Raw genomic sequence first — 276,856 nt, forward strand, 5'->3', positions numbered from 1 at the left:
TTGTTGCCAGCTATGGATAATTATGGTGTTTTTCCTAATTACCACAAACTACCCTTCCCTTTCTTCTTGAACAACATATTATTTTTCTTTTTCCTTCCTTAAAGAAAGAAACAACAAACATAGTTATTATTGTTACATAGAAAAGGGAAAACATAGAAGTGAGAAAAGGAAAATTATGTCGTATGCTTTTTATACAAAAATATCATACTTTTCCATTTCAAGCTTATGTCCTCAATTCTAAATTAACTCTCCCTCTTTGGTTTTTCTTCTTCAATTCCTTTTTAATTTGTTGGGTTTCGGTATTACCTTCAAATTTTATTTTGCAAACGAAAAATGTTGTAAGAGACATAGTTTAATTAAAGAAAATCAAAACAAGTAGATGTTTAACGCAATCTTAATTTTATTCTTAAATTGCCTACTTTATTTATTGTGTTTCATTTTGTTGGCAACTGGGTTTCTTTTCTTTTTTTTTCTTTTTTTTCTTTTTTTTTTTTTTGTATTTAAATAAAATTCAAGATAAGTCTTGTTTTTTTTAAAAAAAAAAAAAAAAGAAAGAAAGAAAGAAAAAGAAAAGAAAACCTGTTTTTTTCTTCTTTTTTCTTTTTTTTCCATAGAGTCGTCTTTACCAAATGATAGCCATTTTTATTAATAGTTAGAGCACATGCTTCCGTTGACATGAATTTAGTTTTAAAATATTAAGACAATGCATTCACATTGGTTCCATAATTATTATTATTCTTTTTATATTTCAAAATTTAAGTTTATAGAACCATACTTTTTATTCATAATTTCTTTTTAAGTTATTACGTAAACTTTAAACATTTTATATATATATATATATGTATGATATGTTCGTAGTTTTTGAAAATTTTATTTTGTTTTTCAAATTTTTGCTTAGATCGTCAATGGATATTTTTTTTTTTTTGTCACATGAGAAACTACTCTATGCCTCCCAAAATGCACAAAATTAAAATAGTTTGAAGCGAAAGCATGAAAATGTCTTATTTGAATGAAATTTTGATAAAATGCTAATTTGAAAGTGAATATTAACAAAATTAGAAATATATGCAAATGTAGGAATTAGATTTAATTTATTTACGTATATAATAACGTTTTAAAAAATTAAAAATATAACAAAATTTGTTAGAATCTATAATTGATAGAAGTTTATCACTAATAGATCATAAAAGTCTATTAAGGAGTTTATTATATATAAGTTTTTATATGTTTAAAATACTTTTAAAATATTGCTATACACTTTATTATTATTATTCATAAAATTACTACTAAGCAGTGATTAATCGAATCATGAATTTATTGTTTTTTTTTTCTTTTATCAAAATCCTTTTGTTTACTTTAGAATGCGTTACCATAACAATGTGATCTTCCATTTGCAGAGTGATATACTATATTGGGCCCTCTAGAGTACCCAAAAACAAGGACTGGGTTCCAAGCGAAAACGGGCCCAACGGGCCTTTACAATCGAAAACACAGTGGGGGAAGTGAATTTGTTCGAGTGACATTGCTTTCGAAGAAGGAAAAGTAAAATTTAAAATTCCTTGAAAGTGCTTTTTGTTTCTTTTTTTGCATGCAAAAAACACTCTTATCGTACCTAAAGGGTAGTTTTCTCTAAGTTTTCGAGTTAAAAGCATTTCGAGTATTTTTATTTACTATTTCATAGAACTTACAAATCAGGCTAACTAGGATAAAGTTAGCATGAGTTCAAATTAAATTTATTTCTTTTAATTCCAATTTTATCTCGTAACAATCTCGTTAAAGATCTGATTTTGTAAAGCTAAGTAAAACATCCGATACTTGCTTCCTTAAAATTTCCAATTGCAACTTTGAAAAGCACTTGAGTAAAATTGAGAGTTTAGTCCATGATAAGGAACTTGGTTTTGATAGGGTTTATTTATGGGTGTTTTTAATTTCAATAAATAGAATATGTTAGCTATAAACTTTCCATCACTCTCCGTCACTCGAGGACATATTCAAACAGTGATAAAATGGCCTCATTCTTGTTATATAATTTTTCATTATATCACTACTATTATTAATAAACTTTTATATGTTACTAAAAATCTATTAGTGATAGTAGTTAATGTGGTTAAAAAAAACCTAAAAGAATTCTCTATATATACATCTTCCAAGATTTTCAATTAATCACAATTAGTTTTTTTTTTTTTTAACGTAATCATCATCCTATCAATTATACTTTTATATATATATATATATATTTCCATTAGGTTTTATCAAGATGTTATAGACTTTAGTTATCTATTTAACCTCAAATTATCACGATGGCTACGTATAAATAAAAACAAACAACCAATTTATCGTAGAACACAAATTTAAAATAATCATATTCATGCTTGTATCACTAAAACCATGAAATTCATGCTTCCAAACATTTAAAATCTTATTCATTCCAAAAACACATATAAACCAACCATTCAAAATGTCACCACCCACATATATATATATATATCGAAGGAGAACATGTGTTTTAATTATAAGGTCCCATTAGTCACACACTTGAACACAAAGCTAAGTCCTTCCAGTCCCTTCTCCTAACTGCGTTTAAATTTAATAACGACATAATTAAACCATAAGAAAAGAATAATCATTCTTTAACACATATATCCAACTCACATTACCCATAAATTAATTACTACCTTAAATAAAAAAAAAAAAGCTTTAATATAATATATATATATAGATAGATAGATAAAGTAATTAAACGAGGGGGAGGGGGAGGGGGGACTAAGAAAGTAGAATATGCGTGGATTCTGATAGGGAAAAAAAGAAAAGAAAGGGGAGATCAAGTTGGGAATTGAAAATAATAGGGCCACGTAAGCACATCTGGAAGATTCATTCACAAGGGGAGGGCATGTGCATGCCAAAAAAGCATATCCCCAAATCAAATACATTTATTGTCCCGGAAAGCAACGCCAGCTTGGAATACTTCTAAACCCCCCTCCCCCCCCTCCCCCTAATTTTTTTTTTTTTTTTTAATTTACTTTTACTTCTTTAATCACTTCCTCTAATCCCCTACTAATTAATCATATTTAAATTTCTTTACGTTTTCACATTCTCACTCCTCACCCTTCCACCTTTCCCAACTATTTTTTTTATTAACTTCACCCAACCAAACCAAACCAACCATTACATAATAATATAATTTATTTCTAAATATAACAAAATAAATTAAAATATTTCTAAGACATTCGATTCCTTTCCTTTGTAATAGGACCTTAAATATTTAATTTCATGTTTAATAAGCTATGTATTTAAATATTTTAAATGAAAATCAATAGTAAGTTTTACATAAAAAGAGAAAAGAAAATTGTCCAAAATAAATCATTTAATAAAATATTTACATTTTGTAGAAAAATTAATAAATTTTATCGAAAAAGCTCATTAAAAAAAAAAAAAGTACTATATTTTTTAATTTGAAGTTTTTTTTTTTTGTAAAAAATGTTATAATAGGTGAGTGAATAATTCTATAATCATATATTAAAAAGAATTCAGACTAAATACTTAGGGTAACATAAAAAATATTAAAATGGAAAAAAAAATTCAGAAAAAGAAATACTCAAAAAAGAGAGGCAATTAAATACAAGGAGAGATTGCCTTTGATTTGCTCCAAAAATGGGGACCGATGGATAGCCTACTTTTTTTTTATTATTATTATCATGTCATTGGAGTTGCCCAAGGCCTCTTAGGGCCCTTGTTTCTTTGGACTTTGGGTGCTACGGCTTTTTGTTAAGAGCGACAACTTAGGTCTCCATTCCCTTTTATATTCAAATACCCCTATTACTTTATAACTTCTTAAATTCTACCACATACATATATGCATAATTATCCAAAGTTTATTTTGTAATTACAATCCCAAAAACTATGAATTTTATTCTTAACCCAAGATTATAGTTTAAATTGAACCAAACTCGTCTGACAACAACATTGATGAGACAATCTACAACTTTAGGCTAAGTAAAATTTTATATAATGATGGAGAAGAAACTCGGTGAAAGTGACCAACTACAATAATAAATAAATAAATAAATAGATATTATTAATTTAAAAAATGAAAAAGGGTATTGTAATAGTAGTGGTGCTATTTGGCAGATTACCACATCTCCAACAACACCCAAGTAGGGTACAAACCATAATACCTGCCTTCCCAATGTGTGGGGGTCCCCTCTTCCCACTCCCATATTTTAAATATTTATATATATATATATATATATAACTTAGTAGCAATTGCAATGTTAGTTCTTACAATTTTAAATTTTATAATTTCATCCTTATAAATTAGTGAGGGATTGAACCAATGAATGTGATAAGAGAAAATTAGTAGCTAGGTAAGCTAACACATTTTATATATATATATATATATATATAATTGAAAGAATAGGGTATGATATAATTAATGTGTATATGGATCTGATTAATTATAAAAAGATTAATTTAGCATATGATGGTGAAGTTGGAAGATGGGGAAACATGGGTTGGATGTGTCGGGATAAACATGACACCCATTAGTTTGAAACCCTCTTTTTCTTAATTAATCACTTCTAATTAAATTATATTGATCATAAAAACAGTTAAATAAAATAAAACTAATTAATAAGCAGACAAAAGGAATCACATCTCCCACGCTCATGCCCTTCCCTTTTTCTAATTTTCTCTTGCCCCTCTGTATTTCATAATTATTTAATTGAACAATTATATACTTTTTTTTTTTATATATATATATATATATATAAGAAGCCTAGATTAAGCAAAGGCATTCATTATTAATTATAATCTTAATCTCTCTCTTCTCTTTTCACATAGTGTCGTAATGCTATTGTAGACTTCATCCTTATCCAAATCTTAATGTAATGTGGGCAAATTCCAAGAAGGGGAGAGCTTTTCTTTTCTTTTTTTTCTTTTTTTTTTTTTAGGCTTAATTAATTACTTTGTTTATTTTCTCCAACCCTAAAATTAAAAATAAAGGTGAAAAAGGGAAGGAAAAAGAAAAGGTGATGGTGTTAAATTAAAGGTAAAAATAAGGGGGGTAGCAAAAAGAAAGAAGATGAAAAAAAAAAAAAAGGAGGGGGTTGTTTGGCAAATCCACGTTTGATATGATTGCCATAAGAAGGTAAAAGTGGGAAAGAGTTATCCTCAAATCAAAACACCTCCCTAGTTATTGATTTGGGAAGAGGTGAACTACAAATATCCCCCCCCCCCCCCCAACGACTTTTACAAAAGAGAAAACAATAGCTACTATTATCACACACCTTCATATTTCTTTTTACTTTTTTGTTTAGTATTTGATCCATACTCCTCTAAGAAAATATTAGTTTATAACAAAAAAACCCACTCGGTCTACATTTTGAGATGTATTTAGTTCAAAAATAATTGTTCAAATGAGGTAGAGTGATATATTGTAGATTCACTTTCTGAAAATTGTAGAGATTAATTTCAATATCACAAACCGCTGAGATTCGAAGTTTGACGGGATTCTTCCGACCCTACTACTAATTTAGAGTGAGCTTTTGATCCCTTCTAGCCGATACCGAGTCAGAGAAAGGAAGGCAAGATAAGTTGTCGACGTCCAAGGCGAGACAACGGTACTTTGCGAAGGGGAGGAGTAAAATCAATGAAAGAAAAAACTACCCGTCGGAGGACAGAAGTTTGAGTTCCATATCTTTTCTAATAAAAAATGTTCGACCGCTAAGTGCGAATATGGTCGGATTCAAGTATGGACAGAAGTTTTGGAATGAATGAGTCTGAAGGACCCGTAAGAATATAATGTCTAGATTCGAAAATTTTTGTATAAAATAGAGATCCTCGTGTAACAAAAAGATTTTTTTTTTTTTTTTTTGTGTGCATGCAATTGAAAGAATTGCACACACAACTTAAAGATGAATATAGCATATGATAGCACTCAAGTATTACTCTTATTTTATTTGATGAATATGATTCGATCTTTCATTTATGGTTTGCCAAGTCAGCATGTAAGTAGGAATTAGTAATTTTGTATTGGGTTTGAAATAGTTGAATGAATGAATGTCCACATGTCATTCATTCAATCTGGTCCAAATCCCCATTGGAAAAGAGTTTCCACCTGTCACAAAACAGCCTGTAAAATTCAGCATAGAAGAAAAGAGGGCTTAATTGGACAAAGGAACTAAAAACACTAAAACAGCTTTCCCCTTTCTCTTTTCTCTCTTTAACTTTTGAAAGCAGTTGTGTTGAAACCGACATCCAAAATAACTCCAAATCAGTACCTATACATATATACAACATAACAACACCATCATCATTTTCCCTTTTTTTACTTCTTTTAATTTCTTCTTTTATTTTATGCAATGGTCTACATACATTTCACTGAATTTTACCAAAACCCTCCTTTTCCATAAAATAAATAAAATAAAACAAACAAATATTAAATAAAAGTAGGATACATTTTTACGCATCACCAAAATTAGGCAAAATGCCCCCCTCCTTCAAAGTGATTCCCTTAGGGATAAAACTTGCACAAAATAAGTAACCCCCCACGACAGATCTTTACTAAAGGACCCCATACTAAAACAATATAGCAATATTTCGATCGTTTTTCATGTTTTGAAATTTTTGAATAATTGGATAAAGACAAATATAATTGAAAATTCATTCGATATATTTCTAACGAAACAGATATCTATATAGGATTTGATTCTAATATGTTAATTAATTAGAAAGAGGTTTAATTAATGAGTAAAACAAAAGAGATAATTTAATAGAGGTGGACTGAGAAAGAATTAAATGAAAGAGTTGGGTTATGTTAGAAAAAAGAAAAGGGATTGCGGCTGTGGAAAGTGTGTGGATAAAGTTGTAGAAGAGAGAGTGAAGAGAGACATGATTTGTGGTCCAATGTAGTACAATTTTTGGGGGTGATGACACGCGTAAAAGTCCTTCTTAAGTGCAACCCATGTGCAATTTTTTCTATTTTATCCATCTATATTTTTATTTTTAATAATCCCTAATAAATAAATTGCAATTACATCATCAAATTTTCAAAATTAAATTACAAGCCTTTCTACTCTAATTTAACCAACTTTAAATTATGAATAAAATTATAAATAATTAGGCCTTCAAACAAAACTTGCAAATAGTCATTAAAAACAAAAGTTCCAAATAATAAAAAACGGAACCCAACCCTTTTATTTAATTTTTATACAAAAAAATTGGTGGGTTTGGAGGTGATAGAAGAAACGACCCCGCTTTGTCGCTGTCTATGTCTGTATGTGGGTTTTGAATCAAATAATAAACCCTTTTTTTTCTTATCCAATGGCATGTCGCTGTTACCATCTTTGACTTCCTGCCCTTTTCTTCTCCCTTCTTTTCCCTGTTTCTTCAACTAAACCCTAAATTTTCTTCTCTTTCTTTTTGGTGTGGGGGTCGCTCTTCTCTAACTTGCATTGTGCTTATATCTGCTTTCTTTGGACCTACCAGCTACCTTAACCATATATAATATTAATATTAAAATTCCAAGGTTAAATCCCCACTTGTCGTATTCAATATTCTACTCCAATTTGGGTTCATTTAAGTAGTTTTTTTTTTTTTTTTTTTTTTGTACAAATTAAAATTATGTGTTATTTGGAACATCTAATTTTGAGATTTAGATGACCAGTTGGTTTGTAGTACTTTGAAATTTTAGAAGGTTTGTATATTACTTGAAGTGGTTAATAAAGTTTTGTCTTACAGTTAAGTTAAATTGTCATGTAAACATATATTTATACATCATTTAGAGTTTTGTTATTTTCAGAATTATTTTAAATATCCTCCGACCATTTTTTATTATTCTAAAATTAGATTTAAAATGCATATGAAAGATTAATTAAGATTAATTTTAAGGTAATAAATACATATTTGAGAATGGTTTTGAATCTAAGAAATGCGATTTAAACAACCTTAGAATCGGTCTTAAACGTGCATCTATACACTAGGGTTTAATCATGTGACTTTTGACATCTACGTCGATTTTTAAAGTTGATATCGATAATTTCCATCTTTAAGTAGAAATCGTTAATAAATGTAAATGAATAACAACAATCAAAATTTACCACAACCAATCATCAAATATACAAATTTGAAATTCTCAATGGAAATTCAACGGTATAAAAAGAGAATAGACAAAAAAAAAAAAAAAAAAAAAAGAGAGTTTGGTCATTTATAAACTATCATATCATCATATAAAAGTAAAATGGAATGTTTTAGCTTTATTTCTGTTTATTAATATATATATGAAGAAGTGTGTGAGATGATGGATGATGTGAGAGTGTTTCTTTTTGGATTGTGTCACGCCCCAACCTCTATTCTTTTATATATATGTACACCGATGGGTGTGACTTTGATTACAGATCCATAAAATACATAAAAGGAAAGAAAAAACAACACCAAATTCAATCAATCTCTCACTCACTTTAATTGTTTTCATACTTTCTACACATTCAATTTTTCAAACTTCATAGCAGCTTTTTTTTAGTTATATGTCAAAAACAACTCTTTCTCAAGTTTGGCATGCATCTATATATTACTCGGTTTTGACACCATCATATCATATATATCTAATTTTATGGAAATTCAATCTTAAGAAAGACTCAACCGATGAGTAAGTAATTTTGGCACAATAGGTAAAATATATCATTATTAGAAACAAAATCGAAAACGTTAAACATTAAAAATCAACCATAATATATATAATTTATCTATCTAATATAGTAAGCAATATGAGTTTTCTTGGATGGTTTGTTGAGCGTAGAAATTTTTGAACATGATCTAGATACTTAGATTTAATATATAAATATAAAGTAAACTTAATTCATAATTTGACAAACTTTTACCTACAATACAAACCGAACTTTATGAGGTAGGCAATAGATGATTTATATTATATTGAGTAGAAGAAGAATGGATTAAGAAAATATCTATGATCCCGACAATATTATCACGAGAGTCAAGGAAAGAGAGAATTAGAGGCAATGAGAAAGAAAAAGGAAAGAAAGAAAAGAAAGAAAGAAAAGGAATATAATTTGGATTTAGGAGAGGGAAAGGGGGGGGGGGGGGGGGGGGGGATGGGTGGTGATTCAACAGCCACAAGCTTCCCATTTCATCGAGTCATTTCATATTCCCCTACGCCAACCTCCCTCTATACTTTAGCCCCTAATGTTTGAAAATGACCCTCAACCCCCCCCCCCCCCCCCCCCCCCCCCCCCCCAACACACAGCCACGACTTTACCAATATATATATATAGTCTCCCAACACAACAAGGTTTACAAATAATTCAATTTTCTTTATCACTTTTGAAAATTAATTTATTATAAATTTCATAACATCGTATTCCTCCTGCATGTATTTTCTTTAAATGTTGTAATACCAAGACAAACATTTACTTAAGCCACACCAATAATATAAATATCATATTAATTACCCCACCGAGAGATTTAATTTGTTCGATTTTAGTTAATATAATTTTGGTTAAATTTTAGTTTCTACAATTTTATTTATTTATTAATTTTTAATAAGTTCCATGCAATAAGAAAATACACCATATAATATCGCTTTCAAAGTTTAAAGTATACCGTATAAACCAATAAATTTCGATAGATTTGATCAAATAAGTTTTAAGAATTAATTAAGTTTATACCATAGCTCAAATTTATTGGTTTTGTAAAAACGAGTATGCAATTGATATTTTTCGATAACTTTGCTATATTAGAAAGTATGTATTTGTAAAATACAAAAAAATGGTATAAATTATTCTAAATATCATATTTTAAAAATTATCATCCACAAAGATAAAATTAAGAAGAAAACAAATTTAAGATTTAGATTCATTGAAAAATAAGAAGAAGAAAAAATCTGGGGGAGAAAAAGGAATAATATGACCTATATCATTAAGAAACCCTAAACCAAAACTGGGGAAAAAAAAGTCAATTAATCACACAAGATTTATGGATAAATTGCGTGCGTTTTCCACATCCAATATAATTAATCATGTCATAATTTGTTTACAATTACACCTCGAGCCAATACAATATACACATATATATATATAGAAAAAAAAAAGAATATAATTAATGGGACATGACAAGAAAAGTGGGTTGCATTTTTCAAATTTTCATGTTTAGACAAAAAAACAAAAAAGAAAAACCGTACCACATTTCTTTATTGTCTTCTAGGTGCTACTTTTCTAATTTCCTTTTTATATTATTATTATTATTTTTGGGATCCCCAGTCTATAACCCAATCCCCTCACCCCTTTCCTTTCTTTCTTTCTTTCTTTCTTTCTTTCTTTCTTTCTTTATTTTTACATTTATAAGCAAATAAAATTAAAAAATCTTTTTCCTATTTCTCTTTTTTGGGAAAGCCTATCTCGGCTACGTCATCATATATATCAACATATAAAAACATCTTCTTCTTCTTCTTCTTTTCTTCGTATATATGTAGTACTCTTCTTAAAAATTAATCTTTTTCTACAAAAATACACTTCTTATTTACCTACTTCTCTATTTCTACTATGTCTCATCTAATCTGTATTTTAGAATCCAATCATTGGTTGTTTCTTTTTTAACTTTACAATTTTTCTCACCCCTCTTTTCTTTTATTTTTGTCTTTTGTTGTATTTTCGTATTCCACTAGTTACTAACGTTAAAGTTTCTTTGAGTTTTGTACTTTTATTTATTTAGTATATAGTCGATAAAGTACTACCTTAGTCAAATGTTTGGGATTTTTATTCAGGAAATGGTTAGATATAAATCATTCTCATTTGCACTTGTCTATTCAAACTAGTTAAATCATTTTTCTAGACTTGGTTTTTTTTTAATGAAAGCTAATTGAATAGTCTACTTCAAATATGTGTTACTATTATTATTTAAGAAAAAAATCTTATAAACATGTTTGAATATATCATAATGAATCAAAATATAGTAAAATTTTAAATTTTATCAACAGTTCTGTTATTTACGATATATTTTTAAGATTTCAAAAAATTTCTTCTCGTGCAATGCATTTAGATGTTTTCTTTTTCCTCTGATCTTTCTTCTTTTGTTTTAATTATTATTGTTGTCTCTTGCTTAATTATTGTTATTTTATCCTACATACATGCACCTATAATTATAATTCAGATAATTAATTTAACTGTGTGAATGACACTTTTCACTTGCATATAGATGTTAATGAGTTAAGTAATTTTTAAATCAATTCGTAAGCTTAATTTATAGATAGACTTAAAAAATATGTAATTTATGTGTTGAAAAATTCAATAGATTCATAAGCTTTGATTCCAAACATTTCCAATATTGTGTAATAATATTAAGTAATCTTAATCATGCTGAACAAGTAAAAAACCTAACCCATTAAACACAAAATCAAGTGTTCTCAAGAATATGTTTTATATATATATATATATATAAAAGGAGAGTTGTAAAGAGTTAGTAGGAATAATTTTAAACTGAGAAATCCACGTTTGACACATTATATTGATTAACTTAAAAATTTTGAAGATACTAAACTTATAATTATTGATTAATTTTAATGAAATTCAACATTTCGGCCGGATTCGGATAGTAGGTAAGCCAAATAACTCATTCTTCCTAGGAAGGAGGCAGCAAGTTGCACTATTAAAAAAAAAAAAAAAATGTAACATATTAAAATTTTAATGTTCAAAAGTGGATTGGGGTTCTTAATTAATATTCAATTTGTCATAAACTAGCCATTTAAGATTCACAGTGTCAAGATTATCAACTTTGCCAGTCAAACAACCACAACATGGTTTAAACTATCCATTCAACTTTAAAATAAACAGTTAACTTACTTATGAGGCTATTTTACAAAAATAACATTTCAATTTATAAAAAAATAACATTTCATTTTTAAACAACCCCTATTGATGAAATATATATATATCGAACCTTTCATTTTTATTGGTGGTTAATTATCACTTAAAAAAAGTAGTGTGTTGGTAAAAAAGTAAATGAAATTTATATACAAGAATGGATTAAAGAAAAACCATCTCCACCCAATTATTTTATGTAAAAAAGAATCCATCCCTAATGTAAACATAGGTGTTATGAGAGTGAATCACGTGTCTTGATGTGTCTCACTTCTTTAATATTTAATATATATGTGTGTGTGTGTGTGTGTGTGTTTTTTTTTTTTTTGGAAGTAAAATAAAATTTATTACTCAATACTCCAAAAAGGGATTCCATTTCCAACTCAAAAATTAATTAATTAGTTAATTAATTAATTAATTATGAAGAGAAACCCACACCCATGACAAAGATAAAAGCGGGCACAAATGTGATTACACAAAAAATAGGAGGCACTTCTGGTAAAATGGTAAAATAAATTCTCCCCATATTCCAAAATTCCTCAATATATTTTCATTTTATTCCCCTCTATAAATAAGTTGCAAAGCAATTCCCGTGTAAGCCATCCCCCCAAACTTCTCTCAAACATATCCACATACCAAAAACAAAAACAAAAAAAACTAAAAAGATCCACCGCCGGTGACAATGGCCGCCGCGAATCTTCGACCGGACGCCGAAAACTCATTACTCTCTTCCCATCTCTACAACCCCGAAGTTTACACCCAAGTGTTACCCCAACAAGGTAGTAATTAATTAAGTTTCTTACAAAATTTCATCTTTTAAATTTTTTTTTTTTTTGTTTATTTGTTTTTAATTTTCAAATTTATGTTTTTAGGTACGGGAGAGGGAAATAAGCCGACGAAGCGGCGGAGGAGGAGGAGCAAAGCGAAGGAGGGAGGCGGGGGGGGCGGGGTCGTTGAAGAAGAGGAAGCTGAGTTCAGAGCAAGTGAAGCTTTTGGAGATGAATTTTGGGAATGAACATAAATTGGAATCGGAGAGGAAAGATCGGTTGGCTTCTGAATTGGGACTTGATCCACGGCAGGTGGCGGTTTGGTTTCAGAACCGCCGTGCACGGTGGAAGAATAAGAAGCTGGAAGAGGAATATTCCACTCTTAAAAAAGCTCATGATTCTGTTCTTCTACAAAAATCCCATCTTGAATCTGAGGTCAGTTTTATTACAATTTATTTTTCTTTCTTTTTTGGTATATTTTTCTCTCCAAAAAAATTACGTACGGTCAGAGAGCTATAATTGTTTGACCTTATCGTTAATTTCATAGTACTCTAAATAAACTGGATTTTGATTTGCTTATCTAGTAAGAAATGAACGAAATTTGGTAACTAAATAACAATGTTTTCTTTTTCCCCTAAGGAATAAAAAAGAAGAACGTGCATGAGCTCTTGGCTCGAAGAATATGATGCCACCTTATAGGGTTTGGAATTTGTGAAATAATAAATAGTATAAAAAATCAATTTCTTCCCTGAAAAAACTCAGAAACTTTATTTTTCTTTTATATTTTTTTTCCCATTAACGTACAGCTTACTGCCATCTGAGGCAAACACAAATGGGCATAACAACCTCTCTCTTCTCTCCTTAAAGAACGATCCGTACACCACATAATATATATATGTATATATATAACTCGATAACATTTCTTATAATAATTTGTTTGGTTGGATTTTAGTTGGTGAAAGTGAAAGAGCAATTGAAAGAAGCAAAGAACGAGATACGAAAAATGGTAGAAGGAAGTGAGGTGAGAAATAATTCAAGCAATAGCCCAAGCTCTTCAGTGACAATGGAAGCAGTTGAGGAAGCAGCAGTAGTTCCTTTGGGAGAGCTTTTCTTTGAAGAATATGAAGATGTATTCTATTGCATGCAAGACAACAATTACAATCAAGGATTGGACTGGGCGCTTAATCTTAATTTTATGTAGATTAGTTATTTTTATTATATCTAACTATTAATCACTCTCTTTTAATTTAGTTTGTAGATATAGAACTCTCATAGATTATATCAGATCTCTAGCTAATTATATGTACATTTCTCTCCCTCTCTCTCTCTCTCTCTCTCTCTCTCTCTCTAACTAGTGTTATTTTCCAGAACTTGGAATTAATTAATTGTGTTATTATGTCTCTTTTTGGTCTCACTATGTTGGGCTCTCCTTTTTTAACCTTTTTCTTTTCTCATACCATGTGCCTTTTTTTTTTCTTAAAACCCCAAAATATACCAACATTTAAAAATTATCTCAAACTTATGCTTATAAAACCCTATTTTGACTAATTAATCATTTTCTTTTAACGACATATAATCTGGCTAATTTCTTTTAATTTATTTTTCTCTCCCGCAAGTTGAAAATAGATTAAATTAGAGACGTGAAAAAAGTTCTTTTACTTTTTCTATGTAAATAAAAGATAAATTATTCTACAATTTTAATTTTTAGAGAAATTCTGAACTTTTAATTTTGTCTCTTTGAGATTTAGGGATTTATTATTTTTTCTTATTTTGTTAAAATTGTATATACATACATGAGCTATTAGACACAAGTTTCATGTATTTGATTGGAGAATTAAAGTTATTACACTTTTGGAAATTAAAAAAAAAAATCAAATCCACAATGTTTCACCTTAAAAGTATAGTTCATAAGATTTGAACAAATTCTATTTTAAAAAATAAGTGATAGAAACATTCCATTGTAAGAATTTGGGAAATGGAAGAGTATTGAGATCAGATGTCCACATCTCAATGCTAGCTATTGGGCTTTCGGCCTGTCATGGAGTTCGAGTTCAGGTATGCCCTGTTGATGGGGCCTTTAACTTTGACCCATCAGATATACCATAGATTAGACAGAAATATGGAAATAAAAATATAATTTTAGTTTTATGAAAAAAAAAAAAAAGATTGAAGTATACAGAAATAAAATGAAAGTAATTTGGAATGTTTATTTATTAATTATTCTAATCAATCGTGATCCAATAGAGCATAAATCCAAAACAAATTAGTGCGTGGTGAATAGGATAAAGTTGCATCCCAAAACAATATTGTCAATGCCAAAAATAAGCAAATCTTACAAACAATGTCAAAATAACCGTATTAACACTAAAACCCGATTAGTGAGAAAAATGCCAAATACGAATACTATCTCAGCTTGTATTATAACATTATGGAGAGGGATTCGACTTCCAATTTCTATTAACGAAAGATCGTGTCTATGCTAACTAAGTAATTATACTCCAAATTGGCTACATTTCTTTCTTTCAATAGTATATCCAAGTCAAACTTGATCACATAAATGTGTGTCAAAATCATATATATTCTCTCTTATCACAATCACTTCGTAGATTTAGGTTGGTATAGTTATAAGTTGTAATTAACTACGAATCGATCCAAAAAATGACTAAAAAATATAAATTTTATAGCTTATCAACTATTAATTACAAACTTATTTATCTCATTCTTCTATTGATTGACTTTAACTTGGTCAATTAATTCATTTTTTCGAACACTGTTCATTGGTGATATATATAATTAAATTTGTTTTCAATTACCAGCTTAAGCTTTTGGGTGAATTGACAATTTAATATACACAATGAAATTCTTAAACTTTTATCTACTTACGATCTTATTTATTACCCTAACACAATCTCTTAAAAATTTATCAACGTAACACAAACATATTTAAAAAATTAAAAAGATTATCAAAGTTTTTCGACTCAAGGATTTTGTGGAGTGGAAAGAAATTTATATAGACTTTTGACTTATTTGGGATTAGTTGAATAATTGAAAATAAACACAAAGTAGATATATTGTCACGTTTATATTTAGGATTCATTAAAACGATTTAGAGGCATAGGAACGACAAGTCGTGTCTCCCACTCCTCGATTACGGAGGGCCCACCGTACGGACTCCTTCGACAAAAGACATCAAAAAAATTTTTATAGCCACAATCTTGTACATCTCATTCTTTTGGACACCACGTGAGTGTACCAATCACCACCGGAGATTCGAATCACTTGGAACGTGGCAAAACCTGAACAATTCAATGAATGCAGCGCCGTCGCAACCTAATTAATCAGCACAAGCAAACAAAAGCAACAAAAAAAAAAAAAAAAAAAAACTTTTAATCATTTGATTAATTCCGAAATTTATTGGTTTCACAAGGATGTACGTCTCGGATTTTTGGGTTTCGTTTTTTCCCTCTCTTTTGGCTTTGCCTCCTCCACAGTTTTTAAAATGAAGGATATTCGATTAAAAAGCCTGATTAATTGTGATTATGGGGTTTCTCAATCTTTTGTTTTGTTTCTACTTTTCGTGTTTCACGTTCTTCATTTTCTGATTACCTTTCATTTCCCAATGGAATGGACTCAAACAACAGTGAAACTAGAAAACGGGGGGGCTGCTCCAAAAATGGCGGACCATTCCGATGAACAACACTCCTTCAGAACAATTACCACTGCTTTCATTCCGTTCATTGGAGACGATGATTCTGATGATTCGGGTTCTGAGTTCGTCTTCATCATCGAACCCACTTTGCTCATTGACCCTCATTGTTTGAAGATTGGTGAAGTTATTGGGGAAGGTTCATGCTCCATTGTCTATGAAGGATTGTGGGTTTTTTCGTCTCTCTTTCCTCCTCTGGGTTTTTCTTTTTTCTTGTTGGGTTTCTCACATTGTGCCATATGATTTCATTTCCGGTCTTCCATTCTAAATCCGACCGTGTTTTGAATTGTTCTTGGGTGTAATTCATGCGTGGGAAAAATCTTTGATTGTTTTTAATCATTGGGTTTTCCATGGATGAAATGTGTTAGTATCTATTTATTCTATACGACTATTCGAAATGTTGTGGTTTTGTTTTGTTCATAATGCAATGCAATGGGGCCAATGCAAGTTAGATAAGATACGGTTTTTTGATATTGTATAGGTATAATTATCAGCCTGTCGCCGTGAAGATTATACAGCCAATTAGAGCATCAGCTATAAGTCCTGAAAAGAAGGAGAGATTTCAGAGGGAGGTTACGTTGCTAGCTAGACTGAATCATGAGAACATTATTAAGGTGATTCCTTTTGCTAAAATGTATATAATTCACTGTAGCTTGCTCGCTATTTAATACTTATGAAGATTCAAGCTAGCGATGACAAATTGTAATGCAACTGTGTCTTTTAGTCTTTCATGTTTGTAAACTGAATGCCATGAATGTATTGCTTTTGCGGGAAAGGCAAGATAGTGAAGAAAAAAAAGTGTATCTATGAATTTCTTGGTCAATCTCAATCTTTCCTTGTTGAGCGTGCACTTATTGCTTGACTTTAACATTCTTATGTAATAGATTAGAGTTAAATTAAGCAAGGAAAACTTATACAAGAGGCTTTTGACTCTCCTTTAATAGATGCGAACAGACGTATGTAAATGGAACCAAGTTACATGTCTAAAAATGGAGACGATGGTTATAAGTCCATGTTAATTAGTGGATATACATTTAAATTGAGCTTTTTGTGATGTGATAATATTCATTTAAATTGAGGTCATCGATATAGAGAATTTTTGTTCCCCCTTTTCTCATTTAAATATAGTTCCACCTCGTAAACACAAAAGCTCGTTAACTAGCTTGAGTTTGCTTTTTGTCTTTTTTCTTATTACTGTGCTAGGCAAGCATTCAGACCTTAAATGTCCATTCATTCCTTGAGTTGTTGATATCATATTCTACTTAAAACAGTTCATTGGTGCTTCCATAGAGCCAACATTGATGATAATCACTGAGCTTATGAGAGGTGGAACGCTCCAGAAGTACCTATGGAGCATCCGGCCAGAGACCCCAGATTTGAAGTTTTCCTTAAGTATTGCTCTAGATCTATCGCGAGTAATGACATACTTGCATTCAAATGGCATCATTTATCGCGATTTAAAGCCAAGTACGTTGTTTCTCATCTTCATTAACTCTCCCATCTTCCTGTTCATAGTCCCCATAAGCCTTTTTTCTTTAAATAACCTAGTAGTTTGGTCCTAACCTTGCATTATAATCGTAGTGCTCATCCCCACTAGTTTTCGAGCAACATGCTTGCTCCAAACCCAGCTCTTAAGACATAACAAAAAATTCTTGAAGTCGTTAAAATTTCAACTGAGGCACTTGAAATATGATGTTGATTCTATTTCCAGAGATCTTTGAGTCCTTGCGATTGGACATGGAGATATAAACATCATAAGTTTTTGTAAACAGTCTTCATGTTTACTCAGGCAATCTACTGCTGACAGAAGACAAGCAACGGGTTAAGCTGGCAAACTTTGGGTTGGCTAGAGAGGAAATATCTGGTGAAATGACTACTGAGGCTGGTACTTACCGTTGGATGGCCCCTGAGGTAACCTTTTTATTTTATTTTATTTTATCTTTTATGGTTTGATGAAAGTTTATCACTAGTGTTATATGGTTAATGTATCTATTTTCTCGTCAGTTATTTAGCATAGATCCATTGCCTGTTGGATGTAAGAAATGCTACGATCACAAGGCAGATGTCTACAGCTTCTCAATAATTCTTTGGGAATTGCTGACAAACAAGACTCCATTCAAAGGCAGAAATGACATAATGGTTGCATATGCTGTATCCAAGGTTTGATTTTGACATTTGACATTTATCTTCTAATGTGGCTGATATACTACATAAAAGTATGTTCAGTTATGCAATTCTTCTGCAATGTATGGTTCAACTAGAAGTTATATGCAAGAAAGTTTCAGAAATAAATAACAGACAGTAAACCTGTTGAGAAATCCTGAGAATGAACTGAATTTTAGGTTTCTTTTAAAACTCGAGACATACTTAGAGGTGTTTGGAGAGGAGTTGGATGGGTAAAGTGGAGTTTACTTGTTTGGCTCCTTAAACAACTGTGGGCCTTAGACTTCTCGAACACCAATTCTATGATTTATTAACCCCTTACACTATGACTATATGATTAAACGCCTCCTCAAACTACTTCACTCATTGCCTCCAAATGACCCGTTTGATATATTTTAGAACACAGACACAAAAAAAAAAAAAAAAAAGGAAAAAAAAGAAAAAAAACATCATTCCAGCAAACTCTAAGATAAGTTTGAGAAAACAGCACAATTATGAACTAGGACATGGGTGGGGGAATCATATATAAATTCTACTATTCATCATCGATTCCTTTTTCCAAATCTAACTAAAACCAAAACATTTTCTCTGTTGTTGTTTATCAATTGAGCTAAATTCTCCGATGACATTGATGATCTACAATTTCTTCATTCAGAACATAAGACCAAGTCTTGAGGAAATCCCAGAAGATATGGCCCCTCTATTGCAGTCATGTTGGGCTGAGGATCCCAATAGCCGTCCAGAATTTACAGAAGTCACAGATTCTCTTAGTAATCTCCTTCAATCATTTGTCTTAAAAGAATCTTCACTTCCTAACATGGATGACAAAACAGAGGAGGAGGAGGAGGAGGAGGAGGAGAAGGTCAAGTGTACATCAAACACATCATTTTCTCAGAGAAAGAGAGAGCCAAAGGCTGGAAGACATAGAAACTCTTCATTCTGCCTTAAATGCTGCAACAACTCCTGCTTGTCTGATTAACTGACATATTTTGGCAAATAGATGTAAATGATTGGCTAAATTTCAGGATGTGGTTTGTTACCCAGATTCAGTTTTGTAAGACACAGTGTAGATAAAGGATAGACAAAAGAAGAATAGGGAGGAAGATATATAGCAGCTTTTGATCAACATGAGGCTTTTCTTTGCTTTCTTTCGAAATAGTTTTTGAGTCTATTTTGCAAATCAATAGCTGAGTTTGTTGAGCCGTGTTGATTTGTTTTTTGTTTTTATTGATTTTTAGGTTAGAGTAAAATTGCTAGCATTTAGTTGGATCATAAAACATGTCTGTTTGACTACGAGATTATCATACTTTCTATCGTCCATGTTAATAATAATAAAAAAAAAACGTGGCTTTTCAAGGGAAAAAGAAATAATCAATGATCACATATGTGGAAAGTCCCACTTAATAGTTAATTTATTTTATATAGATCATATAGTAAGCACTTTTAATAAATTATCATTTTAATCGCCGATAATTGATAAAGACGAAAGCAAAACTACTAGAATTTAAGAAATTAGGTCGTTAATGTGATAATTATACAACACTTACAAATAAAATAGTCGAATTATTAGTATATTTATGATTGAAATAGTTTTTTAAAGTGTTATCATAAGAGATAGTGGACATTTTTTTCTAATATTTGATGACACTGTGTTAGATTCTTCAAATATTACGCAACTACTTCATATTTAATATGAACATAGACATTTTTATTTAATTTTCTGTGTAATCAACTTACGAACAAGTTTAAATAATATTTGATAATTGCATAGCCAACATGAATTCTACCATGTGAACATGAACTTCTATCATACTATTTTTCTTTTTTGTAACCTAAATTATTTTAATTTAATGTGTTTACATGGACATGAAAATAGTTCAACTTGGAATCTAAATAAATACCGTCACTAAGAACTTTAAGCATTAAAAGGTACTTTTGGTCATGCCTCGCCTGTTATGTGAAATCAATTTTCAATCTATTTTTTAACCATTTCAATATCAGTTTTACGATTAAGCAGATTTGGTGGCTGCTACCTACTGGTGAAAACATTATTTATATTCTAAGAGTACAGGACAAATTATTTATTGCAAATTTCAGGTTTCCTTGGTTTCGTAATATAAATATCCAATACTTAAAAATAAATAAAATCATAATACAGTTTGACTTTTCTAAACCTCATTTGTGTTTATTGTTGTAAATTGCAAGTAAGTTTTGCTTTTTTCATGGTCTTAAAAATATTCCTACCTTTTCCATAGTTAATCTATTTTAAAAGCATTATTCCAATGTCCTAATTAAACTCAAATATCCATATATTTTAATTGTTCGTCTAATTAAAATTTGAACCTTAAATTTTATGATGATTATTATTATTAATATATTTAAAATATGAAATATGTAGAAATAAAATCGTGAAGATTAATGTAAGGGGAAAAAGTGTAGAATATTTAAGGTTATCCATTAGCTGTCATGATGAGTCACCGAAGTTTGGCTTCGTCACAAATCTGATCCAGTAAAACGTGGACAGCTGGAAGGATCTTTTTCGCACGTGTCAATTGGCGAAAACCCTAACCCGAAGCCGTCGATTAAACTTAACCCAGGTTATCCTATAACGACACCGTCACACCCGATCCCTTTCACTCCGTTTTACCACGCGCAGCCTTCTTCGTTGGCAGAGGTGGTTCCACTGGTGGCGCCACCCTCTTCTTCCGCCGTAATCTGCATCCTTACCCTTCCCCCCGCCGCCGCCGGTCGACAACTGCCACACTCGCCTTCACACACAGACTTACTAGGTTTTTGTGAAGCTCGTGGTCTCTTTTCTGAGCCGCAGAGATTGGATTTGGATTTCTAGAGGTCCAGAATCCACAATTCTCAACCGTTGATCTTCCAGTCAACAACCTACATACAGACACGCCTTCCACCTGGACTTCCACATCATTCCTCTCAAAGCTTCTTGCGCCATGAAAGCAGGTCTCTCTCTCTCTCTCTCTCTCTCTCTCTCTCTCTCTCTCTCTCTAGAGTTATAGTTTCTTCCTACACAGACACGTATTGTATTGGAACATTTGGTCGTATTTGGTCTTAATTTTTTGTTTCGTTTGTTAATGCCTTCTTATCTACTTGTCTTTTATATTCGAATTGAACTTGATTGTTCTTGGGATGCGAAATTATCTCGGCCGTCATGTGGTTTCTGGACTCAATTCAACTTCTTTTTCTTACCAATCCAAGTGTTTTTCGTTTCACTAATCCCTTTTTTACTTGATGACGACTTTAATTTCCCCCTCGATATGTGGCCATCAGTGTTTAATTCGACGATTTATGGAGTCCGCCGCTGCAATTTTATTACCTATTCTACTTTTACGGAAATTTTTTGTTTTGCTCGAATGATTTTATCCATATGTTTTGGGATTGCAGTGGATTGGAAGCTGTGTTCTTATAGGTAGGTGTAGTTATTATATGTTAGATTTCCGATTTGGGATGTAAATTACATACGTAGAAATATGATCGATCGCATAAGTATTCGGCGTCTGTCCTGGAACCTACGATTAGGGATTTGGAAGAACTGAACTCTGAGACAGAATGGCATTAATTTCTATGATTAGAGGAAGTTATTCATGATAAAGCGTCTACAGGGGTGAGTGAAACTATTTGAATGCTCAGTAATTCCAGGAAATAGATCCTTATTTAGAAATCTGGTGTCTAATATTATGATTCGCTTTGCTGCTATCTAAATAGATATGGTTTATTTTCACTTTCGCGTTGTTGAATGATCTTCATCCTATTGCATCTTATTGACTTTGTTGATGGTCGTGTTCCGGTCCAACTATGAATTTGTTATTGCACGACGTACTTACGGAATGAAATTGTGCTGTTTTTTCCTAAATTAACAACTCGGAGTGTATCTCTCATTCATTGTAGTTGGTAACTGATTATCAGGTTGGTCGTAGAAATCATCAGGACACAGGACTGCTACTTGAAAATTGTTGAATTATAGTGGTTTGGTTTCAGCTTCGGTTGATGGGGACAGGGGAAGAGGGCACGCCTTCTAAAACTTCCAAACCTCCCTCTTCATCCCAGGTGATATGACCTTCCTTCCTTTTGCCTGTTTTCATTCCCAAGTTGTTCATATATTGATATTTTTTAAATTTGTTACGCGCAGGAAATAGCTCCAACACCTTCATATCCTGATTGGTCAAGCTCAGTGCAGGTCTATATGGTTTTTTGATTTCGCACTAATTGCTGTTTGAATTCATTAAACACCAAGAATAGTATAATTCAAACACTTCAAATAGTAACGAAGATGCGGATGAATCTGCTTGCTCAAAGTTTAGCCTCTTCTGTAACTGTAGGCTTATTATGGTGCTGGTGCTACTCCGCCTCCCTTCTTTGCATCTACTGTTGCTTCTCCAACTCCCCACCCTTACCTCTGGGGAGGTCAGGTAATTATAATTTTCTATTGTTCCATGAAGTTTTAAGGAGTTTGATATTTTCTAGAGAGGACAGGACAATAATGTTCCTATTTTCTTAATTTTATGTTAACACTTTTCAGCATCCTTTGATGTCACCTTATGGGACTCCACTACCTTATCCAGCTATATATCCTCCTGGGGGAGTTTATGCCCATCCCAATATTACTGTGGTAATCACCATTTTACATGATGGGCTAGTGGATTTTATTTATATCCAAATCAGTTTATCTTTTTTTCTTTATGGTTTCATCTTAATATCATTTGCTCTTTGCCTGATCATTCCTTCTTAAATACGCACATACTCATTAGACTAGAATAGAAGAACTAAGTTCATTCTTGATATACTTTTTTTTTTTTTTTTTAAGACTCCTGGCTCTGTACCAATCAATGCTGAATATGAAGGGAAATCCCCTGATGGAAAGGAAAGGGCCTCAAAAAAATCAAAGGGCATGTCAGGAAATACTGCTTCAGGTGGTGGTAGGACTGGGGAGAGTGGAAAGGTGGCTTCAAGTTCTGGAAATGATGGTGCTTCTCAAAGGTGTTTTAATTTGAGGCTTGGTGCAGGTTGTATTTTATTTTTAAATTAACCTTTATCTGATTAAGAATTTATGGTTTTTACAGTGCTGAAAGTGGTACCGAGGGCTCATCAGAAGGCAGTGATGAGAATGCTAACCAACAGGTACGGGCCTTTTTTTCTTAATGATCTTTCAATCATCGGACTGCTTCAACTACAATGATAGCCTCATACTAGTGATAGTATTCCCACCATTTCTTTTCAGGAAATTGCTGCAAATAAGAAAGGAAGCTTCAACCAGATGCTGGCAGATGGTATGATTTCAATTTTAATTTAAGTTACACTGCTCATATATGCTCCTATCAATGCTGTAATTGAATCGTAATTTTCAGGAGCCAATGCACAAAACAACACAGGTGGACCAAATGCCAAATCTTCAGTGACTGGGAAACCCATCGCCAACATTCCTGGAACTAATCTGAACATGGGAATGGATTTGTGGAATACCACCAATGCAGCTTCTGGGGCTGGAAAAGTGAGAGGAAATGCTGTCTCATCAGCTATTGTTTCTGTACCAATGGTTGGTCGTGATGGTATGATGCCTGAACAATGGGTTCAAGTATGAGCTACTCCCTGAAATAATCTCTCAACTTCTTTTTCATATTGATATTCTTTTTAAGTCCTTAAATTATAGGGGGAATGAATTTATTTATTTTGTTAAACCTTGTCTGATATGTTCACCGACATACCGCCCATAGCAGTTCACTTATTATTTTATACTCTTAATTTGTCATTAATTTACTGTATCCGTTGATTGGTAGGACGAACGCGAGCTAAAAAGACAGAAGAGGAAGCAGTCTAACCGGGAGTCTGCCAGGAGATCAAGATTACGCAAGCAGGTATGCATTCTCAGATATGTGATCTTTAACTTCCAATTTTGTTACAGTATTGTGTAGTCTATATTGAGCACGTCTTCTTGACTCAATTCTTTCCATCGACATTCATGGAAAAGTTATAGTATTTACAAGTAGAGGTCAGCTGTGCGGAATGCAATTATTTGGATCACAAAAATGTGGAAAAGTTGGTGTTTGTTTGTTTCTTTTTGACGTTTCACATTCCTGTCACTGGGAAGATTCCTACTTACATGTATTCCATTCTTTGAATGTCATAACAGAACTAGTGTGAAGTCAAACTAAATAATATAATACATGTCAAATTCTTAATAGAAGGATTATTCAGTACTAGTAGCAGTCGAAATAAAACGTTTTTGAGAAAATCTACAAGTTCGTCAGAGCTATCCATAAAAATCATAATGTACTATGTAGTGCGAACAAAAGGGGTTTCCTCCATTTATGAGCATCAGAATCAATGGGTTTGAATGCTGTTATCAATGACAGGCGGAGTGTGAAGAACTACAAGCGAGAGTGCAGACATTGAACAACGAAAACCGTACTCTTAGGGACGAGTTACAGAGGCTCTCCGAGGAATGTGAAAAGCTAACATCAGAAAATAGTTCCATCAAGGTCAAATATTCTCTTTCCATTTATGCCTATTATTAACACGATCAAATCCTCTCCTGATAGAGTGATTGAACTCTTTAATCTTTTGAAACAGGAAGAATTGACACGATTTTGTGGGCCAGAGGCATTAGCTAACTTCGAAAAAGGAACCGCTGCAGCACCTGCTCAATCTCGAGGCGGCGAAGGCAAAGATTAAGAACATCAATTCCACAACATTCAAAAGCGATGGATTCTGGACTGGGGGAGAGAAGAACCATATTAACTCAAATTTATGATCTTTGTCGTAGGAATATAGAAATTTATTTTTCTGACTAGTCTATACGCTTGACCCTGTTTCAACAACTGTAACATTATAAAAGGAAAAAATTTCTCACTTGGTTGCTCACTGCACCGTAGAATATGGACAGTACTACTGTAGGGATTGATTACAAATACTTGTAAGCTTTTCATTTCAATTGCCGAACTTATTTATCTACCGAGAGATAAAAAGTTCATATGTTTCCATTAGTTTTCTGTTTCGATTTGAAAGGACGAGAAACTGTTTGATGGACAATTTTTACAAGCAGCTACCTATCCAAGGAAATAGGGTTGATATTGTTATTAATTACATAAGCGAATAGAAATTGTGGGCAATAGCAAGTCAATCATCTATGTCGGACTCTGTATCTGAGTTTTGATCCTCAATTTGTAGGCTTCTTCCAGCTCCATTTGGTCTGGCTGATCCAAGCCTTGATGATCGTTCGTCTGTTCCAGTGATTCGAGAAAAGAAGTTAAATAACGTAGTTGTAAACAAACCAAAGAGCAAAATGTTCCTATTGTCTTCACCTGATCCCAATATTTTCATAACAATTGTTCTAAAATACTGAATCTCTGCTTGATGTCTGCTAATGGTTTTAACCTGCAGTTGAAAAACAACAAACCATTAAATGGAGGAGACTGTGAATACGAATCTTGAAACTCTATATATTATAGGTTGGATGATTCCAACCCATGGAAGAAGACATAATATTTCTGTGAGGATGAAACAGAGCCGTGATTGACTGTAAGATCGAAGAGCTACCATTTCATCAGAAACGGACCCTAAAATCCTATCCACTCTTGCTTGATGCTTCAGGAGGAAAGGACGCAGGTGGCTCGTGTATAGTTTTTTCGCCCCCTGGAAAAGAAAAGGCAACAATAAGTGCCTGAAAGCAACAGATGAATAGGGAGGGATGTAGTTCAGAGTACACTGAATCTGATGTTAAGGCCCTCATACTGTTTTAATTAAACTTTCAAGCAACCACCAAGGTCACAAACATCCCAGATATAACTACTTCCTGGATTCAGATTGTTAATGTGCCAAATAAGTACGATCACAACACAAATGTGTTTTTACTGCATTTTTAATAGAGGGTGAATAAAAGAAATAATAGAGCATGATAATAAATCATAAACGTTGATAGAAGAGACAGGAGGACGAACAACTGTATAGGCCACGTGTCTTTATTTGCAAATCACTTTATTTAACAAAAGCTCGCTCTAGGCAGTTGGGGTTTGGGAAGTGCTTGAGAAAATCCAGAATCCATTTGAACTGTTGTCCTAAATAACGTCAATACTGCTAGGTCGGAAACCCCATTGTTGGCTCGTCCTAAATTGGTGTGCATTAAATGCAAATATTGGCAGGAGTATTGTCTAGTGATTTTTCGGTTATTTGGAATACGTTCCTCGAATTAGTGCCCATCTATCTTGGTTTAAATTTATGGCCAGGTGTCGTTCAAAAGGTCTACCTCGGTTCTTAGCTGAAAAGAGATGGCAGGATCATCATTTTTTTCTGACTGTATATTGATTTTCCTGGAATATACTATATAGTTACATTCTGCTACGCCCCCAATTACCCAAGTTTATCATAGAAAGAGGAAGAAGGGTAAGAAAGACATTTCAACGTAGACAAAATGGTAGTTGGAACGGCCAGTGGTCCCGAGGGGCACGTGGCAGCAGCTAAGGGAGTATATATAGGAGGAGGTTTAGCTAGGGTTGGGCATGGGAATGTTAGGAATGTTTTGAATGGACATCTTGGTTCATTTGGGAGAGAGCAGCCCTCTTATTTGGCTGTAACCATTTTGTGGAAAACCTTTTGTATTGAATGTTCATTCCTGATATAAATCTATAAGTTCCAGATTGCCTCATACTGTTTTAGAGTATTACGTGATAAGTGTTCTTGTGCAGTGTTTGCTGTTATTTGTTTGTGTGTGTGTGTGCTGGAAATATTGTGACAGGAACCTCGGGTGCTAACACATTCCCCCCTTAATCAACTCCAGTTAGTGAATCCTTTTGCCCTTAGGTACTCCCACAAGATCTAACCCCTTTGTGGTTTTTTTAATTGTAACCGTGTGGTTAGTGATTAAAATCAGACTTTCGTTTCCTAGGGAAAGTCCGATCTAGAAATTCAGAAACCAATACTTACATCAGTTGCCGGTAGCTGGAGCCAAACAAGAAACGCAAACTTCAGATGATAGTACACTGGAAACCTGCATAAACACAGGAGATAAAAAATACTGATCAGTATCAGCATGGATATGCCTACTACTAGTACTTCATATTAAGGTCTAGACTATAACAAGATATAACGGCAATCTAATGAAGCTTACAACTTACAAAGTACAGAAATACAGCTCAATCTTTCTAATAACTATAGTTATTGCCATTATTTGTGGTTTAAAAGAAGAAACGTGTTTGAAGTTAACATGATTTAAAGTTATGCTAGCAATTCACAAGTACAAAATTTTAGCTCCTCATCAACAAGGCCTGCTTACACATACGATGAGGGGAAAAAAAGAAAAAAGGAAAACCAAATGTACAAGTGTTGAAGAATTATACCATGAAAGAAGTTTGTCCGAGAATGCTTCAACAAGGCTAAAAGATCCATAGGCTGTATTAATGCAAATACAGAAAAGATTAGTGCCTTTGATATCACACGAAGGTTACATTCATCAGAATTTCTTGAAAAGTAACAGATTTTGTGCAACAATTTAAGTATCTAAATCCACATCATTACTCCACCCCATAAAGTTAAGTGCTGGGGCATTAGACAGAAAATAGAGGCAAATGTTTAGTAGTCATATAAAATTACAAATTATTAAGGATAAAAAGTAAAAAGAAAACAAAACGACTTTACAACCTACCACGTCTGTGAAGTACAACAAGTATGAACAAGCCAGACTAAATTAGTTACATGTCATACATTTGTCAACTCTAAATAGATGTAAAATGATTAGTCTGCAATCTCCCCCAGCATTCCATCTTAAAAAATGTTATCATTTACTGTTATTCTTTAAATATCCATGGATTACAAACCCACAAAATTTTGTCCTTTTACTTTTTACTCATGCCCCAATGGAAACCATAACCTACAACTCCAAGAGGAGCATTAACTGGAAAATATCAAAACAAATAACCGAGCTTGCATATCTTTCCATGACACCATTGAGATGTTGAGAATCTCATGTCGGAAAAATCAAATAGACTAACACTCGATAGATGGGTTACCCAATTGGTTTTGAGATGGAACCTTACAATATCAAATATGGTATCAAGAGCTTATTGAGTCCAAACGTCCAAGATTGGTGAACCCTAGGAGGCACCATCTTGAGGGTGCATGTTAAGAATCCCAAGAAAAACCAAGAGCACTCACCCCTAATAAGATAGATGAGCTACTCCTCTTATTGCCAATTGATTTTAGATGAGCTACTCCTCTTATTGCCAATTGATTTTGAAATGGAACCCCGTACTATTAAGGAGACATGACATAAAAAACAATCCATTGTTTGAAATTTAAAACCGAAAAAGTTAAAAAGACATTCTTTTAAGAAGCTAAAGAACGAAAATCAACAAAGGAGAAAACTGAAAAGATATTTTGCCAACCTGCCCAATACAGAAGCCACTTCTGTTGCTCATTTTGATCTTTCTTCTCAATTGCCTTGAAGGTGGAATACACAGGTAAGACGATCCCTACGGAGCAGCTAAACAAGCCAAAAGACACAATGACAAACCAGTAAATAAGGGTCAGGAGACTCATACCATAGATACAGTTAACAATATCAAAATAGTTCAATTGAAACCACTCTCCTCATCTAAATTTCAGACTTGCATCTCCTACAAGTATATTTCTTAAAACAATAAAGCAGAACAATGAAGAATAAGTTGACCAAGCGCAAGTAAGAAAAGCGTTAAGACAAATAAGATTAAGTGTTAAAAGGAGTTTTTAATACCATGCCGTACGAACAACAACATTGGAACCAAGAGGATACAGGAGTAGCTGCAATCCAACCTGCATCAAAGATCCCGTATATCATATCTTTCCCACGTTCTCGGGTATATTGACTTCTCAAAGAACTATTAATACTACATTTGAGTATTCACCATAACCTTCTAAACATTGCACCAAATCATTCAAACGTCCATCCCTAACCTTAGCTCAACGGACGCTAATAAAAAGACGGTTAATCCCTTCACAACCCTACCCACTAAAACACATAGCTTCCTGCAATGGAGTTCAAGTGATTTTCCTCCTTGCCAAACAATAGTTGTCCCAATAAAATGAAATCCACATAGGAGATCGGTAAAAGTGAAACATATGGACACATCTTCCATCCAATCACTAACTGCACACTCTCTTAATCTAGAAGGCGTTAATCAAATTCTTCAAACGGTTTTCCTAAATTTGAGAACAATCAAAAGAGAAAGTGTGGAAGAAGATTAAACAGAAAGAGGTAATCGGAAAAGAAGATCGAATAAGGGAATTCAAATCGCACCTCGTTGGTAATTGCGGAGCCGAGAAGAGCCATTAATCGATTGGAACCAAAATCGCTGCTCAAATGTTCATCAAAACGAACGAGAAATTCATAAAAACAAAGTACGATTCCAAAATCCAAAGAAAAGAAGTTGGGGTTCAAGTCAAAAATTTAATGGATGCCGATCAGTAGAAAAACGTCAATAATTGATAGGCATTTCGCAGTTCCTTAATATAGAAATGGGGAAAATCCTCTCAAAAGAAAAAATATATATAAAATTACAATTTTATTTATTTATTTCTTTATTTTGTGATGAGGAGAAAGGAAATATCGGTTTAGTCCCTGCAGTTTTGGGTATATATGAACCATCAGTTTAGTAATTCTTCATTTAGTCTTCTGAGATTAGTTGGGCTAAGTTCAAAATTTTCGGTTTTTTTTCTTTTATATTGGGTTAGGATCGAAAAATTCAGTTCAGTCTAACCCAATCCAATTGATGATATATATTTAAATTTATTTCATATGTATTTTATTATTTATTAAGCAACTTTAGATTGCCATCTTCCTATTTAGTATTCACGATTTCATGTTGCTTATGTTCCTCTTTGCGTTTGCGTTACCATCTTACCTCCCCTCTCGTCTGTCGTTGTTATAGTCGGTTGGCTTCTCATCCTCTCTTTGGATCCTTTCTCCTTGCATTATCTTCCTATGTCGTCGTCGACGTTACCCTCTCCCTCTCGTCTTAGCTTCTCCTTCTCAGTGTTCGTCTCTATCAGCTTCTCGTTTTACTGTCTCCATCGGCATTCTCTCAGTCTACCTCTCGTACTTCAAGTTAGTGATTATTTATTTTGAGTATTTTTTCTACATTTAAAAGTTACTAGGTCCTTTTTAGTAGTTTTTATGTGTTTTGAGTTTTTTTTTTTTTTAAAGGAAAAGTTATATGGGGTTTGATGTCAATATTAGGGTTTTGAGAAAGAGGTCATAATTTGGTTGGGTTGAAGAAAATGAGGTAACAAAAAGGTTGGTTGAAACTTAAGGATTAAAATTTTATTTTAAAAAAACTATTATAGAAGACAACTCGTTAATCCAACTCATATATTTATAAGGGAACACTAGCTATTCACGTTGCCAACCAACACTAAAATATAGGTTGGATTTGATACTATCATATTAAAATATAGTTGAGTTTGAGTTTAATTTTTTTTTATTATTCTTAAGTTTTAAAAATCTTAAATTTTTTATAGTTGAATTTGAGTTTCATTTCGGCTTACATTTTAAAATAATATTTACTTTGGATTTCTATAAAAGGATTTAAAGCGTAAAATATTGAAACTCAATCACTAAATAAAACTAAGCTCAAAATTAGTAAAACAAATATAGTATTCTTACAACTACGAAGAAAACGAAAATTAGATTGAAAATCTACAAATAAAAATAAATTAATATAAATTTGAGGTTTTTTAAAAAACACCAGCAAAATATTAACATTGTATAAAATAATTTTGAAAACGGAAAAAGCTCACAAGTACACGATGGGAATACAAAAAATGTCTCAGTCAACACGCGATTAATTAACCACACGCGATTAATTAACCACACGCACGCGTGTAATTCTTATTCTAAACGATCATGATACGTGATTGTGTAAGAAATGGTATACGATCGTCTAGGGAATAATACACAATCATGTAGTTCTTTTTAACGATGGAAAAAATGCGTCATGTAATTATTTTTCTAAACGATCACGATAAGTGATCGTCTAGAAAATGATACACGATCGTGTAGTTTTTTTTAATGATGGAAAAAAATGATTCGTATAATTCTTCTTCTAAACGATTATAACAGTAATCGTGCAAGAAATGATACATGATCATCTAGAAAACGATACACAATCGTGTAGTACTTTTTAACGATAAGAAATTTTTTTCGTGTAATTCTTCTAAACGATCATAATACACGGTGTATCATCGACGATGAGAAAAATGTTTCGCATAATTCTTTGTCTAGACAATCATGATGCACGATTGTGTAGAAAATAATACACAATTGTGCAAAAAAATGCTTCAAATCTAAACGACCGTTTATATCATATCAAAGTGATATTTAAACGATCTTGATATTTTGAAAGAGAAGCTGTAAGAAAGGAGAATATGAACAAAGAAGTAAAGAAAAAGAAAGATGAATAAAAATAGGAAAGATAAAATATTGATTGTATTTTATGTACCTAAAAGAAGAAGAACGGAGGAGCAGAAGAAATCTAGAACAAAAAATAAAAATAGAAGAAGAAAGAGCCGAAGAAATATGGAAATTACAAAAAATAAGAAAGAAAAGTGACGAATTGTTTGCAATATTAAGAAAAAGTCTGAAATTTATGTAAAACTTTTACATCGGCTTTTTAATTTTGTTACATAGTCCGTGATGTTTTATTATTTTGATGAAAATTAACCAATAAAATTTTTAAAATACATATGGGGGGTTTTCTAAATAAGTATAATGAAACGTGTGAATACAAAACTTGCAACATCCAATATTATAATTCAAAGTAATGGCAGTAGATGATGTAAAGCAATCCCATATTATACTTATTTACAACTATTTAATATATTAGTTTTGAAGTCAAAACATTTAAAGATGAATTATAAACTTTGTATTAAAAGTACTTTTAACTTTTATTTGAAAATATAAAGAAATACTCTTAAAATAATATATATTCATTTTGCTATACTCCAACTTCCTTAATATAGAAATCTCAAAGATCCCAACAGCTTGGACTCCGTCAGCATCCACGTGTTCAATCTGCATGGCACGTGTCTATTTCAACCGCCACGTAGCCTCACTCCCTTTATCCTCCAACTCTCCTCTGTTATAAAATTATTGAATTTTTCGTTCAATGCTTCACCTCACGCACTCCCTTCCCAACAATGAAGAAACCCACAGCAATTTCAGTTTCAGGATCGCCATTTTCACTTTCCTTTCTTATCTCCATCTTCTTCCTTTTCTTCTCTCTTCCTGCATATGCCGATGACGGATGGTGGGAAGGAGACAGTCCTGTGGTGAAAAGAGCCAATGAAAGAATCCAACTTCTCAAAACAGAGTACGGTGACATCTCCGCCGTTGATTTCGACGATGGCTCTCGATTTGGACCTTACCATCTTCAGTTCATCACATTGGAACCCAATTCACTGTTTCTCCCTGTTCTTCTTCATTCTGATATGGTGTTCTATATCCACACTGGTATATGCTTTGTTGTGGAAAAATTAGAAAAACAGAACGAAATATGGAAGTTTGAATGACGAGATCTTTTTTCTTTTTTTGGTTGTTTTAGGGAGTGGGAGATTGAATTGGTTTGATGAAAATGATTTGAAGGAGGTGGATTTACGGCGGGGAGATCTTTATAGGCTTCATCCAGGCTCCATCTTTTACTTGCAGAGTAGCTTAGAGATCGAACGTGAAAAGCTTCGAATTTATGCTCTGTTTTCCAGCACAGATGAGGATTCATTCGTACGTTTAAATCAAAATTTATATCATTAAATCATTCAATGTTTGTAAATTGGTTTGAATATGTGATTGTAAGAATGAATTTGATGCATGTCATTGAAGAATCCTTCCATTGGAGCATACTCCCGCGTCACTGATCTGGTTCGTGGCTTCGGCAAAGAAGTTCTTCGTAAAGCTTTCATGGTATGAATTTGGCCAATCCAATTCATTGCCTAATTAGTTTAAAATTGTCAAATTGTCAAGTTTTCCGTATTAGAACTTGTCGATTCAATTGTTTTGTTTCGTTTTTGGATCATTTTATGAACGGTTGTGATAATGTGTCTAAAGGCCCCTGATGAAGTAATAGAGGAAATAATGACCGCGAAGAGGCCGCCGCTAATCGTCCACGCTGCTGCACCAACGCCGAGCATAAAGGCAAAGTCTTCGTCACCATGGGAATTTGAAGCTCGGTTATTGAAAGCTTTTCTAGGAGGGGACGCAAGTGGGATAGAATTCAACAAGAAGAAGAAGAAGAAGAAAGGCATATACAACGTTTATGAAGTAGACCCAGATTTTGAGAATTGCAATGGATGGAGTTTGACTGTAACCAAGAAAAACTCCCATCAATTGAAAGGCTCCAACATCGGCTTCCTCGTAGTCAACCTCACGGCGGTCAGTAATTAAATGTCGCTGATTAATGAAAAAACAGAGTGAACAAACAAATAAAAGAATTCATTTGCATTTGCAGGGTTCAATGATGGGTCCGCATTGGAATCCGAGGGCGTGGGAGATTGGGATTGTGACATCGGACGAGCCGGGGGTGGTTCATGTAGGGTGTTCGAGCACCTCGGCTAACAGTTCAAAATGCAAGAATTGGAGTTTTGTGGTAGAGAAAGGGGACATATTTGTAGTGCCAAGGTTCCATCCAATGGCGCAAATGTCATTCAACAATGGAACATTTGTATTTGTGGGATTTAGCACGACCAATGGACATAACATGCCACAGTTCTTTGTCGGGAGTAGCTCTGTTTTGCAACTTGTGGACAGGGAAGTATTGGCATGGTCGTTTGATGTGAATGTGACAACGGTTGATCGGTTATTGAAAGCTAGAGTTGAGTCGATTATATTGGAATGTACTTCATGTGCCGAAGAGGAAGTAAGGAAAATGGAAGAGGAAGCTGAGAGAGAGAGAGAGGAGGAAGAAGAAAGAAAGCGAGAAGAGGAGGAACGGAGGAAAAGGGAAGAAGAGGAACAGAGGAAGAGAGAAGAGGAAGAGGAGGAACGGAGGAAAAGGGAAGAAGAGGAACAGAGAAAGAGAGAAGAGGAAGAAGAGGAACGGAGGAAAAGGGAAGAAGAGGAACGGAGGAAAAGGGAAGAAGAGGAAGAAGCAGAGAGAGAGGAAGAGAGGAAGAGAGAAGAGGAAGAGAGGAAGAGAGAAGAGGAAGAAGCACAGAGAGAGGAAGAGAGGAGGAGGAGGAGAGAAGAGGAAGAGAAGAGAGAGAAAGAGAGAGAAGAGGAGGAACAGAGGAGGAGAGAAGAAGAAGAGCAACAGCAGGAGGAGGAAGAAGCACAAAGAGAGGAAGAGAGGAGGAGGAGGAGAGAAGAGGAAGAGAGAAAAAGAGAGGAAGAAGAGAGAGAGAAAGAGAGAGAAGAAGAGCAACAGCAGGAGGAGGAGGAAGCCAAAAGAGAGGAAGAAGAAGAGAGGAAGAGAGAGGAAGAAAGGGAGGCAAAGAGAGAGGAGGAGGAAGCTAGGGAGAGAGAGGAAGAGCATCAAAGAGAGAGAGGGAGGAGGCGGAGAGAGGCGGAGGAAAGACAGAGAAGACGGTGGGAGGAGGAAGAAGAAGAAGAAGAAGGAGAGGAGGAGGAGGAGGAGCAGCAGCCAGTGCTAAGAATTTTGTCACAATGGACTTGACAACAAAACGCAAAAAACACTCTCAATGTCCGATCCGTATCCTAATGAATAACAAAAGGGATAGAACAAAAAGATGTCACATTTTGTGTTAAACCGTTAAGTTTTCAAGCTTTGTCGTGTAATGAAGACCTTCGTGAACCACGTGTGGCCCTTTGTTTACTTTTAAGATTTTTTTTTTCTATGTAATTGGATGTGATGTGGAATTTCAAATTTCATGATTAAAGTAGTTGTTCAAGCAAGGTTTCGTTATTTTATGAAAATTACAACAAAATTTTCAATTGTCAGATCAAACTTTTGGAGGTGAAGTTTAATATGTAGACATTTTTATGTGTGGTTTTAGTTGGAAATAAAAAAATCACAATATTGTAATCCTTCCTGAGGATAGGAATTTTGTGTTTGGAAGCAATTAAATTTAATTGGCATAAGGTTTAAGGTGGTTGGTGGTGTGGGGGTAACAATAACAATTAACAACTAATTTCTTTGTTTACTACTTAATTAGGATTTATTGGATTTCATCTCTTATTTCTTTACAAAAGTTTTTATATTTTGCCGAGTCAAAGTTTTGAAAACTAATAAATAAACAAATGAACATGTTTTCGGAAACTTAAATGTCTTCAAGATTTATTAATGTTACCAAAAGATGCATACTTGTTTTCTGGTTTCTTGAGTTTTTATTTCAAAAAGAAAAAAGAAAACATATGCTTAAGCAGTTTGAAGAAAATGAACCATATTTTTAAAACCAAAATTATCCGATTTTTAGGTTGTGTTTGATAAACTTCGAAACCGTAAAGTCGTGTTTTATAACTATTTAATTTGTTTTGCTTTTTTCAAAATTAGGTGCGCTTTTCTTCATATTTTTACACTGCTTTTGATCTTTTCTTAAACATCGGTTATTTAAAACATTATAATCTCTTTTCTAATTTTAAAAACTTGGTTTGGATTTTATAAATATTAGTAAAAAAAACAACAGAAGTAAAGAAATTTATAATGAAAGAAGAGTGTGGGTCATCAATCACTCAGAAAGTAATTTTGAACTATATTGAAAACAACTTTTGTTGAAACAAAAATGGATATTCTGAAAAACAGTTTCTTCACCAATGAACTATCTATGACCTCAGTTTCTCGGAACCAAAAATAAAAATAGAATAACCAAAAACCGAATTGTTATTGAATAGAATGGACAATTTACTATCATCTAACTTGTCTTTGCATTTCTCAAATGAACCATGATTAAAAAAACAATTTTGCAATTTGTATTATTTGTATTGAAAGTGTAAATTATTTTAGTTTACCGAAAAAATAATAAGTGTAAAATAGTGAAAATTAATATGGATTTTGAAATAATGTTAATGGTAATTAGTTAAAGATTTCTATCGATCTCAATTTGATGGAACAAACAATTATAGCATAGCAGGGAAGTTGGTAAGATGAATGTTTATGGAGTCACTTTGCTGCCGAACGAAGTATTCTCACTTTGCTCGTTTAGAACGAAGTATTTTTTACTTTACTCGTCTTTGATAAAAGACAGATTATTATAATCACGTAACTCGTAGACTTAAAAGTAATCACGACAAGAAGCAATAAAGGATGCATGGATAAGGATTAGAAAGTGTTTAGGTGGCAGAGAAGAACGTGAAAATCAATAGAGAAAGGACCCCAAGGCCAGAAGACTAAAAAGCGGCTCTTCTCTTCATACAACTGTGTGAAAGAGACAAGTCCTGAAGTCTAATAACTTGCATAATTAAATCAACCTTAGTTTCCATTCATATTTTATCATCATGTTTAGAGGGTTAATCTCATCAACAAACACCCAATGTGTAATCTAATAACTTCTTATGTTACTTTGATTAATGAAAACATTCTTTTCTCAAATTACAACTTTACATCTTACCTTCCTCTCCCTATCTTTAATAATGGAAATGGAAGGCAACAACAAAAAATTCAATCCCAAAAAACTAACAAGTTTTAAATTATTACACCTTGCTTTCTTTAATTGTTTCTATTCATGTCTTTGCTTGATATGTCACCAGCTCCGTAGGATCCGGTCGTTGTGCCAACGTCCATGCCTCCGCCGATCGATGTGATTAGTGCAGCCAATCCTCTGTTGTTGGGGCTACCACCAGCTGCCATACCCAATCCAAGGAAATCGAGAGTAGTGTGTTTCGGAGCAAATAGTGAATGGTTGCCTCTCATTAGTTCTTTCAATCCAGAGTTTCCATCACAAGGGAGCCCAAGCCCGAGCCCTGCAGCGATTGAGATTCCATCTGGTTCAACTTGCCTTTGATTCCATGGAGAGCTCTCTTGTGGCGTAGCTGAAGAGGATGATGGTACTAAGCCTAAACCACGAAGGAGTGAGGCATTTGAAGCTGCTGCTCCCATTTGAGCAGCTTTTTGTAGTAACGCAGTGGCGGACATTGCAGGTTGTGGAGTTGGTGTGTACTGTCGGAGGTCTTGGCTAGCAGCCCCAAAAATTGATGCCCCATGGCTAGTTGAAAGACATAAAGAAATAGGCTCGGTGGACGTCGTTGGAGCATAGTCAGACGAGGGATCCGAACAAGCCATAACATGTATCATGTCAGTAAACGCGGGGGGTTGAGGAGGTTGCAGGCTTATGGATGTAGTAGTGGAAGCAAACAAGCTAGCAAATCGACTACTCGAACTGCTGTTGCTGCTAGGGCTCTTGCTGCTGCTGCAGCTACCACTCATGCCCGTTGTAACAGGTGCTTCTTCATTATACTGGGATGGATTCTCCGATTGATCTACAAAGAGAAACAAAATTTAACAGAAGGGAAAGGAAGGGAAAAGAAAGAAGAGTCACTAAGCTACATAAAATCAATGCTAAACATTAGGGGGAATTCTTTAAGAGAAAGGCAAAGAAGAAAAAAAGGAAGCAAAAAGAAAAGCAGAATCATCAATCATTTTTTTAAATCTAAAAAAGCTTTCTTTTCACCTCATGCCCATCTTTTAGCTTTTTCAACACTGAGGGATCTCTTTAACAAAAATTATGAATCTCATAGTTTGACAGTAAGTAATCCAGAAAAGTTCATTTTTAATTGCTCCCACTCAAATCATCCTCCAGTCCTATGTCATTAAATCCAACTGCACAGAAAATTTACACAGATGGAAACAAAGAAACAACAACAGACAAAACACAACACTACAATCCAAGGTTTCCACATACTGAGAAACAAACAAAGACATAAAATTTTTGTTCTGTTCATTTCATTGGACAAAATACAATACACGACAAAGGTAACTGAGGAACCAGAGCAGTTGTTGACCTTACCTTGACTTTGAATCGGCAAGAGAGGAGGAGATAGAACACAAGCTGATTGAGGAGGAGATGCAGCCGCCGGAGGTGACGGCGGCGGAGATAGCTTTGGATTTGGCTCCACCGGCTCCATCGCTTTCTGAGAAGAATCAGAAACCGGTTTGTCCACCAACGACTGAGGCTGAGCTTTTGCACTTTCCTCTGCCAATGCATCACAGAAAGCTCTATGGGTAATGAAGCTATCCCTTCTACAAAAAGTGGAAGAACCAAAAGGAAAAACTCAAATTAAAAAACAGAACATAAAAAACAGAGTAAAAATGAAGAAAAGGAGAGGAATTACGAACCTGGAAAAAAGAGTACCACAATCGCATTTGTATTCTCTGGTACCACAAATTTTGGAATGGGCTTTCCAATCAGACTGAACGGCGTATTTCTTCGAACATTTATCGCATTTCCACTTCTTCTCACCATGCTTTCTGCAAAAGTGCTTCTTAATCCCAGTCAAATCACCCAGAGCTCTAGAAGGATCGTGATGAACACAAGAAGTCTCAGGGCAAACATAGACCTTCTTCTTCACCTCATTACTAGACCTTTGCCGGAGCTTCCATGGAAGATTATGACCACGCCGATGAAGCTGCAGATTCTGATCTCTCTGAAACCCTTTGTTGCAAATCTCACAAACAAATCGATTTGTGGCCAAAAGGGTCTTCGGGGAGAGAGCAATCACTTCCGCATCTGGATCTGGCCAAAATCAAAGTTCCAATTGAACAGTCAAAACAAGAAGTTGTCAAAACACCCCAAGTTCAAAAAACCACAAAGCAATAAGATGGTACCTGGCATTCCGGGTAGATTTCTTTTTTTCTTAGCGGTGGATTTGGGCGGCGGATCGGTGTTTCCAAGGGAAGAGACAGTGGGTTCGCCGGAAACCGACGGGGAATTCTCTAAATCGGCTGGCATGAGTACGTATAGCAAAAATTAAAATTAAAATTAAAAATCAAGAGACTTGAAGAGGAAGATTCAGAGCATTTATCAGAAGAAAAAAAAAATCCTCTTTTTGCGATTGAGGGGGACAGCAAATTTCGTTGTTCTAGGGTTTTCTTTTGGGTTTGGTTCGCTCTCAATCTCCACCAGTCAAGTAACTTTAATTTACCCAAAAAGAAACAAAAAAGGCAATGATTAAAGAAAGAGCACCACCACCAGCAGAGAGTAGGGTGACGGAAAGCGGCGGCGGGGGAGGAGAAAGGAGAAATTTTGGGTAAGAGAGGAAAAAGAAAAGGAGAGATTCTAAGTCTGATTCAGCAGAGGGAGGAAGTAGCCGACTACGCGATGACTTTGCGTTTGGCTTTGCCTTTTCAATTGAGAAAAGAAAAAATTATAAATAAATAAATAAATAAATAATCTTTTAAAACAATATAATATAAATAAGAGTTTATAAATAAATTAATTGATTAATTAATTAGATAGGATTGGGACTTGTTGATCAAGTTTCCAATTTGGGACAGAGCCCACTTGTCGTTTCGTAACTTTGGCAATTTTCATGTACTCCCTCTACGAGGTAACAGTCGGCGGTGTTTAAAAGTATTTATGTTTTTAATCTCCTAAATTGTCTCACTTCCATTTTACTGTCTTTCATTGTTTTTTTCTTTGTAAACAAATAAAAATATATTCTTAATGTAAATTTATATGTTTAATTCACTTTTTAACCTGTTTAAATTTTATAAAGTTTTTACTTTTTATACACTTTATTCCTCCACTTATTACCTTAAACACCTACTAATAAATTTAGAACCAATAGACTTTGAAATTTTACAATCATTTTTCATAGAAAAAAGTGTTTGAATTTAATTAATTATTTGTCAAATGCTTCAAATTCAATTTTGTCCCATGTATGTATATAGATAGATACAGGTCATAGTATAATTTTGGTTGCTATTATTCAAAAGAGAAAAGGTTAGCATAGCTACCAATTTATCTCATTTTAGTTTGCATGATTTTAAAACATCTATTTTGGTTGGTTGTTTTTTACATGATTTTAGTTTGCATACGTTTAAGATATCAACTTGTGTTCTTGTACTTTTAGTTTTAGGATGTAACTATTTATTTCTCCTATTTTCCTATTTTGCTAATCATAACTTTGAGATGCAATTATGCAAAAAGTTAATTAATAATAAAGCATTTTGATGTCGGTATAATTTATAATTTTACAAATTATCAATAATTAAAAAAAAAAGTCATCAAAATATTAGGAAACTCAAATAATTTGACAAAAAGATAGATCTTTTAAACACTAAATTACTTTGCACAAATTATATAAAAATATAAATATGAGACATAAATTTTTAAATTTAAGTCAATGGGAATGTATTAAACATCTTTAAAAAGGGAATTCAAATAGGTCTATGGGTTTTCTTTTTTTTAAAATATAGAATTTGCATCTAACAAATCTATTAACTATTTAAAATGTTAAAAGCTAAATATAATATTATACATTAAATTTAGCTATACATCTAATAAATATTATTGGACATTTTTTAAAAATTAACGTACCAATTAAATAAAAAATTTGAAAATTAAAGCTTCAATTATTAGAGATAGAACAAATTGTTTGTTTAATATGACTGAATTTAAACATTCTAGTTTTTTTGGATTTGTAAGATCTAAAATTGAAAATTTATAGATCTTAGTGGCAAAAACTTTATAAATTTATTAATCGCAATTTAACTTAAAAGACTAACTCGTAATTTGATCTTCACTTAAATATATAATGCACTAATATATGATACGTGGATTAAGCTAGGTTAGTTAAAAATTTAAACTTCATTTAATTTTAGAATTTATTCTTCAAGACCCTTTTATTACATACTACTCTCTTTACTCTAATTTATTTTTATTTAAAAAAAATATTTGCTTAATTTTTTCTTATAGGTAAAAATTTGTTATTATTCACTAGTTAATCAATTTCGATAAAAATAATAATAATAATAATAATAATTTAAAGAGGCTAACTTTAAAATTTTGAAAATTTTAAGTTATCTTATGGTAAATAATTATTTTGTATATATGTATTTATTTACGATAAAATTCAACAATTATTAGTATTATTGTTAAGGTGAGGCATTATTGTTAATTAGATAGTGGAAGAGAGTGAGATTAAGTATGAAGGATGAGGTGGGAAATATATAGATAGAAAAAAGAGAAAGAAAGCATATATTATATTGGTGGAGGTGAAAGTAATGAAGGCAATTAAAAGAAAGAGTGACCATTGATGTCCATTCATATTTTATTCCACCGATAATATCCTTCAACCATCATTGAATGAACCTTCTTACCTTTCCTCCACACTAATTCCAGTATTCCATCCAAAAACACCCACATGTCTACACACATATAAATACTTTCTTCTTTTTTATTTCAATCCTCTCCATCTTTTACTAATGGAAAAAAGAAGAAGTTAACTTTGGTGTATGGATGTAATACACATCCTTCTTTTGAACTTTTGTATTAGACTATATAGTTATAAAAATTGAGTTTTAGTTTGATATGAATGGATTGATTTGATATATATAGTTCCATAATAAACCCCATACAATGAATTAGCTTAATTAAAAGATTACAAAACTAACTTCGGTTTTCAAAATTCTTATTTTGTAGTTTATATACTTGTTGATGTCAAACTTTGGATAAGAGACAATGCACTTGATCTTCAATGATAACAACGGTAAATTTGTAACTTGAAAGAAAAAAAAAAGTGATTTGTAAGATGAAAAATTAGGATTATGTGTTTGCTACAAATGTTCTTATGCTTAAATAAAAATGTGTCACATTGTGTTGTAAGTGTTGTAAATAATTTTCTTTGAAGTAACAGTGTATTATTTTTCGTTTTAATTATAACATGGGGTTGTCCATGTTAGGGTTTTCAATCGTTTTCCATCAATCCTCAAACCAAAAAAGTAAGACCATGCTACCCATTTATCAAATTTGGAGGCTCAACATCCGCCTCATCCTTGGTGAAGGTCTAGGTCGTCAGTTTGGGTCTTGACCCAAACTTCTCATGCTCGGTTAAATCCTAAATTGTATTAATTAAGTTTTAGAGGTGATTTTTGTTTTTTTGGCTACTAAAGGTACTATTTGTTTTTGTTTATCTCCAATTCATATATATTGAAGTATATACTAAGAATATCTAATCTTACTTTCTGTCCCTTGTAAAAGAATAGCTCTTCTAACTTAAAAAAGAGAACAGAAAAGAAGTAGAAGAGAGAAAAAAAAAAGCAATCAAACATTGACCTATATTTAACTTTCAAAATATTAAAATGGATAAAAAAGAAATTATGTTATCTTAAATTAGTACTTTATTTGGATTTGAAAAACAAATGTGTTTTTTAATCAAACAAACACAGATCAGTTTAAAAGTTGGAGTGAATTGCAATATATAATTGAATGAAATATATATATATATATATATATACATGTATTTATGTATTTATATTTAATTTGAAGGGAAAAGAAAGCAGTTGCTAAAAGCACCATCATATCCCATTATAAAAGGTCTCACAAAGTTGAAAACAGTTTTTTCCTCCAAAACAAAAAGTGAAAAGCCAAAAAAGAAAAATTATAATACACTTATTGACTTTAAACCCTGATGCTGTGTTTTCATATTATTGGCCACCAAAACCCAATTTCTGAATTTTCAATTATACTTCATATCTCATCTAACTATATTCATTCACATTAATACCAACAAAAAAAATTAAAGTAAACACCAACCAAACTCATTATATATATATATATATATTGATTTGTTTATACAATAAATATTATTATCATCTTTTTTTAAAATGTTGTTTTTATGTAAATTTGCTCAAGGATTAATTCACAAGATGCAAAATATATATGAAGATAGATGTTTAATTAATAGACTAACAAATTTTAAAGAAAGATTGTAAATTTATTAATACTAACGTTTTAGATACTTCCAAATTTGAAGGACTAACTAACCATAATATAACCATAAAGGACTAAATATCCTCTTTAATTAACCTAATTAATATATGTAATATTAGGATTAGAGTTATTAAAGAAATCAAATTTAAATGGGAAAACTTTTATATATATATATATATTTTATATTGATTGTGTATGTATCAAATATTTAGACAATAAGCATCTTTTATCTATATTACACATTGCAACCTCCCATTACCTTTTTTTCTCTCTTTATTTTGAGAGAAAAAAAAGAAAGTTTTTGGAAGATGTGGGAAAAGTATTGGTATATACATATATAAATGGGACTGACAATATTAAAATGAATGAGAACCTAAGATATATTGATTAAACTCGTAGAAAAATTACAAAAACCATCTCTAAAGTGGGGTGACATTTACAATTGTATTCTCAAACTTTCAATAGCAAAATTGAGTTCTTAAACTTCTAAAAGTGTTAAAATTATATCATTCAAATTTATAATAATCGTAAAAGTGGATATATTAGTAAGTTTAAGATATATATAATTAGCGCACTTCATATAATTATATAAGTTTGAAGGTCAAATTTTTAAATTTAGATAAATTTGAAGATTTTATTTATAATTTTAAAAGTTTAATGGTATAACCGCAACTACGTATTTAATATTTGTAATTTTTTAAAAATTAAATAAAAAATATAGAGGGAGAGAGTTGGAATTCAAATCTCACCTTAAAAAGTTGAAAATTTTATGTTTATTAAAATAGGGTAAGACACTCTAATTAATCAGCAATAAAATAAACATTTAATTTATACCTGCAAAATCTTTAGGTCTTGTTATAAAATCTAAAATCAATAACTGTAAAGAACATTACATAATTTGATTATAATAAAGTTTAGAAGTGTAGATTAAATGATTTTCTCCCTAACAAAGAAGTTTAAAAGTATGTTATAAATAAATGAAATTGAAAGGGAAAAATTGTGAAATTAAATTTAGGAGAAGTAAGGAAAAGTTGGGAAAATGGAGGGATAGAAAAATAAATACAACAAAAAGGCCGGCATGGCTTTGCAAAATATCATAATTGCTTGCGTTGACTTTTCAACAAAACACTCACTTCGAGTTTCCACTTCTCCTAAGTCCGATTAAATCTTACCCTTCATCTTCTTAATTAATGCTTCAATGGGTGTGTTCTTTTGTAAATCAATTCCATAAATCTTTTCATTAATACCCTTAATCTAATTAATAAAATCAATCTAATTTGATTAGTATAGTCATATGAAATCAATTATGAAATTACAAACAATATGTTAACCATTTTTCTTACTATTCAAAATCGGTATTCTTACAAAGTAAGAAATAAGCATCACTTTATATCATTTTGATAATACAATATCAATCAAATCATCCTCGTTCCAAAGTCGATAATCAATGTTTTCAATCAAAGTAATTTTCTTTTGACATTAACTACATCATTTGAAAAGGAAACAAAATCTAATACAATCATGATATGTGAAAGCAAACTTAATTATAAACTTGTAAAAGGAAAACTATAGAGGGTTTGGCCTAATAACATGTGGAGGAGAAAGAGGGTGCAATGAATGAATAATTGAGTGAGAATTGATGGGTGTAAGTTTTTTTTTTTTTTTTTTAATTTTATTTTCCTATATGCTTTTGTTTGCTTTTTAACTTTATATCAAAAAGTCCTCCATCATCAAAAGTGTTTCCCTCTTTTTTTTTTTCTTCTTCACAAAGTATTACTCATCAAAAGATTCCCCTTCATTGCATTTACAATTCTCTCTCACCCACATTTATGAACAAACTTGTTAGTTTCATAACAATTGTATTATATATATTTAATAAATCATATTTCGTAGTTTAAACGAATATACGATTTTATTAATCATGTTTATAATACCATTTAAAAGAACGTAACTAAAAGATATTATATTTTTGGTATGTTCAAACGAGTTATGAGAAATGTTTTTTTCATCCACGTAAGTATACCATCAATCATCATACTTTTTTCTATTCTATGTTACACTTTTTTTTTTTTAAATTTAAACAAAGTTTCATTCTTTATTTAACATTATTTAGAAATGTTTTAAAGAAAGAGAATATCTCCTATTCTTATATTAACAATAATAAACAAGTATAACCACTAATTTAATTTTATTAGTGTCTTTTTTGTCATCTTTTGTATGAACATCTTAGCTAGGTAGGCATGGATATTTTATTGATAAAGTCAAACATAATTATATACTTTTTTTCTTCATATACCACTTTATAGATATCATGACAATAACACAACATAAGAGAAAATAATGATGATGATCAAGTTATAATAATGAATAATAATCCATTTATAAATAAAATTAATGTAGTGAATTCAATAATCATTTATGGAATATCAAAGTAAAGTAAATTTTTTCTTATTTAAAAAAACAATAATTAGAAGATTGGTTGGTGGGTGAGATTTATGAAGATAAAACTTTGCCTTATTAGGTAAAGTCTCATTTTCTTTTAGGTTCCAATCTCAAAGCAGATTGGACCTTTTCTTTGCTAATCTGATCTGGATTTTATCATAATCAAAATTGTTTAGGTCACTGCTTTTGCTTCCATGTCCCTTTACTTCCTTTATTTACTTAATCACATCTTAACTTATTAAATAAGTTAGAAGTGTTAACACTATTCTCTATAGTACAATCATGTGTGTACTGTATAAACTCTTTTCTTTTTTTCTTAATTGTTAAATTATTTTGAGACTTGTATTTGTTCGGTTCTTCGATAGTTTGGGGATGTTTGCCCCTTAGATTTAAGGGAAGCGTAGAATAGACTATTTTATCTCACTTCGCGTTTGACCCACAAACTATCCTAATTCTAGGATTAGGGTTTTGGTAATCTTTCTCTCACTCTCCTCTTCTTGAGATCGGCCACCAACTCCTTCTCCACTCTCTCTTCGTCACTACTCTTGGTTTTTCACGTCTAGCAAACCCTCTTCGTCTAACAAACCCTTTCCGTCGTAGTTCACGCTCGACCTCCTCTTAGTATAATATATTTTGCACCTCAAATACAAACTATTATAATACTCAGATTATTATAACTCATTCCTTGTCCCAAACACCCCTATGTCTGATAGAGGGTTTTTAACTCATTTTAAACTTTTTATAATCAATTGATACTTTAGCTACCAATTTAAAACCTCAATATTAGTTTCAAATTGTTTAGGGGCATTTATATACATAGAGAGCACGATAAATCTAAATATTTATAAAAGTCTTATAGTAAAATTCCAAATTCTATGAACGGTAGGTAATGGTAGATTTCTATTGATGTTTACTAGTGACATTAATAAATATTTATCAATAATAAATCTAAATTTTTATTATAATTAGTAAGTATTTTAGTCGTTTTTTATTTACAATAATTTTTTTAATTTTTATCTAAAATTTGTGATTGTAACTAAAATTGTAAATGCAAGAGATGTGAGAATAAATAAATAAAAAATTAGGACTAACTTTTGTGATGTATTGTTTTTTTTTTTTTAAGTAATATAAAAATGTGGTTTAAAAGTAAGGCTGAGACTGTCATCCTTATGCTAAAAGAATATGTCTTTTATATGACAAAGGAAAATAAGAATGAAAATTAACTTTTGGGGAAATTTGTGTTGTTGTACAGTATCTTTTCCATTTAATCTAAAATTAAAAATGGTACGGTTTTTCGCAACCGATTCCTAACTTAGCTGTTTTTGTAATATATTGTCTACAAAACTATTGTTTTCAAAAATATGTTCTTTTTTCTTCTTTTATTAATAATAATAATAATAATAAAACTGATAAAAAATTTTAAGAGAGGAGAAAATATTGTCAACGAATTTAAAGACCTTTTCTAATATAGAAAGATAGTCTTTCAAACGTGAATCTTGAAAAGATTTAAGACGTATTCCAATGAAATATTTTTCTAATATAAGAGTAGCGTAAAACCGTTTAATATAAAAAATTTGAAAGATGATTAGACTCTCGGTCCTTCAAAGCTTTACATGCGACATAGTGAATCAACTAATTTTCACTCCATCGATTATGGAAGACGATAACAGTGGTGAAATTAATTACCATCTCATTCTTTTATTGCAACAATAAAGGAAGAAGCTCTAGGAATAACAATCGCATCGTCAATTACAGAAAACTACACGACCCTCAGTTAGACGTAAAGTTTAGAAGAATTGGCCACATCTACAAGGATATATAGTTAAAATTTCGATGACTTCTTAGACATATTTATTTGTTATTTTATAAATCTCGGAAAGGTTGAAAGTAAGGAAATGAAAAGGATATTTTCAAAGGGTAGCCTAAAAATAGAAGAATATTAATTATATATATATATGTGTGTGTGTGTGTGTGTGTGTGTGGGTGATTTGCTGAGATGGGAAGGAGAGCATCAATGGCAGGCACCAACGTCAATGGTAGGTGGAGAGCTGGACGCCACCGTACTGTTGTTGGTGGTTGCCGGTGTTTGTTTGGTGGCCGACAATGGAGGCAGGCTTTTTCCTTTCTACTATTTGGGCCATATTGAGGCCCATTTCTTACCCTGCCCCAAAAAACGACCTTAAAGGCCCATTTCTCACCCAATTTAAATGTATATACCACGTACTCTTATATACCACCGTACAATCTAATGAAAAAAGGAAAAAGATGGAGGAAGGAAGACACCTAAAAAAAGAGGAAAACAAGACAGAAATAGATTTAGTTACCTAAATCTAAAAAAGAAGAAAGACGAAGAAATAACAATAAAAAAGTAGAGTATGTGAAAGAGCGGGATATTTAAGCATTATATTTACGAATGTTTCCCTTACTTTTAATCATCAACGATTTATTTAAAAAAATATATAGATGAATAACCATCCAAATAACCAAGACAACTTATTTATTTATTTTTTTAATTTTATTGTTAAAGAAAAAAATCTTTATTTTTATTTTTAAGAAATCAATCACAATAATGAATTCAACCGATTAGATTCGAACTAAATAGTTTATGTTCAAATTTGTTACCCTGATTATATGCATTATGTTTTTTTTTTTATTTAACCAAGCCAAATATTGAACAAATAACTAAAATGGTGAAAAGAGGGCACTTTAAGCCAAGAGGAAAATGAAATAAAGCAAGAACAACCCCATTGGCTACTCTCCTTTTCTATACATTGTGTTAGATGGAAGGACACATAATTTAAAATATATACTTTATCCATCTCTACAATATAAATTCACCTTATAAATGAGAGAAAAAACATCTCATTTTATCTTTCCAATCTCCAATCTGCATATTAAATAAAAGAAAGAAAAAAAAAATAATCTCAAATTCGCATTTAACGTGAAAGGAAATTCATATATATATATATATATATATATATAAAACATTTTAGTTCTCGAACACATTTGAAATCTATACCACGTCTCTCTCTATATATATAGATAGATATAGATATATATTATGATTGAAATTTGAATTTTGAATTTGAGATTTGAAAATATTTCTCTAAACACATTTGTATTTTAAAATTTCTCTATAAATAGCTAAATCCAATTCCACATTTACCACAACACCTCTCATCAGGTTACCTCTCCTCGGTTTTGTTTTTGTTTTTTTCTTTATATCAAGGTACATATAAGTAAAGTAGCTGAATTCACATCCTTCATAAGAGTTTAATTGATTCAACAATTCATTTTACATATTATCTCTCTCTCTTTTAATGTATGCCATCTCTTAATTTTGTAAAATTGATATCATATACAGTTACTTAATACATTTTTATATGCTTTTGCAGTTCTTTTAGCAGATTTACACCGACCCTCAAATGTAAAATAGGGTGAAAACCCCCCCTCATTTTGAGCTTCAACAAGGATCAAACAATTTAGAGGTACAGAAAAAATGATTTACTCTTTTTTTTTTTTCTTAATGTTTATACAATTTAAACTGGAGTTTAAAATTAAAATGGGTAATCAAATCCTCTTAATCAATTAAGAAAACATTGTGATTATAATAATAATAATATAGTTTAAACCAAAATTTAAAATAAATGAATAATCAAAATACTTTGGTTTCAAAAGAAAGGAAAAAAAAACATAGATAGATAGATAAAAGATCATAAAATCGACCAAATCAAAATGTCACCGGAGATTTCAAGTCGGTGATTGAAAGTTGAAACCCACCATCTCATTTCTAGTTTATCCAATACATACAAATAGACAAACAAACAAATAAAAGCACATAGTTATACTTACATACATACATCAAATGATTATTATTATTATTGTACATACATGGAACCTACTTCCACATTTCTAGTTTATCCATTATATGTTATACATAGTAAATAAATAAATGACAACCCAAAAAATAAACAAACATTAATTGATTGATAATTTAAATAAAAAAAAAAACAAAAACAAAAACAAAACAAAACAAAACCACCATCCCGATTTTAGGGAGTATCCAATCAACATGCTAGAACTCAGGACTGGAACTCAAACAAATGACCATTTTTATCTTAAATTTTGAAACTAAAAGCAGTTTGATTTGATGACAAACCACAACAAAATTGGAATTTCATAGGTGAAGAGTAATAAGATTTAGAACCAAACCGAGACAGCTCGATTCAGATTATTCTTTACCATTCTTTTCTGTTTTTCGTTGATCTTCAAGTAGTTCTTAAACATTCTTATCTATTCAAAAGAAATAATACATCGATTCTTGAATAAGAAGCAAATCAATTCAGTCTTCAAATCCAATGTCTTTGTGACTTCCTCAGTTTCATTTCTTATTTTCTTATCTTTTTGGATCATATGGGTTCCAATTCTTCTTTCTGTAGTATATAATTGTTAAGAACATAAACATTGATCGGAGAAGAAGATACCATCAAAATGGAGATGACAATGGTGGGTTCGAATGGAGGAGACACTACTGAAACTCATAACAAAATCAATAAATATGCGTTGGCATGTGCTATCGTTGGCTCCATCATATCTATCATCTTTGGTTATGGTAAGTTCTTTCTTTTCTATCGTTCTGAAGAAGAAGAACATAAATGTTCAATGAATTGCACCTGAAAATTCAATTATGCAGATACGGGTGTTATGAGTGGAGCAATGATATTCATTAAAGAAGAGATGAAAATCAATGATGTTCAAGTGGAAGTTCTAGCCGGAATTTTGAACCTGTGCGCACTGGTGGGATCGTTGACGGCAGGAAGAACCTCCGACATAATTGGTCGCCGGTACACGATTGTTTTAGCATCGGTGATCTTCATGATTGGCGCTACTCTGATGGGGTACGGCCCAAATTACGCAATCTTGATGGTCGGGAGGTGTATAACCGGCATTGGAGTGGGTTTTGCGTTAATGATTGCTCCTGTATACGCTGCAGAAATTTCAGCTCCATCATCGAGAGGAATGCTCACTTCTTTGCCAGAGTTCTGCATTAGCTTCGGCATTTTGACGGGGTATGTCTCAAATTACTGCTTCGGAAAAATGGGTGCGAAAATTGGCTGGAGATTGATGCTCGGAGTTGCGGCAATTCCTTCCCTCTGTTTAGCTCTCGGAGTTCTGAGAATGCCGGAATCTCCCCGGTGGTTGGTGTTGCAGGGACGACTGAAAGACGCCAGAGAAGTTCTATCGAAAGTGTCGAATACAGAGGAAGAAGCAGTGGTTCGATTCAGAGACATAAAACTCGCGGCTGGAGTCCCCGAAGATTGTGAGCAAGACGTCGTGAAAATGCATAGAAAAACTCACGGTGAGGGGGTATGGAAAGAGCTATTGTCTCCAACGACCACTGTGCGTTGGATTCTGGTGGTGGCGATTGGGCTGCATTTCTTCCAACACGCTACAGGTATTGAAGCAGTTGTATTATACAGCCCAAGAATTTTCAGGAAAGCCGGAATCACAAGCAAGGACAAGCTCTTGCTGGCGACTGTCGGCGTTGGAGTGATCAAAACGTCGTTCATCCTCGTCGCCACGTTCTTACTTGACAGAGTCGGAAGAAGGCGGATACTATTCACGAGCATAACGGGGATGGCAGTTGCACACTTAATGTTAGGGTTTGGTTTAACGATGGTGGAACATTCAAATGGGGAATTGCCTTGGGCGTTGATTCTCAGCATAATCTCCGTTTATATGTACGTGGCCTTGTACTCGATTGGAATGGCGCCGATTACATGGGTATACAGTACTGAAATCTTTCCGTTGAAATTGAGAGCACAAGGGCTCAGCATTGGGGTAGCGGTGAACAGATTGATGAATGCAGCTATTTCAATGAGTTTCATTTCGATCTACGAAGCGATTACAATCGGTGGGACTTTCTTCATGTTCGCCGGAATCTCTGTAATCGCTCTAATTTACTTCTATTTCTTCTTGCCGGAGACGAAAGGGAAGTCGTTGGAAGAGATTGAGAAATTATTCGGCGAGCCTTCACCTAGGGAAGACGATAAAGCAAGAGACGACGTGTAGTTTTGAAGCCCCACACGAAGAAGAAAACGACATGTAGGGCAACTGAAAGAATGTCGGTCCTTTAGTTTGTAATTTGAGAATTGTAGATTAAGACAAATTTCTCAAATTATGATCCGTTTAATCTATAACTCCGCAAAATTTCAATCAAATATGGGTTTTTACCATATATGCATATATCACATGCTTTTTCTTATTCTCAAATCTTTCTTTTTCCTTCTAAAGTTATTTGTAGAATTATATGCTTTTGGTCATCCATAAATCTATTGCTATTATTTATATATTCAACAAACTTATAACTAACAAGTTTATAAGTCAATAAGCTAATTTAATGTATACAAAATATGGTATTAGGCTAGCCCACGAACAAGTTAATGCAAAGAATATGTTTTTATAGAATATGATAGGATATTAAGAAGCAATTAATCCGTAACGTAAGTCTATAGACATGATACAATCATTAGACAATTTCTCAATATCAAATTTAGATTACTATAAAATACGGTTATTAAACACTATAAGCTAGTGACTTCAAAATTTTACTTAAAAACACCTTTGTCCCCTGAGTTTTTTTTTTTTTTTTTCTTTCTCTTTTATAGTATATTATTTGGTTGAGTTCGTCATTAGAGCTAGTCATTGGAGATGTTATATGAATGATAATGATGGTTGTCACATAAGTTTGATCGCTAGATGTGATGTTTGAGATAGTTTGTTGCTTGATATGAATGTTGGTGCACGTTTGGTCATTAGGGTTGGTTGTCATCAAAGTTGATCATCAAATACGATTTTTGTCTAAGTTTGTTGAGAGAGTTCGAAGTTGGACATTTGAGTTGGTCATGCATTAATCATCAAAGTTACTAGAGGGAAATGGGCATCAAAATGTGTCAATATTAGTTATGATAGTGGAGCCATTGAGAACACCGGGAAGGATATATTAGTAAAATTACCTTTAAAATTAGTAGATCAAATATTTAGATGATAATTTTACTTTGGTGTTGAAGATACATTTTTTGTTATGACCTTTTAAAAATAGGTTTAAAATATCAAGATATTTTTTGTTTGATATTTTAAAAGATAATTATATGATATATAAAATTAGAAAAAAATATTTATTGAGAACATGATTTTTATATTTTAAATTTCATATAATTATCTAAAATAAAAAAATATAGAATTATTGGATAAAAGTTTTAACCTATCTTAAAATGTAGGAAAAAGGATTTATTCCTGTAAACATGAGGAGTAAAAAGTTATTAAGTTACTTTTTACCTCGAATTTATTTTTGGAGTTCGAAAGTTGGGAATTTTATTTTATGGAAAACTAACGAGGAGAAGGAAAAGTATTATATATATATATATATATATATATATAACGCACTTTATTTATTTTAGCCCTACAAACCTGTTAGGAAAGAAGAAATCTTTCATCTTCTTCTCGTTCCTTCGTGAGCGCCGACTCACCCCTCCCACCTCTACGTTTTCATCTTCTCCGGCGGCCACTTCCCGTCGCTATCTCCATCTCCAAGCGTCGATCCTCAGCCGCAAGCCACGCCTTTTTGCTTCTTCAACCCCACGTCAGTCGCGCCCTCTCCTCTATCTCGCACGCTGTCCGCCGCCGCCAGTATCCTTCGTGCCGCGATCCTCCTGAGCTTCTCTTCGCCGTCTGTGGATCTCGTGCTGCCGTGAGTTGTCGCTGGAATATCAGTATTTGCGTTTTGTTGGTGGTAAGACTTGATGTTTTGCGGGCTTTGTTGAGTTTTACCCTATAATCAATAAGTTTTAAAATCCTGCCAATTCGTACTCTTTTGTGTTAATCAGACGCCGTTTTGCATTTTTTTATTATTATTATTAATTACCTATTTCTGTTATAGATTCTTGTTGTAGCTAAATTCTATAAAAATTATCTGTTTTCCATACATTTTGATTAACGAGTGTAATAGATCTTCACTGAATTTTTCTGAACGTTTTTATTTTGGAAAAGTAAAATTTTCGACCTGCGGGTATCAATTCAGATTGAATTTCATTTCTTATTCAAACCAAATCGTGCCAAACAAGGGGCTAGAATTTGGCTTGGATTCATTTTTTTGAAAGCCTTTTCTTGCGAATTTATTTACTTCATATTATAAACTTTAGGATTTAACTGGTGTTGGTTGGTTCATCTTTGTTAGGAGTATATACCATGGCTGCAGAAACAGGATTGTTTGCTGTTCAACAGACCATTGGCACTGTCTTATGTTGCAAATGTGGAATTCCCATGACACCAAATGCTGCCAATATGTGTGTCAAGTGCTTGTGTTCTGAGGTTGACATCACTGAAGGTTTACAGAAGCAATTGACTATCATGCATTGTCCGGACTGCGAGAGTTACTTGCAGCCACCCCGAACTTGGATTAAAGCACAATTAGAATCAAAGGAACTGTTGACATTCTGTATCAAAAGGTTGAGAAATTTGAATAAAGTTAAACTGGTGCATGCTGAATTTGTTTGGACTGAACCCCATTCCAAAAGGATCAAGGTCAAGTTGAAGGTTCAGAAAGAAGTCTTACATGGAGCAATTTTGGAACAGTCCTACGTTGTGGAGTATGTTGTACAGGATCACTTGTGTGAGTCTTGCTCAAGGATCCAGGCTAATCCCGATCAATGGGTGGCTTCTGTTCAACTTAGGCAACATGTTCCTCACCGCCGTACCTTTTTCTTCTTGGAGCAATTGATACTGAAGCATGGTGCTGCTGCCAGTGCCATAAGGATCAAGCAGATGGATCAAGGTATTGATTTTTTCTTTTCTAATAGGAGTCATGGTGTAAAGTTTGTGGAATTCGTTGGAAAGGTTGCTCCAATCAGGAGCCGTCACGATAAACAACTTGTTTCACATGATCCTAAGAGTAACATTCACAACCATAAGCACACTTTCTCTGTTGAAATATCCCCAATATGCCGTGAGGATTTGATATGCTTGCCTCCTAAAGTTGCTGTTAGTTTAGGCAATCTTGGTCCTCTTGTAATTTGCACCAAAGTTACAAATGCTATTGCTTTACTTGATCCATTCACATTAAGGCACTGCTTCTTGGATGCTGATCAATATTGGAGGACATCCTTTAGGTCTCTACTTACCAGCAGGCAACTTGTGGAATATGTTGTATTGGATATAGAAAATGTTTCAACTGAAGTCAATGTTGCTGGTTCCAAGTATATGTTGGCCTATGCCCAAGTAGCTCGTGTATCAGATTTTGGAAGGAATGACACGATGTTCTCCATAAAAACCCATCTAGGTCATATCTTGAACCCTGGGGATTATGCTCTTGGTTATGATCTTTATGGAGCCAATAGTAACGATATGGAGCTAGAAAAATATAAGGGTCTTGAGCTTCCAGAAGCTATTTTAATCAAGAAGAGTTACGAAGAAAAGCGTCAGAGAAAGCGTGGTAAGCCTCGATCATGGAAGCTCAAATCTCTTGCAATGGATGTTGATGATAAAAGTAAAGTAGATGAAAATAAGATGAACTCCGAATACGAACAATTTTTGAGAGATCTGGAGGAGAATCCAGATTTGAGGTTCAACATTTCATTGTACCGTAATAGAGAATACCAACCATCTGAAATTACTGATGGGGAAGATGGACCGTCAGTACCACTTGACGAGTTGCTTGCTGATCTTGATTTAAGTGAAGGGGAGGGAGACGATGCCATGAACGAGTAAGTAGTGCCCTGCAGCGCTCGATTTTCTTTATTAGAAATGTGGGGTTGGAGGTAATTCTGTAATTTAATTGTTCGAATTATGCTCATTTTGGCCCACGCAACAAGGAGTTGAAAAGGTGTGTTATTGCTTGTATTTTCAGTCCTATAGCATCTCTGGTCTTTTTCTAGTTTGTTTACAAGAGGATACAAATTTATTATCAACAAATTTTTGTTTTCTTATCTGGAATGTGATTTTGAGTGATTATCTCCGCTTTACTGGACGCCCAAAGTGAATAAAATTTCTCAGTTCTTTTTTGACCTCTTCAAACTAATTTTAAAATTCAGCCTTAAATGTAAAATCTTGTGTAAAACTATTTCCAATCAATTTACTAACTAGACTTAACTTATGTAAATTAGTTTTCACCAATTATGTTCATGGTTGGATATATGCAATGTAAAACAATATGATTTAGTATGTTAATTTACTTAATATGATTTCAAAATCCTCATAAGAACTAACTGTGATTAAGGCAAACATTCAGAGCTACATGAAAAAATCAGAATTCCTAAAGTAATTGCACGATGGAGATAAGGGATCGTCCTTTAGACGACAAATATCTTAAAACTATATTAAATATCTCTCTTTCTGAAGTAATTACTCTTTCTTAAAATATTTACTGTTTTACATTACAGAAATAATTTACTTCTTAAATACAAAATAATGCAATCCAAGACCGTAACAACTAAATCTTTGTTCACACACTCTCTAATTCATTATTATTATCTTCAAGCATCTGCTATTCATAAATTAACCCTTAAACCTAACAAGGCCGAAAGATTAGGGGAAATACATTCAATTAAAATTAATTCTTAGATCTTCCTAGGTTTGCCTAAATTCTAATAGGTCCTTAAATTTAATGATATTTTTTCTTTGTATGTTACAACCATTCTAAAGTCTATACCAAACATTGATATAAACGAAGGAGTTAACATACATCCGAAAATATTTATCGGATAAAAACTAAAAAATTCTAAATGCTAAAATGGCAATTTGGCAGATATGATGATTAGGTATATTTTGAAAGGAAATAAATTTTAAAATTCTATTATAGTCTATACTTTCATCATTGCAGTTTTAATATTATTACTTTTGTTTTGTTGCTGATTTTCTCTCAAGATAAAAAAAAAAAAAAAAAAAGAAAGAAAACTTGGCTTGATGAAACAGGTTTATTTCTCATTTATTCACAAATCGTATTTTTTCTGGGCTAAAAGTTAAGTTTGAATGATTTAATATAAGATTTATTGAAGAATACAATACATAAACTAAATTTAAACTTTATTAAATAAATATAAACTAAAACAAACAATAATCAAGAGGCAAAATTGTCGGTAAGGCAACCAAAATATTGTTTTAAAGGAAAAATTTGTTGTCCTAAGTTTTGATTTTACTTTTCATCAACTCAATGTGGCGCTAAGGTTTATTAATTAATTCCAATTTTTTTAAAAAAGATAATTATAGACAATAATTTTAAATTTGATTGTAAAAATAATGAATCTTAATAATTACAATCCATTTAAATCACTTAAATTAATTAATAGACGCTACTATTAAAGAAAAAAGAAAAAAGAAAAGAAGCCTTCGTTGAAAAATCAACACCAATCAAATTGAAAAAAAAAACGTAGTAAATGCATAAAATTTTGGAATCAATGAGTCAATAAGAAATTAAAAAGTTAATTTATCCCATACAAAGAGTTTGGACGAATAACCCAAAAATTGGGCAAAGATGTAAAATGATATTTTTCTTTATTTGAAAAAATATCAAATTATTGTGTAATAACACTAAGTTAAAGTGAAATTATCAAAACATATGTACACAAAAAGTTTGACTCTAATTTTTTTTTTTTTACTTATAAATCATTATTCTTGCTTAACGTCGTATTTATTTTGTGTAGACTCATTGTGGTGGAGAATAATACACAAAGGAAGAGAAAAAAATAAAAGAAGGAAAAGAGAGAAAAAGAGGAATATCTACTTTCATATGGACATTTCACATTTTATAAAGAAAGATATTTTGACGTTAAAAGTTTGCGATGAATTTGTCCTATAATAGTTCTGTTTCATGGATCGTAAATAGTTTGTAATTATGTTTTTGTTTTTTTTTAATTATTGTTTTGGATAATTGTTTAGAAAAAAGAAAAAAAAAGTGAATTGAGTTGGTATATATAAATAGACAGGGAGGAGAAAGAAGGTATTTGAAAGAGGAAAAAAAATGGCATAACATAATAAAGCAATGAGCATGGCTATAACCCACAAGAGAACTACAAGCAAGGAGAGCCTTTGAGATTTATCCATCATTTTCCATTTCCATTTATTCCCCACTATTCCCCCTTCTTCTCTTTCGCTTGGATCGCAATACCCCAATAATCATGAGACGTCTTTGTCCCAACATCGACCGAGACGACGGCCTCGAAACTATTCTCGAGGTCCCAATCCCTGAAGAAATGTTCACCAGTATGGGCAGTAACGTCACTCTCCGATGGCAAAACATGTCCACTTGGATGAAAGCTCAAACCTCCGACAAATGGTCTTCTCCTATCATCGCTAATCGCTTGAACGAGCTTCGATTTCTCCTCTACCTCGTCGGATCTCCTCTCATCCCTCTTCAAGTCCAATTAGGCCACTCTATTCATCGCCCCGTCAGAGATTGTTCCATTGTAAGATTCCCCTCCCCCTCCCACGATTCATTCCCTTAAATTAATTAATTGATTCGATGGACGATGATTGTTGCATTGAATTATATGTATGTAGGAGGCTTCGACTGCAAAGTATATTGTGCAACAGTATATAGCCGCGACGGGAGGACCGGCGGCGTTGAATTCGGTGCAAAGTATGTGTGTGACGGGGCAAGTTAAGATTAAGGCGTCGGATTTTCATTTGTCGGATGAGAGTATCGAGGTGAAGAAGAGTACGGAAGAGATCGGCGGGTTTGTGCTTTGGCAGAAGAATCCGGATCTATGGTGTTTGGAGCTTGTGGTTTCTGGTTGTAAGGTTATTTGTGGTTCTAATGGAAAGCTTTCATGGCGACATTCTTCTAATAATCAACATTCTCCCATCTCCACTGGCCCTCCTAGACCTTTACGCCGATTCCTTCAGGTTTCATGCTTTATTTTTTATTTTATTAAATTCTCTCTAACAAAATTTTATTAGATAACCGTTTAAAAAACGACAAAATTCAGATAAGAGCAATACTTCAAAATTTTCAAACACTTATTAAATGCAAGATTGCTAGACATTTTTTTTAGAGATTTGTTAATGGAGGTTAATGATGGGGTTGGGGCAGGGTTTAGACCCAAGGGCAACAGCCAACCTATTCATAGACGCAATGTGCATCGGGGAAAAGCTAATCAACGATGAAGACTGCTTCATTCTAAAACTCGAAACAAGCCCAGCAATTCGTGAAGCACAGAGCGGCCCTAATTACGAGATAATCCACCACACAATTTGGGGTTATTTTAGCCAACGCTCTGGTCTTCTCATTCAATTCGAGGACTCTCGGCTCCTACGGATGCGAACCAAAAGCGACGAAGATGTCTTCTGGGAGACCAGCACGGAGTCCTTTATGGAAACCTACCGTTACGTTGATGGCGTCAACATAGCTCATAGTGGTAAGACCAACGTCACCGTTTTCAGATACGGCGAACATTCTGCTAATCACAAGAGGGAGATGGAAGAGACTTGGAAGATTGAAGAAGTTGATTTTAATGTATGGGGTTTGACAATGGAGAGCTTTCTTCCACCTCCTGGCACCTCCGTCTTGCAATTGCATGACGCTTCTTAATCGCTTCTCATGGTTTCGATTGCTTTATTTTTTGTGTTCTGTATATACACAAATTTTATAATTTGTCCATTTTGATATTTGTTCTTTGAGGACATTTTTTTTAAAAAAAAATTTAAAAGTTAACTAATGCGATTTTTTGAGGATATTCATTCCCCTCTCTCTATTGCTTTTTTTAAAGAAGGGTGTCGACGGAACTTAGATTGATCAGAGAAACAAAAAAGTTAGAGAAGTTTATATGTATGTGAGGGAAAATTTGAATTCAGCCCCTAACGTTTAGAGAGGGTATGAATAATCAATTTAAAACCTTCCATTAATAATTGTGTTTGTGTAAATTATAATTTTTTTTCTTTTGTAATAGCGTAAATTTAAGATTGACTTGAATTACTATAGAATTGGTGTACAATTACTATGTGAATTATATATCAATTATTTAATGGTGGAGAATTATATTTGCCTTCAATGTAATTTTAGTTTCTATCGATTAGTGTCAAATAATAATATTTGCTCCATCGGTGACCTATCCATTCATGTTTTTGTTGATACTTATGATCTCTTAGTTTTGACTAGACTCCTGACTTTTAAGGATATTTTTTAGTTAAGTAATAAAATAGATATCAATCTCAAAAGTTGTAGATTAGACTTCTACTTCTACTAAAATTGTATTGATAAACTTGTGTTCTACTATAAAATCCTAAATGAAATTTAGAGTGCATAGTGTTTTTCATTTTAGGATGGCCGATCGTATGAACATGTTGTGAATGGTGTCAATAATAAATACTATATAAATTCAGAGGTTATAGTTCAATTTGTGATCAATGTTCATCTATGTCATTTTGATGGTTATTTTTACTTTTCAAGATACCTACGGTCGTGACTGATATTGACACACATTACCTCCCTTGGTTTGGACATCTAATCTTCAATTTCAACAAATTGTTATATTAAAAACAAATTTGATCACTTTATAAATCCGTTTACAATCGTATATATCACTGTGGTGCATAGTTACTTTATTCCTACCTCAATCTACCTGACCCACGAATCCAAGAAATGAAAAGAAGAAAAGAAAAAAAAGGTTGAGGAACACCTCATTAGTCCAAAGGGTAGGTTGGTGTGGAACATTTTCTACATAAAAGAGTCGTTATTGCCTATCAAACTAGTGGTAATCAAGACTAATCTACATAAATACTCGTGTCTCAACACTATTTCAAACTATGTATCGATTTAAGTACTTGAGCATGTTGAGACTACATCACACGAGCACAAATATTCGTTTTACGTATTATTTTTTTCATAAATGAGTGGTTGTGATTTGAGTGATTCTTCAACTCCTTCATCTTAAAATCAAATTCATATATCAACATATATAATTTTGAAACTTCAAACAAGGGTCGTATAATAATAGCCTTTCTTCTTTTAATGTCTACTAAATAACAAAATCAATAACTCATATTTTTTAACATAAAGTTTAAAAAGTAAAAATCTTGAAAATCGACTGCATTTTTAATTGTGAAAAAAAAAAAGAAGAAGAAAACGATTTGAATCAAAACAATGTGGCTCCATGTCGGTGGTCTCAGGCAAGTATGAAGGCATGTGCTCCATAATATTATTAATACTTTAACACATACAACAAAGATTCGAGTTAATTGGAAAATATGACCTCCTTTTTTCTTTAAAGAAAATTCGAAGTTTAAAAACAAATTAGAGAAAATGAGTGGTTTTTTTCTTTATCTTTTACTTTTTTCATAATTATATTTTTATTTTAGTACTGACATTCTTCAATACTATTTTTAGGTTTATTGGTTTATAGATGCTTCTTTTTTTCATCTTCTTCTTTTTCTTTCCATTTTTTTTTTATATTTATTTTTCGAGAAGGTCTTTGTTTTCCGTCCATCATAAATTATAAATTATTTTTTCTTTCTTTTATAGTCGTTTTTTTTTTATATTTGTTTTCAATCAATCCTAGATTATGTATTATATATATATATATATATATTGAAGTGTTATTTAGCTTAAAAAGAATAGTTGGAATTTTGGTAGATTTAAGGTAGTCTATATAGTAAAGTATTATATATGTCACTGGCCAATATTGATTTGAATTTCAAAAAACTTTGTTTTATGATAAAATATCTCATTTATTTTGGAAGAGTTTGGGTCAAAATTATTTCTAAGCTCTGAAATAAAGGAATGAATTTTGAGTAAATAATGTACGAAGAAGATTACTACTTAAAGAAACAAAAAAATAAAGCCTGCGTTCTAATTTTGAAATAAGCCGTGACATTCACCCTTCCACGTAATTGTGATATTAATTAAATAAATGTAAATGAAATTATTAATAATATGTGGTGGCCCACAATATAGTGTTTTTGATAGATCAAGAAGAACCCTCCCAGTTTCTCTCTGAAGTGAGAGAAGAAACTCTCTTCTCCGTCCAAATCTGGTTCTACCTTCGATTTAGTGAGGAAAAAAGAAAAAAAGCGACGCCAAAAATTCCTCAATTGTTTGTACAATCGATTTCTAGGGCTGTGATTTGAGTATTTTGATTTTGATTTTGATTTTGTTTTTTTTAATTTTTGCTTCTTTATTGTCGTTGATCGATATGAAGGACGACGATGTCCTTCCAACGACGATAGCGAGTGCCGGGAAGAAAGAGAGCTCGGTTTCGAGTTTATTCGGCAAAGGACGCTACAAATTCTGGGCATTGGCTGCCATTTTGTTGCTCGCATTTTGGTCTATGTTCACCGGTACCGTCTCTCTTCGATGGTCAGCCGGTAATCTCAACGGCCTATCAGATGATATCGATTTTAACATCCATGACGATCTCGATGTGCTTGTTAGTCTATTTCTCTCTCTTTATTTGTATTTATTATTGATTTCTTAGCCAGATCTTGATCGAATTTTACACGTTGATTTTATGGTTTTCTTCTGAATGGTTGGTTTCGAAATTTAGGAGATGGAGGAAAGGGAGAAGATAGTGAAGCACATGTGGGATGTTTATACAAATAATCGCCGGATCAGGTTACCGCGTTTCTGGCAAGAGGCATTCGAGGCTGCGTATGAGGACCTGACCAGTGAAGTGCCTGGTGATAGAGAGGCTGCAATTTCTGAGATCGCTCGAATGTCCGTGCACTCCGTTGTTCTTGATACGCCTTCGGACCAATCCACGGTTGGTTATTTACTCTCTGATGCTTACGTTTTAATGTCCCCTGATGATCTTATGTTCGTAGCATACGAAATGGGTATCTAGGGCATTCTATAGACTATAATTGCAAACCAGGAACAGTTGCTGGTTTAGGGTTTTTTTTTTTCTTCCCTTCCCAAGTCTGAGTGTTGGGATTATTTTAATCATTAGGTGGGAAGTTACGTTAAAACTAAATGCTAATAGTTTGGCTTCCCTCTCCCCACCACTTACTTTGATGGCGGTTATATTCTTCATAATTCATCTGAGATCGTACTTTCTGGGATAACTGAGATTACATGGGACCAGATGTTGGTTTTTAGCAATCCTTCCCTTCTTGTATGTGGGCGGGGGTTGAGTTTCGGTTACAATTGTAGAGTTGAACTTCTATATAGTTAGGAAATGATACAAGTAACGTTTAACATGAGACGACGGTTAATATTTCTTAGGGGAATATTCTTTAAGATAACATGCAAGCAAGGTGCTAGCGGAGAGATGGGTTCCTAGTACTTCCCATGTGTTTTGTAGTTTCCATTGTACTTTCACTTTTTTGAACTATACCACATTAATCTTTAGAAAAGTGAACCAGTGACTATCGAGTTCACCCCTGTGTTTCCATTTGATGAATAGGACCCTAACCTTGGCTCTTGATGTTGTTTCCTGTTCGAAAACTTGGCAATTTTGAAAACTCTTTAGTCAGTTTCGATAATTTTCCCGTACATCATTAGTAAAATTGAGTTTTATTTTTTTACCATTTTTATTGCAAGTCCCCGAAGGGAAAAAATTGGTGTTCTTTACCTATCGCTTGGTATATTGTAGCTTATCACTTCATGAGATGTACTAGGGAGCAATGACTGACATGTCTGTTTTGCAACTGGTTTTTACCTGCTTGCCAATCTGTCTCCCTCCACAACCAAGTGTAGATGGCCATTCAATTTTCATCCTCGTTTAGCTGCCTGATAAAGACTTATAACAGTTTGTTATTAAATGATCACTAGCTTATAAAGATAGGGACGGTTATTATCCTCCATACCATCCTGCAGCCTAAAAAAGAATTAGGAGATTTGTAAAAGTTCAGGTTATTTTGTGCTTGCTCTGGTACCTGATTTAGAATTATAAGAGCTGACGTTTTATTATCGTTATCACTATAGCTGCCTGGTAAAGAATTTTAGTGGTCTTGGACTCTCAAATAGGAAGCTAATGCTTGTTCTTCAACGATCACTAGCTTTTTAAGAACTGTGAGCTCTGTTATCCTCTATGAAAGTCTGGAGCCTAAATGTAAAATGCTTTTAGAGGTGTGATCTAAAAGTTTAGGTTAACTAGTAGTCGAGCAGTCTTATCCAAAAAAACCAGTACTCAAAACAGATTGTTTTTTGAAACTCTATTATTTATTTTGGAACCAAATACAGGTTTTGCAAGTCCATTATATTTTAATGGAAAACTACATCTATTCTAAACACAAAACAGGCATTGACTGGATTTTTGTTCTCGAAAGTCAAAACTATACTATTAAGCTTACTCCAAAATGGTTCTCAAGAATCTCCAATGTGTTATTGATGCCTGGGCATTGGTTTGTTAATGATCGATGGAGAGAATTTGATATGATCAACCCCCTGGTTGGAACAGGCTGCAAAAACCAACAAAAGCAATTCCTACTTCTGATAAAATTTTCAAAATTATTAATTCTTGGTGACAGAATTTACTACAGTTGGATGTAGAGTGTAGACACATTATTAGTATGTTTGATCTTTCACTGATAAGCTTAATCCTATTCTCTTTCATTATAGAAACTATTGTTATAGCCAAGTTACCACATACCCTATATTTCCACATATTCTTACACATGCAAAGGTGATAATTAGTTATGATCGACTAGGATGTATCCCCCCCCATTCCTTTTGTGCAAGAGTCTTTTGTCACGTTTCTTACCGTTTTGTCTACATTTTGTATTTGCATTATCAAAACACAAAAAAACCCGTCCTCTGAGGAGGTGCTGAAACTATACTTGGGAGAATAATCATTTTTCCTTTCTCATCTAACCTATATGCTCTGTACGTTTCTTATATTTGTTATCAGGCTGCACGAGAGTTCACAAAGAGGCAGAAAATAGCAGATAAAAGCAGGCAGGCAGCTACAAAAACTGGGAGTAAGCTGTGACATGGATGATCTAAGGTTCGAGGCCTCTCTATTCTCTGCCTTTTCAGCCATTAGATTGCTGTCTGAAGTTTGTAGGAGGCAGTGATTGGCAAATCTATATTCTTTAAAATTTTGATATTTTTTCCCCTTTGCTTTTACACTATTGCAAGATGGGTCAAACAGCCTTTTTGCCTAGAATGTTAGAATGATATTTGTTAATGTTATTTATAAAGGTTAAAGATCAATTTTGGAATGTCTCATATTCGACCGTCTTTTAATTTTTAAACAGGTAGAAGAGGATCCATAAGTTGTACTTTTCCAATCCATGGTTTTACATTTTTTTTTATAGTTTTATTTGCATTTCTTTGATTATTACTTTGGATAACGTCAAATATCGATGTTGTGGTCAAAGTGTCTACGTGAATGTCTCATGTGATAGAATTTTGAAACGATTGAAACTGCATTGATGAAGTGTATTAGTAGATTGACCCGACCTGATTGTGCTACACGGAGAGATTGTTTCATGAACATTGCTATTAAAATTAAAATTTCATGTACTCGTCAAGGTTTTGTTTATGATTCTATTTCCATTATCTTGTTACTTCTAATACTACCGTATGGCTTTTCCTACCATTTGCACACCTGATGTTTTTCTATTTAGATATGTTCTATACGTTGTACATATGTGCCCCGGAGACAAGAAACAAATCTATTTGACATAGAATTTAATTTTGTATCTAAAACAATATTAAACTCTAAAAGTTGTTTGAGAGCAAAATTGAAAGTTGGGCCAATTTGTTTAAAACAAGTACATAAAGATAAACATATGTACTGTTTAGTTTAAAAATGGCGTAAAAGGTTATTTGACTTGTTTAACAAGGTTTCATAACGCTCTCTAAAAAAAATGAAAAAGTGATATTCTTCATGTATGAGTCTCTGACTCTTTTAGTTACTTTTACTTCCTCTAAATCCCTTTTTATCCTTTTACTTTTGGCAAATGAACAAAGTTGTTTCTTCTTCTAACACGTAGAGATTTTTCATATACCAAACAAATATATCTATCGGAAGCAAGAATGAGAACGGCAGCCGAAAAGATAAAAAAAATACAAATCGAGAACATAGTTTTGTGATTGTTGCAAGGGGTTGCAAATTTTACGGTACGTAGAAAATTGTTCTACTCCTATTTATTGTATGTTACATCGTGTTTCAAAAACTAAAATAAGAGCCATATTAATGTACTGTCCACCAAGTTTTTAGTGTGAAAAAGTAATGACAACTCTTTATCATTATTCATAAGTAAAAACGACACAAATTTCATTTGACTTTACAAAATTTGAGGAGATTTATGTTTATTTAAAAAAGAAAGAAAAAAAAAGAAAAAGAAAAACCCGAAGAGTGTGAGGTGTGCTTTAACCTAACAGCCACAACAAAAAGTATAAATTGTAGGCGATATTTCTTGTTCAATTTCGATTGAGCTACTGATTGTTTGATCACTACCAAAACACACGCTCCTTGAATCCGAATCCCCAGCAGCACTGTAACGACGTCAATGAAGTGCCCCTACTGCTCGGCGGCTCAGGGGCGTTGCGTCACCTCCAGCACCGGCAAGTCCATCACAGAGTGCATTTCCTGCGGCCGCGTTGTCGAAGAGCGACAATTCCAGCCCCACCATCTCTTCCACCTTCGCGCTCAAGATAACCCCCTTTGTCTCGTCACCTCCGACCTCCCCACCCCTCCCGTCCACCACCAGAATGATCAGGTTCTGGATCCTTTCGAGCCTACCGGCTTCATTACAGCCTTCTCCACTTGGTCCTTGGAGCACAATCCACTCTTCTTCCGCTCCTGCTTCTCCTTCTCCGGCCACCTTGCGGAGCTCGAGCGTACCTTAGAGTCTACCTCGTCATCCAATTTGCCGTCCTCGTCTACGGTCGTGGTCGATAACCTTAGGGCTTATATGCAGATTATCGATGTGGCTTCTCTTTTGGGGTTGGATTACTATATTTCCGAGCACGCGTTTAAGTTGTTTAGAGATTGCTGTTCGGCTACTTGTTTAAGGAACCGGAGCGTTGAGGCGCTTGCCACTGCTGCCCTTGTCCAGGCTATTAGAGAGGCCCAGGAGCCCCGAACCCTTCAGGTCTTTATTTCACTCTATATATGTGCATTTCTGGTTGTTGCTTGATTCTTGGTTGTGTTATGATATGTTTTGATATACTCGCTTTATGTTCAAGGAGATTTTGGAAATTTCACTGTCAAGATGGGCAGGCTATGACTCTCAATTTCAATCTTTTTGCCATACATCTTTCAGAATTTCTTAACAATAGTTCATAAATACCCAATATATTTGTTCGCATTTCAGAATTACCATGGCTTGTTCTACATATTGGGTCAATTGTTATCCTTCATTATTAGTTGTGACTTTGGAGGGCTTAATCTTCTTGGTATAGAATGTAGAATTTCGAACCTCGAATATCTATCTGTACAAGGCCCTTTCTGCACTTTAAATTTGGAGTGGTGTCTTCTACTAATTGTGTTTTTGAGCTATGTTTTGTCATTCCTTACTTTAGTACTAATACGACATCTGTGGTGCCTACTGTGAGTATAACAGGAAATCTCCATTGCAGCGAATGTACCGCAAAAAGAGATAGGGAAGTACATCAAGATTTTGGGAGAAGCTTTGCAATTAAGTCAACCCATCAACAGCAATTCCATATCAGTTCATATGCCAAGGTTCTGCACGCTTCTCCAACTCAATAAATCTGCACAGGTACTTCGTTAAGACATTGATTGGTATGCATTGACGATTTTCATGTTGAAAAGATGATTTGTATGGACTATAGATAGTTGGTTCTGTTCAATATGATCACAACTTATATGGCTTTAGAAAATAGAAAAGTACTGCTTCTGATTGAAGAAAAAATGACAGAAATCAAACTTTTATGTCATAGGGTTCTCAAATAGTCAAATGTTCCGCCTAAAAAGCATTATGGTTTTACATAACTTTTATGTTCTGCCAGTGGTATAAGGTTGATGAGGAATTATAGGATCTTCAATTCTTCATGGATATGTACACAAGGATAAAAATGACAGTACACTCTCCCACCTAACAAAACCAAGGGAAGTTCTGAAGTAGCCCTTGATTAAGTTTTCAAAACTTCCACAACAGTGCAAAGTGTCTATTGATCCCTTCAAAACCCAAGCATTTTGCTTCTGAGGTTATAGCAATTTGCAATGTGCTTTTGATAAATCCCCAGGTGGAGTACTTCTCTATTATCTTCTTTAGCTTAGAGTGGATTAATCTCTTATCTGCCCCTTGTTTTTTCGTATTCACCGATAGTGGAACTAATTATTTCTTATCTTATAATTTAAATTCCCATATATGACCTGTAGATTCACTTTTTAAATAACCTTAGAGATCTTGTTCTTTTTAAAAATGTAAAACCAAACATGAAAGCGATGTGTTGAGTTTTCACAGTTAATCTTACTTTGAATGTAATATGTCAAAACAGATCAATTTTAAATTGCTCATGTGGTTGTTCTAGTAAAATGCTACTGGACCACTGGCATTGGTAGTTCTTAACAATGGATATGGTAATGACGATCCTTAACCTTTCCCACCTTAAAATTCCAAGCATGTGGTAAAATGTAACTTATTATTTTCCCTCTCATGTTTGTTAACAACCATGAATTTCAGGAACTTGCAACTCACATAGGGGAAGTTGTCATCAACAAATGCTTCTGCACTCGCAGGAATCCCATTAGCATCTCAGCTGCTGCTATATACTTGGCATGCCAACTAGAAGACAAGCGGAAGACACAAGCAGAAATTTGTAAGGTTACAGGTCTCACTGAAGTCACCCTCCGGAAAGTCTACAAGGAGCTACTAGAAAATTGGGATGATTTACTTCCATCTAATTATACTCCTGCTGTTCCTCCAGAAAGGGCATTTCCCACAACTGTAATTGCTTCAGGCCGTTCTGCAGCTCCTAAAATTGATGCATTTGAAGGGGCTTCTTTAGAGAAAGACAAGCCGATAGAGACTAAACCTAATATTTGCACCGAGATCACAGAAATGAGTCATCCATCCAGAGTCAAGGAAGATAGTGAGAGTAAATTTGTATCCCGTGGGATGTACAACCCTGTAACTAACAAGTCGTCAACCTTTTCTCAACCACACCCTCCTAAAGGGAATTCTGTTGCAAGTTTTGTTGGAAAGAAGAGTCAAACTGCTGATGCCCAGGGAATGGATATTGTTAAGGAGCACTCCAACAGCCAACAGTAAGACCAGAAGGTGGATGAACCTTGATGCATACAGTCCATGACGTTGCTATCAGTTTTCTGTATCGTGTTCAGCCTGCAGAGTCCTAACCAACCGCTTATCAGTTCAGGGGAACGAAATGATGTTGAAATGGAAGAAAAATGATGCTAGATACAGGTTCATAGTAATGTTCTGGTAGAAGCGAACATTTTTTTACTTTTATTTAGGAGAACAACCCTCTGTTTTTTTAACACAACAAGGGCAAGAATTGGAGATTCAACCTCCAAACCTACTCTAACGGAAAGAACCAACCTCTTTTTGAAGCTAATAAACTCGAAGCTCCCATGTAAGGCTCCGGCAATTCAATTATCAAAGAGGATGCTCTGTTTCCACGAGGATCAAGGTACATATGTATGATTAATAGTAACACGAAACCAAGTTTTGGTTTAAAACCCTTATCCATTACACACGATTGTTCTCCTATTTTACATGTCTGAACTGCTAACCATCTAGATTTGCCTGTATGTTCGCATCCAAGTTACATCAGAGTAACAATCTGTAGAGAGTCCAAATTTCAGATTATGATTATTTTATCTTAATTACCGATCTATTAAGGAAGACCGTTGGTTCAGATTTTAATCCAATATTCGTGATATTCCTTGGATGGATAAGGTGGTAAGTCTTTACTGAACCACTACTTCTCTCTCTCTCTCTCTCTCTCTCCCGCGCGCGCGAGAGAGCGACTAGGGGAAGCTCGGGAAGATGCTACTATCATCATCTTCTTTACTGCGATCATTGCCGGTTACTCGTCAGAATTTAGCATGTAAACCGGCGAATCCACGGACGGGAGTGAAGGTTCAGGCCATGGCGAAGGAAGGAAGCGAGAGCGAAGGGGGCATTGCAGAGACGGTGGCTATAGCCGGTGGGTTAGTGGCGACCCCAGTGATCGGTTGGTCGCTGTATACCCTGAAGACAACTGGGTGCGGGCTGCCGCCGGGGCCAGGTGGGTCACTCGGCGCACTGGAAGGCGTTAGCTACTTGGCGGTGGTGGGAATCGTGGGTTGGTCTCTGTACACGAAGACGAAAACTGGATCGGGTCTGCCCAACGGCCCTTTCGGGCTATTGGGCGCCGTGGAAGGTCTTTCATACTTGAGTTTGTTAGCCATCTTGGTCGTTTTTGGGTTGCAGTACTTTGAACAGGGCTACATCCCCGGACCTCTTCCGGCCGATCAGTGCTTTGGTTGACGATTCTTCTATCCTGTGGTTTATGTGGCTGTTGTTTCTCCAAACGTGTGAATCGTAGGGTCTCTGTTTGGTTTTATTTTTTCTTCTTTTTCTGTTTACCGTATCGTTGCAATTCTGCGTAGAACCTGCCCTGTTCTGTTGTATGAAATGTGGATTAATCCAAATCATTTACTTTGCTTTGGGGTCCCATACTCATTATGCTTAAGCCGGTTGGGTAACGATTTCTTTTTCTTTTTCCCTATTTCATTCTTATTTTCTTACATTAGTTTGCACTTTTTTAAAAAACAAAAAAAAAAAAAAATTTAAAATCTACGGTTTAACTTTGTTGAGTAAATTTGTTGCCTATCTATCATTAGCAATCGTCTTCTTCCTCCTCTTCTTTTTTAAGTACAAGTGGAAAGATTTCATTATCGTTACTAATTTATTTTTTGGGCAAACACAAATACTAAGGGATGAGGTGGGGCTGGACTAAACTTCTAATCTCATGGTGTTGAGCATGGGTTTTTTTAGGTTGAAGTTCAAAATCTAAAACGCAAATTATTTTGTGTGCGTATCAATGTAGGAGTAATATCAACTTAATACTCGAGACTTTTGTAATTTCATACACACGTTAAGTCACATAATTTTTGTGATGTCATTTGAAAATCATAGCACAAATTTATCATTTTAGTCAAAGTCATAATTTATCATAATTGAACTAATTTAGATCTTATTATAATATCACCTTTGAAAGTTATCAACAACTCAAAATTTATACCTATACAGACTTTGAATCAATATATAATTTAATTTTGTTAAAAATTTAATTTAATTTTCATATTTATTTAAGTGATCTTTTAAGTCATTCTCAAATATAACAAAATTAATCAATATATTTTACAAACTACATCGATGTTCTTTACTACATCAAAGTTATCTATCAATGATCTTTATAGGTATATTGTATTCGAAATTGATATTCGAAATTGATAGAATATACAAATAAGTTTTACTATATATAAGTTTTACTATATACTAACATTTTCGACTGTCTTGTAATCACAATCACTTTCCCGTAAATTTTGTATATTTTCCACGAATAAAAAGAAAAATTCATGAAGTTGTCTATAAATTTGGCCCAAGGAGAATCCGGGCTTGCAGAATAATCTGTGTATAAATAGCGTCAATAAATCGTAAAACCTTTTCCGCCTTTTCGCTGCCGCCTCTTCCACTTCCCTCCGTTTCCACCCGACTGTACGAATTAGATCCAGCCAAGAACGCTCACCAATGTTCTTTCTCCCTTCCATTTGATTTCTTGCATCAATTCTTTGTAATCGTATTAGTCTGAGAGACGATCCTGCGCTACCATGGGGGATTACAATGATGCCTTCATGCGGAACCAAAACGCCGCCGTTCAGGCTCGTACTAAGGCCCAGAATCGTGCCAATGTCCTTCAACTCAAGCTGGTTGGTGGATTGCTTTTGATTATTGTTATCTTTTCTGTAGAAGCCTTCAATTGTTTTTGTTTAGTTTTATTGAACTTAGCTAGGGTTTCAAGAGGTCGTTCGCATTCGTTAATTAGAAGAGATGCAGATTTTTTTTTTTTTTGGTGTCGCCAAGTTTTGGTTCTTGTGGATTCCTAATGTTTTATTTTCGTTTTTTGCTTAGAAATGATAAATTTGGTTATCTCCGTTGAATGACTCATAGATCGTTAACAACTTCTTGTCAATGAAATGTCTCGTTTCTTGCTTGAGGAAAAAAATAATATAGTCAAAGATGATGCTGTGATGCGTCGACTTTATACTGTCGTTGGGGGTTGAAATTTTAGATTATGGTTCTCAAAGAAGTTCGATGGGTTTGTAGAATGTTCGATTATTGGATATATCGGGTTCTTAATTTTCCTTCTCGTACAGATTGGGCAGAGTCATCCTACTGGTCTAACGGCCAATCTCTTGAAGCTCTTTGAGCCCCGACCGCCTCTGGAGTTCAAACCTCCACCAGAGAAAAGAAAATGTCCACCATTAACAGGTTTTTAGTACTTTCTAAAACTTGTATGCGGTTTATTGACTTTTGTGGAGTTTCCTTTCCTTCATTGTTTCCTCTGAGGGGTGAAATTTTATCTTGTTTGTCTTGAAGGGATGGCCCAGTTTGTGAGTAATTTTGCAGAACCTGATGATCCAGAATATGCTCCCCCTGTTCAAAAGGGTGAAACTCCAGTAAGATAATTTACTTCTTGATGATTGTCTGAACCACATTCCCCAATCCTTCTAAAATTGAATTTCGAATCATTAATGCCCTTCTCCCCTGAATATACATGTTTTGGGCATATATGTGTACTATAAGGAAAGTGAGTATTACGTATTTGAAGAATTTAAATTATCTCCTGAAAATAATATTTTATAGCTTGTGGTGAAAAATGGTTTATTTTAAACACAGTTAGAGGGAATTAAATTGAGTAGCTTGTAAATTTGAAGGGCAGTGTGTAACTAATTTTCTCATGATTGTTGAAGTATTAAACAAGTAGGTTACAAAATACAAGAAGCAAAATTTGAAAATAAGTAACCACTCGAGGTTCTGACTAGTCTGAAATCTTTACCTTTCAGGCGGAAAGGAGGGCTAGAATTCACTTGCTAAGAATTGAAAAGGGTGCAGAGAAAGCTGCTGAGGAGCTGCCAAAATGTAAATACATCTTTTTGGTTCTTACCTTGAATTTGTAGGTAAAAGTTTTTTGATGTCTTCTGTCTTACACATGTACTTTTTTGCAGATCTTGAGCGTGATGATCCAAATGTTACTGGAGATCCATACAAAACACTCTTTGTGGCCAGACTGGTGTGTAAAATGTTCTATGCATAGTTCTTTAATCTAAATTTAAATTTTCACTGAAAATCGTTGTTACTCATTGGCAGAATTATGAGACAACTGAGAGCCGAATCAAAAGAGAGTTTGAATCTTATGGGCCAATCAAGCGGGTAGGTATTTGAGCATCCTCATGGGGCTCGGTAAGAGGTTAATATATATGTGGCCAAATAAATATTTTATGTATACTATCAGCAATGTTTATTGGGTAGTTATCATGTTTTTGGTCCATTTTCCTTTAAAATTATTTTCTAGAATCTACACCATAATACCATTCTAAACCACCATGAATTGGTCTAGTGGCATACCTAAGCATGGATTTTCTTGGATCGGTTGTCTCAGATAATAGATATTCTTGTAATGTTTTGTGTTGTACTGACGATAAAATGGTTCATGCTGTCTCTTTAACTTTGCCCATCAGAAAAATTCCACTGGCCTATCATACTACGTAAGGACATGCCAAACAGGTCTCTTATTTTTTTTTATCCCTTTAAACTCTCCCCATTTAAAGTAGTCAAATTTCTGGGTAAGTTTTTATGGAAGTAGAACATATTTTTACCTGACTGGGTGTCCTTATGGTGCAACCAAGTTTGAAGAAAGATTAACGCCAAACACCTCCCTGGATTCATTGATAATTCAAGCTCCTAATAGTCTCTCAGGTAAACCTGCTGGTATGCAGTCATGACTTTCATGTGTATTTCATTTTCCTCTTAGTGCCCGTTTCTTTGCCCAGATGTAGTTGGCTAGAGAATTCTTGAGGCATGATGTTAGTAGGAAACTCCTTAGTAAAATTCGATACATCAAGAATTCCTGGTAAGGAGGCAGTTATTCTACATTCAGCCAAGTATTATTCATGATATCAGTATTTCTATGGCTCTGATCCCAAACACGGTGTGGTTCACCATGCGTTGAAAGCTGGAAGTTTTAGGTTGGGCAGTTGATTGATGTGCTTTGCCTTATGGCCTTTGTATGGAAGCAAGAAAGGAGATTGTCAACTTCCCTATTTTTCAGCTTTGGGTAAAACACATAGGGAGTATTAGCATCTCTTTCTCCTTTGAATTTTGTACTACATAGATTTTCTGCTGCTAAAAGTTTTACTTTTGGCTTTAAAGGCATCGAAAAATTTCGCCGTTGAGAAGATTTCCTGGTATTTCCTGTATTACATAAACTTCTTTCATTATTTGAAAAATAATTTCCCTGGTAAGGGGAGTTTAGTATGTTCTACAACTGGTAAAATGGCCACAAATACTTCAGTTTTTCCGACTCTAGCTGGTGGTGATGCATCTCGCGATGGGAGCTCTATGATTTAAAGGTGAGCACGGCTAATTAGGCATAGTGCCTGTCTGCCGTGCCAATAGGATTAGCTTATAATAAACTTTATTTCAGTACTTATCTAGCTATAAACTAAGAAATGTTCAAGGAGAATCAAGAATGTACGATGGAAAGAGATATTTAACTTCTCTTCTGCCATATGACTTCTTGTTTGTAATTTTCTTTGTTTTGCAGGTTCGATTGATTACAGACAAAGTGACAGGTAAACCTAAAGGCTATGCTTTCATCGAGTACATGCACAAAAGAGATATGAAAGGTTTGTTTCAATTAATTAGTATGTTGACCACTTTTCTGTTGGTTAAATTTCTCCTTTTGAAACTAATTAATCCACTCACATCCATTGGAAACTACTCAGCTGCATATAAGCAAGCTGATGGCAGGAAGATTGATGGTAGAAGGGTACTTGTGGATGTCGAGCGAGGTAGAACAGTACCAAATTGGCGTCCCCGCCGTCTGGGTGGAGGTCTTGGAACTACCAGAGTGGGAGGTGAAGAAAATAGCCAGAGGCATTCTGGAAGGTAGTTAATATGATGTCAACTCCTGCAATTTCAAGTGCAAGCCATTGAGAAATGTTGATAACTGTAGTAAGAAACAAAGCTGAATGCATGATTGTGATTCTCAATCTGGTGTTGTGTCTTGGGCAGTCTTAAATCTTTTATGATTGCTGCAATTTTTTTTATAATAGATGATATAATTTAATATATTCTTAGGCTGAAAGCATCTTGTGATTTGTCCAGGGAACAACAGCAGTCTGGTGCACCATCCAGATCAGAGGAGCCTAGGGCTCGAGAAGATCGTCATGGAGAGCGGTATGATGTTCTATATATTTTTCTTTTCATTTAGGATAGAATTTTGGGTCGATAGCATGCTTCTATCAATTAATAGTTTCAGGATGTGAATGTAAATTCGATTTTTTATTAATTTTGAGATGTGTTACTGGGCTTCTCTTTAATGTTCTCAGAGATAGGGAAAAGTCTTATGACAAGGGAAGAGACCGAGAAAGAGAGAGAGAGAAGTCTCGTGAACATTCCCATGAGAGATCTAAGGAGCGTGATGTCAGAGAGGACAGGCATCACAGAGACCGTGATAGGACTAGAGATAGAGATAGGGATAGGGATAGAGAGAGAGATCGAGATCGTGGCTATGACCGCGATAGAACACGTGATCGAGGAAGGGATCGAGGTCGTGACTATGAGCGTGACAGAGATCGGGATCGTCATCGGGATAGAGATAGGGAGAGGGATCGGGATCATGAAGGGGGATATCCAGACCCTGATCGCGGTCGCTCTCACGATAGGGACGACTATGATCGTGTCGAGTCAAAATATGAGAAGGATAGACATGGTGATAGGGATAGAGATAGGGATATGGATCGTGCAGAAACTGAGGATGGTCGTGGGTGGTATGATCAGCCTGAGCATGGGCACAGAGATGCTGATCATGATCCCCAGTACTACGACCACTTTGAACATAACCGAGGTCGAGGGCAATATGATCAACCAGAAGGCCACCGTGACCAAGATCGTTATGATCAGTATGATGACAGAATGGACGATGATTATCATTATGAGCGTGGGAATTCTGAATCACATGATAGAGAGAGGTCTCGTGATTTGAATCACGAATATAAGCGCAGTGAGAGATCTCATTCGAGAGAGTACTAACCGCAATGTGTTCAGCTGGTAAGTATCTCTGCTTTTCCTTTTCCAATTCATGACAAGACAGCCATTTCCTCATATGCATATTCCTCCTCCTAAATGTTGTTTTCCAGGTTGAGATAACATCAAAGTCCATGAAAATATATCTATCATGGTAGCCGCCGCGTCCCTGTGTTGGAATTGTCTTCTTTGTTATGTTAATTGACATATAAAGCTCAAACAAACACCGTTGATATGTTGTCTGATGCGCTGTATGTTCTTGGAAGTTTCAGTTTCAATTTCAGCCACTTTATGCAGATTTTTGCACAGTTTATTTATGTGCTACAAACTCCTAAACTTACCCTTGTGTACTACTTTGTGACCATTATTTTTAAAGCTCCTAGATTGGTTATTAACATTTTGTATGCTTGATTGTGAAACATCGTTTTGATTCGAACAAAGTGTGAAGACACTAATTAGATTTCTAACTAACATTAAATAAAAATGAAAATCAATGGTGGAGCATGTTAACAACAATGTATTTAGGGTTTAGATTGGTTAGAGAGAATAGTGTTCTTTAAAAAAATTATTTGTACTCACCAAAATATTTTTTATAATAACGTTTTAAAATAAAATTTGAAAGTTTATCGGAAACTACTTTTAATGGTTCCAAATATTCATTAAAATATTTTTGTTCTTCAAAACTAACAAAGAAAGGAAAAGTTTTGTAAATAGTTTTAACGCTATATTTTTAAAAAAGTGATTCAAAAAGTTAAATCGAATATAATTCTATTATTGGGTTAAGTTACAATAAAGCATGGAATATAACAATGGACGATGAAGATCTGTGTAGTGACTTGTTGCAAATTTTAAACTATAGGATTGGAGTTATTTACTACTAAAAATCATAACTAAATTTTACAGACTTTAAGGCACTAAAATCAAACATTTTAGAGAAGCAATAATGTTAACGTTGATCCAAATTGGAACCTTAATGAAAGTAGAGTGATCTGAATGTTCTAATAGTGATAGAATAATGAAACAAGAGGGGAAAAGATTCAAAAAAAGAGCAGTGATCAAAATGCTTTGGCCACAGAAATTTCAAAGGATAAAAGTTCCGTTGCCGGGAATCGAACCCGGGTCTCCTGGGTGAAAGCCAGATATCCTAACCGCTGGACGACAACGGATTGTTGAAATTTCTTTGAACTAAGTAATTATTTATCTAATCACAATATAAACTTTAGAGAAAAAAAATATTTAAAAATTAAGTTCAATTATTAGTTTTAGAAAGGCTACTTCACTTGATCATATTTCAAAAGTGTAATTACAAATTTACAATTTAGCTATTTGGTTTTGTTTTTTTCTTTTTATTATTGAATAAAAAGTAATGAACATGTTAATTAAATTAAATTTGGGATTCCTGCAAATATAACCTAACTAAACATACTTAATTATTTTCTGTCTAACCAGCTATTATTTTGTACGAAAATGTGATCTAATTTACTTTTTTAGCTCTCCTATATATACGTATGTATTAGTACAATAAATTCATTTATATGAAATTTCTTTGATACATGCATACATACATACTAACACTGCTCCTAAGATGAAGAAAATGTTAATTTTAAATAAAATAAATAAAAAGTTTTTCAAAAATTAAAAAATATTGACAAACTATTTACATTTTATAAAATAAAAACACTTATACACAAAATTCATTACACTTAATTTTTCTATAAAATGTAAATGTTTTGGGAATTGTTCTAATTTTTATGATTTCTCAAATAAAAATATGAGAAATAACTTTAAAAATAATATATAAATAACAACCACAATAATTTAAAAAAAAAACTCCAAAATAAATAAATAAATAGAAGAATGAGAAAATGTATCTTAGAAAAGTTATTATAATTAAAAAAAGAAAAAGAAAAAAAAGTATCTGCATCAATGACAGAAAGAGAAAAAAAAAAAAACCAACAAATTCATTTTTGATAACCATAACCTCAACCAAGAAGAAAACTACTATAACTCAGTGCATAGTCGATTCCACACCTCTTGAATCCAAACGTGCAGTTATAATTGGGATATTAAATTGTGTGGGACAAAATTTAGAAATACATGAAAGTGTAATGTTTATGTAAGACTGGGTGTAGTCTAAGTGTAGTTTGGTCCACCAAATATTAAGTTTAGGAATAAATAGTGTCATCTCCCAAAACAAGCGGTGTGCGTCGCTTTGGAACTTACATCCGCTTTCTGCACCGTCGGATTCCCCAAATACTATCCGACAAATAGATCAGTAAAATAAAAGCGTCAAAATTGAGATTTAGAAAAAGAAAAGAAAAGAAAAGAAAAGAGAAGATGGAAATAGAGCGGTGTCGTTGTCAAGTGGACACAAACCACAAACATCGCCATCATGGGACACACTATCCGTACACTGCCTAACACATTCCTCCTCTCCCAATTCCCTCCTTTTCTCTTTTTCAAAATTAAAGTTACAATTTTCACTCAACTCTTTACTTTCTCATTTACATTTTAGCTAATAAATAAATAAATTAAAATTTCTTCTCATTTTCAAATAAAATATTTACTTAATATACTAAAATTTTGAATTTTATGATTATAGACTTATATTAGTGATCATCTATCATATTCCATCGTTGAAACTAATAGAAATTCATCTATGCCTATTTGTATAAATTTTGTTATATTATGTAAATATTTTTAATATTTTTGCCTTTTACGATAATTTTTCATTTTTATAGTTATAAGGTATATTTTCAAAATAGCAAAAGAAAATAAAATATTTAGAAATATAATATGAGTTAGTGTATATCAATAATAAATAATGATAAACAATACTATTGTCATTTATCAAAACAAATAGACGGTTCAGTTTTAAAACATTTTCAACAATCTATTATATTTGTAAATATTTTTAAGAAAAGGGTGGAGAGGGAAGAGAGGGAACCATGTGATAAAGAATAAAATGTATGCGATCTCTCAAATTAAAATTTATGGTTAATTTAGTAGGATCACATTTTAAACATATTCTTCAAAACTCAAATAACCAAGACGACCAATTTCAAACACGAGTGGTTATGTACATGTTCTTTAAAATTCATAGACCGAAAATTAAAGGTAATTATATACTTTGATTAAAGTGTTTAAAACATACTTTCATATTGTCAAAATTCTTATAATTATTTAACCTAAGTCAAAACAAGCTAACTTGAGAAACTACAAATTTAAAATTTGTTCAATAATACAAATTTATTATAACCGAGTCGTATTAAATTTGCATATATAGTTAAAATTGATATTCATATGTTTGACGTTATTATGTGTATTTATATAATAATTAAATGAAACCCAAGTAATTATTTATCATTTTATTTTTAAAAGTTGGGATCTTTCTCACCAAAACGTTCACTTTAGTCTCGTCTTAAACTCCTACTCCATCTACAAGAATCTACTATTGACAATAATGAATTTTTAGAATTCACTTCGGTCTCGTCTTAAACTCATACTCCATCTACAAGAATCTACTATTGATACTGATAAAATTTTAGAATATATCAAGTATAACAAGAAATGATTCACGATTCTATACTTGTCTATTTATGTTATTGCCTAAAATTTTATTATCTTTTGTGAGTTATTTTGTTTGTTTCTTTACATTTGAAAACAACTCTGTAGAGATATGTGTGTTTTACAATTTTATTCAATTAGGTAAATATAAAGAGGTTCTTTCAAAAGTAGAAAATTTTGACATACTATAAAACAAAACCACTAAAAGACAAAATTCATTAAATCAAAGTGTAAATATTTGGTCAAATACTCTATTTTTTTTATAATCTTTTAAATAAATAATAAAACTATATCTCACCATTCGGTCCTATTTTAAAATTCAATTCACTTTGTTTCATATAAATAAATTTAAATACAATTCATTTTTTTTAAATACAAATCTTTGAATCACATTTCTTGAAACTCTCTTTTACATTATATGTCAATTGGGTTAACTTCTTGTTCATACGATTATCTATCATTATTTTCTTCTCCAAATTAAAAGAATTGGTATCTATTATAAAAATTTAAGAAACATATATATCCATGTATGATATAATCTATTTTCTTGTACGGACGAAAAAAATAATAGAAAAAACACTATTATTTGTCAAAGTTTGATATAATTGCCATAAACGTATTGGACTAAATATAGACCACTAAAAAAACAATGATTAAAACGAAATGAAATAAACGCAACCAAAATGGTAAGTTGTAGCTGATGATCGTACAAACCTAAAACTCACCCCTACATTTCTTTAAACTAAAAAACAAACCCCCAAACATTTTATAGTAACATACTCATTAATTACATGTATTTATTTATTTTACAAAATTCAATTCATATAGTTTTTATTTGTTAATTTATTATTTTTTTCCCCAAAGTTGATGAAGTTTGAGGTTGGGGGAAAAATATGAAAGGATGGGTGAGAGAAAGAAGTGCAAAGTGGGAGCCCCCAATCAATCACCTCTTCTCAAATTAAGAAAGAAAAGAAAACCTTTGAATTGATTGCTTTGATTATATTGGTGTTTAGTCTAATCATCGTTACTAATCCTTTTAACGGTTGGATTTGATTTATATTTCTGTCAACCGTCCAAATTCATATAATTATTTAATGGATTTTTCAATCAGCTCACCTTTTCTTTTTTCTTTAATCACATTTACATATTTTATTTTCTACATCATATTATATATGTGTATATATATATATATACTTTTTCGTGTCAGTGAACTATCTATTTTAATTACCTAATTGGTATGCCTGACAATATTTAATTTTCTATATATAAGTAACTATGCGACTTTCTTATTATTAAAATAAGTACAACCCCACCTAATATATATATATATATATATATATATATATATATATATATATATATATAATTGCAAAAATCATCTATAACAAAATACAATGATAATTGCAATTGCATTATCAAATTTTCAGAAATTAGGATTTCACAACTTTTACGACAATAATAGTAGAAATTGAACGTTCAGATAAAAGAATTAAACCCAAACTTAGATAACATAAAATTGAAAACTTGAAACGGATGACAATGGAGGATGTTTGAGGAGTGGAATGTAATTAGGGTTATTTGAGAATTAAAGGTTGGAATGGGTGCGTCGAATTGAGTACAAAACAAAAATGAAATGGATGTAAAATACAGTTCAATTAATTTAAAACTACAAAAAAATGAAATGAGTTTAATATTGTAATTTGGACTCAAAATGCTTAATTCAAATATGAATTTTGGATTACATTACAATGTATTTCAACTCTATATATTACGGGTCTCAAACACTATCTAAAGGGGCTGAGGCTTGTAAGAAGAAGTTGATGGCTTGTGTCTTGACATAGACATCACTAATGTGTACAATCAAATTTTGTAGAGTAGAGATGTCTTGTCATCTTTGGATAGATAACTACCCTGAAAAATAATAAATTACATTGACTTTAAGCTAATGGAAGGTTTTTATATACTTAGAGAAAATGTTTTGTATAGCTAGATTGTCTATGTTTGTGATAGGGCTAAGAAATAACATGACCAAGATAATGAAGACGCGTATTTATTAGGATTTGTATGAGAAGGTCGATGAACATATTCATCGTTGAAATGACATAAGATGTTTAAGTTTTAATTATCATTTTTCATTTAAACTTTTGGAAGTAGAAGTGAATGGATAAAGGATGTATTATAATAGTGATGTACTATAAACATACGTCAGTGTTGTACAATCTCTAATATAATTGATTAAAGTTTTTCTCAATGTTGGTTATTTGTGTTAAGTTGCGAATTAGGACACAATCTTATTAGATATACAAACATTGATAGCATACTATACTTTGAAGTATGCTCTAAAATTTGATGAATCGAGTAAAATGTGATAGATAGTTATATGTATTCTCCACCCTCTGTTATTGATCATGTGCAGTCAATAATAACCCATACATACATACATACATACATACATACATACATACATACATACATACATAATATTGAGTGAACTCATTCTTGTTATATTATATCATTTTTATTTAATTAATTAGGTAGCTTATAAGAAGTCGGCGAATGTGGTTGATGAGTAAACGAACTCAATGGTAGAATAGTAACTTCCTAGCATGGATATGTTGTCATATGCCATAAAGCTTCTATTCTATTTTTCTTCTATAAACTATTCAATTTAACTATGAAGTTAAATATTAAAATTTTGATGGAAAAAAGGTGCAAAATATCACAATAGAAAAGTAAGACTAAATAGAGTGAGATCCAAATAATACTAAAATATGCAAGTTTAAAAAAATAATTTTTACCAAACAGTAAAGAGTAAATCTAAAAATTAAAGAACTAAATTTAAACAAGATTCAAGTTTAATTTTCAACCTAAAGATGTTCATTTTAAATTTTGTAAACTAAAGCAAAACTTATTAGAACATGTAACCTTTTGAAAATCAAACAACAAGAACAAATCCATATTATGTTTGAACAAAAAAAGTCATTACTTTTTTTTTTTTCACCTTGCAATAGATAAATCGACAAGTGGTTTTTTCTTTGTTGTTGTTGTTGTTGTTGGGGTCCCTGCAAAGATTTAATTTAAACTTCAAAGGCAAAAGTGGATAGTGAAAGTGAGGTCATCAACCGTTCAAAAAGAACATTATTCTAATTGTTTTTATTAAAGCATTCACTTTGCCCCCCCTTTTTTTACCTTTCCATTCTCTTTTTTACCATAGCCTTTACCCCTAATCACCCTTCACCACCCCCAACCTAAAAAGTTTGCCTCCCCACACAAATAATAATGTATTTAAATACATTAATTTTTAAATAAAGCCATATGATTTAGTTGAAACAAACCATTAAACTAATCAATTTGGTCAATATGGTAGGACTCATTTGTCAATTTCTAACCACATTTTTCTACCAAAACACATCCTCTCTTTCTCTTACAGCTTTAAATCTATAAATCCAAAATCAAAAGCTAAGAATTAACAACAATTATAACAAATTTTAAAAGTAGAGATCCCACAATTTTTGTTTAACTTTTATTACTATGTTATTCAGATTTTGAACAATATCTCACATCAACAGCTAATAAACAAATAAATAAATAAATCAAAAAGTGTACAGGTAATATAATATTATATCTATTGAAACTTACGCTTTGTAACATGTGATAATATAATTTAATCCATAAAAAATACAAAAAATCGTGTCACAATCAAATATGGACACAAAAATCTTTAGGTACGTGTCTTAACTTACTTATGCTTTTTTACATTGTAATAAATTGTTCGATCATAATTAGTTAAACAATGAGTTCTTTTTACCATTTTATGTATCAAATACATATCAAGTATTGTTTTTGACTTATCATGTAGTTAAAAAACTATGTTAGAGTAAAGTTTGTACATTTATTTATAAATTTTATACAAAGTACATAGAAATATCAATTGAACTAAATTCATATTGAATGAAATTTACATTTATAAAAAAACGAATATATATCTTATTCTCTTAAATCATGTCTTTTCGTAACTATGTAGAGACTCAATCTTACTCACTATAAGAAACAAATACTAACATTGTAGAAAGTGTAAAACATAACTATTATTATTTTATTGTTTACTATTAATTTTTATTGTGAATTCAATGGTGTAAAAGAGTCGGAAGAAGTTTAGTAAAATATGGAAAGTGGAGGAAGGGTTCACGTGAAACGGTGAGTTTAGGCGACACATCTGTGGTTCCATAGCAATTAAACTGACAACCACAGCACTGCCAATCCCCAATCTCCTTTACTCTTTAGTCTCCATGTTTGCAATACAATTTTACAATAAACAGTCCCACTAAAGTCCGCTCCTCTCCTTTCACTCTTGCAAGTTTTGGACGGACACGATCTTCTGACCACCTTTGCGTCATCCGACGGCGCCCTCGAGGCTACTCTTTTCTTCTTCTTTTTTTTTTTTTTAAAAAAGAAAATTTCTTTTTTTTTTGACGTGTCACTCTGAGTTTCCCTCTCTGGTCCCCACTTCTCCTTGTCAGTTTCCCCGCATTGAGCGGGAGCCACTCCACCTCCCCCTCCACGTGGACTACCTTCATCCGGTCTCGTCAGATCCCAACTGGGGCCCACCTGCCACGTCCCCCCCATTATTCAAACTCTGTTCTGACTATTTTCCCTTTAATATTCATTTCCTTTCTTCTCTTAGCCTACTGGGCCCACTCTCTTCTCTACTCTAGCTCCCTCGGGGGGAAAACTTCCTTTTCTTCCTTTTTTTTTTTTTAATTTCTTCTTCTAATCTATCTCTGAGCCACCTCTCTCTCTCTCTCTCTCTCTCTCTCTCTCTCTCTTTCTCTCACTCACTCTGTTCTGACTTCTCTTTGCTTAAACAGCTTCACCGACGACCTCGCCGCCGTGATCTGTTCACTACCGGCGAGTTCCATTTCTGTATGTGTTCTTTCACTTGATGTATTTGCTGGGAGTTTGATTTTAACTTTCTGTACGGTAATGAGTCGGAGTCGCTGACCTTTTTGTTTTCTTTCGTTTTTTTGGTTGCATGTTTGGGGGATGGTGTGACTGTAGATTTTTGTTCTGGCCGGAAAATGGCGAATATGTGTGCCGATAGTGGCAATCTTATGGCGATTGCTCAGCAAGTCATGAAGCAGAAGCAGCAACAGGAGCAGCAGCAGCAGCACCCACAGCACCAACCACAGCAGCTTACTGGACCCTGTACTTTCGGTCTCAACCCATGGAGCGCCTCGAACCATGCTTTGTCCGGGGCTCCAGATTTGGGGTTTGGGCTTACTGGAGCTGGATTTCCTGATCCGTTTCAGGTTCAGAGAGTGGTCGACAGTGGAGAAACGAGCTTTCAGTTTCCGAACTTGGAGCACCATTCTCCTGCTTTTAGATTTTCTGATTTCGACGGCGGTGCTGCTGCAGAGTTCGACTCTGATGAGTGGATGGAGAGTCTAATGGCTGGTGGAGATTCAACGGATAGCTCTAATCTTCCTTCTGGATGTGACGCGTGGCAATCTAATTCGGATTTTGCTTTCTACGCTGCCGATCCCTTTGTACCCTGTCCAAGTCGCCTCACTATCCCCTGTTCTTCACCCTCTGATCTTAACAGAGTCATTTTCCCTGACCCGCCCAAAAGTGAACCCGCCGTTGAACCGCCGGTGGTTTCGTGGACGGGGATTCCCCCAGCAACCCTATCGGCAGTGGTTAAGGACACTCAAATCCCCAACCCTCCCCTTGCTGTTCTCAAGAGCGAAGATAACGGCGGTTCTTCGAGCTCTGCAGAGACAGAATCGACTCCGCCACTACTTAAAACCCTAATTGAATGTGCTCGAATTTCCGAATCGGAGCCAGATCGAGCGGCTCAAACGTTGATTAAGCTTAAGGAATCATCATCAGACCATGGAGATCCGACGGAGCGGGTCGCCTTTTACTTTATGGATGCCCTTTGCCGGAGATTATCACTTCGATCGGATAGTCGTTTGATTTCTTGTGAATCCACTTCCGACGATTTCACTCTCTCTTACAAAGCTCTCAACGACGCTTGCCCTTACTCCAAATTCGCCCATTTGACTGCAAATCAAGCTATCCTCGAGAGTACAGAAAACACAAGCAAGATTCACATAATCGACTTCGGGATTGCTCAGGGAGTTCAATGGGCGGCGCTTCTACAAGCTCTTGCAACCCGCTCCACTGGAAAACCAACCGGAATCCGGATCTCCGGCATTCCAGCTCCAATGCTTGGAAACTGTCCAGCGACGGGGTTGTTCGCGACAGGTAACCGACTAGCCGAGTTCGCAAAGCTTCTGGAACTTAACTTCGAATTCGATCCAATTCTCACTCCAATCGAAGAACTGAACGAATCATCCTTCCAAATGGACACCGATGAAACCCTCGCCGTGAATTTCATGCTTCAATTGTACAACCTCCTGGACGAAACTCCCCGCGCCGTTCTCAACGTTCTTCAACTTGCCAAATCACTGAACCCTAAAATCGTAACCCTCGGCGAATACGAAGCAAGCCTAAACCGGGTCGGTTTCTTCAACCGGTTCAAGAACGCACTCAGACATTACTCAGCCGTGTTCGAATCACTTGACCCAAAACTACCTCGCGACTCAAACGAGCGGCTTCACCTAGAAAAGCTATTACTCGGCCGGCAAATCGGCGGACTTGTCGGACCGGAATCATCACCGGGATCGAAAACCGTACGAATGGAAGACAAAGAAGAATGGAAAAAGTTAATGGAAAGTTCAGGATTTGACTCAGTAAACCTGAGCCATTACGCAAAAAGCCAAGCTAAAATCCTTTTATGGAAGTACGATTATAGCTCTGAGTATTCATTAATGGAATCCTCACCTGGGTTTCTCTCATTGGCATGGAACGAAGTCCCAATCATTACAGTTTCTTCATGGCGTTGAAAGCAACAGCTTCGAAGCTTCAGGTAACCGTATTTGTTTATTACATAATTATATATTTTTTTTGGTTGTTCCATCTTCTGTTCTGTAAAAAAAAATGTCATTAAGATTTAAGAATCACATACCGCCCATTGATGATCTTAATTTTGGTGCTCGTTTTAATTTCCTTAACACGAATTTATAAAATGATTGGAGTTAAATGGAAAAATTGAGATTGATTGGGTTTTGTTTGTTTCCTGTGATCTGCGTAAGCTATCCCATAAGTGTTATGTCCTGATTTGCACCGACTGTCCGGTAGTAACCGCCTCTTGCTTTTTAAATTATGTATTTGGAGATGGGTCCTTTTTCTTTCCATTATTTTTGCTCGAATGTCCTTTTTCGACGACCAATATATCCAATTTTAGGGGCGGGAAAAAGATGAGATATAGGTTAGAGAGGGTTTTTGGGAAATAGTTGTTTCAAAATATTGCCTTTGGAAATGTAATTTTGTCTTTTATAAATCTGTTTTCTTTAATGAGCATAGCTTATACTTGTAATTTTGACCTCAACAACAAATGGAAATATGAAATACGAAATTTTCATTTTAAATGAGAATCTAAAAGCTAGATTTTAAAGATGCTTACAAATTATCTGTGTTTTAAAAGAAATTTTTATGGATTTACTAATATTCTATCTACCAAAAAAAAAAAAAAAAAAAAACTTAAGATTGTTTTCAAATCACTTCAAAAATCAATTCCAAATGGAAGTGTTTGAGGCAAGACTTTTGGGTATGCTCATCTTTTTTGGATTATAAGTGACCAGGGTGAAGTTAATCTAACAATTTCTTTCTATTATGTTTTATTTATTATTTTGAATTTATTTATTTTATGTTAGTTTGATTCGATAGTTTTTACATGATTTAGTGGTTAAAAGTTAAAAGTGGCCAATCAATTGTAATTAGTCTCAAGAAAGACGCATCCCAACGAGGGGCAATCACACTGACGACGCGAATTGAAAAGGAAAAAGGGAATGTGTCTATTAAAAGTTAAAACTATCCAAACTATCTTTTTTTCTTCTTCCTCCAAAATTATGTTCTTCATTAAATTACACCTTTTTTTTTTCTACTTATGAAAAATGCCCGTTCTAAGGAGACACGTTCTTCATTAAATTTATCCTCTTTTTTTTTTTTCTTTTTTGTTTGTCCACGCCTTAAACTTAAAGTGAATACTTGAATGTGAGGATAAATTTATGCCTTCCATCATTTTAAATTCAAAACACGAGTAATAATAATAATAATAATAATAGTTAATTGTTTTTATAACTTTTTCAAAAATATCCATATGACACCTAAAAATCTTGTGTGTGTGTGTGTGTGTGTATATATATATATATATATTATGAACATGGTAATGATAATTTTCTTTGGTTACATATTATGAAATAAAAGCATACATTGTTAGGGAAGAGTTTAGTTGACATGGCAATATATCAAGGTGCGGACTTCTGCAGTCTATTGACGGTCTCAAATCTATAGTACACTGTTCTTTTTAGACAAACATATAATTTGGAGTGTTTTCTTGTTTCTTTTTTTTTAGTGAGAATAGAAGAATAATAATATCAAGAAATCTCCAAATTCGAAACATTATCCAATTAAAAAGGAAACCACAAGGCAAACAAGCCGCTGCCAAAAGATGGCTTTTTCCAAGCAAGAAGATGAACATTCACAAAAGCACGCACAAAATTATCGTGAATAGTAGCAACCCGAGCAAGGTTATGGGCTATACCATTATATTTCCTTGAGTGCATGGCGAAAGAAAATACCCTCATCTTCAAAACCATTTTTTTTTTTTTTTTACATATTTTACTGTTTCTAATTATTGGCTTAAAAGATAGAAATGTTTGTAAGCATAATTTTCTTAGAAAGACCATCAATGGCTTCATAAAGTATTAATTACCCTCTATTAAGCAAAACCGACCTTAGCTCAGTTGGTAGAGCGGAGGACTGTAGTGTGAAATTGTCAGATATCCTTAGGTCGCTGGTTCGAATCCGGCAGGTCGGAGTTTTTATTTTGCGTATTTTTGTCAACACAGTATGACCACGCAGACCACGTGTCACGTTCAAATTACGGTGCAAAAGAGTTTTGCTATGTCAACGCCACGTAAGATTTCAACTTTGTAAAAATCGTACACATGTCGTATTGTTTCGACGTGTCATGTTTACAAAGTTTTTCACCGTAACGTAGAAGAATCTTCTGTCTGACTTTTTAAGTTCATATAAAAGAATTCTTAAACTCAGTTTCCAAAAGAAAATATGATAAACGCAATCAGATTCGGCCGTACTCCACCGCCTATTGTCCTCACATCACCTCTTCCGCCGCAGCTTCGCCGTAGTATATGCTCGCTTGAGCTTCGATCCCGTCAAGCGACTGGTTTTGCCACCGCACCTGATCAGAATCCAAAGGACGAAGAAATGGATGAGTCTCAGAACAAAACCAAGGAGACTGGGTTAGTAGACTCCATTTTGTTGATTATTTTGGTCGACGATTATGCTTTTTTTCTTTAATTTATATATATTTTTATAAATTGTTTACGATTTTCATCCATTTTAAACCAACTATTGAATAAAATTTTAAAAAATAAAATATGTTTTAGAAATTTGAAACAAAATGATTGTCAGAATAGGACTTCATTTTTTGTTTTGTTTCTTTTAATTTTGGGGAGAAAACATATAACAAAACATTAAGTATGATTAGAAATTAAATGACAGAACATATAGAGAATTGTAGGTTTAAACGGGAATGACGAAGTTCTTCAATATGAATCGGTTGATGTGTGAAAACAGAGATATAATGTGTGATTCATTCGGGGAAGGGTATGCGACCCGAAGTGAGGAAGAAGGATTTGGAGGAACTTATGGAGGGTATCTTCTCGACGACGACGATGAAGAACACAGGAATAAAAAATCAGTCAATGAACATGGTAATTAATATAACACATACCTATCATTAAAAGGAAAAAATAAATGTGTGATTTATAGTTAAATGATTTTAATTAGTATATTGTTGTTTTGATGATGTGATTGAAGAATATGATAGAAGCCAAGGGAGCGAAGTGAAGGAGAAGGAGAAGTCACGCCATCAAGCTCATGCAAATTGAACTGCTCTACTATATGTTGTTTGTTGGGTTGGTAGCTCACAATGTCAAAGTGTGTTTGGTTTTTTTTCATCTTTTTGTTGAATATGTCGTTTTGCGAGAATTTAGGTTCGTGTGATTTGTCTCTGTTTTCTTCATTTAGTAACGAAAGAAGGTTTCACTTTTACCTATGTGTATATTTATTGGGTGTATTTTCTTCATATAGTAAGGATGTATCCTTTTCAAGGTAATTTTGACATTTGCATCATGGTGAACATATTATAAACAATGTTCAATCGCAATAATAAATGAAATATAATATTGCTCAATAGTTGAATCGAGCTATAGATCTGTAGGAAGTTTCTTCCCATTCTCTCTAAGTATGATTCTGTACTTGAATTCATCTCTTATACTAAATGCAGCGGAGGTAATCGATCATCAGAACTTCTAGGAGTTTTCAAGCGGATAACATTTTTATATTTTGTATAATGTTACTCGGTAATCGACTTTGATTGAAAGAAGTAGACTGACCCGGACGGGAATAAATTTAACAAACACTATTTATAGTTACTTGAGTTTGTGAACGGTAAATTCGACTTGAATTGGAATAAAACGAACTACAAAATAAACTTTAATACGATGAAAACAAAATGAAGGACTTCAACATAATCGACCCTAACTCTAATAAAAAAAGAGAGAATTTGATACATGAATATAAAATAGAGAACTCAACACGATCAGCCTAATAACCCCTAGGAGGAAGAGTAATATGACAACCATCAAGTAAGAATTAACTAGATATATCAATATTAAAAATATCAAAAACTTAAATGAACCCTAATGCTCGCAACACACAGCGTGCACTTTTATTCACGTTGCACGCACGCCCATTGTCTGTGCCCCACAGTCCAGTGCTGCACCATATGCACCCAGGTGAGCGCATGCAAGCCTGGCACCCTCGTGCACGTTCATAACCAGCGTCTGCAAACTTCTTGACACGATATCATTGTTCATCCATGGCCTAGATAGTACTAGAGGGCTCGAGACAATGGCAAAGCGTGCTAGAAATACTTGGATTACCCGTAGAGGGCTCTTAATCGTACTGGGACATTCGTTGATAGAGGGCTCTAAGCATTTTCAAAGATTGATTTAACTGTAGCTTTCTCAAAAGAACTCAACTGAACATTTTCTCCACTATAAAACTATGAACTTCTAAAGGTTTGCTTTGACATCAAAATACTTCAAATGTTAAAAACTCATTCAAACCTTCCTGATATATTAAAAAGATAAAAAATTGAGCTATTTACACATTTTAATTTTAGAGGTGTTTTTTAAATATAAGAAAATAAATTAAACATTTATAATTTATAGCAAAATATTGGATTCTTGATATATGATTGAATAGAATCTAATAAATTGTTATTGTCAAGCTTTGTGAATTATGTGCGATTGTCGTTTTAAGTTTTTTTTTTTTTTTTTTCTCTTCTCTCTTTTAATTTAGTTTAATCATGGAATCTTTACTTTTTCGGTCACATATTTCGAAAGTAGGTTAAGCAGAGCTCCTCATATTATTTTATATGTTTAGTTTAAATATTATATTACGTCTCATATTAGAACCATAATTTTTAAATATCATTTTTTTATTCAAATATCACATAACAATTAAAAAAAAAAAACAGAAAATACACTGAAATTTTAGGATTAAATGACTCTATTAAGCCCTTCCTGGGTTTAAGAGATTTTTTTTTTATAAGAAAGTAGTTTTTAAATTATATTTCAAACAGAGTTTAGTTATGACGAAGGAGAAAATTGCAAAAAATAACAAAATAAAAAGAAAAATGGTAAAGAAAAATAGGAAAAATATATTTATGAAGTTTTTAGTTGTTTTGGTAAATGGTCTTTTTTTTTTATTATTTACAAAAACAAAAAGTAATGCTCCCTCATGGATCAACTTTGACCAAAAATTTATTTAAAGATCTTTCATAACCGATAAACTCAGAAAAGAAAAAAAGAAGAAGTTTTAACCACAAATTCCCGAATAAGTTAATTCGAGGAGAATTATTCAATCTTTCATTACGTGGCGTGGATAACGATGTCGCTTTGAAACAACGCGATTAAAAATAAAAATAGGAAAAAAACCAACGCCGAGCACTTCACGTTTTCTAGACGCGTCGTCCTTATCACGTGCCCCACCGCCTTTAGGCTTTGACTATTCCTTTGTTACGAAGTTTCATCCCTTGATCTCTATTCGCATCGCACAATCCTCGCCGTGCATTCCTCTTGGCCCCTACTATATAATAAATTAGGGTTCCTTCCCGCCATGCTCATCCGAGATATGTTTCCCTCGTTTCCCTTCATTGACTCTGATTTTTGCTCTGCGGGCCATGATAGATTAGCGTTTATGATCTGTCGTCGCGGAATATTGGACGCCAATGAAAAATTCCGGCCAGTATGGTTGTTCCCTTGTTCTTTCCCTTGTTTTTTCTTGTGGTGGAGATCCAAGTTCAGGTTCGTCTCATATAAATTTCCAGATCTAGTTGTCTATCCACCGTCTTCAGTTTGATGGGGTCGGTGTTTGCAGTGCGGTGTAACGTCTTTCGTAAATAACAGGGTTTTGACCAGATGATCTAGGCCTTCTGCGGTTGTATTACAAGTCTGCATGGATTCTTTAATACAAGGCAAATGGGGAATTTCTTTATAAAAGCGAGGAGAAAACGATCTCTCGGATTTGCTGCTACCTTCAGTGGTTTTTGGCAGTTACCTTATGTAATTTCATCAAGGGAAGGTTGATTTGATTAGAGTATTGTCGTGGATGTATAAGATATCAGACCGAACCACCCTATTTTATTAGGGAGGCGGTTTCTGATCGATCTTTGTCATCCGACCTTTGCCATGACAGGTGCGCTTGCATGGCAGGTCAACTACGTTAATGAAAAAAAAGTTTTTTGGGTTTTGAGGAGGGATCGCACGGGGATTGCCCGGGGTTCCTTCTCTTTGGTGTGTGCCGTTTCCTCTCTCTCTTTTATCTCTGTGCATAATATTATGCGTTGCTGCCCGCAGTTGCTTGCATCCCCAGGGATTGCTTGCTCGATCGTTCTTGCCCAACACGTGCCCGTTCTTGCTCAATTTTTTGATCTCAAATGAATTCGTTGGCAAAGGTAAAAACAGTAAAACAACAGCGTTGGTAAGTAGAATAATATATTAACTCTGATTAGGCTTCTATATATTCGCCGGTACAAAATCTCTACACGTTGCTTAGCGTGGTCTCATTAGTATTCGTGCGCTTTTTTATAGTGTAGTTCTATCTGTTCTCTTGGCTACATGGGTAGTCTTACTGAGAGTTGTGTTCGGGTTAATAACAGCTATATTTTCTAGGGCTAAAACCGAAGTTTCGTCCTCTCACAATTGCTAGTCGTGTTAATTTTTAATCAAATTCCAAATGGAACATTTTTTCCGGTTAATTTACAATTCTTCTTTAGATTTTCGAACCCCGTAAATGTGGAAACGTAGTAAAGAGAACAAAGAACCCTACAAGTGAGACGAGTGTTTAATTGCTAGATTTTTAATGACCAGAATGAAAAAAACCAAAGGGTTATCACATGGTTTTGGATACTGGTTTTGTGAAGTTCCTGTTCAAAATATATTCAAACGAGTATTGCGTAGATTTAGTTGGTCTTTGCGTTCAGATTTTTGCTGTCAGCACACAAGGAAAATTATTAATTTCTCCAGAATCCTATTTGTCACTTCTCATTTATGTTGAATATATATATTGTGTGCATTCTGTCCACAGGATTGAGTGAATTGTGTTTGTGAACGTTAAATTATGGTACTTGATGTAAACGTTGTTAGTCCAAGCATGAATTTGTATGTAGTCTGTATTTTGTTACAACTGTATTGTAAAGCACATGGAAAGGATGGACGAAGAACTTGTATTGGACGGGTCACCTGGATTGCTCTTTGCCGTTGCTGAGCTGTTGGGCCTGCAGATATCTGTGAATTTTCGAGTGTGAAATGGAATCATTCTTTCTTGGTAACTTCAATTTTTGGATTGTCATTTAATCAAGCAATCGTTCTTTCTCGGTAACTTGTCATTTAATTAAAGCAGTTGCGTTTAGAAACTATGTTCAAACTTTTTTCCTGAGTTATGTTTTTTCTTTTAAAAAAGTCTATTTAGAAAATATATATAATATTCGAATCTGTTTGTTTCAGATTAATTTATGTAATGTTGTTTTTGAGTATTGAAGCTTTCTTAGCCAAATGAGCTATGTTCATCTGGAGTTTGTTTTCAAATGTCTATGGAGTTTGTAACTCGATGAAATCCTTTTTACATTTGACCCTTTAGTACTAAGTTTAACATGCGAAGTTCTTATGTGTTTGTGTATAGTGGGAGGTGATATCCAATTTCACCAGAGAATTCATTTCATGTAGGGGGAACTGATCTTTCTATTCGTTGAGGACAAAGATCTCTGACTCGACATAGTGGTTTGCTTTATAATATATTAATGCTGTGTTAATAATTCATATCATTTGGTGAAAGATGTTCCTTCAAGTTTATAGACATTTTATGCAATTACGTGTTCTTTAGGATTCAAAGATCAACGAGTGATATTTTGCTATTGGTGGGAGGCGCATTTTAATTATGTCAGAATTTATCTTATTTGGTTGGAGATGACGATGCTATATGTTCAAGGTTTTTAATCTTGCACTTCGGTTTGATGTCAAATCTTATGTGCATTTCAAGGTTTAAAGATAAAGTGGGAGGAAATCGACTCTGTTGGAAGCACATATCATTGATTGTCTAGTGATGAAGATTTTGTACTCAACCTTCAAGACGGTTATAATAGTAGTTGAATGTTTTTGGGTTTGTAGGTTGCTTTAAGTGGGATTTCAAACCGCTCTGGCTCTTTGTGGTTTTGTGAGACTTATTCATGCATTCAAGATTTTACTAGCCTGACCTTGTAATGTTAAATTGTGCTCAATTGAGATCAAGGATGGTGAGAGGTCATATTTCCTCCTGTGGGGAACTCATTATCATTTGTCAACCAATGCTTCTATTTGTTTAATATTTTCATCATAACACTCTTTTTTAGAACTTTTTTAATGTTCGAAAAGTAGCTGGGAAGCTCATATTATTTGGTGAAAGGTGATCCTCCCAGGTCTTCAAAAGCTTATATCATTTTGTGCTCCAAGGTTCCATCAAAACGCTTTTAATCCAACCATGAATGATCTAGGATTTGAAGATCGTCGGGAACTAGTTTCTTAAATTTCTGGCATCTCCCAAGGTGTTTTTTGAAGTTCAATGGAGATGTTATAATTATCAAGCAGGCTCATATCAATTGGGCACTTGTTTTTTGACTTCGGCAACCCTGAGGTGTTTGAAGTTCGACGGAGATGTTAATAGTTCTCATAAAAAACAATCCTGCAAGGCTTGAAGATGGGTGATGGCTTGCTTTTGAACTTTTGTGCAATTTATGCATTTTTGTCAAAATCCTCCTTACATGTAGGTGTTGTATCATTTTCTGAATACGAAGTGTTATATTTGCCGAGGATTGGTGGAAGCTGTTATTGAATTCTGTGAGAGTTTATTTCATTTTCGGTAAGAGATATATTGATATTTGCTTTTGACATCTAACGTATCACTTCATTTTGATCTTAGATTGTATGTGTATCTAAGGTTCTGGGATTTGGAAATAATCTCCTACTCTCTTAAAAGAACATATGGTTTATAAGAGACGATTTTGGCTTGTGATCATGATTCGACAACCAATTCCTCACGACCAATTCTTCAGGTTGTTTGTTTAGATCAATATCTACTGTCTGAAAATTGAGGAAAGTGGATTTCCTAACCTCTATGGATTTTGTAAACTTTCAAATTCCTTTGTGTATAACCATGTGAAACTGAGTTCAATGTATGATTGTCGCAGTTGAAGAATTGTTGGAGGGCATGTTCAGTTCCAATCTCTTGGTAAGAGACTTTCCTTTCTATCTCGCAAAATGAGTTTCTAAATTTTAGATGTTTTGTTTGATGTTGGAAGGAATTCCATAAGACTGTTGACAACTGTGCCTTGCTTGAGCATATTTTATGGTTTGGCGATTATTGGATAGCGATCTCCAATTCCTTTAGAGGCTCATATAGTCTGCCCGGTGATTGTTTTTGAAATGTTCTGGAGGTATCTAACCTAATCATTGGAGTTATTTATCTTATGTATGGTGAACTTTCTAAAGGTTTGGATGATCTCCGTTGAGGTGAGATTTTCCTGTATTACAGGTCTCTAATCTATTCCAAGAGGTTTTTATTCTTAGGGTTTCTTTTTTTTTTTTTTTTTTTGATGTTGTCGAATTAGTTTACAGGATTCCAGAGTAACGAGAAAGAAGATACATCCAAAAAACATACATGTTCATTAGCATGTCTCCTTCGGTTACGGTTACCTTCTGTATATACTTGAAAAGAAAAAGTACCTTTTGTTGGAAATTGCAAAAATACTATCACTTTTGTGAGCAATATTTTTTGCTTTAGATTGGCATTTATTCCTTTTCCTTTCTTTCCGTTTCTTAAAAATGGGGGATAAGATCTATTGAGCGAGGAAACTTTATTTTCTAGAGGTTTCTAGGCTGCTCTCGGATGTAAGCTGTAGAACCATACGAAAGCATAAATCTTAACTTGTGCTTCTTGTGCTTCAAAAGAGTTCCATGGGAGGAGTAGATACATCTAAATAGTTATTAGTCTTCTGTGCATCTATTTAAATGAAATAAAAAAGTTTATCTCCAAGTCTCATTTGTAGGCGATCGGTAGTGCAGACTAAATGGTCGTTGAAATATTTCCAAATGATATTCTAATATATAGATAAATAGAACAATAATGTAAAATAGAATAGAAGTCTTGTACAATAATGTAAGGTAGTTTAGCTAGTTCAAGAAATATATATGTATATATAGCCTCGAGATTGGAATTGACCACAGGGTTTATATTTTTTTGTTATACAAAAGAAAGACAACGTATTTGACGAAAATGAATCAAAAGGATTATTCGGTTGTTGGGGGGCCAGCTAGCACCTAGTTGGCTCCGCTGTTAGTTGTTGATATATGGCTTTCCTCTTATTAATATGGATTATTAAAGATGGGCATCCCTAATTTCAACTTCCCTGCATTCAGTTTAATTCTATTTAATACCCATCAAATCAAAATCTCTCTCAACCAAAAAAAAAGAAAAAAACAAACAAAAGAAAGTTGGCCATTGTCGCTAATTGGTTTATTAAGTAAATACCAGAAATAAACTGAAATGAATAAAAAAAAGGTGAAATTATAACAATTTATCTTAAAATAAGATTTTAATTGGGTGAGATTAAAAGTTAACGATATAGCATGACAATTGATAAGGTGAGCATTTCTGTCATTTTGTGTTGAGAGAAAAATGTCGAAAAGTGGTAAATGGGACATTCATGAAAAATAAAATGTAGTATGGCTTTTTGTATCGTTTATTTTATTGTTTGTAGAAAAAATATTTCTTGTTTCCACTTAGTCAGATTATTAGTAGGGGTGGGAGCGTTAGCGAACGGTTTTGGAATGGAGACAACTAAAAGAGGAAGTAGATTTTCCACTATAGGATCAACAGGAACTATTATTTCATTATCAATTTTCATGCATAATGAGTTAATATCAATAGTCAGTAGTGCCAGCGGGAGCTGAGGACAAGTCCAAGGTGAAGTTAGGTTAGTGGTCTGCCTCCTCTAAATGTACTTAAAGTAAATTATTTCGTGTTGTCTTCTACTTCAACACACTCAAATAGCTTAAAAAATTAAGTACGGTTGAAAAGATATTTAGATATTGTATAATATTGTTCAATAAAAATGTTAAATTGTAAAAATGTACGAGGATTATTTAAAATTCTTCATTATTATTGTTTTTTTTTTGTAATGTAAATGAGTGGGCCGCATGGTGTATATAACCATCATATGTATATATCTATATATATTCAATATGCATTGTGAACGCGGGAAAATCTATAATTCTTTTTGTTGAATAAAGAATGAGGGGAACTGTGATAACACTTGAGAAAGAAAGGAAGAACTTACAAGTTATTATGAGTTCTTTCTCCTCCAATTTTCAGCTCTGAATATCGCTTTTCCCTATTGTCTTCCGGTCGGAGCATAAGGTTAGTTTGTCTTCCTCTTATTATTTCACATCAATTTTGCAATTAGCAATGTGTTTCCAGGCGATCAGAACTTATAGTTGACTTTCTTTGCTGTGATTTGGTACATTTCTGAATAACGTGCGGCACCGGTCGGTTGGACGGCAACTCTGAGTTTCCATATTTTCACTTGCATTATTGAAATATATCGTCTCTTGATCCGTTTGATCTCAATTCTCCTCTCGAATTCTTAAGCCTTCTAGTTATTGATTTGTTAACTTAGATTATGAATGCGATCAAGTTGTTGGCATCAATCGCTTTTGATTATGTTTTTGGTTGCTCTTTGAGTCTCGGACTAGCGTCTTTTAGGGGTTTAGTCGAAGTAATTTCACTCTATCTGAATCAACCGTTTCCTGTATAGAGTTGACGGTAGCGATTCTTACAATCACTTTCGCACTAAATGACCTTTAATCTTCTTGAATTAAATTTTGTGGTTGTTGCTGCTATTATTATTTTAGGTGATTTTCTTTTGTTTTATTTTTGTGTGGGGGAGGCTGGCTTAATGGACCATCCAACCGGATTCGTCCTGCTTCTTCAACAAGGGAGTTACAGAAGAGTGGTCAATGCTGGTTGGCTGTTTTTAAGAATCAATTGTCCTTGAGTGATGGTCTTTTTCTCCTCATTTTTCACAACTATTTTGAGTATTTAGTGGAACGGGATATTTAATGTATTCGTCCCAAATGCTAAAGAATTCAGTTGAGACTTCTTAAATAAATTACTACTTTTTTCATACGCGTGACATAGTCTTTTGAATATTGTAGGTTGAATTCGCTGTTTGTGTGTATTGAGCATGTTTCTTCTTAAAAGAAGAGGCTCCCATAACAATGGAGAAACTGATGATTCTTCCCAGCAGGATGGGAAGGTAGAAGACTACTTTTAATCTATTTTCTTTTCTTGTTGACTTTTCTTCCTTTTGGATCATGATATTATGATTGTAATGGGTAGTTTCGAGCATTTGACCGATAGATTAGGTGCAAGATTCATGGAAAGAGTCAATATTCTAAATTTCTTTAAATGGTTATGATTTGTAATGGTCGTTGTCTTTAACAAACAGATCACTGAACTAAGAGGTGCCTTGGGGCACCTATCCGGTCGCAGTTTAAAGTACTGTAATGATGCCTGCCTTCGAAGATATTTGGCTGTGCGGAATTGGGATCTTCATAAAGCAAAGAAAATGGTGGAGGACTCGCTCAAATGGAGGGCAACCTATAAGCCCGAGGAAATCAGATGGGTTAGTTTGATCAATCTCTAAGTTCTTTGCCTTTCAAACCCTCTAAGTACCGACAGGTTTAATTATAACCTCATTTGAGTTACCTTTTAATTTTATACTCTTTATATAATACATACATAAAAACTGACATAGTATGGCGTTAATGTCTTTCAGTCTCCTCCAGAATCATGTTCAATTTCAACTGCTTATATTTTTTTGTCTTCAGATTACTTTTACTGAATTCAACCAAATTTTTTGATCTACCACCACCGTCTCTAATCTACTTTTAGGTTTGCATATGCATTTGTTTCCTTCCTTCTAAGTTCAGGAGGAAAGAGCCTTGTAAACTTTTGATTGAAGTGGTTTCAAGTAGGAAACTAGAACATCAAATTGACCTTGTGCGAACTAATTAGTTTCACCCAGAAAGAGGAAAAAGCTTATTCCTAGCCATCTAAATGTTGAGAAAAATTCGTAATTTATTTTTACTGATTTCACTAATCATTGAAATCGTGTCGATTACTCTCGGATAAAGTTCATTTCGATAAGAACCAAAATAAGGGTAAAGTGTATTAATTTTCAGTAACTTGATAAAACTGGATATGTGTAATCATCAGAGAAAGGTAACATTTTAGTTTATTTAGTAATGTTAGGACTATATTGACTTTTTGATAAAGAGAAATACTTGTAAAAATTTTAGATTGTACCTACTTCTGTGCATTTCAACTCGTAAAATCAAAGTTTGCCAAATGAGTGTGATACTGTAAGATGCCTTTTGATAAAGATCATAAAACTAGATACTGATTTGTTGTTATAAGATAGAAGGAGACAGTGTTCTACATTTTGGCCAATGTTGTCTCACAATTATTATCCTTCGTGCATTTTCTTTCCATCTTGCAATCTATCTAGATTCTTGTCTACAATCCTTCTCCTTTCATAAACATTCTCTCTTTTTTTTTTTTTTTTTTTAACTCTCATCTTTAAGAGGACAGCTCAATCCTCTACTCTTGCCGTTGTTAGAAGAAAAAGATGAATCATCTGCTAACTATTTCCTTTTTACATGATTCCTGAATTAATCCTTATTTGCTTTTGAAATGAGGATACATACGTAATTTTGCGTCTATTTAATGTCAACGAGAACCATAGCACAACTCCGTCTAGAATATATGATATAAAATTATTTGTTTCTATCTGTTATGGGCTCAACAGAAAAAGTAAGGACCCGTTTGGTAAGAAACAGAGGTGTTAGATAACGTTCCTTGTTTCTCGTTCTCAAAGAAAAATAGAAACGTTTCTCATTTTATAAGGAATTATTGAGAACAAAAAAAGTAGTTTCTTCTGTTCCGTTTCTCAATTGCTTCTTATTAGTTTCCTTTTTTTCAATTTATTTTTATTTGTTTCGTTTTTTCTTTTTCTCAATTATTTTTTTTCTTTCATTTTTTTCAATTATTTTTTATTGGCTTTTTTTCCGATTATTTTTATTGGTTTTCTTTTCATTTTTCTCAATTATTTTTATTTCTTTTCTTTTCCTTTTTTTCAATTATTTTTATTGGTTTCGTTCGACTGTTTCTCAATTATTTTTATTGGTTTCTTTTTCCTTTTTCTCAACTATTTTTATTGGTTCATTTTTCATTTTTCAATTATTTTTATTGGTTTCCTTTTCCTTTTATCTCCATCGTCTTCTCTAAATAATCATCCTCTTCCTCTTTCACTCATCGTTTTTCTCTGCACACTGTCTTCCTCTTCACCTCTCATCGTTTTCCTCGACAACCCGAACTCTTCCTCTTTGTCAGATCCATAGTTTTTGCCTGATTGTTCCTCTTCGTCGAATCCATAGGTTTTCGTTGTGGGTTTTTCTCTAAAGCATCATAGGTTAAGAGTTAAATGTTAAATTTTGTTTTGTTTCTATCAATTCTGAATATTAAAGACATAATAACTTACTTTAAAATTAATATTAAATTCAAGATGTCACGAAATAACGATGAAATCGTTGAAATTGATGGATTAAAAAAAGAAATTGCCTGATATTGTTAATCAAATTTGGCAACATTTGAAGGATAAATATAATTTTATGTTTATGTTATTATTTTTATTCATGTATTGATACTTCTTCGTATTAAATTAATAAACTTTTGATAATTTTATTTGTTATGTTTGATGGATAAACCTATATTTTTGTTTAATGTTTAGTTGAAGTAGATGTAAAAAATAAAAAATAAATCTAGAAGAAAATCAATAATAGAGAAACAGTTGTCAAACACATTTTTTGTTTCTGTTTCTTTTTTTCAAGAAACAAAAAATAGAAACAGTTATCAAATGTTGTAAAAAAAGAAGAAACAAAAAATAGGGAACAAGAAACAAGAAACAGAGAAATGCTTATATGGTTTGTAAGAGCGTTGGTGTATATATACATGTTATATCACTGATTTGCAGCAGAAAAGCACAATGTAAGATTTCTTTCCTTCCCATCTGTTTTATACTATTATAATAGTCTTTTAGTTATCTTTTCTATTCTTATCCAATAATAATGTATTGATTTTACTCTAAATAGAATTTGTTCTGAAAGAATTTAAATTATTATTGTTGTTGTTATTATTATTTGTTTTTGTTATTTTTGGGGAAGGGGAAAAGAAATGTATCCAACCCTACGGTTGACTATTAGTAATTTCCACGTATTATTATATTAAACATCAAAAGATTCTACAGAACTAGGATTAGCTAGTCAATTCAAGCACAGATTGTTTGGCTGCTTTATGTGTATGTATATATATCCTCGACTCTTACTGGAAATTTCACTATTTGAATTTTAGTTGCCTGTTTTTCTAAAACCAAAACTATTGCTACTCCATAAGTGTTTTTGACAAACTCCGAACATGGTGCAGCATGAAGTAGCACATGAAGGTGAAACAGGCAAATCTTTTAGAGCAAATTTCTACGACCGTTTCGGTCGAACAGTGCTCATATCCAGGCCAGGAATGCAGGTACTTCACTCAAAATTTCTGGCCAAAGTGCAAAATCAAAATTTAGAACCAAATTTGACAAGATCATTATTGTCAATATTCGTATTATAAATTCCCATTCTCATATCTGAGAAATGAAGAAAGATTTTTATTTTCTTGCGTATATAAATTTTCATTTCATTTTGAAAAACTGCCGATACTTTTTTAACTTTATAAAGCTAATGGACTTCTGTGCATTAAAATTTAATACTCCTTTAGCTGTAAATTTCAATTTTATGTCATAAAATTCAATTTTATGTCAAATAGATTTGTTGATTTTAACATATGTCAAATAAGATAAGAGTTACTAGACAAAGTTGATACTTGAAAATTCAATGTTTTAAAATTGAAACCCAGCACAAAAATTGATGTACAGAAATCTATTATTCAATGCTACATTTCTTCTATAGTTTAGATATTTCTTAAAAAGTTTTTATTTGTTAGTTTGAAGACTACTGAGTTTTGTTATGAATGATTACACTCTCATATAAATTGAAGCCCAAGGTATTCACCTTTTGCTGTCGAAGCTAGTATTGGGTACAGACCAACATGGAGAACTCGAAATATATATCTTCTAAAAAGAAAATTAATTCTATTCTGCTTGGTTTCCTTCTCAAATTATCAGAATACAAACTCGCCGGAAGACAATGTTCGACATGTGGTGTATCTTTTAGAGAACACCATTTTGAACCTTCGTAATGGCCAAGAACAGATAGCGTGGCTGATAGATTTTACTGGATTTACAATGAACACCAACATCTCTGTCAAAGCAGCAAGAGGGATTATTAACATACTACAGAGCCACTATCCAGAAAGGCTTGCTATTTAATTTCTCTACAACCCTCCAAGAATCTTTCAAGCCTTTTGGAAGGTTAGAAAATTATAATCCATCTTTTATCTCCATTCTTTAACTCAAGTTTGGTTCTAAAATATCTCCGTATCATAGGCTATCAGGTATTTTATCGATTCAAAGACAGGTCAGAAAGTACATTTCATATACCCCAACAACAAGGATAGTGTAGAGCTAATGAAATCTTTCTTCGATATGGAGAACCTTCCAAGTGTATTTGGAGGAAAAGCCACTCTAACATATGACCATGAAGAGTTCTCAAAAATGATGGCAATGGACGACATCAAAACTGCCAAACTTTGGGAGTTGAACGACAAGCCTTCCCATAATAATATGAATGGGCATCCAGGCCTAGAGGCCGCACAAGAAGAGGGAATACCGATCTCCGTTTCTTCGGATTAGAAAGGTCAGTGTCGTTCCCTTAATCTCTAATTTGCATGTAAATTAAAATGAACTATGTTTATGTAATGAAAATGGGGCTGTCTTTATACATTATGACCACCCTTTAATACATTAAGAATAGCCATAAACTGAGGCTTGTGCTGAAATTTCTCTAGTACGTGCTTATGTTGCATATCTCTGCTCTCTTCGTAGCAAGTTTAGATTAGATTTGATATTTTTTCCTAGAACTTTCCACTATGTGTACCACGGCGACAGTTGTTAACTATGTGGCGTCAGTAAGCTTAGCGAAGTGGCGATGCAATTGATAAATCTATGGCGTGAGTAGAGGGAGCATGGAGTACTAATTTTTATCCTGAATTTGCTTGAAATGATGCAATGGGCAGAGAACAATGAGTGAACTTCAGAGTTCCTAATTGGCTAATAAGAACAAAGCCTAGTGATCTTTTATCTCTTCTACAAATGTTCCATATCATCAGTAAGAGGATAAAGCAAAAGGGAAAAATGATAATGGACTAAAGGATTAATATTCAACCTTGGTTTGCTGAACCAATGGCCGGTTTCTTGCTCATCTTAGCAGTAAAACGGTATACAACAACTCCAATTCTCGATCCCGGCGGCGGAGGATCAGTATGTAAAACCTCAACTTCAAAAAACTTTCTTGCTTTCCTGAAGAAGGCCGAGTCCTTCTTCCATCGCCGTAAATGGGCCATCAGAAACACCATATTGGGGTTTCCTCCGCCTAAGAGAAAGTCCTTCAATGTTTGGATAAGAGGATCGTATAAATGGTCATGATACACAACATCGGAAGCCAATATGAGGTCGAAATCCAGCTCAATTAGTTTCGCATCAATGGTTTCTCCCCAATGAAGTGGCGTCACCTGAACGCAACCGCCGTTCGCCGCTAAAATCCCGGCGTTGGCTTCGACGTTGAATTGGAGGTTGGAGATCACGTGGGATAGATCGGTAATGGTCACTTTTGCTCGGAGTGTGGCGGCGGCGGCAATTCCGACTATACCGGTACCGGAGCCGATCTCGAGAACTTTGAGAGTTGGAGATTTTGATGCGTGGCGTAAGGCGGTGAGAGTGGGTGTGAGAGGGTTGGTTTGAGGATGAGAGCGATGATCGTCGAGAAGGTTGACGAGGGTGGTGGCTGCCGGCCAGAGCTGAAAGGAGAGTCCTTGGGAAGGTAGTTGCCTGATCGATAAAGTGGAGTTGATTGAAGGGATGAAATGGTGGAGCAATTCAGATGCTACAGCATCTTTTTCCTCCGCAGGAAGGATCAGAGAGATGGGGCTAATGTCATCGTCGCCGCCGTCGAGATCAGAAGACATGATACTGAAGTTTTTGTTTGCGCCTCTCTCCTTGAACTTTTTGCTATTTCTTAGGGCAGTTTTCATTTACCGGAGCCCAAGAAGTCTCGCTATCTTTGGGCCTTGAGACCCAGGCCCATTATTGAAATTTCGACTTCATTGCCCATTCTATTGTTGGGATTAGAGAGATGAGTTGGAGTGAAATGAGAGAGCTTTGAAGAGAAGACAAAGTAGAATAATGACAACTGATACCGATTACATGGGCAGTTAAGTCACCAAGCTACTACCCAACTCATGCCACGTTTACTTATTAATTTGGGATAGTTCCAAACCCAAAATATATATAACATTTAACTAAAATTTTAAACATTTAGTAAAATATAACTAAAATTGCGTAAAATATAACTAAAATTTAATAAAATATAACTAAAATTTAATACGAATGCCAAAGCCTATCATCGATAACTATATTGTTGGATAGGAGTTTATCAAAGAGTCTACTAATTAGACTATCATTTTATATATTACGTTATATTAGCAATTATGTTATAATTTCTCCTAGGATGTAAATTGATGAGACAGGTTTCCTACTTGCGAGAAATTATTATTTTTTAATGGCAATTCTCGAGCATCTACTTTATCTTATTTTGAAGTCTACTTCGTCTCACCCTGCTTACTATTCCCCCGCGACATTGCTCCCACTTTTATATAATGATAGGAGATTATAACGGAAACGGCCGTGAAAAGGGAAGGCTTTGTTGGATTCCTGTAGGGACAAAGGAAGGCAGCACACAACACGTTATTTTATTCAACTGCACGGTGTATTTACATAGTGTTGCTTTGATATATTCTGATTACGGTGGAGTTCGTAGTTCAAGACCTGTGTGGTCAGGGCATAAACCATGCCAAAATCCCAAGGCTATGGCTTAGGCAGATCCTCAAGAACAACATGTGCAGCATTGCGACCCGGTGCCCCCATGACACCACCTCCAGGATGCGACCCGCTACCGCATAGGTACAATCCTTTAATCGGTGTCCTATGATTTGACCTGCAGTACATGGAACAGATATTTCTTCTGTAAAAATTGGAGGAATACCATAGATTTTCAAACTATTTATTAAAATAGAATAGTTCTAAAACTATTCATTAAAATACTGCTGTTTTGATTTTCTCTCTCCGTTTTTTTAATTTGATTTTCTCTCTCTTCGTGGTCGAGCTTAGAATACTCGACCAAAACAATAATTTTTTTAATTTAATAACAATTTATTATTATTAAAATTTTCTACCTACCTCCTAAAATAATTACTACTTATTTCCACGTCAACTAATTATCTTTTTTTTCTTCTTAATTTAATGTTTATTTCATTTTTTTAACTGAAAAAAAATGAAAAATCTAAAATTTAATACTTTTCACCTTCATTTATATTCTTTTAATAATTAAAAAATTTTCATTCATTTTATGATTATCTTGATTCTATGGATTGTTTTAAATGCTCTTTTAAAAGAAAAATTATATTAATATAGTATTTTAAAATATTATTTGTCAAATTTATCTTCTTTCAAAACTATTTATTGAAATAATGCTCTAACAGGGAAATGCAACTTTTTTTAACATCGGAGCATAACAACAATTTTTTTTCTAGTTTTAGATACACTTGAAATGTTATGAATTGTAAGCTGCATTTGTAAATATAAATAGGTTCTGACCATTTATGCAAGTAAAAATGTTGTTTTTTAACAAACTAAAAAATAATAAAAACAAAAATAAAAATTTTAGAAACACAACTAAATCCCTGAATATATGGATTTTTGTTTCACCAAGCTAATTTTCTAATTAAAATGATAATTGAGAGTTTTATGTGGATAGACAAAATGTATAAAAGTAAATACTAGATAGTATATTAGTATCATTTCTTATAAAAATGATACTAATATAGTATGTATATTATGAATATATCTAATATGTTAATCTTTCTTTTAATATTGAAATGTTACTATAAATGAAAAGAAAAAATAGAGAAAAAATCTCAAACCACTTCTCTCCTAGGGCGAGTTAGAACACTTGTCCTACTCTTTCTATCCCATATCGTGAGTCTTAAACACTCGTTCTATTCTTTCTCTCCCTTCAAATAACAGTAGATTTCTAATAAGTTTTAAAACTACCTTATTTTACTAATAAGTTTTTAAAAATGCTATATTTTAATAAATCATCCTATTTCTTCTACATAGACTTGAAAGCAACAAGAGAATGATTCAAGAGTGAGTATTACCATCCTTTTAGAGGCCGCATCAAGAAAAGAGAATCTAAGCCCATAGCTCCATGAAAAATATTTCCTCCTGTTACAGGTGAGAATACTCAAGTTTCAGCAGATGCATGTATGAAATTGAGAACTAATATTCATAGTTGAGCCTTTTCAGAACTAAACTCCGCATTAAAGAAAAATCTACCTGGAAGTTTTCATATTGGACTTTTACCTGTTAGACCAATTTCCTTCTCAAGATCAGGTGGTGTCAGCATGTCATAACCTATAATTGATGAGCTGAAGCCAGGTGCGTATTCATCAATCAACTTAAAACATCTTTTGGCATATAAATCCTGCAAATATAGACTCCGATTCTTGTCATATTGACAAAATGAAAAATAAATCCAAACCTAAAGATCAATATCAATTCAAATAGTGGTAAAATGAAACCAAAACATGTATAAAGGTAGGGTCGATTATGGACAAACATAAGAGCCAGAGCAAGCATATGTCAAACAGATGCACAAAGATCCCTTTAACAGCTTACTCTGTATGTAACATCATCCCAGCTCCCATCCAAGGGTTTGTAAGGTGTATACTGTGTAAATAAGCTGACTACATGCTTACCTACAAAAAGTTTTATGAGTTTGAATATTAACCGTTAACTGAATAACTAGGGATACATTAGCTACAATGTAACTGCATAAGCTATGAAATAAAGTTTGACATTTGGTTTGATATATTTCAAAATGAATAATTTGTGGTAAAATCATTTGGTCCCTACTCAATCAAATACTTCTGCAAACACAAAAGTCTTCTAATTCTGACCACACGTTAGAAAAAATGAAAATCTATACTTTCGATTAAATTGACTACGTGACTTTCATTGACCCATTATTTTGGTGTTGGAATGTTGTCTTACTAATATGATGCATCACATATTCTAAATAATTTGTCCACAAAATGGAAGAACAATTCTGTAGAACGTAACATAATTTCTTTCTAATATTGGAAGGGTTCCTAATTAGGGACAGGATATATTCCTCACCTTCAGATGGATACAATGAAGTACATATTCTCTTCATAGTCATAAAATTAGGAATAGGAAGGGATATGGATGGTTCTCATGCTAAACAGGAAGAACGTACGGAATAAATTTACAGTACCAGGTGGAGAGACAGTTTTGTCCAGAGAGGAAGGAATTGTCATCTCCATAACAGGTCTTTTGGATGGAAAGCCACTCCATGCATCTTGGCAAGCTGTGCCGATATCTTCCATTCTGGAAGAGAAATCAAGAAAGAAAAGGTGAGCAAGTCTTCTTTTTTTAAAAAAAGGTTAAATTGTAATGAAAATCAAATGCATTAATTTATGAGACAATGCATCTTTGAGAGGATCATCTCTCTCTATTTTTTCCCTCACTCTCAACCACTAACAACAGAACTGCTGTTACACAGTAAGTCTAAAGTAAACTCCTAAGGTTTCAGAGAAACAATTCACATTGTAGGACATTTTGGTTGAAGGAAAATAGCTCAAACGTATTCAAGGTAGTAAAAGAACTAGAAGTATGCATTATGATGAGTTGCTCAACCATGCAAAACACATTATGAAAAAAATTCTGGTGGGGCTGCTAATGATATTAGTAGTGGTGTCTCTCCTACCTTTCAGCACCAATATGAATAGTTGCTGTATGCTGAGGGCCCACCTCATCTTGATTATTCAAATTGCAAGACTTGAACTGCGGCAATTTGTCAACAGCAACGTTTATTTTTGTTGTTCCCTGTTCCAGCCAGTAATGTCTAAACTATCATGATATTTCAAGCATGGGAACAAAGGACCGAGGAAAGTAGATGAAACTTTTGTCTGAATAGGACATTTGGAATAAGACATTCTTAACCTTCGTTTCTATACTTTTAATGGCATGCATTTGTGATAGTTTAAAGAATAATAAAAACTCGTACTGAAGGAAAATAAAAGGTCTTCTCTCTGTCTTGCAAGGGTCAGGCTTCGACTCTTCAACTTATACCAACTAAAAAATTCAAGAACAATGGTGGACTTAAGAGGACCTTACAACTTAAAGAGCAATGTAGATAAATAAATGCAAGAACGGTGTAAACACAAAGCACGAGCCAATGCCCTTGCTCCTTTTTATTCATCAATTATCATCTATCACTTTTTTCCAACAAGCTACCTAAGCAAATAGAAACAGAATAGACACCATTATAATCGTCAAAAATGGATTCACATCCAACAACCAGAATGAAACTCGTAATCATAAAAAAAGAAACGGTCGAGATTCTATTGATCCTAGGGAGTGGTGGTTTAAATCTCACCCAAGTCCATAAAGACATGAGAACAATGGTAAACTGACAAAATGATCTTATGACTAAATATAAAGGAGATATGGACATCGGAGAAGTTAACGTTTATTTGTCTCCGAAAGAATAGTAAGAAAAATTATCAGGTATGTCTTACTGAGGTATAGTCAGAACATTTGATAGCCCGAAGAAAATCATCCGGAAGAGAAGTTTGAGGCACCATTTCCTACGACAGAACCATAAAGATGAGAAAGCGAGAAGCACGAATCAACGCTAAAATGGTTTATCTCTAATGTAAAGCATTTTACCACGAATGTTCTGTACGGAGTTGCATTTGATAGAACAACTGAAGAATGCACTTGCGTCCCATCCGCCAGTAAGACCTTAATCAATAGGATGTATCAGATACATGAGGATATAAAAAGATGCCTCGAGATGTACCAAGGAAATAAATAAACCAACCCCCTTTAATCTACCAGAGTCTTCAATCATCAGTTCTGACACCTGACCATCAAGTTTAAAATGTACATGAGACAAATAATTCAAAATAAGCAAAAGAGAACTTAAAGAATATAATGGAGAGAATAAAAGAAAATATTAAATTTGGACTTGCTTTTGAAGACTATATCAAGTTATTCAGAGCTGCATACTGAATTAGAATACCTCTGCATTTGTTGCAATATGAACTCCAGCTTCTATGGCAGCATTGCTTATGGCCATTGATACCGAACCCATCCCACCCTCCACATGTCTGCAATTGATGTTAATATTTCTTTAATGAATATCGTTAAAGTGCTACAAAAACATCATGCAGGGTATTTCAAGGAATATCATTACATTGAGCTGACAATATGCTATGATACACACATCAAATCGGCTCTGTAATAAAAGTAATTGTAAGATGAGATACTCACGACCAAATATTACGATCGCCATGAATAGTTTCTCCCATTACGTGATGTAGTAGAACATATCCACTTCCAGAAGTATGGATGCTTGTCTGTTGGAGATAAATTCACCATTGTTGATGTACAAAAGAAAAAGTTAACTCAGTGAATAAGTAGGAAAAAAATGTTCACTTAGTGAATATGGTCTAAACCATTAAAACTAGAATCTGTAGTCTCCATAACCATGTTGGAAATGAAAATTTTAGTTTTGCAACATTTCAGTTGATCAACAAAGACAATGTACCATTTGAATTAGCTGTAACAGAAACCAATAGCACCTACTACAATGTTCTCTATGAGGAGTTTGATTTTGCACAAATAGAAAAAGGTGGATCTTTTAGTATGTCTTTCATATAGCAAAGGATTATTTCATATTCTCAAATACTTAATCTAATTATGATAATCATATACATTCCTAAGCTATTAGTAGTCAGTCACTGCAGAGAGACTGGGAGGAAGATATAAGATAAATCATGATGCTTCAAATGCATTTTAAGTATGCAACTGAACCAAATTTAAACTGGAGTATGAAGTCTCACCATGGTCCCAATGATGGCATCTCCTGCAAGTGTTGCCTTCAATACATCCGACTGAGAACCAAAAAGTAGGTAGAATTGAAAAGGTTATAAGCCATGAAACAAACGTCCAGGCTGAGCATGAAACAGAGATCTATTAATTCACGTAAATCTCCTTCCTACCCTGCACCCCTTCATATAAAAGATAAAAGAAATTCCAGACCGTTGAGGCTACCCTGGAGTTTTAATACAAGAAACATAAACATTTCAACTCACAAACAAGAGAAACTTTACTTTTCAAATCCAAGTAAATGAAGTCAGTTATTACCTCAAACCACCCATTTAAAACCTTAGAAGTTGGTGATACTAGAAGGTCTATCAACTCCCTAGCAAAAATAAAATCAAGAGATGCATCAGACAGCAACGAAATTGAATTACTTAAACCAACACTTAGCAAAGCCTATCCTGGTTCAAGTTACTTACAACATATCTTTTTGACCTAATGATAGCGCATGTCGGAGACAACGACCCCAGAAAATAGAGTTTTGCACCTTATGTCTCAACCGGTCACTGAATGATGAACCCTCGTGTAATGCTTCAGGAGTTCGAGAATCCAACATAAAATCCATAAATTTACAATACTTATGAAGCTGTTTTTCATATCTATTCACCAGCGACGAATCGAGTAAAAGTTACAAATAACAATACTACAACAAAATCAAATCCACGATAAACCAAACAATCAGCCCGAAAGGTGAACAAGATGTATTGAGAGAATCACCTAGGGTAAGCATCGGCGTCCTTTTTAGAAAATTTAGATATCTCCAAGTAATCATGTTCATCATTCATTCCAAGTAGAAGAAAACGACCGTCGAGGCAGGGTGTGAATGATGTGGCCATCGGTTTCAATAACTTCAATCCATGTCTCCGCAATTCCAAGTCCCTTCGATTTCAATCCGATAGCCATTCCAAATGAAAATAGGAAGAAAATAAATCATTACATAAAAACAAATGACGAATCTGGACAGAAACTAGAAGAATTAAAACTACCTGATGATGGAAGGCCGGAGGAGACTTAGGAGATAACTACATCGAGAGAATTTAAATCCTGGAATTAACTCTTCAGTAACAGCAGCGCCGCCGATCACATGGCGCCTCTCAAGAACGGCAACAGAGAGGCCGGCACGGGCAAGATAAGCAGCGGCTATCAAACCGTTGTGGCCTGCGCCGACGACGAGCGCGTCCCATTTCTTATCCTTCAGCACTGCGCGCGTTGCATTGCCGCTGAAGCTTCGATTCCACATAGCTTCAACTCTCTTTCTTGATCGGTAAATGGAATACTTCAACTACAAATCCAACCATTTTCAGATAACCAGTGGGATTGTTACGTGTACTGATTTTGTCTTCTTGCAGGATTATGTATGCGAGTGGAAGCAGTTCCATGAATTTCCTGATTTTGGCGCCAATCGCTTTCCTCCATCAGGATGGTTTGTCCTTTTCAACACTTTCAGGACAATTGCTCTTTGGTTGTGATGTGAGTGGAGATGTTGATTTCACAACATAACTATATGTCTATTGTCACAATTTTGGTTTTATAAAAATAATAATTAGAATTGGAATTTTGGTGTATATATTTATATACAGATTTGAATAATTATTTATCTAAATATTCAATATATTTTATTCATTTAATTTTGTAAGTGATTTTAAAATGGTTAAACAATTTAAAATCACTTCCACTTAACCAATCAATATCTCTAATCACCTTCTTTATATCAGCAAAGGAATGGAATCAATTTTGAAAAAAAATTAATTCATTTTGGTATAACTTTTTGAACAATGTTTTTAAACTTACATCATTTGAAATTACTAAAATGACCAGTATTTATATTTTTTTTTAAGCTTCCATCTGTCTTGCAACACAGGCCTTTATGGCCAATGAGCGACAACAAATAACTTTTTTACATTCCTTCTTCGTTATGCTGTTTTTTCCTTTTTCTTATTTTCTTGTTCTCTAGCATGAGCGAAAAAAAGTAAAACAATAGAAATAGTTTAAACGAAGAAAAAAAAAATTATAGTTGTATTTGACGAAGTAGAAAGAGAAAGATGATAAGGAACAGCCAAATCTTTAGGCTCGTGCAATTGATACTTCAATACGTAACTACATCAACAAAAAAAGTCATTTTTCAAATCTTTAGATTTCAGTTCTATCATGAAAAAGTTATTCTTACAAGTTTTTCGATATTTATCTAAAAAAAGAGTGAGAGAAAAAAATGTTGTTTTCATTTTCCTACAAACCATATTTGACCTTCAGCTCGCCCCGTAGCAAGAGGCTGTTTGCCCCACCTTGCAAGCTGTTTTTGTTGCAACCACACTCATCTTTTTGTGTTGGTTTGGATTAAATTTTGTGTTAGGTTTTGTTGAGTTTCAAATTTGGAGGTAAAAATTTCTAGGATCGGGTCGTCGGGTTTTTTAAATAACCCAGTCCGACCCGGTTAGGCATATAATATATTTAAAAAAAAAAAAACTAAAACCTAAAACCTTTTCGTAATTCGCCGCACGCCCCTTTTCTTCAATCTTCAGTTCAGCTTCCTCCCCGTCGGCCGACCATTTCTTCGCTCGCCCTTCAAGCCGGCCGCCCCCCTCCGCCGGTGTCCAGTTGCCCTATTCGACACTGTTCGTCCTTCATCATTTTTTCCGCCTTCCCTGTTGTCCTCCTTCCCGCCAACACTTTGGATTTGGTGTTGAATTTGTTTTCTGACTGCACTTAGGTGAGTTAAACATTTTGAATTCGCTGAATCTGCTGAATTTGATTTCGTTGAATTTGTGTTGTTGAAATTGTTCAGTTAAATAAAATTTTGGTTTAACTTCAAAAGCCTTGCTTGGATCCCAACACAATTAAGTTTCAGTATATATATATATATGTATATATATATATATATATTGACATCTTAAAATATATACCAAACAAGTCCTAAAAAAGTTATTTGGTATGTTTAATAATTTTATGTATTGTCTGAAATCTCAACTTTAGTTTCAATATACTCAAATTCTCGAGACATGAATTGTAACTTGTCACGAACTATTGTTTGAATGGCTCTATTGTTCAAGCAGCTTCTTTACTTTGTCTGAATGTGATGTGATTTCAATAACCATAGTATTCATCTTTGCATTTTGATGTCTTTTTCTTTTTATCCCGGTAAAGTTCTATCTTTTATTGGTGTTGCCCGAGGTGGTAAGCTTATTACATTCATCTTTTTCTATGATCCTTCGCCATTGTTCTCCCTATATTATAGCTATACTATACGTATATCAGTAAAGATACTATTTTCTGAGTTTTGTATTTCAATCTTAATATTGAAGCTTCAGTTACCACATCTCCCTTCGCAATTGAGTTTTAAATTTTATATCATAATTAAAGTCTAAACTTTACCTTGTTCCTGTGTTTTTCCCACCACTATTTTCCCCATTTTTGAGTGAGGTTCAATCTTAATCTTGGAGCTTCATCTACCCAGTGCTTCTAAAGTTCAAGGTGCAATAAAGCTCATCAGTCCTAGGAAAAAAAAAAGGAAAAAAGAAAAAAAAAAAGAAGCAAAAGCTCAGATTGTTGTTTGTTAGGCCGACTATGTAATACTACGTAAAGAAAAGAAATCATAGTTGAAGTGGACATGAAAGAAAGCCCCTAAACATAAGGGATTTTGATTTCAAGTTTAGTAAATTAGTTAATAAAGGAGGATAGGCTCTAGTTATTTTACTAGTTTTCAAAAACAATTAAAAAAGTTCAAGGGCTAAGGCTTTGAGCTTTGGGGCTTCACAAAAGGTGCACCTTACTTTTTTAAACATAGCATCTACCACAGGCTCTCTTACCAAAGCTCAATAAGGGCCATAGGTATAATACAAAACTTGGAGGGAATGAATTTATCTGATGGTGGTCTCCTATCTAGAACTTAATAATTTACGAGTTTCCTTGGTGTCCATATGTTGTAGTTAGAGGTAAAAGAGGTTATTTTGTAAGCTTGGTCAAGGTGTGCAAGCAAGTTGGTTAGGGCACTAACAAATAGAAAAATGTATTTGTGTACTTGTGCCATGGGGAGGTTTCAAGGGGTGATTTGGCATCCATATCGTGTAGGGTAAAGGGGTTGTCTCGTAAGATTAGTCAAGGCATGCAAGCAAAGTTGGTTGGTAAGGATACCTGGGAAGGTGTTGATGAGCTTTATGGCAGCACCTAGAGGACCTTCAGAGGGTGATAGGTGGATCAGATGGCTCAATATTGTCTTCTTTCTCATCAGGTTATCTCATTTTTGTCCATATGGGATCAAGATAATAGGGTGACATGGGGATGAGGAATGACTGACGGGATGATGGATTATCTTGATTGTTACTTTTATCCCTTTATACTTTAGATTCACTATGCTAAATTTATCTCAACCTAATAATTTGACTTTGAAGTATGGTGGACATTTTATGTGATGAAAGATTTGCGGGCTGAGTGGTTCCAGGTTTTGGAATCTCTCGAGTTAGATCGATATAATTTTATAGGTTTAGTTTATAAATTCAATCCACTCGATGCTAACTAGTAACTATCATATTAGGGTTTTTTTAAAGTACATAATCATATCAGGTTTTGAACCAATGATCTCGTGAGATTTCAAAGTAATTGAAACTACTTGCTGCCCGTTCTTCTTGGGTCACCAAATTATAATTGGTAATTTATTTTCGAAGTTCATTTCCAATCCAATTACAGTTTTAATGTGTTCATACAAGCCCATTGACAATGAACTTTGCTGCTTGTTTAATGTTAACCATTCCTATCTCGTCTGTTTCCAACAAATATTAAATATGATCTATTAAATATCAGTAAACTAACTAGTTTGTGAATTTCATCTTAATAGGTAAGCAGGAACTATAATGGAGGCTAAATTTTTTCGGTTCCTTAAGATTGTGGGAGTTGGGTACAAAGCCAGAGCCGAAGCAGCAGGACGCCTCTTGTATCTTAAACTGGGATACAGTCATGAAGTTGAGCTAACCGTTCCGCCAGCTGTTCGTGTCTTTTGCTTCAAAAACAATGTGGTATGTTGCACAGGGATTGACAAATATAGGGTACACCAATTTGCTGCTGCAGTTCGTAGCTGTAAGCCACCAGAAGTGTACAAAGGCAAGGGCATCATGTATATCGACGAGGTCATAAGGAGGAAACAAGGAAAGAAGTCTAAATAAGATAACAGAAGCACAAAATCCCTCGTTGATCTTTATTCAGACACAAAGTGCCTCAGTTATGAATAATTGTTTTTGTTGTATGCATGTTTTTAGAGCATTCCATGAATTTAGCCATGCGACTGAACTGTAATTGCTTCAATGCCTATTCTTGAAATGTCATCTCATCGATCATTGATGTTGAATGTTGAAGAATGCAGACCATGCAAGAAAAGGCTATTTGAGTTGAGCGTTGTCGACCATTAACCTTTTTCTTTTTCTTTTTCTTTTCATGTGGGATGGAGCCTCTGACCACGTTGATCATTGAGGTTCAACTCTCATACACTTGCTTGTATTATGAGTAGTAATGCCCTCTTTTCTTTGCAAGATGTTTATGCCAATTTTCTCACGGACCTTGATTAAAAGTTTCAAACAAAACAGCCCTTTCCTAATCGCTTCAGTATCTAACATGTTTTCTTTCTGTTTGGAAACTGATCGTCATTGTTTCACATGTTTTCTCTGTTTAAAATTTATTGATTGACTTGATGAAATGGAACTCAAATTTGTGTGATAATGCTCTAAATTTGTATGGAAAATCAATCTCGAGTCAACTTCCATGTACTAAGAAGATTGCCTGATATGGTTAGAACAATGTGAAATGATTGTGTATATATATTTAACGATTAAAGCACCCTTGAAAAAGATGAGCATTCAACATAAATGAACGAACCCACATATATTCGACAAAATCTTTAGATCAGTTTCCATAAGGAATGAGATACAAAATTGAAAAGATGTTAATCTAAAACATAAATTCGGGAAGCAATGTCTTGAACCAACCAATTGAAACCCTCCAACAGCCCCTCGCCAGTGTATGCGCTACAACCGACAATTTTCCAGTGACGTGTTTTGTCCATAGCTTCCAAATTCAATACCTGAAGAGTATGAGATGAACAAATAAGTAGGTAGTTAAGCATTAGTTCACCTTATGCATTGGAAAGCATTTATTTAAGAACCCCACATCCGAACCTCAAGTTAATAGTAATAACATACAACAGGGTGACTTAACATGAAGTTTTGATTCTAAAAGTGACAAGAACGGTGATCTTTCAACATGTGAATGAAACCCTTCGCCTTTTCACTATAATTTGTGATAAGGGCCATCAAATTTGTCTTGCAGAATTTGCTCTAAATGTGAAGGATATTTCGCAGAAACAGGGAAAATTTGTGTTTAAGATCATGTCGTTACTTTAAAATTTCTGGGCAAGCTTTGATTTATGCATATGACTTTTCTAAAATAAAATTTCTGGCCAAATGCCATTATACATGAAGGATGGAAAGAACCAGATCGGGACCAACGAGTAATGATTTCAAGTTAGACCCCATTAAAGCGAAAATTGAAACTTAAAGCTTAGAAGAGGAACTTCTTACCTTAGCAATTTCCTCTGGAGAAAGGGCTCCTTTTATATCCTGCTTATTAGCAAGAATAAGCAATGATGCTCCAGAAAGTCTCTGTAATATGAGCAACAAAATTAGTAATTTCTCTTTCTTTACCATGCAAAATTTTATAAAACCTTTGATATCATATGTGCTTACATTTTAGTTATTACTTGCATACTTCTTTCTTTAAGTGAGATACTAATCTCTAGGTAAAAGGAAAGGAAGAGAGACCACAGAAAAATACTGATTAGAAGGAACAAAAACACATTTCTGAACTCGTTAGGACCATATATCAACTTACCAAGCTTGCATGTCATATACTTGGCTGAGGCGAATAAATTCGTTACTAACAACTTTGGACTTTAGAATAACTATAGGCTTTATAAGAATGTGAAATCACCTAATTGACAGTTATATGATAAATTTTGACCCATAATAGATAGTAATATCTCGCAAATACAGAAAAATGCAAACAAAAAGATTGAGCCTACAACATACTTCAGTTAAAGAAAATATACAGATAGTACAACAAAACCAACATACAGAAAAAAAAATACAGAGAAAATCACGTTGTTATTACATAGTAAACCTGTCAATTAAGAAACAGGGACTTCTATTTCTAACCTCTTCTTTCAAAAGATTATCAAGTTCCGATTTGCAATCATCCAATCTTCTAAGATCGGAACTGTCAACCACCCATACTAGTCCATCCGTCTGCTCAAAATAGTTCCTCCAATATGATCTTATAGTCTTTTGGCCCCCAACATCCCATATGTTAAGTGTGTACCTGGCAAAGAAAATTGTTAACTGCATATCAAATGTCTATGGCTTCAAAGTTCAAATATTCGCACTATAAATATTTCCCACAAGCACAACAAAAATATAGAATCAGGAGCAGATGATCAAGTTTTCAGAACTTAGAATCGGTTGAAAATAGCTTAGGCATTGATGGAGAGGAGATTTCTTCTGTGTCATAATAAAAAACTCATAAAAAAATTGCAAAATGGCCCATATTGTTCACGTTCATTGCCATTTATTAGTGGGGGCAAATTAGCAACTAAAGAGTGAACAGGGTGCATACCAAATCCCAAAACTTGAACAAGAAAATTTCAATCCAGAAAAAATAATGAATTGCAAGCATGGTAACAAGAACAAGTAAGGAAGCTCACTTGTGATAGGTGATAGTCTTGATATTAAATCCGAGCGTAGGGCTGATAACGCTGGTATCTTCCCCATTGATCTTTAAAACGATGGTAGTTTTCCCAGAGTTGTCAAGGCCTCTGAATGACAATCAACAATGGATCCAACTGGATAAGAAGCAGAGAAATAAACTGGGGAGGACACAGATAGAGATAGAGGGAGAGAGATTGACATACACCATAAGTATACGCATTTCCTTCTCTTTCCTTTTGATTTTTCGAATGATACTAAGCAACCCCATTATCTACGCCAACTGCAAATCTTCTAAAAATTCACCGAATTCAGTAGCAATTTCCTCGTCTCTCTAATAAACAACACAGGGATTGAAATCGTTTTGAAAATTTTTGGGTGTTATTTCCTTTGCTTTTAAAAGATAACTCCGATTCTCAACCGGATTTCTAAAACCTAAACCCACTAAATAGATATGTGGAAGAAAAAACGTTACAGAGACAATGAGAGACGAACAAACCTTGACGCAGGAGAGTGAGGTGAAGTTGAGGGGTAAGGAGGATCGAGAGAGAAGCCAACCAATTGACGACTACAGCGAGAGAGGGATCCTGAGCCCGAGTCCAGTGAGAAATTGGGCGGAATCTTCTCGTCAGAATTTGGGAATTTGTACTATTTGTAAAAATCTGTAATTTGTTTCTTAATCTTTTTTGGGGAAATTACTCACTCCTTACTCCCCTAGATCCAAAATAATACAATGATAGCATATGTGTTATATTCATGTTGAAAATTTTATAAACTTATTTTGTTAACGATTTTTTTTTTTTTTTTTGCAATCTAATCAAAATATTTAATATATACCAAACTTTGATATCAAACTCATGAATATTATCATGGTCTTAACGTATTTCTGGCCAATTTAATCATATATATTTGTTACAGTAGTTCACAAGACTTAAAAAGGTAAACTTGACATTGTTGCAACGTATGTTAATTATTTATATACAAAAACTATCAAGTCTAAGCATGGTAAGAAAATAGATTAAACATACTCAAATTATCTATCTAGAAGTGACTGCATGAGGATGAGAATTATAACTTTTCCGTTCTTTGGTCATGTTTAAAAAAAAAATGAGCAAACAAGTTGACCAGGGTTAGGTCATCCACTCCATCGATTAGCAATAGAGTGTAGAGACTGATCAAAAATATATTAAATGTTCATCATCTGAGTTTAAGGAATATGCTTTTAAAGTCCATCGTATTCCAAGGCATTGTGCGTTCCGCAACTGAAACTCCTTCAAGGTGATGTTATTATATTAGGCTCATCCTCCCCTAGCTTTATCGAATTCTTAATTCAGGTTTAGCTAAACATTTTGTAGCGATTATGTAGCTCGATTGTGTGTAGGTCATCATCTGAGTTTAAGGAATATACTTTGAAAGTCGATCTTCGATACTTAACTCAAAAAGACACCAATGCCTTCGACAAATTGACTGTGAATGTCACCTTCGTATTCCAAGGCATTGCGTGTTCCGCAACGAGAACTCATTCGATGTGACCTTATTAGGTTCATGCCCGGGCTTTATCGATTCCTTGACAATCGAGTGACATTCTGAAGTCAATCTCTACAAAATGTTTAGCTAAACCTAAATGAAGGAAAACTATGGATTCAAAGATTCCAGTATAGTCGAATGGAGATCATCATCTGAACAAGAAAAGCGGTGATTTGAGCAAGATAAGGCGCCAATTGCCGTTGACAGCAGTACCGCCAAGTCGCTTGGAGGAATCCATGGAATGAAAAGAGGTGTATAGAAACGACGAGGAAAAAAAAAACCCTTATGAAAAATGGAAACGGATGACGAATAAGAAAGCTTAACGCTCGAAAATGAAGCAACCAAGAAACCAGAAACTGACCTCCAAATTCCATTGACGGTGAAGGCGGGATGGAATGAATTTATTGTCTCGCTTGCAAAGTTCGCCGATGAAGAACTCAGCGGACTTTTTACGCTACTAAATTTTGGGCCGCAATTAATGGGTCTTGAGGCCCATTAATGGTTTGATTCGCTTATATCTAAAATTAAAATAGATAAGATAGTATTTGCATATTTGTGTTTAATTTAGCTCTTATACATATACAAATTAATATACAATGATGGGGTATTTTTTAAAATAGCAAAATATTATTAAAACTATTTATAAAATATATTAAAATTTCATCAAAATGGTTTCTTTTTTTCCATGCCTAACAACTCCCCGATATATTGTTGTAAGAACTGTTCATTGCATAAATTAAAGTAAATGAATATTTTTATATTAAACTTTTATTAGATATATTTAAATTAATCAAAAATAGTAATAATTAAATTAATGTAATGCTTGTGTCAATGCAAGTTCTCTAATTTATACAGGGAAAGAACAAGTTTGGATACTAAAGATGATAGACAATATATTTATAACAATAGTAATTATGGGTGTATTTTTACTAATAGTAACTATAGTCGTTCAAGTGAGTGTCTTTTTTATTATTGTAGTCATTGGTCGATTCATCTCAATGATGAGTTCAATGTTGATTCTCGTGTACAATATAATTCCAATCAGGTAAGAAATTTGTTACGAGAATAACAATATCAAATAAATATGCTATGTTAAATTAAGACCTCCTTAACCGTCTTCTCATTATTGTACTTTATATTTGACATTCTTTCTTTATGATCTAAATTTTATCAATAGAATATTTAATTTGACTTTTACTATTATATATAATTCCATTACAAATCATCCTTATAGTTATTGATTTATATACTTCAAAGTTGATTGTTTGAATAAATTTGTTCATGTATCTAAAATATAAATTTGAGTTATGGATATTTACAGCCGTATCAATTTTTTCATCCCATCAGAGTGAGAAATTCTATACCAAATAAAAATATAATTATGGAAGAAATTGTGCAAGATCAAAGGATTCTTCATAAATTTCAACTAATTCAACATGAGATGAGAGAATCATCAAAGAATTCAAACACATTTTAGCGTTGAGTTCTTGAAATTACACAAACACAAAAATTAGCCCAAATTCAAAAATCACTGATTCAAAATTCACATTACAAAGCTACCCCCTGTTTTCCATGTTATCCGGTAAATCAGAACCCTTCTTCACAACTCCCTTCTCTTCCATTAGCCTCCACATATACCAAGCTCCGATCGATCTGTAAGGCTTCCATTTTTCACAAAGTTTCTCCATCTCCGCCGGCTTCGGCAAATCCTTTAGTCCGTACAACCTCTGCACCCCTTTTCTCACTCCCAAATCCCCCACCGGCAGCACATCCGGCCGATGCAGAGTAAATATCATGAACATATGCACCGACCAAACGCCGATTCCCTTCACCGCCGTCAACTCCCCCAATAGAGTCTCGTCGTCCATCTCCAGAATCAATGAATTTGATAAATTCCCCTCTATGAATTTCGTCGCTAGGTCATGGAGGTAACTTGCTTTCCTCCCCGAAACTCCGACTACTCGCAGCTGTTGCGGCGAGAGTCCGAGCACGGTGTCCGGCAGTACCGACGCCTCTCCGCCGCATAGCGAGGCGAAGCGATTGTAGATCGATTCGGCGGCCTTTGTTGCGAGTTGTTGGTAGAGGATGCTCTTCGTTAGTGCTAAGAACGGTGGATTAGACTTGAAATGGGGTGATTCGCAGGAATCTAGTAAACTTATCAGAAGAGGATCCGAACGACGTAAATGATTGATCGCTGTAGAAATTTCATCCAAAGACGACGACGATTTGACGGGATCGGCCAGGTTCGGGAATGTTCGGGTCGGGTTATAACCGTCGGGAGCTGAAAATTGTGGTTTGGCCGGTTCTTGATTGGAGGAAATCTTACGAACTTTTGTGGATCGGAACGGAATCTTGGAGGAGGACGAGGGAGAGAGAGGAACGGTGTCGGTTGGAGACTCCGACTGAAAGAGGAATTTCCGGCGGATTCTTTTGGCCATGGGCGACGGTGATTAGTGAATGATGTGTGGGTAAAAAGCTAGGTTTTGAATCTTTGATTTTGGAAGAGTGAAGTACAGATGTCCGGTTGTGATTGATTAAGATGAGATCGTCTACTCCGTCAGCAACTCAAAGCTTGCTATGCACGATTGGATTTTCAAGTTAATACTATGATTTAATTCAGTCAAACAAAATCTTTTATCACCTTTGACTGGAAATATACGATTTGCTTTCTAATGAGTTAGGTGAATTCTTTTCCTTTAATCTTTATTTTGTTTAGATTTGTCCTTTTTAATATGTATAGAAGATTCATTATTTAGACATCAGTAGTTAGAACTATTAGTAAAAAGACGAAAACTCTGCATAATCGGTGTTGCGGATTAAGGAACCTAGGTTATAATGGTAAAAAGAATGAAAAACATACAGAAACAACAGGCCCAAGATTAGGCTAGAGTGGTCGACATAAGCCCATATCAAGAATAGGCTATCGATATCCTTATCAAGTATTTATAAGGGTTCCAATCCCTATAAATACTTGGTAAGGATATTGAGTTGGTTGGCCCAGCTAATCAGATCACAAATCCTTATTACAAGAGGATCAAAAATGAGGTAAAATCTTCAAATCTATAAGGTGGAGGGGTACGTGATAGAGGTAAAATTATAGGCAGCAATAGTTGAAAGAAAAATTGTTAGGAAGTCGTTACTTTCGTATTTGTATCTCGTTAAAAAAAGCATTAATTTTAAAAACAATTCATTTTAGCAACTATGTCTAATTAAAAATTTTAGGGTAAAAAGTGTATGAATTTTCATGCTATGGTCTATAAATTTTTCTTATCGATTATAATATATATATTAATCAATTCAGTTATCTCAGTAATTTATATGGTTGACAAAATAGCCACTCATTTGTATAATAAACTAAAAAAATTGAACTAAAATTAACTTACACCACAAATATTAAAACTTCAAATAGTCTATATCTGGAAGATAAACTATTATAAAACAAACTATACATTTTAAACTCATGTTATTATAGTTTATATACTATTATAACTCAACGACCATCGAAGTAATTAACGACTATAATCGCAAATTTATTGCTTAAACACGGCATCTATATGTTTCAACTAAGGCTTTAAAACTTGTTTTAAGCATCTATTTTTAATCCATGTTTCTTTTTTTTTTTTTTTTTTTTTTTTTGTTAATTGATGACTTAGCTTGTAAATTTATTAAAGAACTATCATCAAAGAAGTAAGAAATTATAATATGGTCAATATTCTTTTCCTTAAATGGAAGTTTTTATTTCCTTTCCAGTTGGTGTGGGAGTATGCACTCTGTGTACACAAAAACACACTTGTTTTTCTTTTCTTTTCTTCTTTTTTTTCTTTTTTTGTTCAATGATTTTAAATCAATGGTCACAATTGATTCACTTTTAGAATGATGATTGGTTGTGCCACTACCCTTATATATCCATCCTATAATAATTCCTATCAAACTTACGAGATTCTCATGATCATCATCTCATATAGTGAATAGACAACATATTCAATGTGAAAAAAGTGGTTTCATATAGCTTCCTATTCAACTACCTACCAAAGAACATTTGACATCATCATACTTGAAGACAAGAATTTTGGAATGGAGAGAGTTGGAGCCACCTATACCATAAAACCCCACAACTTTTTCTCCCTATCCTATGTTGTAGGGTTAGGCAATTATTTTGCAAGATTATTCAAAGTACAAAAAGAAAAGAAACATACATATTCATTTCTTTTATTTTCTACTTTGAACATTTATCAACTGTTAAAGAAATCAAATATATGTAATATTTGCACAAAAATAGATGATGTTTGGATGCACCCAATCATCAATATATTTCAAATCCAGCAGGGTTCCCACTAGCCAAGCCCAACATAGATAAGATGGGCTTTAGATTACTTGGAAAAAAAATATTAATATTTAAAATATACAATTAAACTAATAGAAATGGACAGACACTCTTAACGAAGAAGAAAACATGCAAGGAAGAAGAGAAGCAAATTGGACCGTACTATTCCATTGGGAATGAAGAAAGACAAAGTAAGAGAGAGAAACGAAAAGAGATGACAAAATATATATATATAAAATTTTTAATATTTCGATTTTCACAAACATTAACGTATAATGGAAAAATAAGTAGCAGCCAAAAAATTCTGAAAGGTTAAAAGAAAAAAAAAAAGAGAGAGAAAATTTAAAAAAAGAAAGAAAGAAAGAAAGAAAGAAAGAAGAATTGATGAAGGTGGATTCTTTAGAGGAGACAGTATTTCCATAAAACCGTCTCACCATCTTTTAAAAATCCTTCAACAACATTATAATGCTTCCTTTCTTTCTCTTTTTCTCTTCTTCTTCTTCTTCTTCTTTTTTTTTTTTTTTCTCCCCAGTATAAAAAGAAAAGTAAATATTAATAACAAATTGAAAAAAAAAAAAAAAAAAACTCTCCCACATCTCTTCCCATTTGCCAAAAAAAAAGACTTTTTTTTTTCTATCCTTTTTTCTCGTGGGATGATAATTTTCAACTTGTGAAATCATAATAAAGCTGAGGTTGCTCTGTATCATTGAGACTCCATGTTAGAAAAGCGACGCTTGGATTGAGTTCATTGGCAATACCATGTGAAAATCTCGGTGTTCTTTGGCTATGAGAATGATGCTGTAGCCATGAACTCGCTTCATTCCTATACATTGAATTCGCTTGTTGCCCTGAACTCGCTGCTTTTCTTTCTTCCTTCTTGTATCTAATCCCACACGCATTGCACAACGACTGCAATTTAAATTTATCATAACCCATCAGCTCAAATTCATCCACATAACAAAATTTGAAAAAAAAATGATAAAAATTTAAATTACCTTAGGGCCGCTAGGTCCGTTACGCCAGAGAGGGGTAGTGGTAGTGTCACAATTAGCACAGTGACGAGCGAACATTTGATCACCATTATTGGCATTAGATTTATCACTGCCACTATTAGCGCTGCTGCGGCGGGTGGTTTTGGAGGAATGAGGGTGTTTGGTACGAGGTAAATCCCAAGTAAAATTAGAAGCAGAGTGTTGTTCTTCACGGCGCTTCTCGTCGTACTCGGTCATACGAGTAGAGGGCGTTCCGAGAGAGAGTGTACAATCAACCGGAGAAGAAGATTCGAAAGAGTAATGTTCGGTTTCGTAGTAATTATTGTAGGTGGGCAAAGAGAAGTAAGTGCCCTGTTGCCCGTAATATCCATTACAAGAACACTCTCCTGCAGAGTAACATTGGTAGCTACCACAACGTTGCATCATTTTTTGTGGTGAAACACAAAACAAAGGGTCTGGTTTTTGTTTTGTTTTGTTTTGTTTTGTTTTGTGTGTGTGTTTTCGAATTTGGATTTGGTTAGAAAAAACAGAGGAGTGGGAGTAGAAAATAATGAAGAAATGGGAGAAAGTGGGAGGGAATTTATAAGGAAAGGAAGGGGAAAGACAGGTCAGCAAGGAAAGAAAAAAAACAGAGAGAGAGAAGAGTCCACGTTGTCGGAATGAAGAATATACGGAGTACTTTGTTTTAATTCAAAGACAAGGTGGGGCCGACATTCATGTTCGGGAGAGAGAAAAAGAAATGATAATGAAAACGATGTCTGAATTGTCTGGTCTTGTCAGTTTGATTCAGTCAATGTGGTTGTAGGGTTGGAATAAAGCCTTTTGTGTGTGAGTGATTCTTTTGATTATTGCCCAAAAACCAAACTCTACTCTGTTTTTAATGTTTTTTTTTTCTCTCTTCTTATATTCACTATATATTGTGTTTATATATAAGTAGTCGAAATTCAAAAACCATATTAGTAATGTCTAAATCAATGGACATAATCTCGTGTGACATTTTGAATGATTTTATATTGGGAAATGTGATTGTTATTTTTGTGTTAATCAAGTAATATTAAAAAATGGTGGGAATTAAGCAATTGGTAGGTCAAAAGTGAAAGGGATGTGGGGAGAGGAACAGTCTTCAATAGATCTTGTTTGTTCTCCGATCACGAGGCTGCAAATATAATGTGAGAGTCAAACTAAAATACTAATATTGTTTCTTGATGTTTTTCTTTTTACAATTTATTCATCAACTAAGTATTGGTTCTATCTCAAAATCAATTAATAAAAAAATATGAATGTGATTTTTTCATTCATCGGATCTTAATTTCATTTTTGTTGAACCAAATAATCTATTTAAACTTTATAGATTCTAAGATCATATTTGATAATATAAGATTAAACGATCAATTGATAGTAAGAGGAGACGTTCGTCCATTTTATAGAAAAGGATGAGTCACATTAGTTTTTTAATGTAAAAATGTTGATAAGCATCCCCTTCTACAAGAAGAAACGTTGGAAAAGAAAGAAGGAAAATGAAATAGAAGAGGAAGGCTTTTATCACGTGCTTTTTCTTGATAGAGGGGATTCTTAACGTTTGGAATAGAACAAGAGATGGGAATAGAAAAAGAGGGAAGGAGAGATGCGATACTTGGGGAGATACTGAGGCAATGATCAAATCAAAGCAAAGGACTGTGTTTTTAGTGTGTCGTAATATTTAGGTTTTTGTGGGTGTGTGCAAAAAATAGATTCTGAGTCAAAGATACAAACTCGAAAAAAGAAAAAGTGTTGGAAACATATATAATTACAACTGAAAGTAAAACGGGAAAATTTTATTTAAAAAAAAAAAAAAAAAACACAGAGGGTAGCTTAAAAAACTGTGAAGGAAGGAAGGAGAAGAAAAAGAAAGAGAAAAAAAAACCACCCAATCCAATACATAAAATGATGAATCATGATAGCCAACCCCGACCAAACTCCTCTTCTGAAAACACGGACCCCACAACACATTTGAAAGAAAAATGGAAAAAACAAAATGGAAAGATATATACATAATCAGATCGTCTAGAGATTGATGATGTGCTCTATTCTGTTCTGTACCAAAAAAGAGAGATTCTCTCTCTCCCTCTATATATTTATATATATTCTATTCTGTTTGCTTTTTTTATTTTTTAATTTTTTAATAATAATAAGAGTAAGAGTAGGAGAGACCAAAGAAATTATGATTAAACGCCACATAGCATAAAAAGTGCCACATTATCTGATGCTTACGTGGCCGAGTTCTTCCATATATGATACTTTTTTGTACTCTTCGTTCTAATTTATATTATTACTTTGTCGGTACCACACAAATGTGGACGTATCCAACATTTCCTCTCCTCACACTTGTGTATGTGCATAATATGACTAATGAGTTATATATATTCTTTTACAAAAAAATATACCTGTTTATATGATTTTTTTTCAAAGTATATTTAAAAATATTTTTTCAAGTATTTAATTATAAAAAAACATGTTTTAACAACGAAATTAAAATATTTGATAATATTTTTAAAAAATTACAAATATATAACAAAATATGTCAAATCCTATCAATGACAGGGAGTCTGTCATTAATAGACTATGTAGAAAATATTAGTCATAAATCATAAGAGTATATCAGCAATAGAAAGTCTATCACTGACATAACTATATATATTTGCAATTTTTTTAAAATATTGCTATATACTTAATAATTATTCATAAAACTACTACCTATTATAATTATCCTTATTAAATCATCCATCGATCAAAAAACTAAACCTAGTGAGTAAAATAAATTTAATAAAATACAAACACTATCTCTCACCTGTAAGCTTGCAATATGATGAGGACCTAAGGATAAATGAATATTAACTAACGAAGAAATAGGACTTGAATACGATGAACTATGAAAATTCAACAAGTGAAAATGAATATTAATTTGGGAGTAAATAACAGTCAAGTGGTTTGAACACATGACATTCATGCACCAATTTGCTTGGGTGTCATCTTTAAATTGCAAATTGCTTAAAAGTTTAAACTTGTGGATTAAGGAAACTTTAATATTATATAATTAAATTAGTGAAAATCAATATTAAATTGGAGAGAGAAAACCAATGTATAATTTTGAACGTAAAAGCTTTATGAATCACTTACTGTGATGCAGATTTAAAACAATCCACCGACCAAAGAGGTTAAGTTAATGATAAAGTCAATTATATTCTAACAAATTAATTAAAAAATCAATCATACATATTGTCGTACATCTGTAGATTTATTGAGAATACTGACTTTACAAAGTTGACTATTAGAGATGGGTTTAGAGAATTTTCAAAAAAGACTAACAAAAACAAAATCCAAATCAATTCACTTGTAATATTTACAATAGGCGAAATGCAATATGGATAGTGTGAATTTTGATACACTTACCATTTAAGAACACAATTTGATATTTTCTCTATTTATTTAATGTTTTTGTACCAATAATAAATTGAAGGTTAAATTATATAAGTCTTGTCATTAAACAGTAAAATTTACGTCTAAGAGTTATCCATAAATTTCTTTTAATAATAGTAATGATTTGTTAGATATAAGTTTTAATTATATACCTACTAGAACTCACAAGACTTTTAGTTTTACAATTTGTTAAATTGAATAAATCATTATTTAGAAGAAAAAAAACTAAAATCCAAATGTTAAATTAATAATTTTAAAAGCTCATATACAACCCAAGTTAACAACCTCAACTTCTATGGACTAAATTTATAATTTAGTATAAACTAAAGAAGGTAGTAAATGTTGACATACGACTATTACCGTATATTTGTCAATTTAAAGTATATATTTTTAATATGTATACCATGATTCAAATGATCAGAACATGTGGAAACTTTAAAAATATAAGTGTAATTGCCATTAGAAGAAGTTCTCTTTTTGATAGCTTCATTCAATATAATTTTCAATTTTAAATGATTTTTACACAAATTTTAGAAGATAATTATATTCAACAATATTTTTTAAAAAATTATTAAATGTATCAATATTTTCAAATAGCAGTAAATATAGTAAAATTAGCAATATAATCCCTATAACTGATAAACTCAAAAAGATAGATTTAAGTTTAGTTACATTTCTAAATGAGTTTAAATTGTATTCTACTCGTCCATGCTTACGTTTGTTGGTTTTATAAGGTTGAATTTCTTAACTATCTCAAGCAGTAGTATATATCTGTTTTCTTTCTTCAGTACAATATTTTTGCATCTCAAATAATATTCTTTTCACAATAATATCCCGTTGGATAGTGTATGAATATTTCCCCCAAAATTTGAGAGAGAGAAATAAAAAGGAAATGGATAATGAAGTATTTATGGGCACCCAATTGATTATTAGAGCTACTTTTTTTATTATTATTATTTTTAAATATTTTGGAGGGGACATGAGAGATTGATGTTGATGGTTCCCACTAACAACATTTATGTGGTGGTAATATTTTATTATATATACTAAATCCATAAAAACTATACAAAATTTATTGAAATACCAACTCAAAGGACCGAATTATTATTATTGCACATGCCCAAGAAAGAATTAAAAAAGAGTTCTTGAAGTTGAAGAGTAATATTTCCAACGCAGTAAAGGGGGACAATATATACACACATAGATAATATTAATCAATGAATTGGGGCACGTGGAGTGTATTGCATGCATGCAAAAAACGACACTAAAATTAATCACAAGATCCATGTAGTAGAGGAATCAATGATGGTGAAAATCTAAATGGGGAATACAAAACTAACATCAATATCTACTAAATTATAATTCCACAAAATCATTTTGTTCCTTTTAAATTTAAAGTTGTATTTGTTAATTTCAAGTATCGAAACCAAATAATTATATCAATAACTATTTTAAATTTTAATCCATAAATTTTACATATAAAACATACAATAAACTTACCTTCTTCCAAAATTTCTTTAAAAATAGAAGATTTAATCCCCTGTTCCTACAATTATTTTATTAAAAATTTTCGTATAATATAAAAACATTGAGATTACCAAATAAATGCTTTTTTAATACACTAATATATGTATATATATATATACACACATAGTTCTCATCTTCTACTCCTCTTTAAAAGGATTTTTTTTTGTTTAATAATTTAAATGAAATAGTCATGAATAACTAAATATGAATCTAAATAGATTTTACTTACCATAATTGAAGATTTTATTTTACAACTACTAAACTCAAGCAGTGTATATAAACATTAAAAAAAAAACAGTTTAAGTTAATTTTTTTAGGAGAGGGAGTTGGAAAGAAAAATGTTTAGATTTTTTATCATACCAATAAATAATTATAAAGTAATATTTAAAATAATTTAGGCTGTTTGGTTGGAAAAGAAAAAAGAAACAAATTATATGTTATTTACAATATTAATGAGGATATTATGTTGATGATTATTAAAATTTGGTTGATATATTTGATCATAATAATGAAGAAGAAAAACAGTAAATGAAGTTATTGATTAAATGGACGTAAAATCGTAAAAAAAAAAAAAAAAAAAAAAAAAAAAAAAAAAAAAAAAAGAAAGGATGAAAACGAAGGTAGAGATGTGGACAAAAATTGAAAAATATTAAAAAAAAAGGGGAAGACGATATTCTATGTTCCTCAAAAGCAACAAAAAATACAACTGGGAATGTCTGTAGGAAGCTTTGTTAGTTGGGCCTGGTGGTGGCTTCGGAGCGATTCTGCCGTACGTTGACTGGATCTTCTTTTTCCCCACTTATCTTAAAGTAATAACAACCAAACCCACACTCATCCATTACTATTACTATTAATTTCTTCAAATATCATTTTAATTCTTCAAAAGACTAAGTTCAATTTTTTTATTTTATTAACATTATTAAATTTATTATTATTATCTAATCAATTTTAATCAAAATTAAATTCGGCATTTATTAAAAGTACAATGTAGACATCACTTTGTTTGTCAATATGTAGAGTTTGATATTTTTATTTATCAAGTTTTCTAGTCCAAAAAGAAAAAGCAAAAACCATAAGGAGAAAAAAAAAAAAAAAGAAAGAAATAATAATTAATAATAATAGGGAAAGAGAAGAGAATGAGTTTGAAAAGGGTGTTTGTAGGTATAACCCCGAACAAGCCGCCTGCCAAAGTTATATCTAAACTTTGTCGTCACCCTCATTTTCCATTCCCTTCTCCCAAGGGGCCTCTCTCTCTCTCTCTCTCTCTCATACAAATTAGAAACGCAATCTCTTCTCACATATTGCCTCTTTAGGTAGTTTTAGATTTGGACATTCCTATGCTTTCATATTTCTCCAAGTCCTATCTACTTCTTCCATCAACAAATTATGATCAATAATTATTATATTTAATTGGAAACAAATACTTTTAAATTTTCGTTATTGACCTATTTATAAAAAGTGGTTGGAATTGTTAACTATCTACTATTTGTTTTGGGCTTAATTTGATGTAGACTTCACAACTAAAATATGTCAATTTTCATATTTTATTAACTTCTTATACTGACTAAATAATTTTCAAAATTTAATATCTTCCCTCGTTGTCTAAACTGTGCTCCTAAATTTTTTTTAATATATAACTTAATATCTACTAGAACTAAGGTTTTTTTTTTTCTTCTTAATATTTTAGTTTCCTCTTTCTTAAAATGACGGGGGAGACTGCTTTTTTTTAGGGATTTATTGTCATTATGTTGAACATTGTACTTGGTTGAATTTAAACATTTTGTTATCTTGTTTAAGTTGGACTTTAACCAAAAAAAAAAAAGTACTATAGTAATAAATAATCATCATTATTGTAGTTTGATTTAAGATTTTTAAAACATGATAACATGGAATATTTTTTTTAACTAATTGTTTAGCACTTATTATTAGTTAATTATTAACAGTCTTGAAGTATAAAGACATAAAATTTAGATATATAGTTGATTAAGTTGAGCATTCAAATTTTATGTTTTTTTTTTCCACATAAGGATTAATTCGATAAGCACATTTGTGGAAGAATGACATAAACATAAAGTTGTTTTGTGGTACTCTTTTCACTTACATGGTATGTAAATTATAAACAAAGCAATTAGTTACTATAATTTATGTGTGTGTATCTACTCGGTGGTAACGTTGACCAAACTACGGGTGTGAAATTTCGAAAGAAAAATGTTATCGTTATAGGAGAAATATGCTCTTTTTTTTGGTGATGTGATGATTTGATTAAGGCATGATTTATAGTCTTTTAGGGATGGGGGTGTTTTATAGGATAGGGAGCAATCATATAAATGGTTTTGAGTTGCTTAATATTCAAGTAATGTGTTCTCCAAGATTTTGAAGGGTAAAAGAAAAATGCTAAGATCTATGGGCTTTTTTTTGACTATGACTTGAATCCAAAGAGTACCTTATGCTAAGATCCTCACATCTTTTCTCTTATCTTTCTTTAGTTTTCTCAAGGAACCCTTAAACACATTGATTTGATCAGTACATTAACAAATAGTTTTTTTCTACACATTTGTGTCCTTTTTCTCTTCTCATGGTTTTGTCTTGTCTTACATTTCAATTGGAGTTAGATTGAGGTATTTTCCAACATTTTCAATTAGTTAAAGTTTAGGACCTAAGATACTTTTTGAAAATTTTGATACCACATAGACTAGCCACAAATCTAAAGTTTGTGGATGAAAATTGTAATTTAATCAAGCATTAAAAAGTGGGAAAGATACTCTTTTTTGTTCCTATGTTTAGGATCTAGTTTTCGCTTGATTTGTATGTTTCAAAATGTTGACAAATTTAGTCCTTAAATTTAGAGTTAGTTTCAATTTAATCTTTAAGTATCAAAATGTTACAATTAATCTAATTCTCTACCTCTCTCTTTCTTTGTTTGGCGTTTATCGTTATATTCTTTAGCACAATAAAAATAGTATTTGAACTTTAATTTTGACTTTTCTACGAAAAATATTATGTCTTATGCAAGTTGAATTACGTTTTAACTGTTGGCTTCTTCGTGGTTAGAAATCTATCAATAACCTAATTTTCACAATATGAATCCACGGACGATGTACCATTCTATCAATAACTTACTTTCATTAATGTTCTAAAATAAAATTTATTATCTTCATTAGGATTTTTTATAATTTTAGGACAATTATAACCTTATCATAATTATTTATTATATACTATTTTAAAATTATATACAAAATATTTCCTTCTTTACCTTATATTGAATTTATTAGGTAATTTATTACTTTTTATGTTAATAATTAATATAAAATTTTAATTATATTCAAAATTAATGTTATCATTGATTTTTAATATGAAAATACTTTATTAATTAGATATAATCGTATAATAAATCATCAATATTATTTTCATTTTATGTAAAACATCGTCAATTTTCATTTGACACCAGCAACAAATTGTTCATCAATTTCGGTAGTTTCTTCAATCAATTCCAGAACCTTCAAGCAAGCTCGATTTCGGTTGAAACGTCCTTCATCATTTCCGTTTTAATTTTGTAAAATTTCATAATCAACTCAAATTTCACATATCTTTCAGCTCAGGTAATCGTTTTATTTTTCTCCACTCAATTTTCCCGATTCCTTCAAGCTATTCCAGTTAGTTTTCGTCCTTCAAACAATTTTGATTTCGGTTAGTTCTCCCCTCAATTTTGATGATAGTTTTGAATGTTTTTGTCTTATTTTCTGCCAAAAACAAAATAATTAAAGAATAATTTTGATTATAATATTATTCAATAGAATTAATCACATACTATGATATCTAATAAATGTAAATCTTAATCTTGGTTTACTTTTCTTATTTCATTTTTCTATTTTTAATATATTATTAATAATAATGATGGGTAAATTGGTTATTTGGACCCAATATTTGTGTAAAATATAAACCCATTTAAAACATTTGTGAAAATTTTAGAAAGTTTGGAACAATAATGTAATATGACATACCATTTTAGGTCTTAATAGTTAAAACTCCTTTAAATATATTATTTATCTTTTATATTGGTAGATTCCAAACAATAGCTTTTCTTTAACCATATTGATATATAGGCTTACAACAAAATGCAAAAGGGATTTTAAATCTATTAAAATCACATTAATGCAGATTTTAAAACTTCAAGTATATTTGAAACAATTATTTACAATTTACATTCATATAATGATATTAAGAGTAATTTTCAAAAAAGAAATTAAACTTTAAGGTATTTTTTAAATCAATCACCGACAGTTTCCATCTAAAATTACTGGAAATGATAACTTTTAAATTGTTTTTGAAACTTGAAGCATATTTTTTAAAATTTTGGAAGTTCAAATGTCTCTTTTATTTCTTTGACCCCCAAAAGCATTTTTGTTCTCCTTTGTGTGTGTGTGTATTTATTACCCATTTTGTTCGTTATATTTGGTAGACACCCATGAGGGTGAACAAGAGTCCCGAACATATCAGCCCACTGTAAAGTTTTAAGGACAGCGGCCCAACATAGTCCTGGGTAAAGTGGAGGTGGCCCAATTAGGAAATCTGCGAGAAATGAGCCCAGTGGGGAAATATTAAAAAAGAAAAGATGGGCCCCGAAACAGGGCATTAAAGTGTCGGCTGGGATTCCATCGAAGGTTATTTGAACACGTGTGTAATTAGTGGTGCGCGCATAACGAACCAATTTTGTCGGGCAGAGAGAGCAAGTGGAAGGAGAGAGAGGGGGTGCCTGACAACTGACATGTAAGTACGAAACCGACAATTAAAATGCCAAACATTTAACCGTAAATAAACTAATAACGCAATGCAAAACCAATACCTCAAACTACTTAAAAAAAAAATTGATCTTTGAACCAAAATTAATTATACTTGATTTTGTCAATGTTTAACGTACCTTACTGTTTTTTAATTAATGGATGCTCGATATTATAGGTGCAATACTAATTTTGCTTTACTAGTGGTTACTTCTATAGATTTAGTTAATTGATATGTTTTAAAAGAGTTTCTATGTTAATGTATATGTTCAATTTCATCGTGTTTTTTTCTTAAATTGTTTAAAATTTATATTCACATAAGTATACACCTAAATATGACATTTTTCAGAATTGTGTATGAGATCGATATATGCACTCAAATTAAAATTGAAATGACAATGTGTGTTAAATTAAATATGAAAAATAGGAGTATTACTGGTTATCGAGGATAGACAACTATCATCACTATAAGTAGAATTTAATTATATTTATAAATATTTTAGTTATATATTTGAAAATAAATTTCACAAGACGACAAAGATGACGAAAGATTCAGATTCGAGAGGTTTGGATTGGTTGGTTGACTAAAGAGGTTAGTGTTTGTGGAGGTTCCACTGTCTTCATACATATAACAAATTCCTTTTCCATTTTTCATCCCAATCATCATTTCAACTATGCTTTCACTGTATTTCTTGGCCTAACGACAGAATATAATAATTTCAAAATTAGTATAGTTTCCCAACTTTGAACAATTAATTATCATCAAATAGTTTTTCTTTTTAATTTTTTTTAAAAATGTTTTAATAAGGCATTCGATTCGTCACTTTTAAGTATTGATCACTGCGTAGTTGATCTCCAAACGAATTTGTAAACTTTGGATTTTTTTATTTAATAAATTATTAACTTCCAAGTTAATTGGTTGTTACATTTACTAAGTATTTTTTTCCTAGTTCTTCAATTTATTAGATATAAATTAAAAGTTTACGTTTGAATACCAAAATAATATATTAAATATAAAATTGAGAATTGAAATTCTTATTTGAATTTAACAAATTGAGGGTCCTATTAGGTACTCTTTAAAGTGAATAGTTTAATCGATAGAAATATCATTGATTTTTAGTCTGAATTTACAATTTAATCTTCGTTAATAAATATAGTTATAATTTTTGTCGGCATATTTGTATTTCCCAATATTTTTATCCCATTGACCTTTAATTTATTTTTAAAAAATAAATTTAAATTAAAAATTCGTCCAAACACTAACAATACTATTAAGTTATCATTTTTTTAACAACTAAGGGGTGACGGAATCTCTAACCTCTAGAGACGAAAATCGTGTCAATACTATTAAGTCAAGCTTGTTTTTGCAATTTTAGGTAATTATGAAAATTGGAGATACAGCATGAGTTTTAAAAGTACCTCGACTTAGGAAATAGAGCATAGTATAAATTTAAACTTCCTATTTCATATATCCTTTCAATAATTCTCTACTTCTAACTATGGATTCTTAGCTTTTTTTTTTTTTTTTTGTTTTTCGTACTGAATATTTTTTAATTTAGGATTGGTGTAACGTGAAATCAAGTCATTTGAATTTTAAAGTTATTTGATAAATGGGTGTAGAATGATTGAGATAGTGATGGGATGGTCCATCCGTCCGGTAGGAGGAGCCCAATAATGGAATTGTAGATTTGATTTAGTTGTCTCAATTTTTGAACCAAAAGCCCATCAAAAGACCGTACCGATTGGGCCCTATTATCTGTCCTCCACTTCCTTTTCTCTCATTCTTTCCCTTTTCTATTCTCACTCAATTTTTAAAATAATCAATAACAAACAATAATAAAAAGGAATAATAACAATTAAACTCTTTTTCAAATAACAATAATTAGATATAACCTAGACTATAAAAATGTGTTTGACCAAAGAAAAAAAAATTATGAACTCTACTTATTGTTTTGTCCAAGATCTTGTTAATAAAAAAATATCTTACCAACTCCTTAGTGATCTTTACAATAACTCCCTATTCCCTTACCCCAAACATCTTCTACTTATCTTATTCAATCTTGGCGTGGATTTACTATGTAGCAAAAACAACAATTTGATTGAAGAAACATTAAACCTTTTTTCTGCAATATGACAATATGCATAAAGAGGTGTATAATAAAACTTTGATTTTGAAATAAACGAAGGGGATGGGGATTGTTAGAATAGATTGGATGGGTAGATGATGTGAAGTGGTGTTGGGAAATGGAGTGGGAATTTGCCACGTAATCAGTTGAATATTTTGTTTTGTTTTGTTTTTATTGGGAATTGTTCAATGGGACGCGTGTTACTTATGGATAACATAAAATATTTTGAAGTATGAAAAGAGAAATTAAAAATATATGATTAGATTAGGAATTAAGAATTAAGAATTAAGAAAGTGGTTTTATGATCACTTATTGGCCACTCTTTGTTTCGGTGTTTTTTTTTTTGCTTTTGACTTATATCTAAGCACAATAGAAAAATATAATATTTAAGTTTTGTGCATAGGACAAAAACGCAGCCTACTGCCGCCGTTTCATCAAATTTGACTGCGCCCACTTTTTTACCATTCTAACATTACAAACAATTAAACGTTTCACAATCTTCACAACTCACTTGTAGATGGACTAATCTGGCCCACACTTGCGATGTCTAAATTCGCAAATCAAATGTTTGGAATGACTATGTTAAATTATAGAATAGTCAAAATGATATTCAATGAAAGAGAAAATAAGAGTGATGAATACCACCTTAGTTTATATTTAATTGTAGGAGGCAGCCTATTATAATTATAAAAATACTTGAGTAATTGGTCAAAGCATTTGAATATTGGGTTGGCTAAGAAGGTGAATATAATTATAGGGTTCTATGATTCATAAAATTTAATGTATAACATGAGGGATGGGTTTCCACAAACTAGTTGGAGTCAATATACCCTTATACACACAAGGCCAACAAAGCCAATAATTTTTAGATAAGCAAGCTCACTTCATAACTTCAACTTGCAAAAACATATTTTTAAAAGATTTTGGCAATTAACATGGTAGTTATTTTTAGAGGCTAAAAGCTTAATCCTTTTAATATAGATAAAGAAAACCAACTTTGTTTTCCCAAATAAAATATCATTAACTTATATACATACACATACACTATTTTCTTAAAAATAAAAAATACAAAACGAACAATGATTCGACTCATAATTTTTGAAATAGTAAACACAAAAGAGAAACATTTTACGGTTGTCATATGTTTCAATGTTGTACACAAAGATTCGATTAGTAACACTTAAAAATACAAGAAAACCGACCAAAAATTGAAACCTACAAAATTAGGTGAACATAACAAACATTGGTTATATACCAAAACATAAAGCCAAAGCCAAAGCCGAGAAGATTAAGTGAATTGAATCAAAAGGCATCAGAGAGGCAGTGGAAAAAGAAGACATCAACTCATAGTTAATTCAACTTTTAAAATAAAGTATGGGGCGATGGATGTGTGTATGTTGGGGGGTAGTAGGTGTGTGCTCCTTCTTTTCATTATTTGATTAATACTAACACTATTATTTATCACCCACAAAACTCTTAAGTTTCAACTTCCCACATCTCTATAATTGATTACGACAACAGACAGATTTGAATCAATTATGGGTTTTTAACATCTAACATATGCCCTTTTGTAACAGTTTAGTTTAACTTTTTGACAATTTTGTTAGCATATTTCTTAAGTAAGTGGTTCAACTCTTAACCAAAAACAAGTTTTTAAGTTTTTTTTTTTCAATTTTAAATATCAAATTTTGGAATTTGAAGGTGGAATTAGGTATTCATAGGCTTTGTTTTTTTAAAAGAACAAACCAATTAATTACGAAATAGCACCTTTAACTTTTAATCTTATAAATATGCATATCATGGCAAAAAAAATTACAAAAAAATGAACCTAAATTTTGAAAAACAATGCCAGAATGCCGCACTTTTATGTAAAATTTCGAATTAAACCATTACCTAATCCACAGATTTCTAAACGTTTCAAACGAAAATGTGCACCACATAAGAACTGATACACAAGATTAAAAATATAATGTAATCTTCTAGAACTAAACAATCAAGAAAAATTTAGGTTCAAATCTTAAGAATGAAAACGCTATTTTACACTTATTATTGTTGTTGTGTAATACTCTAAACCGTGAATGAATGTTCTTGAGGGCATAGACGAAAAGCTTATCACACCCTTCAACTGAATTGGTTTCTCTAAATGTCAGGAGTGCATGATGGGACTTTCACTCTAACTACATATAGATTAGGAATGGGGCTTCTGTGTGTGACATTGTTCTTCCAATTTCTCTAAAAGATGATTTTATGATAATTTATATATTTTTTTCAACAAGTTTGTACCATAGGTGATTCAATTTACATATTGACGAGACACGTATTGCTCTAGATCCGAAAAATATGAAACAAGAAGCGTTCTGTTAAAATATCTCTTTCGTTAGTCTAATCATGTGAGATATATTTTGGAAGTAGCTGTATGTTCTGGAAGTCCGATTTTGTCAAAGTTACAACATTGAAAGAAGAAAACTCCCCCGACATTAAGCCACCATAATGGTCAAACACAATAATGAAAAATCAACCTACCTACCCAAAAATTATTTAAACTAAAAGGAAGAAGAAAACCAACAGTTTTTACCTATGCCAATTGCCAACATGACACCTAATCAACTGACGTGGAAATTTCCGTTGTGTAAACCGTTGAGCTTGTAGGTTAGTTCTCTCTTCTACTTTCACACTCAATTGTTTGCTAAAACATAAATCATATGGAGATAAAAATGAGAGTTCATAGATGGAACATACACACACGAATATATAAGAAACAAGAGAATGCAGAAAAAATATATAGAACTCCAAAAAAGTAATTGATATGAATTTCCTCATTAGAAGTTAGGAGTGACTACATTTGTTGTACTCAAAAGAAAAGGAAAACTCATACTTACATATTTCTATATATATAATTACTTGGAAGGTAATGTTTTAAATTTAAAATAAAACAAATAATAGAAGGGATACCCAGACTTAACTTTTAAACAAAGAAAGAGAAATATTAAATGTACTACCTAAAGATAAAAACCAAGAATATGGTAACATAACTTAGTAGTAATTAACAAACAACAACTCGTTAGAAACTTTGAGTTTTGACGATAACAAGGATGATTCTTTTTATAACAAACCACTTTAAAAGGACGATAAATAACTTTCTGCTCAAAAGAAAAAACAGAACAAAAAGGGGTAAAAGGACATTAATTAATCACAAACACCATATTTATACCATTTAATTACGACTAACTGCTAACCTTAGTAGTTAAGAAATTGGTCGGTGACAAATAATTTAATCCTGATAGGGTTAACAGAACACCCATCAACATTTACATTTAACTGAATATGGATTGGACAGATTTACTTCTTACAGACACAATTACATTCAGCGAGTTCTTTTTTAAAAACTCAAACTTGGTTAAATTTAATTTAACAAAGCTACTCGAACGTACATACATACATACATATCTATCTATGTATATATATCCACTACTATAATGATTTAACATAATTTAATGTTAATAAAATCCAAACCAGCGAATGGTAATAAATAGTAATAAACCAACCAATCAGCATGTATCTAAATTTTAATTTTTCTAGACCAACTATTTTGCACCAACTAATATATATTTCTAGGAATATTTCACAATTCAATAGTTTATGACCTACTTGAAAACCTAATTGGGAAATATTAACAAACAAAAAGAGAGACCACCAGAGATTATATTATCTCTAATCTTAAAGCCGACACTGTTTATCTGACCAAACTCAATCATATAATGTTTGATAACTCAACAATAAATTGGTTTATTAAAGGAATTCATTAGAGAATCATATTCTATCTACAAACCTTTTTTTCCCCACAAATATAATTTTACATCAATTTATTAATTAGAAATATCTAGCTCTCACACCAAAATAAACTAAATAATAGAAAGAAGTGATCCACTTTTCTTTCAATACATTGAATCAATTTAAACTTATTTAATGGCATTGGTTTTTTTTTTTTTTTTTTTTTAAAAAAATTAATTCAACGGAATTCACAGTTGAATATATAATCAAAACTAAATTAAAGGACCACCGGCGCACAAGGGAAAAAATTGAACCCAATTCAAGTAATAAAAAAAATTCAATTTTCAACCAAATTAAACATAATAATAGGGTAAGAAATATGTACCAAGCTAAACAATGAACTATCCATACCAAAAACTACAAATCTGAGCATGGAGTATAGTAAATAAAGCAAATACTACACTTGGTTAAAGCAAAAGATCAGGGGTCATTTTCAAACTAATAGAAAATAGCAACATTTCAGTGAAGATAAGACTCTATAAGTACCTATTAGTGACATATCAAATAAAATCTAAAATTTTGTAAAAATGATATGGTAAACACTCATATTTCTAAGTTTCTTTCATTAAAAACTCCAAGTTAAAAAAAAAGAAAAAATTCTCGGAATGATTTTTCTATGCAGAAATAGAAGAAATACGCCAATCCCACATAAAAAAGAATGGGAACATCATAAATCACTGAGTTTCATGTTTATTCAAGTTGGATAAAAATTTAATTTCAGTTTAATTTAACAAAATCGAAGCATAAAAGCTAAAACTATTTCAATACAGCTAGAACCAAATCGAGGATCTATGACATACAACTATGTTAAAAGACCACAAATATTTGTAGCTCAAATTTTCCAAAAAGAAAAAATTACACACACAAAACTCGAACATCCTAGAACTATATATTTTATAGGGATGCTACCTATGCTGCCTATTAAGAAATTGAATTTGGAAAGAAACTCTTCTTTCTAATTTGAAACTAAGATCCAACGGATAGAAGTCTACATAGTTGCTATAAAATAATTATCTTGTTATTTTCTTGGGTTGAATTGGATTTATCAGAATAATATAGAAAAGTCTTACTTGATATGTAAGACACAGACCTGCAAACAGTAATAATGATATACGGTCATTAAACCAACATATTTCTAAACCATGAAAACATATTCTTGAATAAGCTATTCGACCAAATAAGAAACTGTTTTTTTCCCTTTTTCTTTAAAAAAAAAAAAAAAGAAACAATGTACCCAACCCAATAGACTCCATTCACTCTCGTTACTTACCAGTTACTTTGAAAAATTTCCCAAGAAAGGCGGAGCACAACAAACTGTTTTAGAGTTGACGCTAGAACAGAAAAAAAAAAAAAAAAAAGCAAAGTTTTAGTAGTTATAGTACAAAGTAATCAGTGAGATTGAAAACGTTAAGAAATGGTCAAATTCAGAGAAGTAATGGTAAACAGGTAAAGAGTAAAAATAAAGAAGATAGGCCTAGGATTTAGGCATAGAGAGAAAGTGGGGTGGACCAAATAAAGCTACTATAATGAAGAGAGAGAGAGAGAGAAAAAAAGGGTCAAAACCCACAGTGTGTGTAATGGTAAGGTGTATGTGTGTTGTACAAATTGGCGTGCAGTGTTAGCTATCCACCAAATGACCCAAAAGTTAGGGTCTGATATAAATGGTAAAGAGTGGAGACGTAGCAAAGTCTTCTGTTTAAGGGGATGAGTGGAGTTGCAGAAACATAAAGACAGCCACAGCCACAGCAACAGCCAGCCTTGATGTAGAAAGAGAGAGAATCTGACGATTCAGACATATGTGGGCCATCCATCCCTTCACTTTAACCTCTTAAAAAAAACTCTTTCTCTCTCTTTCTCTGCCTCTGGGTTATTCTTGTTTTCTTTTTTGTTTTTGGCTAATCCTTTAATTTAAAGGTATTTTGATTGTTAGGGAGAGATTTGAAAGATCAAGTGGAGGGAGATCTGGAAGCCAAGTTGAGAGTGTGTGTGTGTATGTGTAGACTCAAAAAACCAAGTTAAGTTGGTTTTTTGTCTCTAATCGTTTTCACTTTCTTGCTGTCTTGCATATTTGAACAACATTTATTAGGGGAGTGGTTTAGGGTTTTCAGAAAGTACCCAGAAAGGCAATTATTAGAAACAGGACCAAAGCTGCAGGCTGTGGGAGATGACTAACATGACCTTGTCGGTTGTTGTTCTACTGGACTAATAAGCCATCACTTTTATTCTCCAAAATTCACACCTGCGCCTTCCGATCTTTGGGTTTTGGGTGGGTGTTAGGAAACACAACAAACCCTTTTTTTTCTTTCTTTCCATCTTTCTCATAAAACCCTCTTTCTTTACCCTATTTGCTACTTTTCCTGCTGCTGCTGGCTATATCTCTTACTGCATATTTCTTCATTTTTCAGTCCCCAAAATTAATCAAGGTAAGATTTTGATTGCAGAAGCTGGTAGGGTCCCTCTCCCATCTATCTCTTTCTCCCCTTCTCTCTCTATTTGAATTTCAAAGATTTATGGTGTCATAGATGTTGAAAATTTATCTTCTTTTGTCTTTCCGTCCCCATTAATCCATTTATTTCCTGTTTCCCAACAGTTTGTAGCACTTTGGGGAGTGATGGAGGACGGAAGAAAACACCACGAATTACCAAACGAATCTGGGAGTTTAATTAGCTATTCTACTACTAGCTAATTAAGATCATGATCAAAAGAGAGGTTAGGTTTGTTAATTTAAGGAAGATCCAAATGAACGTCGAAGATAATGATGTGGTGAAGTTTTAGTTATTGGTAAACAGAAAAGTAATACAGCTAAGATCGATTACCTTTTGGGGGAGATCAGATATAATGGAGACGAGAAGTGAAGATGAGGAAATAGGAACTCCTAATTCACCTTTGTGCTATAATAATCCATCGTCAAATAGGGAATCTTTAATCAAACTGCCTAATTTGGATCACCCATTTCTCACAGCTGCTGATAGAAGAAGAGATCACACAGTACCCCAACTTCACTTCTCTACTCATCAGAAATCGACTCTCCATCATATACACAAACAACACACAAGAGACCATCCTGAAGCAACCCCAGATCCTCCAATCCAGTCGTCCATTCCTGCCTCTCCGTCATCTGCTGCTACTCCGACTCCGCTGGCAATTGCTAGCACCAGCAGCAGATTGATCTCAAGAACGCCATCATTTGCAGGGGCAACAGACAACACTATTCGTTCATCGGTAATCCGATACCGAGAATGTTTGAAGAACCACGCAGCAAGTACTGGTGGCCATGTTCTTGATGGCTGCGGCGAGTTCATGCCAAATGGAGAAGATGGAACGACTGAGGCCATGAAATGTGCAGCTTGTGAATGCCATCGGAACTTTCACCGGAAAGAAATGAAAGATGATCCACCCTTGCAGCAAGCTTTACCCACTGGTTTCTTCGTCTCCAACTCCATCAGAAACAATGGCCATCGCACTGATAGAACACCAGTTGTTCCAGTGTCCCGTCACCATCAATTACCAGCGGTTCCAATTTCTTCAATGATGATGGCATTTGGAGGAAGCAATGGAGCTCCCGATGAGTCTTCGAGTGAGGATCTGAACATGTATCACCCCTCTAATAATGGAGCCCGGGACCTGTTCGGTCAGCAGACACAACTAATAAAGAAACGATTTAGGACAAAGTTCACGCAAGGACAGAAGGACAAGATGGAAGAATTTGCTGAAAAATTGGGGTGGAAAATTCAGAAACATGATGAACTGGAAGTGCAGCAGTTTTGCGCTGAGGTGGGGGTAAGGAGACAAGTTTTCAAGGTTTGGATGCACAACAACAAACAAGGCATGAAGAAGAAACAAATGTAAGAATGTACAAGTTTTACTTCAAACCCATTTCGTTAATAATATATGTATCCATGATTGACTAAGTTCTAAGAACATAGATTTTACCCAGTAATTAGAGTAAAGTCCTAATTAGGCATTGGAAGACTGAGAGAGGTAATATTCGGTTCTTGAATCAATATATCTCCCATACCAATTTGTCATGTTACTTCCACTTCTAACCTGAATGATTTAAGCATTAATACAACGATGAAAAGCAACCTTGAAGTAAGTTTGACTCCCCTCCCCAAATCAAAGCCAAGTAAACTGTTACTGGAGAACTTAGTGGGGTAGAAATTGTTGGATGCACGGCTATCTCAATATTACAATTCTACCGTACAATTCTTTTTTATGTGGCTTGAATGCTTAGATTGAAGAAGTTATCTTTTGCTTCACACTGTAAGAATGTGAGAAGTGAAAAACCCTCTAGAACCTACAATTCAAGAAGCACTAACAAAGTCTCTAATTCATATAAATTACCATGTAAAATGTAGTCTCACATAATTTCAAATTTTATCTGACAATTGCCTACGGAAACTGGAAAAAAAGGACGAATATGACATTTCAACACTGGAGTTATAATTTAAATTTTCAGTAATTTAGGTGGGAGGTACGTCTGGGCTTTAAATTATGGATTCGTATAATGAAATTTCAGAAATCAAATATGTTTAATCTATAAATTTGGTTTTCCAGGACTTCAAATTTATTCCTTTGAAGCTACAAAATTTGTTAATTTATAGTTTTCTCTTCATAATAATATGTGGGTGGGAGAATTGAAGTTCACTATAGTTGAGCTGTATAGAAAACAAACCTACATTTGGTAACTTCAACAATTTACAACCCTATCAATCAAATTACACTCAAAATTTCTGCAACTCATCAACAAAAATTACACGAATGTCAACTTTTTTCCAGGACATTCAAATTTTTTTAGTTAAAATCGATAGTAACAAAAGCTTACACTCCATGGCCAATATCATTGTGGATTAGGTACGCAAAATACCAACACCACGTCTAAAACTTCAGCATCGTAGAAATACATTTCATAGCAACTTGACTATGGAGCTTTGGGAATTGAATTATCTGTATGGTAACTTGGCTCTGTCCGTGAGAGAGAAGGGGTCATGTGTGAAATTTCTGGCTTTAGTTAGTAGGTGAGCCCAGACAGGCAGGCAAAGTAGGAGCGTAGACAGTTAACATTGATAAGAAAGAAGCTCTTAAATTTTTGTCCAGTTCTGAATACAAGAATATATTTTGGTGGAAAATTGTGGAAAAAGATATGTTCTTCAATCCTTAATGTTCCATGCAATAAAAGGCTACAGTTCCCTCACATGTCTTATACTGGGAATGTTCTGAAACCAGTGTCTTTTACGTAAAGTATCATTCAAACGAATAGTATTAATTATTTGATATTAAGAACAGTGATAATCCAACCCAGAGGAATATGTTCTTGACCAAGATGTTAAAAACCCCCAACGCCCAACACATATATCATATATGGTTGAACTCGGAAAAAAATAATAATAAATAATGATTATAATAGCATATATAAAAAAATCAATCAGATAACAAATTCATCGGGAATTAAAATGAAGAATTAATTACCTTTTCTAATTACATCAATGAATTTTACTCTAAGATCACGATCTTGAAACGAATAGCTTTTGAATGTCCTCCACTCATGGCGTTTCTCTCATTTTAGTACTCGCTGCAGAAACAAAGAGAAATGTTCTCCATGCTATATTAATGGGGACAAAGAAGAGTTTTGCAATCCCAAAATAACCAACATTACATAACTTAAACTTCTAAATCCTCACTAATGTTTTTTCACTCTATTTAAATCGTTGATCTTCCCGATCAAAGTGAAAGATGTGGAAATTTTCAACTGGGTAATAGCTGTTGCATAGCTCGTTTCCCTTGATCTCAGACTTATTCATTTAATCAAATTTAATGTTTCAGACTAAACATGTACAAATAATAATGGGAAAGAAAGCTTACTTGAAACATGAAGTCAGCGCATACATCTAAAACCTGAAAATCACCATAAACCCACGGTCTCCACAGCGTCTCTCCCAATCTATTTCCAATTCAAACTCCCGCTCATAATCTAGATCACAAGCCACTTGAATGCTTTTTTTCTTTTTTTTGGCGGGGATGGTTCTTTTTCAATACTATTATCAGCATGATAAGCATGAAAACAAGCTTGGGAGAGTTCGAGAAGTTTGGGGTTTGGCTTCAAAAAAAAAAACAAAGAGAGAAAGATGCTTCAACTTTACCATGCGGCAGCACATTCTGACAGGCAACCATAATGCATCTTCAGCTTTATTAGAAGTCATTCTGACCTCTTTGAGGGTATACTTCTTTGAATTTTAATGTCTTTTCGAAAGAAGTTAACACCGAACTGCGGCTGCGGCAGCGATTCAACCTTTTTCTAGACGCGGTGACAGAAATTTCAGCTTTATCCACCATACCGTTTAACGCGCCCCCTCTAATCTGCTTTCGAATCCATCCGAAAGCGACAAAAGTAAAAAGATAAATATCCCCAACGGGCAGCACAAAATCAACAATTAAAGTTATTAAAAAAATCTACTCTAACTAAAAGAAATAATCTCCATTTTCTTGTAATAGTTATAGACATTTTCCGCGGCAAAAATCAATCATATCGTTAATAATTACTTCCACAACTAATCTAAAAATTTTATTGATGAAGGAAGTAATAACCGCTTTCTAATCTTTCTCTATATAACTTCGAAGAAACGTAAACAAGAACAATATGGGAGTGATAAAGTGAATAATGCCCAAATCAAGAACCCCCCCTCCCCTCCCAATTTTGATATCTTAAACCCTAATTATCCCCAAAAGATCATTATTAATTTCCAACTACATTTAATTCATCAATCCATAAATTATATAATATCACTTCGTAATTAGCCAGTGACGCTGCCTATTTTGTGCGGTGAAATGAAATAAAATAGTTCCTAATATGCATGGATCGAAGCCTTGAACAATACAAGTGACTTCCACACATCAGCTATGGTTTCGCGCTAAAACGCATTGCATTAATTAATAACGATCTTCTTTGAGCCACATGCACAAATCGACGAGCGCCTTTTTCCTTTCGAAGCCAAAAAAGGCTCGAGAATTCAAGCACTATAAAGTACACAAAAAAAACTTCCGATCTATACAAGAATCATAATGCGGTTACCTTTATACAGAAACTAGCGAAGGAAATTCCTGAGAATAGATGAAGAAATACCTCGAAGAACTTCGCAAGGAGCTTGATTAGAGAAAAATTCTCACGTTTCTCTCTGAGATCCATCGTGCATGGCCGTCGTCTGCATGTTTCCGAGTCGGCCATTTTCCTGTTCGTCTAACGTCTGCAACAGCGACAGGTTTCTCTCGCCGTTTCGCCACCGGCCGCTCATGAGGACGGTGCGCATAATCGTAGCTTGCATTGCTAGTAGAAAAAATCTCACGAAGTAAAAGCGGGATTTTGGAAAGACGTAGAATTTTAAAGCATAAACAATATCCCGTCATCCGCGTTTCGGCGTTTGCATTTTCCGTTCGAGAGAGAGAGAGAGAGAAAATAGAAAGTGAAAGGCAGTTTCAAACTGAGAGGAAACAACGTGGCAAATATTTGAAACCACGGAAGGCGGGGACTGGACCAAGTGGTTGACACGTGTCGCAGCACACGTCATCAAGCTTCCACCCCTCCACCGCCACAGCTGGTTACTACACGATAGCAACGGCGGTCCATTACCCAAAACTTATCTAAGAAGTTAAAAGGTGAATTGGCTCCGCCGTTGATTTTAGTTGTAACCGTCAAGTCATCGAAACGGCGTACCGTCGACAATTTGTTCCGACATTACGTAAAATATTATTATCCTTGTTCAGTAGTTTGGATAAAAATATCATTTTGTTCCATATGCGAGGTGAAAGAAGGTTGTAATTAAATTCGTGTTAAATGTTTGGGTTGAAAAGAGATGGTGAAAAGCTGAAAGTGATGGTAAATAAGAGTCGATGATGCTATTTATTTGGTAGCTTCGATGATTCAAATTCAATGGATAAATTGAGGATCTTTATTGTCGAAAAACAATTATAAAACGAATCTAACTTCAATAGGCCTTGGGCCGGAAGCCCATTGGGCCAAATTCCCAAGTTAGTGTTTTTAACCCATAAACAAAGTGTATAGTGAATGAATATTTCTAAGGTTTGTATGCAGAGAAAATAATGGGTTTACAAATAGGGTGAAAGTTTCAATAAACAAAACTCCATCTTCCATGAAAGAGAAGTTGCAGTAAACAAATTCCTCGTCTAAGCTGGGTGACCACCTTCAGCAGCTAGCTTTAATCTTTGGTGATGCTCAGTTACCTTATAATCAACAATTTCTTTTAACAATGTGGAGTCCAAAACACAGTCTGGCCGGCCATAAACGGCTGCCTGGACGCTGGCCATGAGCTTTGCTATCTCACGACCGGAGAATCCTTCGGTTTTTCGAGCTGCTTCTTGGAGCACGTCATCAGTTATGTCTCTTATGATTATTTGTTGGGGGCTTTTCTTCAATGAGAACACATGCTTGGATGTGGCCTCGTTTTGATTGCTTAGGTACTTATTTAGATAAAGCTTTAGCAGTTTGAAGCGTTCTTCCTCACCAGGAAGTGGGAACTCGATTACTTCATCCATTCGGTCGGTCACGGCACTGTCGAGATCACCTGGTCTGTTTGTTGCAAGTACAAGAACTATGTCTCTTGACTGATCACCAGTTCGGAACAGCAATGCGTTTAGAGCACTTCTCTGAGCTTCACTCATCCGTGTACTATTTCGCCTGCATTAGTAAAATGGTCACTTGAAGATGATTCGTTTATTAATACGCCATGAAAGGCATACCCTGACATTTCACCTAAATACTGTACTACTTTCGTGCTAATCCTAGGTTAAGAGAATTTGGTAAGACCTCAAAAGAAGAGCTCAACTGAATAATAGGATTAGAGTAACTTTTAAATGCTGGTTTTTCCTATTTGTTATGGCAGTGTGGGTAGAGATGGGGGACGACTTACTCGCAGAGAAATGCATCTGCCTCGTCGATGAAAAGCAGTAAGCCTTTCCTTGAATTTTTAGCCCAGTCAAATATTTGGTGTATTTTTGTCACAGCTTGTGGGCCCAAAGGTGCAACATCTCCTCCTGTCATCATGGCATAATCCAAACCCTGTGGAAACAAAAGGAATCAGAGAGACCAATATGATAGTAATCCGGAACCAACTACTTCCTATCATTTCATGGCGGGAAGAGTGTTTGAACTAAAGCTGCTGTGCTGAATGATATCATATGATGACTTAAAAACTATCTAGGAGAAACATATTTAGATACTTTCTATCCAGACAGTAATCGTTAAGAAGTCAACAAAACTATTCAAAGTATCCTTTCACAGAACATGAAAGAAATAAATTGCCTACAAAAAAGGAAATAAGACAATGGATAACATCTTACTGATTTTCGAGCTATCTCTTTTGCAACCATGGTTTTACCGGTACCAGGAGGTCCATAAAATAGCATATTACGGAAGGGTGCCTCATGAGCTTTGGTGTTTGCAGTAGCTCTAGCAAGTTGTTCGATTCTCCTTTTAAGTGAAGGGTGGAGGACAACATTCCCAAGATTATTTTTATTTTCAGCAAGGCCTGCATCCCCAGCTCCTGTCGAAAATGCAACAGCTTTGTTCTTTACCCAGGGTATTATCTTGGAACCTGGAAATCTTGCAACAGAGGATTCTCTAATGAGTGACGGCTGTCCCAATAACCTATTAACATAACCCCAGATAACTCGGGCACCTTCCCTGAAAAATCAGGTGGGAAAAAGGGAGAATGATTAGGTAGCAGCTTAAGCTTAAAATTGAGAACTAAAGACTAAAAATCACTGATTTGTAAGTGGATGGTGATAGATGCGCAAATGGTTCCTATCTTGCAGGACCACGCTGACTTTTTTCACTTTCACACCTTCCTTTAGTGAATGAAGGGATGAAGAAACTTTGTCAAGTCATTAGCAGATCAATACTAGGTGAAGGTTTTTCAAGGTGAAGAAACTAAAGATTAAATTAAAGCAAGTATTCTTAGATTTACCTAACTGCAAGGTCTAACGTGTAATAGGTTCATGTCTTATATAAAAAATTTAACGACTTCATGAAACTATCACCTGGTAGTGTAAACTCCCGCAGCTAATGCAGTAGCTCCACCAACAGCCAAAACCAACTTACTGCGATCAGTCAGTAAAATCCTTACACCCCCTGTACAATTAAATCAGAAGTAAATATCTTGTGTGTCAACCACAGCCAAATATGAGACCAAACTAATGCAGGGAATGGACGCTAATCAATTACTTGCTAGTTGCTACTGTGCCTCCCAAAGTTCCTTGATGTTCAAATACAAAAACTTTGAGATATTCGGAAACATGGAAGATAATCCTAACTATCTAGAATGTAGAAATGGGAAATAAACATTCAGAACCCTAACAAATGGAGCCTCTCACATCTTCTAAATTAGGACACAGTAGCCTAATCAGCATAATGAAACCAGCACTCCAGTACAATGACATGAACACATCACATGCTTCTCGATTAAAACAAATCCTACCTTCAATATGACTAAATGTCGTGTTAATTGCAGCAAGCCATTTTTCTTTCTCGCCACTAATTCGTTCCATCAGCATTCTACGGTTATGGTCTTCAGTCAACTTTGCTTCATGTGCACGACCCTCAGCTTCTGCCATAGCCTTCACTCTTATAGTTTCCCGCTCAATTTCAGCTTTCTCTTTCTCAGTCTGGCGTTGTTGTGCCTGTATCTGCTCCTCCGTTACTTGTCTTGCTTGTTCTTTCCTTAACGATGATTGTTCTTGCATTCCAACTAACTCAACATTATGCCGCCTTTGTGCTTCGTGATCAGTCTGCAAAGAATAATAAGATATCAATAAGAAAGGAAAATGCAACATGCATAACCAAACTCTTTCATTATTAACCAGCATGCATTTTTCAACGCATCCTTAATCTGGAGAACAAATTATAACCAAGCCACCTGCATTCTCTTTCTGGCCAGCTCATCTTCATAGCGCAGCATCTGTGCCTTTGCCTGTGCTTGTTGTTGGATAAGATTTCTTTGTTCTTCAGCCAATTTCCGTTGTCTCTCCTGCGAAGAATGACAACTAGAAATAAGTCCCATACATGAATATATATATATAGACACCAGGGGATTACTAGTTCAAGTAGCTTATTATTAGTAAACCATAATAGGTTTAGAGACTGGAAAATCAAATCAAAAGAGCAACCCACACTTCCTTGTGCCAAGATGAAAGGCTAAAAAAATTCTAGAAACATTACGTGGTAACAACATAGATAAAAACCTACTATATCAGCTTGAGATTGAATGACTTCGTAATGGGCCTTTTCAGCGGCCAATTCAGCAAGACGCGCTTGTTCCTGCTTTTTCATCAGCTCAAAAACCTAACCCAGAAAGAACATAGTTAAAAGCAATGAACTTGAATCATTCAACAGAGGAAAACAAAATTACATTCAACACTCCCGTTCAGAACAACAAAACCATCACCTCAGTTGCCCATTCCGTTCTTCAATTACTCTCCCAAAAAAGCAACCAGAACATGAAATAAACTATTAAACAAAAAAAGAAACAACACCTGTTTAGCATTGGGAGAACTATTGATTTCTCGGAGAGCTTTAGCACCTCTTTCCAATGCTTCAGCATCAAATCCAGACTTACTCGGCTCCTCAACAGTGGGTTTAGCGTCTGATTTATCATCAGAAGACTTATCCTCCTGAGAAGCTTGAGAAGAAGAGAAAGGTGAAAAACGAAATGGAGAGTCGGCATAGGCGTGGTTGGCGATCGTGGGCAAGGACGCAGCAGCCGCAGCCATAGCCACGCAGGCGGATAATCTAGAAACAGCCATAACTTGAGGAAATTAGAAGCTCTGAAAATTTGAGCTACATAAACTACTGATAATGAAACCGCTCCAATGGCGGGATAAGAGTAGAGAAGTCTTCTTGATCAAGCAAGAACATGGAAATCGGAAGGTTTCTATGTCTGGTGCCGATGTATAAACCTCCGTGTTCCTGCAGTTGTAAAATCATAGGGTTTAAGAGAGAAAGGGCCACAAAAAAGAAGGCCCAAAATGAGTTTTGAAGGATGCGTGGAACTTCAATAAAATAACAGTTTTATCCCTAATAATGAGTTTTATTAAGGGGCATTTTAAAAAACATAACAAAGTCGCTGACTTATAACAATGGCGAAAATAGGAAAAACTTAAAAATGTATCACGTAAAATACAAAAAAATGTCCTGTCAAAGGCGCATAATATATTTACGATCGCTTACATGTGACCACAATTTATTTTTTCAATTCTATCATTTTGTTAAGTTTAATTATCGTTTAGATTTCTCTAAACCATAATTTATTCTTTATTTACACGATCATTTACTTTTTTTTATAGCTTACATTTGGCTACTCCATGATTTTTCAAGATTTTTTATATTAATTTTTTAGATTTTGTTATTTTGTATACAATTGTTTAAGTTTGATTACCCAAATTTAAACGACCTGAAAAAAAGAAAAAGAAGAAAGACGAAAAAAAGAGAAATAGGAGGAAAAGATCAAGAAAAAAGAAAATGGAAATAAATCGCAACAAAAAAATGACAAAAAGAAAAAAATGATAGAAAAAAAATCGCACCAAAAAAAATGGAAGAAATAGCAAAAGAAATAAGATGAAAGAAATCACGAGTAAAAGAAGAAAGATGGAAAGACAAACATGCAATATTTAAAAAATGGTTAACTTTATCCTTCAAAATTTTGTTATATATCGTAAATATTTTAATTTATTTTATTATATTTAAAAATATACTTTCAAATATTTCTAGCCTAATTATTTCTTTTCATATCGTGTATTTTTTAAAAAATAATAAATTAATAAATCGGTTAAGTTTATGATAATGAATCATAAATTTTGTTTGTATTTAATAAAATCGATGAATTTTAAAAAATATTAAATATTTTAAGAATTAGGTTTAAATTTTTCTGCCTCTTTAGAAAAAGAGATATTAAACTTTTAATTAAAAAATGTTCAATTCATGTAATAGAATATTTAACTTTTACCAAAATAAGCATAATTTAACCAAATAGTAGTTTTGTTACCCTTCCAAGTTAAAAAATTGATTTCTCACACTACATATAGTTGAAACGAATAATTTTTATTTTATTTTTAATCTATTGAAATTATCGACTAGAAAGTGTTTAGTCTAATTAAGATATTTCAACTTAATCCATTTTCATTGGTCAAATATTTAAGCTGAGACAACGCAAATGGTAACATTGCATGACAATTCGTTTGACATGTAGAGTTTTTTAATATTCTTTTTCATGTTAAACAAAACAATAATTAAAAAGGATAGTAAATAGATGTTCCAGAAATGATCTTGACATTAAAAAGACGAAAAAATGTAAAATGTTACAATAATTTCGTACATATCAAAAGCCAGCTATGCTTCGATCTCTTTCTTTATAAACGGTAACTGAGTAAGAATTGAATTGACATGCAGATGTTTTGAATCTTCCTTTTCATGTTAAACTAAATAATAATTAAAGAAAAAAAGGAAAGAGATGTCCCAGAAATGATATTGGCACTAAATGATGAAAAAGGTAATTTATTTCCAATAATTATCAAAAGCCAGCTATGCTTCAAATTCTCTCTTTATTAAGTTATATGGTAATGGATGATTATCTACCTTGATTCTAAAAATACATGTATGCAGTACTTGTTGATATTCTATTTGAGTCTTGAGACATAAGTTTAAAGAGGAGAGAACTATGAACCAATACCAAGGGATAAACTTTCGGGTTTTATAATATACTTTTGTTCCATACTTCTGTAATTAGAATTTTACAAGTTACAACTAAAATATATTCAGTAGATTTATCTTCATGAATGTACTATCAACCTCAACACCAGATGTATGGTTGTCTAAAAAAAATAAAGTTTGAGGCAGTGACACAATGTTATGATAAATTAGAGAACTTTCGAGTAGTGAATGACTATAGAACAACATGGATTGATATAGATGAAGAAGTGAAGTTTCCATTAACAAGGAGATGGTGAAAATATAAAACAATCTCAGATCAACAGATGTGAGAAACGCATACATCAAGTTCAGCTCCATAACCCTGGACTGTGGAATGGCTGTGCAATGCTTTACCTTCCAGTTGAAAAGGCTTCAAAGTAAAGAGACGGAGTTTTGTAAGAAACAATCAAGTTCATGGGCTGAACTCTTTTAACTTTCTGAATCACTGAGAATTGGATGTATTACTATTCACAGGCTGGTTTGGTGTCAAAGCTGCTTAAGCAGATCGCAAAGGCTTGGAAAGCAGAGAGCGGGTAGCGATAATCCATCGTGAAGATGTCCTTTCCAATTTTTCCAAACTGCAATATTATCTTCTCTTGTTCTTCAACTGACACATCAAGGGCCGGATCGACATCGGCCACGAGTTGGAAATTTTTTACAGAAGCCACTGTCACACGCCCTCTGAAGTTCAAGCACCAGCATTGGAGCTGTTCATGCCATCTGGGAGCCTTGTTCTTGAGAACCAAAGATTCTCCCAATTCTTGAACTGGTGGCTCAGTGATACTTGTGGAACGGAAATCTATGTCTGACTTCTTTCCTTTAGAAGTCGGTAAAGGTGGGTGGTGATGATGGTCATTGAGGCAGGACGAGAATGAGGTTGGTGTCGGTGCATTTCCTCCCTGTTGAATGCAAGATGCAGGGATTGACTGCATGACACAGCGCATTCTTCGTGGTCCTCTAGTTCGTAGAATGTTAAGCTCATAAGAGACTGACCCTATAGAGTAGTTGCAAGCTGACATTGGTGGAGAGACTTGCTTGGCATGAAACCTTCGATTTGATTGATTGCTCTGTCGTCCTGCAGTGAGAACTGGTGGTTGACTATCATACATGGTGAATCTTGAGCCAAAAAAGTTGGACCTGCAAGATATTGTCATATGATAACTTTAAGACATCAACAGGAGGTAATTGGATAAACAATCGTAGTAGATCTACAAGTAAACACGCTTGCCTTAATTTACCCACATAGGTACTGCAAGCCCAAGAAAAATCATCAGCTACCAAAGATATAACAAAATCTGTACCCGTAGCCCTTCTTATTCTCTTGGCTGCTAATAAGAGTTTATCACCTTCATTCTCCGCTGTCAATTCAATGAGATTGTAATTGAGTTAAACCACACATAAAATCATCATACTTCAATAATGGATTAAAAAAATGAAATAGGGAAACCTGGGTGTTTATTTTAGGAGTGATTTTGAAATAGTTAAAATCATTTTTAAAATCATTTTTACATTTTTAAAACAACTCCTAAACATGCTTTTAATATTCAAAATTTTTGATGTTATGAAAACAATCCTATAAAGTGTAGAATTAAATATTAAATTAATTCTAGTAATTAAAAGCATGTTTTAGAGAGATTTCGAATATGATAAAAGTGATTTTAACAACTTTAAAATGTTAAAATTACTCATAAACATGCACTTTTTCTAAACTAGTCAATTTCAGAAATCAGTAATAAATGAAGTCCTAACTCCAAACTATTGAGCAAGCTTATCCAAGGATTTCCCCTACCTAGCTTGTATGTCATCATTTATAACTCAGAACTCAGAAGGATGCATTTATATGATACTAAGCATATTCAGATGTCAACAAGAGGATCAAAGTTGAAAAAATTGATCAGATTTGACATGATACATCATATATAAACAATCTCATGCATCATTAAGGTATGCTAGGAAATAGGAATACAAGTAGGAAACAGGGAACGTCACCTACAAGGCACCAATCCGGAGTATAGAAGATAGGTTGAAGTTGCTCTATGCCTTCTAACATAGCATTGAATTGGAGAGTCTCGAGGTCCCGGCTTTTCGAGAACAACGTCAATGGCATTAAGGCAATAAAAGAGTGAGTTGAAGCACAAACTTCTAGCAGGAATTAAGAGAACAATGAAAGTAAGCCCTCTACCTGTTTAAGCGAAATGGGAAACGTGAGCCTCCCACACTGCTCAGGAGTTTTAACAATTTCCTGTGTAATTTTTCTCCATGACTTGCAAACTGAAGCACAGAAAAGAACAACAGTCCTAGCAGGCCACGACGTTTCACTCTCTTCAACTCTTCGAATTATGTCCAAAAGCAACTCAGGAGGCAAATTTGCCCACTGCCCTTGTTGTATTACTTCAGGTTGAGGAGGCACCTCATCAGGTGCAATATGTGCCCTTGAACGACTTCGCCAATTCCTCCCTTCTCCCCCTCGCTTCGGTCTGATTCTAATCCCATTTTTCATTTCCCTTAGCTCGCGAAAAAAGCTTTTGAATGACATATTTGTTTGGCATATCAATCCTTTCTGTTGAAATTCAATCACACCGCACTCAAATTAAAAAACAAGTAAAGCAGTAAGGACATGGAGACTAATTCAAAAACCAACCAAACAGATCAAGAGCAGATTAAATGGTTTAAGTCATCATATAACATTAAATTGGCAGTATAGGTAAAGAACCATTTTAAGAATATGATATTATATATAGTAGCAGATACTCCGTATCCTTCCCTGCTGAGTAAGAAACCAATAAACTGAGCATCATTCCAATTCTCCTCGTTAAAATATAATAAGTAAAGGCAACAAATATGTCACCAGTAACCACAAAACTAAAATATATGTGTGTATATATATATATATCTCCGCAAGTTGATTAGACTTTCCAATCCGTCTTCAAACAGTACGAAGATTCTCTAATACAAGAATAATCTTACAATATAGAACCCAAAAAATTCCCAGTAAAGATTCTTGAAAAGAACACTCGCCAAAACTAATAAAATTTGGTACGTAACTAACTACTAGACAGCGATGGGGGAACAAAAGCATCAGGAATGTTGAAGGGAAAATCCAAAGAAATCGAAACAGAAAACACAAACAAAATGCAGTTAGAGGGATAAGAGGAATCAACCTATTAATTTTATTTTATTTTTTTCTTTTAAGAAAAAAATTGTACAGATCAAGGGCACAAAGGAGGAAGAACAATCTAAAATCCAACCAAATCAGGAATAAAACTAAGAAAAGCGAGTGGGAAATCAACGCTAGTGCCGGAGTGGAGATTTGGAACAATGAGTGAAGTAGAAGACGGGGATTCCACCGGGGAAAATCAGCAGAACAGGAGATTTGTTTGTTGGGCTTCAGAAATTGATGGATCCTGTTGAGGCTTCTTAATCAATATTCAAACAGTGAGGAGGAAGAAGAAGAAGAAGATTGACGTAAAAAATCATATTGAGAGAGAGCGAATCTAGGGCGTGATCCGTCATATTTACGAGTCTCAAAGGGTACGGCTTTTAGGACACGTGTTACTCACGTTTGGGATTTTCTTATTATTCTCATCATCGTTTTTTTTTTTTATATATATATATATATATATATATATAATTAAAAAAATGCCAAAACAGTCGAAACAAAGTTGGGAAATTATTTTTTCTATTTTTTTTCCTAAACTCTTCGAAGAAGGAGTGTCTATTTTCTCGAAGGATCTCATTTGGATTTTTTTATATTAAATTTTTTATTTTTCTTTTCTGGAAAACCTAAATTTCATATTACGAATTGTTTATTTATATTTTTAAAATGTTATCACTGACTAAACATTGACTACTACATCTCTTCGGGAGAAGACATCGGAGATATTTTAGTTGACTCATTCACGTGTTCATCACGTGACTTATTGGAATTTACGGAATTTAACTAAAAATTTGAGGTTAAATTACACTTTCTTTCTTTTTCTTTTCTTTTTTTTTTTTTTATAGAAACCCCAGACTCTAAACATCAAATAAAAATTATTGTTTTCTTGACTAGGAACAAATTAAGTTAATTTTTTTTATCTTATTTTATATCACCTCATGTTATTTTGATTTTTCAACCTCGTTTTTTTGACTAAAATTCACCCACGACATAAATTAAATTGAAACTTTTAAACCAATCAAAATATCATTCAATTAAAAAGAAACGTTAAGATTCATTATATTGACCCCAACAATGTGGGGAATTTAGATTGTATATTTATTACCTTCATTAGGTTAATATAATATATTAATTAGCAGAATCAAATTATTGGATTAATTTTTTCATTCTAACATTTAACTTTACAAGCTTTGATATCTCGCCCAAAAAGGAGATCCCTACTTAAGTCGGTGTGAGAGGAAGGTTTGAAGTTAGGAAGACCTCCTCTTCTTAGTGTGGTCAGAAGTTCCTCGATTTTCAGTTTTCTTTCATCTCACCGCTTCGGTTCGAACGTCTTTCATTTAGCCCAAAGAGGGGATAGTTATTGCTCTCAGCCTTAGCGTATTATATTACGTTTTTCTAGGTCTTGTTTGTAAGGAAGATACCGCGTAGTGGGGAGGCGAGTGAGCGAGAAAGTAAAAAAGTACTAAGAAAAGCAGACAAAAGGCTAGAAAATCAAGGTGTTGTGAAATAAGTGATTGTTGAAGACTACCATCTTTCATAAAGAAGAAGATCCTATTAGAAAAATATTAGATTTGATCACAATTTCGCAAAGGAGAGAGGTAACAGTAAAATTTTTAAGAAGATTAGTTTTTTTTAATTTTTTTATCATGAATTTCTCAACATCTTATTCATTTATTTTTACTTTTATTTTTAACAATATGTAGTGTTGAAGACTCAGATTCCAAAACATTTAATTATTAGATATCTATTTATTTTCATAATCATAATGTCATCCTCAAGAAGAAAAGAAAAATGGTCCATTTTCAATTGAATGCTATAATGAAAATTGAAAGGAACGAGCACGTCACATGTGATGGCATAGCATCGATAGTGTCATTTTGTTTTCAAATGGAGGATCAACATATACATTATTTTCTATCATTATTTTGAACCATATACATTAATATACATCTTGTCTTCAAACTAAAATTGTTTTAGAATTTTGTCCAAGAAATGCTCAATAATAACGTGTTTGCTATAATTATTATTGTTTTGATCAAAGAAATACGTTTTTGCAATTTAAGGATGTAGGCCATCCTTGTTTTTTTCTTTTTTTAAATTATTTCGTGATTCAAACCTTTAAAAAATAAAAGCTTTGCTAAACTCATTTAATTTTTTTGTTAAATTATTTCATTAAAATATGTAAATATATTTTATGAATGTAGTTTTATTTATACCACTGGTTTTTTTTTTTTCTGAGAGTGACGTGGATAACACTTGGCATAAGGAGTGAACAGTGGTAGAGCTAATGAAGACTAGTGATGAGAAAACCAATCCGATTTGGAGACAGCAAGGATTATAAATACCACCACGTCATACATCTTTATTTGTTGTTTTTCTTTTTTCTATATAAACATCAACTTCATCACACTGTAAAACCAACTAAATGGATAAGCCCAACGAATTTATGATCTTAAAAGTTAAGAGATAACCGTGTTAATGGCGAAATATTTTTGATTTATAATGAAACCGTCGGCCGCAGACTTTCTTGCAACATCCCCTAGTTGTAATTTCTACTATAACTATAGTAAAAATAAAATGGGACTAAAACGTTTCTTGTTTGATTTGGAAGAAGTGTTTTAAATTAAACAAAGTAAACTATGGATGTTCCTTGTTCTATATGAATTACAAAGGTTTGGGACATTCTAAGCCACTTAAAATAATCGATCTCGAACAACCATTCCAAACACATTGATTGTTCATTCCTATAGAACTGAGATATGAAATGACTTTGGTCCATATGACTGCTTTGGTGATCTCTGTCATCGACACTTGCAATGAAGCTAAATAGAGCGAGTGGATCTATAACACCAGCAAGGAAAGTAATTTTGAAGAGAGATGAAAGAAGACACGTCTGTTATAGTTAAGTTATCAAGTAAATATTATTAAATTGGTATATTTGTCTACTCAACAAGACATATTCAATAAGCTCTGTAACTTAAAAACATATATGTGTCTGGAATCTCTATCCTTTTTCTCTTTGTTTTCTTTTTCTTTTTCTGAGATATACATATTATTCCAAACCAATCAACCAAATTGATCAGTTTCAAAAGAAAGGAAAAATCCTGTTGGATTTGTCCCCAAATATAGAACCTTAGTGGGCTAAAGTTAGTGGGAAGAAATGGCCAAAGAAAAAAGATGCAAAGAGAAACAGCTTAGGCAGTGGGTATGAAGAAGGAGACCAAAAATATTAATATTAATATCATCAATAATAATAATAATCCAACCACATAAAACCTCCAATGAATGAAATCAAAAGCAGTTGAAGGCCAGCCCCCAGCACCTTCCAAGTTAACACAACACCCAAAAAAGCATATATAAATCTTTTAATTTTTCATTAAATAGTCTTGATCATACTTTTTAGGAAGCTAATTAATGAATCAAATTCAAACTAATTATTATATTTACTAATAAATAGATTTTGTTTATTAATTATATTTATGTTATTATTGGTAATGGGCAAGTAACAAGTTGGTTGGTCTTTTCAAGGGTCAATTATTATATGCATGCTGAGAAGAAAAATGAATGGATTGGTATATTCCATTGGCACTCCTCACAAAATTAGCCTAGACAAATCAGTAAGCAATGGCCATCTCTTTTTCTTTTCTTTTAGTAGAAATATATCTTAATAAATTGAAAAGACATTAGATTGAGACACACTATAAGATATCTATTTTAATATTAACATAGTTACACAAAAAATCATGTTATATTACACATTTACAGTGAGAATTGGAGAATGCATAAACAACAAAAGAACATCAAATCTTGCCCCCTCTACCAATAATCTTTGCAAGAACAACTCCCATCTCTAAAATGATGGAATCGAACTCTATCACGCATTATAATCTCTCTACAATAGATTTGAGATACGAGCTTTGCTACAGTATGACAATCTCTACAGATTCTAAGATTCTTAACAACCCGAATTGTCGTACCTGGTTTTGTATTGATCAATCCAAAAGCAATAGCTAACTTCTCACTGTGTTGCGCTATTGCAGTCTCTTTATCCTCATTCTCAAGATCAAGCAACAAATCTTTAGTTGCAGGTTCATAACTGTTAAAAGATGAGAATTAACAAAACATAAGATATATATATATATACACGATAACTTATCAGTTATCAGCTTAACTTTTTGGATTTAACGGTGATTTAGAAGTACCCTTCGTCTTGTCGTAGTCTCTCTGCAATCTGTTTCAGTTTCAAATGAATCTGCTCCATCTGTGGATGATCTTGATGTCCAGCAAGGAATTCATGAACAATGCCATTCAAAGTTATTGAACTCTTTCCTGGGGAAATTGGGACTCCCAGATTCTTCATCTTCAACCTCACTACGGCTGCTTCTTTCCATTTACCTTGTGCAGCTAAAATTGTAGCCAACTGAATGTACCGCCCGCTGTGATCTGAATCGACTTCCACCAGGTGAGCTCCGATTTGGCTACCCACCAGAAAATCTCTATGAATCCAACAGGCCTGAACGAGGAGGAAGGAGTGGTAAGCTTATGTAGATTCTCAACTTTTCTCTTTCATTAAAAACATGATTTAGTGCATACAATTTAAGAAGTCGCACAAGTTAATTACATTTTTAATATCTTTTAACTATACTCTTTCGGTTTATGGCTGTTAAATTTGGGTTACGGTAAGCTTATTTTCTAGCATGATACTCATTACTCAGTGAGTGTTCACTAAAATTTAAGAAAATGAGGTCAATTGGATTGATGAAATTTTTTTTAGTTTCTCTTCTAAATTTCTAAGAATAGTCTTTTATGAAGTTGACAGAAATTCAACCTTTTTCTTCTAGATGAAGATTCTTTCTCTCCTATGTGCAAATTCCTAGCAACTCACTAATTTTCCCATGATCTAAAAAAGTAGGCATATAAAATTTCCCCCTACCTTCAGAAAAGCTCCCCATATTACAGCATTAGGTTTCATGGGCATATTCTTGATCAACTCTTTCGCTTCATTCAGCCGCCCAGATCGACCCAAAAGATCAACCATACACCCATAATGCTCAATAGATGGACTCAAGTTATAGAGACATTTCATGCTCTTGAATAACTCCTTTCCTTCTTCAACCAGTCCCCCATAGCTACAAGCCCTTAGAACTGCAGTGAAAGTGATGGAATTTGGCCTTATTCCTTCTCTTCGCATTAGGTCGAACCATTCCAGAGCTTCCATTCCACGCCCATGAATGGCAAAGCCATCAATCATAGCCGTCCAAATACACACATCTTTCTGATCACCCTTCAGTTTCCCAAACACACGCAAGGCTTCTTCCATATCCCCACATTTTACGTACATATTGACAAGAGCACAGCCAATTACTCGATCAACATCGACTCCATTGTTGAGCACATAGAAATGGAGCCATCTTCCTTGATCCAACGCTCCAAGATTCGCACAAGCAGTGAGCAAACACGCAATAGCAACACCATCAAGTTCAAATCCTGCATTCTGCATCTCATAACAAAGACTCAAAGCTTTTACGCTCAGTCCTGCCTCAACAAGCCCCGAAATCAAAGACGTCCACGAAACCACATTTTTCGATGGCATGTCCAAGAAAATCCCATAAGCCGTTTTTACATCCCCAGATTTGATATACCCATCAATCATTATGTTCCAAGAAACAGCATCTCTTTCAGGAATATTATCAAACATTTGGCGTGCATAACGAATCTCACCACACAAAGCATAAACATGAAGCAGAGCATTCAATGCAAAAACATCCGACCCAAATCCCAGTTTGATAACCAGTCCATGAACTTGAAGTGCCTCACCCAAGGCCGACAAATTACGACAAGCTTTAAGCAAGAAAGGGAAGGTATAGGAATTGTGCGGTACCGAGGAAGAAAGCATTTGCTGATACAAGAGAAATGCTAATTCTGGTTCTTTACTGTTAGAATAGGCTCTTATAATGGCGTTCCACATGACAGTGTTAGGACTGGTGATTCCATTGAATACCCTTTGAGCGTAAAGCAAATCGCCGACATGGGGTGAAGTGCAGAGGGTTAGAAATTTTGTAGCTAATTTGGGTTCTGAGAGGATTGCTGTTTTGATCATTTGAGCTTGAATTTGTTTCAATTGCTTCATGTTTGAGCAGTTCTCGAGCAGAGTCCATGTTGATTGTAATGGAGACTCTGCTTTTAGAGTGAACATCAGGATGGTTTCTTATGAACTATCCAAATATTTGGTTGGAGATTCTTAATTGGATCATCATCCACTTTGTCTTGTTTGTGTGTGGCCTACACTTGTTCAACCAAATTTCATTTCGTTTCAAGACACAATTAATACGCTTGAATCAGATTAGGAGATGATTAGAATCATTTTTATATCCTTATTATTGTTATTATTATTTTCTTATTTGTAGGAAATATTTGTAAAGTAATCCGGAAAGTAATTTTTTTATTCCTAACCAATTTCTAAAAACTTTATTACAATTGATATTTCGGCGGAGTAAGTTTACATTCTTCCTTTTATCCTTTCAACTCTACATAACTTCGTTTTTTTTTCTCTCTCCGACCAATTTCTTCAATGCATTTTTCAACAACATTCCACCAAAACATTTATTCTCAACCAACGTTTATCCATAAGCACTGAGTGATCTTGTATCGCCTTCATAATATTTACTGTGCAGTCAAGTACTTGAATCTAAATGAGATCGTTTAATATATACTAGGTGATCTTGCACTTATGATAATATGTAAAATTGGTGCATCAAAGAAGTTACTTGGAGTGAGAAAGAAAACATCTTCAATTGAATAGATAAGGATAAAATGTAAATTTGCATGACCAATTTTAGTAATCGGTAGAAAAGTTTTAACTATTTAGTTATTTTACAAAAGTTTTCCTTTTTTAGTGAAAACTTCCTAAAACCAAACAAACTAAGAAATCTAAGTTTGAACATAATTGGAATGGTTAAGGTCTTAAATCTTCCACTACAAAATATGAATCTCTATACATATTGTTTATGGAGAGGGAGAGAGGGAAAAGAAAAGGTTTCCATTACAAAATTCTCAATTTATGAGTTTAGGAAAGTTAAAAAGAAAATAAAAAAGAGAGAGAAAAAAATTCAACAAACCAACATTGAAACAATGCAAACAAGCAATATAACAAAAATGATAGCCCAAACCCAATACACCCATTTCTTGTTCTTCCTCTTCATCTGCTTCGCATAATAAAGGCTTCGAGTTCCGCCATTGACGAACTTCCCAGCTTTCGCCACATTCTCTTCAATATCCTCAATCTTTTCCCCTTCACTCTCAACCAAAATCGCCATATCCAAAAACACCTGATGAAGCTTATTCAAACTCCTCTGTATATCCATCACTGACTCGTGCCTGACTCGGTCCTCTGACTCGGTCTCACTCAATTTCCCTCCTAACATTTCCAATTTCAAACTCCCAGACATGATCTTCTCCACTTGCTCTTCACTGGGTTGTTCCCCATTTGCACTAAAATACCTTCTTCTCAGATCTTCCTTATGATCCGCCACAACTTTTTCTCTCAACTCCTGAAATTCGTTCATCATTCCTCTCAATTTCACTCTCAATCCGTTCGTGATTGAAGTTCTTGTCCTGTCTACGATGGTTCCTTCGCCATATGCGACGGAGATCAGGCGGTTGGCCGAGTTGGATTGGTCGAGAGACGCCAATTTTTCTTTGAGGATTCTTGCTCTGCGGAGGATTGAAACCATATCGGAGTCGATTCTGTCTCTTAATCCACGGAGGATTTTGGCGTTGTGGGTTGATTTGGCTTCTTGATTTAGTTTCTGAATGTCAACTAAGAGATTGGTTGTCTCTTCCATTTGGGTCTTGATTTCATCGACTTTTTCAAAAAACAGAGACAGGTTCTGTTCTTCCGTCGGATTGAGTTCTTGGCCACCGGATTCAATGTCGAAGCCGTCGCCGCCACTGCCTACAGCGTCCCTCTGCGCCTGTTTCTTCAATTCTACATAACTTAAGAACGATTTCGTCATCAAATCGTTCATCTTCGCGGATTTGGGTATGCTCTGCAAGATTCAAGAATAAATTTTAAAGAACCCAGAAAGAAATCAAAAATAAAAGGGAAGGGAAAGGTACCTTGAATGGGTGGGTGGTTTCAGAAATTCAGAAGAAATTTGAATTTTGGGAGAAACTTGAATGTAGAAATTTGGTTAAATTGAGACGTGTTTGGGTTTAAAAATGGGAATGGGGATTTGAAATTTGGTTATGTTGAAGAAATAGCCGTTGGTCCATGGAAGACAGTTACTCCTCCATGATCGGTCGGGCAGTTACGTTGGACGTCGATAAAACGTCGACGACATTGCCGCAGTTGTATTTATTTACTTAAACAATGGAATTTGATAGTTAAATTTATTTAGTCAAATAATGGAATTTGATTGTATGATTATGGATATCTTTTTTTTGTGTGTACATTATCAATGGTTTTTTCATAAAAGTTACTAATGAATTTTTATCTGGAAAAATATGGGTTGAATTTATGAATAATAATTTCTCTAATTAATTTACAAGTTTCTTTTTTCTTTTCTATTCTTTTGGGAGAATTTGCAAGTAACTTAACAGCCACGCTTTATTTTATTATTACGAATTTAAAAAAAAAAAAAATTTATAGGCTTTTTAGTATGTGTTTGAGCAAATTTAGATACATCTTGACTACTTTGCTATATTTGTAACTTTTTAAAATATTGATACACAATTGATTATTTTTCCTAAGATCGCTACTCATTAAGATTATCCAAGATTAAAGAAAAAGCGTTAGCACCGTAGCTAATTCAATGGATGCCGTTTTAAATAGTGAAAAAAAAAATACTAGACCATGAACAAGCATTCTTCATAAAAGAGTGAAAGGTCTATACCATTGGAGTAAGAATGAGTTTGTTTTTATCGTAATTGGTATTGAAAAGATACATTTGAAGTTTGGGTTTCTCTTCACCCTATTTCAATTGTCTCACAACTGTGTCAGAAATCTATATATCTATGTATAATATCTCTGCATATGAATTTTTTTAGCCAATCCAATTATTGCTGTAATGAAATTATTTCACTTCCTTCTAAATCCATATCTTCAACAGCCTATGAAGAAAAAGATTCTATCAAGAATTTGTGAAGCTGTGATGAGTATATATCAGGGTACGTCCTGTAATGGTCAACATGCGGTGACATGCCGAAGTTGTACGAAAAAATCTTCCTTCCTGTCTTCATCCTCTTTTCGATAAGTAACTCGATTGACTTGTAAGGTACAACTTTATCTCCTGAACTGTACAGGTAAAGCTCAGGATATGAAGGTTGATTCTCTGTAAGAACTGAAACAATGTTGTTCAATCTCCTGCAAGGAAATGTTCATTTCTCAATAATCAATACGGAATCATTTGATCCTCAAGCAAATATGTATCCATGTCTGGATGTAATCAGAATTAGAAAGCTTACTTATCAACATCTGGCAACTTCAATGCAACCGAGAAGAACTTCTCTAATGATGATAGGAAAATGGTTTCCAAGAGAAGAGGTTTCTTGTCTATTTCCTCTCCATTTACCATTGGAGATGCAGAAGAACTATTTTTCTTGAGGATGGCTGCAGAAAATCCAGCTGCCCAAACCTGCCAGTGTTTGTAGTAGAGAAGAAATCATATCTCTCTTCTATTATGAATGAGAATAAAATGGAAAGTAAAATATATTGGATGAGAAAGCACACCATCTAATTCAGAATGGATAAATGTCTGCTAGTTATTATTATACTATTGAATGCTTAAACAACCTAACTAGTTCTAATTGTTTGCATATGATTCAATAGTTCATGACAAAAAATAAACAAATAAATAAATAGACCTAAATTTGTGGTTTTGAAACTATTTAGAAGCCCAAGTAAAAATGGGAGTTGGAAATTTTCATGAAATCTTAGGTAAAAAATCATAATCAAGAACACTTCCAGATACAATCATTACCAACAGGTCTAAACAACTTTAGAACTAGGAAAGAAGGAACAGAGAGATAAAGAGATACACCAAAAGGAAGATTGAGGTTGAGATCAAATGATGTTTGAAGGGCAATAACTAGTTCCCACTAAATTTCCACCTCTAAATCCTACATTACGAAGCAAACTTCAAAGATGAATAAGAGTTCATTAACATGCAGATGTTTTTCCAACAGTTAAAAGAAAGCAGATAATAGTTTAGAACTGATTTTCATATCATTGTTGAAGCGCAGTTCCAAGATTCTTCTACAACTGTAAGTTCACAAACCTGCGGATTCAACGGATCGCCTCCTCCAGAATCAACGATGCACCCTTTAATCTTCTCTAACAAATCTTTCCGCCCCTGCAAAATTTCAAGAATCGCTCCGTATCTGCAAGAAACAGGAAAATGGAACAAAGCTAATTCTGTGTTAAGATCACAAAGAACAACTGAAATGAGATACCGATAACAAAATTCAACATACATAAACCAGCCCGTGTTGCTAAAAGTATGAAAAATCAGGGATCGATCTTTATCACTCTCTTCCCCTTCCGACAACCAGGAAATTAGTTCAACCGCCAAATCCGAAATCCGCTGCTCAACTTTCCGACTCAAAGCGAACCAAAGAAACTCTCTCGGATCTACAATAAACGTCAAAGCGTTGATACCCCTCGCATTGTACCACTCCACATACCTCCTCAGATGCTTAGTCTTTGCCCCAAGCCAACCTAACAAAACAACGGTCGCCGCCCCCTTTTCGCCCTGCAAAATCCCTACGTTGTTTCCAATTGCACTCTCTGAAGCTCGATTCCAAGTCCAGTCACTGCCGTTTGACTCGGATAGAAATGAACTTAAGTAATCAGATGCAAGTTGAGAGCCGAAAGATTGTAATGAGGGTAAAGAAGAAAGAAAATTAGAAGGGATGGAACCAAGAGAAGATGCGGAAGATCCAAAGGACGAGGAGGAGCAGTGAGAAAGATTAAGTGAGAGTGAAATTTTGGAACCGAAGTACTTGCGAGAAGGAGAAAAGTGGAAATAGGTTGAAGATTGCCGGAAAATCGCGCTCCGATTAGATTCAGGAAATGAAACGAGGCGAGATTGAGGAATTGTTTTTGAGAAGAAGCCGCGATTAAGAACGCAGGGGCGAAATGCCCTAACTGGAGCCTCCATGGTGGCAGTTCCGGCGATGAGTTTGAGAAGATTAGGTATTGCTTCTCCAAAATTTCCGGCCAAAACCAAAGCCAGCTTCTGAACTATGGCCTGAGTCGGAGAGAGATTTTTCTTTCCCGGAAAGCTGCGTTGGAGACTGAAGGGTTTATTTATTTATATTTAAATTGCACCTTTGATCCCTTTTTTAAAAAAATAATTACACGTTTAATTCAACCGTCAATATTTATAATATTCTCTTTTTATCTATCATCCTTTACATCTAAAAGAATCATATTTTTTAAAAATATTTATCATTTAAAATAACTTATCCAAAAAAATATAAATGGTTTAAGATGAAACTACAAATAGTCGTATTTTCAGATAATGAACTACAAATCATCAACGACCAGCAAAAAAACGTGAAAGTAACGGGTTTTTCTTATTTACTATATCTTACTTGAATGTTTTACGACTACTTCTAACGAGTTAAATGTGATTCTAAAATGGTTCAATCTTTTATTTCTTTTTTACTTTAATTTTCAATATAAAAAGAGTGAAGGTGTGGATAAGAGATTCATAATAATTTTTGACTAACTTTGATCATGTTGTTGCCGTTGTCGTTAATATTAGTATTGCAAAATGGTTTTAATATAATTTTGTTACGTCAATTTTCATATTGTTTATTTATTGTGCTGCACTCAATATGTATAGTTTGACTTGTGCTAGTGTTTTCTAAGTGCTTTGTTCCATGCCCTTTTATTGTATTATTCCAATTATAATATAGTTTTCTCAACAAAATATTCTCTCTTTTTACTCGTCACTCATCCATTCTATGTAGAAGGACATGAAATAATTTTTTGTTTAATGCTTAATTATAAATCTAGTATTATATTTGGATAAAGTCAGATTTTAACCTTGATTTTTATTTCAAATTTAGCCTATGTTTTGGTTAATGGGTATAATCGTAATATTTTAAAACTTAAGATTAAAATGAAATCAAGTTCAAAATTTACGAAATAAAAACTTAAAGAAAAATGTATGTTTTTCAAGTAAGTTCTAAATAGAACTTTTAAAAATTTAAAACAATTCGGCTATGTTTACCGGTTTGTAGTGAAAATTGTTATAATCATAATAAAAATTTCATTTATAGATCGATCGTAATTGACTGCAATTGCAAATGTAACTGAATTACGTTTGATTGTGTTTACTTAAATTTATGGATTTTATCAAATTTACAATACTATTAACACATACCATAATAGTAACAATGTCAAAACGGAGCTTTTTTTTTTTCTTTTAAAATATAACAATAACGATAACCATAACCCAAATCCAAATGTTAATTAACGATAACGATAAGACGTAATTTTTAGAGCAATTTTATTGATCATTCTCAACTCGTCAATCGAACTGCAGCTTTTGTTTAAGAATTTAAATGCGAGTCTCATGTACCAATAAGAACGTAAAACACATGTAAACAATACCGAATGTGATCAAATGAAATCCACCTTTTAAATTACAATTGCATGCACTGTGATAAAGATTGAATTGAGCTTTTAAAAAATGAAAAATTAAATGGTTATGATATTCGTAAGTAATTCTTGGGTAGAGTGGCAATAGGTCTTGGTATTTTGAATACTTCAATCCAATAGAATTAAGAATGTTATGTAGTAAAGAAAAATGTTGTCTTTCTAAGTTTCACTTCAAGCAGTGTACGGTTTGTTTACGTGTCTCCCGCTTGTCCTGACGCGTCCCTCACGCGGTTGATTCTTACCTTTTCCCATTTTGTTCCCTTAATTCGTTGTGCTCATCAATACTTAAGACTTCAAAAGTGTAATTAGGATAGCGGGGGAAACGTTAGTCTAGCTTAGCTACCTCATTTTATACAGCACTTCTTTTCTTTTTATTTTCTACCATTCCATTTCCCAAACCCCTCTCTCCCGATTTCCTCTCAATTAACTAATCAACCGTCGTCCAAAATGGCCGCCGCCGCCGTTGCCGGAGCTCCTCGCTGGATTCCGAAACGCGGCCAAGTCCTCCGCCGTGTTCTTAAAAAGCTGTTCTTCTTCTGTATTTGTTCCGTCGATCGTTGGAGTTCTTCTCCGCCCATCTCCTCTCGCGTTTTTCCTCGAAATATTTAACACTTATCTCACTCTTTTGAACAGATGGTTTCGGTTTCGAATTTTCGTTACACGGTTGAAGCGCGTGCGATCGGAGATGAGATTAGGCTCTCTGCCTTCTGCGATTCTCTGACTCTTAATCCCTAATTTCATATATTTTTTTTATTTTTGTTTAATTATTTCGAAATTGGTTGCTTCTTTAGTTTGTTTGATTGTGATGTTGAAGTTCAGTTCATTGATTAAGTAAAAAGTATATGTATGGCGATTAGTTTATTCGGAATTTCAGTGTTTGATTGAACTGGATCGAATTCCATCGTGTTTCAGGTTCGAAACTGAAAAACGCCCCAAAATGAAATGGATTTTCCCGGAAAATTAGAGAGGGGAAAAGAATTTCCCGAGAAAGTCATAGAAAAATGAGAATTAGCGCAGTTTCATTTCCACGTTAACTGACCGCCACGCGCAGACCAACCTCATTGCCCTTTCCACTTTCCGAATGAATATTTGCATTTCTTTTTCTTTTGCTGGAGAAATTGCAATTTGTCTTTTTCTCTGAACCATCCAATTGTGTTTACTTCGTTTTTAAAAGTATTTTTCAAAAATTTCTTTTTGATGCATTGTTCTTTGAAAAGCAAGGTTTTTTTTTTTTTTTTCTTTCTTTCTAGGTTTGGGTTCTGAAGATTCCATAATAAAGAATTAAATCATAAACTTTATTATCCTTATTTTTAAAAAGTTGAAGTTTAATATTTGGCAACTTATGGAGTGACTTCCTAATGAAGCCACATATACAAGTCAGATAAGAAAGTGTATTTTCACTTCTTTTTTTCTTTTTCCATTTTTATAACATGGAGATAACTAAATATTTAAATTGCAAATTTGCGATACAGTTTGTGACAATCGAGTCATGCGACTTTGATTTTGAAATTCAATTAAGTGTAGAATTTTGTATAGTTAAATTTGATATATATGATTCTTTCGCAAGATATGAGTCTTTAAAAAAAAAAAAGCCACAATTGTGAAGCGTGAAATTTTCAAATTCAAAAGACGAAAGTTTACATTTGAAATCCTATTCAAATGAATTAAATTTTAACGGATTTTACTATATTTTTTTTTTTTAAATAATATTATTTATGTTAGTATTTTGAATTTAATTATTTTATTTTCAAATAATTTTTTTTATAATGTTTACTAATTTATTTGTCAACCCTATTGTTTGGATTTTTCCTTTCTCAATTTGAATTAAAGATTAAAAACCAATCTATTGTTTGGATCACGTGGCATATAAGTTGTAATTGATTGGAAATTGGTACACTTCGTCAAAGAACGGGTCAGTACTTTCAAAAATCCAAATTAAATCAAACACTATTTATTAGCACTTTTTCTTTTCGTCATCTTTAATCACAATTGATAATTATCCATAGATGTGTGTGTGAGATATAAGTTATAAGTAGAAATTCAAATAATGAAATTACCAAATAACCACATAATTTATAACAAGATCGTGAGTTAGCTGTGTTGTCAAACTGAATTGTTTGGATCTAGTACACAAGAAGGGAACAATAATAAAACATGTACTATCAAATTTGTAGAGATTAATTTACTGGATATTTTTATCGTTCAAATTAGTTCATTCATCGTCCAACTTAAGAAGGCTATCTATGATATTCTTTTGTCAATCATTTTTATATTTGACTATGCATTTGTAGTGTTTTTACTAATTGGTTCAGTTCTTCTGTTGGGTTCGGTTTTTTTCACCCCTTAGAAAAGTATTAGGGCATAGGATGAAATGAAGAAGAGTGAGAATGGTTGAGGAAAAGACTAATTGGCTATGGATAAACCATTTATGTTCATATAATAATAACAATAATAATAAATACATTTTTTAAAAAAGTTTGATTATATTTTTTAAAAAGTGTATTAAACATTTCCTTCTATATGGTAACAATGAGTGATATTTCGTCTTGAAAGTATGGGTACCAATGAAGTTTTGAGAATTCAATGGTGTTTTTAAAACAAGTAGTGATAGTTATTAAAAATGGATCTTTTCAAAAAAAAAAAAAAAAAAAAGAGCAAAGTATTTATAGTGTATAGAACACTTTAGAAAATAGAAAATTTTCAGAGGCTCGTGTAAAATGTTTGGTCAACAATGGGCGTAATATATTTGGTAACGTGATTTGATACATGATCGTTTAGTCGTTTAATTAATTGGGAGCTACACGATCGTTTAGATTTGGGGCCAAATCTAAACGATTTTTTTTCAAAATTTGGTATACTATCGTTCTTTAGATTTGGCTATCACAAATTTAAATGATTTTGTTTTTCAAAATTTGGTATGAACAATTTAAATGTGTAACCATCTTTTTCAAGATTATTACACCATCAAATACAATGCATGCAGTGAATGAAAAAAGGAAGAAAGACATGCGCATCTAAGAGAGAGAACAACAAGAAAGACATAGAAAGAAATAGATTTGGTTACCCAAATCTAAAAATAAATAAATAAATAATTGCAGCTAAAAAAGAAAAAAACAAAAGTAAAGAGGAAGACAATTAAAAAATAGCAGTGAGAAAAAGATGGAATGACAAAACTGAAATATTTAAAAAGACGCGTGTTATACGGATCGTAAATATTTCACTAGTTTGTTATATTTAAGAAAGTTTCACTATTAAAAAAACTACAAGCATGTACATAATTTTAATTTTTGTATTTACATATATATAAAATGAGTATTTAATACAAACTAGAAAATTATACTTCCTACCATTTAAGCCAAAATGAAATAAAGAGGTTTCTGAAAGACTTTGACTTTTTAATTAAGTTTTGTACAGTAACTATTGTGTTTTTTTTTTTTTTGAAAATTTATATGTTATCACTTCTTTTAGTATCTACCAATAATTAACGTTAAATATCTATCTATAGATCTAAAATTTTGATGTATTTTTAAAATATTTTAGTTTATTTTCAAAAGTTCCTTAAAAAAGAAAAAATGTTAAGCTCCAAAATTCAATTGAAGTTTAACAACTTTTAGAAAATAAAGTAATGGAAAGAAAAAAGAAAAATTATTTGTAATGGGAAGGCAAATTTTAGGTTGGCCAATACGGTAAAACCACGTGGACATCCCAATTTGTTTTTTTGTAACTTTATTGCTCTCGTAGGTAGGGGTACCTTTATTTTAATAGTTTATATTCTTCTGGGCCTTTTAAGAGAATTCCCACATTGCTTAGGAAAGACACTCGAATATCCTATATATTTATCGTAGTAGAATTATGAGCTTGTCCCTTCGGGGACATCCGATAAAATTGGAATGATACAGAGAAGATTAGCATGGCCCCTGCGCAAGGATGACACGCACAAATCGAGAAATGGTCCAAATTTTTTTTTCTTCCTTTCTTTTCTAATATAATAAGTTAAGCAAATTTACATTAATAATTTATAAGTTAACAAATTGACTTGTTCTTCCTTTCTAATATAATAAGTTAAGCAAATTTACATTAATAATTTATAAGTTAACAAATTGACTTGTTCTTGAATATATAAATATTCTTAATAATGTAGAACTTTCGTAGATGTGAATAATAAGTTTTTAATGTTTTTATCTGTATTCAACTTAAAAATCGTGAGATTTAAGTCTCTTAAACGAACGTACATATATCTTAACGAATCGAATTGAATTATAGTTAGTTTGGTAGTTTATGTACGTATTCATACCTTTGGTTATTTTGGATCTTATCGAATCTATAATGTTGTTTATTAAAATGAATTTGTCCAATGAATTGAATTATAACGTTGTTTATTAAGGCTGAACAATTTATTAATTACTAAGCACATATGAGTGGTAAGTTTGCATACTAATTTTTTGTATATATATACTCCACATAAATATCTACACCATTTATTGGGATCATCTTTCTACCTTTCAAACTAAAAGTTCAAATTAATTTCGAAATTGTTGACGATATAATTATAGTGTTAGTTTCAATTTTATTTTAAAACAAACCCCTTTGATATTTTTGTTCTTGAATTCATACATATGAGAAGCACTTCTTGATGGTAGAGTTTTGTGAAAATAATTTAAAGGAAAGAGTACAAAAATCAGTCAACGGAGTGAGCAGTCGCAATAGCAATTGACAAAGAATAGTCCAATGATCTGAGGTAGAAGAAAGTTTCAGGACTGTTCTCCTTTCATCAGCAATGACCACCATTAATTTCACTGCACAATGCTTTGATCGAGCTTCAACTCTTTTGCACATTTCACATTCTGCAGCCGCAGCCACCATGGCCATGGAGGATAAAGACAACAATATCTGGAGAGATCGGCAAAGACAAAGCCTAATTGCTACCTTTCTCAAAAACCAGCTTAGAAATTTCAGGAAAACAACACCAGATTCGGTATCTATATGTAGTCGTTTGCCATTTTCCCTATCTTGTCTTATTCGTTTTCGAGAATTATTGTCATCGTCGCCATCGATGAATCATCCTCGTGTTTAACGCTTCTTTGGACTTCAGCATCCCGACAATTTATTTTTGCAGGATTCGTATTTCACTTCAAATACCATGTTCCTTGTTCCTCCCATCTTTCTTTTTTATATTTTTTTGTTTACTTGTATCGCTTAATTCAGGGGCATTGGTTTCTTATATTTCCCAATAGTTCTGAAACCCTTCTCCTCCATTGATTGTTGCGATGAAGACCGTCGCTCTGAATTAGGATTCCGGAATCGGTGATCGCAACTTGAAAGAGCCAAATGAGTCCGGCTTTGAACTTAATGAAGCAGAGGAAGGATGGTTATGAGCCGTCTGATACTGAGACAGAATGGCAAGAAAGCCCCTGGAATGATCCTAATGAGAAGAAACTTGTACTAGATTACAATAATCGAAGAACTGATTCGGCAGTATCCAAGAAGTTCAGTATGGCGGCGAATGTTTCTCCTCCTGGTTTGCGGAGAAACGGTGGCCAAACCCCTCGCCGGCCAGCCAAAGACGACAGTGTTCTTGTTATGCTTCAGAGAAACATCAGCCCATTGTCAAGAGCAGAAAGAAGAAGACACGAGTCTCCTTTTAAAGCTTCGGGGGAGGAAATTGGAAGCTCTAGCATGAGGTCAAGAAAAGAGGAGAAGTTCACTTATTCTCATGGGAGTAACAAAACAAGTCAAAAACCAAGTCATAGTAGGAGATCGGTGACTGCTCCAAGGTTGAGGATGAGAGATGAACATATGATTGCTGCTAATGATTTATCTCAAAGGAGAGAGAGAGCAGCTCCAACCTTGAAGGTCAGCTCCATCCTGCAGCAACCAAAGGAGATTTCCCACGTGAAGTCTCCATCTATTGGTGAAATGAATGAGATGATTGCAGATGGAAGGATTAATAGAGGTTTGGCTTTTAATGACCCTGTGGTTGAAAGCACAGGGTCCATCTCGCCGGGGGATATATTCTTTTCTCGTGATGGTTTGCCTGTTGGGATGAATAACAATGTCACAGCAAAGAGAAATGCATTCAAGAACTATATAAGTCCAAAACCTACATTTGTGACTAAAAAGAATGATGATACTTATAATCAAGTGGTAGTAAATGCTAATGGTAGAGAGGTTTCTTCTACTGGAGGAGGTTTGTCAACGACCACAAACAGTAGTGCTGCTGTAAGTAGAGAAAATAGTAGTAGAATTAGCATGGAAAATAGTAAGATCAGTGATGTGAGTGGAAGAACAAGTGAAAGTACTAAAAGGTTTATAGCCAACAGACGAAAGAAGAAGAATGATATATGGTTTTCTTGTATGAGGAATGGGACTTGCAGGACAACAAAATCGCCTGAAAAGCGACCATTCGATGAAGCTACATATATTGAAAAGGCAAACGTTGTTGAATACTTGAAACCCTTCTGGGCGGATCAGCATCGACCGGTTTCCTTAAATGGGTTCACTTTCCATAAGCATGAGGCCCAACTTCTCAAGCAGTTAGTAAGTGTTTTCAGGCAGGATCGATTCGTTGAATTACTCTTGTAGACTGCAACCATATCCCATACTTGTGCAGTTTATTGCATGGTCTTTTTCACACCCATTTCATTTAATTTTTAGGTTTCACAGGACAGTTTCCCCCACATTCTGTTCAAAGGTCCACGAGGATCTGGTAAAAGAGTGCTGATGATGGCTCTTCTGCGTGAGATATATGGTGATTCATGTTGGAATGTATGTCTTTGAACAGCCGATGTAATGACATAAAAAACAAAACTTTCTTTGACATTTATATTACTTGAATTTGTTGCCTTGTTTTGAATCTTTTCAGGTTTCTCATGATTTGCGACGATTCCAGATTCAGGTAACTGAATAGATATGGTAAAATATCGATAGGTTCTTTCTGGTAATAAATTTATAATTAGCATAAACTTTAAACACAAAACAAATGTCAGAGCTCATTATGATATGGTAACAGGAAAGAAAACTGACGCAAGTCTTCGTTCCATTGACATCAAGTGCTCACCACGTGGAGCTAAATTTAAGCTCGGAATCAAATGCTAAATATGCTTTGCTGGGATTGGCTAAAGAAATAGGCAGTGAATATTCTATTAATGTGGAAGCAAGAAATGTCAATCCAAAGGCAATTTTCAAAGGTCCAACTTCTAATGATTATGTTAAAACGTTACAAACTTAGAAACCAAATGCTAATCTGACTTGATGTTCTTAATTCCAGTGGTAGTCCTTATAGATGTAGACAAAGCCGCAGAGGATATTCAGCACTTGCTTAGGTGGATTATGGATGGCTATAAGGATGCTTGCAAAGTTGTACTCTGTTGTGAAGACGACTCGGGCATCCTTGAATCGGTGATAAGCCGCTGCAAAGTTATCAAAATTAACCCTCCTGTAACTCATGAAGTAAGCCCTATCTTGTATCTGCCTTTCATAAATTCTCATTGATTTTCAAGATGAGAGAAACTAAGACTGCTATTTGAATAGTCATGTCCGTGCTGAACTTTTTATGTTTTGGGCCATCTCCGACTTTCCAGATCATGGATGTCCTCATCAAAATAGCAGAGAAGGAGGAATTTGACTTACCAATGAACTTTGCTTCTAAGATTGCTGCTAAAGCAAAGCAAAACCTGAGAAGAGCAATCATGGCGCTAGAAGCATGCAAGGCACACAAGTTAAGAGTTTGACACAGCAGCGATTTAAAACTTGAAAATACTTTTACATAATCCTTGAGAACTAAAACTTTTTCCCTTTTGCAGTTATCCACTTTCTGATGACCAGCCAATCCCTATTGGATGGGAAGATGCCGTGGTAGAACTTGCGGCCCATATTCTCGAAGACCCATCGAATCCAAGGTAACTCCATTTCTTGTATAATATATGTAACCAAAGTAAATAAAATGAATGCTGAACTCTGAGGGAACAAGTTCAAGCAGAACTTTGACATTCTTTTGATCGAACTTCTTATTTGAGAAATCGCTAATTCTCTTACGTTTTTTTTTCAGATTACACCAAGTAAAAGAAAAAATTCAGAAGCTTCTAGTTGATTCAGTTCATCCTAAACTAATTCTCCAGGTACTGCATTAAGAGCATCACCTGTTGGTTTATTTCCCTTATAACATCCAAACTACCTAACTTGTGCTGAGACTCATAAAAAGATGTTTCCTCAATGTGCAGAAGCTTGTAGAACAATTTCTGAAAAGAATTGAGATGAGATCAAGAAGGGAACTTTATTATTGGCATGCTTACTATGTTAGTTCTCTTTTCCCTTTTTTTTTTCTTTCTTTTCTTATTCAGGCATTGTTAGGCAAGTTTGATACTTAGTAGCATGTGTTCTTTGCAGAACAAGAGACTCCCAATTGAAACTGGAGTAGGTGCTTTACCCAAATTGGAAGGTAAATTATAAATGTTACCAATAACGTGCTTGGATTCACTTTCTAAATGTTTAAATAAGTATTTATAAATACTTGAAAAATTAATCTAAAGAGTCTTAAGATTCAAAAATCATACGTTAGCAAAAAATCATTCTAGTTTTGATGAGTTTCTTCTTGCAGAATTTGTGGCAAAGTTCATGAGCATGTACAGGAAAAGCTCCACCAACTTCGTCTATGATTGATAAAAATGTTGATAATGGTGAAAGGTTATTTGTTTTTGTTTTTGTTTTTTTTTTTCTTTAATTTTATAATAGAACAATTGCTAATATCCATTTTATAAGTTGGATATACAAAAGAGAAACTAAGCATCATAGTTTGACTATGCATCCAAAGTCTAGAGGGAATGGTGATTACGTGGTGGTCGCTTTTAATAATTTTCCTCTAATCACTTTATAATAATTATTGTTCATTGTAATAATTTTCTTTTTGAAAAAAGTTATAATAAATAGAATAAAATTTTATAAATATCTGGAAGTGATGTCTTTTCTTTCTATTGCTGGACTTGTCGATTCTGTTTTACATTCTCCATTCCAACGTGAAAAAGAATAAGTGCTTTTAGATATAAAAGGAGAAATTTACAAGAAAAGGTCAACTATTTTTGTTCAATATTATTGCTAGAGATCAACGATATTTTTGATTTGTGGTTCTATGTTTATGTCAATTTAAAGAATTCTTTTCTTTTAAAGATTTAAGAGTTTTCATTATATATTTTTGAGATCTTAATATTGGCTTAATCGGAAAATTTTAGGGTTAATGTCCAATTTTATTGAAATTAGTATGAGACATTCTTTTTCCGGTGAAAATATTAGAGGTTTGTATTAAAAAAAGCGTACTCAAATTCTCTACTTCCTTTATATCTCTACACAAGACCAATGAATACTCAAATAATAATTATATAATTTGTCTCGTACAAACATGTCAAATTTGAAAACTTGCAATTTATTAGATACTAAAGTGAAAGTTAAACCGTTAAAAATTCAAAACTTGCAAAAAAAAAAATTTGAGGTATTAAATTATTTTGTCAATATATGGATATTTTCATTGATATTTACACATTTTCATGAATTCGACATGAATAAATTGTCATTACCATTATATCGTAGAAAAATTCAAACAACATAGATATATGTAGAACAAGATTTCTCTAATACAAATAATAAACATGTAACACTTGTTTAAAAGTAATTAAATATTTGTTTCTTTAAATATATTTTTTAAAAAAATTTACTTAATATTTTTCATAAATATCTTTACCATTGATATTAGTGTCCATGTTTCTTAAAATAAAAAAGTTTGATACCTTGATATTGACATTTTAAATTTCGAACACAAATTCAAAATTAGTTTAGAACAAAAAGTTAGCAATGTGTAATATTTCTATATATATATATATATGTAAAGTTAAGAATTAATCATTATTATCGTATTGTCAAGAGAGAAAAAAAAAAGGAGCTTCTAAGTATAATTTTAAAAATATATGCTTATGTAAGAACACACAATTTAAAAAAGGTGGAAGTTAATTTTTGTTTTTCTAACTTAAGAAAAAGATGTTGAAATTGTAATTCCGAAGTGTGATAGAAGCATGTGGGGGTGTATGTAACAATACAATAATACACGAATTTAATTGTATTTCAAACGAACAAAAAGGGCAAAGGCAAAAGTGCTTTCATATGGATATACCAATATCCCACCAAACGCATCATCATCAGCACAGAATCAAATACATTGATGTGACATGAGCTCTTCTTACGTGGCAAGATCCCATTTGTTCATAGTCATAACACTAACTTACTTTCTATACGTGGCAATATCCTACTGGGCCTTCACTTTCCTCGCGGTACTTTCAAAGATATCCAAATTCGAAAACGAGAATACAATTCTGACACGAGTCTCCTTCCTCAACCGTAGGATTGACTCCAGTCAAATCCAACGACCAAGATTGACTCGGCGTCTTCAACTTGCCAAAATTCTCTGGCCTTCGTCTTTTTTTCATCTGCTCTTGCTAGGAATAGAATATATTGCCATAAATTTGCTCAAATCGCTGTTGTGTGTCCAAATTCAAGCTTATTCTCGACGCAGCTACTCAGAGAGTGATCAATCTTTCAAGGTTTTTGGATGTTTTACCCTTCGCCTTTTTCTTTAATTTGTTTCAGAGCTTTTTTTTTTCTTTTTTGTTCTTTAAGCTGTTGCGATTCAGTGATGATATTCTTTCATTATGTTTTCTTCGTGGGTTTGGTTTGATTTGATTACTTTGCTTCGTACTCTGTTGTTTACTGTTGTATTTTGAGTTTTGAGCTTGAATGAATGATCCCATGGGGAAGAAAAACAGAGTTCGTGTCTCTCGGGAAGGTGGAGGACGGAGAAGAACGGTAGTTTTCTGTATTTTTTTTTTTAGCTTAAACTGTATTTTTATCGTTCTTGAGTTCCTCTACTTTTCATTCCCATTTCTTTCAGATTTCTCTGCTCTTTTCTTTTACTGTACACAACTCCACATCTGTGTACGTGTATGATGATACTGGTGTGTTTCCGTTGGATTAAATTTCATCGTAATTTCTCATCGTCGATTAGTTGAGAATACTTTCATACTATTAGATCGTGAGGTTCATATCTTTTTTTTTTTATATATATGTATCAAATAATCTTTACTCTGTTCCTTCTTACCTTTGGATCTATCCCTTTCGGCTCGAACGTTGAATTCCTAATGATAAAATGAAAACCGTGTTTACATATTCAAAGCTATTGTGCTAGGCGAATATGGAAAACAGTGCTGGAGGAGGAAGTTCTTCGAATATGGGGTTCCCTAGGATTCGGCTCAATGAAAGAATTCTTTCTTCCTTGTCTCGAAGATCTGTCGCTGCTCACCCTTGGCACGATTTGGAGATTGGTATCTGAACTTTCTGTTTTTTTTAATGAGTTTCTTCTTCTACTGAATGTGTACGAACTTTAGCTTTGTATCTTACATGCTAAAGACTATTTGGTTTTTGAAGTTTTTCCATATTGTGTATATCTGCATTACATCTTGAGTGCTAATGGTTGAATCTTTAATTTCAGGACCCGGTGCACCGACGATTTTCAACTGTGTAAGGTTTTCTGGTGTACTTAACGATTACAGTGCTAATTGATGATAACATTTGAAAAAAGAGTTGCTGGAAGGTGTCAAGGAGATTGGTTCTTTGAGCTATTGTCCAGAGAATCATTAAGGGACTAGCAATAGCAATTGACTTGAGATTTATTAAAACAAGTTGCTTATTATACGAAACTATGTTCTGTTACTTTCTACCAAACTCCAAACTGAGTATTACTATGTATGTGGCAGGTTGTAGAAATAGGCAAAGGCAGCAAGGTTAAATATGAGCTTGACAAGGCCAGCGGCCTTATAAAAGTGTGTTCACTGACTCTCTTACTGTTTATTTTTGTACTAAATTTATGTAGATATGGCTACATTCCGAGAATTATTACAACAAACTTGTCTCGTCCCATTGTTTTAAGTTTCTGAGTTTGATGGCTTCTCATTTAGAAAGTCTGAGGGAGGATAGATGTCTTCTGTTTGAATATTTCAAAATCTCATAATCTTGCTTATACAATTCTCCAGTTCAGAACACCATAGATCACATCCTTGAAGCTGCGTATTTGCATGATAAATATCAAACATACTTATTGTTCAGTCTTGCGATTGTTTTGTCACAATCATGCACTATGGATATTATATCGACATTCTTGCATACAACTTAACTTAAAACGTTTACTGTAGTCATGTTATGTGTCTTATATGTATACGTTGTTGATTTTAATTTGTTTATGAAAAAGATGACTGATGTATAAATTTGTGGAAATAGGTCGACCGTGTACTTTACTCATCAGTTGTTTATCCACACAACTATGGTTTCATCCCACGTACAATTTGTGAAGATAGTGATCCTATGGATGTTTTGGTACTGATGCAGGTAAAATCCAATAAGTTAGAGTGATTTGTCTCTTTAATCTCTATAAGACTTAATATCGTTATTGACTACTGTTCTTCTATTTCACTGTGGCACAGGAGCCTGTGCTACCAGGATCTTTCCTCCGAGCTCGTGCTATTGGATTGATGCCTATGATTGACCAAGTAAACGACCCTTTCATTTCTTTAATCTGTTTACAATTATCCAGGTTCAACAAATCAAATGTTTTTATCCTACAGATAATTTTGTCTTTGAAAGCAGATGCTAACCTTTGCATTTATGCTGTAGGGAGAAAGGGATGACAAAATCATAGCAGTATGTGCCGATGACCCTGAATTCCGCCATTATACAGACATCAAGGAGATTCCCCCACACCGTCTGGCTGAAATTCGCCGATTCTTCGAGGACTGTATCCTCCTAAATGCTTTAACATTAGATTCCAAACACGGTTTATGAAAACATTTTTGTCTGTTTTTCTTTATTCTTATACCACACATTCTGCTTTTCCCTTGACATCTCTTCAACTAAAAAGACAAGAAGAACGAAAACAAGAAAGTCGATGTGGAAGACTTCCTGCCAGCAGAAGCTGCCGTTGATGCCATTAAGTACTCCATGTAAGCTTCCATGTTTCGTTTCTGATTGACGCTTGTGCAGAGTTTTAGAACTTATATCTAGCTTTTTATTTAACTCACTCCTGATTTCCAATTTGTAGGGACTTGTATGCTGCCTACATAGTTGAAAGCTTGAGGCAGTAAGTTTTTCTTTTTAAATGCAATAAGAGATTGGCTGTTAAAGAAACAATTAGCAGCAAATTTACTGAGGCACACTTACTGCCTCATCTTTTAACCCATCAAATGTAACTGCTCAATTTTTTAGTATGAACAATGTATAAGTGGAAGACTTATGTATGCTTCCTTTCCACGTGCAATACATTTTATTCAAATTGGAGCCTATTCTGTTCTGTTCTGTTCTGTTTGTTTAGATGTATCACAGTATTGGCTTTTCAAGATTCGTTTACACTGTTTTGGGTAACAATTTTTATATGTGTGGGGGTTACTATTTGAAGTTGAAGATGTCGTCATCCTTTGAGACTTGTTTGATGAATAAATAAAGTATAATGAAAGCTAATGTTATGCAGCTGTCATCAGTCCAAAACAAAAATTTCTGTCACAAATATTTTATTCATTCAACAATGTTTCCTCCCCACTCCCCTTATTAGAATATTATCATACTAATTTCAAATCAATTTTGTCAAAATTTTCCAAATCAAACTTCTCATTGAAATGAGCCTTGATAGCGGCGGCCCAATAGTGGACTTTGGATAAATATCCATCAGCGGCTCAAACGGACTAAGTCTGCTTCAAGCTTCTTCTAATCATTCCTTATTATTTCACCTTTAATCCCAACATAGCCTGCTATTCCCTTTTTAGTTTGCTATTATTTGAATTAATCATTCCATTTTTTTTATGTTATCCTCTTTATCTTTAAGCAACCATCTTCTTCCCCATTCCAATATAAAATTATACTTATTTATAATCTAATTTTAATATAGCTTCTACTTCTTTAAGATTCTGCCATGTATTTTTAGATAATATAATTGATTTGTGATTGTAAAAAAAAAAAAAAAAACAAATTAGGTTATTGGGAGTTTTCTTTTTATTGCTTTTTTTTTATTTTTGGTGATAAATTATTATTTTGTAATGAATATAGTTAGGGGATTGATCGATTATAATAATAGAACAGGACAGCTGAAAACAACCAAATTCCCATTTCACTCCATGATTGGGGAAGTTGACAAGATTGAAAATGACTTATAAATTGAATTTATTAAACCATAAATAAGAGGTTGCATTTTTTTTTTTTTTTTTAATCAATGTAAATAGGAAGGTCAGTAAAAAGCTGTCACATACGTTTGACCATTGTCTTTGAAATTTCAAAATGCTATCCCCCACTCATCTATTTATGTTTAAATTTCGAAATCTGAAGCAAAGTACCTTTTTTCTTATATTCTAATTTAATTTGAATCCAGTTTCTAACTTCTAAAGATTACTTTTTTAAGTAAGATTTGAATTGAATTTTGAAATTGTTAGTATTGAGTAAAAATTAAATTCAAATATCAGTAATTTTGGAAAAGAAAAAAAAAACTATAGAATAAATAGAAAGTAGTTTCAATTTAGTAATTGAAACTGTATTATCCAAATAAACACCTCTCATTATCTCATTGTTTTCCCTTGTGCATTACATTACCTCAATTCCTTGTAGGATGTATAAATTAAGTTGGTATGAATAATATTTTCATATTGTATCAATTATAGATTTTTATCAATGTGTATCAATATATTTAGTAGACATTGACAAACTTATTTAATAAATATTTTCAATAATTTTCCTTATTTGAAATTATGATCTTAATTGATTGATATAGATATAGATGGTTATAGATTTAAATGGGTATTAATCATAAAGGTATATAAGAATAGAAAATTGATGGGGGTAATGAAATGAATGATGACACATTCAGCTTTAGGGTTAGATGTGATTGTCATAAAGTGGCCAACACAAGGGTCCACCATGACCATGCATCCTCCCATGTACATGTAGCTATTAAGTATCAATTAATATAGCTTATACCTTGTTTTTGTTTTTATTTCTTTTATTGCTATTACTATTACTATTACTATTACTATTACTATTTTATTTGTTATTATATTATGAAGCTTCTATAAAACAAAAGTTCACAAGATTTTCAATATCTAAATAAGCATATAGTGTATATCTTTCGTTCTATTTTTAGATGGGAAAGTGCTTCAAGGTGAAGCTTCAAACAACACAACTTAAATTTCAAGGAAGTGTTTTTTTTCTTTTTCTTTTTTCTTTTCAATTCGAGTATATATTAAAATTTTATCCGATTATAAATAAACTACTAACACCTAAGTTAGAGATTAAATGCATTTCTAGAGTTTGGTTTTAAAATTATTAAAACCACTTATCAAATTACTAAGAAACATTATTTTTAATTTCGAATAGTTAAAATTAACACTTCTCGATAGTTTTCGAAATGGAAAGTGATTTGACCATTTTAGAATATATACTCCCAAATATGTCTCAATTCACCAATAAATTCGAATGGCTTTTTTTAATACAAAAGATTAGGGGTATGAAAATTCGCATTTTCAACTTTAAAACAAAAGATTACATAATCGAAATTGAACTATGTTTCTGTTAAACAATGAACTCGATTTTGATTATTTGAATATGCCAAATGAAATTAATATTAAAAAAAAAAAAAAAAGACAGTGATCTCAAATACATACAACTATATCAAAAATTATCTTTTACTCCCTATTTTGTTTTACCTCAAGGACCTGTCTTTAAATATTATACATACATATTAAAGTATATGAATTATTATTATTATTATATTGATAGAATAATAATGTTTGTTTTCAATATATAGTATCATTATTATATTGATAGAATTCCCACCCTAAAAAGATGGAAACATTGGGAGTTTGACTAATTTTTTTATTGGATTTCTAGGGTTTATCTTTAATAATAATAATTTTAAAAAAATGAAGCAAGAGGCAACAAAAGAGTAAAGAACAGTGGCGGATCTAGAAAATATATTGACGGGGGGCTGGAAGAAAAATATGAAAAATAAATTACATAGGTAAGATTTGAACCTAGGTGGAAGGGGGGCTGACAATCACAACAACCACTAAGCTAATAGTAAATATTGAAATTAAGTAGCTTTTTTTATATATATTATATAATAGCAATAAAGTTGAGGGGGGGCTCGAGCCCCCCCTGGGCCTATGCTAGATCCGCCGGTGGTAAAGAACAATACTTTGGCATTGAAATTAAAAGTAATGAAAAGAAGATAGTGTCAGTTATATTATATAATGTGTGTTTGGTAAGTAACTAAAGGAATAAAAATTTAATTAAGGAGAATTTAAGGATTCGATCCTAATGCTAATTACAAATAAGACATATACCAGATTTCATTCAAAAGTCAAATTTCTTACTTTCTGGGCTTAATTCTCAGCTCAAATTATAAAATTCTCTTCTTCTCATGATGATGAACATTGAAATCTTGATTTCTGTTTTTTTTTTTTTTTTTTTTAATTTATTTGTATGGATGTATGCTTTTGTACTTTCCTTAACTTTTTTAAAAGAAAAGTTCATGCCCCCTTCAATCCATTGGTTTTGTAGATTGCCAATGGTTGATCATACTGTTTTTTTATTCTATGGACTCTTACTACAAACTATTCTCATCATCTATATGATATCTAATGTTTATGGATTCTCTATGTGATTTATATCAAGCTCACAAGCTTGCTTCCCCATGCTCCAAGACATCAAATGTCATTGATTTGGCTCCTCAAAGAGTTACTACTGCTGATTCTCCTATCCCAAGCTTGTGAAGTTAGTGTAGATGCCTTCCGAGATCTCTATGGTCGAGCTCTTTTGATCAATACTAAATTCCATGTAGTGGTAAACCATGGTAATGTCTCTTACTCTAGCAAAAAGAGACTATATAGTGCTACTTCCTTGGTCCACGTAGGATCACTCATTTAGGGACTCTTTATGATAAAAAATAGGATTGATATAAAACTTTAGGCTCGAAGATTAGGGGTGTACATAAGCCGGGTTGGAGGAAAATTATGGACCAACCCAAAACATTCGGGTTGGGTTGGGTTGGGTTGACGAGTTTTTTTTTTTTCCATCTCTCCATGATTTATTTAGACAAATTTTCATATTATTTTTTAATATGTAAGGTGAACAAATTGTTATTCAAGATACAAGGTGACAAATATATATATATATATATATATATATGTTATACATTCAAATTCTAAGGATAGAATGTTCCTCCAAAATGAGGTTTACTTTTAGGTTTTAGGTGTATATATATGTATCTATATATGTATATATAATTGAGTTGGGTCGGGTCAATCTACTCCTAACTTGCACAACCCTTCTCAACCTTTTTTTCTCCAATTTTCTAATCCAATCTAACCCAACATAAAATTTAACCCAACCCAAACCGTACGGGTAGTCCGGATTGGTTGCGTTACCGATTTTTTTTAACATCCTTATCGAAGATAATCTCAACATAATTATCATTTTTATTATTTATTTTTTAATACAATACTATGGTGGATCAAACCTCGAATCTTTTCTAAGTTTTTTTTTTTATGTTTCTTTTATATTTAATTAAAATTTTACTCAACATTTGAGATGAAATTATTTAGAATTTAGGGAAAAAAATGAAAACTTTTATCTCCGTGAGTTGTAATTTGCAAGGTTGCACCAAACAATTATGTCCAAGAAAAAAAAAAAGAAAAGAAAAAGAAAGAAACACATAGTTGTAAATTTTGTTCTTAGTGTTTGGATAGTGAAAGGTCAACTTCGTTTCTGTCACCCAAATAACACAAAGATATAAAAATAAAGAAAAAAAAAACATTTATCAATCAATGAAAATGATTGGGCATCTGATCACAAACCTCAGGGCATTCAAATTTTTGTATCCATTTTGGATCAATTAGGTCTCATATCAATTATATATGTCATCCAAATGTCCCTTTCAATTGCATGTGGAGAACAAAATTGCTCTCTCTTCATTTAAATGCCCCCATACTCCTCTCCCAAAACAACAATTCTTTTCATATCTTTAACTTTTTGGAATTAGCCTTCAAATGAAATCAGTTGAATGGTAATTAAAAACCGTTGGGGGTAGACGACGGCCAATTAAGTGATTTTTAATTGGAGTAGTTTAGCTCCACAAAACAAACAACAACGTCATGTGTCCATTATGTAATGTTATTTATATCCATTTTTTAGGAACAAAAAGATTCCCCCTTTTGACACTTACCGGTTTACCCGCTCTCCCTGTTTCTTTCTTTCACTACCCTCCTACCACTCTCCCCGTCCTCAGCTTCCCGGATTATCCGGTTGCCAACGTACACGTACGATCCACTTCTGTTCCTCATCGGCCATCGCATTCTTTCATTCATTCATTCTTTCTTTTCAGTTCCGTTTGTTATAATAATATCACAAGCCCTTTATCGTCATTTCACAATACATATATATATATATATATTTTTTCTTTTTGGGAAAAACAAAAGAAAAAGAAAAAGAAAGAAAAAAGAAAAAGAATTTTGTTCGCCTTTTTTACGTTTTCCTTCACTTCGTCTTCGTCTCGTCGTTACATCTGACCCTGTTTGTTGCAGTGTGGCTATGGCTTTCTCACCAGACTAAACAAAAAGAGAAAGAGAAAAGAGAAAGCTTCAAGAAACGCTATTATACAACCAAGCTTTGTACTTAACGACTGAGTCTGCCCTAGATTCTTCGTTTTTACATGGATAATCTCTCACATTCTCGTCTCCCTAACAGGGGCTCTACCTCGCTTTCTAAGAAAATCTGTAATGGTAGTAATGGTGGTGGTCCTTTTGTTGCTCAAACTATCTACGACGACGTTTATGGCGGTCCTCCTAAGTTTGGAGTCTCTGCTTTGTCTCCTCGTTTTGAAGACTACGGTGAGATTTTCGGCAGCTTTCACGCGCTACGTGCTTCCTCGATTCCCATTCTCGATCTTCCTGCTGTTAATGAATCTGAGGTTTTCTTCGACGCTCGGAGCTCTGCATTTGACTACGCGGAGGTTTTTGGCGGGTTTGATGGTTTGGATTTTGCGATTTCTTATGATGAATTGGTTGGGCCTTCTAAAGGCGTTGATGATGGCTCTTCCGACGAAGCTTGGTATGACTATGTTTATGTTCTGCCCGAGACTTGTTGAATTTTGTTGTTTTTGTTCGTTCATTTCTGTGGAATGTGTTGTAACTTGAAATTGAGCGTATCTTAATTGCATTTTGTTTCGTTTTCTTGTTTAGTTTGGTTTTGGGCATTGCTTATGGTTAACATTTTGGAATGTTTCCTATTTTTGGGTTCGGAATGTGGACAGTCGAAGGGTGAAGGTGATGGTATGTCGAGTCATGGCCAATAATGGTCATAGTGACAAGTAGCAAATAGGTAGTGGTATGGGTTTTCTAGTCGGAATAGTAAGAGAGTCTTGTATCTTGATAATTGATCTAATCATGTTCGAACTTAATGGTAGAATGCGGCTGTATTGTTTTTGTCATTTACAGGACTCCAGCAGGAACTGAATCCTTGTCAGACTGTTCGGATCATTCTGGAAATTCTCATTGTATGTCAAATGGAGACTCTAAACAGTCGTTTGAAGAGAGCACCGAGTTTTGCATATCGTATAACAAGGTTGACCGAGAAAGTAATGGAAATATATCAAATGGGAAGATACACGTTACCCAGTTGGAGATGCTTCCTGGATTCTCATATCTGGTTGATGAAGGAAATCCCTCGCCAAAGGCAACAGATGATGATCCGTCACTGCAGACCAATGATGATAACTATCTCAATATAGATTTTGATACAGGAAAGGTGAAGGGCAAACATCCAAGGAAAACTATGCCACCCCTAGTGGACAATAATGACTCTGGACCATTATTTGAGGATAACCCTATTTCTCAAAATGGATATGGTAGAGGTGTTTGTCGTTCTCGCGAGGATTTCATAACTGTATCTGAAATTAGCCTTAGAACTGAACCCTCGCAAGTGCCACCACCTGCTCGACCTCCTCCCAAGTTTGCTACCAAAAAGAGGGACTACGCTAGAAGGACTTTGAGTTGTGGGGAATCTGCTTCTGAATTAATTTCGGACAATGATACTCTTCCTTTATTTGATGTGGAGGTAGATGCTAGCTCATCTGCAGCGGCCTCTGCTGCAGCTATGAAAGAAGCAATGGAAAAAGCTCAAGCACAGTTACAAAATGCAAAAGATTTGTGGAAGAGGAAGAAGGAAGGGGTCCATGGAAGGATGAGACTGGACTCAAAAAATGATATGAGAGAAAAGGATGGGAAATCGTCGAAGATTCCAAATCGATTTAGGACTTTGGCCAATGAAAGTGGGCTGGGTGCTGGGGAAATTCATGGCCATGAGATGAGTTTGTCTGCCAGAGAGGAGAGGCAAAAGGATGTGAGGGCAACTGAAGTTTGTTCAGCACACTATGGAGGAGAGGAACTTTTAACAGATGCTGAAAAGACCCTACCAATTAGAAGTGGGGGTAAATTTTTTGTGTCCGAGAACCATGATTGCTGCAGCGAATGGAAAGACGCCACAGAGTTTTTTGAATTGGCAAGAGCAGATATATCCAGTAAGGAATTTGATTCGGTGAAAGATGATGCAATTTCTAACTTTGTGACTGCACAAATTGGAGTAGAGACCAACAATGCATGGGAGAACGATAAAGATCAAGACAAGAAAGCAAACACATTCCATACAGCTCACGTTCTGAATGAGGAAGTGAAGAATTTGGAGAATATGGTTCATGGAAAGGAGGAAGATAAGATCAAACTGAAGCCAAATATACACGAAACTAGGCAAAAAGAGCAGGTGAAATTAAAAATTCACCAAGGTGTTTGTGATCTTGAAGCAAATGATAGGAAATTTGGAGTTGCTCAAGGGTTTATGGAAATGAAAAAGCAAATGGGTTGTGCTAGCGATCTGGAGAAACGTGAAAAGCCTATGGAGTTTAGGCAATTGGACTGTGAGCTAAGGGTTGAGCAACCACCTGTTTCACCAAGGGATATTGAACAAGAAAAGAAAAAGGTTGTTGAAAGAAAGGAAAGTGGAAATAGTCTCAAGGAATCTCATATTATAGAAAACAATGCAAATAAAATGGAAGCCACTGTGAATGAGAAAAGAGGGATGTTCCCAGAGGCTTCTGAAAGGGAAAAGGTTGAGCAAAAAATGAGGATGTTCCTCGAGCAACCAGAAGATAAGAAAAGACTGAATTTGGTTCTTGAGGATGACAACTTTATGGGACAGATGGCTTGTAAAAGACAACTGGAAGGAGTTCATGAGATGGAAGATCATGGGGAAAAGGAAAAAGAGGCTGCCAAAGTTGGAGTCAGTGAGAGACCTGAGTTAGCTCATGTGATAGAAGATGACAACAAAAGGGCACAGGATTTTCAGTACAGAGAAGTATGTGAAAAAGGAGTCGATGATTCTTTCCAGGATTTGAACATTGAAGAGATGTCAAGAGATGTGGGTAGGTGTAAAGTGACTTCGATGCGGGTTAAAGATTCACAATCTAGTCCAGATCTCAACGGTACAAGTTTGGAGCATGATGGGTTAAAGAGATTGGATGATAGACACAAAGTAAATTCAACAATAGAATCTCAAGTGCATGATTTGGGAATATCTGCTGCTGCACTTCAAATGAAAGATGACAACGACCACTTACCCATTGAATTAGCATGTCCCAGAGGAATGTCTGAAGAATTCTCTATTGTAGATGAAAGTGGAGAGCGAAACACTACAGTTATAGTTAATGAAAATATTGAATTTAACAGAAATCCTTGTGTGCCAGGTGTGTGCCAGCCAGAGGTAGAACACCATAAAGTTCCAGTTGAAATGGAAGATGCAGATATACAACTATCTTTTGATGAATTGATTAAAAGAGCAGCCAAAGAAACGCAATTTCAATCCGAAATTGAACATACACAATCAGAACCAACTAACTCGGAAGACGGACTTTCATCTGAAAATTCAACAAGCATGGACGAGGGAGAGAACATAGACAAGATGGAAGATATGAAATCGTCACTTTCTCTGGATAGAAGTGATGAGAAGGCAGGCCAGGCAGATGTTTGCATTGAAGGGTTTGTAGGGACCAAGAAGTTTGTTACCGGAATGGGTTCTGTTCCTGAACATCCAGAAAGTAACTTGTTCTGTTGTATGGAAGATAAAGGGAAGTCCTCTGACAATGTTGAAGATAAGGGACAGAAAGTGCCAGTTCAGGGGGTCAATGCAAGGGCTGAGAAAGGAAGTGGATTGAAGTCAACGTGGCAAAATATTTCAGAAAGGACTCGGAAGAGTGGGGAATTCTCCTGTGAGGTCAATGCAAACCATGCCCCAGAAAGAAAGGAAAAGAATGTAAACCAGAACCATACATCTAAAGGAAAAGAGAGTGAGAGAGCAAGGAGTGAAGCAGAATGTGAGAATGACATTCTTCGAAAATTGGAAGAAGAGAGAGAAAGGGAGAGGGAGAGAGAGAAGGATAGAATGCCTATTGACAGGATTTCTCTTGAACCACGAGATAGAGTAGGTGCTGAAGCTCGTGAACGGGTAGAAAGGGCTGCTCTGGAGAGGATGACTGCCGAAGCCCGACAAAGAGCATTGGCTGACGCACGTGAAAGATTGGAAAAAGCATGTGCAGAGGCGAGAGAAAATTCATTGGCTGGGAAGGCAGCAGCTATGGAGGCAAGGGTAAAGGCAGAGCGTGCAGCTGTAGAGAGAGCAACTGCAGAGGCCAGGGAGCGAGCTGCAGAGAAAGCCAAGTTTGACAATACTTCTTTTGGGGCAAGAGAGAGAATGGAAAGATCTGTTTCTGACAAATTCTCTGCTTCTTCCAGAAATAATGAAATGAGACAGAAGACTTCATCCTCCGTAAGTATATAATGCCGTTTTTCTTTAATACTTGATATTTAGTGTGGAACATAATGTGAATTTTAAGATGGATGGTGGATGTCAGGGTCAGCCTAGCCTACAATCTCAGAGCTTTGGCTCGGCCACTGCTTCAAGATATGCCTACTACTCGGCTTATGATGGTATGGGATCAGCAATCAATATATGCATACGTATATCATGCCCCCTACCTATTTCTTTTTGCCTTTGATCATACTTCTTTCTGGTTCCTGAGCTATATGTTCTCTGCATGAAATTTTGTAATGCAGAGCGGTATGAGGGTGTTGATGGTGAATCACCTCAAAGGTGTAAAGCCAGATTAGAGAGGCATCAAAGAACAGCAGAACGTGCAGTATGATTCTGATCCATCGTTTTGGTTTATGATTGACTTTGTGTATACATTAGAAATGACTAACAACTTACTGTCTCTTCCAGGCAAAAGCTCTGGCAGAAAAAAATATGCGTGATCTTCTGGCACAAAGAGAGCAAGCTGAGAGAAATGTATTATTCTTTACAACATGAAGTTCTCAATTATTTTTTTAAAGATTTGTGACGTCATGAATCTGTGCTATTTTCAGAGATTAGCTGAGACATTGGATGCTGATGTTAGGAGATGGTCAAGTGGGAAGGAAGGGAACTTGCGTGCGTTGCTTTCTACATTGCAATATGTACGTTTATGTTTGAATTTTATCTATAAGGTTGTGTCCTATAATAACTCTGTCTTGCTAGGACTGAATCTTGTGGTGGATTTTCAAGGCATAATGTGGTGTCTATTACCGTTCTTTTCGTTTGTATAACTTTCTGTTGAATCATTACAAACTTCACTTGGCATCCTCTAGCTTTTGAAGTATGCTGCATTCTAGTTCCATGAATATATGTCAAGAATTTATTGAATTTAAGTTTGATGCACATAGTTGTAGAGGTTTCGGACCGATCCTTTATTTAAAATGAATAGGGTGAAGCGACCAAGCTTTAATCTCTGAACTTTTGGGCACAAGCACTCCTAAGGGTATATGGACTAATTTAGAAGTTTCTTGCAGATCCTTGGACCTGATAGCGGTTGGCAGCCAATCCACTTAACGGAAGTTATAACTGCCGTTGCTGTAAAGAAAGCTTACAGGAAAGCGACTCTGTGTGTTCATCCAGACAAATTGCAACAACGGGGTGCAAGTATTCAGCAAAAGTATATATGCGAGAAGGTCTTTGATCTACTAAAGGTGTGTTATTAACAAGTATATGCAACATTTATTAGAAGAAACAAATTGAGTGGCAGTTGCCACTTCTCTGCTTTTCTATTATTTTCTCGCAATGTTATTTTCTATTATTTTATCATTTGTTCTTCCTTCTCGTACTGATATCAACAATCCTAGAAGCAACTCGTGCTTCAGTTGCACTCTCCATTATTATTTGTTCACCTATGGACTAGCATTGTGGCGGTGTAAACTGCCTCTAATGTGCGTGTGTGTGTATTACATATATTTATATATATATTTTCTGAAAAAGAAACACTGCTTCTAATGATCTGGGTCGTCACTTTATGATTCTCAGGAAGCTTGGAACAAATTCAACTCAGAAGAGCGGTAGCCTGAGGTCAGAGTGTAACGAGAGATTTATAAATCTGCCACTTTTTGGCTACACCCTGTGTAACTTTAGTAGTGCCGGTAAGTGTAGACCTCATGCTCATCAAGCATGTATAGTTTTGAATTCCACTCTTAAAATCGAAATGGAATCACATTAAATTAATTGAAAGTGAATGAAATATAGAGTCATCTTGTTTGTACACTGTAACCTTCTTTGCTGTGTAATGTCTAAAAATGTTGACCTGAAGGAAGCTTCGAGGCAGAAAAATAAACTTACCAATAATTGGTTCGTTTTTTAAGTGAAAATGGCCAGTCTCTTGCTCAAATGCACATTTAAAAATGTGGAAATGAAGCACGTGCCCGGCTGTATCTTGTTGATTATAAAATAACTTAAAGAAAAGTCGAAGAAAGTGGTAGGTGAGCCCACCTTCCTAAAGCATGCACATAATTTGTTGTGTGTATAAGAAAGATTCCAAAAATATTATAATAATTAGGTTAAATCTTTATTTCTTGAGGGTAGTTGGGAAAAGCAGGATAAAGTCAATCTGTTGGAACGTATGTCGAGCTTGCATAACATTTGGCAAGCCAATATTGACCATTTGAAACCCATAAATCTACAACCTATTCTCCACAAATCTCTCACAAGCAACCCTCTTCACTTTCCCTTCTCCATTATTGAGCAAGAGCCATTCCCGTCCTCTTGCTAAAACTTGCTTGTGCTCTTAACTTTACTTGTTAACAATGTTGAGAGCTTTGAGTACCAGGAGATGCCCTCACAGGTACAAGTTCCTCGCGGAGGATCCTACCATTAGCTTGTTGGAAGGAAAGCTGAGGAGGGCAACCAGTTTGCCAACCATAGTACTTGGTTCTGGATCGAGGAAATCGGCCTTTGACATTACAGTCCCCGAGTTTGCTCAAGCAAAACAGAAGCAGTCAAAGAGAGCTAACAAAGGAGGACACCCTATTTTCAGTTTCTTTGATTTTCGCCGCAAGAGGAAGTCGACAGCCAGGCCTGAATTTGCAAGGTATCTAGAGTATTTGAAGGAAGGAGGACTATGGGATTTGAAAGCAAATGCTCCTGTCATCTACTTTAAATGATTTAATTCATATTTGTTTGTTCTTCTTCCACTTATATACATGTCAATGGAAAGATATTTGGTTTTAAGTTGTAAAAGGAAGATTGAAATTATCAGCAATCTTCTATCCGAATTCTTCCACCCCTTAGAATATATTACAAAGCTTTGAGGTTAAAGATCGAGTTGCCTCTGATCTTACCCTTATAAATAAAAATGATTTGTTTCTTGACCTTGGCTCATAATATTCACCGTCACTTGTATGTAATGTACTGTTAAAAGCTTAAAACTGTTAATTATGAGTTAATTTAAGCATATAGTTAATCGGATAGACTAAGTGATTTAGTACTATCAAAGATTAGTGATTCGATCCCTCGCATTATAATAGTTGAACCAAAACATCTTGCTGCTGCTGTATCTTCTAAAACATAGATGTGATGAGGACAATAATTAATTTTAGGAAATTAGGTGGGGATGAAGAAGTATAATTCTTCATCATCTTGTATAGTCGCTTTTGCTATCACATCAAATCTTCTACTTTATTCGAGATATCATCCCAATTTATGAGAACTTAAACAGGGGAAGAAATTAAATCTAAGAAAAGGTGGAAGAAGAATTGAATATTAATATATTTGTTGTAACAAACAGTATAGAAACAACCACAAACTTTTTGAGGCTGCAAATTTGCTCACAAAGTTTTGGAACAGTCATTTTCAGACGAGCAATCCCAAATCTAAAGGCTACAATAGGAAGGAGTCTAAAAAGACAACCACATGAAACATGGAGAAACAATAACCTGAAAAGAGACAATGGTGCCCTCTCAATTGAAAATCGAAAAAGGAAACTATATTTGGTTATTAGCCATTAGCCTCTTTCAAATACATATTTAGAATTTCACCCAAAATTGAAGTGTTTAATGTTAAGAACCATACTATAGAATTTTAGGAAAATAACAAGCCTAAATTTCAAATATACAAAATTAAAAACAAAAATAATTACTCAATTTCTATCCTATTAATGCATTTAGTGAGAAATAACAAATACCTCTTGCTAAGTTGTAACCAAAATTTAATGGGCATTAGGAATTTTACTGATTTTGACTTAAATGAGAAATTTCATGTGAATTTCGATTAAACTAACAAAATTTTATATTGTAGAATAAAAAAATTATATAGATAAGTTTCTCATTTTGAAAAAAAAAACTTTATCACGTCTATATTTATTTTTAACCTTATAATTTAAATGAAACCTTTTTCACTAAACATTCGTATCATTTCACCTCAAACATTGAATGGATATGATTTTAATTACTTTTACCATCTAAAACTTACACAATGTTGACATCATTTCGTCTAAAAGATATTTATAAATTTTATATTATGTTTAGTTAATTTTATATTTCTTTTTAAGACTTCTATCCACAAATCTACATTTATACGTATGTTTATAATAAAAATCAACATATCGTCTTACTTCATAAAGAATAATAATTAAAAATAATCGATCATAGTCTAAATAAGATGCAATAAAATATTCATTAATCAATTATAACAATTTCCATCTATTTCTAAAAGTTTTTGTACGACATTTTTATAAAATTGAATCAAGACCGTTGAAATATCTATCTAAGCTTGAACAGGATGGGTAATAGAAAACTAAAATAGAAGAATAAAAAAAGTGAAGGAGTAACATCATGTGTTAATATTGAATGCACGAGAAGACAAATTTGGGTACTTATTAAAGGGTCAAAGGAGTAGTGTTCCCATTTAAAAGCTCCTCGCCACAGCCCAGAGGGGTAAAAGAAACAAATGCCTAAGAAGTGGGAATTTCCAAGCACTGTCCTTTTGCTATGTAGACATCGATATTGTAAATAAATAGAAAAGAAGAAGAAAGTCCCGCCGTTTAATTTTGAATTTTAACGGCGCACCCATTTCGCTCTCTTTCTCTAAAAGGTAAGAAGACGTTCTCAACCCAAAATCAATTATCAAATGCCAACTTTGACCACACCTCACCTACCCTCTTTTCTAATTTCATATTTCAACTTTCTTTTTATTCTATTTTTAATAACATATTTATAATTTGAAAAGAACCAGGAATTTCACTTTTTTTTTTTTTTTTTTTTTTTAAGAATATCAACTTTCACACAAAATGGTATCACTCAAGAACAAGAACGAATTTATTAAAAGGTCAACAAGGTACGTGTTCATTTACATTGTCGATTTTTGTATTTTAATATTAATTTTAAAGTTTCAATAAAATATGATTGTAGTGTATGTTTGTGTCCCCACTCTTACAACTATGAGAATTGTGGGTTTAAATCCTATATTTGCAATTTTTAATATTCGTTACGGATATCGCTTTTTTTAATCTAAGTGGGTTTATTTATAAATATGTTCTAATGTTTTGTGTGGATATTAATTTTGTAGAGAACTTATAATTTTATCGGTTAAATCTATAAATTTTTAAGTTCAAATAAATATGTAAAAAGATAACTTAACCCATTAATCTATAATCTAAGAAAATGTTTTTACCTTGTTAGCTTATTTATAGTATATAGCTTTAAATATTCTATCAACTCCAACACGTGGAACTAGAGATGTTCACTCGCCGTGATATCACGGCCCTGTCCCTCTCCCCTTGTACCATTTCCCATCCCCACCAAATTTTTTGTGGGCAACAGGGCGGGGATTTTGCGGAGGTCGAATTCCCTTGGGAGAAATATTTTCTATTTTTTTAGTTTAATCTTATTTTTTCGCTTGACATGTATATACATTTCAAATGTTGTTTTATTTTTTATAGAATATTATCGATTTTCTTATTTAAAACAATTCAAAATATCAAAATCTCTTTGTTGATAAAAATAAAAATTCAACTAGTAAAGAATATATTTAAAAATATATTCATAAAATTCAAAAATCCATAAAAAAAAAATATCAAAGATCAATGTATAAGTATTCTAACAAAGTCTCCAATTACATCATAATTTTTAAGACACAACAACATATTTTTTCAAAGAAAAGTTTACAAATTACAAATCAAGGCACAATGTATACATATATTTCTTAAGAAAAAATCACATAAAAATTAAATTAGGGGAAAAAATAAAGAGAATGAATAGATAAAAAAATGGAAAGAAAAATATCAAAATAGTTTTTTTTTAACTCTTTTACATATTTAATAATAAGTAAATAAATAAATAAATAAATATATATATATATATATATATATATATATATATATATATATACATTAATTATATTTACGTTTGGGACAGGGTCGGGGATCGAGGTCGGGGAATGTATTCCCAGTCCCCGCCCCATGTTGCCCATGAGAATTTTTTTTTTCCCACTAGCTTCCCCATTCCTCGATTTGGGATTTCCCACCTCATTTGGAACGACGCCGGTTAAATAGACATCTCTACCTAGAACACTTAAATTATAAGAATTTAAATCCAATTTTTGTAAATACCACTAAAATTGAAGTGGAAGAAAAAACTTTACCAACTATAATATATGAATGGTGTATTTGAATTAAAAAAACAATCTAAAATTTTTTTGGTAACTTTTCAAAATGCATTTCAAAAAAATGAGATTTAAAAATAATTCATTTTAAAAAAAATAAAATTACGTATATACTCATACAAATATCTAACCTAACATGGAAGTATTTAAAATTTAAACTCATTTAAAATAAAATGTATTATCGAAAAAACATTTTTTTTCTATAAATAATCCAAATGTATTCGAAGCCATTTCGAAACCCTAACTCGTTTTTCTCCTCAAAAAATTTTCAAATTTGATTATAACTTATTTTTCATCTACCATTTTTCCCAATTCTTATACCAAAACTTAATTATTTTTGTCTGAATCTTAATCAATTTTGTAAACAATTTGTTGGGAGATTTGGTTGATCTCGATGGGATAAAGTCCAAAATTATGATGGGATGAACCGAGATCCATATACCTTTTTAAAAAACATCGATTATCTACGTAGTTTACCAATTTTTTTTTTAATTTTAAAAGTTTGAAAAGATAAAAAAAAAAGCTAAAAATTTGAAAATATAAAAAAATTGTAAAATCTTGATTTAATGTTTAAGAAGATGCACCAAAAAACCCAAAACAACGAAAACAATCAATTTGAAATTTTTTAATATTTTACTATTCATCTCCTCTGAGATCGATTGAAAAAAATTATCGATCTCGTTCAATATAGACGGAGAAAAATGTTTTTGATTTTTCAAGAAGAACTTTCTTATCTATTAATCATCGTTTCTTTATCTATTAAACACAAATTCTAATAAGTTTCAAACTAGTGATACAATAGTTTATTATTAATAAACTGTATTTTTTCTATATTTATAAGTAATTTAAACAGTTTTGTCAACAGAAAAAAAAAGTTTTTTCTCAAAATCTATAGCATAATTGGAAAAATTAAGGAATAGCAGAAATTGAGGAATAAAAATGAATTAATTCTATTAGAAAAGAAAAGAAAAAAAAAAAGAATTTATGGAAAGGGAAAGGAGGAAAGAAAGATCAAAATCCACAAACAGAGAGCTGCTAGTGACCCAACACATCACCAAATTTAGAGCACTTTAACAAGGCACACTTTTCAAAGGAAGAAGAAGACCCCTAAAACGACATCGTATTGCATGGTTCAAATAAAATATCTATATCAGTGTAGTAGAAGTAGTAGCAGTAGGCCCTACGGTGTCGTTTAGACGACACGTTGGGAAAAAGGAAAAGAGAAAAGGGTAATGCGAAAACTCTAAAACATTCTCGCGTGGAGCGATGTTTCCAAAGAGTAGGGAAGGGTAATTACGGCATTTCAACGCCATAAAGGGCAAATTAGAGATAAAAAAGAAATTTGTTCGATTTAAAAAGAAGAGAGAGAGAGAAGGAAACCAAAAAAAAAAAGAAGAAGAAAAAAGGGTTTCAAATATTTGCGGAGAAGGTGACTGCGTGTGAGACAAGGCGAAGAGGAAGAGGCGGTCGTTGCAACCCTCAAAAAAAAAAAAAAAAAAAAAAAAAACTTGGAGAGGGGAATTTCAATTTCTCTCTTTCTCTCTCTTCAAACACCTTCCCATTTATCTTCATCCTCTTTTTATGAAGGACGGGGAAGAGTCTACACAAATGGAATCCATACTCTGAAATGGGACTTTCTCTCTTCTCTATCAGCTTATCGTCGACTCCTCCCCGATCCTCTGCTTTCCTTCTTCCCTCTTCCGCCTAGGGTTTTTCACGCCTCCTCCTTCTTTTTTTGAGGTATGTTCTGTTCTGGGTTGTTGTTTTTGTTTCAATCTCAGGGATTTTGTTCGATTTATGGAGAATCTTGATTTGGGAATTTTTTTTTTTGGGGTTTGAGGGGTTGGGTGTGCGCGCCATCTGAAAATCCTTGATGGGTTTTATTGGGATTTTTTTTTTCTTCTTTTAATTTGAAGTTTTTATACAATTTCTTTTGGGGGGTTTCTTTCTTTTGAAACCTTCTCATCTTTGGTTGGAGGTTGAGCTTTGTGATTTTTTCCGGATTTATTGGGTTCGATTTTCTTTTTCCCGTTTAGATTTGGTTTTGCTGTGATTACTTTGTGTAATAAGTAGTTATGAAGATGTTCTTTATATCTGATTAGCTTGCGATTTTCTATTTGAATTCTTTTAATTTCAAGGTTTTGGTTTTTTTTTTCATTTTTTTTAAAAAAGATTTGGCTGAATAGGACCTCTGTGGGCTGTGTTTACTTTAGCCTTTTTTTTTTTTTTTTTTTTTTAAATTTTATTTTTATATATATTGATTTTAAAATAGTGTAATTTGATTGATGTTTTGGCATCACTTTATCAATATTTTTTAAAATTTGGCTGAACGGGATGAGGTGTGTTTACTCTAGCAATATTTTTGTTAAAAATTAGTGCAAGCCGATTGAGGTTTTGGCATTACTTGAGCAATGGTTTGTACTTTGTTTTTTAAAATTTGGCTGAATGGGACTATTATGGGATGTGATTACTGTAGTAATGTTGTGTTTTAAATTAGTGCAATTCGATTGAGGTCTTGGCATTATGTATACTAACTGGTTTTGGTGCATCTTCGAATGCAGTATCATGCCGACATTCACTACAATTGCATTGGACAGGTTGTTAGAACCTGGAACTACGAAATCTATTGATAAGTCCCTTCCTAAACCTAAGCCTGCTTTGACCTTTAACCGTGCTCCAAGCACGAAGTTGGAGAGGAGGAATAGCGCATCAGTTGCTGACAGAAAAGTTCAGCGGCCTCAAATAAAGCCAGCACTCTATACCACCCCAGAGGCAACTCCTCTTCCGGATTCACCATCTTCCTTCCCTCCTTCCCCTTATATTGTAAATCACAAGCGGCGTGGGCCTCGTCTCTTGAAGAGTTTCTCTGAGGATGATGTCTCTCATAAAAAGATGAATGATAAGGATGTAGGAAATGGGAGCGTGGAGCGTTCTGATGGAAATGATGTAAAATTGACTGAGGGTGCTTCTGTCACTGTTACCACACCTATTCCAGACAAACATGGAGACAGAAATGGTCTAGATTGTGCTAGTAGTAGTAATATTGGTGAAAATGGGTGTGTTGATGGTGATCATGGTGCTACAGCCGTTCAACTTGTAAGCAGTCACAACAATCATGAAAGCAGTATACTGACAAGTAGTGGTATTGCTCAGGAAAAGGATTCATTGAAGGTTGTGTCAAATTCAGAAAGTACTGGAGATAATGAAGACTTCTTTGATCCACATGATTCTTTGAGTGTTGCAAGTAACACGGATGGAGAGGATAATGGTTTTGAACGTTCAGCTAAGTTTGGTACTCCTATGGGTGAATTTTATGATGCTTGGGAAGGTAAGTATGGGTCTTTGAATAAAAAATATTTTTCTGGCATATATTTCTTGATCCCAATAGTTTATTCTACAGATTGCTCTGGCCTCTAATTAGGCAATTCACTGCTTGCTAGTTGGTACTTCATTTGTCATTGTTCAAAAATTGTTTTGGACTTTTGTAGTGCAATAGATTTTCTTTTATCATTTTTCGTTTTTTAATGTTCTAGAATCTAGTGTAACTGGATCAGTCGTTGTATATAAGTCATTGTGGTTAAGTTGGACTGATGGATATGCTATGATGAAATACGGAGGTCATGCTAGATGAAATATTGGGTATGAGATGAAATGTCGATTTCTTTTCAATATATGGTTGCCTTGAACTACTTGCATAAATTATGATTGCTAGCTTGAATTCAACTTCAACACTAATGTCCTAGTTCGTTTCTGTAGAGCTTTCCTCTGAAGGGGTGCCACAACCATCCATTTCTGATATTGAACCCGATCAACGTGAAATGAGACTATTGATGGAAATAGAGAAACGAAAGCAGGCCGAGGAAGCACTGAATAAATTGCAGTGCCAGTGGCAGAGGCTCAGAGAACAGCTATTGCTTGTAGGATTGACCCTTCCTTCAGATCCCACAGTAGCCACAGAAGGGAAGCAGTTAGATTCTGACCCTGCTGAAGAATTGTGCCAACAAGTTAATCTTGCCAGGTTCGTGTCAGAATCTATTGGGAAGGGTATAGCGAGGGCAGAGGTGGAGGCTGAGATGGAGGCACAGCTTGAAGTCAAGAATTTTGAGATCGCTCGATTGCTGGACCGGCTCCATTACTATGAGGCAGTGAATCATGAAATGTCCCAGAGGAATCAAGAAGCTGTAGGTAAGAAATCTGTAAACCTTGATTTATTTATTGATCGAAACAACTACTTCATTGAGAAAAAGTAAAAGAATACAAGGGCATTCAAAAACCAAGCCCACATAAAAAACCCCCTAAAGAGAGTGTTTCCAACTAGGTAAGATATTGCCTAGAAAGTAACTATAAAACATAAACTAAAACCCAAAGTGAAACGTGATACCTCACTAAAGATTAAACCTTGCTAGTGTTCCTCTCTGCACCCTAAGCACTCTATGGTTGCTTGCCCATACATCGAACCAAATAAAAGACACCTTCTTTTCCTTCGGAAGGAGCATAATATCTCGATTGATATTTGTAATTTCAATCACTCAATGTTGGTGCCTTAACCTCCCCCTTTTTTATTTTTGCTTTATCTTTTTAAGGGTGGTGGCTGTTGAGGGGTTCGTTATATTGTGTGTTTAATGTCTTTATTTTTAATGACTTTTACTCTTTGTACCTTGGACTTGCTTACCCACTTGCCAAGTTGCCGCTGCATTGAACTTTTATCGAACTTCTTTCTAATATATATAGAGAAATAGTGAGTGATTAAGTTACTATAATGATTAGAATTTTGTGCATATAAATAAAGGCTTCCAATTAAGAGGCGCATGATAGAAACAATTATTAACTAGGAGGCGTGGTTTTTCTTTTCTAGTCATTCTTACATGCAAAGTTAGGGATGAAGGCCTGTAACGAAGGAATGATTATTAGTAGGAAGCGTGTTTTTTCATAGGATTATTCTTACATGCAAAGTAAGGGACGAAGACCTTGGCCAGTCGTTGGATTCCATTTAGTTGACATGGTCACATGTTCTATTTAAATAGTGTCCTTGATTAGTGATGCTTATATTATCAAAAGAAAGTTGTCCGTGGTTGACTTGATGTACTTCCAGAAACAATGCAAATGCAGTGAACAGATCAAAGAGTTACTGTTGTCTACTGTTGACAAATTTCTTATGACCATTCTGAATACTCCAGTATTAGTTTGAGGATTGATCCACCGGTAGTGATGTATGTTTCTCAGTTTGTTCCCTCTTATCACCTTGCAAGTTCAATTGAAATAATGGATCTTGAAGGAACGTAACAACAAAGTATTTTATGTAAATCTTCTACCGCTTCTACTTTTTTTCCATGGATATTAGTGCCCGTCTAATATGGGGTCCTTGTTGCAATTAGTTGTGGGTTGTCAAAAATGTGCAAGTTGCCTCAAGCTATATAATTTCATTGCCAGGAGCTCCACTGGGTGTAGGTCTAGATGTAGAACAGGATTCCTTTGGATCCATTGGTTCCTTTACATCCCATTGTCCTTCCATTTGGTCTTGATGCTTTTTCTTCTTTCATAAATTGTTCAGTGAAGCATTGAAAAAAGTATTCAAACGGTGGGGAATAAGATCTTTCCATGAATTATTCCTGGACCATGTGATCTATCTCTCTAACCTTCAGTTCTCTGTTCTAGTTATGCGTAGAATGTCTGTACTGCTGCCTAAGCTTTGTCTGTGTTTATTTGGTTGTCAGATTTGGCACGGCGCGAAAGGTTGAGAAGGAAAAGGAGGCAGAGATGGATCTGGGGTTCAGTTGCCACTGCAATCACACTTGGCACTGCAGTCTTAGCTTGGTCTTACCTTCCATCAGGAAAAGATTTGCCATCCAGCAACAATTCGAAGGCCGAGCATGACGATGTAACAGATTGATAACCGCTGACACAAGACTTAGCTTATGTACCGTGTTATAGAAAGGAAAAATAAAAGGAGCTATACAGTCAATCATACATGTGGTGTAATGTTGATATCAAATGTTGCGTTTGTCAGAAGTATTCTCATCCCCAAGGTATAGTTCTTATAAATTGTCGGCCCCTATAATTTAAAGGTGAAAGGGGTTGATTCTTGATATTCTTTTCTTATTTTTTCCAGATCTAACAGGGGTTATAACACCTGAAATTTTGGCAATGTCATGCAATGAATGATATACAGACTGTTTACTACTAACTGTAGTTGAAATATTTCTTTGAGCATCAAATATTTGAAGAGAGGGCTTGGAACTCTCTAATGAAGTCTTTCTGAATAATGCTCTTGTTAGAAGAAAATGAGAATAATATCTGAGCTTGATGGCTTGGTGTGGATGTATCAACTAAGCTTTTAATGTTTGCAGATTGATGCATTAAATGGGAGTTCTGTTCAGTTAATTGAAGGTTAAGAGAGTGATGTTTCCTAAAGTTGGGGACTGGCTTCATGCCTTTTTAGCATGTAAGTGGGTCTTTTTAGGTTCATCTTTCTTGAATTGACTTTTCAGTTTATTAAAAAATTCGAAACATGACAAGGCATAGATTTGATTCAATTGAACTTTTTCCGTTTAAGTTGATGAAAATAAAAGCTAATTTAAAAACAATTCAAACATTGCATTGGCATTGTGTAGGGTAAGGATAATTGGTAAAATTTGATGGGAGTTTGTGTAATATACTATAAATGATAATTCACCTGTTACTGCTATGTAATAAGTAAATTATTTCATAGCAGTAATAAGATGGTTTGTATATTTTCTAATTATAACGAAGACAGCAAAAAGATGGTTTGAGAAATAGCTGAACTTATTAAGCTCTGCAATCAGGTAATGGATTTCATCAAAACTTTCTTTTCAGCAAATCTTTAAAATGTTTGTTTTATGAAAGACTTCAAAATACTTATAGATATCAGTTTCAAATCTCTACTAAATTCTTATATGTAATAGAATAATAGTAAAGCTTTGTAACTTCGGATAAATACTACGTGCCTCTCACCTTTTTCTCATATATTCCCCTGTACCAATTCACGGAATAGGATTCGCCTTCGAGATGCTTCCTCAGTGAAGTGATTAATCGGTTTCAAATTAACACATTTTCTATACTTTAAAAAATTAAATAAATCACATTTTGGTGATTCTGAAGTGATGAGAACCATGTTCGTTACTTTAAAACTACATAAGCTTTTAAACACAATTTTATCAAGTTTATTATAGAATTTGAAGGATTGAAGATTTCGAGTAATTTGAGATTGGATGAAAGTGGTTTTTGCTGTCATTTATGTCAGGGCTGAACTAGGCCTAAGCCCATTAAAAGTGGTTAGTTAGAGAGACGAAGCCCGAGAGAAGAAAGTAGGTAAGAGAAAGATAAGGATATGGTTGGAATGGTGGGGAAGAATAAAGAGTGGAGACTGTACTGTGAACAATTAAAACCATCACGCTTGTCTCCTTCCGTAGATTGCGCCAAAGATTTTCCCATTTAAAGACTAATCTTTCTCCATTTTCAACCTTCAAACCCCCATAACGCCTTTTCAGTAGTAAAGTTTCAATATTCAGATCAAAATTTCACGAAGTGGGTAACTTTCAATCTTCCCAAACCCAATTGAAATAATGAGCTATAATAACAAATAATGTAAAACAGTGACCAAGGGTGAAAAAATCTTTATGGAGGGCAATGGAATAATGATGGCCGTGTTGAGGACGCTGGGAAACTGTGGGTCAGCCCATTTTTCAGAAATCTCCAAAGTGTTTGCGTCAATTGCTGTGTCCACCAAACAAGATCTGCATCTAATGAGATTTAACCTTGCTTCCATTCTTGTACTATCTTCTCTACCAAATTTTTTGTCGGTAGGAGGGTTAGAGTTTGATTACAACCCGATTCAGGTATAAATTGGCCTACATTGTCCAAATTGGAAGTTCAAATATGCTAATGCCTGCAATCAATGCATAATCATAGATTGAAAAGTGTAACAGTCAAATTTCAATGAAAATAAGACAATATAGCTTCTTCCACTTTAGATTTCTTAACGCCTGCAATTTCCCATCTTTGGGCTCTTTTCCTTTTCTTTTTTCTCTTTTTGTGGGGCTCATCAAAAAGTAATCTTGCTATGTAGTTAAAAGAATAGAGAGGGTGAGGAATGATACCATCTTCACTCCACCGGTGACTCTAGTTTTTTAGTTGTCTTTATATTGCTTTTCTAGCGGTTGATAAGAAGACAAATTCTCAGCCTCTAATAAAGCTAACTGCTCAAACATCTCTCTCTTCATTTATGCTCAGAAAGTAACCAAAGCTCTTCCATTCCCATTGGTAGCACAGGAAGAACAGATATGAAGCTTTGGGTTTTGGTTCTGTTGCTGGCCATTTTCATCCATGGGGTTGCAGGAGGAGATGGTTTTGTCAGAACTGGAAGAACTCGTTTTCTGTTGAATGGAAGTCCTTACTATGCAAATGGCTTCAATGCCTACTGGTTGATGTATGTTGCTTCCGATCCATCTCAGAGGTCGAAGGTCTCTTCTGTGTTTCGTGAAGCCTCAAGCCATGGCCTTACGGTTGCAAGAACTTGGGCTTTCAGTGATGGTGGATATAGACCTCTTCAATATTCCCCTGGAAATTACAATGAACAAATGTTTCAGGTATCTTTCAGGATTCAGGCGACCTATTTTCTGTCTGCTATTTATTATGTTTACTTTATTCAACTTTCTCTTTCACAGGGCATGGACTTTGTTGTAGCTGAGGCCAGAAGGTTTGGAATCAAGCTGATATTGAGCTTAGTTAACAACTACGAAAACTTTGGAGGGAAAAAGCAGTATGTAAATTGGGCAAGAAGTAAGGGGCAGTACCCAAATTCTGATGATGATTTTTTCAGAAACCAAGTAGTGAAGGAATTCTACAAAAATCATATCAGAGTAAGATAAATTGCCAGTTTCTTTTCCTGTTCTTTCGGTTCTTTATAGAAGGAAAGAAGTAAAGGAGTCAGGGACCCTGAAATTTATGTCTGGCAATGCCGATTCTAAGTCTCATTTCATGTTTCTTCAGACCGTTCTTAACAGATACAACAGCTTCACCAAAATTCATTACAAGGATGATCCAACAATAATGGCTTGGGAGCTTATGAATGAGCCTAGATGCACATCAGACCCATCCGGAAGGACAATCCAGGTGAGTTGTAGCTTTCCCCTTAACGGATCTGAGATGTAGCCAATGCATTTATTGTATCAGAAAAAGGTTCCTTGAAGCTCAATTGCTGTCGTTATCCAGGAATTAGTATGCTCTATCCATCAAAAGGACAAGTGTCTTATGTTTTAATAGTTCATGTAATGAAATCTTTAAAGCTTACACTGTTTTTTTAAATATAGGCTTGGATTATGGAAATGGCTTCCTTCGTGAAGTCCATTGATAGAAACCACTTGCTGGAAGCTGGTTTAGAAGGATTCTATGGACACTCATCACCACAGAGAATGAGACTCAACCCAGGTTTCAACATTGGTACAGACTTCATAGCAAACAACAGGATCCCTGGCATTGATTTTGCAACTCTTCATTCCTACCCTGATCAATGGTGAGTAAATCGCTCGTCTACTACATAGCAACAAAATCTTGAATGTTATATGGCGTTTCCATTAGATGGGTTTAACCTATCTGATTCACTATAAAAGAGATTAAGAGCTAAACCAATCTAAGAGGGTTCTAAGAAAATTTCTGGATTCAAATTCATAGGTTATCAAGCTCAAATGATCAATACCAGCTTTCCTTCTTAAACAATTGGATATCAACACACATACAAGATGCAGAGTCCATTCTACGCAAACCAATCCTGCTCACAGAATTTGGAAAATCATGGAAAGTTCCAGGTTACAGCACAAACGAAAGAGACCTTCTATTCAACACAGTATACTACAAAATATACGCATCGGCGAGAAGGGGAGGGGCCGCCGCTGGAGGCCTATTCTGGCAGCTACTGACGGAAGGAATGGATTCTTTTCGCGATGGGTACGAAATAATTCTGAGCCAAAACCCTTCAACGGCGAACGTGATTACTCAACAATCTCGAAGACTGTATCAAATCAGAAGGATTTTTGCTAGAATGCGAAATATCGAGAGGTGGAAGAGGGCAAGGGCGGCAAGGGGGAAACGAATAGGAAATTGAGAAGAGAAAAGAACTTACCTGCAAAATGGAGAATCTGGGGTTGTGTTTTAATGGCGGATGAAGAGGTTTGGGGAAGGGTTTCTGTCTTTGAGATGAATCATTCTTTCGTCCAGGAAGAAAGCTGAAACTTTTTTTGTGGTTTTTGATTTGGGGTTTGCAAGTTCTTATAGATATAAGTATAAATCATATAATAGAAAGAAACTGAAAGTAGGATCAAAGGAAATGAGTTTGATGGAGTTGGGTATGAATGGCTACTTGACTCCAAATTTCATATACACAATTTCGTTTGCTGGTTTGTGATTTCGTGTTTTGAGTACTGTAACTTGAAATCTAAGAAGTGTTTTTCCTATGAATGCTCTAATGCATTGTTATTAATTATGCTCTCTCTTAAGATATGATGTATGAATTTGAAAACTAGATGCATAAATCTCTTTTCTTCTGTATAAAACAAATACCTCTTATCCAACCCAAAGGGTAAAACAGAGAAGAAATCGACGTTTCAACAAATCCTTTTTCCTATCAAAGTCTAATATTTCTTAGGAGCTTAAGGAACCAAAGCAATTCAGTTTGATTTCTACTAATATTTCAAATCGAATTGGTTCGTTCTTGGGGTTTGCCTGACCCAAGGGTTTGTCTCCCTCCTCGCTCGTTCAGTTGCCGCTCTGCTCGATCGCCTTCTGTCTGCTACTCGTCACTCAGATTGGCTCTCTCTTGAGTAAGTAAATCGCGCTATCTATATTTGCATAGACACAATTCTCATCTCACCACATAAAAAAAATGAAATTAACAATTGTATTAAATTATCCGAGCACCTGTTCACCTCGAGAAATGAGACTAAGAATCACATCCAATTGAAGCATGTAGGATAATAATGTACATGTAACTACAACTATTTTTCATCCCTGAACCAATTGTTAAAGACGTATATAACAAAGCCTATACAGAATCCAGAAGCTCCCAAGACCACAACAACTTGAACCCACAAATTGTCTGAAAAAGCTTCATTAACCACAGCCTTCCACAGCAAATACCATAAAATGGAGAAGAAACCACCTAATACAGAACCTACCAAAACTTGGCTGATAGTGTGAAGCTTCTGCGAGACTCGTAGCCATGACTGTCAAATACAGGAGAGAAGAAAAGAAAATAAGAATCTAATCTTTTAACCATATTTTGATTTTATAATCAACCGATAAGTTTGATTTCTACTTTTAATTAGCTAATTATTTTCTGGAGTGCTTGGACACAAGTAAAAGTTGATGAACATAAGTGATAGGACTAATTAAGCACAACCATAGCGACTACATTCATAGCTCAACAATTTGATGTAACTTGAGGTTCTTTATGCCAATCCTCAAATTAAACATTTAACCAAACCAAATTGCCATAACCCTAGTAAGGACTACAGCTACAAAGTACAAGACAACTATTATCTTCAGCCAGGTTCAATTAAAAAGAGAAGATATGAGAATAAACTTACAAAGTATGAACCAAATATGAAGGAAAATCCACAGATAGACAATGATACTGCATTAACACCTAGCCATTCCACCGCTGCAGCAACATCAGGTGTTAAAAATAAACTTTGATCAATTAAAGTCTTCGTAAATTAAATTTTGGATTACTAGCTTTAGTGGCCCATAAGCACAAAAATGGGATACTAAGAAGACAATGTGCTTGGTGCATGGATGAGGCAGCAATGTCAAGAAAAAAAAAAAATTCTACAGAGTGACAACTCTTCCATTTGATCCCACAATCTTAAAAGAATAAAGATTGGATAATAATAAGTAAAAGGGGAAAAAGGAATACGGTGTAGGGGTCTTCTATTTTGAACCTCAGGAAAGTAAAGATATAGGTGGAGGATGCTATACCTATAAGGTTGAAATCACACTTCTAAGTTTTAGGTTCAAGTTCTTAGGTTGAAAACTTTACAACTTAAACTTAGGCTGTCTCTCATGGTTGGCCCCTACAATGAGTAAAGTTTTAATGGAGGTTAATGGTGTGCCATGAGCATAATGCAAATAGTGAGGTTTTGATACTGTATTTATTTTTAAAAAAAAAAAGTTAGGAAAATGCCCTAGAATTAGAAAATACTTGAAGCCTTGAACCATGTCTAACTGAAACATTCAATCAGATTCTTTCACTAGTGCTTTGGAAGTTGAAGTTTTTCCAAAATTTTCTGTACAACTTGATACCAAGCAGAAAGGACCAAAGCATGAATGCAGGATAAAAAGTCGTTCCCCACAATTAAACAGCAGAAGTTATAATAGGAGCAAGGCAAGAATTCTATCAACTTAAAACAGTGCCTTTCAAAATCGCTTGTTGCTTAATGATGTTAAGAAATTACCTGACAAGGCAACAAATACGACAGTGAAGAATATAGATTGTGCATGAGAAGAGGGCATTCCAGGATCAGGTCTCAGTGTGGCAATAGGCCGCTCTTGGTTTAGTATCCTTTTCAGGACGATAGAAAGTACAGCATTAATAACAGATCCCATGGCGGTCCACAAGGCTTCGGCATCATGCCTCAAAAGAATTACAGCAGCAAAAAGGGCAGCTACAAGCCACTTGCTCTGGAAAGAATCAACAATGTTACCAAACAATACAGCTACTCCCAAACTAACAAAGTTTGATCCTAAATAACCCAGTTTGAAGTCGATAAAGTTCCAAACACCGCAGAAAGTGGAAATGTATGTTCAAGCATGACATTTGCTCAAAGTTCGTTGAATTTTGTGTTACTCCTATGCACTAACGCTACGAGCAAAGTTAGAACGGATGTGAGAACAACTGGACCTTTAAAGTTGAGACTATACGTTTCAAGGCCAAAAAAGTACTAAATCGACTAAAAGGAAACGTGTCGATACATCATATGAGTAAGTCATCCATTTGGTAAAGATAAAAAGCAAAATCAATAGGATTTAAGGACCCATACATGATAAACAAAGGGGGTGTATTACATATACAGTGTACAACTAATCAACAAAGTCACCCAAGGTTTTGTTCAAGCATCAATTTGAAAAATGATTCAAGGTAACAGATTAGTCTCTAGACGGTGATTAAAAGGCCTAGGATGCTGCAACCGATCTCAACAACACATACCCAAATCAAGAAGGAACGAGAAACTAATAAAATTTACAAACCAACTTATTGAGTATAGCCTCCAGCCCACCAGCCGCAGTCACAGGACGAAATTCAGAAGACCCATCAAAGAACGACTCTGTCTCTAAGCTTCTAAACCCCTCATCTCCATTTCCACATCTAACAGAAGAAGAGGTTCTAGTCAATTCAGCCATGCCACAGCCGCTGTTCCGAAATAGAGCTTCCTTCGAGACAAACCCACGAAGGAAAACAAGATTCGAGGAAGGAAAATGAAGAGACGATGTGGGTTTAAGGGATTGAAGCTTAAAAATTCTATTGGAGGTAGTTTTGAAAGAAGGGCGAAAAGTGGCGGCGACTGAAAGCGGCATTTGGGTAATAATCCGAGAGGCTGTTAAAGGCATTATAAAGGAAGAAGAAGAAGAAGAAAAGGATTGAAATCAAGATTATGGGTTCCATAAATGGTGAGTTTTTTTCTATTCAAGAGGATGAGAAGAAGCATCTTGTGCCGCCACAGCCTCTTGGACGATGTCTCATCGTGTGGACTGTGGTTCGTTTTCTTAATAAACACTTCAAAGAAACGAATTGTTAATAGCCACTCGGCGGCTTATGTGCCTTTACCAAATTCGTGGGATTCACAATGACATCAATTTTCTTTTTTCAAAGAACTTGACGTACTTGGCTGAAGCTCAAGGACAGCGACGGGCTCTACTAGTTTCTATTAAGCGATGTGGGCGATAGGTTGAATAGAAATATAATTTGTGTATCAAAAATATATGATATTCACACACATGACACAGCTTTGCAAAAACTACTATACTATAGTCAGTTTATTACTATTATTATTATTCACACATTTCATGAAGAATCTACTCTTTGTTTGATTTAAAATGTTCTCCCATAATTAAACAAAATCCGATTTTATATATTTATAAGACTTGCATCGATTACGCTGATGTTTATGAACATCTTAAAAATAAAATGGTCTTATAAGTTCTACAACTTTATAACTTTATTTATGACCTGACTTTTCTATAAAATATTTTTAAAACAGTTTTTATATATTTATAATAATTTTTTATGCTTGATTATTAAAATAAATAAATGTTTTTAAGTGTAGTCCACTTTTTATCACATTGTAATAAATAAATACACAAAGTTTGTCATGTGACAAACTTTGGGTAAACAATTGGGGTGGATTAAAAAAATAGCTTAATCATTCAACTTTTAGATTTCTGTCTCATAGGTTCTTTTTAGACTTAAAAATGTATATAAACTTTTTTTTAGCTTTTATATTTTTTTAGTAGTGCAATTGTATTATATGCCAATTACTACTAATTTAGGCATACTTTCATTGTGTTTTTATTTTTTTTTTTTAATTTCATTTTAAATTTTAAAATTCGTATCTAATAAGTTCTTGAATGATGTGCATAATAGAATATTAACAGATTAATTATTTTCTAAAATATTATTAATACAACATTTTAGACATAACATTTAGCTTTATATTTAATAGATGTGACATTTTCAAATGTAGCAAAAAAGAACTAAAATGTTTACAAAACATAACAAATTTTTATATTCATTAGTGATAGAAGTTGATAGACATTAATAAACTTCTATCGATGTTTATCAATGTCACTGATAAAAATAAATAGAAATCTGTCATTGATGCTTATTATTAATAGAATATGAAATATTGTTATATTTTGTAAATATTTTCAACTGCTTTTATTTATAATAATTCTTCATGATAGATTTCTTGCTTTTTTTTCCGTAAAATATTAAGACACACTAAACTTAAAATTAAAATGTTCGGATGTAATAGAAATGTATTAGATAAAAACTTAAAAGTAATTTTGTACACACCGAACACTTATATCACTAAATATTAAAACAATCAATTTCTCTAAACTTCCAAGTAAAAAAAAAAAAAAAAAACCGTTAATTTTTTGAGTGTTCGGAAGAAGAATTATTCAATATTATAATAACTATCACTTGTTATATAAATACCACTCAACGAGTTAAAGTTCGAATTACTATTGTATTTACTTATCAATTTACCTTCATTATTTTTTATTCTTTATTACAATATTCACTATTTTCTTAAGCAAACTAATATAACCAATTGTAATAAAGAAATATATAATAACCAACTTTTTCCTACAAATACTTAGTTTTAAATATCTCAAAAACACATGAAATGGAACTTTATAAAATGTAATCTCTTCAACGATAAGAAAGTAAAAATACAATAAAATGAGATGCTCTTCACTTTTGATAAAGCAAACAAAAGAAAAAGAAAAAAAGAGTGAACTGCAAAAGTTTCTCCGGCAACCGCTTCCTATATCATATTCCCCTCAACTTTCCCTCACCGGAAAAGAGAGAAGAAAGTTTCTTTCTATAACATTCAGCAAACAGAGAATGACGTCTTTACTTTCACATTGAAATATCACTCTGAAAAAAAGTTTGGAATAACATTCCATCACATTTCAAAATCAATTGACTTCTAAAGTTGTAATTCTCAATTGAGTTCGACAAAATATTAGAAAAAAAATTCAAGAAATTCATGAACAATCACTGTAAAATCATTTTAAATATACTGTAGAGAAGTAATCGACTTATTGTATATCTTATAAAGATTATAAGGTCTACCAATCTCTTCCACGTAGAATCTTGCGTAAAAGAACTTATTTTATTCCTAGAACTAACAAAGCTTCCTTTGAAGTCTCTGAACTTCCCCCATGGCCTTAGAAAGAAAATCACAACCACCAACACACAACTTTTCCTAAAAGCAAGAAGAAGAAAAAAAAGAAAACCCATCTGAAATATTATGCTCATAAACTATTCAAAGAAAGTTCAAACCAAAAAGAAAAAAGAAGAAAGAAAAAAAAAAAAAAAAGAAAGAAAGAAAGAAAGGAACAAAGGAATCTCAGTGTTTTTCTGCTGCTCTTTAAACCACGCTTTCTTTGAAGAAGAGCTCAAATTGAAACGTTTCTCTCCACAGTGAAAACAGAGGGAGTGAAAGCAATGGGAGTCTACAATCTTCTTCAAAGCATGGTGAAAATTTTCCGATTCACAGAGGTTTTAGGGGCAATGGGTTTTCTCATCTGGACATTTAGCCGCCTCCCTTTAGTCCTCAAAGTTTCCAGCGATTTTATTTCTCAAATCTCCAACTATTTTACAAGCCCTGTTTTCGGCTTCATACTCTGCAACATCATCATCGTCTCTCTAATTGCCAAACCCCACAATTTCTCCGGCGGGAAAATAAACGGTGACAATGATGTCGAAACTGAGCTCTTTAATGAACTGGTAGAAGACGGGGCCGTTACGTCTCTGTCTTTGGCTGGGAGTGAGCCAAATGGACGGCTCTGCTCTGATACGGAGCAAGAGAAGATCGCCTACGAAGACAAAGAGGTAATCTCAGAGGTGACCTCGACTCGGGCGGCGGTATTTACCGAAAAAATGGAGAATTTCGGTTTGGAATCTGAGAAATTGAAGCTGGTATGGACGGAATTCGGTGGAGGAGAGTTGCGACGGCTAAAAGCAGAGGAGGAAGCGATTTGGGGAGGTGGGGTTTCGCCGGAAAGAGTAGGGAACCGGGAGGAGCTAAGTAATATGGAATTTCAGCGAAGGATTGACGCGTTCATTGCAAGAGAGTTGAGGTTTCGTTGGGAAGAATCCGGCGCCGTCGTCCTCCGAAGTTAAATTACGGTTTGAATATAGAATAGATTGTAAATAAATAAATTGATGTTCTTACTCTTGAACAAAATTTCTCTTGGATGGATGGTCGCATTTTTTAAAATTAATTCAACTTATAACTAACTACTCTACATTTCGTTATCTAATTTCTACAAATGTTATACAAAGCATTGAAGAAAAAAAAACAATAAAAACATAGTGATGAATTTAATACAATTGAATTAGGTTTGTTTTGGCTCACAATATTAACTATATATATATATATATATAAATTGAAAGTTTGATGGTTATATAAATCACACCTAACATAATAAGAAATGGACAAAACAAATTGTGATCTCTGAGTTATTTTCACTTCTCAGATCATAAAGTATTTGTTCGATGATTTCTCATATATTAAGAGATCAACTCCTCATCTTACCACCACACAAAAATAAGATTAAATTACTCAATTTATATGTTTTTTAACTAGATTTTAAAAATTATATGTTAAAATTAAATTATATTTACATTGAAAATTTAAAGAAACACAATAAATATGATAAATACAAACATGGAATATGCAGACAACAAAAGAAAAAAAAACAACAAATGGTAACTTTGATATTCATATATGTGAATATAAGATTTGAAAATAAAACCACTTAATTACACAATTAAAGAGAAATACAAATTAAAGTTGGAGATTATTTTAATAATTATTACCATGATCCAATGTTCTGCATGGCTTGCATTAAACTCGATCTCCATATCATTAATCACAAGGCATCAGGTTGTAGCAATAACTTTAACTCTGATCTCATTACATTTTTTTAGTTAATGAGATAGTGAGATTAATACATTCCATAATCTTGTGTTTAGCCATGCAATCAGCAACAATTATTTTGTGTCGGATAAATAATTCGTCCATGATCTCTTCTCCAAAATGATGAATCAAAAGTGGTTCAGCCACAGATTGAATACACTTGGCGAAATCATAGTCGTCAGCATTGGCCAGGGAATTATTAATCAGTGGACTACTCGAGTGATCTTGTTGATCAGTTTCGCGAACAATATGATTTAAGTTAATACTTGAAGCTTTCAATAGATTAAGGATGAAACTTCCTTCCTTTACCACTTCGGCTTCCACTTCCTTTGGCGATGGAATATAGTATGGAATATTGAATGAATCCGCCTTTTTCTCTTCCACAATTCCCTTTTTTAAAAAAAGTAAATTAAGTTACAAATTTGGTCTCGTTAAAAAACAGTGTGTAAATGATAATAACATCATGTTTATTAAATATATAGTTAAATTCATATGGAGATATTATTAGACATATTTACCTCAGCTACCATGGTATTGAGAGCTAAACCCAAAAGCTCCCAAATATAGTAACCTCCAGATTTTGATGGATCTTCACTTGTTCTTCCAACCAAAGTTAAAACCATATGTCCACCCATTACCAATTCCTCAGCTCGACACTTCAAAAACATTAAAAAGTCCTTTTGAAATTGCTTATAATAAGCTTCTGCCACACTCTTTGGACTTGTACTACCTATGTAAATGTTCCCTTTGTTATTCTCTATCCCCATAGGAACCTGCAATATTCAATACATATAATTTAACCATATATAACATATACAACTAATTAATGCACATCAACAAAATATATATATATATATATATAGTACAAAATAAAACAAGCATTATTTTATAAATCAGAAAGATTTGAGAGCAATATCTCACTCGACACTTCTGGTCTTCTTTTTTCTTCTTGTTATGTAGAGTTGTTTGCACATTTTTTCAAATTATTTTCAAAACAACGTGACATTCATATATTAATAATTACTGTATTTGACAAACATATATTTGATAAGGTGGGGGGAGAGAAGAGACAAAAATAGAAAGTAACAGTAATAAATACATTATATATTGTCACAAACAACAACTTAATTACGTATATAAAGTAATTAATATATTCATGGCCATATAAATAGTCCAAAAATATCAGCTAGCTAGTCTTACAACATATAAGAAATGGAAGTACAAAGGATGTTAATATCAGGATAAACTATCGTTTATATTTTATTTTAAGAGATTAAGATAATCATTTTTTAAAAAGTTCAATGATAAAATTGAACTAAAGTTATAAATACAAACATATCAACATTGAACGCTGAACAAGACAAGAAAATGAAAATAAAAAATTACAAACCAAAATAAACCAAAAGAGTAATTAAGTGGAGGAAATTTCTTTAAACCCACTTGAGAAAGCCAATGGAGACTGCTAGATGAATGAAAAAAATGGATACTGTCGGTGGGAAAGAGTCTGATATAGAAAGAACCAGGAACTCCATGGAAGAAGCATGGACCAAAATCACCTCCAATCTGGACCTCCAAATCTTCCAAAAAGCTTGGTAATGATGTAAAGACGGCATTGAAGTCATTTCCATGAAGATCATTCAAGAAGATTTGATACTCCAAAGGCCTTTGGTGAAGCTTTTGGCGAGCCTCTTCAACATGTTTGATCAAATAAGAAACAATCATTAAAGTGTTTTGTCCTGAAGAACAACCCAAATCTGCCATTGTTATGGATGTTGGAATGTGTTGTTTGTAGAAATTGGTAAGAGCTTCCTTTGCAATCGAGCATGTCATGGATATTATCTCTCGCTGTTGTTAAAAAACTCATAAAATAAACTTTGGTGTTAATATAATTAGTTGGAAAAATGATAAACCAAACAAATTCTTTTATCTACAATTCACTGATGAAATTTTGAGCTTATAAAACGTTTGAGTATATATATTAAGAATAATATATAACCATAAAGGATATATAGTGATCAGCAGAATAATTTAAAAAAAATTAACCTGAAGTTTAGAGTTGTTGGCATAACTGGTGTCTCCCATACCTCCATTTACATGCAACATCTTTTCCACTCAAATTTCTCTTTACTCTTGAAATTCTATGCTTGCTATTGCAAAGGAAGGGGCACACTCCCATTTATTATATATACAAGACACCAAATATATTTAGATCATTTAGGTCAGTTTTTAAGTTTTCAAATTCAATAATTTTATTAGATAAAGACAAAATACGAATTGGCATATCCATTCAAAAATAATGATGTACGTATATAATGAAAACGTAGGTTTCAATTATGCTCTTAAATTTTAGAGTAGATTTATACATGCCATTCAAAAAATATATCAACTTTTGTTTTAAGCTCTAATCTTTCACATTATTTCAAAATATTCACTTCATTAGTTTCCTAAATTATAATAAGAGTAATTTTAATGAATAGTAATTTTTAAAACAATTATTAAGCATGCAGTAATGTTTTTGAAAAATTACAAATACACCAAAATTTAGCATTTGCTATATAGTCTATAAGTGATAAAATTCTTATTATTGACATATTTAGACAAACATTACTATATTTATAATTTTTTTAAAAATGTTATTATATACTTAATTATTCTAAATATAATAACTATTTTAAAGAAAAAGTATACGAAAATAAATATGAAACAAGCATAATTATGATTGAAAATGATTTGAAATAAAGATAGGATTTGCATAGATTTGAAGATTAATTAGGTAAATATTTATCTGTGAGAATTGAAAGAGATACTGAATAAAGGAGATCAAAGTCAAAATCTTTAGTCCCACCATTAATTAAAATAATGAAAATTAGGGTAGCATTATTTTTCGATTTTAATGGGAGATGGTGAAGACCATACACATTATGTATGTGTTGTTTTCAAAGCTTCAATTAAAGATGTAAAACAGTCCCTCTACAATTGCCCATGACTTCTTTGTTATCACACTATCATTATTTAGTTCTTATTTGATTAACACATTATTATTATTATTATTATTATTATTTTGTTTTTTTCTTAGAATTTTATTTTTTTGAAAAAAATATCAATTTAAACTTATAAAGTATGAGATTATATTAATTTAGACTTTTTTAAACTAATAATTGCATCAACTTACATCATCAAATTGTATATATATATAGATGTATCTAAATAAAATATAATGAAGAATTTGAATTAATATAAAATATATTTTTTTTAAAGATAAAAGAAATCATGATATAACTTAATTATTGGATGAGTTTATTTTACTCCATTTAAAGAAATTCTTTTAATATATTTATGATAGCAATATCATCTTGTTTGTCAATGAAATTTATATAACACGTTTTTATTAATTATTTTAAATGTTATAATCTAATATTGCTATGTATCATAGTTTTAATAATTAAATATATAACTTTAAACCCAATTCCAAAAATTAGTCGTAAGAAGTAAATATATAATTTAAGTCTATTACATACTTAGCTTTTTACATCCTTTTGGACTCAACTAATTATTAAAATAAAAATGATATCATTTGTAAATTTAGAAATATGAAAAATAATCATCGATAAATAGATTTTTTTTTTTGTAAACGTTGAAAACAGGGTGAGAAGCATATTCATCTATTTTTTTTTTTTAAATTTTTACTTTTAAGTATAGTTAAACATAGACAGATATTTAAAAATATGAAAAAAAATGGTCACGAGTTTTTATGTGACTTTTAAAATTTCTTGATTAAATATAATTAATTTTAAAATAAATATTCAAAACTTCTCACATTCGAACGTTTTCTTTTCATGTTATTAGATTTTTATTGTTTTTTATGTTATTAGAGTGTTACATTCTTTGTAAATCAAAGTAATTGAAATTTGAGAATAATATACTTAATATTGGTAAAAGTAGATCATAAAAGATACAATGAACTAAAAAATAACTTTTACGATGGTACTTAATAGAATGCGAAAGTAGTTTTGATACATTTTTTAGACTTTTTCTTTGAAAATTGAAATAAAATAATTTTAACATGGAAAAAAGAAAAAGAAAAAATTGGAACAATTTTTAATTAAAGTAAAATAACTTAAAACAAGTAATAGAGATAATTTATACCAGATATTTTGTTGAGGTGTCATTTATGCACACACAACTTTACCTTTATTCAACCAAATAGTGAAAATAAACATGAAAAAGAAAAAATTGAGACTCGAGAGAACAAATAAAACAAACTAAGAAGAAGAGATACTCAATTGCTTGAGGAAAAAATGGCAGAGGATAGCTATTTATGTAGTAATAAGCAGTAGAAAAGGAGGTTAATTGTCATGGGCAATTGTAGAGGGACTGTTTTACATCTTTAATTGAAGCTTTGGAAACAAACGCATGCATAACGTGGAACATGTGGTTTTCACCGTCTCCCATTCAAATAGAAAAACAATGCTTATTTTCAACCTTAATTTTCATTATTTTAATTAATGGTGGGACCAAAGATTTTGACTTTGTTGTGCTTTTATTCAAAATCTCTTTCAATTTTCACACAAATAAATTTACCATATAGTCAAATCCTACCTTTATTTCAAATAATTTTCAATCACAATTATACTTGTTTCGTATAGTTTTTCTTTGAAATAGTCGTAAATATTGTAATTATATTTAAAATAACCAAGTATATATAACAATATTTTTTAAAAAAATATATATAAATATAACAAAATCAGTTAAAATCTATCGATTATAAGAGTCTATCACTTATAGAATAGGTAAATGTTGGTCTATCACTAATAAACCATAAAAATCTATGAATATAATATATTTATAATTTTTTGTTTGGAATGATGTTAAATACTTAATCATTATTTTTTAAAATTACTATTGATTATAATTATTTTAAAGCAACTATGTATGTCTTTTGACTCCAATTAAAGCAACTATGTATGTCTTTTGACTCCATTAACCGGCCTGGAGATGAAGCCAAAGACCAACTCATCTATTTCCTCTAGAGAAATGTCAAAGAAGAGTAGAAAAAGCAATTGGGTTGATCAGTCCATGGAATAATATTTATGAATACAATCGGATAACAATAAATACTCGTATTTCAATTGCATTAATATAATATAGAGCATAGATAATAGTTCTTACAAGCTTGTCTTGTATAACGACAATCCCACAATATATAATGTCATCTATGATTTCCAATGTTCATCTTATTTCTTAGTAAGGGAAATAGTGATGTTTGTTTCCTGGCATTGTTTTTTGGACATTTCATCCTTAACTATTTTTCCAAACTTGTGAAATAATTCTTCAACAATGGCTTCTCCAAAGTGAGGAATCATAAGGGGCTCAAACACAGACCTAATGCATTTTGCATAACAATAACTGCTATCGACAAACACATTTGATTGATTAAATTCATCATTATACGAGTTCCAATCAATTCGTGCGACTTCGACACGGTTGACAATGAAGCTTCCTTCTTTTAAAACCTCTGTTTTTACTTCCTCTGAACTTGGCATGAAGTTTGGGACATTGAATCTATCAACTTTCTCTTCTCTGATCATCCCCTGTTTATGAATTCACCACCACACACAAAGAAAATTATATTGAATTGCATTTGGACACTAATTAACCAAAAAAGAAAAAAACATACGCAATAACATTTTCACCTCCTTAACCATGTTATTGATAGCTAGATTCAAAAGGGTCAAAGTGTAACAAAAATCATCGTTTGGTGGAGATTCATCTGTTCTTCCTAATATAGTAACAACCATTCGCCCACCACTTACTATTTCTTCTCCACGACATTTCAAAAACAGTGAGAAATCCTTTTGAAATTGCTTATAATACCCTTCAATCACATTCTTTGGACTTGTCCTGTTTATGAATATGTTTCCTTTGTTTACCATCTCCATCCCTTCAGATACCTATATACATATATGTATGTAATAAGAGAGCTATTAGTAAATATAACACAAATGATCATGTGATTGCCTTGGTAGAGAATAAGATTTTGAATTAGAATCACCTTAGAGAGCCAGTGAAGAGTGTATGAAGAATGAACAAAATGTAAACTTTTGTTGGGGAAGAGTCTGCCATAAAAAGAACCAGGGACTCCATTGAAAAAACAAGTTCCAAAATCAGTTCCAATTTGGTTCTTCAGGTCTTCCAAGAATTTTGACAATGATCTAAAAAGGAAATTGAAATCATTTGAAGGAAGATCGTTGAAGAAGATTTGGTATTGGATTGGTTTGTTATGGTGAAGTTGAATTATTTTATGAAATTGTGTGATTAAATCGGAGAGAATTGAAAGGGTGTTTGGTCCGGAAGAACATCCCAAATCTGCAATGCTTAAAGTGGTAATTGGAGTATTTTCGGTGCACAAATAATCTTCAATGGCTTCCTTTATGATTGGCCAGGCTTTCGACATTGCCTTTCGCTATAATCATCATATCACAAAAATCATAAATAAATGAAACTTTACTGCTAATGTGTGTGTGTGTATATATATATGTAAATTATAAAATCAAAACGAAAGAGAATTGAAGCATAATATGCAGTAGCATCAACTTGTTTTTGAGATAATAATTATGATGATGAAGATGAAATTGAAGAACACAAAACATGTGTTTTTTTTTTTCTTTTTCTTTTTTTTTTAAGAAAAGAGTGAAAAAAGGGAATTGAAATGAGTTTATAATGAAAAGTGGAAAAAGAGAAGACCTGAAGTAAGGAGTTTTTGGCATAGCTTTTGTCTCCAACTCCTGAATTCATATGAAGTATTTTACTAACCTCCATCTCTCTTTAGACTTCTGTTGGGAGGGGGATGAGATTTATTTATCAGTCTATCACCCATTAAGGATCAACATTATAAAATGATAAATTATTTAAGAGATTTTAAAATTGGTTCGTTATCGAGGGTAGAGCTGTATATTTACTTTGAATTATATTTTTGTAATCAAAGTTTATTTTCTTCTTTAGGGTCTTTTAATTGAGAAAAAATAAATGAAAGGAGAAGGTGAGGGGTTAGGCGACAGTCTCAAAACAGAATAGAGAAAGAGAGCAGCTGGAAAAACACCATCCAAAGAGAACAGAGAGGTAGCCGACGTAGAGGAAGACGTTGGCGTTTTGCCGTGAGTTCCTACGTTGGTCTCCGTTAGAGTTGGGGCGGTTTGACATTGGGGGAGATCTCCGGTAGAGTGAGAGTTTCGAGGGGCGTTCTTCCGGCTGTTCAGGCGGCGGTTTTTCTGAGCGATTTTTCGGTGAGTTTCAGCTGTGTGTGTTCGGCGGCGTTTTTGCGGCGTGTTTCACGCTGAGTGTGAGTTTAGCCGTTGGGTGTATTCTGCTGTGGGTTCTTCTTGGGTTTGGGTTTGCAGTGTGTTGTCCTACACGTGGATCTTCGTCAAAGGAGGTGGTTGTCGGTGGGCTTTGGTTCTCGGTTTTAATAGATATTTGCTGATACGTGGGTCTCTCGGTTTCTTGGTGTTTGGTTGAGGGTATAGTTAATTTGTGTGTTAAATTACAGATTGTTGATTACCTGTTGATTTTTGTAATTTTGGATTTGATTGCTCTTAATAGGATCCCTTTTAAAATGGTTAGGTGGATATAGACCAAATTGATTGAACCATTGTATATCTTTGTGTCATTTGTTTTCTTTTTTTTTTTACTTTTGTCGTTATCCAACTATTACTTTGCATTGTATTTTCTGATTTAGTAATTATAAAAAGTGGTATATGAGAGCTTTGATGAATTTATAACAAGTGGTATCACCAGCTCCATTCAACCCAAAGAATGATTTGTGTGGTAGGTTGTAGTTGACATATTTTTCTTTGAATCACTTTTGTAAGAAAAACTGTGGAAGTTACTAAAGGTTTAGGATTTAGGTTAAACTAAGGAGAACCTTAAAGAAAAGATCTGTATGTGTTGGAAGGTATTACGGTTTCAAGTAGTGCTTCTACGACACTAAAGCAATAGAAACATTGTGACAAAGGTTATGACCAAGGTCAAATGATTAACCATCACTAGTTTCACAGACAAGCTACACAATTGGTCTATATCAGTCATGGACATAGACTTAATTAGTGGTCTTTGATTCAGTTTTGTTAACATAATTATTTAAATTAATAATGGGAAACTTCAAACCGATGGATTAAGGATGAAACCTTTTCTTCTTTTAGAACCACTTCCTTTGGCGATGCCATGTAACATAGAACATTAAATAAATCTGCTGCCTCTTTTCCTATATAAATAAATGTATTGAATTAGTAACCTACTATAAGATTAGCCAAAATAAAAAATAAAAAATCAAATAACAAATTTGATTCATGATTTTTTTTTTCTTTTAATCAAAAGTGTTTATACGTGAATGTCTCTTAAAAATACTTTTCCTTAATCAATTAAATAGGTTGATATTAACATAGACGGAAAGAAATGCGTCTTATATTTACCTAAACTACTTTGGTAAGGTCGAAAATTACCAACTGTACTAACCTCCTTAAAATTTGAACCAATAATCTTCACTTATTCTTCCAACTAGTATTAAAATGATATGTAGTCTAGCTTCGATAGTTTAGAAAAGAAACATTGAAAAATTGTTTCAAAATGGCTTATAATAAGCATCAAACCACGTTTTTTACTTATGAATGAATATAATCTCTAAATTATTATTATTCTCTATATCCTTCCCATAGAAAACGTGGAATGATATTTTAATCTCTTTGTTATTATTCTCATTTTCTCAAAATAAGATTAAGAGTGAGGTAATTGACATGAAGAAGATTGGAGAATTTGGACTAGTGTTTTTGATAACTAAATGAATATAATATATTTGCAATTTCTTTTCCAATGTTGTTATATATTTAATTATTATTTTTAAAATTATTATCTATTATAATTATTGTAAAACAACTATGTATGTCGTTTGACTCAATTAACCAGCCTTGAGTTGAAGTCAAAGACCAACTCACCGATTTCCTTTAGACAAATGTCAATTGTGTTGATTAGTCCGCCTTATCCTTGAAAGCATTTCTACACATCACCATTTACATATAATATACATCAATACAATCAGAAAATAACAAATACTCATATTTCAATTCCATTAATATAGCATAGATCAAAGTTCTTACAAAAGTTTGTCTTACATAAAACAATCCAAGCAATATATAATATCATCTCTAATTTTCAATGTTCATTTCATTTCTTAGTAAGGGAAAAAGTAATGCGTGTAGTCTCGCACTTTTTTTTTGACATTTCGTCCTTAACTATTTTTCTAAACCTGTGAAATAATTCTTCAACAACGGCTTCTCCAAAGTGAGGAATCATAAGGGGCTCAATCACAGATCTAATACATTTTGCGTAACAATAACTACTATCAACGAGCACATTTGATTCATCAAATTCATCATTATACGCGTTCCAATCAATTCCTGCGACTTCAACACGATTTATGATGAAGCTTCCTTCTTTTAAAACCTCTGTTTTTACTTCCTTTGGACTTGGCATGAAGGTTGGAATATTGAATCTATCAACTTTCCCTTCTCTGATTATCCCCTGCTTATGAATTCACCACCACATACAAAACAAAATTATACTGAATTCTATTTGGACACTAATTAAACACAAAAAAAAAAAAAAAAAAGAAAAAAAAAAGAACACAAAATAATATAATACCTCCTTAACCATGTTATTGATTGCTAAATTCAAAAGGGTAAAAGTGTAACAAAAATCTTCCTTTGGTGGAGATACATTTGTTCTTCCTATTAGAGTAACAAGCATTCGTCCACTAGTTATTATTTCCTCCCCACAACATTTCAAAAATAGTGAGAAATCCTTTTGAAATTGATTATAATACCCTTCAATCACATTTTTTGGACTTATCCTATCTATGAATATGTTTCCTTTGTTTATCATCTTCATCCCTTCAGGTACCTATTTACATATATGTATATAATACGGGAACTTGTTAGTAAATATAGCACAAATGATCATATGAGTTCTTTATGTAGAGAACAAGATTTTGAATTAGAATCACCTGAGAGAGACAATGAAGAGCGTAAGAAGAATGAACAAAATGCAGTCATAAAAAGAACCAGGGACTCCATTGAAGGAACATGTTCCAAAATCAGTTCCAATTTAGTTCTACAAATCTTTCAAGAAATTTGGCAATGATCTAAAAAGGGAATTGAAATCGTTTGAAGGAAGATCGGTGAAGACTATTTGGTATTGGATTGGTTTATTATGGTGAAGTTGAATTATTTTATGAAATTGTTTGATTAAATCGGAGAGATTTGTAAGAGTGTTTGGTTCTGAAGAACATCCCAAATCTGCAATGCTTAAAGTGGTAATTGGAATATTTTCAGTGCACAGATAATCTTCAATGGCTTCCTTTACAATTGGCCACACTATCGACATTGCCTTTCGATATAATGATCATGCCACAAAAATAATAAATAAATAAATAATTCGTTTTCTCCATCCACATATTTTAAGAAAAAAACAAACAAACAATTGAATCTTAATTTCGAAGGTATGGAATTTCAGTGTCATTTTTAGTTTGGAATTCTCATAGAGAAATATAAACTTGACTTTAATTTGAATAATTATCATTTGAACTCCAATTCCATGTAGATTTGACTTTTCCAATAAACATCAAAGTTGACTTTATTTGAATTTTTTTAAAAAAATAATTTTTGGGCTAGGTTTTAATTAACTTTGATTTTGTTCATGAATGTTTGGTATTTTTTTAAATGGTTCAACACTCAAAATATTAAACATGTTGATCGAGTTAGGTTTTACTTTGTCAAATGTGTCTTTAAATTCGTGAAGTAAACATATGAATTTAGTGTAAATGGTTGAGCATTCGTCTGCTCACGTGATAATTAATGACTATTTATTATTGATTTAATCGATTGGACGTTTACATAAATATATTAAGTCTAAAAATATTTACGACTAATATAATAAAAAATTAAAGCCCACAAAGTTATCTTTGTTTTAGATTTGCTCTTTGTTGTTTTTGAATATTGTGGAACCATTCTTCACTTTACTTTTTTTTTGCAATTTATTCTCCTCCTCCTTGTTATTACTTTTATTTCTTCGTAGTCTCGCTTATTATTGTTCATGATTTATTCATTTCCTCTTCCATAATTTCTTCCTAGCTTCTTCTTTATCTCTCATCTTTTTTTTTTCTTCTTGGTGTAATATCTAAACGAAACGATAGTGTACCAATATCTAAACGATTAGTTGTCTATTTAGAGAGACAAAGGTATACCAAAATATTACTAATAGATTGTTTAGATTTGGAACAAGATCGTTTAAGTTGAGTATAATACTACAAGTTTGTTTATATTAGATACCCGATCATTGATATAAAATTGTTTAGATTGGATACAAGATAATACAACAAGATCGTTTACATTTGATACAAGATTGTTTAGACAGATTACATGAGTAAAAGATTTTGAATTATACAAAAACATACCTAAAACTATGCTTTGTATTTTGAATTAAAAAATCTCCATAACTAACTTTCAAAGGTTTTAAAAAATATTTTATAGTTAGTTTTAGATTAAAAAAAATTATTAATATTTTGTTTTTAAAATATATTCAAACTTTCAAATTTAAAAAAAAAAAAAAACCAAACCGAATTATGGAATCATTTATTCATTCAACTGCTCATTCTCATCGGGAAATTCGACGTAACACCCAACCTTGGTTTACTCTTTATTATACATTATTTCATAAGCTCAAAATCAATTCTAAAACTAAAATTATTTGGATTAAACTCATGCATGATTACTGCTATTTTGAAATCGAAGAAATTTCCCAGACACCGACAAGCACATCAGTCATCTGCAACCACGTGGGACGATATCATCTTGCTGGCCCCCTTTTGGTGCACTAAATCCATTAAGGCCCTGTGTCCAAAATGCTATCCTACACCATATTTAAAACATTGATATCTTAAGATCCCTTGGGTGTTAGCCTTTTTTTTTTCTTCTTCTTGCGTTATCATAATCTATATATCTTGACTGAAGGGGTAGATTTCTTTTTATGACATATACAATAAAGGTAGTAAGAGTGAAGATAAAAAATAGAGAAGTGCTAATCATAGGTTGAATGAGGGGAGAGAAGAAATTAATTAATGGAAGAGAGATGGTGATGGGGTATAGATATTTGAGTTCACTTTTCTTTTTTTACTATTTTTTTAAGGTTATAATATGGTGCGAATATAATTTCGAAACTCCAAACGTATTTTTTCAATCAAGTATCTGTTATTAATTTTGTTCATAAAGTGTTTATTTATTTAAATTCAAAAGTATTTTTTTAAACTTTAATTTTAAGTTTCTATAATTGTGAGAAACTTTTTCTGCATATACTCATTTTGACGTTCATGTTTATATGTATTTTCGTAAATACAAATGGTTGGAGAGCTATAAAGTCTATAATCGTACTTGATCCATAGTATAAAATAATGGTTCATTAAACTATTCACATAAAAATAGGAAAGTTTAATTTGCATTATTTATTTAGATAAAGAATCAAAAGTTCTTACAAGCATGTGTCATACATTTATTCTATATATGTGTGTGTAGAAGAAAACTAAGCTTGTCTTGCATAATTTTCAATAACTTTATTATATCTTAGTAAGGGATACAGTGAGGTTTATATACTCATATTTGTTGTTAGACATCTCATCCTTTATAATTTTGCTATACCTTTGAAATAATTCATCAACAATAGCTTCTTCAAAGTAAAAAATCAAAAGAGGTTCATACACTGATCTAATACATTTTGCAAAATAATAACTACTATCAACTTCACCACAAACATTATTATTTGATAATAATCCATCAAATTCACCATTGTTGTAGAAATTCCAATCAATCCTCGACACTTGAACACAATTTATCATGAAGCTTCCTTCTTTTAAAATCTCCACTTTTACTTCCTCTGGACTTGGCCTGAATTTTGGAATATTGAATTGATCAACTTTCTCCTCTTTAATCAACCCCTGTAAAATTTAGACAATTTTATTAATGAAAAAAGAAGAAGAAGAAGAATATGTATTTTAAGAATAATTATATATTAAATATTGTATTTTAATTCACCTCTGTAACCATGTTATTGAGAATCGAGTTCATGAATTTAATATCATAACAATAATAATCCGTGTTTGGTGGATATTCATCTGTTCTTCCTAATATGGTAAAAACCATTCGTCCACCAGTTACTATTTCTTCTCCACGACACTTCAAAAACAGTGAAAAATCCTTTTGAAATTGCTTATAATACCCTTTGATCACATTCTTTGGACTCGTACTGTCTATGAATATATTCCCTTTGTTTATTATCTCCATTCCTTGAGGTACCTAAACATTGAATTTCACAGTGTTAAAAGCACTTGTATAACAATAATAAATTTGTGGAAAAAACACAACATGTACAAATACAAATGAATTATTTTTATCAAATTATCCAAGTATATAATCTAAATGTTCAACCACATGGTTCGAGCATATTCTTTATTTTGTACATTGTTGAAATGATTAGAATAATGACGATACCTCTAGAAATAATTATATAAATAATTAACATTGAATTAGAATAAAATATGGAATTGGATTTTTTTTGAAAGAACAAAGATTCTAAGAATTACCTGAGAGAGCCAGTGAAGACTATAAGAAGAATGAACAAAGTGCAAGCTTTTGTTGGGAAAGAGTCTACCATAAAAAGAACCGGACACTCCATTAAAGAAACAGTTATTTCCGATAAAATCGTCTCCAATTTGGCTCTTCAAATCTTCCAATAAATTTGGCAAGGATCTAAAAATGGCATTGAAATCATTGGAAGGGAGGTCGTTGAAGAATATCTGATATTGGGTTGGTTTGTTATTGTGAAGTTGAATTAGTTTGATTAAATTGGAGATAATCATAAGAGTGTTGGACCCCGAAGAACATCCCAAATCTGCCATGCTTAGAGTGGTTATTGGAATGTTTAGAGTATTACAGAAATCTTCAACTGTTTCCTTTATGATTGGCCACGCCATGGATATTACCTTTTGCTAACCACACCATAAAATCACAAATAAAACTGATCACCACCAACTTTACATAAAACCCCTTGTTAATATGATATATAATAATGATGAGATGAAATGAAAGCACACAAATATATGTTTTAAAAAAGAGTGAAAGACCTGAAGTAAGGAGTTTTTAGCATAGCCTTTGTCTCCATCTCCATAATTCATATGAAGTATTTTGCAAACCTCCATATCCCTTTGGCCTTTGCTTCTCTAATTAGGATTTGGTGTATGGAGGGAGGGACCCTTTTATCTATAACTCTATCTCTTCATCCTTTGATCCCCATATCCGTATTTAAATTTTATAATATGCTTTTCCAGGTGAGAACAGTGTCATTAATGGAGTCCCCTAGCAAAATTAATAGTTATTTTAAAAGTATTTAATTTTCAAATACAGGGAATGCAAACCTAAAAACTGAAGAACTAAAAGGGAAGAGTAGGAATTAATTTGTTTGTTAAGAAAATTTAAATAAAAAATTTTAAATTGAAAGCAGAGAGAAAAGTTAGATGCAGACTAGATTACAGCTATGTATTGTGTAATCCTACACAGTGAGAGTACAATAATACACTGTCATGTTTCAGATAAATATAACTGATTTTTTTATATATCTCTTGAAATTTGAAAAGATGGAGTGCAGCCCTCTCTCGTCTAATTAATAGGTGTCACGTTGTCATTTATTTTTTTTTATTCTCAATATAAGATAAGATTGTTAAAATTTTATTTTGTTGGTGTGCACCGTGCAGAATTCCGTGTGCCAACTACTAGGGCTCTTCAAAGAAAAAAAAAATGAAAATCGGACTCATTCAAATCAAATTCGAATGCATGCGGTTCGATTTGGTTTTGTTTAAATTGAAATCGTTTCTTATGCGATTCGGTTCGATTTAAGATATTAAACTGATTAATTCTAAAGTCAAACCGAACTGTAAGAGAGTAAACAATTGTAGAATAAGTTAAACGATCGTGTAAGAGGTTGAACGATGGTCTAAAAAGCTAAACAATCGCGTAAGAGATTGAACGGTCATATAGAAAACTAAACAATCACGTATGAGGTTGAACGGTCATATAGAAAGCTAAACAATCATGTAAGAGATTGTAGGCACGTACATTTATGATATGGAATGATTTAAAACTAAATTGAAATCGAATCGCATTTTAATTCTGTTTGACAGATATGAGCAATTCGGTTCCATTTTGGATGAGATTTTTTGTTTTTTTCATTTTGCAATTCGATGGAGTTTCAGCTTCAAACTGAATTGTAAACACTCCTACCGAGTAGATAGATATGGTACATTCTAAAATCTACTATCATTATTTGGTAAAAATTCCAAATTTTATATTCTAATCCATCAATAAATTGCAATAGGCTACTATTATATCTATCAATGTATAAGATAATATAATTTTACTATATTTACAAATATTTTGACGTAGGAATACCACCTTAATAAATAACAATCATACAAAAAAATCATTATCATTGAATAGAAAAAAGCAAAATAAAATTAATAAAATAAAATGCTAGATAAAATAACATAAATTTGCCAACAACATGTGGACATAGATCAACAGCAACAGTGACACATATATGTACACATATATGTATATATGTATATGTACACATATATGTATATATGTATATGTACACATATATGTATATATTGATCTTAATTCTCTTAAAAGTTTTTATCAACTATTTAACAAATCCAGCTAAATTTGGGCTGATTTGACATTTGAGTTTAGACCACTCAACAAATTCCTCTTTCATATAACCAAATAAACACAAAGCTACCATCATATATCTTTTGTTCCTTTTTCTCCCATTATTTTAGATTCTAGTAAGGGAAATAGTGAGGTTTGTGAACTCGATCCTTTTTTTGGACATCTCTTCCTTAACTATTTTACTATATCTATAAAATAATTCTTCAATAATAGCTTCTCCAAAGTGAGGAATCATAAGTGGTTCAGTCACAGATCTAATGCATTTTGCAATATTATTGTAACTGTTACCTATAAACGACGTATACTTTGTTCCTTCCATTTCAGTATTGTAGAAATTCCAATCAATGCTTGAAACTTTAAGTTCATTGATGATGAAACTTCCTTCTTTTAAAACTTCATCTTTTATTTCCTTTGGACTTGGCATGAAGTTTGGGATATTGAATCTATCAACTTTCTCCTCTTCCACGATCCCCTGTAAATTGATTATTGTAAACACAACAACGATAAATAATGTGACGAGAAAATACAGCTTTTTGTCCCAAATTAATTAGTAAAAGAGTTTTGAAATTTCACCTCAGCAACCATGTCATTGAGAGCTAAATTCAAAAGTGTAAAAGCGTAACAATAATCTTGATTCGATGGATATTCATCTGTTCTTCCTACTAATGTAACAACCATTCGTCCACCACTTACTACTTCTTCTTCACGACACTTCAAAAACAGTGAGAAATCCTTTTGAAATTGCTTATAATACCCTTCAATCACATTCTTTGGACTTTTATTGTCTATGAATATGCTTCCTTTGTTGATTATCTCCATCTCTCTTGGAACCTATGTATATATATACATCAATTCAATTTCACATGGCTAAACTACAATGGTAATTTATGAGAATTTTTTTTTACCTGAGATAGCCATTGAAGGCTATAACAAGAATGAACAAAATGTAAACTTTTGTCGGGAAAAAGTCTACCATAAAAAGAACCAGGGACTCCGTTGAAGAAACAAGTTCCAAAATCTGCTCCAATTTGATTCTTCAAATCTTCCAAGAAATTTTGCAAGGATATAAAAATGGAATTGAAATCGTTTGAAGGTAGATCGTTGAAGAAGATTTGATATTGGATTGGTTTGTTATTGTGAAGCTGAAATTGTTTGATTAAATTGGAGACAATAGTAAGAGTGTTTGGTCCTGAAGAACATCCCAAATCTGCAATGCTTAAAGTGGTCATTGGATTATTGTTTTCACTGCACAACCCTTCAATGGCTTTCTTTATAACTGGCCATGCTATGGATGTTGCCTTTTGCTATAAGATTGTCCCCAAAATAAATATAAAAAAACAATTAAAAATTAGCATTACTTTGTAGTAATGGACATTCCTTTAATTTCTTTTGAGAACTCAAACAAAAAAAGAAAAAAAGAGAGAGACAAAACACAATGATTTTTTATTTTTAATTTTTAAAATTAACCTTATAAACACTCATTTAATTTTAAAATTTCATTTTGTAATTTTTTTTTTGTTTTTTAAAATTTGAAACAATACGAATCTTTTAATAGAAATATACAAACTATCATAAAAAAAAAAATTGAATATATAGACTTAATTTTTGAAAATCGAAAATCAATAGTTAAATGGTTAATAAATTAAATGAGACATAAATGAGAAATTTAGTGATGTTGCTTTTAGTATATACAATGTGGGTTAACGTTTTAAGGAATAAAAGAGCCTTAGAGATTAAAATTTGTAATTTTGAAATTCCAAAATAGAACAATTTGTTTGAGGAAATAAGGATGATAGATAGAAATAGAAGAACAGAAGAAGAGTGAAAAAGAAAATTAAAAGATGAAGACCTGAAGTAAGGAGTTTTTGGCATAGCTTTTGTCTCCAACTCCTGAATTCATATGAAGTATTTTACTAACCTCCATCTCTAATGGTATCGATATGTAATGGCCCTCTCTCTCTCTTTTTTATCTGCCTTTTCCTTTTTCTATATTATTTATTGAGTTTGGGATCCACAACCCTTTATTTATATAACTTCTTTCTCTATCTCTTCATCCCCCACCAATATATCCACGTTTTTTTAATTTACAATTCATTCAAAAAACACGGATCTTACTTGTTCAAAAACATACTCAATACATATGTTAAAATCATTTATATATGTGTCAATATATATACACACAAATATTTTTTATCATAGAATAAATTTTCATCTTAAAATCCATTGACAATGAAAAAGATCGTATTCTCCAAACCAACACTGACTTATTTGGTAGAAGCAATGAAAGTAGAACATTAATTCTATACATCCAAATAACTCATTGATTGCACACCTTCCCCCCTTCCTAACTCCAACTACTCTGCTACAGATATTAAATACTATTATGTTATAACATGCATTGATAATGTTAAAATAATATTTTTTCTCTTTCAAATTTGGTTTAATTTTAGTTTTTTCTTTAATTTTTTTTTTCTAAAGAAATATAATATGGGGACATCCATAGATAATTTTTTAAAAAAAATGAAAGAAAAGCTTATGGAATAGATTAAATTTTAGATAAATTTAAAGAGATTGAAGAACAAGTATGTCAATCAATAGGTAGGAAGTCAATTTCACCCTTTTTTGGCCACAAGATAAGTGAGTGAGTAGAGACCATACAAAGTGCATCCCATCTTAATATCGACAATTTGGTCCTCTCTGGTGAAAGGAGTAAGCTTTCCTTTTTTGTTAGAGCCTTGAACAACGTGTTTGTTCTGATAATTATAAAATAGTCTCGATATATATTCAATGGTCAAATTGAAATTTCCTAACCACATATGTTATATATATCTCAACATTTGGTTGCGAGAAATATGTTGATAAGATTGAAAAGTATTGTAATGTAATTCGAAATTTATGTTTGAATTAAACATTATAAATCTAAATTATAATATGAAACTATTTTTGTTTAGAAAAATTTCAATTAAACTTAATTTTTCTATCTCTTGGACTGAACTAAACTCCATTTTTAGATATTTAATTGCACATCTAAAATCTAGTGATGAAGGCCAATCTTTTTAGAATGGTCATATGATGCATGCATGACTATATATACTTGATAATTTCAAGAAAGGAAAAATGAAAGAATGAATTATACAATGTGTCAGCTTATGATTTCCGTACCCTCAACAAAAACTCATTGATTGCAAACATACAAAGGAATAACGTTATATTAGATGAACATGTTGGTCCCTCTTCCTCGTGTAATTCCCACTTGGTTCGTTTGCATTTCAACTATTAATCAATTTAAAAATGCAATGCAATGTAGAACCATTCACAATGCTTGAAGTGATCGCTCCCAATTTCTCCACCACTCAGTGTGTTTGGATAACTGATAATATTTCAACTAAATTATAACCAATTACCTCTATATTCCACGTTATCACTTATCAATATTGAAAATTATTATTATTATTATTGTTATTATTACAATCTTGTATACATAATCAAGTACAGTACAGTAGTTCTTTCACATGAACAACAACTGGTTCAACAATCGATCTAATGCATTTTGCAAAGTTATAAGATAACCACTTTTATGTCCTTTTTTGAGGGAAGGTTGAGTTGAGTGTTGGAGAAATTGCAATCAACTTTTGAGATATGGAGATAATGTTCAATGTTGAAACTCCCTTCTCTTAACACTTCAGCTTTAATTTCACTTCTGAGTATATATATATAGAGAGAGAGAGAGAAAGAAATGTTGATCAATGTGTCCATCTTCTCCATTCCAACCTGTAGTACTCCCTATGTTATATATTGAAAACATTGAAAAATCCTTTGGGCTTTATATCCAATATGAAACTATTCCCTTTATAGCTTTCAATTCCTTCGGGAACCTAATAAATATTTTAGCTACTGATCTAAACAATTGTTTTTAAAAGGTATTTAATATTTAATTATCTTATTAATTAGACAAAGTTACCTTTTGGCAGCCATTACTTTCCTTACTTTCAAAATGTAACACTTAATTTCTTTTGAGTTATATATCAACTTGGATTTTATTTTCTCAACTTTCATCAAAATTGGAATTTATATATATATAAATAAATAAAAATCCCTACAGGGAATACATTTCTTCAACTTTGTTTTCTGTCTTGTTTAATTATTTAATGGCTGATACCATTTCTTTAAAATTAAACATATATATATATATATATATATATATATATATATATATATATATCTTATTTCTCTATTTCTTATAATAGATTTGTATATTGGTTAGTATAATAGTTGACTTCTTAACTAATTCTTTTCAAAAAAAAAATTTAATTTTCTTTTCAGATTTTGGTTTTATATTTTAAATCATGAGTGAAAAAATAGATAACAAAAAAGGAAATTTGGAGTTGCAGTGATTTCTATAGAACTCCAAATTCTTCTTTTGTTATCAATCTTTTATTAATGATTTATTTAACCAAGTTAAATTTTAAAAAACTAAAAAAATAGCTTTTAAATTTTGTTTTTATTTTTAAAATTTAACATCATTCATGGTAAGGATTTAGGAGAAAATAGAATTAATTTTTTAAATACCAAAAACCCATAGTAGAATAGTTATCCATATATGCTTGAATCATATGATATATATTGCTATTCTACGAACTAAATATTTCTGATATAGTTTTAGATTTTAATGAACCAATATTTAACAATTTATCAATTGAGTTTGGATTAGTTGGTTCATTCAAGTATTATATGATCATAAGATCAATGTGTTAAACGAATAGAAGCCAATGGTTCAGTTGGTTGAAATTTTTTTGTGAAGATCTTTCTTTTGCTTAATTCTCTTCTATGGAAGTTTCGAACTACTTTTAAAATAGAGGACTTCAAAGATATATAAAAGTACCCAATCATTATTTTTCAATTGAAAATTATATTGTTGCAGTGGTTAACTTTAATTTATTGACTAAAAAGACAGAGAGGCAGTGTTCAATCTGATAATATTTCATGTTTTCTTTTGAATATAAATGGTCAAATGTACTTTCTGAATAAAAAATATATATATATGGTCAAATTTTAGTGGAATATTATAAGTATTTATTTACTTGAATTTCCAACTTTCCAAGAATAGAACTTTTCAATCCAAACCATTGACCATTTATATAAAAATTTGTGTTTTGTTTATTTGTTATCATAAAATTTCATCCCAAAATTAATAAACAATAAAAATAATAGTTTACTTATTTTATAAAAGGGATGAGTCATCTAGTATTCTTTAACATCTTAATATTATTTATTGAGCTTATACTTATATTGACCTAAAAACGTATCTTTTGTTGTTTGGTATCATTATACCCTTTTGTTGGTAAATGCATTTGGGAGAATTGATATTTATTTAATACGTAGATTAATTAGTATTTTAAAACTAATACGAATGTCTGTGAGTGACTCTAGCAAACTTGTGCTTGTCTCTCACATTTTTGAATTCCGACTATCTTTAAATTAAAATTAAAATATTTGTTTGTTTTATTTTCTCATGAGACTGCGATTTATTGTCATAAAACTTCAAATTATTGTCATAAAAACTTCAAATCATTCAACATAAATGTACATGTCGGTATTAAATCATAATTTTGATCAATAAAACATTAACTAATGTACGTACCGGTATTAAATTATAATTTTGATCAATAAAACATTAACTATATCTAATTTTAAAACTAACAAAATTACAACACTTTAACTATACCGACGTGTTAACTATCTCGAAAGACTAAATAATTAGAACATAGGAGAAGAAGAAAGAAAAAGAAGATCATTAGGTGAATCTATATATATTCTTCATTGATGATTCTTTGTATGTTATTTAATTTTGATGAGAGAAATGTTGAAATTGATGTTCTCAATTTTGTATTTAGACATATGATCAACAACAATTTCTGCATATTTGTTGAATAATTTGTCGATAATATGTTGTCCAAAGTGACGAACAAGAAGTGGTTCAGCAACGGATCTTATGCATTTTGCAAAATTATAACCACTGTTAAGTATGTCTTTGGATGGGATATTGTTGAGATTAGTGTTAGAGAGATTCCAATCAATTCTTGAGATTTGAAGATGTTCAATGATGAAACTTCCTTCTCTCAACACTTCATCTTCCACCTCCGATAAAGATGGCATATAGATGGGAATATTAAAAGAGTCAATCTTCTCCTTTTCAACCATTCCCTACCCATCTCCAAAAATACAGATAACCAAAATTAAATTCAAAACAAAAAGATAATAATAATAATATCAAATGGTTATCGAACGAGAACTTAGTTTTTCTTTTTCTTTCTTTACCTGTGCAACCAAGTCGTGGAGAGCCAAATTCAAAAACAGCCAAGCGTAACAACATTCTTTATCCAATCGATCTTTACATGTTCTAGCTGAACTTGTTATAACCATTCGACCACCGATCACCAATTCCTCAGCTCGACATTTCAAAAATGTTGAAAAATCCTTTTGAAATTGGTTGTGATAGGCTTCTTGGACTTCCTTTGGGCTTGTATCAAATATGAAAATATTCCCTTTATTGCTTTCAACCCCTTCAGGAACCTAACACCCCCATGAATTTGTTTTTTAAGCTTTAATAATCTTGCTTTTACAAAATTATTATTTGGAATAATACCCTTACATTTTTTTTTTAATCTCTAGGTTCTTTTTTCTACTTCTTAATTTATAGTCCCTAGATTAATTTGGCATTTGGAAGATTAATTTATTAAGTTGATATTACCTGGGACAGCCAATGAAGACTATAAGAAGAATGAACAAAATGCAAACTTTCACTAGGAAAAAGCCTGCAGTAGAAAGAACCAGGAACACCAACAAAGAAACATGGACCAACACCACCGATATTTGCCATTTGGGAATCCAAATTTTGGTGGAAATTTGGTAATGATGTAAAAATAGAATTGAAGTCATTTGCATGAAGATCATTCAAGAATATTTGATATTCAACAGAGCCTTTATGAAGTTGGTGACGAGTGGTCTCTACTTGTTTGATCAAATTGGAGACGATGGTGAGAGTATTTGGACCCGAAGAACATCCCAAGTCAGCAATTGGCCAACTTTCTGGGAAATTTTGTGCAATAGAGTTTTGTAATGGCTTCCTTTGTCATTGGCCAACTCATTGACATAATCTTTTGCTGCATGAAATAATCTAAACTTTTTAAAAAGATTATAAATACACTTAAACAAAGGTACTTAAGTGATATTGAGATTTAAATAGATCCAAGAGTATATACATTAGAATATTACAGTACCTGAAAGAAAGAGTTGTTAGCATAACTTGTGTCTCCAACACCTCCATTCATTGGTAACATTTCGATCACCTCCTCCATTGCCTCTGTCGTAGTATTGTGTGTAAACTAACTAATTGATGGAAAGCTTTAGTTGGGATGGGATAGCCATTTATAGAAAAATGAAAATGAAATAATAAATGTGGACGCCCATTCAAGATTGGCGGCCAAATGAATTTGAAGGATACGACTTTGGAGAATGTGAGTATTAATAAATCCAAGGTGATGCAGGGCTTAATAATTTAAACATACACGTGAATCGGAAAGGTTTAAGTTGCCATCAAATGTTACCTATTGTGTTTAATATTTTATAGACATATTTAATGTGGTTTTTGCGTAAATATTACATGACAGCTGTGTAATATATATCATTTTCACAGATTTGGTGGTATAGTTTTCCTGTTCTGAATCTTTTTTAATAACGTATCTTTTAGAAACAATGCCAAAAATAGGATAGAGGTAAGCAATTTGAGCAGTATTCGTAGACAACTTGGCTGTAAACGGGATCCACGACTTCAATGCGTGGATCCTACATTTTATTTTTCAACGTTATTTAATATATATATATATATATCTTGGACCCTATATATCTATTAAATAAGTATAAAAAGAAAATGTGGGGTTTACGCATTGAAGTCGTGGATCTGATCTACGACTTTCTTCCAAATTAATAGTTTGCCTTCTACTTGTTATATGATTATCAAAATAAAAAGGGAAATCGGAACAATTTGGTTGTGTCTATTCCAGCCCAAAAACAAGAAAGGTTTGTCTATAGATTACATAATAATAAAAAATATTAGCCTCCTCTCATCAGAAACCAAATATTCCTAATTACAAGCCAAAGCAATCAAAGATGAAGCGGAGGATAAAATAGTTTTCTATTAAATGTTATGTTGCCTTAAAGGCTCTACTTCCTTCATCATCTTATCCTTCTTGAAATGAAATGTTGTTGGAAGTTGAAGTTTTCTGTTTTATTGGAAGCTTTTTTGTTTGTTGAGTGGTTGGTAGTTGACATTTTTTTGTTAGGATGATTATTGAAGACCTGTTTATTTTAAAGACTTTTGTTAACTGAAGATTTATATTGTAAGTGTGCCGTTCTGTGGTATTTAAGAATATTTTATGAAGTTTTCGATTTTTTAAGATTTAAGAAGAAAGCATTTTCAAGCTTATCAAATGTTGTGCATAAGAACAAAACTAATCATATTTTGTCAAAAGGAGGAATTTGTTACATTTACATTTTTGACAAATGGGGAGTTTTTTTACATTTTTTTTTTTACAAATATGGAATTAGTTTCTTTTTACATTTTAAAGAAAGATAAAAATCTTCTTTACTTTTATGTTCCTTGGGGATCTTTTCTAAATATCTCTTATTTTTAAAAAGATTTGTCATGCGTGTCTTCAACAAGAAAATATCAATTCTACCAATTATCTTTCTCCCCGATTCTCAGCATTCTTTCAAAACGTTTTCCAAACTACAGCTCGTGAAGAATCTTTGTAAAGATAGGTTATTACCTTTTAAGATATTATACAAAGATTGTTTGATATCTTTATTGACGATGTGGGATAAGAGATTTAAAAAAGACTTAGTAATTTGATAGATGATCAATTACTTCTATAGGGAGAGTCTGGTTATCTTCATTAGATTCAAATACAATTCAGACGAACTTAATTATTTTTATGATTATTTCTAGATTCTATGGAAGAGTGTCTTTCTAAATTATTAAAGTGAGTTTATCGAATTAGGTTAACAAAGTTTCTTGTGTTCTCTGTGTCTTTTATCTTTTTGCTCATTTAGCTATTCTTGTAGTGTAGTTGTTAACTACAATAACAGCTGGAGAACAATTATTTCACTTTCTTGAGAGTAGTATGGAGTTGAGGTAGGTGAAGGTGTACAACTTCAATAGACTAAATGGGTATTTGAAAAGCAATAAACATGGGGGATTTGGGGATTTTAAGATTGAGTAGACAAGAAAACTAAATTTTATGTTGTCCGTTGAGGAGGGCCCAATTGGATTTAATGTTGGAGGTTGGCCCAACCAACCAAACCTAAACTCCCTAAACTCAAACAAATTTGTTTTAGACCTTTTGAGCTTTGGTCCACCCATGGAATGTGAGGCTCGTAAGTTAGTTACGAACCAATACTAGCCCATTAATTATTATTATTATTATTATTAGTAGTACATTAATGATGAGATTAAGGGTTATTACACCTCCAACCACTTAGGATAGATTGATAGAGATCATGCTAATATACCAATAAATCAAACTCACTCTAACAAAACTATTCAATAAGATACTAAAAACTTACAAATTCGATTATCTCATCAAATATATTAAAAATAATAATAATAAAGTTTCTTCCATTCACTTAATATATTTATATCTATATCTATACTATATATAAAAAGATGGGAGTGGAGAAATTTTCTAGTCCCATTTTATCCTTTCATTATAAATTTCTTTTTGTTTGGTTTTAGTGGTAATTTTGTCATTCACATAGAGTTTTAATATTTATGGTCATTTTCACATTATCAAGATAGAAGTTACGTTTTCTTAACTTGTTATCTTCTTATTATAATTTTTCTCAAAATTTCAAAATTTTCTCTTCAATTAATTATGTCATTTAAATTTATTCAAACCCATTCATATTCCTCTCTATCCTTTTATTTTCTATCTTCCAACTATTCATATTCTCTTATCTCATATTAACTATTTCTTACATCTTTCAACCTTTTTAAGTTCTTCCTTTTCAAATCTTTAGGTATAAATATCTCATTTTTTGTTTTTATTTTCACTCATGTTCACAAGTCACAACAAAATGCTAGGGATGAAGAAGAAAAGCAAATCAAATAATGTTTGTATATATTCCTTCATTTATAGGTTTTTTTTTCTATTCTCTTCTATTTTTTTTTATTTTGTCTATTTTTTATATAGAAGTATGTTTGTATATATTCCTTCATTTATAGGTTTTTTTAGTACACAACAAAAGTTGGAAAAACTTGAACTATCAACTTCGTGCTTGATATGTAGATATGTCTATACTCTTTATGTTTAAATTATATAATATTGAGAATCTTTTTTAATGTAACATTAAGAATCTTGCTCATGTTTTTTTCTTCTTTTAATTTTTTTAATTAAAGTTATTATAAATTTTGAGATAGTATATTTTGATATTTCTAAATTTATTATTCATTTTCCACACATTAAGATATAAATATAAAAAGAATATAAATATTATAATATTAAAATGACTGTTGTAATTTTATAAAGTTAAGTTAAAACTATAATTTTTTCGTGTATGATTTTTACATGCATCGCACGTATTGTTTATTATGATTAATGTTTAATGAATTTATGCCTAAGGTTTAGTCGGTTGAAGAGTTTTGCAAAGACCTTTCTTTTGCTTCTCTTGTATGGAAGTTCTAAGCAATTTTCAATAGATCATGACCTTAAAGACATAAATATTTTTAAATTAAAAATGGTTGTCGTTGTTGAGGAAAAGAGAAAAGGAAAAAGTGTGAAATGTGATATGTTTGAGGTTGAATTTGATTGAATGGGGTGAGTTAATTTGGTTGCTAATGACAAAAAAAAAAAAAAAAAAAAGAAAAAGAAAAAAACATAACCATTTTAAAATAGTAAAAATAAATTAAATGGGTGTGGGTGTGGATGTGATACATTTTACTTCTATAAATAATAAAAAAAACAAATCATATATATATATATATATATATATATATATATTTAAAAATAAATTAAATGGGTGTGTAATGTGAATTTACTCATGAAAAACTTCATCATACTACAAATAATATGACCCAAAATCTATCGGTACAAACTGATCTCTATCCTAAGAGTTTTGATGGCGTAAGAAAGTCTCCTACTTACACTTTTTAATTAATGTATAAGTTTAGAGATTTCCTTAAAACTTTTTTGGCACCAAACGTCATTAAAATGTAAATTTATATGACAGAACACATCAATGAAGTTGACAGGAACTTGTCGTATAACGTGGTACTATTGTTTTTTCTTATTGAACAGGAATCTGAGTAAATTAATCATTCTATTTAAATCTGGTCAACAAAAGACAACCATATGAATATTTCCAAACTTTTGTTGGATCCTTCGTAAAAACAAACAATAAATTGAGAAAAAAGCCAACAAATGGTGGATCTAACAAAACTCTATTCGACGAAATTTAGAAAGAAAAAGAAAAATCTACCACTTTTTATGCTATGTCTGATTTCAATTATTTTACTTTTTTAGGTATGTGTGAATTAAAACTATCCATGTTCACACTTCACCTACGTAGTATTTTTCCCACAGCTTAAACACTGAAATTTGTTTAATTCCGAAAAGAATATCTTGAAATCATTTGTAGTTATTTTGTTAAAGTTAATATATTTGAATTGATATAAAATAGAGTAATCAGAGTAGTTGACGTCAATAATGAAATGAAAAATATATAAAAGTTAAAACAAATAACGAATAAAAATATGGGAGAGATAACAAACTAAATGCAATGATAATTAATGAGTAAAATTATAGACATATTTTCAACATAGTTTGTCTAAATCGACGGAACTTAGGAATACCCAAAATTCATTAAGTAAATAATTTTAACCATAAATATATTATAGAAAAATATTAACTACAAAAATTCATTAAATGAATAAGTATGTTTTGTTTAAACCATTTCAAAATTTCAAGGATATTTGTTAAATTAGATTTTTAGAGATTAAATTTGGTATAGTTTTATCATTTAAAACAATTAGCTAAATATAACCTACATTGCTTTTAATATTATTACTTGATATAAAATAAATTATAAAGTTATTATATAAAAAAAAAAAAAAAAAGTGTGCTTTCTTAAGTGAGAAAATACGGCCATCCATATGATAAACATTTATTAATTATTCTGTGTTGAGGAAAATTTCAACAATAGATTTAATTTTCCAGTTTTTGTGTCAAACTCTTTGGGAAATACTTCATGTTTGTAATAGGTCTCTTGCTTGTTGCCTTTTTTTGATCCCTTCCTTTTCGTTAAGAATTTGAAATAAATTGAAGTGATTACTTAATTATCATCTGATATACTTTTTTCCATTATTAGAAGAAAAAAATTCTTAAGGTCACAGTTTAGGAGAGACAAGAGAGAGAGTGTTTTACATGAGTAGAACTCATAACTTTGTAAATATATAATAATTAAGTTGTAGATTTATTAAACCCAAATAAAAGATTTAATAAGGTACTAATATTTTTTAAATTTAGAGACATATTATTAAATTGCTGTTAATAGTTGAAGAGTCGAAGGTATTCAAGTTAGTCAACCCAATGGAAAAGATAATTTGATTTGAAGCCCCACCTTACCCTTAAAGATATTTTAGCCCATTCTTCATTTATATACAAATGACATGCATATGTTAATTACTCGAGAAAAACGTGCTTCTTTTTTAGTAAATCATTTAAAATTTTCGTCTTTAATATAAGTTAAAGCACCACAAGAACTCTATAAATACAACGACCTCCTCCTCAACATAACCATATCAACAATTAAATCTCTTCCCAAAACAAAACAAAAAATCAAATTTCACAACAGAAAAGAAAGAAAGAAAGACGAATTATAATGGAGGTAGCTCAAGTTCTTCACATGAATGGAGGAGCTGGAGATTTTAGCTATGCTAACAATTCCCTTCTTCAGGTAATTAATATTTGAAGTTATTCTTTATATTCGAATAATCTCTTTACATGTTTCGTTTCTCATTACTGTCAGAACTCAAAAGTTTAACTTTGTGATTTGTCGTCTAACAGTCGAAGGTGATATTGATGACGAAGCCGATTGTGGAGGAAGCGATAAACAACTTATATTGCTCCAATTTCCCAACAAATTTCACCATAGCCGATTTGGGATGTTCTTCAGGACCAAACACTTTAATGGCAGTTTCTGAACTGATTAAAGTAGTGGAAAAAAATCGACAAAAACACAACAAAGAACCAATTGAATATCAAGTATTGTTAAATGACTTACCTGGAAATGACTTCAATACAATCTTCAAATCATTGCCTAATTTCCTTGAAAATTTGAAAATGGAAATTGGAGATCGTGATGTTGGGCCTTGTCTCTTTAATGGGGTGCCTGGTTCTTTCTATGGAAGACTATTTTCTTCAAAAAGTGTGAATTTTATTCATTCTTCATATAGTCTTCATTGGTTGTCTAAAGTTCCAGAAGGGTTAGAGGAAAATAAGAGAAATATTTATATGGTAAATACAAGCCCAAAGAGCGTGGTGGAGGCTTACTATAAACAATTTCAAGAGGATTTTGAATTGTTTTTGAAATGTAGGAGAGAAGAATTAGTGAAGGGAGGAAGTATGGTTTTAACACTTTTGGGAAGAAGAAGCCAAGATCCAACTAGTAAAGAGTGTTGTTACATTTGGGAGCTTTTGGCTATGGCTCTTAATGATATGGTCTCAGAGGTACTTCCTCTTTTTCTCTCTAAAATTATATTGCAATATATAAATGATCTTATTATTATTTTTGTCTTTAACTTTGTTATATATTTTTCCAAAGTATCATGTTAAAATAATTGGATCTTGATTTCCATTTTACAAAAGAATATGTTGTTTGAGAAATAATTGGATCTTTCTTTTTTTTTTTTTTTTTTATTGGACAGGGAATTATAGAAGAGGAGAAATTAGAAAGTTTCAACATACCCAAGTACATGCCATCACCAACAGAAATGAGAATTGAGATCGAAAAAGAAGGATCTTTTGTGGTTAATCGCATTCAAGTTTCAAAAGTGGATTGGAATATTGTTTACAATGATAATACTAACAAGGATGATAATGGTGGGTATTATGTAGCCAAGTACATGAGAGCTGTGGCTGAGCCAATTCTTATAAGTCATTTTGGAGAAGCAATCATCGATCAATTGTTCTTCAGATATGGACAAATCATTGTAGATCGAACGGCTAAGGAGAAACCTCAGTTTGTTAATCTCACTGTTTCTCTCACTAACATAAGGTAGTGATTGAAAATATAATCAATTTGTTAAGATAAGCTTAGCTCAACTTATATCTCTACGTTCCCAAAAATAAAATGTCACGAGTTCAAATCCTCTATCCAAATTGTACTTGGAAACATTTTCAAAAATTAATTGCTCAAATATTTTGTCGTTAAATTACGTAGTCATTATTGTGTGTCTTAGTATGGTATATATGTATATGTACCTTAAGCTGACAAAAATGTGTTAAAGTCAGATTTTGCTTCAATTTTTTAATTAGTGTCGTAATATTTTATTTGTGTTAGTAAACCCTAAATCCATGGAATGAATTTTCAACCGATCTAAAAAATATATTCATATTTGGAAAAGAAAATATAAAATCTTAAATAAAATTCTCTGGAATGTTGTTATATCTAAGACACCATTTGGGAGAAGGAAAGGAAAAGAAATGACTATATATTATTCTAACATTGTTCAATTTTAATTTTATCATATTGGACTTTACACTCAGACGAGTGTTATCTTAAGAACTTTATTATGAAATGTGTTAAGTTTTCACTCCAAATATTATTAAAATTGATGTTTCTATTATGTGTTTCAATATATCTTCTTATATAAAAAACATATGTATGATACTAATCCACCAATGTTTGATACTAATCGGTCTATTTCCCTTTTGTTGTAATAATTTACTATTTTTTGCAAAACTAGTTGTGAACTGAACAGTTGGACAAAACTTAATTATTAATCTGTCCAATTTTTTTTAAAAAAAGAAATTTATAAAGATTTTACACAGTTTTTTACACTAGAAATAGTGCAGAAAAATAAAATCAGGAGTAAAAATTGCCATACTTATTTTAACATACAGTGAAATAATTTGATGAGTTTATAATCAAAATCAATACGCCATGGCTGATTTTTTCCATCTTTAATACTATTTTAAGAGAGAAAAGACATTTATATTTGAAGTGAAGATGACGAAAGTACTACAAAACTACGTATCTAATATACATATTCTGGTGACAACCTACTACTAAACCATCGTTGTGTACTCTTTCTAGAAGGAAGAAAAAAGAAACACATACTTCATTTAAATCTGTTTGCCAATCATTTCAAAACACCATCTTTTAATTTGACACAAAAACGTGAAAAACTTTTTAATTTAGAAATTAAAGCAAAATAAGAGCCACACCTTCCACAATTTAAAGAAAGAATATATGTGAATAGATATAGAACTCAATATTCCATGTGGATGAGGTGATCATGGTGTCAGCTGGGGACCTAAAAATTTAAATAAAGGAGGATAGTAGGTGATATATCACTCACAACACAAATTTAAATATCATTGGAATGCTAGTTGAGATATTTCGATGTACTTTTTGATTCTTCGTTATGTATCGGATCTTAAAAGATACAAATTTTTAACATAGATGCAATGTAACTTCTTCATTAAAAAAAAATATTTTTTCTTTTAACTTGAAATTAAAGAATGAAGTGACCGATAAATAATTCACCAAAACATTTCATGAATTGAAAAGTAGAGTGTTATTTCATTTCTAAAACCCATATCCATATAGATACATTAAACACATATTTTACTAAAACATTTTACAGAATAAGATTTCAATAACTTCAATATAATTCAACTTAATAATATATACAATATTTTCTTTCACATGTTGTATTATTAATATAAAAAAGAAAAAAAAAACTTTGTTATTCATTGTTGAGGAAACATTTTTAATGTATTGACTTATATTATATGAGAAGAGGGACTATTTTATTTGATGATGGTTTGATAAAAATAGTATTGAGAAAGTTTGGATAAATTAAAACATATTAGGTATGTGAACATTAAAACAATCAAATATCATGGGATGAATGGTTATAGTTCATTCATATTATGATTTTTTTCTTCTTCATGGAGTACAATAATTTAGGGCATAGAGTCCAAAGATCTAACTACTTTTGTTTTTGGACTGCCAGATCCATGTTTTTTCTTTCTTTTTGAAAAAAAATGCAAGATATGTTTTATATTGGTTGAACATTCAAGTTCCCAGTTTATTAAAAGTTGAAATTATTCAAATTTTATTATAACATAGTATTGTTTTTAGTAAAAATAAAAAACAAAAAACAAAAACAAATACACTATTTCACCACGTGATTCCTTTATTATTTTGTTTCTTAGATTGAATTAGAATTAAGGAGGGAATTTGGAACTTAGTATTTCAATCATTTTAAATTAATTTTATCGTCAATATGAACTTAGTTCAACTGACACTTATATATACCTTTGATCAAGAATTGCTGGCAATACCTTTCTAAATAATAAATATAATAATAATTTGGATAACTTCATCGTAAAAAATAAACCACAATTTGATGGCCACGAGGTTTGAATGCTTCGATAAGTTTGATTCTTTAGCCTAATAATTGTTGGTACTAAAAAAAATAAAGGAGAAATATATCTAAGTTGAATGGATTTTATTTTAAGACGCTTTGGTAGAAATTTTGTTTTAAACAAAAGGTTTAGAGTTATGATTCCGAAATAACTTAATTAAGTGAATAATTTATAACAAGATTTGGTTAACAAATTATCAAATCCTTATTTCATTATTGAGCATCTTGAAAATGTGACAATTCTTTCTCCTATTAAAGATTTGCTAAAGATATAATTATTTGATCAAATTGCTTAGTAGCTATCCAATTAAAAAGAGTCCTTGATCTTTAAGATGGTCACAATTTAAGTATAATTTGGTCTTATTTTCTATAACAATTCATTTCTCATTAGGATAAGTTTTTCCATATGTGATCCAGTCATCAAAAAGCAAGTAAGTTTGTATAATCTGTTTTGGTAATTTATCCATCTACTTCATCAAATCAATTTAAACACAAATATATATATATATATATATATATATATATATTAAATCACATCATTGTCTTAATTACTGTTTCATGACCAAATTAAAAGTTTAAAGTTAAAGTAATTAATCAATTTAAGCATGAGTATAGAAGATAAAACGACTAAAGGTTTTAGATATTAAAAAAATGAGTTCATAGATAATATAAAGAGTATGAGACGTAGTAGGTTGATAGTGCATGTTGAGTGTGAACACATAACATAAAGATGGGCGGTGGTGAATGGATAAACCCTTCCATACTTCTTCTAAGTTGTAGACGAAGAGAAGATGTTTAATTTAATATCACATGTTAATTTATTTTATTCTATTTTTTGCATTCTCAAACCACTTAAAACTCTCCAACTATTTTAAAATATATAATCATTAGGAGGAATTAAACATGATCATAAGTTATAAACAAATAATACAAAAAAAAAAAAAAGTTATTTGGGTGTTAAAAAGATATATGGGGTTTTTCTAAAATAATAATAAAAAACTAATTATCGTTCATAAAAAAATCATTAAATGTAAAAAATTTATTATATATAAAAGATAAATATGTTGTCTATTTTTTACAAAATTTTAAATATATATATATATATAGAAAAATGTAGATAGCTAAAAAAAAGCAAAACGTAACTAAGAATAGAACAACGAGATTTTTCTTTTTATATTATGATAAAATAAGGGTAGAGAAATTCAAATCTCTAGCTACTTCATTTAAGAATGTAACGTTGAGTTCAACGAAAATAAACTCTAAATTTTCATAAATAAAAATGAATAGATTTTTAGATTGTAAGAATTTTGATTTGAAATGATAACCATCTATTTTTCGATATGTATAAGAGACCTAAAAATTTGTTTGAATAGAATTTGATAGTAAAGAGAATTTTATTTAGTTTCTCATCTTCTCACATTTCTCATTTTTTTCTCAATTTATGTAGAAAAAATCTAGTGATTTTTTTTTTGTTGGGTACTTTGGTAGAATTTTAGGAGAAAATAATTTTTCAAGTCATTTTGAACTGTCATTTTAAATTAACAGAACCAAATAAAACTAATAAATTATCGATTTTACTCATTTCAAATTCTAATTTTTTTTTTCTATTGTTAAGCATTTTTTTTTTAAAAAAAAATGATTTGTCACATTGAAAGGAGAATTCCTTTTAATTAACATTGTCAATTTAGTATTATATTGGGTCTTATTTGATCTATAACAAACTCATTTCATATTATGGGATAAGTTTGTATGATTAGGTCATCTCAAGTTTGTATTAATTGTTTGGATTTGTCGATTATCCATTCCACTTGATCCCATTAATAATAAAAAAAAATCAATTTTTTAACTTAATCAATAAAATATATTCTAAATTGGAGTTTTTTTAAAAATATAATAATTCGGCAAAATATTTAACCATACTAAAAACGGAAAAAATTGAAAGAAAAAGAAAAAAAATGAAAGATAGAAAAAAATCACAGAGAAAAAAAAGAAGAATAAAGAAAGAAAGACGATACAAAAATTCGAGAGAGGAAGAAAAAATGATGAAAGAGCAAATCTCAAATACTTAAAAAAAATGGTAACATGATGAATTTGTTAGACGAACCCGTAAACATACACGAACCCGTAAATATTTTTAAAATCACATCACTATCTATGAATAAATATCAATGTTTTAGACAACAAAAACTTTGTTAAAATAATTTTAAGAGAAAAAGCAAATTAAATTGATAAATATTGCAAAGATAAAGACTGAAGATGACTTTATATCTATATCCAAAGTTGACGTTCACATAGTTAAGTGTGAACACATTAATGGGTGGACGTAAACGAAAGAACCTTTATAAAAATATCTCCACATCTTCACTACTTATTCCTTTTCTTGCTCTTTTTGCAACGAAAAAATAAATAAACAAATAAACAAACAAAAGAAAACTAACTAATAATTAAACTACTAAACTTCTGCCAAATTCAAAATATAGAAAATTATTTTAAACTATAAAAATATTATGAATATTTATAAACATAATAAAATACACAACTTTTTCTGTAGTTTTGGGGAATATCTAAACTAATAAATTTAAATAAAAGAATACAAAATAGAATTAAACTAAAATTAAACAATGTTATTTTATTTATACAAATTAGGAGCTAGAAAATTGGTGTTAAAGGTTTTCATGTGGCTAATAACGTGAATAATAGGGTGATTAAAAAATATAATGTAACTTAAGTAGACTTGACTTGAGCATCCCAATGGCTCTATAAAAACGAGGACACATTTCCTCAATATAGCCACAGAAACCCCCTCCCAGAATATAGGATCTCTAGAGATCGAGACTAAGGAAAAATAATAATAACAATGGAAGTAGTTCAAGTTCTTCATATGAATGGAGGAGAAGGAGATTTTAGCTATGCTAGCAACTCCCTACTTCAGGTCCACATTTTTTTTTTCTTTTTCTAGTGACTATAATTCAATTTTATTTTATTATGCATTCAAATGAGTTTGGAAGAATTAAGTTATGTTATGTGAGGGACGTACGTCATGTTGAATAATAATTTTGTTTGTTTGAAAAACAGTGGAAGGTGATATCGATGACGAAGCCGATTGTGGAGGAAGCGATAAACAATTTGTATTGTTCGAGTTTTCCGACTAGTTTGACGGTAGCTGATTTGGGATGTTCTTCAGGACCCAACGCTTTGATGGCTGTTTCTGAACTGATTAAAGCAGTGGAAATAATCCGTCAAAAACTGAAGAAGAAACCAATTGAATATCAAGTATTGTTAAATGACTTACCAGGAAATGACTTCAATACAATCTTCAAATCATTGCCTAATTTCCTTAAAAATTTGAGAAGGGAAATTGGAGGTGATGTTGGGCCTTGCCTTTTTACGGGAGTTCCTGCTTCTTTTTATGGAAGGCTTTTTCCTAAGAAAAGTGTCCATTTTGTTCATTCTTCTTATAGTCTTCATTGGCTATCTAAGGTAAATATATATTAACTTCTTTTTCTTCTTCTTTTCTCATCATCAAAGATTGATAGAGAGCCAAAAACATTTTTTTAAAAAGATTTATAGAGGTGATTACCACTTTACCAGGTGAATAGATCGAAAGAAGTTTCTGTATAACATACATTATATACAAAATTTTAAAATTTTTGTTTGAATATGAATAATTTTAGATTTTATTTTCTCATATTATTCCTATATTTTAAAAATATCTATTTTAGTTTCTCAACTTTTAAACAAAAAATATGAAGTATTTTTCATTTTTGCTAGATTCTAATTCTTTTCCTTTAATATTCACTTGTTAAATGCTTGTCCCTAAGCTAGCTATATGAATTGTCATCATGCATATATTAAAATTTGAGCAGTTTCCCTTAAGGTAAAAAAGTATATAGAAATGTCATTTAAAAAAAAAAACAATAAAATTAAAGTAATAAACAAAATAACAGTTTTTTATAGGTTTAAAACCAGATTTAAACCATAATTTTCTATTGAAATGTAAAAGCCTGTACATAGATTCTTTAGAGGGTGTTTGGAACCTTAGCTTGAAGTTGACTAAGTGGAGCTGTTATAACTTCAAGGGCTCCATATATAATCACGATACAGTAAATATCATCTAGAATTTAGTCAACTGAATCTCCCAAATTAATGCGCCCTTACCTTCTCTAACTTCGTGTAGGTTCCTGAAGGGTTGGAGGAGAATAAAAGAAACATTTACATGACTGATAATAGCCCCACGAGTGTTGTGAAGGCCTATTACAACCAATTCCAACAGGACTTTTCATTATTTCTCAAGTGTCGTGCACAAGAATTGGTGGATGGTGGTTGTATGATTTTGACATTGCTAGGAAGGAGAAGCCAAAACCCAGCAAGCAAAGAATGTTCTTACATTTGGGAGCTTTTGGGTCTGGCTCTTAACGACCTAGTCGATCAGGTAAACCATCGTCTCTAATTTCATATTTATCTTAATATGGTATCACAACAATAAAAGTACCCTTCAAATGATAATTACTCCAAACCTTACAACCTTTATAAGATACACAAGTTACTTTCTTTTTCAGGGAATCATAGAAGAGGAGAAATTGGAGAGTTTCCACATACCCAAATACATGCCATCACCAACAGAAATAAGGATTGAGGTTGCAAAAGAAGGATCTTTTGTGATTGATAGCATTAGAGTTTCAGAAGTGGATTGGAAAGTTTCGAATAATAATGAAGTGAACAAAGCAAAATCAGTTGATGAAAGTTTAAAGGGGAGTGGATACAATGTAGCAAAGTACATGAGAGCTGTGGCTGAACCAATTCTTATCAGTCATTTTGGAGAAGAAATTATGGATGAATTGTTCATCAGATACAGAGAAATCATTGCAGACCGTATGGCCAAAGAGACAACTCAATTTTTCAATGTCACTGTTTCCCTTACTAAACCAAAGTGATTATGGAAAATGACCTCAAATTCTGGTTGTTAATTAGGTCCTGTTGGTAGTTAGTCGATATTTGATCCTTTTTGGTAACCATTTGTCTTTTTGTTTTTTTCTTTTCAAAGATTAAGGCTATAAACATTTCTTTATGTTTTAAAAAATAGTATGCCAAAATTCCAAAAACAAAAACTTTTTTCTATCACTAAATAATTTCTCTGTCTTTTGTCATCTACTTTCTATAATGTTTTCTAAAAACCAGTCCCACATTTTGACAACTAAGAAAAATGGAAGTGGTTTTTAAGAATTTTTCTTTTGAAATTTAGCTAAGATACTTTAAAAAAGGTCATTCCGGGGGAGAAATTGAAAAAAAAAACTTGATTTTAAAAATAAAAAACAAAAAATAAATGGGTTACCAAATAGCTTAAATTATATATATCATGATGTCTATATACCTATTATAGTTGTGTGTATGCAAATGTTTGTTCTTCTATGTATTAAAATGAATGGAAAGACTTGTGGTTAAGAATTGTGGTGTCATTATTGGCCAAAAATGGAGATATCTCTTTCCTTGTTTCCTTCAAGTTTTAGTATTTATGTTATTTTCAGGTATGTGTAAAAAGAAGAACGTGAGATGAGAGAGAACAGATTTTATAGATCTTCATTTTTGCACCACCTAAAATCTTGTGGATAATGAGAGTTGAATATTGTAGGATCGACCAATTTGGGCAGTTCCCATTATGTCTCAAAAATGACAAATAATAATTTCAATGTAGATCACAATGTTAGATTCATTGTCGGACGATGTGGTTCCACCATGCATTTGTGTAGTTTTAAATTCCACTATGAAATAGGAATTAAAACATATTCGTCAAGCAAAAAAATAAAAATGTAAAAATGTTATTTTTAAATAATTAAAGACACACGAGTATTAATTTATATATAATCTATGATATGATATGAAGATGAAGATGAAGATGATTTAATTTTGGAAATTAAAGTATTTGACAACTAATTAAAATAATTTTGAAACATCTTTAAAATGTATTTTAAATTGTTTATATCAGAATTTAATTAAAATAGATGTTCAAACCTTAACACTGAATAATAAAATTGGCAAAATTGAGTTATTCAACTTCTTGGGTTAAACACGATCATCAAAGGAGTGTTTCCCAAACTCAGTGAGATTAACAAATAAATGTCCCATACCAGTTTGGATTCCATTTTTCAAAAAATAATATTTTTGAATTTTTGTAATCTCACAAACATTTAAAAAAAGAAGTGATTAATCTGAAATTTAATTGTTAAATTTGGTGCTATAACACATGTATATATGAAACATAAAATATAAACTCTCTTATCTCCGTAGAAGTGTTTTTAAACTTATGTGTTTTCATATTGATTATTGCCGTCCAATAGGCCCAGCAATTTTCTAGTGCCTTTCTTTAAGAATAAAAAAGTTTACTATGTAAAATTTTCACAAAAACTATTTATCAACTTTATCAAATATTTATAAAGTAAAATATTTCATACTATTGACATATTTAATTACAAAAAAAAATAAAATAACAGGATTTTATTTTTAAAAAGTTATTAAAATTATGAAAAATAAAAGACACGGGTAAAATTTAATTAATATGGCTATGTGGTATTAATCTCAAAATCAAATTTTCGATTCTCCAAAAAATTGTGTCAATGTTTTTTTCTATACTGATAGTCAAATCAACATTTTCTTACATCTATGTAATTTGTTTGGATGGTATATATTGTTTCATTTGTATGAATTATGAACATACGAAGTTTAAATATGTTGATTTTAAATATTTGAGATAATTAATATACATGTTCGGACATGCTTAATGTCTAAAAGTTAGAAATTTTTATTTTATTTTTATACACATCAAAATGTTCAATAATTGCTTAGCAAACTATGTGTAAGATTAGAAGTAGTTTAGTCAGAAAACAAATAGATAATTATATAAAATTAATCAACTAAATAAAAATAGATGGTTTTTTAAATTAGACTTTAATAAATTATTTAATTTAATTACTTAAAAATATAAATTAATTAGGATATTAATAACTAATAATAAAAACGTAGATCTTCAATTAATTTATTAATAATAATGACAACAATAATTTAAGTTTAACTAGTTGAGATAATATAAAATATTAATTGTAACTGTATTAGTTGAGATTATTGTAACTAAATAATATACTTATACTTAATAATAATAATAATAATAATAAAACGTAATAGTGATGACTAAGCGGTATTAATTGATTAATTAATTATGCTATATTTTTTACAGTCAAATCTTCATCTCTAAAATCACAAGCCTATTAGAAAATTCATGTCATTATGATATGTTTTAAATATGTGTATGAAATCTCATTCCAAAATCTCTACAACAAAGAGACTCTAAACCCTAATAAGTAATAGATCTCAAAACCCTAATAAATCTCTATAAAAGTTATAATAAAATAGCATCATATCATCAAACACTAATGAACGTTAATAGACATATATAAGTGTATTACTATTTATTAACCGTAAACAAAAATATTTTATAATATTTAAAAATTATTTACAGTGATTTTGAGATTTAAAATCGTTAAAATTTCTTTTTTTTAATAAACAACTTAGGGTGACGTATCTTTTTCTTGTTCACATTACATCACATCAGGTTGTGTATTTTATATAAATTTATAGTCAATAAAAAGAAACCTTTAATTTGTTGGGATGAACGATGATCTTGAGAGAAACCAAATAAAGAATGAAAAAAAGAAACAAGTTGTCATTTAATTTGGGGCAATTACTTAGCTAAAAAACAACATCAATTTATATATATATTTATGTTATATGTTTATTGTTAATTTGTTTGTTTTCACCTTGACAAAATTAAGAAGTTTCTTTCAATTAACGATCGGTGCAACATCCGCTGACTTTAAAGTCATCTAAACCAAACAAAAAAAAAAAGAAAAAAAAAGTCAGACTCTTCACTACCGTCGGATCCGATTAATCCCCCTTATTGATCCTTTCTTTTCTTTTCTTTTTCTTTTTTTTAATTTTTAATTTTTTTAATTTTTACAATTAAAAATTTCTTATTGATCGAAGAGGTTGAACAACCCAATCTGACCGTTGAATAATCTTCTTCAACCTCCCATCTCCATCATATGCACAATTAAATTTAATTACTTTTAATTATATACTCTTAAAAATATAATACCCTAATTACAACTTTTCTCTTTACTTAAAAAAAGAAAAAATAACTCCTATATTTTTACCATTACAAAATTACCCTTTTAACTTCTCTAATTAACTATCATTCAACTACAAATTCTTTAATAGTCAAACAAAAATCAATATTCAAAATTTTACGGTGATGATTAACCGACCTAAAGCGATGATTTAAATTTTTATTCTACACTATTTCAATATTTTAAATATTTTGCAATTTTAGAAAATTTTTACTTCAAAATTATTTTCAAAAACATTATGGAAAAGTTTAAAAGATAATATTACAAATTTTAAAAATAGACGGTAGTATATTTTAAATAAATGATAAAATTCAAGGATACGAATTATTTAGGGTATGTTTTTGAGGTGAGGGTTTAGGGGGGAAAAGATTAGGAAATTGGGTCAAATAAGGTTTGATACAAGGGTTATGATAAATGTGGATTAGGGTTATTTTAATCTTTGAACAATCATATCTTCTCTTATCTTTTCCTTTCTTACAATCCTTCGTTACCTTATCCAAATAATTAAATCCAAATTTTATTATTATTTTTTAAATTATTACAATCATAACATTTCTCTCAAGCACATATTATTATAACACTACTATCACAATATTTCTTCCAAACACGTATTATCATAACACTAGGATTATTATAGTCCTAGGATTATTATAATTTTTTTCCCTCGTAACTCTTTCCTTCTCCCACCGCACCTTTGTAGTTTATTTTAAATAAAATTCAACGATAATTAATTTTTTAAAAGAAAATCTCAAAGTAATTAAATAATTATATTTTTAATAATATGATATCAGATCCCTTACCCGCTTAAAATTTAAATGAATTGATTATGATGTGTTACTTTCTCATACCAACAAAGCAAAGGACATGGAAGAAGCTTTATAAAAACGTTATCTCATAGCATGTAAATAGCTTTCATTTCATTACACAATTCGACGAGAATTTCAAGGGAAAAGCCTCCATTATACTCTTCCCCAATTTCCCCCATGGCGCAAACTAAAACCGTTCTCAAACTTGATATTGCCTGCCAAAAATGCAAAACCAAAGTCCTTAAAGCCGTTACCGCCATTGAAGGTACCTTCTTCTTCTTCATCTTCTTCTTCTTTGGATATATCATTAAATTCCTCAACTTCCATATAATCTTTTCTTTTTCTTTGTGAATTTGCAAATTAACTATAGGTGTCGACAAGGTCGAGACAGACGAAGCCAAGGGAACATTGGCCGTGACCGGCACGGCTGATCCATTCGAGATAGTTAAACGTACGAGGAAGGCGATTGCCTGCGCCGGCAAGATTGCCGATGTCGTCAGCATTGGACCGCCACCCAAACCGGGTGAGAAAAAACCGGATGAGAAAAAAGAGGGCGACAAGAAACCGGCGGATCCAAAGAAACCGGAGCCGCCTCCTTGCCCATGTCCACCCTACCACTGCCCGCCCTATTATGGATCGTCCTATGTCATCGTACCTCGTGAAACTTATCCTCCTTGCTCTATTCTTTAATCGAATTCCAACGATAAATTATTATTTGAGGTTGCTTAAAAATAATTAATGTAGCTATCTTATGCGTGTCTATATGATTAGTAGATATGTTTGCAAGTATAATTTTAAATTTGGAATGATTTTTCTTGATTACTAGTAGTAGGAAGACCATTTCATAATTTTGTAATTTTTTTAGTTTTTTTTCTTTTTTTGTAATTGATAATTATAAATAATGAAGAAGGGCCATTTTTTTTGACATTTTAATTTTAAGGTCAAGATTAGAACTTCTATGCGATGTCTCTAAATGATATTTTTCTTAATGTAATTATGTAACGTATAGTGGGGGGTCATATTGACCAATTGATTAAGAAATTAGATAATTTATGAATAAAATTTGGAATATATGTTTGTAGTAGTTAGCATTAGTAATAGATTCTCGTTTTGTAGTGCTCCATCCGGCCGGTCAGGAAGTTGGGAAAATATGCATAATAATAATAATAACAATAATAATAAGAATAATAATAATAATAACAATAATAATAAGAATAATAATAATAATAATAATAATAATAATAACTATATCATTACGTGAGCTCTCTTTTTGTTCTTCATAATTAAGGCAAACAATTGATTGATAAAATGTTAAAAACTATAAAAATGAAAAATTTAACGAGTATAAATATTGTTTGTAGACTTAATTAAAATGGTTATGAAAAATTAAGCATATATTTTTTTTTTTAATTTTCTTTTGCAAATTTAGATATACTTTAATTATTAAATAAAATATGTTTCCGATCAAGACGTTAAAGTTCTAATCTTATGATTTCCACTTGTCATGAAACTAGAAACAATAAACTTTTTTTATGAAAAAAATTAAAAATAATAGTTTCTCAATTTTTTTGTTTTTTTAGAACATTAAGTTAGTTTTTTTTAAGTCAAATAAACTATCCTAATTTAATGAAAACGTTTATATATAATCTACCTGTTTGAAAATGGTATGTAATTAGATATATTTTAGTTAAAATGAGAATTAATACGTTGAAATTAAAAATACAACTAAAAAAATCACATGAAAAGATGTTCAATTTATACATTTATCTACCATTAATTTCTTCCTCATATATTTTAATTTGGTTAAAATATTATTTTAAGGTACACCAATTAATTACAAATTTAATATAGTATATTTACAAAATTAATTGGTAAATATAAAATTGAATTTTATGTTTAAAAGAACTATTTACCACATTTAGATGACTTTGTCTTTAGTTTTGTATTTTTAAATCTACGTTTGTTTATTCCTAAAATTCATATTATTATTTTCTTTTACCTTTATTGATAATTAAAACACTCAATTTTGTATTCTTTTTTCTTTCTTTATTTTTTCCCTAAAAGAACTATTTCTTTTTAAAATTAGCTTTTTATATAAAAAAAAAAGTGAGATAAAAATCGACTCGATAGCAAATCAAAAAAACTTATGAGTGAAAATTATGTTGATAAAGCTTCATTTTAAAAGTTAATTAAAAATTAAATAATTTGTCAAACAAAGCCCTAAACTACCTTCAATCTTAGTGCCAATAGATTTGTGAATTTTAATAGATTAGGTTAAATAGGTCAATTAGTTTAGGCACAATAGTGCCGGTAAAAAAAAATCAAAATGACAAAAATTTGAGAACTCTATAATTCAAAGAAAGTTAAAAGTCTATAATATTTATGTGATTCAATAAAATTACGTATCATAAATAGTTTGTTTGTTAAAATATTTTAAAACTTTATATTTGCAACATATTAATATCATCGAACAACAAATAATATATGAATGATATGAGAATCAGTGAGATTGGAAAATTGTTTTGGAAGGAAAGTAGAAGAATAATGAATGTGAAAATATGGGTAGTGGGAAAATAGGAAATTTTGTTGGTAAATAACCAAACCTAACATGACAAATAACCTTAATTTTCTTTCCTTAATATTTCCAACGTTGAACCCATCGATGACTTTGGGACAAACATTGCAAAACAAGTTATTTTCACTTTAATTCACATAGAAATTTCTTTGCACTTAATTTTAGCTTTAGAAGAAGTCTTTGTTTAAATTAATTGTCGTCTCTCTTTAATTTATTTCCACCATGAGCCATAGTTGCATCCTGCCTGGCTGCTTTTAATATTATTCCCTTTTTATGTTGGGTCCTTTTATTTCTTTTTTCTTTCTCATTTTGGTTGACTAAAATAGTTTTTGTATATTCTTTATTTAAGCTTAATTAATTACAATTTGTATGTCGAAGTTATTATTTACTTAGACTTCAAAATTTTATGTTGTGTGTGATCATATCCTAAAGATTGAAGTATTATAACTTTTTAAAAGTGGAAGATTATAGTTTTGAAAGTAAAGCACAACTTTGTATCCCAATATATTTAGGAGTTTTATTATACCGAAAAGAAAATCATTCATTTCTGTTTTGTAAGGTTATTAAGGTTATTTTTCAAGAATTATATTTGGATTAATAAAATATTAAACCCTAAATTTTATTTTAACGTGAAATTGTCAAGTAGTTTTCTTTTACCTAAATATATAATGATCAAACGAAATTCTTTTTTATAAATATAGCAAAATTTAGATTAGTTTTTAAAGATTATTAGTGATAGACCATAACACTAAACGATAGAGTAGACCACCGATAAATTTTGTCACATTTACAATTGTTTAAAAATGTTGTTTATATTCGATTTTCAACCCTAAAAACATTATCTCATTATAATTACCCGATTTTTTTTAACTACCTATTTATATGCATATATGTCAATGTATGCATGGCCAAATGTCTTATAGATTCCTACAATAAGATTGTGACAAAATGAATCCTTTTTATACTAAGACACAAATATATATAATTATATATAAAAAATTGTATAAGTTGGCTAAGAGATAAATGCAACTATTATTAAAAGATGATGAGAAATATTAAATACGAGTAATAAATGAAAAATGTAATACCATGTCAATTAATTTGAGTGGTTCAAAAGCACATGTCACTCATAAAAATTGTCACTTGGGCTCTCGATAAATATATATATATTAATTATATATATATATATGAATAAATTAAATTAAAACGAAATTAATTAAGTGGGTTCTTGTTAAATAAAATAAATTGACTTTGCAAAAGAAGAAAAAAGATATTCAAGTCAATAGGGCAGTATTACACTTCAATTTACATATAATATGATGACAACATGTATTCTATTATACAATGCCCTCCAAATTTGAAGATATCAATAATGGACAAATCTACGTTATAGTTGAAAATAATTCTATATTAAATTAACCTATATTCTTTTCTGTCTAAAGAAAAAATAAAAAATAGACTAATCTTTACTGAATAATTTGATATAAAAATAAATAGTCTTCCTATATGCAATAAAAGATAAGGAGATCATGAATGCATATGAAATGCAATTTTAAGTGTAATTTTAAAATGAGTCATTTTGGAAGGAAAAAAAAAATCTAAAGTATACAATGATAACAATTACATAACATAGTTTTTAAAAAAATATTTTTTCCTCAAGGTAATTCAAATGAAGTATATATTATTCATATTTTGATTTCTTACAAAATTGTACAATAACTTGGCTTAAATTTTAAAACACCTACCTTATGAAATTAAGGGAAAAAAAATCATAGGTAAATGTGGTATTTATTAACCTTGTTTAAGAATAAATAAGAATTTAGCTTTAACAATTATAGGGTGAAGAAAATCTTACAGAATGAAACGTAAATAATTACTCTTAAGCTAAGGTCCACTTTTCCATCCTCCCATCTCTTCATCCAATTGGCTCTTAAATCTTTAATTTTGACCTTTTGCTATCTCATAATCAAAGCTTAAAATTACATACACCAATTATATCATTATTAATATTATATTGTTATTTTCAATTATCAACTCGTAAATCATTGTGCCAAACTCAAATTATCCAATTTTGTTAATCAGGTCCAAATAAATTATCCGAAAAACTGTATTAAAAAGTAATAACAATAGTTCAAAGGCAGTTTAAACCCCAAACTGAGGTAGGTTGGAGTGAGTTATTGATAACCCATTCGGTGTTGGATTTCGATAAGGTAACTTCCAATTTACCCATAATCTCGCAAACAAACTTCTACTGATCATAATTCTCTATAACATCCGATTTACCTATACAAACTCCTTCCCATGACAAATAAAAATTTGAAAAAGTCTTTAATTCACCACTTTTTTTTCTTTTTCAATTAAATTAATTTATATTAAGGGAGTTTTTTCTTTTTGGCAAAAAGTAATAAATTAAAATTCTCTTAATATATTCTTCTTTTAGTTCAACTAAAAGAATTATAAAGAGGTAAAAGAAACTATTCAAAAAATTTCAAGGTTGAATTATGTTTAATTAACTAGTCCATTTTTGTTTATTAAATTATTCAATTGAGTTTAAACCTAAAATCTAACATATCAATTTTTGAGTTCCTATCGATCTTATCCAAATATTTTAATTTTAGCTAATAAATATTTTGTTTTCTAACTAAATTATAGAAAATTATCTCGATTTTTTTTTGTTTTTTATATAAAAGTTAATAATTACTGTATTTTGTTTAAAAAATATTTTTTTAGGTCACATTAATATTCATTAAACTTTTTAAAAGGTTAAAAATACTTACCGTTAGTATGTGGTAAAAAAGAAAAAGAATTTAGATGTAACGTAGATTTTTGTACTGACATGTGACAAAATTAAAAACAATGATGCTTATAATAGAAACAACTAGACCTTGAAGCTTTTTAGTCAATTTTAGAAAAATATCATAGCTATAAATTGAAAAAGATAGGCAACAACGTAGTAACGCGCATTTGAAATGTCTTTTGCATTACTTTATTATCAAAGTTACGAATAGTAACAGTGTATGCTTACTAGTATGCCAATGTATTAAGCATTAGAAATATCATAATACTAATATCATAATCTGGACTATCATTTGCTGCCTGAAATTCTACAGTAGGAGTCGGCCAAAACTTTACAACGGGGGGTTCATAGTATATGAAATGGGCTTTTGGCCCATAAGAAAAAGGAAGGAAAACATTTTGAAGGGAAAGTAGTTTGTCTTACATGGAAAGCTTTGTATACAAAAGTAATTTTGCATGACAACTTTCAACGTGATTATGTAAAACTTTCCTCACATCCTTCAAAAAAGGCGAAAAAAAATTGTGATGTTATTTGACAACCAACCCAACCGTACAACCCAAAAGGCAAATATCCTCTTTTCGGGGTTTGTTTTCTTCTACCGCAACATTCTTTCAAAAAAAGTAAAAATGGAAAGAAACCTTTTCGATTGAGAAGAAAAGGAAAAAAACCAAAACCGTTTGCCTCTTTATCTTTTACAACACACAGTAAAGTGTGTCTCCCTACCTCTACCTGAGTCGGTAGTTGGGAGCTCCGAGAACGAAGAAGACGTAACAATGGCCACACCATTTCAAACCAAAACTCCCCGAGTTTTCTGTATCGCGACCGCCGATACAAAGCTTGACGAGCTCCGATTCATTTCCGATTCCGTTCGATGCAACCTTAATTCCTTCTCTACTGCTTCTTCTTTCAAGGTTTCACTTCTTCAACTTTTCTTTCCAACCTCTTTCCTCTTCAGCTTTATGTAAAAAAAATTTAATATGCATTGTCTTCTTGTTTTCTGTGGATTTGGTTGGAATTATGGTTTCAACTTTGATTGTTTGAACTATCGGAGCTATAGCTAAACGATGTTAATTCGATCTCCAAATTTGTATCATTCTCATTTTATCTGGCTGTAAACAGGATCTTCGTTGTTGATTAATGATTCTCTTCGTTTTGTTTGTATTGACTGTTTGTGGTTACGGAAATGACAGGTTGAAGTTACGATTGTTGATGTTTCTACCAGTCATCAGATTGGGATCGACAGTTTGGATGATTTTTTCTTCGTGTCGAGGGAGGAAGTTCTCTCTTGCTATAATCTCACTGGAAATGATCTTCCCGATGATCGAGGAAAAGCAATTTCGATAATGAGTAAAGCACTTGAATCTTATCTTAGTAAAGCCAAGGAGGATGGGATTATTGCTGGAGTTATAGGACTTGGAGGCAGTGGAGGGACGTCTCTGATATCCTCTGCGTTAAAATCTCTTCAAATTGGAATACCTAAGCTTATCGTCTCGACGGTTGCGAGTGGTCAGACAGAATCTTATATCGGGACATCTGATGTGATACTTTTCCCGTCTATAGTGGATGTGTGTGGGATTAATAGTGTCAGTAGGGTTATTTTATCCAATGCCGGTGCTGCATTTGCTGGAATGGTGGTTGGACGACTTGAGACGTTGAAAGATTCTTGTGATTCCAATGGAAAACCAACAGTGGGTTTAACAATGTTTGGGGTTACGACTCCTTGTGTCAATGCTGTTAAAGAAAGATTGCTTAAAGAAGGATACGAAACCCTTGTTTTTCATGCTACTGGGGTTGGGGGGAAGGCAATGGAATCTCTGGTCAAAGAGGGATTTATACAGGTGCTTTTATGAAGAGAATTATTTTATTTTAAGTAGCTTCATGATAAGATTTGTGAGTTCACTGCCAAATAGGAAAACATAATGCATGTTGACTTGTTGAGTATGGCAAACGAGAGCCTCGACTCTGACAATGTCGGCTGCTGATTGAGTTGCCTCAAAACTTACATGCATAATAAAATAGAAATCACGTTGGGAATTGTTTTATGTATTATTGAAAAAATAAATATATTTTTTGTGAAAGAAATAAATTTGTTGTTTTCTAAATCATTTCAACTCGAACATGTTTACCTGTACTCTCTCAAAAAATGTTTTCTGTCTTATCAGTGAATGAAAGAAAACCATGAGGGTCAGTAATCCCATCCTATCCCCCCAATTGGAGATAACTTGATCATTAACAGGTTTCTTTATTTTCTATCTTAATTTTTTATGGTTGAACGTTTCCTTTCTGTATCGCATAGGGAGTCTTGGACATCACCACCACAGAGGTCGCAGACTATTTAATTGGAGGTGTCATGGCTTGTGACAGTACCCGCTTTGATGCCATTATAGAGAAGAGGATCCCATTAGTTCTAAGTGTAGGAGCAGTGGATATGGTGAACTTTGGATCCAAAGATACAATACCCTCAAATTTTCACGGAAGGAATATATATGAACATAATAAACAGGTGATTCTTATATGAGGCTCTGTTTTGTTTGTTTCTTGGCAATTTATTTCATTGACTTTTGACATTGTAATATCTCAAATTAACTATTTGTCTCTCTTGTTCAATTTAGGACAGTAAGTTATCATCCACTACTCTTTATGATCAGATTTGTTAAAGTTTTTCATACCTGTCTCCATGCTAGCTGGAAATAGTTTGTTTATGTTTCTCTTCATTCATACTAAACAAGAAAACTGATAACTTTTCAGGTTTCTCTAATGCGAACTACGGTGGAGGAGAACAGAAAAATTGCTCATTTTATAGCTGATAAGATCAACAATTCATCAGCGAAGGTTCGTGTTTGCCTGCCACGGAATGGTGTATCTGCTCTGGATGCACCAGGGAAGTCATTTTATGATCCTGAGGCTACTGCTACTCTTATAGAGGAACTACAGAAAGCTATTCAGTTAAATAATGATAGGCAGGTACTCGTAAAGTTATTATTATCGAGTTCTTCTCTTTGTTGACTGATCCCCATCTTTGTGTTGTAAAGCTTAAACCTCTTTATGATACAGGTGAAGGTATATCCTTATCATATTAATGATCCTGAGTTCGCTGAGGAATTGGTTAACTCATTCTTGGAAATTACTCCAAAAGATACGGACTCATGTGGCCCAAAACTTGTTTTAGCTGAAACTAGTCAAGACCTTCAAAAGGATTTCATTTCCAAGTTCAATTTGTCTGCCAATGGAAACATTACATACAGTCTTAGTGACTTCCCAGAGGCAAGACCAGGTTATTACCAATATCATTTGCTTGACCTTCTAGTGTAAGAAGGCACACAATTTCGGTAATTAGTTTTTCTGGGCTGCTTAATCTGATTATGTAATAAACAGAAACTTTGCAAAGAACACGATCGATATTGGGGAACTTGAAAGCTCAAATACATAAAGGAGTTCCCATAATAGGGGCTGGTGCAGGCACTGGGATATCTGCCAAGTTTGAAGAAGATGGTGGTGTTGATCTGATAGTAGTGTACAATTCGGGGCGGTTTCGCATGGCTGGAAGGGGTTCTTTAGCAGGTTTGCTGCCTTTTGCCGATGCTAATGCCATAGTGCTTGAAATGGCCAATGAAGTATTGCCTGTAAGTTCTATCTTCTATGTACCTGCTGATTCACAAAGTTAATTCTAGGAATTGTATCTACAAATTTGGATCGACGCTTTGCAAGCATACAATTTTGAAGAATAAATTGTATAAACATAGTTCTGTATGTATGAACATTGGAAGTAATGTGTTTCCTAGAAGTGAAATCGGTTTATCGATAAAGTAGGAATTTATTGGACATCGAGAATGACTTGAAATGATTTTTCTGGTCAAGCACTGTAATAGACCCAGTGGAAGTGGAGATCTTGAATGTGGAGAATTAGGTATATCAGTAGATTATTTGGGAAGTCTCCAGCTAACCTGAGTGAGAGATGTTAACCTCTTTGTACATTTGAAGTGTACTCGTCTTAATTTCCTGAATATTTTACTCAAACTCTTTTGGACCCAAGAACAGAGCTGAATGTTGTCTATATTTTTTTTACATTAGATGTCATATCATATTTTACAGTTTTCTTTGATTTTGCATTCTTAATCCTGATGAATATAAAACTTGAGTCATATAAATATGTATAGGTGGTGAAGACAGTTCCCGTGCTTGCTGGAGTATGTGCTTCTGATCCATTTCGTCGAATGGATTACTTTCTAAAGCAGGTGGAGTCGATTGGATTCTCTGGAGTGCAGAATTTTCCTACTGTTGGATTGTTTGATGGTAACTTCAGACAAAACCTTGAAGAAACAGGAATGGGATATGGGTAGGCTGTATATTATGGAATCAAATATTATATCCCAAATCGTTCTTCAATATTTTATCTTACAATCTTATTGTCACATGGATTTTTTTTAATCAGATTGGAGGTCAAGATGATTGAGAGGGCCCACAAAATGGGTCTCTTGACAACCCCATATGCCTTTAACGAAGATGAAGCCTTAGACATGGCAAACGCCGGTGCAGACATTATAGTTGCCCATATGGGACTCACTACCTCTGGATCTATCGGAGCCAAAACTGCACTCTCAATGGAGGAAAGTGTAGTCCGTGTACAGGCAATAGCAGATGCTGCTCATCGGATCAATCCTAATGTTTTAGTGCTCTGTCATGGAGGTACCATCTCTGAACTACAATGATGATTGATTAGCTTTTACAACTTAACTAACTACTTTACTGCACTGAAGTGTTTGAACCTTCCATAAACTTGTCCATTGGTCCAACACTCAACACAGAGACTATTATAAGCTGGGATTATGTGGTAAATCATACAAATATTACCACAGTTGGTAATAAATGCAGTCAGCTCTATCTATAGGAGTTTCAGAACCACATCTTCTAGGAAGATTGCAATGCTAAAATGATAAATACACAAAGTATATATATATAGCTTAAATGAGAGAGATTGTGAGCATCTTCGTCTAATAATTGAAGGATACACTGATGATGGTTGGGTAGATCAATCTTAGATGGAAGTTTTAGCATAGCCAGGTTGTGCATGTTGGAGAAAACCTTGTTGAGTTTAGACTTCAGATCTATTGCCTGAGGTACAATCATGTAAAAGAGTTGAAAGAACTTATTAGTCTGCCAATAAACTCATGATTCAGTTCAACAAAATTGGACGAATTATGTTGAGAGTTATCTTAATTTAGAGGAAGAAGATTGAGTGTGTTTTTATCTCCCTTCTTTCCCTTTCAAAAGCTAGGAAGCACCAACACTCCTAAGATTCCAACATGGACACGCCTTGACATGTGTCTGACCACTGGCTGACGTGTCAATTATCTTATTACTTTTTTTATAATTTCAGCCACGACTAGGACGCGTTTAAGACACAGAACCTTCAGATTTGGAAAAAAAAGTTAATTATAAAACTAACATTTAAAAGCCCAAAAGCCCAACCCAAAGACAGACCACCGACCCCACAATTTAGGGTTATTATAATTGTCTCTGATCTTTTCTTTCCTCAAAAACAGACATCTCACAGCCACGATATCCCTCTTTTCTCCAAGCCCAAAGGTTCACACCCAAACATTCACGTCCAAACCTTAAATTTTATGGTGTTTAACTTATGTTTTTACATGAATATTTCACAACATGCACGACATATATTTTTCTCTTTTATTATTTTTAATTAAAAAAATCATTGTATCTCACAATGTCGTGACCTATTTATCATCTATGTAATGGTACTTTCAGGTCCTATATCGGGCCCTACTGAAGCAGCATTCATTCTGAAGAGAACGAAGGGAGTTCATGGATTCTATGGTGCATCGAGCATGGAGAGGCTACCGGTGGAACAAGCAATAACTAGCACTGTCCAAGAGTACAAATCAATTTCAATCACATAAAATTTTGAACTGTGGCCCTTGATGAGCTTCATACTTGGTATGTATATTTCACTACTGGGCCAATAAAATTACTAAACCTGAAAAGTTCTATATGATGCATTATTGATAGACGTGAAAGTTCGATATTTGATACACAATTAATATGTTCGATGATGTGATAAACTGCTATGTGCTTTATGAACGTTCTCAAAAAAGTATTGATGTATAAATATAAGCCTTTTGGTTTTATAAAGGTACAAATAAAATCATTTGAGATCATACTAGTTATTTCATGTAATTTAAGTTTTTGTAGATATTTTCTTTTCCTTTTTCCCCGATCTATTTTAGTTTCAACAAATTATTGAGATTTGATTATTATTGTTTTCAAACTCAATGTCTTTAGAAATAAAAGCTTTGAATTGAAATTTGAGAATTTAGAAATTGAAAATACCCCTTGGAAAAGCTTGAAGAAATATCCATGATTTTCTTTATCTGCTAACAACTCCATATATATTGCCAACATGTTGCGATTTTTCGAGTAAAAAAAAAAAAAAAAAAGGATGTCACCCTCCTTTTATCTCTATTGAATTTGTAATTTTATGAATATATCGTCATTTTTTTAATCCTTACATACATATAATAAGACATACATGATATGAAGTATATTCATATCAATCATAAATGTTTGCTAAAAATATGCATGATATAAAAGGTAACAATAATGTGTCTATATCACTCTTATACTCCATGTGAAATTATTAAACAAAGTTATTATATTTGAGTATAGTACAAAATATACCTACTTCAACTAAAATGATAGTGAAAAGATGATAGTTAATTTACAATAAGAACACTATTTGAGATTGATAAATAATTGATTATTTTTGTTTTATAATTATTGTTAAATTAGCTTTGTTAGGATAAAAAACCATAATTTGTCCGGAGATGTTTTACTGCTTGATATGCCTACATATAATCAATATATCATTTATCAATCAAATTTCAAACCCTACCAATGTGTGTGTATATATAAACTTTTATTATAGTTATTAAATATCCACCAAACATATTAGTTTTTATTTCAAACATCCATTTAAGATTGACCATTACCCTTTCTTCGTGTATGCCAAAAATTTATCACCATACATATATCACTAAGTTTGTTGCTATTAACTAGAGTTAAAGGAGTTGCATTCTAAGTATCAATATTCATCCAAATTTTTTTGGAGTACATAGTGTTGACTGAGAAAGTTAAAGATTATATTTGACATTTGAATATGTTTCGTTTCATTTTGTTCATATGGAGTGGAATTCTTCAACCCACTCCTCGACTTAAAAAGCTTTCATGATTTGATAAGTGGAGGTCTTCTTTTTCGAATTGGTTATTGGTTTGTTGTCAAGAATGATGTTTTTCTTTATTTTCTTCCTGTCAGTGTTTAGGCTTTGTTGTTTCAGAAGAAAAGAAACTAACATAGGTAAAAGGATAATAGTTTTTTCAAATTGGCGAAATTTGAACTACACGTAATTTTATTCGTAAAATTTATACATCTAAATAAATAGATATATTCATATATAGTAGATAAACTAAACCATAAATATATAGCTTAAGCCATTAACCTAAAAGTTATACATATAATTTGACGTACCTGATATCTTTTTTTATTCTTTCTAAAAACCGAAGACAAATATTGGCAAATATAAAATTTGTTATGTTTAGGGTTTCATGTTTAATTTGTATTAAGAAGAGGGCGTTGGTAAATTTAGGTAAAAGTCCCCAATCCTTGAGCCTACAATTCGATGATAATTAACATATTTTTTAATTAATATTTAGTTTAGTTGCTAATTTAGGTAAATTAACTTCTAATTCTCCGCGCCGCTGATGATGAGATTAATATATATTACTTTCGGTAATCAATCCTATTCCCTCGACGATTTCTATAAATACTCATTTTCATCTACCTTTTTTTTTTTTCGTTCATCTCCGGCGATTCCTCTGCTTCACCGGCTTTCGTAGGCGGTTTCCGACGGTTGAGAATATCTTATTGTTAAACATTCGGTAATTATGGAAAGAACCGGAATCAAGTGACCCCGTCGGGATTGGTAAAATTACAGGGTCATAAGTGGTCACCTAAGTTGTGTAGGGTCTGTTGCATTTGATCCAAGTAGCATGTGTTTTTGTACTGGATCAGTAGATCGTACCAACGGGATTTGAGATGAAGAACAAGTCAAATGCTGGGATCTCTAACAGAACAAGGTAATCAGTTCTTATCTTGGGTGTTTATTATCTGGCTCTTCATCCAACTATTGATATTTTGATTACTGCGGGTCGTGATTCTGTCTGTCGAATTTTTGACATTCGAGGTTTAAATTGATGCCCTTTCAAGACATGGTAACACAATTTGCTCTGTTTTTTTTCTCGACCCACTGATTTACAGGTTGTGATTGTCTCCCATGACCTAACTATTACGTTTTGGGATCGTAGATATGGAAAAACAATGACAACTCTAACACATCAGAAGAAATCTATTCGAGCAATGGCACAACATCCTAACAACACAGTGTCTTTGCATCTGCTTCAGCGGATAATATCAAGAAATTTAATCTTCCCAGAGGGGAGTTTGGGCAGAACATGCGGTGGATGTCAGTGAGAAGGGTGTAATGGTGAGTGGAGTTGACAATGGTAGTTTATGGTTCTGGGATTGGAATACTGCTTATAACTTTCAGCGATCACAAACAATTGCTCAACCTGGCTCGTTGGATAGTGAAGCTGGGATTTATGCTCTTTCCTATAACATAACTGGTTCGAGGCTTGTAACTTGTGAAGCAGATAAAACTAATAGATGTGGATAGAAGATGAAAATGCTACCCCTATAACTGACTATCTCTTCAAAAATATCAAGCCATCCGAAGATATACGAAGACTCTAGGCTTAGTTTTTCAAATTTTTTTAATTTCTTTTTTTGTTGTAAATATAATCACTAACGTTTGTGAATTCTTTGGAAATTAGTCAATTTTCCTTAGAACATTGTAATTGTCATGTTTCTATTTTCTCTTACAAACTACGAAGTACAGAATATTTCTAGTCTTATGAGAAGTTTTATAGAAACGTATAAATATTTTCATTCTTATGCATTGGACCTGTATATCATATAATATTGAAACGTTAACGCTATCAAGCATTACACACATATTCACACCACAAAGATAAGAATATTTTAAAAAATATGTACTTCAATGTTCAGTAGAAAATAAACCACGGAGCCAGACAGATGGAGAATCCAGAGAGAAGTCTTTGTGCAAAATCAAACCTAACAGGTAACTTGATCATATGGAGTGCATGACAAATGACAAGTAGGGAATCTTGCTTAACTTAGTTTTCTCTAATTATAGTGAATTTTATAGACTCCAGTAATAGTTTCTTTGTTCACACTGCAGTTTTGCAAAGTTCCTTTTTGTCTTTTTTTCTTCTGATTTGCTTTTCTGTGAAGTTTAGAAAAGAGTGGATAAATAGAGGCCATGATAATGCATATTATCCACCTGCTTCCTCACATTTTATCTCATTACTATGCATTAGAATCTTGCCACTCGTATCTATACCTATACCTGATATAAAGTTCTCATATTTATGCTTGTCCCATCTTATAAGGTTTTCAAAGTAATGGGGCAGCCACTTCTCAGCCTAGGGATGTGTGTCTTCTTTTCAAGGCAAGGATCTGGATCATCAACCGTCCACCTAAACAATACAATGGTAGCGGAACTATATAATAAGGATAAGAAGAAGAAGGGAGAAGAAAATTCTGAATTATGTATTGGAACATGATGAAATGGCTACTGCTAGGAATGTACAAACTCACCTGTACCCTCCAGTCATTCTGTGCAAGAAGACCAACATTGTTAATTTGGCCATGTTAATTCCTAGACAGGTCCTGGGTCCAGATCCAAAAGGTATGAAACTGTATGGCTTTTGAATTTCCTGAAGGTATGCCCCATAGGTTAAGAATAATATATGTTTAGTAGCCAAAGAAGGAAAAAAGAACAAGAAGAAACAGTGATCGATTGTAGGTAGATACATCAAATCTGGAAGGGTTGAATTCCATGGGGTCCTTGTACACATCTGGGTCATAATGAATGCATGTTGCATCGATGTTCACATGCCACCCTTTCTTTATTTCAAAATCTGCATATCATTTGCAAAGTGAGTTGGATGGGGCTCCCATTTCCCTCTATTGAATCAATTTGTTCAAAAACTGCATACCAAGTCCACATGGCATCCTTTCCTGTTTATTTACCTATAGATAGAATGCCTTTCTTTACATGATGTTACTATTCTAGTGGCAGAAGTAGTTCTATGGTCAATGATTGGATTTAGCCTTTTGGCTACGCTATACCTATCTCCGTATCTCCCTACAACCCCTTCATTTATTTTATGACAAGAAAACAATAATTTAAAATTTTTGAAAAAGTCAAAAGTTCTTGCCACATAGTAGTTTTTAAGTATGCAAATGATGAGCTACACAAAGACAGGTGAGAATGACAGTGACATGAGAAACTTACCTTCTAATCTGCAATCCCCTAGTGCCACACGAGGAAACCACAGCAAAACATTGGACATTCTCAATGTCTCCTTGACAACCTGCAATGTACATGAATTAAGTTGTCAATTGCCACTTTGTACATTGTGACTAAAATTCTTTACAATCTGAAGCAGTCTGTATACTCTTACAAAATAAGGACAAACTTAGGCTACTTAACCTTTGAACCGTAGGACATTTTGTTAAGATCTTCAAGGCAAAGCAATTCTCCATCTTCCTTCTTTTGTAGAATTGACAGTTGTTCTTCCTGGAGATTTGAAATGGGTGTTACTTATTAGTATTCACTTCTCAGAAGTGCTTGGAATGAAAAGAACGAAAAGCACTGGTTAATGTTAACGTTTGTAAGTTTTTTTCAAAACAACTTAACAGGTTTTGGATCTTTACCCGCAGCCTTTCTTGGGCCTCTCTGTTCTCGTCCAGGAACTTGATACTCCACATCATAGCAGCAGCTGTAGTGGTTTGGCCTGCAATTATCAGTGTCAATAGGTTATCCATTATCTCCGAGTCATCCAGCTTTTCATTTGAAGGATATGAATCTCTCTGCAACATTGACTCCAGGAAGTCTTCTGGTGACTCCTCTCCCCTCCGCCGTCGGGAAATTATCTCTCTAAATTTTTCCATGAGTCGGTTTCGTGCCTGCTCAACATGTTGTTAATTAATATATATGTTTCTAAAGTTGAAAGAAGTATAAAAAACAAAAAACCTCGTTAAATTGTTTTGTACGTGCCTATATCTTAAAGCTTCTGACTGTACCTTTATGCCTTTGTAGTACCTAGTTCCTGGAATCATGAATGGGAAAGATAACATGGCATCAGAGACGGCTTTACAGTCTTTCTCAATCTGTCTGAGTGTAGATTCATCTTTTAGACTCATTAGCATATTGCACATGGAATCAAATGTTATCTGCAAATCACACAACATAAAAATAAGATATGTTGACTGCTCACGTCAAACAGACAAGTTTGAGAAAGATTACTAAAATTTTATTTTCTGTAACCTTCATGCTAAAATCAAGCAGTACAAAACTTTTCCCATCTTTTTCTAGTTTCTTTAGCCTTTTGGAGAGCATGTCGTCAAATTCTTTGACAAACTTAGACAGAGAAGTCATGGAGAAAGGATCGGATAGAAGACGTCTAATCCTTCTGTGGTTCTCATGGGAAACGCATAGTAAACTCTTCTCTCCAACAGCATCTCCCATGGATTTCACGTATCCCTTGTTGAATTGGACAAAATCATTGGTAAAGATTGCTTTTGCCCCCTCTGCGCTTGGAACAAACACGTGTATCTTTCCAAATAGCCTTGTCTTGAACCACCTACCATGCCTGGTTTAGTGTCACCACAGTCATCAATTGCATGTTCTAAACTGCCTGGGATGTATATGCTAATCTATGTATGCATGCATGTCTATATGTGTGTGTAGATCTATCTTCTCAAATAGTCATGCAATTCTCACCAGAAGTCTAAGTGTAGAAATTCACTGGAGTTGACTCTTATCCGATGATAGGCAAAGTCTAGTTTTGTAGCCAAAAGCTCTAAGATTATCAGACGAGAAGCTTAAGGAATCATCTAAAACATATAAATTTCAAAATTTAGAAAGATGGTCCAAACTTGATGGCCTTCAATGAGGAAAATTGGAACCATATTAAGGGAATATTAGAAGTCGTTTTGATAAAAGTACTTGTGTAAAGAATATCCAAAATCACCATGAGGGAGAGAACCACTTACCACAACCTGCGGAGTCTGACAAAGTGGTAACACCCTCTGGTACTGTTATTAGCAGAAAGAAAAGAGAAGGTTTCCCCTACAAAAGGTAACCCCAAGTGACCAGGAATTTCTCCATCATTCTTGCTCCTCAGTCTCCACCAAACTTTCGAAACCAACACTAAAATAGCTATGGAAAGAAGTGCTGCCACTGTAGGGTTAAAATATATTTGAGCTATGAACGCAAGCCCTTCCTTACACACCATCCTCAACTTTTCACCCTCGAACTCTTCTGATTGAGACTATTTGATGAAAACAATGAATGGTTCCAATGTGATAGGGGATTACTCTTCCAAGATGCTGCAATATATAAATATTAGAG

General features: G+C 32.6%; 42 protein-coding genes, 4 long non-coding RNA genes, 3 other non-coding genes and 4 pseudogenes across 75 annotated transcripts in view; 30 read left to right on the top strand and 23 right to left on the bottom strand.

Annotated features, from left to right (window-relative positions):
• Positions 1–12,553: 12,553 nt before the first annotated feature.
• Positions 12,554–14,048, top strand: LOC103485348 (homeobox-leucine zipper protein ATHB-40; the record flags this gene model as incomplete). Its single annotated transcript, XM_008442898.3, has 3 exons — positions 12,554–12,646; positions 12,740–13,069; positions 13,587–14,048. Coding segments are annotated over 3 exons (672 nt in total), but the record flags the coding sequence as incomplete, so codon positions are not given.
• Positions 14,049–16,067: 2,019 nt separating this feature from the next.
• Positions 16,068–19,629, top strand: LOC103485027 (serine/threonine/tyrosine-protein kinase HT1). Its single transcript, XM_008442464.3, has 6 exons — positions 16,068–16,507; positions 16,822–16,954; positions 17,612–17,807; positions 18,130–18,251; positions 18,345–18,500; positions 19,159–19,629. Exons 1-6 carry the CDS (start codon positions 16,134–16,136, stop codon positions 19,480–19,482), a joined length of 1,305 nt encoding a protein of 434 aa, XP_008440686.2. The 5' UTR covers positions 16,068–16,133; the 3' UTR covers positions 19,483–19,629.
• A 1,483-nt stretch (positions 19,630–21,112) lies between these two features.
• Positions 21,113–25,507, top strand: LOC103485031 (G-box-binding factor 1). 5 transcript variants are annotated; one of them, XM_051088894.1, is made up of 12 exons: positions 21,113–21,470; positions 22,416–22,574; positions 22,657–22,704; positions 22,847–22,936; positions 23,047–23,136; positions 23,332–23,504; positions 23,588–23,645; positions 23,746–23,794; positions 23,873–24,099; positions 24,302–24,379; positions 24,878–25,003; positions 25,095–25,507. In XM_051088894.1, exons 2-12 carry the CDS (start codon positions 22,515–22,517, stop codon positions 25,194–25,196), a joined length of 1,101 nt encoding a protein of 366 aa, XP_050944851.1. In that variant the 5' UTR covers positions 21,113–21,470; positions 22,416–22,514; the 3' UTR covers positions 25,197–25,507. The 5 variants fall into 5 exon arrangements, with proteins under 5 accessions (XP_050944851.1, XP_008440691.2, XP_008440693.2 ...); XM_008442469.3 differs by having other exon boundaries at positions 22,434–22,574; XM_008442470.3 differs by lacking the exon at positions 21,113–21,470 and adding an exon at positions 21,507–22,131 and having other exon boundaries at positions 22,434–22,574.
• Positions 25,422–30,087, bottom strand: LOC103485030 (HVA22-like protein k). Its single transcript, XM_008442467.3, has 8 exons — positions 29,791–30,087; positions 29,248–29,306; positions 28,901–28,998; positions 27,857–27,908; positions 27,444–27,507; positions 26,061–26,156; positions 25,826–25,898; positions 25,422–25,744 (listed from the first exon to the last, which is right to left on the bottom strand). Exons 1-8 carry the CDS (start codon positions 29,821–29,823, stop codon positions 25,641–25,643), a joined length of 579 nt encoding a protein of 192 aa, XP_008440689.2. The 5' UTR covers positions 29,824–30,087; the 3' UTR covers positions 25,422–25,640.
• Positions 30,088–32,654: 2,567 nt separating this feature from the next.
• LOC103485029 (vicilin-like seed storage protein At2g18540) lies at positions 32,655–35,390 on the top strand. Its single transcript, XM_008442466.3, has 5 exons — positions 32,655–33,000; positions 33,092–33,267; positions 33,367–33,447; positions 33,592–33,915; positions 33,992–35,390. Exons 1-5 carry the CDS (start codon positions 32,688–32,690, stop codon positions 35,153–35,155), a joined length of 2,058 nt encoding a protein of 685 aa, XP_008440688.2. The 5' UTR covers positions 32,655–32,687; the 3' UTR covers positions 35,156–35,390.
• Positions 35,391–36,971: 1,581 nt separating this feature from the next.
• Positions 36,972–39,784, bottom strand: LOC103485028 (zinc finger protein GAI-ASSOCIATED FACTOR 1-like). The gene is made up of 4 exons (XM_008442465.3): positions 39,260–39,784; positions 38,771–39,167; positions 38,442–38,674; positions 36,972–37,914 (listed from the first exon to the last, which is right to left on the bottom strand). Exons 1-4 carry the CDS (start codon positions 39,381–39,383, stop codon positions 37,145–37,147), a joined length of 1,524 nt encoding a protein of 507 aa, XP_008440687.1. The 5' UTR covers positions 39,384–39,784; the 3' UTR covers positions 36,972–37,144.
• Positions 39,785–50,277: 10,493 nt separating this feature from the next.
• On the top strand, positions 50,278–52,074 carry LOC103485033 (probable polyol transporter 6). Its single transcript, XM_008442472.3, has 2 exons — positions 50,278–50,421; positions 50,503–52,074. The coding sequence occupies exons 1-2, from the start codon at positions 50,301–50,303 to the stop codon at positions 51,879–51,881; spliced, it is 1,500 nt and encodes a 499-aa protein (XP_008440694.2). The 5' UTR covers positions 50,278–50,300; the 3' UTR covers positions 51,882–52,074.
• Positions 52,075–53,253: 1,179 nt separating this feature from the next.
• Positions 53,254–55,792, top strand: LOC103485035 (uncharacterized). The gene is made up of 2 exons (XM_008442473.2): positions 53,254–53,601; positions 54,046–55,792. Exon 2 carries the CDS (start codon positions 54,057–54,059, stop codon positions 55,572–55,574), a length of 1,518 nt encoding a protein of 505 aa, XP_008440695.1. The 5' UTR covers positions 53,254–53,601; positions 54,046–54,056; the 3' UTR covers positions 55,575–55,792.
• A 2,015-nt stretch (positions 55,793–57,807) lies between these two features.
• LOC103485037 (uncharacterized) lies at positions 57,808–59,536 on the top strand. The gene is made up of 3 exons (XM_008442475.3): positions 57,808–58,267; positions 58,362–58,706; positions 58,894–59,536. The coding sequence occupies exons 1-3, from the start codon at positions 57,980–57,982 to the stop codon at positions 59,389–59,391; spliced, it is 1,131 nt and encodes a 376-aa protein (XP_008440697.1). The 5' UTR covers positions 57,808–57,979; the 3' UTR covers positions 59,392–59,536.
• Positions 59,537–61,750: 2,214 nt separating this feature from the next.
• On the top strand, positions 61,751–64,965 carry LOC103485038 (uncharacterized). Its single transcript, XM_008442476.3, has 3 exons — positions 61,751–62,224; positions 62,342–62,557; positions 64,646–64,965. Exons 1-3 carry the CDS (start codon positions 61,991–61,993, stop codon positions 64,724–64,726), a joined length of 531 nt encoding a protein of 176 aa, XP_008440698.1. The 5' UTR covers positions 61,751–61,990; the 3' UTR covers positions 64,727–64,965.
• Positions 64,966–65,960: 995 nt separating this feature from the next.
• Positions 65,961–70,391, top strand: LOC103485039 (plant-specific TFIIB-related protein 1). The gene is made up of 3 exons (XM_008442477.3): positions 65,961–66,839; positions 67,311–67,469; positions 68,397–70,391. The coding sequence occupies exons 1-3, from the start codon at positions 66,255–66,257 to the stop codon at positions 68,982–68,984; spliced, it is 1,332 nt and encodes a 443-aa protein (XP_008440699.1). The 5' UTR covers positions 65,961–66,254; the 3' UTR covers positions 68,985–70,391.
• LOC103485040 (uncharacterized) lies at positions 68,699–70,391 on the top strand. Its single transcript, XM_008442478.3, has one exon. It carries the CDS (start codon positions 69,723–69,725, stop codon positions 70,203–70,205), a length of 483 nt encoding a protein of 160 aa, XP_008440700.1. The 5' UTR covers positions 68,699–69,722; the 3' UTR covers positions 70,206–70,391.
• A 939-nt stretch (positions 70,392–71,330) lies between these two features.
• Positions 71,331–76,428, top strand: LOC103485041 (U1 small nuclear ribonucleoprotein 70 kDa). Its single transcript, XM_008442479.3, has 11 exons — positions 71,331–71,650; positions 72,098–72,212; positions 72,321–72,400; positions 72,788–72,863; positions 72,950–73,014; positions 73,092–73,154; positions 74,548–74,629; positions 74,729–74,891; positions 75,111–75,182; positions 75,335–76,055; positions 76,145–76,428. Exons 1-10 carry the CDS (start codon positions 71,552–71,554, stop codon positions 76,035–76,037), a joined length of 1,518 nt encoding a protein of 505 aa, XP_008440701.1. The 5' UTR covers positions 71,331–71,551; the 3' UTR covers positions 76,038–76,055; positions 76,145–76,428.
• A 697-nt stretch (positions 76,429–77,125) lies between these two features.
• TRNAE-UUC (transfer RNA glutamic acid (anticodon UUC)) lies at positions 77,126–77,197 on the bottom strand. Its single transcript has one exon. It is a non-coding gene; the product is annotated as a tRNA-Glu (tRNA).
• Positions 77,198–84,340: 7,143 nt separating this feature from the next.
• LOC103485042 (SCARECROW-LIKE protein 7-like) lies at positions 84,341–86,740 on the top strand. Its single transcript, XM_008442480.3, has 2 exons — positions 84,341–84,521; positions 84,657–86,740. The coding sequence occupies exon 2, from the start codon at positions 84,677–84,679 to the stop codon at positions 86,504–86,506; it is 1,830 nt and encodes a 609-aa protein (XP_008440702.2). The 5' UTR covers positions 84,341–84,521; positions 84,657–84,676; the 3' UTR covers positions 86,507–86,740.
• Positions 86,741–88,453: 1,713 nt separating this feature from the next.
• Positions 88,454–88,542, top strand: TRNAY-GUA (transfer RNA tyrosine (anticodon GUA)). The gene is given in 2 exon segments: positions 88,454–88,490; positions 88,507–88,542. It is a non-coding gene; the product is annotated as a tRNA-Tyr (tRNA).
• A 234-nt stretch (positions 88,543–88,776) lies between these two features.
• On the top strand, positions 88,777–89,801 carry LOC103485350 (uncharacterized). The gene is made up of 3 exons (XM_008442900.3): positions 88,777–88,987; positions 89,325–89,461; positions 89,568–89,801. Exons 1-3 carry the CDS (start codon positions 88,794–88,796, stop codon positions 89,636–89,638), a joined length of 402 nt encoding a protein of 133 aa, XP_008441122.2. The 5' UTR covers positions 88,777–88,793; the 3' UTR covers positions 89,639–89,801.
• A 2,103-nt stretch (positions 89,802–91,904) lies between these two features.
• LOC103485046 (CRAL-TRIO domain-containing protein C23B6.04c-like) lies at positions 91,905–105,725 on the top strand (annotated as a pseudogene). Its single transcript, XR_007823146.1, has 7 exons — positions 91,905–97,323; positions 98,564–98,664; positions 98,857–99,033; positions 101,892–101,990; positions 102,634–102,879; positions 102,955–103,264; positions 105,289–105,725. The product of XR_007823146.1 is annotated as a CRAL-TRIO domain-containing protein C23B6.04c-like (transcript).
• On the bottom strand, positions 103,596–104,650 carry LOC103485045 (uncharacterized). Its single transcript, XM_008442482.3, has one exon. It carries the CDS (start codon positions 104,589–104,591, stop codon positions 103,788–103,790), a length of 804 nt encoding a protein of 267 aa, XP_008440704.2. The 5' UTR covers positions 104,592–104,650; the 3' UTR covers positions 103,596–103,787.
• LOC103485043 (uncharacterized) lies at positions 105,342–111,895 on the bottom strand. The gene is made up of 16 exons (XM_008442481.3): positions 111,642–111,895; positions 111,373–111,534; positions 111,075–111,254; positions 110,920–110,977; positions 110,616–110,666; positions 110,044–110,129; positions 109,793–109,880; positions 109,592–109,633; positions 109,438–109,512; positions 109,287–109,355; positions 108,473–108,591; positions 107,981–108,093; positions 107,362–107,441; positions 107,047–107,167; positions 106,842–106,908; positions 105,342–105,619 (listed from the first exon to the last, which is right to left on the bottom strand). The coding sequence occupies exons 1-16, from the start codon at positions 111,893–111,895 to the stop codon at positions 105,490–105,492; spliced, it is 1,695 nt and encodes a 564-aa protein (XP_008440703.2). The 3' UTR covers positions 105,342–105,489.
• Positions 111,771–112,339, top strand: LOC127150613 (uncharacterized). The gene is made up of 2 exons (XR_007823147.1): positions 111,771–111,919; positions 112,005–112,339. It is a non-coding gene; the product is annotated as an uncharacterized LOC127150613 (long non-coding RNA).
• A 779-nt stretch (positions 112,340–113,118) lies between these two features.
• LOC103485047 (60S ribosomal protein L6, mitochondrial) lies at positions 113,119–116,034 on the top strand. The gene is made up of 2 exons (XM_008442487.3): positions 113,119–113,362; positions 115,484–116,034. Exon 2 carries the CDS (start codon positions 115,500–115,502, stop codon positions 115,806–115,808), a length of 309 nt encoding a protein of 102 aa, XP_008440709.2. The 5' UTR covers positions 113,119–113,362; positions 115,484–115,499; the 3' UTR covers positions 115,809–116,034.
• A 467-nt stretch (positions 116,035–116,501) lies between these two features.
• Positions 116,502–119,138, bottom strand: LOC103485048 (ADP-ribosylation factor-like protein 2). Of its 4 annotated transcripts, none has more exons than XM_008442491.3 (6): positions 118,894–119,138; positions 118,601–118,677; positions 118,394–118,504; positions 117,849–118,011; positions 117,216–117,296; positions 116,502–116,719 (listed from the first exon to the last, which is right to left on the bottom strand). In XM_008442491.3, the coding sequence occupies exons 2-6, from the start codon at positions 118,663–118,665 to the stop codon at positions 116,582–116,584; spliced, it is 558 nt and encodes a 185-aa protein (XP_008440713.1). In that variant the 5' UTR covers positions 118,666–118,677; positions 118,894–119,138; the 3' UTR covers positions 116,502–116,581. The 4 variants fall into 4 exon arrangements, with proteins under 4 accessions (XP_008440713.1, XP_008440712.1, XP_016899358.1 ...); XM_008442490.3 differs by having other exon boundaries at positions 118,601–118,685; positions 118,894–119,137; XM_017043869.2 differs by having other exon boundaries at positions 118,601–118,688; positions 118,894–119,137.
• A 2,174-nt stretch (positions 119,139–121,312) lies between these two features.
• Positions 121,313–122,614, bottom strand: LOC103485049 (alkylbase DNA glycosidase-like protein mag2). Its single transcript, XM_008442492.3, has one exon. It carries the CDS (start codon positions 122,357–122,359, stop codon positions 121,478–121,480), a length of 882 nt encoding a protein of 293 aa, XP_008440714.2. The 5' UTR covers positions 122,360–122,614; the 3' UTR covers positions 121,313–121,477.
• A 1,831-nt stretch (positions 122,615–124,445) lies between these two features.
• Positions 124,446–125,783, bottom strand: LOC103485050 (GATA transcription factor 18). Its single transcript, XM_008442493.3, has 2 exons — positions 125,241–125,783; positions 124,446–125,154 (listed from the first exon to the last, which is right to left on the bottom strand). The coding sequence occupies exons 1-2, from the start codon at positions 125,661–125,663 to the stop codon at positions 124,909–124,911; spliced, it is 669 nt and encodes a 222-aa protein (XP_008440715.1). The 5' UTR covers positions 125,664–125,783; the 3' UTR covers positions 124,446–124,908.
• A 13,735-nt stretch (positions 125,784–139,518) lies between these two features.
• Positions 139,519–148,540, bottom strand: LOC103485053 (uncharacterized). Its single transcript, XR_001761984.2, has 4 exons — positions 148,076–148,540; positions 146,818–147,312; positions 146,425–146,527; positions 139,519–139,810 (listed from the first exon to the last, which is right to left on the bottom strand). It is a non-coding gene; the product is annotated as an uncharacterized LOC103485053 (long non-coding RNA).
• Positions 139,875–142,561, bottom strand: LOC127150614 (uncharacterized). The gene is made up of 2 exons (XR_007823149.1): positions 142,226–142,561; positions 139,875–142,045 (listed from the first exon to the last, which is right to left on the bottom strand). It is a non-coding gene; the product is annotated as an uncharacterized LOC127150614 (long non-coding RNA).
• Positions 143,794–144,983, top strand: LOC103485052 (zinc-finger homeodomain protein 2). The gene has a single exon (XM_008442494.3). The coding sequence runs from the start codon at positions 143,794–143,796 to the stop codon at positions 144,802–144,804; it is 1,011 nt and encodes a 336-aa protein (XP_008440716.1). The 3' UTR covers positions 144,805–144,983.
• Positions 148,541–148,880: 340 nt separating the features above from the next.
• On the bottom strand, positions 148,881–153,014 carry LOC103485054 (uncharacterized). The gene is made up of 8 exons (XM_008442500.3): positions 152,497–153,014; positions 152,210–152,305; positions 151,881–151,991; positions 151,443–151,752; positions 151,006–151,096; positions 150,307–150,649; positions 149,877–150,025; positions 148,881–149,644 (listed from the first exon to the last, which is right to left on the bottom strand). The coding sequence occupies exons 1-8, from the start codon at positions 152,764–152,766 to the stop codon at positions 149,134–149,136; spliced, it is 1,881 nt and encodes a 626-aa protein (XP_008440722.2). The 5' UTR covers positions 152,767–153,014; the 3' UTR covers positions 148,881–149,133.
• Positions 153,015–154,898: 1,884 nt separating this feature from the next.
• Positions 154,899–158,238, bottom strand: LOC103485058 (tubby-like F-box protein 5). Of its 5 annotated transcripts, none has more exons than XM_008442509.3 (5): positions 158,056–158,238; positions 156,891–157,268; positions 156,702–156,789; positions 155,937–156,066; positions 154,899–155,845 (listed from the first exon to the last, which is right to left on the bottom strand). In XM_008442509.3, exons 2-5 carry the CDS (start codon positions 157,242–157,244, stop codon positions 155,173–155,175), a joined length of 1,245 nt encoding a protein of 414 aa, XP_008440731.2. In that variant the 5' UTR covers positions 157,245–157,268; positions 158,056–158,238; the 3' UTR covers positions 154,899–155,172. The 5 variants fall into 5 exon arrangements, with proteins under 5 accessions (XP_008440731.2, XP_008440728.2, XP_008440729.2 ...); XM_008442506.3 differs by having other exon boundaries at positions 157,957–158,216; XM_008442507.3 differs by having other exon boundaries at positions 157,999–158,215.
• A 3,318-nt stretch (positions 158,239–161,556) lies between these two features.
• LOC103485057 (pentatricopeptide repeat-containing protein At5g66520) lies at positions 161,557–164,184 on the bottom strand. Its single transcript, XM_008442503.3, has 3 exons — positions 162,802–164,184; positions 162,071–162,381; positions 161,557–161,964 (listed from the first exon to the last, which is right to left on the bottom strand). Exons 1-3 carry the CDS (start codon positions 164,062–164,064, stop codon positions 161,685–161,687), a joined length of 1,854 nt encoding a protein of 617 aa, XP_008440725.2. The 5' UTR covers positions 164,065–164,184; the 3' UTR covers positions 161,557–161,684.
• A 653-nt stretch (positions 164,185–164,837) lies between these two features.
• LOC103485056 (syntaxin-112) lies at positions 164,838–166,221 on the bottom strand. The gene is made up of 2 exons (XM_008442502.3): positions 165,987–166,221; positions 164,838–165,916 (listed from the first exon to the last, which is right to left on the bottom strand). Exon 2 carries the CDS (start codon positions 165,893–165,895, stop codon positions 164,978–164,980), a length of 918 nt encoding a protein of 305 aa, XP_008440724.2. The 5' UTR covers positions 165,896–165,916; positions 165,987–166,221; the 3' UTR covers positions 164,838–164,977.
• Positions 166,222–166,764: 543 nt separating this feature from the next.
• On the bottom strand, positions 166,765–169,175 carry LOC103485055 (uncharacterized). Its single transcript, XM_008442501.3, has 4 exons — positions 168,342–169,175; positions 168,146–168,248; positions 167,334–167,503; positions 166,765–167,232 (listed from the first exon to the last, which is right to left on the bottom strand). Exons 1-4 carry the CDS (start codon positions 169,025–169,027, stop codon positions 166,980–166,982), a joined length of 1,212 nt encoding a protein of 403 aa, XP_008440723.1. The 5' UTR covers positions 169,028–169,175; the 3' UTR covers positions 166,765–166,979.
• Positions 169,176–174,398: 5,223 nt separating this feature from the next.
• Positions 174,399–174,501, top strand: LOC127150777 (U6 spliceosomal RNA). Its single transcript, XR_007823357.1, has one exon. It is a non-coding gene; the product is annotated as a U6 spliceosomal RNA (small nuclear RNA).
• A 698-nt stretch (positions 174,502–175,199) lies between these two features.
• On the top strand, positions 175,200–179,478 carry LOC103485060 (uncharacterized). Its single transcript, XM_008442511.3, has 11 exons — positions 175,200–177,075; positions 177,193–177,303; positions 177,401–177,433; positions 177,548–177,725; positions 177,806–177,987; positions 178,119–178,255; positions 178,341–178,436; positions 178,586–178,655; positions 178,758–178,832; positions 178,924–178,975; positions 179,135–179,478. Exons 1-11 carry the CDS (start codon positions 175,867–175,869, stop codon positions 179,194–179,196), a joined length of 2,205 nt encoding a protein of 734 aa, XP_008440733.2. The 5' UTR covers positions 175,200–175,866; the 3' UTR covers positions 179,197–179,478.
• Positions 179,479–180,905: 1,427 nt separating this feature from the next.
• LOC103485061 (soluble inorganic pyrophosphatase) lies at positions 180,906–183,908 on the top strand. Of its 3 annotated transcripts, XM_008442513.3 has the most exons (10): positions 181,097–181,121; positions 181,310–181,383; positions 181,763–181,898; positions 182,066–182,094; positions 182,331–182,396; positions 182,851–182,958; positions 183,054–183,119; positions 183,244–183,364; positions 183,488–183,569; positions 183,668–183,908. In XM_008442513.3, exons 2-10 carry the CDS (start codon positions 181,315–181,317, stop codon positions 183,708–183,710), a joined length of 720 nt encoding a protein of 239 aa, XP_008440735.2. In that variant the 5' UTR covers positions 181,097–181,121; positions 181,310–181,314; the 3' UTR covers positions 183,711–183,908. The 3 variants fall into 3 exon arrangements, with proteins under 3 accessions (XP_008440738.1, XP_008440736.1, XP_008440735.2); XM_008442516.3 differs by lacking the exon at positions 181,310–181,383 and having other exon boundaries at positions 180,906–181,121; positions 181,751–181,898; XM_008442514.3 differs by lacking the exon at positions 181,310–181,383 and having other exon boundaries at positions 180,960–181,121.
• A 5,163-nt stretch (positions 183,909–189,071) lies between these two features.
• Positions 189,072–196,382, top strand: LOC103485062 (auxilin-like protein 1). 7 transcript variants are annotated; one of them, XR_007823150.1, is made up of 9 exons: positions 189,072–189,714; positions 190,101–193,479; positions 193,547–193,670; positions 193,767–193,849; positions 193,933–193,998; positions 194,076–194,165; positions 194,538–194,714; positions 195,046–195,158; positions 195,857–196,382. XR_007823150.1 is itself a non-coding variant. In XM_008442517.3 (8 exons), exons 1-8 carry the CDS (start codon positions 189,317–189,319, stop codon positions 195,079–195,081), a joined length of 4,353 nt encoding a protein of 1,450 aa, XP_008440739.2. In that variant the 5' UTR covers positions 189,072–189,316; the 3' UTR covers positions 195,082–196,382. The 7 variants fall into 7 exon arrangements, 4 of the variants coding, with proteins under 4 accessions (XP_008440739.2, XP_008440741.2, XP_008440740.2 ...); XR_007823151.1 differs by having other exon boundaries at positions 189,073–189,714; positions 193,547–193,640; XR_007823152.1 differs by having other exon boundaries at positions 189,073–189,714; positions 193,565–193,640.
• LOC103485064 (uncharacterized) lies at positions 195,819–196,382 on the top strand. The gene has a single exon (XM_008442521.3). The coding sequence runs from the start codon at positions 195,819–195,821 to the stop codon at positions 196,173–196,175; it is 357 nt and encodes a 118-aa protein (XP_008440743.1). The 3' UTR covers positions 196,176–196,382.
• Positions 196,383–201,036: 4,654 nt separating this feature from the next.
• Positions 201,037–205,855, top strand: LOC103485065 (uncharacterized). 2 transcript variants are annotated; one of them, XR_007823153.1, is made up of 5 exons: positions 201,042–201,411; positions 202,233–202,999; positions 203,428–203,856; positions 205,386–205,697; positions 205,781–205,855. XR_007823153.1 is itself a non-coding variant. In XM_008442522.3 (4 exons), the coding sequence occupies exons 2-4, from the start codon at positions 202,237–202,239 to the stop codon at positions 205,559–205,561; spliced, it is 1,368 nt and encodes a 455-aa protein (XP_008440744.2). In that variant the 5' UTR covers positions 201,037–201,411; positions 202,233–202,236; the 3' UTR covers positions 205,562–205,855. The 2 variants fall into 2 exon arrangements, 1 of the variants encoding a protein (XP_008440744.2); XM_008442522.3 differs by having other exon boundaries at positions 201,037–201,411; positions 205,386–205,855.
• On the top strand, positions 205,665–210,169 carry LOC103485066 (mannan endo-1,4-beta-mannosidase 7). Of its 3 annotated transcripts, XM_051088899.1 has the most exons (6): positions 205,665–205,697; positions 206,019–206,113; positions 207,961–208,550; positions 208,681–208,803; positions 209,001–209,203; positions 209,362–210,169. In XM_051088899.1, exons 3-6 carry the CDS (start codon positions 207,972–207,974, stop codon positions 209,789–209,791), a joined length of 1,335 nt encoding a protein of 444 aa, XP_050944856.1. In that variant the 5' UTR covers positions 205,665–205,697; positions 206,019–206,113; positions 207,961–207,971; the 3' UTR covers positions 209,792–210,169. The 3 variants fall into 3 exon arrangements, with proteins under 3 accessions (XP_050944856.1, XP_050944857.1, XP_008440745.2); XM_051088900.1 differs by lacking the exons at positions 205,665–205,697; positions 206,019–206,113 and adding an exon at positions 206,840–207,527; XM_008442523.3 differs by lacking the exons at positions 205,665–205,697; positions 206,019–206,113 and having other exon boundaries at positions 207,972–208,277; positions 208,356–208,550.
• On the bottom strand, positions 206,992–207,938 carry LOC103485067 (uncharacterized). Its single transcript, XR_536817.3, has 2 exons — positions 207,789–207,938; positions 206,992–207,577 (listed from the first exon to the last, which is right to left on the bottom strand). It is a non-coding gene; the product is annotated as an uncharacterized LOC103485067 (long non-coding RNA).
• A 391-nt stretch (positions 210,170–210,560) lies between the features above and the next one.
• Positions 210,561–213,562, bottom strand: LOC103485068 (lipid phosphate phosphatase epsilon 1, chloroplastic-like). Its single transcript, XM_008442525.3, has 4 exons — positions 212,932–213,562; positions 212,139–212,364; positions 211,272–211,345; positions 210,561–210,908 (listed from the first exon to the last, which is right to left on the bottom strand). The coding sequence occupies exons 1-4, from the start codon at positions 213,289–213,291 to the stop codon at positions 210,681–210,683; spliced, it is 888 nt and encodes a 295-aa protein (XP_008440747.1). The 5' UTR covers positions 213,292–213,562; the 3' UTR covers positions 210,561–210,680.
• Positions 213,563–215,917: 2,355 nt separating this feature from the next.
• LOC103485351 (uncharacterized) lies at positions 215,918–216,595 on the top strand. The gene has a single exon (XM_008442901.2). It carries the CDS (start codon positions 215,918–215,920, stop codon positions 216,593–216,595), a length of 678 nt encoding a protein of 225 aa, XP_008441123.2.
• Positions 216,596–217,375: 780 nt separating this feature from the next.
• On the bottom strand, positions 217,376–219,577 carry LOC103504443 (S-adenosyl-L-methionine:benzoic acid/salicylic acid carboxyl methyltransferase 3-like). The gene is made up of 4 exons (XM_051088901.1): positions 219,438–219,577; positions 218,835–219,239; positions 217,913–218,167; positions 217,376–217,784 (listed from the first exon to the last, which is right to left on the bottom strand). Exons 1-4 carry the CDS (start codon positions 219,495–219,497, stop codon positions 217,392–217,394), a joined length of 1,113 nt encoding a protein of 370 aa, XP_050944858.1. The 5' UTR covers positions 219,498–219,577; the 3' UTR covers positions 217,376–217,391.
• Positions 219,578–222,499: 2,922 nt separating this feature from the next.
• On the bottom strand, positions 222,500–224,818 carry LOC103485071 (S-adenosyl-L-methionine:benzoic acid/salicylic acid carboxyl methyltransferase 1-like). 3 transcript variants are annotated; one of them, XM_051088903.1, is made up of 5 exons: positions 224,494–224,818; positions 224,139–224,227; positions 223,447–223,857; positions 223,088–223,345; positions 222,500–222,985 (listed from the first exon to the last, which is right to left on the bottom strand). In XM_051088903.1, exons 2-5 carry the CDS (start codon positions 224,211–224,213, stop codon positions 222,629–222,631), a joined length of 1,101 nt encoding a protein of 366 aa, XP_050944860.1. In that variant the 5' UTR covers positions 224,214–224,227; positions 224,494–224,818; the 3' UTR covers positions 222,500–222,628. The 3 variants fall into 3 exon arrangements, with proteins under 3 accessions (XP_050944860.1, XP_050944861.1, XP_050944859.1); XM_051088904.1 differs by having other exon boundaries at positions 223,208–223,345; positions 224,494–224,811; XM_051088902.1 differs by having other exon boundaries at positions 224,139–224,811.
• A 1,792-nt stretch (positions 224,819–226,610) lies between these two features.
• Positions 226,611–229,879, bottom strand: LOC103485353 (S-adenosyl-L-methionine:benzoic acid/salicylic acid carboxyl methyltransferase 3-like; annotated as a pseudogene).
• Positions 229,880–230,052: 173 nt separating this feature from the next.
• LOC103485069 (salicylate carboxymethyltransferase-like) lies at positions 230,053–235,203 on the bottom strand. The gene is made up of 6 exons (XM_008442526.3): positions 235,068–235,203; positions 234,124–234,522; positions 233,792–234,049; positions 233,507–233,690; positions 230,712–230,788; positions 230,053–230,430 (listed from the first exon to the last, which is right to left on the bottom strand). The coding sequence occupies exons 1-6, from the start codon at positions 235,140–235,142 to the stop codon at positions 230,053–230,055; spliced, it is 1,371 nt and encodes a 456-aa protein (XP_008440748.2). The 5' UTR covers positions 235,143–235,203.
• A 3,828-nt stretch (positions 235,204–239,031) lies between these two features.
• LOC103485072 (S-adenosyl-L-methionine:benzoic acid/salicylic acid carboxyl methyltransferase 3-like) lies at positions 239,032–240,702 on the bottom strand (annotated as a pseudogene).
• A 5,362-nt stretch (positions 240,703–246,064) lies between these two features.
• LOC127150615 (S-adenosyl-L-methionine:benzoic acid/salicylic acid carboxyl methyltransferase 2-like) lies at positions 246,065–247,801 on the top strand. The gene is made up of 3 exons (XM_051088905.1): positions 246,065–246,229; positions 246,340–247,002; positions 247,200–247,801. The coding sequence occupies exons 1-3, from the start codon at positions 246,155–246,157 to the stop codon at positions 247,551–247,553; spliced, it is 1,092 nt and encodes a 363-aa protein (XP_050944862.1). The 5' UTR covers positions 246,065–246,154; the 3' UTR covers positions 247,554–247,801.
• Positions 247,802–252,607: 4,806 nt separating this feature from the next.
• Positions 252,608–255,385, top strand: LOC103485074 (S-adenosyl-L-methionine:benzoic acid/salicylic acid carboxyl methyltransferase 2-like). The gene is made up of 4 exons (XM_008442534.3): positions 252,608–252,861; positions 253,005–253,409; positions 254,107–254,361; positions 254,489–255,385. Exons 1-4 carry the CDS (start codon positions 252,787–252,789, stop codon positions 254,861–254,863), a joined length of 1,110 nt encoding a protein of 369 aa, XP_008440756.3. The 5' UTR covers positions 252,608–252,786; the 3' UTR covers positions 254,864–255,385.
• A 3,625-nt stretch (positions 255,386–259,010) lies between these two features.
• On the top strand, positions 259,011–270,460 carry LOC103485354 (toMV resistance protein Tm-1(GCR237)). Its single transcript, XM_051088907.1, has 11 exons — positions 259,011–259,177; positions 259,283–259,601; positions 265,078–265,195; positions 265,475–266,122; positions 266,581–266,787; positions 267,033–267,248; positions 267,339–267,558; positions 267,660–267,907; positions 268,442–268,620; positions 268,717–268,970; positions 270,051–270,460. The coding sequence occupies exons 1-11, from the start codon at positions 259,090–259,092 to the stop codon at positions 270,200–270,202; spliced, it is 2,649 nt and encodes an 882-aa protein (XP_050944864.1). The 5' UTR covers positions 259,011–259,089; the 3' UTR covers positions 270,203–270,460.
• A 2,092-nt stretch (positions 270,461–272,552) lies between these two features.
• LOC103485077 (protein pleiotropic regulatory locus 1-like) lies at positions 272,553–273,309 on the top strand (annotated as a pseudogene).
• A 163-nt stretch (positions 273,310–273,472) lies between these two features.
• The window catches only part of LOC103485076 (abscisic acid 8'-hydroxylase 1-like), a 14,915-nt gene continuing 11,531 nt past the window's right edge, over positions 273,473–276,856 (bottom strand). Inside the window, exons 2-10 of one of the 2 annotated variants that reach the window (XM_051088906.1) lie at positions 276,499–276,834; positions 275,771–276,095; positions 275,527–275,676; positions 275,158–275,409; positions 274,934–275,020; positions 274,736–274,814; positions 274,252–274,358; positions 274,036–274,154; positions 273,473–273,914 (exon numbers count right to left, since the gene is read on the bottom strand). In XM_051088906.1, coding sequence (XP_050944863.1) covers positions 273,821–273,914; positions 274,036–274,154; positions 274,252–274,358; positions 274,736–274,814; positions 274,934–275,020; positions 275,158–275,409; positions 275,527–275,676; positions 275,771–276,095; positions 276,499–276,740 — 1,455 coding nt within the window. In that variant the 5' untranslated portion in view covers positions 276,741–276,834 and the 3' untranslated portion in view covers positions 273,473–273,820. Of the gene's footprint in view, positions 273,915–274,035; positions 274,155–274,251; positions 274,359–274,735; positions 274,815–274,933; positions 275,021–275,157; positions 275,410–275,526; positions 275,677–275,770; positions 276,096–276,498 lie in introns of both variants that reach the window. The other variant, XM_008442536.2, reaches the window with a different exon arrangement.

This window comes from Cucumis melo, chromosome 8 (genome assembly GCF_025177605.1).
Source record: "Cucumis melo cultivar AY chromosome 8, USDA_Cmelo_AY_1.0, whole genome shotgun sequence".
NCBI classification, from domain to species: Eukaryota; Viridiplantae; Streptophyta; class Magnoliopsida; order Cucurbitales; family Cucurbitaceae; genus Cucumis; species Cucumis melo.

Bases quoted from the DNA above. Each gene is read 5' to 3' on its own strand.
- LOC103485038 (XM_008442476.3), top strand. From the start codon at position 61,991: ATGAAGGACGACGATGTCCTTCCAACGACGATAGCGAGTGCCGGGAAG. The intron at 62,225-62,341 runs GTTAGTCTATTT...TTCGAAATTTAG, and splicing joins ATGACGATCTCGATGTGCTT to GAGATGGAGGAAAGGGAGAA. The intron at 62,558-64,645 runs GTTGGTTATTTA...ATTTGTTATCAG, and splicing joins CGCCTTCGGACCAATCCACG to GCTGCACGAGAGTTCACAAA.
- LOC103485045 (XM_008442482.3), bottom strand. From the start codon at position 104,591: ATGTCTTCTGATCTCGACGGCGGCGACGATGACATTAGCCCCATCTCT.
- LOC103485064 (XM_008442521.3), top strand. From the start codon at position 195,819: ATGTTGAGAGCTTTGAGTACCAGGAGATGCCCTCACAGGTACAAGTTC.
- LOC103485031 (XM_051088894.1), top strand. From the start codon at position 22,515: ATGGGGACAGGGGAAGAGGGCACGCCTTCTAAAACTTCCAAACCTCCC. The intron at 23,646-23,745 runs GTACGGGCCTTT...ATTTCTTTTCAG, and splicing joins ATGAGAATGCTAACCAACAG to GAAATTGCTGCAAATAAGAA. The intron at 24,100-24,301 runs GTATGAGCTACT...GTTGATTGGTAG, and splicing joins TGCCTGAACAATGGGTTCAA to GACGAACGCGAGCTAAAAAG.
- LOC103485068 (XM_008442525.3), bottom strand. From the start codon at position 213,291: ATGCCTTTAACAGCCTCTCGGATTATTACCCAAATGCCGCTTTCAGTC. The intron at 212,365-212,931 runs GTTTGTAAATTT...GATTCTTTCCAG, and splicing joins AGGCTATACTCAATAAGTTG to AGCAAGTGGCTTGTAGCTGC. The intron at 210,909-211,271 runs GTAAGTTTATTC...TGTATTTGACAG, and splicing joins TCATATTTGGTTCATACTTT to TCATGGCTACGAGTCTCGCA.
- LOC103485065 (XM_008442522.3), top strand. From the start codon at position 202,237: ATGCCGACATTCACTACAATTGCATTGGACAGGTTGTTAGAACCTGGA. The intron at 203,000-203,427 runs GTAAGTATGGGT...TCGTTTCTGTAG, and splicing joins ATTTTATGATGCTTGGGAAG to AGCTTTCCTCTGAAGGGGTG. The intron at 203,857-205,385 runs GTAAGAAATCTG...TTTGGTTGTCAG, and splicing joins GAGGAATCAAGAAGCTGTAG to ATTTGGCACGGCGCGAAAGG.
- LOC103485039 (XM_008442477.3), top strand. From the start codon at position 66,255: ATGAAGTGCCCCTACTGCTCGGCGGCTCAGGGGCGTTGCGTCACCTCC. The intron at 66,840-67,310 runs GTCTTTATTTCA...TGAGTATAACAG, and splicing joins AGGAGCCCCGAACCCTTCAG to GAAATCTCCATTGCAGCGAA. The intron at 67,470-68,396 runs GTACTTCGTTAA...CATGAATTTCAG, and splicing joins AACTCAATAAATCTGCACAG to GAACTTGCAACTCACATAGG.
- LOC103485055 (XM_008442501.3), bottom strand. From the start codon at position 169,027: ATGGAGGCTCCAGTTAGGGCATTTCGCCCCTGCGTTCTTAATCGCGGC. The intron at 167,504-168,145 runs GTTTGTGAACTT...AAACACTGGCAG, and splicing joins GCGATCCGTTGAATCCGCAG to GTTTGGGCAGCTGGATTTTC. The intron at 167,233-167,333 runs GTAAGCTTTCTA...ATTTCCTTGCAG, and splicing joins AAGTTGCCAGATGTTGATAA to GAGATTGAACAACATTGTTT.
- LOC103485060 (XM_008442511.3), top strand. From the start codon at position 175,867: ATGAGTCCGGCTTTGAACTTAATGAAGCAGAGGAAGGATGGTTATGAG. The intron at 177,304-177,400 runs GTATGTCTTTGA...GAATCTTTTCAG, and splicing joins ATGGTGATTCATGTTGGAAT to GTTTCTCATGATTTGCGACG. The intron at 177,726-177,805 runs GTCCAACTTCTA...TCTTAATTCCAG, and splicing joins TCCAAAGGCAATTTTCAAAG to TGGTAGTCCTTATAGATGTA.
- LOC103485027 (XM_008442464.3), top strand. From the start codon at position 16,134: ATGAAGGATATTCGATTAAAAAGCCTGATTAATTGTGATTATGGGGTT. The intron at 16,955-17,611 runs GTGATTCCTTTT...TACTTAAAACAG, and splicing joins ATCATGAGAACATTATTAAG to TTCATTGGTGCTTCCATAGA. The intron at 18,252-18,344 runs GTAACCTTTTTA...TTTTCTCGTCAG, and splicing joins ACCGTTGGATGGCCCCTGAG to TTATTTAGCATAGATCCATT.
- LOC103485069 (XM_008442526.3), bottom strand. From the start codon at position 235,142: ATGGAGGTTAGTAAAATACTTCATATGAATTCAGGAGTTGGAGACAAA. The intron at 234,050-234,123 runs GTAAAAAAAAAT...ATATATACATAG, and splicing joins GCCTTCAATGGCTATCTCAG to GTTCCAAGAGAGATGGAGAT. The intron at 230,431-230,711 runs GTATTATAAGCA...TAAATTTTACAG, and splicing joins CCAAAGAATGTGATCAAAGG to GGGTTGATTAAAGAGGAGAA.
- LOC103485041 (XM_008442479.3), top strand. From the start codon at position 71,552: ATGGGGGATTACAATGATGCCTTCATGCGGAACCAAAACGCCGCCGTT. The intron at 72,864-72,949 runs GTAAATACATCT...ACTTTTTTGCAG, and splicing joins TGCTGAGGAGCTGCCAAAAT to ATCTTGAGCGTGATGATCCA. The intron at 74,630-74,728 runs GTTTGTTTCAAT...GAAACTACTCAG, and splicing joins GCACAAAAGAGATATGAAAG to CTGCATATAAGCAAGCTGAT.
- LOC103485062 (XM_008442517.3), top strand. From the start codon at position 189,317: ATGGATAATCTCTCACATTCTCGTCTCCCTAACAGGGGCTCTACCTCG. The intron at 193,480-193,546 runs GTAAGTATATAA...GTGAATTTTAAG, and splicing joins GACAGAAGACTTCATCCTCC to ATGGATGGTGGATGTCAGGG. The intron at 194,166-194,537 runs GTACGTTTATGT...AGTTTCTTGCAG, and splicing joins TGCTTTCTACATTGCAATAT to ATCCTTGGACCTGATAGCGG.
- LOC103485350 (XM_008442900.3), top strand. From the start codon at position 88,794: ATGATAAACGCAATCAGATTCGGCCGTACTCCACCGCCTATTGTCCTC. The intron at 88,988-89,324 runs GTTAGTAGACTC...GTGTGAAAACAG, and splicing joins AACAAAACCAAGGAGACTGG to AGATATAATGTGTGATTCAT. The intron at 89,462-89,567 runs GTAATTAATATA...ATGTGATTGAAG, and splicing joins AAAATCAGTCAATGAACATG to AATATGATAGAAGCCAAGGG.
- LOC103485061 (XM_008442513.3), top strand. From the start codon at position 181,315: ATGAATGATCCCATGGGGAAGAAAAACAGAGTTCGTGTCTCTCGGGAA. The intron at 181,384-181,762 runs GTAGTTTTCTGT...CTATTGTGCTAG, and splicing joins GTGGAGGACGGAGAAGAACG to GCGAATATGGAAAACAGTGC. The intron at 183,570-183,667 runs GTAAGCTTCCAT...TCCAATTTGTAG, and splicing joins GATGCCATTAAGTACTCCAT to GGACTTGTATGCTGCCTACA.
- LOC103485035 (XM_008442473.2), top strand. From the start codon at position 54,057: ATGGCTGCAGAAACAGGATTGTTTGCTGTTCAACAGACCATTGGCACT.
- LOC127150615 (XM_051088905.1), top strand. From the start codon at position 246,155: ATGGAGGTAGCTCAAGTTCTTCACATGAATGGAGGAGCTGGAGATTTT. The intron at 246,230-246,339 runs GTAATTAATATT...GTCGTCTAACAG, and splicing joins CTAACAATTCCCTTCTTCAG to TCGAAGGTGATATTGATGAC. The intron at 247,003-247,199 runs GTACTTCCTCTT...TTTATTGGACAG, and splicing joins TTAATGATATGGTCTCAGAG to GGAATTATAGAAGAGGAGAA.
- LOC103485056 (XM_008442502.3), bottom strand. From the start codon at position 165,895: ATGAACGATTTGATGACGAAATCGTTCTTAAGTTATGTAGAATTGAAG.
- LOC103485354 (XM_051088907.1), top strand. From the start codon at position 259,090: ATGGCGCAAACTAAAACCGTTCTCAAACTTGATATTGCCTGCCAAAAA. The intron at 266,123-266,580 runs GTGCTTTTATGA...TGTATCGCATAG, and splicing joins TCAAAGAGGGATTTATACAG to GGAGTCTTGGACATCACCAC. The intron at 266,788-267,032 runs GTGATTCTTATA...ATAACTTTTCAG, and splicing joins TATATGAACATAATAAACAG to GTTTCTCTAATGCGAACTAC.
- LOC103485058 (XM_008442509.3), bottom strand. From the start codon at position 157,244: ATGTCATTCAAAAGCTTTTTTCGCGAGCTAAGGGAAATGAAAAATGGG. The intron at 156,790-156,890 runs GTAGAGGGCTTA...GTTCTCGAAAAG, and splicing joins TTCCCATTTCGCTTAAACAG to CCGGGACCTCGAGACTCTCC. The intron at 155,846-155,936 runs GCAAGCGTGTTT...AATATCTTGCAG, and splicing joins ACCTATGTGGGTAAATTAAG to GTCCAACTTTTTTGGCTCAA.
- LOC103485066 (XM_051088899.1), top strand. From the start codon at position 207,972: ATGAAGCTTTGGGTTTTGGTTCTGTTGCTGGCCATTTTCATCCATGGG. The intron at 208,551-208,680 runs GTAAGATAAATT...ATGTTTCTTCAG, and splicing joins TCTACAAAAATCATATCAGA to ACCGTTCTTAACAGATACAA. The intron at 208,804-209,000 runs GTGAGTTGTAGC...TTTTAAATATAG, and splicing joins CATCCGGAAGGACAATCCAG to GCTTGGATTATGGAAATGGC.
- LOC103485047 (XM_008442487.3), top strand. From the start codon at position 115,500: ATGGAGGCTAAATTTTTTCGGTTCCTTAAGATTGTGGGAGTTGGGTAC.
- LOC103485029 (XM_008442466.3), top strand. From the start codon at position 32,688: ATGAAGAAACCCACAGCAATTTCAGTTTCAGGATCGCCATTTTCACTT. The intron at 33,448-33,591 runs GTATGAATTTGG...ATGTGTCTAAAG, and splicing joins TTCTTCGTAAAGCTTTCATG to GCCCCTGATGAAGTAATAGA. The intron at 33,916-33,991 runs GTCAGTAATTAA...TTGCATTTGCAG, and splicing joins TCGTAGTCAACCTCACGGCG to GGTTCAATGATGGGTCCGCA.
- LOC103485030 (XM_008442467.3), bottom strand. From the start codon at position 29,823: ATGGCTCTTCTCGGCTCCGCAATTACCAACGAG. The intron at 27,909-28,900 runs GTTGGCAAAATA...GCATTAATACAG, and splicing joins GTGGCTTCTGTATTGGGCAG to CCTATGGATCTTTTAGCCTT. The intron at 27,508-27,856 runs GTATAATTCTTC...GTGTTTATGCAG, and splicing joins TCGGACAAACTTCTTTCATG to GTTTCCAGTGTACTATCATC.
- LOC103485071 (XM_051088903.1), bottom strand. From the start codon at position 224,213: ATGGAGGTTAGTAAAATACTTCATATGAATTCAGGAGTTGGAGACAAA. The intron at 223,346-223,446 runs GTGATTCTAATT...ATATGTATATAG, and splicing joins CTCTTCACTGGCTCTCTAAG to GTATCTGAAGGGATGGAGAT. The intron at 222,986-223,087 runs GTGAAAATGTTA...ATTCATAAACAG, and splicing joins TCAATAACATGGTTAAGGAG to GGGATGATCAGAGAAGAGAA.
- LOC103485043 (XM_008442481.3), bottom strand. From the start codon at position 111,895: ATGTGGAATCGAAGCTTCAGCGGCAATGCAACGCGCGCAGTGCTGAAG. The intron at 110,667-110,919 runs GTAATAACTGAC...TTTGGTTCTCAG, and splicing joins TTTTAAATGGGTGGTTTGAG to TCGGATGTATTGAAGGCAAC. The intron at 109,356-109,437 runs GTAAAATGCTTT...GTTCTGTCGTAG, and splicing joins CTCCGTACAGAACATTCGTG to GAAATGGTGCCTCAAACTTC.
- LOC103485074 (XM_008442534.3), top strand. From the start codon at position 252,787: ATGGAAGTAGTTCAAGTTCTTCATATGAATGGAGGAGAAGGAGATTTT. The intron at 252,862-253,004 runs GTCCACATTTTT...TTTGAAAAACAG, and splicing joins CTAGCAACTCCCTACTTCAG to TGGAAGGTGATATCGATGAC. The intron at 253,410-254,106 runs GTAAATATATAT...AACTTCGTGTAG, and splicing joins GTCTTCATTGGCTATCTAAG to GTTCCTGAAGGGTTGGAGGA.
- LOC103485351 (XM_008442901.2), top strand. From the start codon at position 215,918: ATGGGAGTCTACAATCTTCTTCAAAGCATGGTGAAAATTTTCCGATTC.
- LOC103485049 (XM_008442492.3), bottom strand. From the start codon at position 122,359: ATGGCCAAAAGAATCCGCCGGAAATTCCTCTTTCAGTCGGAGTCTCCA.
- LOC103485037 (XM_008442475.3), top strand. From the start codon at position 57,980: ATGAGACGTCTTTGTCCCAACATCGACCGAGACGACGGCCTCGAAACT. The intron at 58,268-58,361 runs GTAAGATTCCCC...ATATGTATGTAG, and splicing joins CCGTCAGAGATTGTTCCATT to GAGGCTTCGACTGCAAAGTA. The intron at 58,707-58,893 runs GTTTCATGCTTT...GGGTTGGGGCAG, and splicing joins CTTTACGCCGATTCCTTCAG to GGTTTAGACCCAAGGGCAAC.
- LOC103485042 (XM_008442480.3), top strand. From the start codon at position 84,677: ATGGCGAATATGTGTGCCGATAGTGGCAATCTTATGGCGATTGCTCAG.
- LOC103485050 (XM_008442493.3), bottom strand. From the start codon at position 125,663: ATGATGCAACGTTGTGGTAGCTACCAATGTTACTCTGCAGGAGAGTGT. The intron at 125,155-125,240 runs GTAATTTAAATT...TTTAAATTGCAG, and splicing joins ACGGACCTAGCGGCCCTAAG to TCGTTGTGCAATGCGTGTGG.
- LOC103485054 (XM_008442500.3), bottom strand. From the start codon at position 152,766: ATGGCTGTTTCTAGATTATCCGCCTGCGTGGCTATGGCTGCGGCTGCT. The intron at 150,026-150,306 runs GTAAGATGTTAT...TTGTTTCCACAG, and splicing joins AAGAGATAGCTCGAAAATCA to GGTTTGGATTATGCCATGAT. The intron at 149,645-149,876 runs GTAAGTCGTCCC...TTACTAATGCAG, and splicing joins GCAGATGCATTTCTCTGCGA to GCGAAATAGTACACGGATGA.
- LOC103485057 (XM_008442503.3), bottom strand. From the start codon at position 164,064: ATGTTCACTCTAAAAGCAGAGTCTCCATTACAATCAACATGGACTCTG. The intron at 162,382-162,801 runs GTAGGGGGAAAT...CTCCTCGTTCAG, and splicing joins TATGGGGAGCTTTTCTGAAG to GCCTGTTGGATTCATAGAGA. The intron at 161,965-162,070 runs GTACTTCTAAAT...ATCTTTTAACAG, and splicing joins AGACTACGACAAGACGAAGG to TTATGAACCTGCAACTAAAG.
- LOC103485033 (XM_008442472.3), top strand. From the start codon at position 50,301: ATGGAGATGACAATGGTGGGTTCGAATGGAGGAGACACTACTGAAACT. The intron at 50,422-50,502 runs GTAAGTTCTTTC...TCAATTATGCAG, and splicing joins ATCTATCATCTTTGGTTATG to ATACGGGTGTTATGAGTGGA.
- LOC103485040 (XM_008442478.3), top strand. From the start codon at position 69,723: ATGCTACTATCATCATCTTCTTTACTGCGATCATTGCCGGTTACTCGT.
- LOC103485028 (XM_008442465.3), bottom strand. From the start codon at position 39,383: ATGCCAGCCGATTTAGAGAATTCCCCGTCGGTTTCCGGCGAACCCACT. The intron at 39,168-39,259 runs GTACCATCTTAT...GATTTTGGCCAG, and splicing joins AAATCTACCCGGAATGCCAG to ATCCAGATGCGGAAGTGATT. The intron at 38,675-38,770 runs GTTCGTAATTCC...CACTTTTTGTAG, and splicing joins TGTGGTACTCTTTTTTCCAG to AAGGGATAGCTTCATTACCC.
- LOC103504443 (XM_051088901.1), bottom strand. From the start codon at position 219,497: ATGTTGCATGTAAATGGAGGTATGGGAGACACCAGTTATGCCAACAAC. The intron at 218,168-218,834 runs GTGGGTTTAAAG...TGAATATTGCAG, and splicing joins GTCTCCATTGGCTTTCTCAA to GTTCCTATGGGGATAGAGAA. The intron at 217,785-217,912 runs GTAAATATGTCT...TTTTTAAAAAAG, and splicing joins TCAATACCATGGTAGCTGAG to GGAATTGTGGAAGAGAAAAA.
- LOC103485048 (XM_008442491.3), bottom strand. From the start codon at position 118,665: ATGGGGTTGCTTAGTATCATTCGAAAAATCAAAAGGAAAGAGAAGGAA. The intron at 118,012-118,393 runs GTGAGCTTCCTT...TTTCTTTGCCAG, and splicing joins AAGACTATCACCTATCACAA to GTACACACTTAACATATGGG. The intron at 116,720-117,215 runs GTAAGAAGTTCC...CATACTCTTCAG, and splicing joins CTCCAGAGGAAATTGCTAAG to GTATTGAATTTGGAAGCTAT.
- LOC103485052 (XM_008442494.3), top strand. From the start codon at position 143,794: ATGGAGACGAGAAGTGAAGATGAGGAAATAGGAACTCCTAATTCACCT.